General features: G+C 43.1%; 5 protein-coding genes across 12 annotated transcripts; 3 read left to right on the forward strand and 2 right to left on the reverse strand.

Moving 5' to 3' along the window:
* The first annotated feature begins 318 nt into the window (after positions 1–318).
* On the forward strand, positions 319–50,613 carry RLF (RLF zinc finger). Its single transcript, XM_042793802.1, has 8 exons — positions 319–487; positions 5,912–6,066; positions 12,958–13,039; positions 23,279–23,411; positions 30,286–30,488; positions 37,003–37,139; positions 42,841–42,982; positions 45,455–50,613. The coding sequence occupies exons 1-8, from the start codon at positions 335–337 to the stop codon at positions 50,198–50,200; spliced, it is 5,751 nt and encodes a 1,916-aa protein (XP_042649736.1). The 5' UTR covers positions 319–334; the 3' UTR covers positions 50,201–50,613.
* An 8,658-nt stretch (positions 50,614–59,271) lies between these two features.
* Positions 59,272–86,050, forward strand: ZMPSTE24 (zinc metallopeptidase STE24). Of its 2 annotated transcripts, none has more exons than XM_033004083.2 (10): positions 59,272–59,436; positions 61,183–61,329; positions 67,982–68,068; positions 68,731–68,847; positions 73,012–73,164; positions 77,026–77,167; positions 79,566–79,726; positions 81,832–81,936; positions 83,815–83,958; positions 84,270–86,050. In XM_033004083.2, the coding sequence occupies exons 1-10, from the start codon at positions 59,320–59,322 to the stop codon at positions 84,492–84,494; spliced, it is 1,398 nt and encodes a 465-aa protein (XP_032859974.2). In that variant the 5' UTR covers positions 59,272–59,319; the 3' UTR covers positions 84,495–86,050. The 2 variants fall into 2 exon arrangements, with proteins under 2 accessions (XP_032859974.2, XP_042649641.1); XM_042793707.1 differs by lacking the exon at positions 59,272–59,436 and adding an exon at positions 60,714–60,735.
* A 1,564-nt stretch (positions 86,051–87,614) lies between these two features.
* Positions 87,615–128,801, forward strand: KDM1A (lysine demethylase 1A). Of its 2 annotated transcripts, XM_033004082.2 has the most exons (20): positions 87,615–87,911; positions 90,749–90,914; positions 95,614–95,673; positions 99,281–99,414; positions 103,249–103,327; positions 104,301–104,393; positions 105,112–105,218; positions 107,265–107,346; positions 109,614–109,708; positions 111,651–111,793; positions 112,338–112,428; positions 113,160–113,294; positions 114,578–114,651; positions 115,309–115,420; positions 115,810–115,942; positions 116,745–116,932; positions 117,378–117,492; positions 121,892–122,019; positions 125,148–125,294; positions 126,419–128,801. In XM_033004082.2, exons 1-20 carry the CDS (start codon positions 87,627–87,629, stop codon positions 126,602–126,604), a joined length of 2,553 nt encoding a protein of 850 aa, XP_032859973.2. In that variant the 5' UTR covers positions 87,615–87,626; the 3' UTR covers positions 126,605–128,801. The 2 variants fall into 2 exon arrangements, with proteins under 2 accessions (XP_032859973.2, XP_042649874.1); XM_042793940.1 differs by lacking the exon at positions 95,614–95,673.
* A 6,683-nt stretch (positions 128,802–135,484) lies between these two features.
* LUZP1 (leucine zipper protein 1) lies at positions 135,485–180,328 on the reverse strand. Of its 3 annotated transcripts, none has more exons than XM_042793938.1 (4): positions 180,190–180,328; positions 146,975–150,251; positions 142,031–142,195; positions 135,485–140,431 (listed from the first exon to the last, which is right to left on the reverse strand). In XM_042793938.1, exons 2-4 carry the CDS (start codon positions 150,131–150,133, stop codon positions 140,393–140,395), a joined length of 3,363 nt encoding a protein of 1,120 aa, XP_042649872.1. In that variant the 5' UTR covers positions 150,134–150,251; positions 180,190–180,328; the 3' UTR covers positions 135,485–140,392. The 3 variants fall into 3 exon arrangements, with proteins under 3 accessions (XP_042649872.1, XP_042649873.1, XP_032859971.1); XM_042793939.1 differs by having other exon boundaries at positions 135,485–141,779; XM_033004080.2 differs by lacking the exon at positions 180,190–180,328 and adding an exon at positions 173,687–173,844.
* A 12,942-nt stretch (positions 180,329–193,270) lies between these two features.
* On the reverse strand, positions 193,271–209,930 carry HTR1D (5-hydroxytryptamine receptor 1D). 4 transcript variants are annotated; one of them, XM_033004075.2, is made up of 3 exons: positions 199,613–199,689; positions 198,010–198,055; positions 193,271–195,987 (listed from the first exon to the last, which is right to left on the reverse strand). In XM_033004075.2, the coding sequence occupies exon 3, from the start codon at positions 195,129–195,131 to the stop codon at positions 193,995–193,997; it is 1,137 nt and encodes a 378-aa protein (XP_032859966.1). In that variant the 5' UTR covers positions 195,132–195,987; positions 198,010–198,055; positions 199,613–199,689; the 3' UTR covers positions 193,271–193,994. The 4 variants fall into 4 exon arrangements, with proteins under 4 accessions (XP_032859966.1, XP_042649643.1, XP_032859969.1 ...); XM_042793709.1 differs by lacking the exons at positions 198,010–198,055; positions 199,613–199,689 and adding an exon at positions 209,883–209,930; XM_033004078.2 differs by lacking the exon at positions 198,010–198,055 and having other exon boundaries at positions 199,613–199,656.
* Between the last annotated feature and the right edge of the window lie 78,428 nt (positions 209,931–288,358).

Genomic DNA, 288,358 nt, shown 5'->3' on the forward strand with positions numbered 1-288,358 from the left:
GCCCCACGTAACCCCCATCCACCGCCGAAGCGGACAGACACCCACGGGCTCACCCACGGGCTCACCCACGGGCTCGCCCGCGCCGCCGCCTCGCTGCTCCCCTGCGCACCCCGCCGGCGCAGGGCGCCCGGGTCCGGGGGCCGGGTCAGGGCCCAGCCGCAGGGCGCTGGCCGCTCCCAGCACCACGGCGGCCCCGCCCCGCGCGGCGCGGTCGCGTGGGGCGTGACACGCGCGCCGAGTCACGTTGCGCATCACGTGACGCCGTCCCGGGACGATGAGGTCAGTGGCTGCGAGTCACGTGATCCTTGCCTACGCGCAGTGGGGCCGGGTGCAGATGGCGGACGCCGAGGCCGAGGGGGCTTCGCGGCCCGAGATGCAGCGGCTGGTGGCGGCGCTCCGGGCCCGCCTCTGGCAGCTGCAGACGGAGCTGCGCGAGCAGGAGGTGTCGGAGGCTTCGTCCCGGGCCTACTGTCGGGGCTTCTGCCAGGTACGGGCCGGGCCGCGGCGCGGGCTGTAGGCCGGGTGCCGGGCGTCGGGCCGGGGCGGGCCCGGCGGGCCTCGCCCGCCGCCGTGCGCGCCCGGCGCTACCAGCAGCGAGGGGCTCCCGTTCCGGGGGCTCCGCTGGAGCTGCCGCGGCGGGGGGGGGGGGGGGGCTCGCGGCGGGGGGTGCCGTTGCCGGGCGGGGACGCGAGCGCCGTGCCCGAGCGGTGCCGCCGTGGGCGCTGAGCGGGCGGCCCGGGGCCGGGCGGGCGGCCCGGGGGGAGCCGCTCGGCTTCGGGCTCAGGCAGCGCCTCGAGCCTGGAGAGCTGGGAGCCGCCGGGAGGCTCTCTGGGGCAGGCGGGCCACCGCCTTTTCTCAGCGCAGCCTTGGCTCCATTCCTAGATCTCCACTTCTCTGTTCTTTACCTGCCTTGGGATCAAAGCTCTGTGTTCCACCTCGATCCAGATCTGCCGTGAAATAAGCAATGATTGCTGATTTGTGAAGGCCTGCAGTTCACTTAAGTCACTGAATGAGTTCCTCTGGTCCAGCGAGCTTGTTTGAATACTTACTTGATGCAACTTGGGCTAAGTATCAGCAATTTCTGAATCAAGCTGCTGACTTCCAGAAGAAGAGCTGAACTTGCTTAAAGTTGCAGATATCTTTTTTAATAAATTCTTTCGATAGTTAATTAGTTTTTGCTTCCCCCACAGCATCATCTGCTGTGTGCTCTAAGGTTGAATAATTGTTGTTAGGTTGCTTGGTTGGAGAGCTGTCCCTTTTGAATCTGCAGATTGTGATTTCTAAAAGAAGAAATAAAAATTAAAAAAACCTCTTTTACAGTCTAGTTTAACCACACCTCACCTGATGCAGCCACTGTGTTTGAATGGTGAATGACAAAATTGGATGCCAAGTGAGACAAAAAATCCTACTGATGCATTATAGATAAAAGATATTGCCCTTCACAGTCTTCCATTTCACATCCAGAGGTTTTGTGCTTTGCCACACCATTCTGGGAGAATGTCTAACTCATCACTTTCTGTGTTTCTGTGTTAGGTTTCAAAACTCTTGCTTCTTAAACTGCAGGATGCTGCTGCTGGTTCATACTGCTATGTATGTCCCAAGTTAAGCGGACTGTTAAGATCTGTGACCTTGCATTTACACAGAGCCCAGTATAATGTGTATGACTTTTTCCACGTTTCAGGTTATGTTAGAATTGTTTCTAGTGGCATTCATTGCATGAGAACATTGAAACAAATGTTCAGGTAACACTTAGTAGAAGTTGTCAAGATGATCAATATATGTAGATGCCCAATCACCCGGAATAGTTTGGTACAGATAAAGCTTTAGAGGTACTTGATTAGTGAAGTTTGGTGGTCGACTCTTCTGTTGCCCAAAAAACAACCAAATAAAAAACCCTCTAAACCCTGTCCCACAAAAAGCGTAGGCTTCTTGGGTCTTTGTAGTGTTATTGAGTGGTAGTCTCATTTTAGAACACTGTCATAGATAGTACAGATAAAAATGAAAAAGATTTGTCTTGGGTTGCCATCAGTTTGGGACACTTCTGATTGTTATGACTGTACACCAAGAGATACAGTAGAAAACATGAAATTGCTAGCCTGTCATGCAGCAATTTCAGTGGAGTATGAATTTGTGATGTCATTGTGCAGTCAAAACACTGTGGCTAGGATGTAATTTTACATCTTGCTTTCTCCTTCTGAATGGGGATGTTTGTGAATGTTGCACAGAGTTTGAGTGATAAAACTTAAAAACAAGTAAAGGTCTGCCCCTAAATGAAATTTAAGGAACTCATTTTTTTTATTAATGACTTGGAGGATACCACTGTTATCCTGTCATAAGCTTATTAAGCTACAGCAGAATATCCCTAGAAAGAAGGTGAATTTAACTGGCCTTAAATATGATCTTGGGAAGTAGCTGCGATTAGGGTAGCTGAAATGGATTTGCCATCCTGTGCATTTGTGGCACAGTCCTGAAAGGTGCTCTGTTTCGCTGTGGAAGTTACCAAGGCTGTTGGGACACCATAAACTGAACCAAGTCAGTAGCTTTCCTGTGCTTTAAGCTGTCTGGATGCTATGTTTTACTGCATGTAAACTTGTGCTGCCATGTGCAGCTTTCTAGTAGCTCTTCCTGGGACTGATGCTGGATGGCATGATTTCCTTGAAGATCCCTTCTTTTGAGCAGGGGAGTTAAGATTGGTGTCCAGGATAACACAACAAAGAAACTCATGAAGCCTAAAGAGTGGGTGAACTCTGCAACTTTGTCTTGTACAAGCATGAATGCTTTGCATATTCACCTTAGGAAAAACATGTCTGTTGGGGAGCTTAATATGTACCCAAACAGCCAACTAGAATGAACAGTGTTTGTATGTGTGTTTGAGGTTGCACTGTTGTAAATATGAAGAACAGTTACCAGTGAAGCAGAGGTTGTAGGACATCTAGAGCATCCCATCCGCCAATACCCAAAGACTGTTGGCTTTCTGAAATTATTAAAGGTGATACAGCTGAGGTCTGTCAGTCAGGTATGTTTACCAAGAGGTGGAAGGTTTTTTTCTTAAGCAGAGACATAAAGCTGTAATAACAGGTCAGGCAACTTGGACATGTTTACATGGGTCCTGAGCAAAAAAATTGATGCTTCAGGAGAAATGCAGCTATGCAGGTATTCCAGCATTGCTGGACATGAGAATCTATGCAGTGTTGAGGACCTAGGCTGGTCTGATTGCGCAGTAGGTAGAGGTGGCCTCTGTTCTTCTCACCCCACTCACCAGTTAGATGTGTTACTGTAGTCAAAGGAAAGAGGGCACAATAAAGTGTAAATGGATATGTGTTAACCAAACTTGAAATGTTTGAATACTCTCTTCAGGTAATTAGTCTATAAGGTAGTAATTGCTTATAAAATTGTTACTTGACTGTTCATTAAGCATGCAGATTACATATTACTGCCAAGTTAAAAGTTGTAGGAATTTACCTTGTATATAGACTGCCAGGAAAAGCCCGTAGTGGACTACTAAAACTTCTACGTGTATTGCTTGTGAAATAGCAGAAGGGCTTTTAAGAGCCTCTGTAATACAGTTACTATGTTTTGTTTACCTGTCAGTATGATAATACTAACAGTCTAATAATGTTCAAAGCTACTTAAGTTCAAGCTGTTAATAAGTCTCTTGCCTTGAATCTGTCTTCTACACTGAAACTATCATTGCTTATCTATCTGGGGAGAAATTTCTGATAAATGCCTGCTCAATAAATTGCTAATACTAGCTGAAGAGCTTAGATCTCAATACTATGATTGCACTTAAGTATGGGTGCAGTGTTTTCTAGTAAGTTTATTTAATCTTAAGAAATATTCTACCATGTTTTATGATTTACACAGACCTGATGGTTTATTATCTAAGTGTCTGTCAAAATAATTGAGTACTAAATTTGTCTTTTAAAATAGATTGGCTTTAATGGATGTGTTTTTAGAAAAGTGCAGAGATGTGTATGTTTGATCTTCTGTTGTCACTATAACAATAGCGTTACTGCTGGATTTACTAAACAGATGATTTTATGATAGTCATCAATTAAGTATCTCCAGGGATTACAGCTTGATGGCCTTCGAATGTAATTTAATGCTTCTAATGCCATATATAATTTGAGTTATATTATCAAATCCTTCATTAATCTGCTAGGGAAGCACTTTGACTGGTTAGTTACTAGTTAGTTACTGTTCGTTGCTTCTGCTAATGGTCTTTGTGCTGTGTTTAAGGAGGATTTCTGTAAACTTTCAATCTTCCCTTTCCTCACCCTCCTTATGTCTTTGTTAATGTTGTGTGGGTTTTTTGAGAGTTTGTAACTTTCATTCACCTAGGAGTTATATTACTGATAGTGAGTTCTAGGAGAATAATCTATGAAATGGTCTTTATTTTTACCGATTCTTAGATGGTATTTTTAATAGTTTGTGTTTTTTTTTGTTGTTGTTGTTTTTTTTGTTTTTTTGTTTTTTTTTAAATATCACACATGGTTGTGCCAGTCTAATGGATATCTACTTTAAAAAAAAAAAAAAAAAAAACAAAAACAAACAAACAAAAAAACAAACAAAAAAAAAACACATTAGGACTAGCATTTTATAATTGGATCACTGACATAACACTGGACAGTCCACAAAATAGTGTGTAGCTGGCCACTTATTTCTTGTTGTGTTGGAAGTTACGCTTTGTCTTAGATGTTTCTGGCCATTATAATGACTGCACTTGGTTTTAGTAAGCTCATCGTAGAGTCTGCCCAGTGATGTTCTCCTTCCAGTCATAATCTAATATGTGTTCAAAGTGTTAAAATAAATTAATTGTGTCAGAGCCCCAACTTGAAGTGATTTGGAGCCTGATATGACCTGATCATCCTCTTAGAACATTTTGGTTTGTATTTAATTATTGGGTGGGGCACTTTGTAGTTTTTAATCATGTAGTCTTGGCCCTCAGGTTTCCACAAAGCAGTCTTTTTCATTGTTTTTCATTTTCTTCACAGCTGGCCTTAATCAAGATTGGTACCTTGTTTGGTCTAGGGAGGGTGCAGCATGAGAGAGGGATTGTAACTGGTAAGAACACAAGCATAACTGATCTGGAGTTGTAGGAGGTTGTACATACAGAGAAAGGATGTTACTTGTGAAGCAAGCTGTCAGTAGAGCTAAGGACACCTTAGCTCAGTGCCCTGCTTGCTCTCAATATTACTTTATAACCTGTAGGAAAATAACATAGTAGTGTAGTGAAGTTTTAAAAAGGTTGGAAGATACTACTGTTGTCCCTGTGGTGATTTCTAAAACTTTTTTTGATTCCTCTTAAAACTGTCTAGATTTTACATTGTCTCTTCAGTACTGTGCCTGAATAATGTAGGATTCCTACGGTCAGGTAGTAAAATCTAGGGTAATTTTGCATTTGAAAAAATGACTGCATAACAGTCTGATCTGGGTTTTGTATCTCCTGATGGCTTCATGTTTGCTTTGTGGGTAGCTTTAAAATACTATAGCTCGAATAATGTCCTTAATCTTGAACTTCTTGCCTATTTTTCTGCATTTTCACTAGTAATAAAGATTCCAGTGTTGCATATGTGGTTCTGTCTCCCTGGCAGCTGGACAGAAGAAGCTGAGTGCAGAACTTCTCCCTGATTTTTTAACTTAACAGTTCATATTTCTGTTGACTGCATCTAGGTTGTTCTCCATTTTGATAAATTTATCATCAAAATAATAAAATAAATGAAAATACTTTTTAATAAAAGGGAGGACTTCTGTTGAGGAGAAAAGCTACCATTTTTCAATCTCCTTTAGAGTAAAAACTTCTCACTTCCGGAGTTCTTCCACTGTATATGCTTGATACTGCATATTGATATTTGGTTTTTAGACAAAAGCGTGTTATGAGAACTTCTAATGACAACTCATTTTCTTTCAGACGCTACTTCAGTATGCTGGCAGTCGGGGTGCATCGGAACATATTTTACCTTTTTTGGAAGTATATCGAATCTCCATCCAAAGCTTTGCTAATGCACGACCCTTCTTGACTACAGAATGCGAAGATGTTCTTTTGGTACTTGGCAGGCTAGTGCTGTAAGTTTTAAGTTGTACATTAATATTTTTTAAAAACCCCTGTATTTTATAAATGAAAGGGAAAGTTCTTGAAATAGTACAATGCTTAATTTGACAGCTGTATTTACGATTTATTATCTAGTAAGTGTGTTTAGTACATTTTTAAACATACCACAAAAGTGTACTTGAACATTTTGTTAATTAATGTGAATAAGTGTTAAGGCTTTTTCTTCTGTATTTGGATAATTGTGCAGGTATTGGAAAGGTTTTATTCTTTCTTAAACATTCTGAAACTTATTATTATTTTCTGTAGAAAAAACTTTGTGTGGTCAACATTAAACAGAAGCTTTAATATTAGACCTTCATGCTTAGATTAATAAATCTGTATCACTTGCTCTGCAGTTGCTGCTTTTGTGTGTTCTTTCACCTGTAAGTAATGCAACGCAGTTCTGAACATGTCCATTTCTGAAATAATGTTTTGTGTTTATGGCAATCTTTTTTCTTGTGGACTGTTGCTATAGGATAACAAACCAGAGTAATTCAACCTGGGTTCTTTGACAAGTGTCTGGAGACTTGACTTAAAGCACAGCAATTTTCAAACAAGAGAGAATTATTTTACAGTCAGTCAGCTAAGTTGGAATAACTTGTAGTTCCTCAAAGTCCATTTTAACTGCAAAGCAGCTATTTGTAATTGGAGAGTGTAGCCTGAGGGATTCCACATACATTGGAGTATAATCAGTTACTACCTTTAGCCTGAGAAGGATAACTTGATGCGCTGGTTATTCCTTGATGGTAAGGTTTCATTCGGGGGGAAGGGTGAAGATCTAGGTCCTTGAATATGAAGATCATCATATAGTAAAAGTAATTCTGTGACAGTTTTTCAATAGACTATTTTTTTCTTTGTTATCGGTCGCTTACTTGCTTTGTGGTTTGAAGTCAGGTGTTCTTTTTGAGAAAGGTTTTGCAATGAACTTCTTGGTCAAATACTTTGTTTGTAATGTTCTAACTTGAAATGTAAATCAGCAGCTCAGAACCGGATATCTCGATATGATGCCTTGAATATTTTTATTTGTGAGAAATATGTGAACTAAGTGATTTTTTTTTTGTTGTTGTTGTTTTGGGTTTTTTTGTTTTGGTTTTTTAACCTTCTGTCAAGAAGGGAAAACACATGACATCAGGAAAAGTCTGTCTTAACTTCTTAATATAGAAACTGGAGATTTAAACTGCTAAATCATGTACCTGATATATAATACATATACTTTCGGCAAAATAACTTAATTGCTTTTGCAAGCTGTCCCTTTATGTATAGAGCGTTCTCATCTTCATCATATTATCATTAATTAGCTGTATTTTGCTGTTTCCTACTCCTGTCACTTAAATGTTTGTCTTTCACTGCCTTTGTATGCAGGTCATTCATACCTGGAGTGCTTTCTATATTTTTTGCCATTGGTACATGCTTTGGGGTAGGAATCCCAATTCTGTGTCAAAATTGCTTATAAAATTGCTTTTCTCCTGAGAAAAATCAAAATATTCTGCTTCTGCTAATATGATTTCTTCCATCTTTCAGTGTGAGAAGTTTGTTTGCTCTTGCTTGTATGTTTAGAAAATTTTGAGGTGGAGGATGGTAGAGAGGCTGACTTGCTGGAATCTCCTCTGTTGTTCTTATTACATTTGAGAGGAATCTAAAGAATGAAACAACAAGTGAGATTGCAGATAGAGTGAGGTAAATGGCATACCTACTCAGTTCTCCCATGTTTTTCTTTTACATAAGAGTTTCCAAGGGAGGGAGAGAGAAGTTAGAACAGGAAACTAAAGATAAGAATTAAGTTCCATGAGGGAGGAGGACTTTTACCTGGATAGGGACATGGAAGTGTACTGTTCCCATGTAACTCTGATTTTTGGACAGACAGTTGGGTTACCCACAGCTGTTCTACATGCTGTGTAGTTTCAGATTTGAACCCTGATGAGAAATGAAATGAGCAAGCTTCCTGGTTTAAAGCCAAAGTGCTCTACTTACTATTGAAATCCTCCTTCCCTTCCAATATCCCTTCTGGAGAAGGGGAGAAGTTCTTCCTCCTGACATCCTTCTCAGCAGGGTGAGCCAGTGACAGCAAAGTTAAGCATACCGTGGCTTTCACTGCCACCTGAGCAGGTCAATTGTGTGTTCACAGTAAATCTGACATGACGTGGAGACTGTGCCCGCCATAAGAAACATGATGCTGATGCAGTGTGAGACTTTGTTGGTCCACTGTCTAACGTTAGGAAATAAAAGGCGAGCTTGGAGTGATTATTACTCCTGTGGTTTACAGATTTGGCACATGATTGTGGGGGAGCAGGTATGCTCTTTTTGGCCATGGCCATGAGACATACTTGCTTTGGTCAAGTAGAACTCAGACTGCTTGTTTCTACAGGCACAAAGCACAGCACATTCCTCTCACCCCCCAATGTTACTATACCAAAGGTATTGCTTCTGTAGAAGAACTAATAAAGAATTGGCCATATCAAAGATATCTTTCACTGAGATTTGGTTAGCTGTCTGTCCTAGTGAATCTTGGGAAGCCCTCGGAGCTCGAGCTTCTGTGAGTACTTTTTATTTCTCCTGAGAATACTGTGTGAGGGGGAAGATGCCATTCCTTTTACCATCAGTATGAACATTTTTACTTCCATCTGAAAATTGTTTATATAGTCCTAAGATTAATAGATTAGAGTTTAAAAAGTAGCAGGAGTTGTTCCTAGTTCACATTGTGTTTTCCAGTAGCTAATACTTGACTGCTTTCTACTTTCCTCATTGCTGTGATGTCACTGGTCTGAAAGGGAGTTTACTACTTCTACATCTTCAAGGTGTTTGTATGCTTTTTCAAACATAAAAAGAGAAAGATCTAAATGTCATCTTGTCTAAGTAACAAAACTGGATTCAACCGATAAGACCAGTCTACCTCAAACATCTTGAGCTGTATCTCACCTACTAGTTGTACCTACTGAGTCTAACACATCTTACTTCCAGGAAGAGTGTGCTTGCTTTCTGTAACACCTCTGAGGAGACACATGTGATGGTTTGCTGCTTTGTCTATCTAACAAAGCATTTATCAGCCTAATAAACTGTTGTAATTTGATTCACTAACTTAGGTTTACCACTCTGCTGTCTATCATTAAGCACTAACTCAACTCTTAACAAATGCAGGATAACTCCTGGCAACAAGTGAACTATTCCTGCAGTCACCTGATCTATAATTAGTCATCTTTTTAACTCTAAGAAACTTAGGATAAGAAAAGTTTTCTAGTACGATCTAAAGATTAACACAATTCTTAAAGCTTTTTAAATTTACTTTTTAAAATATCTGTCTTAAAATAATGGTGAATGAGATAAAAGTAATTACAGAATAATTGTATGCAAATAATGTGTTGATTCTTGCCTAGAGATATTCCTTCCAAAATAAAAAAATTCAAATCTAGGAGGCCTTCTCCTAAAAGATATTTTGAAGTTGAGTGTTTGAGGTCAATTATTTTTTTTAATAATGGAAACATTCGAGCTTACGTTTTAATTGCAAAAATTGTGATTAAAGTTTGGAATTGAGTTTTGTGTAGGTAGGTGTTGTGATGGTACTGATAGAGTAGGGTAGAAAGGCTTGACTTCATGAAATGATCCTGGTAGTTTAATTTGTGGTCTTAACCATGATGCCTAAATTCCATTTAGTTGCATCACAATAAAGAAGGAAATGGATTTTCAGAGATAGAGATGCATTTTGAAGTACTGTATAGTAATGACCAAAAGGAAGAATTAAGCTAAATGGTCATTCCTCCCCCTTGCCAGTAGGGAAGGCTGGCTAGTCTATATGCAGCTGTGTGTTTGAGTCAATTCTTAAAACAAAAAAAGTAAGCAATTGACTTAGAATTCCAATTTTTTTTCTGCTAAGGAAATTGTAGTTGGAATATCCTGGATATTACTTCTGCATTTGTGCTGTCGGTTGTTTTACGTGGTGGCTTTATACCAAGACCTCTAGATTTCTTATGATTTCCAAACTAGAGTGCTTGGTGTTGGGATATCAAGGAAGACTTAAGGACTCACAACAAAAGAATTTTCAGTTCTTGGTTCAGTTCAGTCCTGTGTCAGTACAACAGATAATAACTCTTGAGGCATAAATTCAGCCATCTTGTCCTCGTAGACTGTCAGCTCACTCTGCATATACAATGTTTTGAAAAATCTAATTTCAGATTTTTTTTCTCTAAGTTAAAGGTTAAGTACAGAAAAATTATTTGTAAAAGCTTGCTTTGCCGTTCTGTTTAAACCTGATATATTCTGTAATCAGTATTATATGTATGAAAAAGTAATAGTCAAGAAAAAGTATTCCGAGGAATTAACAGAGTGGAAGTAGATAGGATTGGTTGACTTTAAATCTGAAAACGAGGTATATATCATAAGACTTTTCAAAAGCATGTTAACCATGAAGTTTGCAAATATTTTATTTGATGAAAAGAGTCTCTGTATGACATGCATGAAAATTGGACACATACCTAGTGATTTCTTTGGTTGGTGTTTTTTTTCTGTTTTTTTTTTTTTTTTTTTTTTTTTGCTGTTGTTTATGTTAAACTAGAGTTCGGCTGCTGTGAGACTTTGTAAAGTTGTTTTTGATAGTCTGGTAATAACCACCTGGGTCCACTTATCTGGACTGGTGAATTAACTTGTATTGCCAAGCTTGAGTATAAGGGAAAAGTAAGGCCTGATTATTTTATCATACTGAGACCTATGACAGTTGGAATATCTGGTGATCCTATTGCCCACTTTTTCATGGGCATATAATGATTGACATTGTGGTGCCTGATGATGTGAGTAACTACCAAATGACAGTGATGAAGGCTATCGTATTTTCTGGCTAATAGAAGAGTTCAGAGCTTTTGCAGGTCTAAACCTCTGTTTGAAGGAACAAATGGGGCAGTGAAGGCAAACTTTCGAAATGTGAGAAGGATGGCCAGATGTTAATTCAGTATTTGTCCATTTGATCTTGTTTATGTATATGAGTACCGAATCTGGCTTAAGAACTGATTAGGCGTAGCATTTTGCAGGTTATTGTTCAATGTATTTATCAAAAGTCAGGAGGAAGAGTGAAAAGAAAACCATTCTATTTGGGTACTAAGCAGTTATGAAACTTGTATTTGCTTTGTGGTCATCTCTTCTTTTTCCCCTTCTTCAAGCTCAGCTCTTCTGTCTATGGTAAGACTGAATGTGTTGTCCTGTCATTCTTCTATTTAATATTCGGGAGTGGAGGTTTTGAAGAAAAAATAGCATGAGTTGGAACTAGGTAACAATGTAGGTGCAGTTTATAGCAATTACTCGGTGCATTTATTATATGTGGAGTCTTAGACTGGTTTTCTTACCTTATATTGTCATGATTTATGAGAACATCTTTGCTGTGTGTAAATCATGTGAATCTAGACAGTGTCATAGTTAACACATCTAGTTTGATTAGGACAAATTGTTCTGTACAGCAGTTGGGGTTAAGGTAATCCATATGTCCTGTACTTATATAGCCCCTGTTTGAGAGCAATATAGGCAGTAGTCCTGCCACTGCTTTGTCTCCTAGAAAACAGTGATTGTCATTCTCCAAGACTTCTCCATGAAATTAGAAGAATGTGCTAAATACATACAGTTGTTTCCTTTTCGTTTCTGAAAAGGGATAGCATTGACCTGATGGTCTAAATGAGCGAATATCGAGTAGGTCTTGCTTTCCCTCCGTTCTGTTTTTGGAATCTGAACTTATGTATGGAATATATAGGTCTCAAATTTGCTGGATATTTCAGAGATGTTAAAACTTTCTGAACCCTTCTCACTTCCCTGAATTTTCATTTCGAAAACCTGATACACAGCAGAAGTTCACGTGCTACTGTGATGGGGCTGACTCATACTAATGTTAATCATTGACACAGTTGAAAATGGTAGTTAGCAAACTTCCATGGGTATAAAATCAAGATTGGGTGACTAGTGTCCTATTTTTAAGCAGGAACATGGCTTAATGAAGAAATAAGGGGATGCTCTCCACCTACGTTGTATAGATAACCTAGCTACACAATTCCAGCAGCTCACTCAATTAATGATCTGGGAATTCTACAGTGTGTTCTGTTTAACTCTGATTTTGATCTGAAACATCTTTGATATGAATATCAATGTGGGTGGGTGTTTGGTTTTGGTGGTGTTTGTTTTTTTTGGGTTTTTTTTTGGTTTGATAAATTCTTGAGCTTGTTGCAGTTCACATTGTAGGTATTTGAATGCTTTTCCTGCACACCCATATGCTACCAAAGACTGATAAGGTGTTTCTAGGAATCTTTTCTGCGGTCCATTTCTGTGCCAATGCACCTCTTGACATAGCTTGTCCAGTCTGTTGCTTTTAAGATACTGTTAGGGATTTGTTCTATAGGTCTATTTCTGTACTGATGCATGTGTTGTCTTCTGTCAAGTTTTTCTTCCTTAGTTTTATTTTTTTATATATGTCAGCAATGAAACTTTAAGTTAGGTAAAGCTGGCTTTCATTCTCTCTAGGTAGAGAGACCATGCTGGGGTCAAATGAGTTTCATTCAGCATGGTTACTAGAATTCCTTTGTGAGAGGAAAGAGCAGAAATTCTGTAATGCAACATTCCTGAGCCATGTTGAACACAGACTATTTTGGATTATATAAGCGTAGCTGCAATCTTATCCTAGCAAGATTGTGCATAGCAGAAAGGAGCACTCTTTGGATATGATGACTCATGCTTGAATCTGGGGCTGTTTCTGGCCTTGAACTGATTTGTTTAGTCAAATATGTTTCAATGTTACTAATCATTTCTTATCTCAATGCTAAGTAATATGTGCCACAAATGTTATTTTATGTAACAACAGAGTGGTTCAGATAGCTTGCTTACTTGCCTCTTAACTTTTCCAGGAGTTGTTTTGAGCTACTGCTTTCAGTTCCTGAAAGTGAATTGCCGCATGAGGTGTGGTTAGGATTCCATCAGTCCATACAGGTAAGTGTTCTGAATTTCTTTTTCCCAACTTCGTGGGATTTTAGTTTGGTTTGGGTGTGGGTTTTTTTGGTTTGTTTTTTGTGATGGGTTTTTTGTTGTTTTGTTGTTTGGTTTGGTTTGGGGTTTTGTTTGGTTTTTTGTTTGGTTTGGGGTTTTTGTTTGTTTGTTTTTGTTTGTCTGGTTTTTTTTGTTTGTTTGTTTGTTTTTTGTTGTTTTTTGGAGGTTTTTTAAAAGGCTGCTGTTGTGTTCTTCTACCCTTCCCCTCAATTCCACCCGTTCTGCCTTGCTGTTATCTAGGCAACAACGGTTTCTGAGCAGCAAAGGACTAACTGCAACAACAGTATTGGCAGCCTTAGGCCCAGTAGCAGATTTATAACTACACAACCACTGACAACTGTAGCAAGAGAACCGTAGCAGATCTTGGTCTGTCTAGTGGTTTGTGTGAGAGAAAAATTGAGTTAGATGGAGTGATGTAATAGTTCTGAAGTATTACTTTGAAGATAACTAAAAAAGCTTTTGTGGCGATCTGAATGGCAAGTTAGTGTCTATACCTGATTTGAGAGGGATGAAAATAGTAGGACAGGTCTTTAGTTCAGATGGTTCCTAGAAGTGTTTCTTCTGGGGTGGTGCTGAGAAAAAGTTTATTACGCTATTATTCCTACATTCGAATGAAGATGGCTACTGTAGACTGAGTAGGAGGAAGAGATATTTTTAGGTTTTTAGTCTGGAGGCAGTACCTAGCTGTCTGCGAGGACTGATATTCCTCATAGAGCTGAAAGACAAGAGTGGTGGTCTTGCTGTGTTTGTGCTAATAGACTGTTCCAGGACCAAGGACTGATCTGTTGCTGCTATTGCCTGTTTTGGCTTTAATTGTGACTGAAGAAGTTGGAAACTAATATCACTTATAAGTTACTGAAGTGAAGACTTTGGCAGGAAGTAGTTGGAAGGGAGTGAACTTAGACCTTGCAGCTGTCCTTGTGCAGACCTTATCACAAGACATTATAACCCCTATGACTGGTGATTTCCCCAGTTCCTGAGTCTCGGCGGCTGCTGCTGCTGCAGTAGCTCTGAAGATGTGGATATAGAGGTTCTGAAGGAGCTTCTACTTTTGTTTCACCTGCAGTCAGGTAAATTGCAGGTGTGGAAACTCTTCAGTAGACTAAAGATGAATAAACCTGGCACTTGAAACAGAGATGAACACACTAATAGAGCTTTGTAGTCTTCCTGTTAGTGCAAGGGACAGAGGTGGTCTGTGACTGGTGACTTCAGGTGTGGACAGGCCACCTTTTCCTGAAACACCATGGAACACTTGCTATTATGCCAATCCTAAGAACAGCTGGGTGTGGCATGTACTTGGTAGTAGAAGGAAGTGCAGTAGGTATAATTTTAATCCTACGGTCTTAGTGATGTCAAAGATTTGTCCTTCATTTAGAGGGCTAGTGTGTAAGTCTGGTGCATCCCTTACTATGGCAGATTATAGTGGGCATTGCAGAACTCCAGAACCAAGTTTGATGGTATATCAGTTTATTTTGACAATACCCAGCTGTGCCATCTATTACACATAGTCTGTAGCTGTTAGCCATGGTGTTGCAGAGGTTAGGTCTGTTTTTTCAACCCATTCGTTTGTGGGGATGGAAAAAGTTGAAACTTACTGTTTCCAAAGTAGCTCTTAAATTTACTAGTTCAGTCATTATTGGATAAAGAAGAGAGAATTGTAGAGTACCATCTTGGAAGGGACCACAAGGATCATCTGGTCCAACCTTTCTTGACAAAAGCATGGTCTAGAAAAGATAGCCCAGCACCCTGTCCAGCTGAACCTTAAAAGTGTCCAATACTGGGGAATCCACCACTTCCCTGGTGGGATAATTCCAATGGCTGATTGTTGTAATTGTAAAAAACTTCCCTCTCTTGTCTAATTGGAATCTCCCCAGCAGTAACTTATACCTGTTACCCTTTGTCTTTTCCGTGTGACTCCTTGTAAAAAGGGAGTCTCCATCTTCTCTGTAGCCACTCTTTAAATACTGGAACATGGTGATAGGGTCTTCCCTAAACCTTATGAGCTTATCATACACTAAAAGGCATACGATCAGTTTGTAACTGAGATGGCCTAGACCTGAAACAAGATGTTCTCTCATATTCAGAGTATGGGAGGGCATACACAGACTTTTTCCCATTATAGTAGAGGTGTAAAGCACACCTAAGAATTAATAGCTTTTCACCGGAGGGATCTGCAAGGAGAATTCTTGCTACCAAGGAGAATAATTTCTGTGATGTAACAAGCATGTGTGTTTCTAGGTTTCTGAAGAAAGTGATTGAGCTATGATACTCTGTCAACAGAGAGCAAGTTTTTAGTCTGATGAGATGACTTTATTCAGCCTGAATATGTTGGAAGGAAACTATTAAATTACACGGTGTAGAAGGGTGACACAAGCCCAGATATCTCATGTCAACTTTTAGAACTAAGGGAAAATTCAAGATGATTACTACACTGCCAGGTGTGGTAATATACTTGGCTTTTGTATTGACTTTCTGAAACTATGGCTTCCAAGTTTAGCACTTGTAATGCTCCATATAGTTCAGACAGTAAAAGACTTGGGCAAAGCTTATTAAACATGGTAGTACTCTGAAAGCTTGAAAAGGTTTGTGGACTTTTACAAACAGGTGCTTCTAATGAGATTTTCAAGTAGCACTCTTGCAGAAATATGAGAATGAGAACATTTGTACCCTGCCTTGGGATATGGTAGGAACCCACTCGTCATCAGAGAAGAAGAGAGTAAAAGAGGAGAAGTATGCAGTCATATAGAGGGCAATACAGACCTTTAGACAGGAATCACTGCCAGGTTCTCATGGGAGAACTTGCAGGTTTAAAGTCTGTGACCATGTTAATGTGCCAGTCTCCAGGGAAATCAGTAGCAAAGCACCACAAAATTTATATATTCGCACATGCCCCAGAATGACAGATACGAATCTGCTTATTTCTTTCCTAACAAAAGGGGCAAGTGTGGCTGATGAAGAATGTAACTTCAGATGTAACTGGTGGCTGCAGCAAATGTGGGACAGAAGTATTTGTTTCAGATCTGCCTGCAGTAATTGTTGCTGTATAACAATTTGCACAGGTAGAGAGAGTCAGTGACACTTCAGATACCTTTTTCCACTCCTGGGATGAAAATTTAAGGGCTTGTATTTCAAAGCAGCAAGGTGTAGGGACTGTTCTGAAGCTGAAAATGGAGTGTCACTGATGTCCAGCTTAAATACAAGATGCTATCAAAAGCTTTATTTGGTGTCTGAACCTATTTGTTCTTTCATCCTAAATAACAATAGTTATGCCCTGCAGTCCCCCATGAGTCCAGTTTTCCTTATCTCTAAGCAAGACGAGAGGCAACCTGTGCAAAATGAAAAGAAGATGTGAGATTATATGGCAGGGGTCTCAGTGCACATTTTATACAGTGGCAGCAGGCAAAAGGATGCAGGCCACAGGTGGGGAAATGCTGTAACATACAAGTGAGAGAATTTGGGCAGAATTACAGCAGGGCCCTCGATACAGGCAAACGCATTTAATGTGAGGGAGAAACTTGGTGGAGAGGTACTGTGGGGATGGATGTAATCTGGCCAGTTGAGGAAGATAAAACTGCGTTCAAAGATGGCTTTAGCAGGAATAGAGATGTATTGTCATGGGAATTGAATATGGATTATGGAACAGGGTTCCCTTCGAGCCTTACAAAGAGCATGAATGCTTCCTTTAGAACAGTGGTATATTGAGGGTGTGCATAAAATGTAGACTTTTGTCACACAGTAGTAGTTGCTGATTCCTTTCAATTGACAGCACTGAAAAATCCTGTTATCTTCAGTAAACTGTTCCAAGGACTGTGTTTTCACTTTGACTTTCTCCATAGACTCTTACTATATTATCCTTTCCTGACTTCATCTGGAATGAAATGCTTTGTGCCTCTCTCATGAGGACCTGTTTATGATGTTGTCCTAACTTAGGGAGATCTATATACTTAAATTTTGCGTTAGATTTCTTCAAAGACTTTTGAAATATTCATAGTAGATTTTCGTAAATATTTCCATTAATGTCAGCCTTATATTCTTCAGTAGGTCTGATAAGAAAGGTTCAGATAAGCATCTAGAATAGAAGTGGAGTGTATGGTCAATAGTTAGTTACTAACGCTACATATGTTAGCAGATTTCATATTTGGTATTTCAGTATTGATACCCTGAATCTCAAACACAATGCTGACTCAGCAAATCAGTTGACTCATATAATAGGCCCCTTCTTACTGAAATACGAATGATCCTTATAAGTGAACTGGGCTCTGCTAGCTCTGTGTGGTATTCTGAAGCCATCAGATTAGGGAACAGTTTCCCTGATATGGAAAACACTGCTTACTTTTGATGTCTGGATTGCAGAATGTCATAATCTGGGGGATAGCAGTCTTTTCAGTAGTGGTACCTCACACTTGTCCAAGTTTTATGATAGTCTATTTTTGTTGTTAGCTACATCGTTCTGTTGGTGGCAGCAGATAAATGGTGTATTCTGTCTTTCTCTGAGGCTTCTAGCTTATCAGAACATGCAGCTCAGTAGGAGAAGGACATAAGTGCCACTAAGAGGCGATGAATCTCAGCTAGTATAACATGTGATTACAAAATCTGTTTGTATGGTCTTCGGCACTTGTTGGTGAGTGCTTGCTGGAGCCAGGATGGGTACAACCCTGTCCTGTCAATAGAGAGGGTGAGTTCATACAACCAGGAGTTGGTGTTTCCCTTTCTTTGCTTTTCAGAACTGTGCAGAGCTGAAAATCCTGTTTGTAGTTCAATCTTCTTCACTGATAAATATGTTGAAGTTGCTGGACTAGATTTTTGGGTGACAACACTATATGTAATATGTGCTGGGAGCTCTCTTTGGCTTCCTATAGCTCTTGCAGTGCTGCAGTACATTTAAGTACAGTAAAGCACTGGTAATTTAAGAGGTGATGCTTTGTCTCATGCTTGTTAAACTATTTCTTAACAGTAAGAGCTGAGAATGTCTGAGTTACATGCCTTTATTCAAATGATGTCAGGAAATTGCATAAATTCTTAAGACTTGCAGTAAAATTGTTACATTTTTACTGATTGTTAATGCTTTGTTGAAGCTCTTTGTGAAGAATCAGAACATATAAACAATACCCTCAAAGGACATATAGTCTGATTACCAAAGGTCTTCTGAAAACAAGAACTCCTGTGATTCGGCTGTTGTTTTTCTTCAAGAAAACATGCTGTTTAAAAGATATAGTGTCCTTTCTCCTCTTATCAGTCATAACTGTGAGGAAACTGGCACTTCTTGCCTTTATTTGCTACAAACTGATTGGAGGCACTTTGCTGGCCAGTTCCACCTCTTTCCAAGGCATAACACGTGCTGAATGCCTTTGCAGAGCTCTGTAGCTCAGTAAAGTTCATTGAGTTCAGCCTTCCAGGTGAAATTCAAGGCATAGGCTGTTAAATGCTGATGGTTTTTTGGACTTAGTCTTTGACCTGTTCTACACTTGAGACTGATACAGATTAAAGCAGTAATGTTAGTGTATGGGAGGAGAATGCACAGTGGATGTTTTGGCAAATTATTGTATTTGAAAGATTTAATGTGTGGTGCCGCACAGTTGAGAGAGGTCAAGAGTAGAGGTTGTCAAAATGGGCTTTTATTTATTTTGTGGGTAAGATACAGTACCCCTTCAACCTGCACAACCATAACTATTTTCTTAATCACCCAAGTCTGAGGATAAAATTGTATATATAAACTTCCGATATGATCATAACTGCCACTTATGACAACTATGGACTGTGGTTGCACACTTCATAGATACAAATTTAAATCAGTTTGTTGTTTTCCACTGACATGTTTAAAGCTGTCATGAGGCTATAACTTGAGCACCTTTTGGCAGCAGTACAGATTTAAGCATTAAGTCTGTCATTCACCTGCCTGATTCAGCTGGTGGCGATTGCCATTTAGGTGCATGTATAGTGGGGAACTGATCATGCTTTAGTTTTTAAATACAAAACAAAAACCCTCCACTCCTCCCCCGAGGCTCTTTCTGCTGAATTTAGTTTCCTGATCCAGCCTGCACAGGAAGGAAAGACTTGAGAGAAGGAACAGCTTAAGTGATGTTTTCAAATGCCTATACAGCCTGAAACCTTTGTGTGTTAGTCTCTCAGTGCTGTTAGTTAAGAGCAGCTTGAGCTCTGGTTAAGAACATACAAAGTCACTTGCATCTTCAGGGTGCAGCAGTGACACTCCAAAATGTTGTTTTCCTTTGACCTTGTGAGTAACATTTCAGGCCCAAGGCCAGAAGTCAGTCATTTTAAGCATCATACTTGGCTATCTTTGCATCTGGAAATTAGCACCAACTCTTCTGCTGATAGGCACAACTGATTTTTGAGGTGGTCTCACTGATAGCTCACTTGCTAGTTTTACTTTATTATAATTTTTAGAAGTAGCTTAGTCTTTAATAATTTATTTTAGTTAGCAAGTATGATAGGAGCTGAGTTGGAACAGTTACAGCAGTCAATTAAGAAAAAATAATAAATAAACATTGGGGCAACATTTACAGAAATCTTGTGTATTGCTGAGGAAGGTGAGATGATTAAAGTTACAAATCTGCTTGATTGTTGCATTCACCTATGAGACTTTTAACTTTGGTGCTCCTTAGGAGGTAGAAGTCTGCACTATAGTTCTATGTTTGGAAGGAACTCCTAATGTGTGTGTGTTTTCACTCACTTCTAATGTTTGGTTTTGTTCTGGCAGCTGAAGAACCTAGTGTAGGGCAGAAGCACTGACTCCCAGAAAGTGTGCTTTCAGTATGTCTAGTAAATGCATTGAATATGCAGTCCTCTGAACGTGTCTGTTGTGGAAGAGTCATGAGGTAGCTGGAGCTGGAAGGTAGCTGAAGTTACCTGATCCACCTCTGCACTCAGAGTACAGGCTGTCTTGAATCAGGTTGCTTGGAGTCCTGCCTCACCAAGTTTTAAGTGTCTCTGAGAATTATGATTGCACAAACTTTGAGTAGTCCTTTCAAAGTGATTGTATTTAAACATTGGTACACTTCCGACACAAACACTTTCCAGAATGTCCCTTTGTGTGACTTATCTGTTGTCTCACTAGTCAGAAAGAAGAGTCCAGCTCCAACTACCTACTGGGGAGTATAGCAAAGATAAAGATAGCTCTAAAATTTACCTCTTTACCCTCTCTTCCTAAGATTGTACAGGCCTTCTGGTGGCCTTTGCTGGACTTGCTGCACTATGGCAAATGAGTAGTACATGACAGCCACAACTGAGTGTTGTATTCCAGTGGAGTCTCAAAAGTACCAGAGGGGAATAAACACTTCGCCAACTTTGTGCTTATGTTCTGTTTGAAGCTGTTCAGCATAGTTTGCCTTGTTTTCTGTAAGGGCTCACAGCTGACCTACACTTAAATTACAGAGCCTAGAGGCCTGTTGTGCCAAGCTGGAACCTAGCCAGCTGGTCACCAACCTCTGTTGGTATTTGGAGTTTTGCCAAGTGCAGCACATGGTATTTGCCTGTTTTGAACTTCAGTGAGTCCCTGTCAGAGATGTTCTGCAGCCTGTTGAATACATTTCTGAATGGCAGTCCTGACCTCCAGTGTCAGCTGCCTGTTACATTCAAGACTGGTTATAGCTGGAAATCCTGTTTACTTAAAAGTTAGTCAGGACATCATGTTACTTTAATGTCATGACTAGTGTAGGAAAACTAGCCTAGCTATGGAGTACAGTAATACCAGTTTCTGGAATCAGGAATACATTTTATGCTATTTTATCAGATTAAATGGAAACATACAAAGTATGCTTTACTTTTCCTTGACTTCCCATGCTTCTTGTGACAGCAAGATCTACAGATACTTAACAGCTTTGTTGCAGAACACTGACTCATGATCTTGCTCATCCTCTAAAATTTCACAATTCATTGTGTGCTAGATGTGAAGCAGGAAGGTGGTTGCTATAATGAGCTTTGTAGGAGTATATGCATCTTTCTGTGGTCCCCTTTTGATTGTTGGAATCTTCACTTGGTGCTTGCTGGGAATTATTTTCTTCTAAATTTGCCTGGGTTCTCAGTTTAAAAGTCACCCAGATGCATAGACTCCTTGAAGAGCCTCATATGCTTTGTTTCATATTCTAGAGACTGACAGACTATCTAGGGGCTGAATGGAGCCATATAAACTTGCCACTGGATGCAGACTTCAGGGATGAAGTAATACTAGAGTTTGTTCCATTTAGCACACAAATATGCTATGGTATACTTGGAGCAGATACACACAATCAGAGAGTATGGAGGGTATAATGCTGTGTTAGCTACACTTTAATTTGGGATTTATGAAATAGCATGTCTGATAGTATGGTTTCATAGTTATTCAAGAGGAGTCCTTTAAGAAATTTCTTGAGACTATTACTTACGACAGCTATGGAATGAGACCTTTGCAGCAAGAATGTTATTTTCCCCTTTTGAATCTTTTGCTGGGAATAAAGCTTCACTCCTTACTGGGTAGATGCTTTGCCCAAATTCTCTACGCAGAGATTTATGGAGTGCAGTTTGATGCAGTATTGGAAAGGACATAGTTATATCAAAAAATCCAAGTTGGTCTGAAATTACCATCTAATACCTGATATTTAACATCAATATCTAATTTATGAAAGGGTAACTAATCATGAAATGCAAAGATGCCTTTTACTGTGAATGGTTAATGGGAAAGTCTTGGTACTCTCATAGCAGATTGAGTTTATTGCTGTCTTTTGACAGCTCATGATACAAGGCTCTTTGGTTGTTCTGGTATTGCCAGTGGTCATAGCATTAGCCTCATTTAATTCTGATAATTCAGAACATGGAATTGATTCTGATTATATAGAGAGGATACAACAGAGGTGATCAAAAGCAAACTTGAGGTTAATAATAGTGTTAAAAGTACTGCCAACTTAAAACACAGCTCCTTAGAACTAGGGGACATTGTCACATATCAAACTGATTCTTAAACTTAAGATGTGTTGTGACTGATGTGAGAAACATTTTTACTGAATGTGTAGCCACAAATTGCCTACAGTTAGTTGGCTTCAGTTTGTCAGCTTTAAGAAATTCTGTGTGGTGATACTTAAATTTTTTTAGTGCAAGTCACCCTAGATCAGTTTTCCTGCTAGGGACATTAAATGCTGGAATCTGTTTCCAGGTGTGTTTCTTCTGTGTTAGACTCTAGACTTCTTTCCATGTTTAACATGTCTTTTTTGTTTCCCTTCTTCAGATTTCCAGAAGTGGTAGGGTCTTGGTCGCTCGGAGTACTGTGCTAGGTATACAGGTTTACAGGTTTGATGGATGAACTTCAGCTGGAGACATGTTCATTGTGGAGGGTCTCTGTGTTGGCTTTCATAGCTTTCAAACAGTCAGGATCAGAATTCCCTGGATCTTAGAGTAAATGCACTGAACATGGATTAGTTTCTAAGAAAATGGTGTACCTGTGTCCTGTAGAAGGATATTTTCATCACAATAAAGGAAGTTGTTCATGATCTAGTTTGGTCTGGATTGCGAGTGTCATACAGCAGTCTCTGCTGGGTATATCATGCTGTGCTTTCTCTTTCTTAAGTTCCCTGAGACTTCCTGCATCTCTAATTACCAGGAAACCTGCATCTTTATATGACCTCACCCTTTTGGTTGATGAGAGTCCTTTCTGAGCATCTCCCATTGCACTGCTTCTTTTGTAGTTTAAGGATGTTTCCCCCCCCCACTTTCCTCAGTCTAGTGAGTTACCACTTTAATAGTTCTCAGAAGTAAATTGATCAACTCATCTCACTAGTGTTAACACTAACTGTAAAATTTTACTCTCTCAGCATTGTGTTACTAATTTTGAAAACTACTTAGTCTTCATTCTGGTTTCTTAGATGGCACTAAATGCCTTGATAGAAAATTATACAATGTACAATAATTTCTGTAATTTTATTTGTATGTACACATGTACATGGAGAAACATAAAAATTGCAGAAGACTTCGTTGGAGATAACTTTCGGTACTTTGAAATTGGGAAGTTTTGCTGTAGGATTAGAGAAGTGAAAGGGCACTGTACTGTTAATCCCAATACAAACGTGTCACAACAGTAATGACTTAGAAGAATGGTGAGAAATTTAGAATACAGTAAAATATTAGGACAGATAATATATAATTACATTGGCTTAATTTGCAGCAAATAATTTTAATGTCTTTTACGTTTTGTAGGATTCACATGATGCTTTACTGGAATTTGGGAATAACAACCTCCAAATATTGGTGGATATCACAAGGGAAGGAGTATGGAAAAATCCAGTTCTTCTTAAAATTCTATCCCAGCAACCAGTAGAAACTGAGGAAGGTAAGAATGTGATTTTATAGATTATGTGTGTTTATTAAGAAATAACTTTGTGCGATTTTGGTGGGGAAACAGTGATTTGAAGTCAGAAGAGAGTTTTAATTTGCACTGTGCACTAGTATTCTTATGTTGCTAAATATTCATGATTAAACTGTCTCACTGGCACTCTTAATGTGTCCTTGCTAATGCATCTCTGCTTGGGCTATACTGTTGATCAGTTTGAATATTTTGAAACTCCTTTTTAAAATTTCCATCATAAAAATATAGAAATTTTGCTTCGTGAGGTAGTTTGCTCTTCATAACTCTGTGTTTTCAACTATTTTCCTGAATGCCTCACAGGGAGGAATTGTGTATGTCCACACTTTTCAGAGGCATAGAAGATGCGTGCAGAGAGGTGACACGAGTGTGGAGGCTTCCTTTTATTAAATTCTAGGCTGGGAAGCTCATTGTGTTTAGGCTATGGAAATAAGATCTTGAATCAGAAAATGTTGAGAGGTGAGGGAAAAGGAGTTTTTAATGTAACTTTACGTAATTTTTTAATGTCTTCTCTTGAACTCACTTCTTTTACTCACTGATATTTTTTCATATCTGTCAGTGGTACCAGTAAGTACTTGCATGTATTTCTTTTAACAGCTCCATTAACAGTACATGAGACTGCAGTTTACCTCAGTGGTAATCTAAAGTTACAAATAATATAGAAGGGAATAAGAGCTTAAAATATTTGTTTAAAAATTAAAATCCTTTTTTGTGCTCCTTTAAGTCAAGCTTTCTTCTGTAGCAGAATCCTTCTTTCTGGCTTTGGGGAAGGGGATATTTAATAGCTACAAATACTGTAAAGTAATATGTCAGTAGTTAAATAATTCTATGTCCTAACATTACAGAGGATGGAAGGGGTTTTATTTGGTTGGTTTTGTTCTTGTTAGCCTCTTGGGAGACTAAGAGCATGTTGAACAGGCACTGAAGATTTGCAGGAGATTGTAGGAGAGAATGTAAGGCTGGGAAAGACAAGATAGAGCATAGGATTTGGTCTCCTGTAATTGTTGCCACCTATTCAGTAACATTTCAAAGAAATCAAAATAATGCATATAGTGAGTCCCTGAGTCATAAAACTATAAAATCTTACAGGAAGAGATAAGTAGATTGAGGGCATATGTAAAGTTTACTTTTTTCTCAGAAGTCAAGATGAACGTGCCAGATTTGTATACCCTACACTCTGGTGCAAGGCAAAATGAAAACTTAAAGAAATCCTGCTCTCTATGCCAACAAATTATGGCATAGAAAATAATTTTGACTCCTACATTTTGCTGCTAATGTAAATGGTTTCTCGTTTTGACATCATCAGATAAGTGTAATTCAGTGACTACAGAAGTTACTGCTGAAATGGCAACTGATCCATGAAGCTGTATCATACCATGTGTTATGATCAGTAATATCTCACTGGTTGTTTTACTTCCTTTTCTTTGTTTACTCCCTTCTTTTCTCTGCACCAGGAAGTCAGATGTTGCTGTAATATTGTTTGGCTTGCAGAAAGTCTGTTTGAGTAGATGGAATTATTCTTTTATCCTTGTGTAGGACATGGTTGGAGCTGAAATTAAGCAACTGTCTCCAGATGTCTGCTGGATTAACTTAATCCATTTTTACCTTCAGAATCTTATCAAGTAAATGCTTGTAGCTGTAATAGGAGATCATAAGTCATTGATTAGTTACCAGGTTTGTCTTCCTCTTTTACTTGTGTCACTTCTTTGATTTGTGTGATGTTCTCTCTGACTCCTGGCCTCCATTTGATAGAAATAGCAGGAGTCAAAATTTACCCTCTACAGGTCACAGCAGGGATAACAGTTCTGCTGTTAGGCATGTCGAGTAAGGGCTGCAGAAAGAGCTCTAGCACAATGTTATTTCAGTTGGTTTAGTCAAACTGCCATTTTATCCTTCAGTACAACAACAGTTTCACAGGTGTATCTTCTGAAGTGTTGTAAATGGATGCTATTTCTGTTGACTAAAACTTAGTTTCTTTGAATAGCTTGTAGTTCATGCTTTTTGGCTTTTTGTGGTGTGTGTCTGAAAAGCATTCCTAGTTTTTGCTGTTGGGGACCACTGGTAAGCCAGATGTGAGTAGCTCGGTGTTCCTAGCTGGAGCTTTGTTTTGAAAACTAGTAGTTCATGTTAATGATCATCAGATTCTTACTTCATTTGAAAATCCTGTAAATGTGATATGTTCTTGTCTCTCTTGACTAGAGTTCTTAATTTATATTTTATAATGCACTGGCCCTGAAAATGAACCGAGATCAGCTGTAAATATGGCTTGACAAATTTGTTCCAGCAAAAGTTTCATAGCAGCTTAGGTTCTGTCTGCTGCTTCTCTGGCTGTTAATGAATTAAACTGCCATGTGTCTAGGGTGGAGGTTGCTGGTTTGTTCTGTCAGCTGGCTCAGGATGGTTGTTTTGGGCATGAATATTTGCTGGGCCACCAAAAAATCATTGCTGCTACATCTTTTAGATGACTAAATTATATGAGCATCCCCAAATGAACATAATAGATGCTGTTCAGCAGTCTGGACCTCCAACGTTCTTCTATGTCTAAGGAAGCCAGTTTTCATACTTGGTTTTGGCCTTAACAAATAGTGTAATTCAGGAAGAACAAAGAGGTTAGGGTGAGCTTGTTGCTGTGTACAGCAGATGAATACCAACATCCTGGTATGTCTCTAGGGACATGATTTGTAGGAAAGCTGGGAGAACCCTCTACCACACTGCTATTGTAAAATACACAGACCTCAATGTTTATGCATGCTTAACATAAATTACTGCACTTTAGCACATTGTTGTTCTCTTCCAGAGGCACTTTTAGTGGAAATGCTCACCTAAGATGCTGTTTCTCTTCAAGATCTCTCATAGTGACCACAGAGTCTTTTCATGCCTTAGTGCCATCCATGCCTCACAAAGGCTGTATTCACAATATTGTGCTGTAATTTAAATTCATTTTACACTACAAGTGTTTTGGGTGAGAGGGAAATGTCTTATCCTTACTTTTGGGATAAAAGAGCCCTTTGGATATGTGTAGAGATCTATATAGCAAGCTGGTTCGGTCCTGAGATGCTTGGTAGAACACTGGGATAGAACAGACAACAGCAGGAGGGCTAGGAAGAGAAGGAACAAGAAAATCTGTTCATGGACATGTTTGGAAACATACCAGATTTAGGACTGAGTACAGAATTAGGTTCTCTGAGGCAAAAACGACTGTTCTGAGGAATAGGCAGCAAAATTAGGTTTTCTCTTTTTCAGGGGAAAGGAGGTTGTTGCAGGCAGGCTGCTGGGAAAAAAAAAATAGACACTTCAGAGGAAAACTAGGTGCTAAGATAGAAATAAATCACTAGTCAGATGTCAGACTTTTGCTCCTACTTTCATCCCTTACATCTGCATGACAGAGAAGCTCAGTTTGTCATTTGCCTCCTTTGCAGAGCTCAATACAGGCTTGTTTAGGTGTGGTGGAATCAGCCCAGCAGTGCAGACCGTCCACCCGTGGGGGAGGAGGGGTGCACATGCTTACTGGCCACTCCCAAAGATTGCTGCAAGTTGAGACCCTCTTGTCCATACCAGCAGTGAGTCTACCTCGTGTGTTTCATTATCAAGTTTCTCCAGTGCTTAAAGATAAAGGTGTGAATGTTAAATTGAAAACATTGAATTTGTCTGGCTGGCTTCAGGTACTCTTAAAACACTTCACATGTCTTGACTAGCTGGCTCTCATGTCAGTAAAAACTTCATTTGAACAATTGCTAAGTGCATATCTAGCTGTGTAATAAGAAACAAGAAGAATCTAAATAATTCTTAGAGCAGATAAATAGAATATCTTATTTTTTCCTAGTATTTATTTTATTCTTCTCATGGACCTGAAATTTTTTTTCTAATTTGTCTGTGGGCCAAGAGCTGTAGAAACAGGGACTACAGAACTGCTCTGAATGCTTGTGGACACTAAAAACCATTACTGACGTGCCTATGAATGTATGCTTCACCTGGACAGATGACTTTGTTCTGATGTTGAGTAAGCAAGCCTTCTTAGAATTCTCCCTTAACAATGATCTCTTGGTCACTTGTTATGGTAGCAGTCTCTCACGTCAAATAGGATGGATATTGAAGCACTGTTAAAATTTATCCTTGTTAAATTTTCAAGCACAGTGTCATATACAGCTGTAATTTTTAAGAAGAGGCTTGTTTCCTAGCAACTGGAGATCATACTGCAGACTCGGTCAGCCAGCTTTTTTTACATTCTCCCATTGAAGTCACTTTAATGTGAAGTGTCAGTGTCACCTATATCAAGAGTTTACTTACTGCTCAGAGGTTTTTCCTGTGAAAAGTGGAAACCAGTACCACAGACTCGAATCTTAAAACAACCTCTTATGGGCTGCTAGGCAAACTCCTGCAGAATACTATTAAGTCTCACTACAAGCATGTAGTATGTACTTGACCCCTGAAATGAGTTTTCTGTTTAGATGCACGTTATAAGCCTTCTGCCAGCTAGTGTAGTGTCTGTTAGAAAATGTTCTTTTTATGTTTGGACAATACTTTAAGTGCAGAAAGCATGAGAATTTTCTTGTTTTGTATTATATACAATCCTCTCAGAAATGTATATACTACTGGTTTCTTGGGTACCTGTCTCACGTAGTAACAATAAGAAAATAATGAAAATGTTTTTATGCAATGGCTCTTCCACGAAGTTGTTATTCTAAAGCAAACTATTTTTTTTTTCACTAATCAGAGTCTTTTGCAGGCTTTTCAGGTAGTTGGTTGACTGCGGCTGCTGCAGAACACTGGTTCTAATATGTGTTTTATCAGAACATCTCAGGCATTGCCATGATTTCTTCTACGTGTTCCTTGGTTGATGTGTATATGTGCATGCAATATAAAAGTGTATTGACTCCCCTTTCTTAATTCTCAAAGGTCTTTTGAAATATGTACAAATCTGGAGACGAGTATCAAGCCTTTCTGTAGATGTTTGTTAAGCTGGAATTAGCACCATAGCTGTCTTGAAGCATATTATTTCATCAGCAAAGTCAAAGTACATGTACTTTACCAAAGCTTTTGATGCTGTCTGTGACAGTATCCGTCTGCATAAAATGTCCAGCATACAGCTAGACAAGTCTATAATACGTTGGGTGAGCAATTAATTAGCTGATTGGTTGGGCTCAAAGAGGTAAATGAGGTTACATCAGGCTGTCAGCCAGTCACCAGAGTGGTTTCCTAGGGCTCAATTTTAGGGGCAGTGTTCTTTAATGTATTTATAAATGATCTGGATGCAGGAGTCAAATGTACATTAAGTAAGTTTGCTGATGATAGTACATTAGGAGGAGCTGTGGACTCCCTCAGGGGTAGAGAGGCCTTAGAGAGAGATCTGGATAGACTAGAGACCTGGGCAATCACCAACTGTATGAAGGGTGAGTGCTGGATTCTTCACCTGGAACAGAGTAATTCTGGTTATATGTGCAAACTGGGGGATGAGAGGCTGGAGAGCAGCCCCATGGAAAGAGATCTGGGGGTTTGGGCTGATGGCAAGTTGAGTAAGAGTCAACAGTGTGCCCTGGCAGCCGAAGGGGCCAGCCATGCCTTGGGGTTCATCAAGCACAGCATAGATAGCTGGTTGAGGGAGGGGATTGTTCCAGTCTGCACTGCACTGGTGCGGCCCTACCTTGAGTACTGGCTGCGGTTTTGGGCACCTCAGTATAAGAAAGACACCAAGATGTTGTCCAGAGGAGAGTGACCAAGGTAGGGAAACGCCTTGAGGGCAAGATTTAGGTCACTTGGCTTGTTCAGCTTGGAGAAGCGAAGGCTGAGGGGTGACCCCATCACAGTCTACAGCTTCCTCAAGGCAGGCAGTGGAGGGGGAGGTGCTGATCTTCTCTCTGGTGACCAGCAACAGGACACAAGGAAATGGAATGAAGCTCTGTCAGGGGAAGTTCAGATTGGACGTTAGGAAAAGGCTCTTCACTAAAATGGCACTCAGTCCCTGGAACAGGTTCCCCCCAGGGAAGTGGTCATGGCACCAAGCCTGTCAGAGTTCAAGGCGTGTCTGGATAATGCTCTTAGTCATATAGTTTAGTTTTAGGTAGTCCTGTGAGGAGCAGGAAGTTGGATTTGATGATCCTTATGGGTCCCTTCCAATTTGAGATATTCTGTGATTAAGTACGGGGGAAGAGAATCAAACTAAATCTGTGAAGTTTTTAGCAGATTAAGTAAATTTTGCTAACTACTTAAAAAATAATCTGAAGTTACATTTTGACTGTTGAATTAGTTCATCAAGTCTCATAATGATTAGTTGTATTTGGTTGATAAGCCCAGCATGTCTTTAAACACAATTCTTCCAAAGTACTACAAAGATAACGTTTTCACCCTCAATTTAATTTTGTATATTTTGGCATTATGTGGGGTTTTAACAACTTGGGTGGAAAAATCTCAGGTTCAAAAGTGCATAATGCTTTGGTTTAGATATTTTTGGTTCTTTGCAATATGAATCTACAATTAAAAGTTGAAGATTTTGAATCTCAATAAAACTACTGGTATCTTGTTCAAAATACTATATGGTCTGATCAGTGTCCTGTAGGCACTGCTGTGGTTTGCTTCCTTAATGCATTAATGGATACTGTCTTTTGGTTGTGGGGATGTCTATTTTCTGTAGCCCAGCATTCTCTCCCTACACAGTTGGTCTGAATTTATTTGGGAGAAAATATTTCATTTATTGCTGTCACTTTTTATCACACCTAGAGTTTCCTAAGAAAGCCGACCATACTTACACAACTTTGTAATGAAATATAAAGTGTGAATGCAGTGAGACAATTTCAGTTGTCAGCTGTAAATTGGTGTATTCTCAAAGGCTTTTTTTTTTTCCTAGCTAATAAATTGATTACACGAGAAGGGCCTTCCTTCCTACAGATGCGAATAAAACATTTGATGAAGTCAAACTGCATCCCACAAGCTACTTTCTTGTCAAAAATGTGTGCAGATTCTCCAGATATTGCAAATGTTTCATCTTTTCGCCAAGCCTACATCACATGTGTGTGTTCTATGCTGCCTAATGAAGACTCCATTAAGGAGGTTAGTAATCCATAGTCCCTTTTTAATGTATATTTATCAAGCATTTTAGAATGTATTTCTGGAATACTAAGAATTTAAGCTGAAGAGTGAAACTGTTGCAGCAAATTTCAAAGGAGAAATGATCTATTGCAGACTGCAGTAGGAAAGAACATTTGTATTAACTGCTGGTGTAGACAAGTATGTAGTATATGCTTCCTTTCAATGTTAGATGTGACTGAAAGCCTAAAATAAAGCTTGTAACTTCAGTTCCCCTTGTAAGCAAAAGATAATTGGGAAGCTCTCTTTTCTGACTCCAATACTAATACTAGAGCAGTTACTTCTCTTCTAGTTGTTCTGACCTAGGAAAGAAAAGTTTAAAAACCCCAAACCCAATCAAAACCAGAAAGCCACAAAATAAACAGAGAAAAACCCCTTTAGAGTCATTGCTCCAGAACTCTAAACTTGTTTTTAGCAGTTAGTCATCTTATAGTAATAGTCCTAGTAACGATTTCTGTTAACACATCACAACCCTAACAGTGGTCATTGTCGTGGTTTGAACCTCGCTGGCAGCCAGACACCACACAACTGCTCACTCACCTTGCCCCCACCTGGGGCTTGGGGGAAGGAATTGGAGGGGTTAAGGGAGACTTGTAGGTTGAGAGAAAACCAGTTTAATAATTGAAATAAAATAAAACAATAATAGAACGTGCAAACAGGCAATGCACAATGCAGTTGATTACCACTCACTGACTGATACCTGGCCCATTCTTAGCCAGTGATTCCAAAATACCAAGATACCGCAATTGCAATTGCAGAAGCAAGAAAGAACCCCCTCCTTCCTGGGCCCCCCCTCCTTTATATACTAAGCGTGACGTTGTGTGATATGGAATATTTCATTGCCCCATTTGTGTCTGGTGCTCTGGCCATGCTCCCTCCCAGCTTCTTGTGCAGCTGCACATGGGCAAGCCATGGGGAGTTAGAAAGTCCTTAATTTCTTAGCAACAACTGAAAACATCAGTGTTTTGTGAATGTTTTTATACCAAATCCCATACGGAATCCGAAACACAGCACTATTTTAGCTACTAAGAAGAAAAAATAACTCTGTCCCAGCCAAAACCAGGACAGTCATACAACTTTTGCCTCTTGATCTCGTACATCTGTATTTTATCAATCTCACTGTTCTTGTTATAGTCGTATGCATTTGGTGTAGTTTTAAATGTGAGACATGAATGTTTTGAGTAAGCCTCTGCGAAACTGGTGGAAGCTTCACACATTAAAAAAAAATGCAACTCTAATGTCCACCCTTCCTGAGTGACAGATTTGGAGTGTTCTTGTTATACATGTAAACTATTTAAAAAGCATTGCTTTACAAATACTACTTTTGAAAAAATAAATATTTGGATAAGTGTACCCTTAGACAATCTCTTCAGTTTTGAGCCAGCTTCCCCTCTCTGCTGTACTGTAAGAGCAATGAATGCATTTAACAGTGTACTGCAGACACAGTCTGCATACTGGAGGCGTTGGTGATATATGGGTAACTTGCAACACATTCTTTGTTTGGATTGGCTGCTAATGATGAATGGCATAGAAATCACATTAAATTGTGTTGGTTTTAGTTTCATTTAAGAGTTGTGAAGTGTAGCTGTATCTGTTTTATCTAGATACTCAGAAAAGTCTTTATTTGCCAGTCAGGTATAAAAGCTAGAACACAGATTACCATAATTTGATTCAATTCATCAATCACTTAATTAAACCTTTCATAGGAAGATGAAACTACTAAGCATCAAAGCAATATCTTAAAACAGTATGGTTTATTGACTTACTTGGACCTGTAGCCAATGTTATGTAAAGTCAGTGATGTTGCAGTGTCATGAAGGTGACACATAGTTGGCAATATGAGGATTTGCATGTAACATTTCTCTACATGCTTGATCACAAGTATTGTGTAGTTGGTACTGTTTACAGAATTGATGAAATCTGAGACTTCTAAAAGTCTTTTGTTTCCACCTTTGTTTTCAGAAGGTGAGAATTATGCTAGATCTTCATGTCTTACCTATCATCTCCCTTGGGTAGAAGGTTATCATGTCTAATGACAGGTTGGGAAAAGAGATGGAAAACAGATAAAACTTGAAGAGCTCAAAGAATGGCAGCTGTTAGAACAAGATGTGGCAATGACCAAAAACCTAGTGGGGGAAGAGGGAATTAACTGTAATAAAAGAAACAAGGGCTAAATGAAATTTGAAGTTTAGAGTAAGATGGGGTAGATGGAGAAGCAGGACTTAGCTGAGAAAGTAAATGTTGCTAAAAAGGTGAATATGAGTGAAGATAGCTTGGGGAGGATTGGAGAGAAATAATTTGTTTGGGAGTATTAAACAATGTATGGTCATCCCTTTCCAGGAAATGGAAGTGATTGGAATGGCTAAGTCAGGCCTGGAAGTTAAATTGCTGAGCTCTTAAAACTTAAGTCTGGTAAACTACTTCTATCTGTATAGGCAATAACATATATATGTGTGTGTGTATATATGTATGTACATACATTACATACGCTTATATATGCTTATAACATATGCTGTTACAAGTCTGTATGTGTGTGTATATACAATATATATAAAGTTGTCCCTTGCATTTCTGGTACCTTGAATTGATCTAAGGCACACATGTAACAAATAGTATGACTAGTTATTTGTTCATGAGGATTTTGTGCTGCTCTGAGAAACATAGAAAGTAACAGAACTAAGAATTGCTGTCTGGCATGCTGATTCCAGTGCTTGGCTTGAATTTGCCAATTCTGTTGAACCAAGTAAAATGCTACTTGAAATGGTTCTCCTACACAGTAGTTAAGAAGTAGTTAATAACACTCTTGCAAAAAGCATGAAGCCCCAGATGTTTCATAATCTAAGGTGGCTTTCCCTGCCAGGCAAGTGCTAGCCACATGTAGCCATAAAACAAGGTTTTCAAATGAAATAACCAGAAAAAATTAAAGCCAAATTGATTATTTTAATTGTAACTGGTCATCTCTGTAGAATGTCAGTGTGATTGTTTGCTAGGTTGCATTTAAGCTCCATATAGGCATCTGTTATCATCGAAGTAGGGGTTTTTTAGTCTGGACTTTCTTTGGGAAAGACCATTCAAAAATCTGAGAGTAAAGAACTTGAAGTCTCAATTTAAGCAAATGCTCATTATCCCATTCATTAAAAAATTCAACTGGGAAGCTGAAGACCAGTCATCTTTTGGAGGCCCTCTCTAGACATTGCCTACAGAGTAAGGAATTGTTCTTGAGTTGTATGCTTAAAAGAGCAAGAGGGAAAGACAATAAAGCTTGTTAAAACGCTGGGAAAGGATAGTTGCTTATAATGAGTTTGCTTGCAAAAATATTCTTAGCTATTGTGTTTTCATTGTCAAGTTAAACCAAGTGTTCTCTTCCCTCTCATTTCCAATTTGTTTGGAAGATTACAAGAACTTAACCTAAGTCTTCCTTGGCCTGCAAACTGTCTATGCTTAACAAAATACTTTTGACATAAAACATGTTCTCTTACTAAATTTTGAGGTAGCAGCTCTCCATTTCTTGCAGCTGTAGCAATACTATTTAACGTAAATAAGGTAATATGCTGCAAAAAAAAGTAGCCTGCGTTTATAGACTCAAGAGTATGTTGTCCCAGCTCTTCTAGAGAGAATTTACAGTCTCTGAGCTGAAACCTAGTTGATTTCAATTGGTTCATGGTATATCTCTAGCTGCTGAAAAGAGTGTAAGTCTCCTCTGTAGATAAGCAGATTGGGTGTCCATTTTTTTAAGAAGTATTAACATGATGTCCTACTAAAAACCTAGTAAAAGGCTTAGATTAGTAGTAGGAAATTTTTATGATGACATAAGAACTGAAATACCTTTGTAATGTTAAAACTTTTTCATCAAATTAAAATGACATGGAAGATAGAGAAGATAAATCTTACATGACTATACATCTCATGGAATAACTTTGAGGAGTAAACTGAAGTCCTTCTTGTTAATGGAACATGGGGAGGATGATAGCATTTTTTAACAATTCTACTTTAAAACAATTCTACTTTAAAATATCTTAGTACTGTTCATTCTGTAGTCTCTGGACTTTCGTCCTGCCATTGATCTGCTTGGGTTTCTAACAGAATAATAGAAGCAGTAGTCAGTATTCCAGGTTTAGTAAAGACACTTCCATTTACTAAGTGTCTGGTTTGTCACTTAAGTTACTGAGTGAAGTTGTTGGATAATTTCAAGTTGTGCATTTAGACTTTTTGTCTTAAATATTAAAAAAAAAAAAAAAATCAAAAAAAAACCCAAGGTCTGAAAATAAATGGATCATTGACAAATTTTGACAGAAACAAGGCTTAAAAAACAAATTGCCTTATTATTTACTCAGTAGTTAATGTCCTGAATATGAGTGAGTCCGGCCAAAAAGAATAAAATCTCTGTGTGAGGAGGAGAGCAAATCCAGTGTGCTATGTGACCGCAGGCTGCTTCAAGCACCACCAACTTGCTGTTGCTGGAGCAGCTGGTCCAGCGCACAGTAGAAGTTGAAGGTCTTGTTACAGTGTGAGTCTGAGTGAGGAGTAACTGATGGCTATTTAAAATGTGGATTTTATCATTTTGTAACCTAAGAAACCCTTGTAAGTAGGTTTTAAGTTTGTAATCTTTAAAAGAGTCATAGTGTTGTTCAGGGACTGTTTCTTTAATGGAACTGGGAAACTGAGCATGGTTCCCTGTCAAGTGATGCCTGACCAGGTAGATCACAGATAGGCTGCCATGTTGTCTTCGGATTTGTGTAGGAAACATTCCATATTTACATGCACTGACAATTTTTATTTTTCTAAAAACCAAAACCTAGAAGATCAGGCTTGTATCAAATCACTGCACACAGCCTCTTGTATTATTTAAGAATGTTTGCTGCAGTATTGAGAATATCAAAGGCAAAAGTTTGGGTCACAACTTTATTTTCCTAATTTGCTTTATAAAACGTGCTGATGGAAATTGTAATCTATAAAGAATAGGAATAATTGAGTGGAGAGAGGTGGCAGAATACTGTAACAAGACTGGAGCTGCTCAGCTATCAGACATATATTCAGCCAGACTTCCCACACAAGCTGAAAGCCTGTGCGCCTGTAAGTACCAAAGGTAGATGAGAACATAAAGGTACTGCTGGCAAAAGATGTTGGAGGGAGATGGTATGCAGCAGTATCCTTCTTTTTTTTTTTTTTTTTTATCTGTAATCTAGAACAGTGGTGTTATCTCCTATGCAGTGATGAACACCTTCAGAATTCTTTCATGTGGCCGTTGGAATGGGCTTGCTTTTCCATATTCCCCAACCTGATGGAGGTGGCACTTGACTGGCAGATACTGTGAGGGCTTATCTCTGAAATGCAAGGAGCGATGATGTCTGTCCCCTTAGTTAGCAAACCATTGTCACTTTAAACAGTTCTTGAGGTTTCTATCCTGCCAGAGATGAGTTGGTGACAACAGCCCACCTTCCCACCCCCTCAATAATCTGCTATGGTTTAGTCCTTTTCAAATGCAAACCTCACACATCTGCAAGCACTCAGAGCTTGTGAACTGCTCTAGAAATGTCTGCTTCAGAAGGTCAGTCATGGGTATCAAGTTGAACACCAAAAGTCAGTGAACCCTAGAAAATGTTGACATTGTTCAATGAACTTCACTGTCGAGCCTGTATGGAAAACTGGGGTAGTATACTTGCTTCTGCTCTTCCTGCTGAATGAGATGTCTGAAAATGAGTTTGGTATATTTTTACTTCCCTTTGTTCTTTCTATATCATTATATTCCATGATTAATGAGAGGCTTGAATTGTTTTTAGTAGCAACAGCTGACTAAAGTAGATGTTGCTTAAATACAACCAATTCTGTGAAGTGGAGTGGATCCAGTGAAAAAAATTTATTAAAAAAAGTGTTGTCTTAATAGTAAAAGCACTTTATAATTACTGTTTGTGACCTAAAATACATGGCTTATAACCACACTAATGACCTGTTTTGATACACGGGTAGTCTTTAAGTAGTCTTTTCAGAACTTCCATGGGATTTCTCTCTCCTCTAAACACTTCTATTTTTAACATTGTGATTTGGAGTCTGGTTGTTCAGAATCAGCACTTATGGACAAAGATGAAAAGAGACTGGCTTTTTTTCACATCTCTTGACTCTTTTGGACCTGGGTTTTAATTTTCAAAAGGAAAACAGGGATGCCTGCAAATGCAGAGAAGGAATGGGAAGCTTTAGATAGACTGTTGCCTGTATGTAAGTGTTTTGCTAAGCTGCCTGAAGTGGAAAATGGTCCCAAAGGAAACTAATACTGAGAAGGGATCAGAACTGACATATGTGAACTTCTCAAGCCATTCTGTAGCTGAAAGATGTGGTATGAACACTGGGTATTAAAAGGAGACATAGAGTTTTTTTCATATGTTTGTGGCACCATTTCCTTTGATACAGTAAACATGCATTTCTTCTGTAAACATGCTGAGAATAAACTGCCTTTTCTTCTAATTTTCTTTTTTTCTTTAAGATTGCAAAGGTGGATTGCAAAGAAGTACTGGACATCATATGTAATCTGGAATCTGAGGGACAAGAAAACACTGCATTTATTCTTTGTACAACATACCTTACTCATCAGCTTCAAACAGCAAATGTGTATTGCTCTTGGTAAGTATTTGCTATTATACTGCTGCTCTGAACTGTCCCTCACTGGCTCCAATGCAAGAGAATTGACCTAACATAGTACAAAAGTATGTAGAGAAAGTGGATATGTCTTTAAATTGAGAAGTGTATCAGACTGAAGTACTTCCTAGATAATTTCTGACAATAAATAAGACTTGTCTTGCTATAGTATTAGAGCAGTTAGACAAAAGTAATGTTTAAATCATTTAAAAATGAAACCATTCTTGTTGGCATTGACAGTAATGCTTCAACAATATATTAACACTGTAAATAGTGCTGGATCAGTTCTGTTTGGATTGATATTAAACCCCTAAGCTTTGTGGTTCCACAAAGTATGTTGTATTTCAGTTCTTCCCTCTTGAACAGTTAGACCCATGAGAGTTTTATGCCTTTTTTCAATTCTTTCACAGAGAGGTAAGTAGTAGGAATATACAGAGGCAGCACCCTTTAACTCCCCCCTGCCCATGAAAGCCTTTTTCTATTTTTGTAATTTCTATAACTCTGAGAACTGTAGTCCTAGATCTTGGCCAAATTGTGACTATAAGACTTCTCTGCCCTCTTAACTAGCTGGAGATATAAAACTTTTTGTTTTCATAGCACTTAAGTGTCAGCAGGATGATTGATAATTTAACCTGGTCAATGTGTACAAAAAGATCAGAAGTGTTTACAGATTGCTTCTGTTTCAGGCCAGAAATGTCTTTTTAAGCAAAAGCATACCTTGTAGAGAGAAATGAACTAGTTGAAGACTCAAGAGGGGGGAGAGTCCACCACACTTGGAAGTTCTAGAGGCTGACTGTTTTTCACTACTGAAATGGGTCATTAGAGCCATATCCAAAGAGATACAAGGCTGAAGTCCATTCCATACTCCTTTTAAACAAAAAACAAAGCATACAAAAAAAAAATCCTCAGCAACAAGTAACATTCTTTTGGGGTGAACTAATTGATATGCTGTTGTCCAAGGGGACTTATTAAGCAGTTCTGTCTAAAAGCTGTATCCCTAGGGTGCAGATGAAGAGAGCTGGACTTAATGTGTAGCTGAGACTTTTAAACTATTGAGACTGGAGAACAGACTTCAGTGATGTGGTGTTCCAGAATCTCTGGGGTTTTTGTGACAGCAATTGTGGGTAGATGTTTTTTGGTTTGTTGTTTTGGTTTGGTTTGGTTTAGGTTTTTTTGCTTGCAGTATGAACTCTGAACTGAAACTAGTTAGAATCTGAATGAAACTTTCAGGTCCTGTAACTCTGTTTAACCAACATTTTGTCCTGACTGATGAGTCAGGAGAGGCTCATTCAGTTAGAGCTGTAGATTTCTCATGTCCATGCCACTCTGGCCTGGGATGGGGCCTGCCTAAGGCTAAGTCTACACAAAACATGTTACAGCTGTAACATAAGTAGGTACTTTCACATCAGCTTTAAAACTGGCTAGCCTAGGTGTCAAGCAGTGAAGGCTTAAAGATACATTTGTTGGCACAGTCTAGCAACACATGTATGTTCCTGCTTACAGAAGGTGTTAGCAGATTTGTGTCACTCATGCTGAAGTCAGGTCATTATGTCTACAAGACTGTTGATAGTGGTTGTTCAAATGGAAGGTGCTGGTTCAAACAGTGGTGCTATGTCCATGTGTGCCACAGTTGTCCCCTCTGCTGCTGTCTGGTCAAACTCCTCAAGTTCCAGCTACCTTCCCCCAGGGATGAGACAGGAGAATGAAGTCTTCTAACACTGAAATTGTATAGGTGCATAAATGCAAATTCTAGTATCATACATAGAACTCCTTGTGCAACAGAATTGGACACAGCCAAAGCAATCGGTACCCACTGAAGAGCAAAGCTTCCAGGATGCTGGAGCCCAGATTGAAGAAGTTCACCTTCTGATAGACTCTTGTCTTGTGAAACTGGTATAATACTTCTTAATCATCAGATTACTTTCTCAATTTGAAGCTGTACCTCTAAGTCTGTTTTAAAAAGTACTGTTGCTTGAAAATAAGGATGTCTTGCTGGTCTAATGGGGAACCGCTGTTTGATAGAGTGGCCTTTTTTTATTGACCTACACCTACTTTCCCTGTGGCAGATGCAGATATAGTGATTATTTAGCCACAAGGTAGATGAAGTGGCTGATAAAACATAAATGTTTTAATTTGGAGGATTACCTTTGTCAGATCAGATAGCTTAATTGATGAGGTATGAGATTACACATTACAGATGTAGTGGATGTTATGGCTCACAGAAATGAAGCTCCATAAAAACTGTGGTGTTCAGTGAAATCATTACAGAGCTGATTTGAATCAGTACCCTGGAAAAGAGATAAGGTAATGTTGCTTTCTCTGCATGAGTAAATTGAGCTCAGTCAAAAGCATGACAAATGTCAGAGCTGGCTGGAAGGACAGGAAATGTTAAGATGGACTCACTGCGATATGCATATTTAGCCTAATCCTACAGCTAAAACTAGTGTGGAGGAATCACATGCTTGCTAGCTATTATATAGGCTTAAGTACAGCATAATGTCACTAACACCTTTTGGATTTTGGTTGTTAATAATAAAATGTAACTTTGTTGTGTATATTTAATCATAAACCTGGATAATGGTTTCAAGTCAATAAATTATATAAGTTTGAATCAATTTTCATAGTTTACTTCTGGTGCATTATGTAATGTGATAGGCCAGAACTGAGTGGTGACTAAAACATTTACTTAAAGATCTTTGAGAGGAGAGCAGGTAGTAAGAGCAGAGACCCTCTGGTACAGTGTTGTTTGCAGGTCAGCTTCCATTTGTGCTGTTACGGATTCAGTTCAATAGACAAGCCTTAGCATCTGTACTTGGAAATGTTCCACTCATCTGTAGGATCCTCAAATTGTTTCCTGCAGAATTTTCTGGATCACGTCCTTGATTTTTGGAGTAGTAGTGCATTGATGAAGCATTTTCTGCTAGCCCCTGGCTGGCCTTTACCAGCCACTGTAAGCAAGCAGTGTTGTCCAGCGCAGTCCTGCTTGCTGCCAACCACCCATTCCCATTATTCTGCTCCATATCTTGCTTTATGCAGTGGCAGAGTTAAGCAGCATGAGTGATCCAGAATGAAAGTATTTTGGTTTAGACAAAGGAAAAGACCTGTTGACAGCTGTGAACAGCAGGTGAAAGTGAGGATGCTTGAGACTCTTAGTGGGGATGAAGATGGAGCTTTGGCATCATACTTGTACTTCAGCCGGTCCTAACAATTTTCTGCAGCCAAAAAGCAGAAGATAAATTCTTGCCATATTGTGGTCCACAAGTCTGCCTTGTCTGTTGCGCTGGCTCTGGGCCCAGCTACCTGTAGAGAGCATATTCATCTAACCCAGTCAACACTGTCTATAGCTTTCTACTGTTTAGTGCTTGATTAGTTTACCACGTGGTCAGACACGTTCCAGCAAAGTGCAACACTGGTGCTTCCGGAAGTTGTAAGCTATTAAATCTGTTCAGCTGTAACATTACGCTCAGTCTAGAAAGGAAAAGTCTATCTCACTTCCTTTCTGTCTTCACTGCTCTAGCATCTGCCTGTTAGCACAGTGCTAACTCACCAACCCAGCACAAACCTCTTATTATTCTTACATATTTGGAGAGGTTAAGCTATTTCATTAGGTTAGCTCAACTTGTCCTGTAGACTCAAGTCTGGACTTCCAAGAGAAGATTAGTAAACCATACATGTATATGCATTAGTGCTGTTGGTGCGAAGCTTCATTTCATAGCTGAGGATGAAAGCAAACTTAGGTTTGGATGTTATTCCTAACCAAAACTGGAAGATTTTGCAATGATTGTTGTTGATAATCATAAGATACTGTGTAGTGAATTATTTGCCATGTTTGGAACTTGATCTAAGACATAGTGCTGCTCTGGGCAGTAGTTCTGCGCTAGCTGATTACCTTAGTCTCCAAGGAGCCGGGCAATTCATCAATTCATAAAATAATGTAATCTTTAGCATTAGCACGGGTGACATTAAGTATGAATCAGAGCTAAGCACAACTTCAAAAAACTTCTCTTCAGTCTGATGTGCTAGTAAATTTTTTTTTTCTTCTAAACATCACTAGATATCTGTCTGGAGTTCTTTTTGTTCTCTGCACTGCCTCACATCAATTTTGAAATGGAAAATTGCCCAAGCACTGGGAGTTGTCCTTTCTTGCCTTTCACCATCCTTGAGGACCACTTCTAACAATGTACTTTAGCTTTGCAGAAAGCTAAATTCTTCCAACTCTTGACTATGTAAATGTACTGAATAGATATACAAAATGACTGATATCTTGATAAACTATTTTTCAAGTTTGTTTTGGTTCTGTGATGCTGAGTTAAATTTTTTTTTAATACTTTATTATATGCCTTCCTTGCATAAGCTTCCCTTCATACAATTCCTCCATGTTAGTCATCCTGATGCTCAATTAAATTTTACATTTTGTCAGCTTCTTGGGGCTAAAGGGCAGTAGAACAAGTTGCTGATATTCTACGTGTATACCTTTTTTTCCCCTCTCTGGTTCTGTTTTATGATCTAAAACACCTTGAACTATACTGCTTGTATATTGATTTGTTGTAGGCCTATCTAGCTTCTCAGCTCTCTCTTCCTATGAAAGGCTGTTAGTAGCATTTCTAGACCTTTAAAGAAAACAAACAAAACCCCCCAAACAACAACACACACACCCCCCAAAAAAATGTTACCAGTAAATATCATAATTTTTGTGCAATAAATATGTCCTAGGTCAGATCCATAACAAGGTCTCATTCCCTTTCACGTTGCTTAGGGTTCAGGAGTAGGATTGCAATAATTCAAATAAAAAACTTATTTATATTCAGTGTAAAGTTTGCTTAGGTGTGTTTTTCTTGACTTTTGGTTTTAGAAGCTATGACTGTCCTTGCATCTAGAAACATATATGCATAATTTGATGCACAGAGTGGTTAAGTTAGCAAAGATGAAGCTTGCTCTACTAAAGAAACAGAAGAACAACTTTTTTCAAGTGATGTAAAAGATACAGATCCTATCATCCTGCTGCTTTTTCGTTTCTGTGGCACTCGTGATGGCAAAGCAATTCAGAGTGACAGATTGTGTCATTCAATGGCTGTGTTACCCTGGTTATAATAAACTGCTTAACAGAACAGCTCTGTGGTCAAATGCTATGAGCAGCAAAGCACATAACTGCACAAAGACAGTAGACAGAGCCCTCAGTTTACATTCCCTTTATGTAACACTTTACAAAGTGTGTGCTGTTAGAGGTATCTTAAAGCCCTGAGTGGCAGTTACATCATTTGAATGCAGGTGTCAACAAGCTACTTGGCTAGTGGGAGAGAAGTGGCTACTTTACATTATGATTCATCTTACCTATTCTGAAATTTTATGAAAAGTTAAGGCTTTCCAAGTGTGGTGGGTTTTTTCTTGTCTGGAAAGGAATTCTATGCAGTTATAGAAGCCTGCATTAAGTGAGAGAAATCCCATTGCCAGTGTCTTTCCCCACGAAATAACAGATGAACTGTGTTTTAATCTGATGCTTACTTAGGAGTAAGGCACAGTAGCATTTCTCTTCAGCAACTCTTGGAGATAGAGACCTGATTGAAGTATGTGCTGTTTTTTAATAACACTTAAATGGTTGTGGTGTCAACTCTGAACTAAAGTGTGTGGACTCCAGACATTATGTATATCTGCAATGTTTTTACATTCTGCTTTCAACTCTTTGTAGGGAACTGACACTTTTCTGGAGCAAACTGCAGAGAAGAATAGATCCTTCGTTAGATTCCTTTTTGGAGAGATGTCGTCAGTTTGGCATCATTGCCAAGACACTACAGCATTTATTTTTCTTGATAAGAGTTATACAATCGGAAGTAAGTAAGCTGCAGTCCAGAGTCTCTGGACACAGCCTGAACTGTTTACATGAATTTATTATTTTCTTAATAATTCTACTGAACTGATATGAAATATAGCTTATTTCATTATTCATACTTTCTGATTAAGTACCTAATAACTTGCTAATAAAAATCTCTGAAAAGTACCTGCCATTTTAGCATTGTGTCAGCTTGACACATTGAAGTGACCTTCAATCAACGTGGAATGGTTGGTTTGTTTGTTACTCTGAAAATACGGTATGACAGTATTCTGCAAACAAAGTGTAGCTCTGTTTTGATCTGATGCCTGTTTAGCAGTGAGGCACAGCAACAATTCTCTGCAGCATCTCTAAGAGATGGAGACTTGGCTGAAATGTCTCATCTTTTTGTATTCTGAGAAAATACCATTTCCGCAAAATGTGTGATACACATCTGGACTTCTACTTTCTATTCTGATGCCTATCTTTAGAAGGTTAAAGAAAGGTTCAAGAAATGCTCAGCAGCAGATTTTACAAACTTGTAATCTCTGTTTGGGGAGGAATGGAAGGACTTTAATTGATCCATCTACCCAGGAGGCAAAAACAGTGTGCTTTTCATAAGCAGAGCAGAAGGAATAGCTATGATTAATCTGGGTAGTTGCTCAGTAGGATGTTTCTGTCTTCCTTTGACAACTACTCTTACACTTGGAATTGGTTATACTGAAATTTCCTATCTGGTCACTATATGAGAGTAGATTTGTAGAGGGCAGTTATGAATGAAAATTAATCAGGCGCACTTTCATGGAGGAAAAATATAAGCTAGCTGATAATAAGAGAATTTTAATCATTCTAGTAACAGTATTACATTGGATCATGAACCTTAAATTAGATATGTTATTTTCTCTTAGGAATGTCACCATTTCCAAAAGATTTCAGGTATTTCTTCCTTCAAAACCAGCATAGTTTTGCACATGTAGAAGAGAATTTGCCACAGGAACTTGTTTTATGAATGTTTCAATTAACAGTACCATCCCAAACTTCCTCTTCTTTTTGCATTCTTATATAGACATGAGTTAATTCAGAGTTAAGGTATCAAATGGATTATGGATAAAACAGACAAGGGTCTTTTTTTCAATTAAATTTCTCTTCAGCTTCAGGTTTGTTTGCCTGGGAGTATCTTTCATTGATTAGAATTAATCCTATGAACCACTGGAGTTATCAAGTGTGATTTGATAAGAGCAAATATCAGCACTGTTTTAGAATCAAAGTAGAGATCAGAAAAGCTACATGATTGCCTTTTTGGCAGATCATAGAGGAGACTTCGGAACTCTAATTTGGCAAAGATGAATTCCGGTAGTGATTGCACAGAGAAATGTTTGGCCCTCATTTCTCTCAAGTTAGCCTATTTCTACTTTTAAAATGTGCCTGAATGTGTACTTTTATATATAAAGCATAATAAATTGTTAACTATATACCAGTTCTTTCTATGTTTCCATATTAAAATTTCTTCTGGGGAAACACCCTTTTTTTATTGCTGTCTAGCAAATTAACATTGTTACTGGATTAAAGTAGTATTGCATGACTTCCAATAGGCAGTGCACAGTGAGTATAGGAGCTTGCTAATTCTTTTAACTTGTTCTGAGTCCTTTTGGATCTTTACCACCTGTGCTGATGTGGATGTAGTTGTGTTAGCCACATTTCATCTCTCTACACTAATAAATATCTCATCTGTACTAATAATGACTAGTTACTTCATGTATTCAGATTCTTTATGCTGAAAAGTATGCTTTTGAAACAAGATGACTCAATTTTGTCAATGTAGAATTTGGAATGTATAATTTTATTTTAAATTGGCAGTTAAATTTGTAGGTATCTTTCTGATACCATTGAGCAGCACCTCAAAGTGCATAGACTCCTCAGAAAACGTTTGGAAGTGAAATACCAGTTATCTTCATTAGGAATCATTTCTGCTATTGTACTGCTTATGCTGCTGAAGATTATTTTGTTTCAGGGTGTGAGTTTACATGAATTTCCTTATTAATGAGTACTGCATGCTCTGAATTTAATATCATGTGTGGATGCTGTGGGAGAAATGTATATGGAAGATATACACCATTCTCTTTTAGACAACTGATGTAGGTATAATTGAGAGTCACTCAATGAAGAGAGTGAGGAGTTAGATGTTTTGTAACATCTAATGCCTCAACTAGTTGATGTGACTCCTCCACAGAGTGCACTAAATGTGAAGTGGCTCCCCTCACTTGAGAAGTAGAAGAGTTTCCTCACATAAAATAAACTGCAACTTTTTAGAGTATGCTCAGTGACTTGGGCACTTAACACTCAGAAGCCTGAATAAATTCTGAATGGCTGTAGTCTACTGGATGCTCTCACTGCATGTTCTTGTCTTAGAACAGTTCTAGAGAGAATACACTTATCAAAGGAAAGTAACATTTGTTTTGTGCCTGTTTGGTTTTTTTGTTCTGTTTTTAAACAGGCAGAAGAAGCAGGACTTGCTGTGTCTGTTTTGTTATGTGTGAGAGCCCTTCAGATCAGATCAAATGGAAGCGATGAAATGAAGACGTCAGTATGTAAAACAATTGCATGCCTTTTACCAGAAGACCTTGAAGTTAGAAGAGCTTGTCAGCTCACAGAATTTTTACTTGAGCCAACTTTGAGTGGATTTAATGTGTTGGAAGAGCTCTATATGCAACCAGATCAAAAATTTGATGAAGAAAATGCACTGGTTCCAAATTCACTCCGTTGTGAGCTGCTTTTAGCTTTAAAAGCATATTGGCCATTTGATCCTGAATTTTGGGACTGGAAGACTTTAAAGCGACATTGCCTTAAACTGTTAGGGAAAGTAGCTTCTGATTCTGAGGATGATGCAAGTTGTAATTTGTCAATCAATGAAACAGACATGTTAGAAACTTTCTTTAGTGACTATGATGATACAAAAGAACATAAATATTATGATGGAAAAGACACAATGAGCCACTCTAAAGAAAAAACAAGAGTTAAAAAACCAATTGGTTCTTCAGAAAGATACCAGAGATGGCTTCAATACAAATTTTTTTGTGTGCTCTGCAAAAGGGAGTGTATAGAGGCTAGAATACTGCATCATTCTAAGATGCATATGGAAGATGGTGTTTATACGTGTCCAGTGTGTACAAAAAAGTTCAAGAGAAAGGAATTTTTTGTACCACATGTAATGGAACATGTTAAAATGCCTCCTAGTAGAACACACAGACCTAAAAAGAAAATAATACTGAAAAAAGAGAGATCACCACAAAAGACAACAGCTTCCAGCAGCCCACCTCCAGTGTTTCAGGAAAAGTCACATCAGCCACAGCTGCCTGAAAACTTTGAAAGCGACGCACATGAATATGTCACTTTTAGCCAACTGGAAAATTGCCAGCTACAGGACAGAGACATCTATCCATGTCCTGGAACGGATTGTTCTAGAGTATTTAAACAGTTTAAATACTTAAGTGTACATCTGAAAGCTGAACATCAAAACAATGATGAGAATGCAAAACACTACTTGGATATGAAAAACAGGAGAGAGAAGTGTGCTTTCTGTCGCCGACACTTCATGACATCGTTTCACTTGCGGGAGCATGAACGTGTGCACTGTGGGCCTCAACCGTATATGTGTGTGTCAATGGATTGTTACGCAAGATTCGGGTCAGTTAATGAGCTTCTCAATCACAAACAAACACATGATGATCTTCGTTATAAATGTGAGCTAAATGGCTGTAATATTGTTTTCAGTGACTTAGGGCAACTTTACCATCATGAGGCACAGCACTTCAGAGATGCATCATACACCTGTAACTTCTTTGGTTGCAAAAAATTTTATTATTCAAAAACTGAATTTCAGAATCACCTTGCAGTGCATAATATTGAAGTATCAAATGGGGAAGTGAAGCAAACGCTAAAACTTGAAGAGTCAGTTTCAAAAGACAAATGCAGTTATCTTCCAGAGTCCCAGCTGCTTGAACAATCTGAAAATTCCAGTCTGAATGATAACTTGGATCCCTCAGGCTCTCAGGAAATTCCACAGATTAAGGAAGAAGCTCTCTCTGACAGTGAAGATCTGGATAGTGAAAGTAATTGCAGTCTTCTTGGTGGGGACCACAGCACAGATGCTGCAGTAAACCAAGGTCAGGTGTCTCCTCTACTGATTGAAACAATGGCTCACAATCAATCACTTCCAGGTTTTCTCATGTCCCAGAAAGGAGTCTTCCATCCAGCAGATGTGAAACAACAGTGTTCCAATGTAGCAGTTTGCTTTGATGAAAAAAACCTTTCCTGTGGTTTTGAAGGCTGCTGTTCCACACACAAAAATTCCAGAAGTATGCAAAAACACCTTCGCAGAGCCCATCCATATAGCTTTAAAGGTAAAAAAAATATAGAGATGAAAACTAAAGAGATTCTCGATCTGTTGAGTGATGCTCAGGACAGTAAATCCCCTACAGACATTAGTACAGAGTTAGGTCATAATTCAGATACAAATGCTGACTCTCCAGAAAGCTTGTATTGTACTATAGATGCTAAAGGAAGCAATGGCCTGAAAGAAGAAACCTGTCCTTCTTCCCCAGAAACATCTTTTCATGACAGTTCTAAAGAATCAAATATTGAAGATAACATGTTGGAACTAATGTTAGGCTTGAAACATCTAAGCTTAAAAAATTCTAACATTCAGAATTCTTCAAGACACAAGCCTTTTTTGGGTTCTTTACAGTCTTATTCATCTAAGGATGCCAAGTGCCCTGAGTCAGTAGATGAAACTACCTCAAAATTTAAGCTTCAAGAGCAACAAGATAATTTACCCAGCCAGTACCTTACACAACTGGCAGCTAAACCATTTTTCTGTGAATGTCAAGGATGTACATGTGAGTTTGTGACCAGAGAAGCTCTCTTAATGCATTATGTTAAAAAGCATAACTATTCAAAGGAAATGGTTCTTCAGTTAAATATGTTCCAGCATCGGTACTCACCATTTAAGTGTCATATTTGCCAAAGATCATTTACAAGAAAAACACACCTTAGAATTCACTATAAAAACAAACATCAAATTGGCTGTGAGAGGGTAGCTCACAAGGTATGTTCTAATGAAAAATTTGATCATGCAGGTTTATGTCCAGATGACATGCATAAAAATAGCACTGTTCCAGCACCTGTCTGTGCAACCAGCGTTCAATTCATTGGACATTCAGACCGCTCTGAACAGCTGTGTCATCCTAAAAAGGAAGATTGTAGTTCTGAGACAGATTTGGAGTCCAGTGAAGAGGCAGACAATAATGTAACAAGAAAAACTTCTAACATAGCTTCTCTGGACAGTCATAGGGAAGAACTGGACGCGAGACAGGGAAGAGGAAGCAAAAGAACAGTTGCTAAAGGAAACTTATGTTATATATTGCATAAGTACCACAAACCATTTCATTGTATACATAAAAGTTGTAACTCGGCATTTACCAACCAGAAAGGTTTGATTCGCCATTACAGAACTGTTCACCAGTATAATAAGGAACAACTCTGCTTAGAAAAAGACAAAGCAAGAACAAAAAGGGAACTTGTCAAATGTAAAAAAATATTTGCATGCAAATACAAAGAATGTGGTAAGCGGTTTTTATGTTCTAAAGCTCTTGCTAAGCATTGTAGTGACTTCCACAATGAACACTTAGAGGATCAAAAACTGCTTTCTGAAGCTGAATCTGCAAGATTTGCTTGTAACCAAGCCCAGTGCCCTGCTGTATTTTATACCTTTAATAAGCTTAAACAGCACCTAATAGAAGAACATGCCAATGAGGAAAAATTAAACAAAGATTTTGAAATCCATTGTGACCTTAATGGCTGTGATCGAATTTTCACAAATTACAGTCACTACTCTCAACACGTATATTTCCGACATAGTGAATATTATGATAGTCTCTTTGGAAATCAGAAAGAGGAGGAAGATAATCAAGACAAAGACAAAAATGAACAAAGCTATTTGAAGGACAGTTTTGACATAAGCAAGCAAAATGGGAAGCAGTTAAAAGAAAAATCTAAAAGAATTAGCAGAGGTAGAGAAAAGCATTTGATGAATTTCAAAACAAAAGAGGAAGCCCTACAAATGTGCAAAGAGAAGTCTAACCAGACCCAGTACCCTTGCATGGTTCAGGGATGTTTGTCTGTTGTCAAATTGGAAAGCAGTATAGTGAGGCACTATAAGCGCACACATCAGATGACCAGTATGTATATAGAGCAACGGATTCAGAAGCTTGTTGTTTGTGTTAAATGTGGCATAATGACTGAAAAGCAGTCCTGTTCTGAAACAGCTTTAGACTTGGATAAAAAAGGTGTAAAAATTAAAGAGGATAAATCAGCTAATCCTGGGTGCGTGCAGGAAAGTGAAAAACCTCTTACTCCAAATACTGACTGTGATCCTCAAGATTTAAAGAATGAAGACCAAAAAAGATGTCCATCAAGTAGTGTGAGTTTTGATGCCAGTGCCTTTATGTATTCAGGCACTTTAAAATATAACCACAGTTCAAAGAACACCTGTTTCGAAGAGCATAACATCAGGGAGACAGTTATGTGTAAAACTGAAGAATTTTCTGAAAATAGTGAGAGAGAGAATAGCTCTTATTTCTCTAGTTTACAATTAGAGTTGCCAAGAGAGAAAGACCCAGAAGGATGTCAACATAGTACAGTTAAGCAAAATGCAAAAACAAATGTACTTTGTGCTACAAAAGACAAATTTCAGAAGCCTCCAGTGTCCAAACCATTTGATTTAAAGACATATAAACCAATGGGATTTGAGTCTTCATTTTTAAAATTTATTCAGGAAAGTGAGGGAAGAGATGATGACGATGATGATGACTTTGATGAGGTAGTAGAATGGGAGTCTCCTGAGCATTTGCCAGTAGATAAAACCTTGCAAAAAGAGGGAGACGGTCAAGGAGATGCACCAGTAAACAACTTTGTAAATGATAAAGATGTAATCATAACCCAAAATAATCATGGGCAGCTAACAGAAATCCAGCCCTTGCTGTCAGAATCATCATCTGCCCCTTCTTTAGAAAATTTGAGGGCGATCTTGGACAAGGCACTAACAGACTGTGGAGACCTTGCCTTAAAACAGCTTCATTACTTAAGACCAGTAGTTGTTCTTGAAAGATCCAAGTTTTCCACACCCCTCATAGATTTATTTCCAACAAAAAAGGCAGATGAGCTTTGTGTAGGAAGTACGTAAGTAGTTTTGCTTAGAGCAGATTGCCTCCACTACTGCTATATGGGGAGAACTTCAAATTAGAACAGTAATTGTTACAGTACACACTGTTTAGGTTAGCTTAGACTGTTTAATTCCATGAATGTATAATATCTGTCAAAAGTATCGGCCAGGTTAATTTAGCTCCCCATTTTTTTCAATGGACTATGCTGATTTTGGTGCTATTTAACACATGAGAATTCTGGGGGCTTCCTCTTGAAGAGTAAATGTGCATGATTGTATATGGAACAAGTACTAGGGTACCAGGGTTTGGGGGGCGATGGAGTTATTACTTGACTTGAATGTGCACCCTAGGGTGCTTTGTGTAACATATTGTACACTACAGCATCTTATATTTTTTGAGTTATGAGTTTCAATAAATTACAGTTTTTCACCCATTTGTTTACTGTACAGTAAGTCTTTAATGTGGTTTACTTGTAATTGAAGTATTACATTTTATTTTATAATATTCTCTGTGCTTTTTTCAGACATGAAAAAATTATAATTAGTACAGGCAGAAAGCGCTTGGCACTTAGAGATGAAAAAGTCCTAGTTACCTTTCCCTTTAAAGGAAGAAGATGCTTCTGAGAGTGTATGGTACAACATAAGTGTTTGAAGAGCGTCACCAGACTTCCAAGAGTTGCGTCTCATGGAAGTATCAGTGCACATTTTGGGTTCCCTGCTTAGCTTTTTTGACAATGAATGAAACCTAGCTGGAAGATTCACTAGAAGAGTAATATTTTAATATCAGTTTCTTGTTCATCTGTGTCTTCTTTCTTGCCATATCTCTGGAGGCCCAGAATCTGTTTCCCCTGAGTGGCATTTTCCAATCTCCATGAGGATGCTGATGAGCAAGCAGCAGTCACAGCTTCTTATTGATTGAGGACTTAGGGTTTGGTGGGGTGGTTTGGGTTTTATACTGTGATCTGAAAAGTAACAGTTGAAAGAAAATGGAAAAAAGTTTGGAAAGTTTAAAACAGACCGTAAATATTGGCTGGGTGCAGGAATAAAGAAGGCTATGTCAAAAAACATCTGGAGAACTGTGTTATGACCAAAACTAGGCAGAAATGGCATCCTCATATTACACTTAGGAAAGTTATTTGGGCATCCTTAAAATAAAAGTTAAATGAAAAGTCATACACCAAGCAGGAGAAGTGTAGTTTATTGCGTATCTTTTCCTGTCATTTCCCCTCTCAAAACTATAAGTTTTTAATGAAAGGAATATGGTGCCTGAGTATTCTCACTGGCTTTTAAAAATGCAAGTTAGGGTCAAAAGAGGAAGTTAACTGCAACAGGGTCAGACACCTGAAATAGCTAAAGTGTGTTCCAAACTGATTTTCGTCTCTTTAAAAAAAGAAATCTACCTTTTCATGTCAAATTTGCATTGTGTTCAAACATACTTGAATCTTCAGGATCTCAAAAAAAACAGGAAAAGAGATTAGCAGCTAATTTAATAAACATGTGATGACTGCTTCAGGTAACGTGCCTAGAGAGATACTGGCACAGTACTGGGTTTTTTGAGTATCCCACAAAGCAATCTGTCCCCTTCAATGCCTAAAGGAAGAAAACTATAGTCAGCATGAATATTAAATTCATTGACCTTTTGAGTCCTCAGTTTTGGGTCAAGCTGCTCTATTTCCAATAAATATCCAGAGCTTCAAATATGACAGTATTAAAGAATTCAAGCATTTAAAATACTTTGAATGAGAGAATGTAGATGAGAATGCAGGAATTAAATAAGACAGAAAATGTGTATATATGCCACAGACCAGAGAGGCGGTGGGACAAAGGCAGTGTACAAGCTTTTGCTTTGTGTAGTTCTAAAAATCTACCATTTCTTTTAAAAAGTAGTTTTGATGTTATTGATTGCTTCCTACAACTTAAAATGCTGTGAGTACAGTCAGGAAAATGGAAATGATTAAATGCAAGACTGATACTTAATGTGATGATAAATTAGCTTAGTCATAAGAGACCAATAAAGAACTTTCTACATGGGGAATAGCAAAGAGAAATAGATTCTACCAAAGCAAGTATCTGCAGGCTTAAAAGGCAGGAGGCAATTTTGTGATGACTCATCAGGCTAGCTGTGTCCTCTTTGAAGGTAACAAAATTGTATGTTGCTGAGATAACTGCATCATGTCTGATGCTGACTGTCACTTCCATCAGTGAGTATATACGGATGGGAATCTACTCTGCGAGGAGCTGAAGTTGTCTTGAGTGACCTGGAGACAACTTGATTTTCATAAGAAATTTGAAAGGTAATATTCCCACATGTTTATATAAGCCAAAAACTAGAAGAAAATTTTAAAATGCAATTTATTTCCAAGGTGCTGCTTTTATGATGTAGATGCAGCTTTTGGTAAATGGGGTATTTAAGGTAGTATGTTGCAAATAATGTAATCTTAGACTTTTTTTTTATAGCAGTTTTGGAATAGTTACAATGTCTTTGCAAACCTGAAAAGGCATTTAAATGCAGACTTTTTGCTTTTCATTGTCATTGGTTTAGTTGACAGTTGCTTAGCGGACAGGTGGAAATTTAACTGGGGTAACCGTTGAGTGTATATACTCAAGAAAACTTTTCAGAGAAGATTGCATTTATTCTTGTAGAATTCATGCATCCATCGTTCACTAGATGTTCCTCCGATGAATACTTGAGGTTCTTGGTGACTAGGGACATGATTGGGTTTTTTTAAAAAATGCTACAGATGGTACAGTTCCAATTGCAGATATGAGCTGCTCCCCTTATTGCCCATGCTATATTTTGCACATATTGTAACCTGAAGCTGGATAAGATTTCACTTTAACTCCCTGACCACAGTTTCCTTCTCTAATATTCAAGTTTGACTGTACTTTAAACTTCCTTAAAGTTGTTTTCTTTCTGTTCTGTTTTTGCTCAATAGGAAGTTACCACAGATTCACAGTGAAAGACCCCACGGAGTTTGTGAATTAATTCTTTTTATAATTAAAAATATTTTGGGACTGCAGCAGTTGTCCAGAAATAAGGAACAAGAGTTTCTGCCTGGCATGGATGAAGCTTTTCTGTGTGAAAGATAAAAACTTTACAAGAGTTTGTCTACCTGCTCTGACATGAACATAGGGATGGGATTACTTATAATTTACTGTCAAAAGCAGCAATTCATAATGCAGGTTTTTTGGAGGTACCATGTGTCCTTGTAGTGTGGCTAACAAACAAAATACACTGGTGCAGCCTTGCTTCTCCCTTTGGAGCATAGCTTCCTACTTCCTTCTGTGAAGCTCCCAAATTATGGATCAATTTAAAACTATGACTTTGAATGAGTTTGCATTTCTTGTATACTGTTCATATAAACTCTGCTGCAAGCTTGCCACCAAAGAACTTTACAAAATCATACAAAATTACCTTTATACAATCCTACTGTGTTTAAGTAGTGTATTAAAGGTCTTCAGCGTTCAGAGAAGAGGGGAGACTTAAATGAAACCACCTTGCCTTTGCGTGGCCCTGTCAGATGCTAAACCTGTTCTAGCCTCTCCCCTAATGCTTATAGCTGGTGACCTTGAGCCCTTCTGCTCTGCTGACTCCCCACAGCAGTATTCCCCCAGTTTTTTTCCCTGTGCCCACATGAGTTTGGAGGGGTTGAGGATTGGATAGGAGAGCAGTTGCTTTTCAATAAAAATGTTTAGGATTTACAGTTACAGGGAAGGAAGTAGGTGAGGGATTAGCCAGGGTGCAGTGCAGTGCCAGGGAGGGATGTGGCTTGGCCAGCTTTGATGGATTGCTAGAGCTTCCTCTAGGAAAGGAGAAAAGTGACAGCTACTAAGAGCTCACTGAGAGGAGCACTGCCTTGTCTTCTGTGGCAGTTGGCAGGTACAGTATTTCTTCTGAGGGGACATAGCAACTTAGAGAAAATATAAGGCTGGGTTTTAATTTATTTGACAGATCATTCTGCTAAATAGTTACAAATGGTAACTGATAAAAAATGAGAAAATTAAGTTGGCATTATTTTATTAAAAGTCAGTGATTAAAAATCCACAGACAATTTCTGTTATACTTTGGTAGAAGTAAGATGAATGACAGATACTAAAATGCTATCTCAAGAATGAGCTAAAAAGGAGCATTCACGAACACCCCTCTTACTGCATCTCTACCAAGTTACGCAGTCCCTGTGCGCTCCATGGTATGTGTGTCCCCAGTACTGCTGTGGCAAGCTCTGGGGGTTTCAGCAGTACCTGTGGAGTCTTAACATTACAGATACCAAATATGAAGAGTGTGTTTTGACAGAGTATAGATATTTGATTCCTTGTAGGACTCTATACTTCTCAAAACATTTTCACTTTATTGTGGTTCAGAAAGATGGGGACCAGCTTACCTTCAGAATGAACTGGGTTAGGCAAAAACCATAAGAAAGGCTTAAAGTATTTTAGCACTCAGGAGTTCTTCTGTCCTTACTACAAAACTGTGTAAATGTGTGAGCACAGGAAGCGATGGGGGAGAAAGAGGGTTGGTGCTCTGCTTTTGACGGCAGTGCTGATACAGTTTGGCTTCAAATGCTCACAGAGGTAAGTGAGGCAGTAAATGTCTCATTGGTACCAAAAGGAGTCTTTGCTTTTCTTCTGTTCCCAGCTGTGATCTCCTGCTGTCTCCTTTGTGCCAGCTGTGGCACTTCTGTTAATTTAACTACTTGAACTGTTAGAAAACAGACCCAGCAACAGTAGCATATAATTAAATACCTTTCTACCATTACAATGCAAGGAAATAGGGCTGCAACTCAAAACCACATGCTTTTAATGCTATTGGGACTACAGTTAATGTGAGAGATTTGTATCCCCCCTTGGACGCCCTTGTGTTCACTTGAAGTATCGTGGCATCTCTCACCTCAATTTCCCAAACTCACAGTCCTCTAAGCAGGCTTTCCCTTTTCTATACTCTGGTCTCTGTACTCCTATTTTCTTCCTGTGCTATAATCCATCTTGTCTTCCTTCACAAGAGTAAACTCAGGCTTCATCTCCTCATCCAGAAGTACAGGTCCTGCCCTTTGCTTACTCAGTGAGAATGGAATTGCCAAAGAATAGTAACTCAGACTATGGAATCACAGCCTTCCTAATGTGAACGTGCCTGGATGTGCTCTGCAACAGCCTCCTCTACCCCCCAGTTTCTTCCACTGTAAGCTATCCTGGTCCTTCACATGAGTTAATTACTGTTGTGTACCAAGTTACTGCTATCAGCTCATCTCCAGGGATGGTCTGCAGCATCTGCTTGTCTGGGTGGCAGATCTCTGGTGGCTCAACCAGGAGGGGCCAATTACCTTGAATTCTTCCCCTTTTTAAAAAAGGAAAGAACCCAGTCTAGGAATTACCCTGCAGCAATATGTCTGTCTGTGATGGGTCCCAGAGCAAGCAGCCAAACAAATGATTTTATGGAACATATGTTGTGCCAGCCTGCTTTATTTTAAAAAGGACATAGCAGAGTTTGGTCTAGTAGAATTAGAGTCAGCAATACTGTACTGCAAGGAGAAAATAAGCTGCTGTTAGGAGACAGTCAAGGGACTGCTTGCAATATATACCAGGGGAGAAAACCAGTCAAATACTAGTCTAGTCACTGTTAATTTTTGCACTTCCCTTCTCTTAGTGTGGCTATGAAAGGATTTGTACAAGTACTAGTGAGGCTTTATATGCATTATTGTGTGAAGTCTGGATAACTTGTACTGAAGAAAAATAATTTAAACATCTTGTGTACAGACTGCAGTACCTGGGGAATGAAAAGTCTAGTGTATGAAGAAAAACTAACAGCTCTTGGATTGGTCTGCAAAGGCATGCTGAGGAGGAGTGCCTCTCCTGTCTTTCCCTCACATCATAGAGAAGGTGTGTGAGTTTACAGAGAGCATTGCACAGACCAAATCAACAGAACACTGTACTGGAAATCAGAAAAAAAAAAAAAAAAAAAAAAAAAGAAAGAAAAAAAAAGTTGCAAATTATTAGAGCAGTTCTGGGAGACCTTTTCTGTAGAAGCAGTGAAGAAAGAGACTGCTGTGAGATTGTGAAAGGACGGAAGAGAGATGACTGGCATCAGTAGCAAAAATTCCCTCCATCCAATAATAAAGGAACACCCTTCAAGCTGTATGCTAAAGCAACAGAGAGGATCTGTGTAACAGTCAGAGTTTACTCTCTTGCATTTCAGCTTACTAAGAAACTCCCTGCCTATCCAAGCAGGCCTTCTGCTGAAGTTCTTTGTTTTACTGGGGAGCAGGGAGGGGAGGAGGGAATATGAAAAGAGAAGAAGCAACATTGTGTTTGGGAGAAGTAATTCAGCTCTAGCATGTAAATTCATGCTGTGCAGTACTGGAAGAATGGCAGATGTAAATGGATGCAGAAAAGGATTGTTGAGTAGCAGCAGCAGGAACTATCAAATAGCAAAGACTGGTAGAAAATTTCCTAATGTTATGAGATGGAGCTAGCTGAAAAGTATTTGGGTGAGGTGGAGTTGGAGATAGGGCAGGATTTCAGATCTGTGCGGGGTAAACAACACAGAGTCAAAAAGATTTTGAATCCATAGGATCTGAAATCAGAGACAACAATGAAATGAATAAAGTTTCATATCAATTTCAGCATGAATTTCATGCTTCAGAATAACCCAGAAAACACTGAGTGGAATAAGGGATTCCAGATTTATAGTTACAGGATGAGCAAAACTATGCAAAGATGAAAATGTACAGCTCTCATCTGTGATGAGCACGAGTTGCTGCATGGCACTGCTGGCACAGTGTCCAGTACTGCCCAGGAGTCCTCAGGAGCACCGCAGGGTAAGTGTTCCTAAACTGTACAGACAGAAGGGTGAGTTTTCTCTGGAGTCTTGCGCATCTCTTCCTTCAGAAGGGAGGGTGTTGTGCCATGTTCCTGCAGGACATAGACCATGCTCCAGTCACTGAACTCAGCTGTCTAAGCGTATAATGACCATGCTTTGCCCCAGCCTATTTCCTTTGGGTTGCCAAGGTCATACCAGGTCACCTGCTGCATCTTTGGAACTGTGAGAAAACCTAATTAAGCTGATTAACACCTGTGCCATGACACGGGCCCAGAAGTGCAATTCCAGCTATGCTTTCCTTGATGATCTGGTTAACATGGTGATGGATTTCAAGCTGATGTAGAATGGAGTTAAGCCACCCTTTCTCTCTGGAGTTCACTTGCCAGACCTGTGAGAATGGGCTCCCCGTGGTCACGGAATCATTTAGGTTGGGCGAGACGTCTTGAGATCATCTCCCTCACCCCCACCTCCTGTACAATCAGGATTAACGAGAGCATGTTGCCAAGGACTGTGTTGACAGCTTCTGAGTATCTCCAAAGACAGAATATTTCCACAACCTCTCTGGACAACTTGTCCCAGTGTTTGACCATTCTCACAGTAAAAAAGTATTTTCTTGTGTTCGGATGAAATTGCATGGGTTTTTTTCATTTGAGCTCATTGTCTCTTGTTGTGACAGTGGGCAATGCTGAGAATTTGGCTCCCTCTTCTTCATTCTCTCACAGTAGGTATTTACACACATTGATAATGTCCCCCTGAGCCTTCTCCAGCCTGAAGAGTCTCAGCTCTCTCAACTTTTCCTCACGTGAAAGATGCTCCACTCTCTTCATCACCTTCATGGCCCTTCGCTGGATTCACTCCAAAGCCCTGCACTCCAGGTGTGGCCCCACCAGTGCCAAGTAGAAGGGAAGGATCCCCTTCCTCGACCTGCTGGCAACAGAGATCCCCATGGATAAACTCCCTCTTGCTATGGCTGAGATCAGGATCCCTACTGTGTATGTGTACTAACAACTTTCTAGATATCGGTGGGCTGACATCAAGTTTTATGGCACTTTCTGGAGCAACCTGGGTCCAAAACTCACCACTTTCTGGGTCAAGTTTGCAGCCAAATAATGTGCTGCTCCTGGAATGCAGGGGTGGAGGTTGTCATAGTCTTCCTGCCCAAGCAGGAGACACCTGCACCCTACAGAACTGGTACCCAATATTGCTCCTGAGCATAGACTACAAGATCACTGTGAAGGCTTAGTGACCTAGCTCTGTGCTAGGCAACATGATCCCTCCTGAGCAGACCTAGGTGGTCCCAGGTTGGAACATCCTGGACAGCTGTTTCACAACTCACTCCACTTAGCACGTAGTGCCCATCTGATCTTTGCCTTGTAGCAGTGACATTTGGTAAGGAAGGACGACAGCTACAGCATGGGAAAACTGCAGGAATTTGGCTTTGACCTCCACTACATGAGGTTCCTATGGGCGTTATATGCTGCTAGAAAGTGCTTGGGTAAGTTCAGAAGTGTATTGACCTAGCTGATCAGATTGTCTTGGGAATTGTATCAAGTTTGCCCTTGCTCAACCAATTCTACTCCATCGCAATCAAGCCATTACTATGCCAGACAATGCTGGAGGGTTTCAGGGGCTGTCCAGGGGTATGCTCTACCTATCCTTCATGAACAGCAATAAGCTTCCAAGAAGCAAAGTCCTTATTTCTGGGGCTGGGCTATCCTTCAGTTTGTTTTGTTTAAGCATGGACAGTCCCAAAGTCTGCAGTAAAATTCCACTGCCTCCTCACATTGCAGTGAACTAGTGTATATAGTAACAAAGTTAATACACTTCCATACTGTATAGACAGATTGATACAACAGATAGGGAAGCAAATTTCCATAACGTCAGCCCCTACGTCTCTGCACCTGAGCATCAGGAGAGGTTTCTGCGCAGTGTAAGGATCCCAGCATGACCACGCTGGCGGGTGTGCTCCCTGCCCGCCGCCGATGCCCCCCAGCACCACCAGCGGCTCCTAACAGCGCTCCTGCGCCTCACCGGAGAGCCTGCAGGAGCAGCGCCCGGCTCCCCCGGGGAGTCTCCTTGTCAGGCCTCCCCATAAGCAGCCCCGGCCCACGAGCTTCTAACCCAGACGCCACCCGGGTGCGCGCCTTGCCCCGGCCCGCTGCTCCCCGCTGAGATGAGCCCGCCCCGCCCGCTCCGCCGCAGGGCCCCGGGCGCCGCTGCCCCCCACCCCCCCCGGCCCCGCCCTCCGTCCCCGAGGCTCCTCCGGCCGCCAGGGGGCGCCGCAGCGCGAGGCGGAGGGAAGGAAGCGCGGGAGCGGCGTGGCGCCATGGCGCTGCCCGGCGAGCTGTGGGCCGAGCTGTCGGCCGAGAAGCGCATCTTCTGCTCCGTGTTGCTCTTCTCCTGGGCCGTCTACCTCTGGGAGGCCTTCCTGGCGCACCGGCAGGTCGGCGGGGGCTCCGGCGGGGGGCAGGCGCCGCTGGGCCTGGCGTCACGTGGCGGGGGAGGCTGTGGGCAACGGTCGAGGCGCGGCGCCGGCTGCGGCCCGTGGGGGTGTTTGGCCCCGTCCCGGCCGAGGCAGCGCGGCTGTGGCGCGGGGTCAGCTCTGCCCGCCCGCGCCCCCGTGGGTAGGAGCGGCTTGCCGCCGGCTGTCCGAGAGCGGTCTGCGGGGGGGACGGGACCTGCCGTGTCCGGCCGCGGTGGGGGGCTCCGAGCCGGTGGCAGCCCTGCCCCAAGCGGGGCCCTGCCCCAAGCGGGGCCCTGCCCCAAGCGGGGTCCTGCCCCAAGCGGGGTTCTGCCCCCCTCGCTGCCGTGTCTGCTCACGCCTGCCCCCGCTCTGGAGCGCGGCTGATCTGCTGCGGGCCGGCTGCACCCCCTCAGGTGAGCCGCGGCGCTGCATCCCGACTGCTGCAGCGGGGCGGTAGGGGCGCTCACCCTCACGTCAGTGAGCTGGGTGAGGTCACGGAAGGATCTGAAAAGGGCGGGTGCGATGGGGTGACCAGCAGCCCAGCGGCCACCCAGCAGCTCGATCCTCCTCTCCCCGGACAGACGAGGGAGCAGGAAATGCAAAAATGAGAAAACTCACAGGCTGAAGTGAAGACAGTTTAATAAGCGAGGGAAAGAGGGGAAGAAACCTCTGCAAGTGCTGCAGAGGCAATTGTTCACCACCTCCCAAAAGCAGGCTGATGCCTTCTGGCCAGTCTGCAAGTAACAGCCACCTTGGAAGTCAAACCCTCTCCTGCCCCCACCCCTTTCTTCTCTGCTTCTGTTTTTATTGCTGAGTATAACATAGTACAGCATGGAATATCCCTTTGGTCAGCTCAGGTCAGCTGTCCTGCGTGTGTCACCTTCCACCCACTCACTGGGTGAGAGAGTGAGAGAGAGAAAGCCTTGACACTTCAGCAGTAGCCAGAATGCTGGTGTGTTATCAACGCTGCTTTGGCCACAGATGCAAACATACCGCTGTGCAGACTGTTATGAAAAAATGAACTCCATCCCAGCCAGACTTAGCACAGCTGGGGAAAACGCTGCTGGGAGGGCAGGGAGCAATGCTGCGTGCTCTCGTGAGCCTTTAGATCAGCGAAGCCGTCTGTGAAACTGCAGCCTGATACTCTGGGCAGAGGAAGCATGTATTTTAAAGTGACAAAGGTTAGGAGCTTTTCCTTGAGAAGGGGTAAATATTCTGAAACAAGATAAGGCAGCAGATGGTATAAGGACTTTATACGTTTTTAAAAATTTTTAAATGGTGAGTTGTCTACTGAAAACAAACTAGCACCTCATTTATGCACTCACATCACAGATATGTTTTCTGGTGGTTTCATAGTTTGAATGGGAGGATTGGTGTTTAGTTTCAAAGTGTGCTTTGTTGTTCTTGTGGTGCAGTAAGTCACATCTTGTGGAAAAATTAGTTTGTGTGATCTTTACGTAGTAACCATATTGGAAATAAATTAATAGGTAGTCAACTCAGTTTCTGGATATAACATAATAATTTTGCTTCAGTTTTATATCTAGAACTTGATAGAAAATGGGGATTTAGGGATATTTGTTACTTTGTGGGTTGGTTTTTGGTTTGTTTTTTTTCTTTTTAACTTTGTGGTGGCCCATGGGATCACGTTATGTGTTACTTTTAAATTGTATTTGTCTCCTTAAAAATACTGGATATAGACTTTAAGTTTCTTCTTCAATTTTTCAGAGGCGGGTGTATAGAACAACAACACATGTACCACGGGAATTAGGACAGATCATGGATTCAGAAACATTTGAAAAATCTCGTCTGTATCAGCTGGACAAAAGTACTTTCAGCTTTTGGTCAGGCCTGTATTCAGAGGTTGAGGGCACTGTAAGTACCTGAGCTACTCTAGCATTCATATAATACTTTTCATGTACTTAAAATGTGAAATATGTTGATTCTTAGTGATCCTGTGCAGCTGCACTGTTGGCATTCTGGTGTCTTACGTCAAACACTGAAATTTGGAGGGCCTAGGATCCTGTGTTTCTTGTTTGTGGCTGTATTTGCCATGTAAAAAGAAGGAATTTTTCAGACAGCACATAATTTCTCTTTGCAGTGCTGAGTCATACTGCAGTACTACAATGTATATTATATTATTATGTTTTAGTGACACAGATGACCTGGTACAGTTTCCACTACCAAATAATTAAGCAACCTTATAATTATTGTAAATCGTTACAAATACAGACCTTTTTCTGTGTTTGGAGGGTTGCAACTACTTTCATTTTTAGATAGAATTTAAGTAGACAGTAGAAAGAAAAGCCTGTGAGAACAGGAGTACCAATGGATACTTCTTAAGTGTAAGAACAATTATACTGGCAAATAATGTTCGCATATATGAAAAAAAAAGCCATTGAGTTAGAATAAAGTATTTATATGTGTAATACACAGTCAGTCTTGAGAAACGTTTTCTGATTTACTGCTGAAATGCACTTCTCATCAGTAGCACAGCTGGGTCAAATAGGAATCCTGAAGTGCCTGGCATTGCAAAATATAATTAGAGTATGATCTTAATAACATTATGAACTTAAGGAAGCAAGGTCAATTACAAAAGATAATGAAAATAGTATTGTAAAATAGTGTAAGTCATGTAACCGTATAGCTATGATGCGAAACCAGTACTTAAGAACTGTGACCCCTCTTAATTTTCACATTTCCTGATCTCTTTTGTGCAGCCTAATCTGTTCTCTGTTTCATTATGTATGAACTTGTAAAAATGTTGTTATATATGTGTCAGTGTAGCTGTTACATTCTTCTTGTTGGGCTTTTTGATATGCTGAGTAGAAAGAACTCAAGACCATTTTTGTGTGAATTCGAAAAGCTTCTGTTTTTGATTGACTTTTGAGTCCTTATTTAATTTGAAAAATTAAGCTGTCCCCCAACAGTGGGTTAGTGGACAGGGTGAGATGATGCCACCTAGCAAGCTCAACAAGTCAAAAGGTTCTGAAGCTTTATCTTGATTTCAAGAACTTTAGCCAAAACACCTTCCCTTGTTGTTTTTAAGGAAAAGATACGTGATTGGAATGAGCCTCTCTTGACACTGAATTTAGTGCCCTGCTTAACAAAGAGCCATATCAGCAGTCTTTGCTTATCTTCACCCACTATTGTTATGGTCCCCCACAACATTCTACCTCTCATTGGCGAGAAATGGGTTTGACAGATGGAATGTTAGATGGAGAAAGAACTGGCTGGATGGCTGAATCCAAAATGTTATAGCCAATGGCTCAACATCCAAGTGGAAACCAGTGATGTCCCTCAAGGGCCCATAGTTGGATTAATACTATTTAATATCTTCATCAGCAACATAGACAGTGGGACTGAGTCCACCCTTGGAAAGTTTACATGTGACACCAGGCTTAGTGGTGCAGTTGATACGCCGAAGGGAAGGGATGCCATCCAGAGTAACCCTGACAGGCTTGAGGAGTGAGCCTGTGCAAACCTCATGAAGCTCAACAAGGCCAAATGCAAGATCCTGCGCCTGGGTCAGGGCAATCCACAGCATCAGTACAGATAGAGGGATAAATTAATTGAAAACAGCCCTGCAGAGAAGGACTTGGGGATGCTGGTGGATGAAAAATGGGACCTGAGCTGACACTGTGTGCTTACAGCCCAGAAAGCCAACGGTATCCTGGGCTGCGTCAAGGGAAGTGTGGCCAGCAGGTCGAGGGAGGGGATTCTCCCCATCTGCTCCGCTCTCATGAGACCCCACCTGCAGTGCTGTGTCCAGCTCCGATGACTCCAGTGCAAGAAGGACATGGACCTGTCAGAGCAGGTCCCCAGGGGGCCACAAAAAGGATCTGACGGTTGGAACACTGCTCCTGTGAAGAAAGACCGAGAGAGTTGGGGTTGTTCAGCCTGGAGAAGAAAAGACTCTGGGGAAACCTTCTCATGGCCTTTCAGTACTTAAAGGAAGCTTATAAGAAAGATGGAGAGAGACTGTTTACCAAGGCTTGTAGCAACAGGACAAGGCACAGTGGTTTCAAACCAAAAGAGGGTAGGTTTAAATTGGACATATGGAAGAAATTTTTTACAATGAGGGTGGTGATACACTGGAACAGTTTGCCCAGAGAAGTTGTGGATGCCCCATATTTGAAAAATGTTCAAAGTCAGGTTGGAAGGAGCTTTGAGCAACCTGATCTAGTGAGAGATATCTCTGCGCGTGGCAGGGAGGCTTGTACCAGATGATCTTTAAAGGTTCCTTCTGACCCAAACCATTCTGCGCATCTGTGATTGTGCCTATGTAGGAAAAGCATGGCCTTTCCTTTCTCTCGTGACCTTTTCTTTCTGTTTTGTCCCTGTTACTGTAATAACAGGTCCACAGTGATTTTGGCAGCTGATGGATCTGTTAAAGAACTTAATGCATCCAGCTGTCTTCCACACCTAAACCACAAAACCCTGGTGCTTCCTAAGCAGCAGTCAAAACCAGTTGCTAAGTCATCTTAGCTTCTACATTGTTCCACTATTTCCACTGTGATGGTGATGAACAGCTGGGGAACAGCTGTGTCTCTAACTGCCACTGCTGTTACCAAATTGATTGTGCTGCTCTGCTTTTTGTGTTGCAGTGACACTGATGAACAAAAGCCAAGGGAAAAAAACAAGGAATATGAGAGTTAAAGCTCCCAGCTAATTAACTGAGCACTGGCCTGATTAAGCAAGTCTCAGTGCAGTCAGCTGAACTACTGTATGCCCATATTCTACTAGTATCATCAATCGTTTTCATCTTCTGAACAAGAAGTTAGTGTCCCTACTTTGGCTTGATGGGTTGTGGTCTTGGGATTCCATATCCCAGAACTTCTTGAATTTGGGATTGGGAGTGAGCTGTCCCAGGACAGTTGATAATGGGCCTGCAAGCTATCAGATGTCTTTGTCTGCATTCGCAGATCTGCTACAGGGGTTGTAGAGCTTTGTTGAAGCAAAGTAAAGCGTGCAAGTCCAGTGGCTCCTACATCCCATTTCTTCATTATGACTCCATTAATAGGTTTTGCTTAGCTAGAGCTAAATAATCTACAACCATATAGTTTCCCTGATACCCAGTCACTCCTGTGGAGGTTTTCTTCATCAAGTTCTGTAGACCGTTTTACATTACTTCTCTTGGTGCTGGGCATTGGCTGGGCACTTCCTTCTTTGCAGCATTGCCGTGGGCTTTTGAAAGGCTGCCAATTTTAGAGTTTTCTTAACGAATTTTATGTTAAAGTTTCAAAATTTGTGTTTGAACACTTCGGTCCCATTTGGAATGATTTAAGGGAAGTATATCATAGCCAGCTGTGAGCTTTGGAAGATCTCCATAGCTAGTCCTCTCTGCTGCTCTTGTGTTTAGAATTCTTGTCATTGAAACACATTTAAAACTGTGTTCCTTGTTGACACACTTCTTATCTTCCCTTCTCCCTAGGAAAGAACACCCTCAGGTTTCTCTGATTATTTTGTTCCTGAAAAGGGAAAATTACACTTGAATGGAAATTTCACTCCCTCATCCCCAGCCCATTGTCATCCCAGGACAAGAGGTTTTCTTGAAAAACTAGGAGTTGGAAAACATCCTTATGGTACCTTTTTTTTTGGTATGTTTTAAAGATCAGGAAAAAATCTAGGTAGTAGCACTTTCCCAGCTGCACTAGCTGGTCTAAAAAAATAGACAATCTTGGCAGCATGTAAAGCTGCTTCTGGTCAGTAATGTCAGCTAACTGTACACTGAAAAGATAATACAAACTTGAATAAAGTTCAGAGCTGAATGTTAGCAGCTGGAGCACTCTGAGTGATAAAGTACTCATTACCTTTGGTAATCCCAATGGTAGGATATCCCAAATCCAAATGGTAGGAATAGAGAACTAGCATGATTGTTTTTGAGATAATAGTTTGTGAAATCATTGAGAACTTCCAGCTGTGTATCATGGATTTAGCAGAGACACTGAGTATCCAGCTCACTCTAATCTTCTGTTTGCTGCTGCTAATACCTATAGACTTGATTTGCATCTTAGATTTTGAGAACTTGTTCTCAGCTGTATTGAAGTCTGCTGGCTTCACTTCAGACTTGAAGATGAGCTCATGTGTCCAAAAAAACTTGTTCCACTTACTGTGATCAACCTAATAAAAAAATGACATAATGTGCAAACCTTTTCCTGCATCCCCTTATGCTGTCGTGGCTTCAGAGTATTTCCCAATAGGAAAAATACCTCTGGTCTGAAGTCTGCAGCAATGGTATGGTTGTAACTAAGGCCATTATTGCTCGTTAGATTTCAGACAGCTTCTTCATACAGTCTTCATTCCTAAAGTGAATTGTATGAGGTTCAACAAGGCTGAGGGCTGGGTCCTGCACTGGGGTCACAACCACCCCACACAACGCTACAGGCTTGGGGAAGAGCGGCTGGAAAGCTGCTGGGCAGAAAAGGGCCTGGGGGTGTTGGTGACGTCCAGCTGAAGGTGAGCCAGCAGCGTGCCCAGGTGGCCAAGGAGGCCAGTGGCATCCTGGCTCGTGTCAGGAATAGTGTGGCCAGCAGGGCAAGGGAAGGGATCGATCCCCTGTACTCGGCACGGGGGAGGCCGCACCTCGAAGAGTGGGTTCAGTTTTGGGCCCCTCACTACAGGAAAGACACTGAGGTGCTGGAGCGTGTCCAGAGAAGGGCAATGAAGCTGGTGAAGGGTCTGGACCACAAGTCCTACAAGGATCAGCTGAGGGAACTGATGGTGTTTAGTCTAGAGTAAAGGAGGCTCAGGGGAGACCTTATTGCTCTCTACCACCACCTGACAGAAGGTTGTGACAAGGTGGGTGTTGGTCTCTTCTCCTAAGTAACAACTGATAGGACATGAGGAAATGGCCTCCAGTTGCACCAGGGGAGGTTTAAATTGGATATTAGGAAAAATATCATCACTGAAAGGATTATCAAGCACTGGAACAGGCTGCCCAGGGAAGGGGTTGAGTCACCATCCCTGGGGGTATTTAAAAAACCTGTAGATGTGATACTTAAGGACATGGTTTAGTGGTGGACTTGGTAGTGCTGGGTTAATGGTTGGACTCTATGATCTTAAGGGTCTTTTCCAACCTAAATAATTCTATTATTCTGTTGTACAATCAAGCTGATATCCCTGATGTGTGGGGTCTGTGCAGCTTCTTCTATACATATATGTGATGATGAGGTATCTCACCTTTCTATGATGTTGAGCTGTGTCTTTCTATTTCTCAGAATCTCTCCTGGGATTATCAGATTTCAGCAGAGCTAAAGTGATGTGGCCTCCACTGTTTAGTTTTGCCACTTCCTAAACTGCACCCTTTATTGGCTTTGGGAATTGTCTGAACTTGAAAGAGGCTGTTATGGCTAAAGTTGATGAAATTGGATGACAGTTTTGCAACATTTTGCTTTTAGTAGGTAGAAGTGTGATTCATTAACCTAGCAAGTTAATTGAAGGGGAGAAGCTGTGTTAAAATTACTAGTATGCTTTGATTTATTTCAGCCATTAATTATGTGGGTTTCATTTTAACTAATAAGTAGTATCAACATTGTGCTAATAGCCCTCTTTGTTCAGGGATTGGTATTTCTGGGATTTCCAGCTCTGAAACTTACAGGTAGCCTGCAAAGGAGCAATATGCTTGCTTTGGTCCTTTCCATTTCCTGTTAACACTCAAAATGCACCCTAATAGTTATGTTAGAAGAGTAAGCCTTTTCAAAATATAGTAGATAAAAACCTGGTACTGTCCATACTGGAAGGCTACCTACTTGAAAACTGATTTTTATATATAGTGATGCATCACTTGCTAAAAAAGTAAATGTGAAACATTTGGAAGTCAAGCTGTTTAACAAACATTACCAGCCCCCTGCCTTGAACTACAGCTAGCAGTTGCTTCAGTAGCTCCGTCTCAAGTGTTTCTTTGATGATGGTGTGTCCTGAGTAGTCCACAAGTTCCTTGACAACCCGTATGGCAGAAGGCGTTGCAAAGCAGGCACAAGGAAGAAAGCATGAAGCTTTCTTGAGATGGTTGAAGCAGCACTAATACTGAAAGTGAAATTACAGCCTTATTCTGAATGCCTTTCTTACAGCAGGGAATGCAGGTAAGACTATCCCAGAGCAGTTGCTGATTCCTGCATATTCCTCCTAGAGATGGTATGTCATACAACCATAGGGCAAATGAGTTTTAAGGTCTTCTGAAAAATATGTCTTATGTCTGAGCCAATATACCAGCAAAGTCTACAGTAAATAGGCCTAGAGATACTCTAGTATTTCCCAGGGGGGAAAAAAAAAATCAACAAACAAAAAACAAACCAAACCAACCAACCAAACAAACAAACTTGACCTGATCTCTACTTCTGTAAAGTAAAAATGACCCATTGCCAAATATTCCAGTCTTTCTTTATGTGTTGTTAAGATCAGAGTGGGACAAAAATCCAAATTATAAAACTTTTCTCATTCACCCTTAAAAGGTCCTTATCATGATGAAATTTTAGTAGAATAAGATGACAGTATTGCCTTTGTAGTATGTGTTTTTGTTTTCAAGGTGATTCTTCTCTCTGGAGGAATTCCTTTTCTCTGGAATCTGTCTGGTCAGATCTCTGGTCGTGCTGGGTTTGGACCAGAATATGAGGTAAGCAGTCTTTAAACTTTAGTGAAAATGTTTGGTCCACTAACTATACTGGTACAGTAATTTTTATTTTTAAGCTTGCATTTACTCAGTGAGATTTAACAAGAGGTACAATATAGTAAAAATAACAGATATTTTCTGCTGGACACAATGATTGGGTGAGTCTGAGAACTGATAACAGTATGTGACTTTTAAATTAGCTTACTTAATGAGAACAGCCTTGTATGTTAAAAACATACAAGTCTCAAAGCTACTTGAGTCAAACAAGGATGTGAGTTGGGGTTTTTGGGTGCTTTTTATTTGGGTGTTGTATTTGTTACTAATCCTAGATGTGCTCTTCCTGCACAATAAAAGGGTAAGAAATTTGAGGCTACTGCTTATGTTGTTTTTGTGCTGTGCATGAGGCATCTATCCAACTCTTGTCCCAAATCCTTAGCTTTTATTTAAATCTGTTTCATCAGTATATTTTTTTCTTTTACATAGTGAGCTAGTCCAGTGATCAGCAGTCTAATCATCACAAGCATGTTATTTATGTGAATTTATCTAGCTTCATCTTCTAAGCAGTTTCAGTTAAACCACTGACATAAAATCCGTTTTTAACAACCAGAATCTTAATGTTAGTACAGGTCAGTAAATATCAGAAAATTTTTTTGTTTTTTTTCCAGATTGTTCAGTCATTGGTGTTTCTGCTGCTTGCAACACTCTTCAGTGCAGTGACTGGTCTCCCATGGAGTTTATATAACACATTTGTCATAGAAGAGAAACATGGCTTCAATCAACAGGTATTATAGATGGCACACTGACCTAATGTCTTCAGTATGTTTGGTTGGTTAGATGGACCATTATGTCCATCTCTGTGCCAAAGATCGTTACTTTTGGGAACATTTCTACTTGCACTGCATAAAAGTAAGAACAATGACAGTTTGTGACTGTTGCAGAAGTACCCATGCTGCACCAGGATGTCTCTGTGTGAGTCCATGCCTCTGAGCAAAGAGAAGTGTGTATTCTATCAGTGGAACAAAGAGCACTTCATACCTCAGCTATTCATTTTTGCATGAACTATTTTTTGCCCTTCATATGCCCTTCATGAGAAGGCTGGGTCGCTGCTTGACAGGGGTCATTCTGATTCATGGACACTGAATAAATGAAACAAAGCCGAGAAATTACTTTCTTTCTCATCTTATTTCACTTACTGATTTCTCTTACTAAATTAGAGAATTCAGCTCTTCATTTGTACTTCTATTAGGAACTTACTTAATATCAGCCCTGGCTTGCTTAATTTCTCCACCAACTTAGTTTAACTTGTTTCAGTATCTGTTTCTCATGAGATCAGATTTTTGTTTTGGGAGAGGAACCTCAATCTGGGACACATCATTAGCCATTTCATGCCAGAGCATAAAACTGTTTTCTGCTTTTGTTGTCTACAGTACTTTCTGTTCCAAGTCTACTAGGAGGTGGGGTTTTTTTTTACAGTATAATGAAATTAGATGTGTGGCAGTTCTGGGATAAAGCTGTTTGGTTCATTTTAATAAGGGTAGAGATGCTCTGGTGTTTGCCAGTTTCATCTTGAAGTTTCTATGGAGACAGCAAGAGTGAGATAGACATAAAGAAGTGGAATCAGTTTATTTCTAAACTCAATATATTCCTGGTAAATTGAAAAATTGATGTTTCTTAATCCTTTTTATAAAACAAGAAAATAAGTGAGAAAAAAAGCTCTAAAAACAATGATCCAGTTTGCACCCTTTCTCAATCATCTTTAAAACAGAAGTGTGTAGATCCTGACATATTCTGTATTATTTTGGTTCATGTCAATTATTTAGTAGCCTACTATTTTCTTTTCAGGGAAGTCCAACTATGAAAATTCTCACTGCAGTTTTGCCTTGACATCTGTGTGTATTCCTGGAAACTGCAGGGCTTGTTTGGTTCCCTTCCCCCAGCCCCAATGTTTGGATACTGTGCCAATGGCAGCTCCTGCCCCCCAGTCTTTGGGAAGCAAATCTGAAGATTGTTCTAGTTAGTCATAAGCCTTGAGCTTGTGAGCAACTCAGAACTTTTTATACTGCATTTAGCTCTGTAATCTTACAAAAAGACCCCATGCTTCTAAAAATGTACGTGTAACTCCTAACAATCACTGTTTTCTCTCACCAGCAAGTAAATACTTACTGGAATGATGGTGCACACGGCCACTTATATCCTAGGTGATCTTGAGGCATAGTTCTGGAGATCCCTTTCTTTTCTGCAGACTTTACAGTGATCATACTGGCAAGCTAACATCCTGCTCTGATTAAGGGAAGAAGTAATCTTCCCGTGTTTCCAGAGCATTAGTCAAGCAATCTTTTCTTTAGGGAATACCTGTTTGATGGATTTTGTTTGTTCTCTGGCTGTCACTTCTGTAGTCCTCAAAATTGTAAGGGCTGGCAAAGTCCTGATTCTTGCAATGTTTTTTTGCCCTGGCCTAGCCTAGACATCCTTCTGACATTCAGAATCCTTAACTCTGTATTAAAAGCCATCTTTCACTGTTGTCTCTCATGACAACCCAGAGTAGTCACATCAGGCCTGCACCTTCATTGTCTTTTCTACCTTAGTGAGGAGTAAGTTCCATCTTGGTGCCAGATCTGCAAGCCCTTTATGTCCAGGACACAGAAGTCCAAAGGCTGTCAGTATTAAGCACTAGAATCAGAGCAAACGGGCAGACTAGCTGATGGATGGGTAGCTTGACTTGTTCAGGTCCTACCTCTGTGCAGAAGCAGCAGAGGGTCAAATACTGAACAGCTCAGCCTTCTTTCAAACTGTCTTGAGAGCTTGAAGAATCCATGTGGTTTCTTTGTATACTCTAGGGAGGGTAAGGAGGATTCTGGGTATATCCTCTGAACATTTCCTCCGGGGAGCTATGCTCTCTGGGTGCTTCACTGTTGTCAATGTAAGCATTGCGCCTAATCAAATGAGAAAAGGAAGACTTGGCACTGACATCTGTGGGGGGTGTAAAGTGCTTTATTGAGCTATCTGAATGATGTCTTCTACAAAGTTTTTTTCACTGCAGTGGTCCTCATGCCAAGAACTGAAGGCTGAGTCCATCTCCAATCCATTTTGGGGTACCAAATGTCTTGCAAACACAATCAAATCTCCATCTTCCATTTCAGACTGGTGGGCTAGGTCCTTTAGTGAATGAGCCAAGTTCACACCTGGTAGCAGCCCAGACTTTGGAATTTCTAACAGTGATTCTCAAATGATCTTCAGATACTCTTTCTTCCATGGGAGTGGCTTGCTGAAAATGAGGATTTCTCTTGAAGTCACATCTGCCTTAGGAAGCAGGAAAGAGGTGGGGCAGAGATGAAAGATGCCATGCAATTTTATAGCTCTACTCCTCCTAGATTGTGGAGCTGGAAGTAAAGAAAGAGTTAAAATGAAAACTTGAGCTAAATAGGTTGTAGTTGACATGTTTAAGAAAGTCCAGTGGAAACACCACTGGCAGCATGTTTCTGCTCTTCTAGGTTATATTAAGTGACTGTTTCCTCAGATGTTAACTAGCTAAAAAATGAAAAAACTATGTAACAGGCCTTTTGCTGTCTGATCTGAGAAAGTAATAAAGGAAGAACACGCTGTTGCTATTTTATTTTCTCTCTCCTGGTTTGTACCAGTTTAAGAGTCTTGATCAAATGGAAACAATTTTTCCTTTGTCCAGGATGACACACAGTTTCTTTCATGCTTCTCCATAGTGTTTTTAGGAAAGGAACACTGCCTCATGTGAATGAGAGCCACAAGTCTTGCTTTTCTAGTTACAGAACTGTTTTGCTGGAAAAGGTAGCCCACAGTACCTGGGGATATTAAAGGCAGGCAAGGAACAGTATCTTCTGGAGGGCTTCATTTGTAAGGGCGTATGTTTATACAGTTCTGTTACTGCTGACACTAATGGTTGCTTAGCAGGAGTATATCACCAGGGTGCTTGTTCACTGCGTGACCAGAGTGAATATGTCTGCATAAAGAATAGTCTAAAAATGTGGATTTATGTCTGATTTGTGTTATCAGTAGTCATGGAAGTCTGAGGTGTCTATCCAAATTCTTGCCCCACATCCTTACTTTTTATTTAAATTTGCTTCACCAATATTTTTTTTTCTTTCCAAACAAGTTTAATATCTTTAACATAGTATGGGCTTTTTAATACAACCTTGTTGGGAAGGATCTTTACATAATAACCCCCTCGTTTCCGTGCCTTGCAGATAGCTGTAAGTACTGAAGTAACAATTCCAGAAAGAACTAGCTGGGTGTCAAATCATGCTGCAGAGTCATTAGATCAGATTCATTCAGGTAGCGTTATTTGAAATTTCTAGTGCTTCTATTAAATTTATTCTAATTTTAAAACCTGACACAGCTACATAAGTAATAACAGCATGTCAGTGGAAGCTTGCATTAAAATGCCTAATAAATATCTAAAACTCTTTAGTAGGACTTCTATATATTTCCAGTTAAGACAATCAGCTTAATGGTAACTAAAAGTTAAGATGAATGGAGGCAACTGTTCAAAGACAAAATATTTTACAGTAGCTATGTTTCTTTGAGTTTCCTATTCTCTAAAAAAATCCTATAATGTCTAGGATATAGATTGGCAAAGGAATTAAGGGACAGATAAGCTTAAATTTTTCTTTTCTCCTTGAATGAAGTATACATGTGTAACACAAAGTAAGGGTTTGGGTCAGATCTTACTAAGGAAGAGTGCATCTGCATGGCTTGGAGTCCATGTGGATGTAAAGAGCCACAGCTACCAGGAGAGGAGATGAAAAGGTTCTTCCACCTTTTCTTAACTGACTGATTTCCTTATCATGTTAGTATTGCTGTTTTGTGATTTGTCTTTTTTTGTTTCTTTGCATCCACTGAAGTAATCAGTTCATTAACCCCTGTGGCACATCAATATTTACATTGAAAATATCATTGATATGCTTTCTTTACAGACGCTGGGATTTTTTTTTAAGGATGCTATCAAGAAGTTTGTCGTGACTCAGTGTATTCTGTTGCCAGTGACATCCCTTCTGCTTTACATTATTAAAATAGGGGGAGACTACTTCTTCATCTATGCCTGGCTCTTCACGCTAGTTGTTTCCTTGGTGAGTATGAGAATGTGTTTGGGCTTCTTCCAAATGCTAGCTTACTTTCATGGTACAGTGTGCTGAGGTTTAAAAACATAAGTAAAAGTAAATGGGAGAAAAATATAAATCTCCTGGGGATTTTAGTGTCTACAAACTTTAACAGTGTATCTTGCTCTCAGTGTACTTGTTCATGAATAATAGCTCATACCAATTGTCCACATTAATGTGATACCTTATATTTTATCTATTTAATACTGGAGGATCTTCATCACTTGAAAAATAAGCATTCAAAAAGCTTCAGAATACATATTGAAAATACAGCATTATGGTGATAGGTTTTCCTTCTTAAATCTAGAAAAGGCACAAGGACAACTACCAGCAGTTTGGCAAGACAGGACAGAATGTGCTTTGGTCAGTAATGTTTCCGTTGGGCTTTTCTTACAGGTTATCAAACACCAATTTTCAGTTGGATTGCTTTGTATTGAGAGGAGTAGCAGTCTTCCATTTCTGTAGCTGTTTTTATACACTGAATTGGTAACTAACATTTTTAGGGCTTATATTAAAAGGAACTTTTTGTATACATCATAAGGATTTGATGTTTTCTATTGTTATGATAAGATCCAAGGTCTGTATTACAGAATCACTGAATTAAAGAAGTACAGAAGTAGTGTTGTATATGTTAATTAATTTTTAGATTAAAAGAGCACCTTAACAAGTAAAAGAATTATTGCATTACAGTAATGTAATAAAGCCTGCCACATTAGCCTAACAGTAAATTTGGATCAATCAATTCCTAATTCATGTGTTAAGTTTAGACTTTCTGGTTGAACTGGAGTGCATCACTAAGAAAATTTTTAGGAATATGTGGGTAGGAAATCATGATTGTTTTCTTTCTTAAGCTTCTTTTTCATGACTTAAGTGTTGCTTTTTATTTTTTCTTTTCCTTCTCGCTATTGCTTCTAGATGCAGATCACTTTTATTCTTGTATTTTCAATTTGTCAGCTTTCTTGATAAAGAAATGGCCACATTTGTACAAAAACCATAACACTTCATGGGAGGCCATTGCAATTAACACAGGAAAATCTTATTTCCCACTTAATATATCCAGCAGCTGCACTGACTTTCTCAGACATAGCAATGTGGAAGGAATTGTGGCTCAGTTTAAATCATGACTGTAAAGTCATGTTTTTATGGGATACAGATCTCATTATCTGAACTGTATTTGTTGCTTACTTGTATTTTTGCTTCATTGAAACCTTACGTGTAACTGAAGTAAAACCTGTGTGGATTAGAGGATTTCTGTATGGCCACTAATTTTGGCATAGTGCAGTTACCAGTGATGTGTTTCTGAGGAATTCAGTGACAATAGTAGGGTAGCAGAAGTCCTCTACTCAGGTGGTAAGCCTAGCTTATAGTTGCTACTTTGAGTTCTTTCAAGCTTTTTTTTGTTCGTTGTCTTAACTGTACAGTGTTTCCTGTTGTCTTGTTGTGCTGGCTACTGCTTTCAGTAGTCAAGGTGTCCTTATGTTCTGATATTTTTTTTGTCTCTGAATGTATTCTGAAAAATCATAGTCTCAGAAGTGTCAGTTCACGTGTATTGAAACAACTGTTACAGAAAGATTTGTGCAGACTCTGATCAGTACTTCTTAAAGAATTCTTCTTTTTCTTCCAAGCTTTGATCAGGAGTATACTCTTAAATCATAATTCAGCATTTAAGCTACTGCTCTGTCAACCTGAGTGAAACAGTCCATACTTACAAATTATTCTAGTGTAGCTTTATTATTTGCAAAATGGGGGAGATATTAGTTCCTCATGTGATATCCAGTTCATATTTTAAACCTTTAGTCTTAAAGGCTTTAAAGACTTGCTTTTTCATAGAAGGATTAAGCAGAAAAAAAACCCAGTCATTTCAGGATTGAAGGAAGATACAGGATTTTCTGAAATGGCCTGCCCTCATTTGTAACCCAAAAGTGAAAATTTTTTTCCTTACCTTCCTTTATATACCAGTCAGTGACTGCTTTTCTTTGAAATGTATGTTGTAAAAGATGCTATAAGTTCTCATATGAGAAACTTTCTGAATGTCCATTTTATAGTCTTTATCGAGCAAATTTAGTAGAAAGAGATGTAGGTGCATAGTACCTAGCACTAAATTTCAAGGTGAGAACCAGAACATACTCAGCTGATACTACATTTCTTTCCCTGTCACTTTCCTATCACGAACTAGTGTTTTATTTTTGCTTTGCCTGCCCCTTCCAATTGAGCTGTCCGTGTGTATTTTTTTTTTTCCTGAGATTTTACAGATACTTTAGAAACTGATAAAACAGGGGTTGGCCTGTCTTTTACACTGTGTCAGAGCTACAGACTCCTGTACTGAAAGATGATGTAACAAGATCGAATGGCTCACTCTTCCCCTCTTCTCCTGCCACCATCTTCCCTCTCCTTAATTTTTTTTTTTTTCCTGAGGATTAAGTGAATGCCTAGACAGATGGTGTTTTCAGGTGTCTTGCTACCTCATAATGTCACTGCAGTTTTACAGGGTGTTGATCAGCGTTTGAGGCTTTATGTGTAGGTTTGAACAGTCTTTGACATGCAAAATAACCTTGAGAGCTGTTAGATTTACCCTTTAGAGTTCAGTTTAGGGAAAAATTCCACTTGTAATCACATTCCATAACTGTAATAATAGTTAGAGTTGCATCCTTCTTCCAGTCTGTTATGTCTGCTGATATCAAAGGATTACACAAAGATCAGAGGTAAAAACTTAAAATTAGTCCACGTATACTGCATAGTCTGAGACATTTTTCTGGACTGAAACAGGCAGCTGATTTCTACACTTGCTGCAAAATATTTGCAGTGGTTTAAACTCTTGTCTTAACAGTTACAGTAAAAAAAATAACTTTTATTTTCTAGTGATGTTTCATATTGGTGCCCTCACTTGCTATGACTTTGGAAAAGTCAGTTTCACTAGTTTCAGATTTCATTGGACCTTTCCAACAGAGCAGATACTTTCCAAAGTCAAGGGACTTGTTTTCAATGGAAGAAAACCTGTCAAGATAACTTCGAAGTTAATGTTGATGTCCATTTGCTTCTCATGTCCCGTTCCTTTTACACTAATGAGTACTTGAACTTTTATTCAGTCCTTTTCTTTAAAATAAATATATAAAAATCACTTTGTAAAGATTCAGAGTTTGAGGGAAGGGAGTTGAGCTTTCCTTCCCATCACAGTGTTATTCCAGTCCTGACTCCCTCATCTGGGCTGCATCTGCTGCCAGTTTGAAGAGATGCAGATGCATTGTAGTGATTTTGGGGACATGGCTGTTAATCGCTGTAGAACAGAGGCATTGGGCACCTCTTTAATTCTGCGTACAACTGGGAGAAGGGGAAGAAAATAGGGGACATGAAATTTCTTGCCTGTTTCAGACCGTGGCTTTGCAAGTTTGCAGAAATTTGAAGAGGCGGGACTATCTCCTGGTTCAGACAGCTCTGCTGCTCGTTATGAAAAAGTTCAGAGCTTTCTGGTAGCGGTGAAGTGGGTAAAAGTGACAGCCCATCACTGATAAAACCACTGCTTCTGCAGGTTGATGAATTGTCAGAGCAAAAGCACTGTTTACACCAATTCTGCTGAGGACTGTAGATTGTAGATTAACCTGCCACCATCCCCATCTTGCTGTTGAATTGCAGTCAACAGACTAGGTAGTTGTCTTCGTAGATGGAATGACCCATAGAGAGCCTTGCTATAGATCACAATTCATTACAGGATTCTGCTTTATCATGTGTTTTTTCTGAAACTGTGCACTCTTTTTGTACTTACTGATTCTCTACCCTGAGTGCACTAAACACACATTTGTATGCCTTATTTTTAATATCTGTATGTGTTTGCAGGTGCTTGTTACAATCTATGCAGACTATATTGCACCTTTGTTTGATAAATTCATTCCACTTCCTGAGGGAGAGCTCAAGCAACAAATTGAAACAATGGCAAAGAGCATTGACTTCCCACTGACTAAGGTGTATGTTGTTGAAGGTGAGAAGTTTTTAACAAAAATACTATAATTTTGAATTTGTGGGTTTTTTGCTTTGACTGTGGATGCTGTAGTAGAGCAGTTGCTTATATTCCTCAACTATTGTAATAATTGTGAATGACTATCATTTTCCCTTTTTTGCCTTGAGGTCAGAAAAGTGAAGCTGAGTGTACAGCCTTAACTCAGCACCTTTTTGGAAGCATTGTCTTGGCTCTGTGGAATGGAAATACATAGCACAGTCAGAAATGGAAACAGCATTCAAGATTCCAATTTTAGAACTTTAAACCAGAGGGAAAAAGGGTTTTTTAATCTGTTCTAGTCTGTTTAGTATTAACTGTCTCAAAGTCCTTGGTGAAACAGTTGAAAAAGATATGAAAGTTAAAAACATCTATTCCTTCTTAAAGTGCTCACATGGATGGTTTCTTATGGTATGGCTGGGTGGACTCACGCCTTCTACTTGAGACTGATTTTTTCACTTTCTAGTAATGAATTTATTGTTTTAGGTCATGAAGTATAACATGGAGCATGCCAGCTGCCATGTCACTTCCCCTCCACTTCTGTGTTCATGGAGCACCTTACTGTTTGACATTTTCACTGTTACTCATTTTGTTTCCTTATGAACCTGATTTCAGGGACCTTCCCAAATTTTGTTTTAGTTTTGTGCCCCACCTGTGAGGGTCAGAGGTGTTTTTGTTGCCTTGGTGAAAGCAGTATGAGATGGCATAAAGATCTGAAATGGTAGTAGTATTTTGTTGTAAGAGAGAGTGATGAAAGTTTTATCTAGCCTGGAAGCTGTGGCTTTCATAACTTTGGGCTGGCCATATGCAGCCAGTGCTCTGCCTCAGTGCAGCCAGGAAGTACTACTATTGATATACTTGGGTCTCAAGAAATTCCTCTCTTTCCTAATGAAGTTGAAGCTTTTCAAGCTTGAGAGTCAGTACAGAGGCTTGCCCAACAGGCAAGTTTTTCCCATATGCATAGCTGGCTGTTACCTGGCTTTTAACCATGGTGAAAGTCCTATGAGTCACTTGTTGGTACTCTCATGCCTGTGTAGTGCACTACTGCATCGGCTTCTTCAGCATGTCTGCATTTAGTGGCAGTGATCTGCAGTGGAGGGAGGCTGCCAAACCCCCGTTTTCTTTCCTGGCATCCTTAAGAGTGTTGAACCAGCACCATTCCCTTCTGACATGGGGGACTGGATGTGTGAACATCTTTTTGCCAGTGTTTTTCTGCACTCTGTCTTGGCTTTTCCCACTCCAGAACTGACTTCTTGTGCAACCAAGTCCTTTCCTTTCAGGGTTCATTCTGCAACAGGCAGATTACAAAGGTTCCTTCTCTACCAACACTTAGCGAAGGTGAAGTTTTCTGATACATATATGGAAGGGAACACTGCTACCCTGTGGCTGTTCAGATTTCTTCACTGAGAAGGGACTAGATGCTGAGGCTTCATTCTCTGACCAGCCTCTTCCTCTGTTGACCTGTCTTGGTTTGGTGCTGAAGGTTACCATGACCGTACCATGGGCTGGCTTGCAATACAATAGTGGATATTCTGTGCCTTAAGGAGTTTATGCAGCTCATACATTTATAGTGAGAGTTGAAGGCAAATGCCTTCAACTTGAAGTATCTTTTGTTGTAAAAACTAGAGCAATCCACCTCTTCTCTCAGAGACCTCTTTCAGTCCTGATGTTGCAACAGCTCATGTCCATAGGCAAAAATAGGCAAAGTTTTAATAGCTGCTTTGATCTAGACATATTTTTAATCAACTGAAATCATCCATGAAAGTAGATGAGTTTCTTGGCCCCAAGTATATTCATAGTAGAAACAGTCCATGATTCACTTGATCTAGATAAAAGATAGCTGTAAAAGTTACCTATTTCAAACACAAATAATTTTGAGGGACTGCCTGATACCTCTGTAGTTCATCTCTTCATGTTTTTCTTACCTGTTTCTAACATCTTCATCCCTATCTGTTTCGAATCATCTTTGCTGGCACATTGAAAGAACTCTTAACCTATTCGTCATGGGTCCTTTGCCAGGAGGACAGCAGAATTCTATGCAGAATGCTCTTTCCACTCTGAACCTGAAATTGCAGTAGAAATTGCTTTTCTTCTGGATATTAGCTGTTCAGATGACTGCTCTTATGTTCTGAGTGATTTTAGTGATTACATGTTACAGATTTAAAAAATGAATTCTCTACTACAGTCAGTAAATGAGATCATCATCACTTAGATCATTTTAAAATATGCTTCAACCTGCAAACTCATTTGCTTGAGTTTGTTTACCATTCATTTGGGGACTTTGAGAATTCCTTTGGAAAAATCTGTTCTGTGTAACATTGCATAGTCTTAAGTGCATGGGATTATTCAAATCATGGTCTTTAATGTAAATTTTCCCCATCAGGTTCTAAGCGTTCTTCTCACAGCAATGCTTATTTCTATGGATTCTTCAAGAATAAGAGGATAGTACTCTTTGACACCCTCCTGGAGGATTATTCTGCATTGAACAAAGAACCAGCAGAAGGAGAAGATGGTGAGAATGAAGATACAAAGTCTAAACCCAAAGTGAGTTCATGTTTGGTTTTCGTCGTGTTATTTACATTAACTTCTTGGTGAGATACTCTCTTGTGTTTTCTGAATGTATTTTAAATGTCCTGAGTGAGATGCTAAAACCCAAAACATAATGACTTCAACACCAAAGTACCAAGTGGCTCGTTGGAATTTCTGAGGTTGTATGAGTGGTGCAGATAGCAACAAAGAGACTGTGGAAATCCACAGGGGTTTTAGCAAAACATTGGTTCCCTGCATGTAATAAATAGGCCTTCCTTGTAAGTGTTTGAATAAGGGATCTGTTCAGGATTTTAGCTCGTGCTCCTTCTCTTGGGACTGTCACACAGAAGCTTCCCTTTGTAGGAAATGCTTTTGACTATCAGTGTGTCATTCATGTGCCTTGTACCAAAAAGCTTGTGTGTAGTAAAAGAAGCACACACACATACAGATTCCACATGTGCATCATCCCCCACCCTGGTCAGAACAGTATGGTGGCCTTTCATTGTCCTGTCCACTGATGTGCAGCTGCACATCAAGAGCCTGCCAACGGCTTTCTGCTTTCAGCTTCAGGAGATTGTAGGGATAGTTAAAACTGATGGAATACTTTCTGAAGAGCCTGAAGGAGTAATTCTGAGAAGGATGTGTCTCATGCAGCCTAGGGTTAGGCCAATGTGTATAGATTGTTCCTCAGTCTAGCTTGTTTCTTGTAAATGCGTTGGTGGAATTCTTTTCATCCATGGTTTGATATGGCATACTGCAGAAGTAGGTGATAAGAGAAGGGGATTTTGAGCTCATCTGCTCTAGTCATAATGAGAATGTGTTCCATTTCAACAGGTTCATCATCCATGTTGTCAATACACAAGCCCACATGCTTGCTTCTGACTTGCTGATGTACCTTTGAAGGTACAGCTCTCCATCTTTGATAAAGATAGCTTTAAGGCTGTCGTGGCTTTTGTTGCAGAGGACAGGGATGTTGTCATTCATTTTTAAAGGAACAGTAGTGCCTTCAGAGGGAGGCTGTATGTTGAGTGTTGAAGGAAGTAGGGAGAGGACTTTGCTCTCAATTCTCCATTGAAAGTCTGTGGCTCTGAATGTCTGCTTCCATTGTCATGCCTTTTCTTGAGTAAAGAAACAGGATGAGATCAAGGGAGGGTAGGAGAGAGTTTGGAAAGCAAATCTTCCAGCATTCTTCTGTTGTCTGAAAAGCAGATTTGTGCCCGGCGTGCAATAAATCAATTCCACACCTCAGTGTTTATTCAGTGTTTATAATGTGTTTATTCAGGCCTGGGTGCTTAGTGGACTTTCCACAGGTCAAGCACACCAATAGCAAGTTTTGGTGCTTCTTTTATGCACAAAAATCAGAGGTTAGTACTTTTTCAAACACGCCTACTAGATACTGATTGGTTAGTAATTTACATACAGTTATATTACTGCTGATACAATATTTCTGCTACTACGCATGCTCAGGGGAAGGGTCTTGACCTGAGCAGGGGACTTTCGATCTGTGGGTGTGGTTTTTAGTGTTATAATGAAAGTAGCCCCTTTCAGGACGCTTTAAAAGTTAGTTTCATTGCCAAGTTAATCAAAGAGTCATTTTGCCAGGTTGTCAAATAACTCATCCTTAACACAGTCAATCCTGGATATTCTCATTATCATCCAGGATGTTCTGCCTATTTTTTGAAGCTTTGGAGGTCAAAGTCTATCCTTTACGAATTCCTTATTGCTAATCAAGGTCATCTCAACCATGCTTCAAAGTCTCACTTGACCAAGCTTCAGAACCTCATAATTGTCTGCATATGTGTGGTAACCATGGCTACCAGCAAATGTGAAGTATACTATATTGCTTCCAGGTTTGTATAGGTGTATCTGCATACTTAGAAAGAAGAGAACACCACCTTATGGTAGAAATCATATTGAACTTAAAAGTTTGGGGTTTTTTTTGTAAGTATCCTCTTGAAAAAGACTCAATAAGAAATTATATCTGTGTATCTGCTGGTAGAAGGGAACAGCCTGATCTAGGGACACTAAAGTGCCTAGGAATTAACAAACTAATAAGTAAGAAATTTATTCATTTGTATTCAGTCATATCTGATAGTACTTCTGCTTTGTTATTCCCTCAGAATAAGAAACAAGGATGTAAAAATGAAGAAGTTCTGGCTGTACTTGGTCATGAATTGGGTCACTGGAAACTAGGTCACACTGTCAAAAATATTATCATCAGCCAGGTAAGTTACGATACTGGTGGCTCTCCTAGAGCATTCTGTAATTATTGCTATTTCTAAATGCCTGCTTCCAGATTTGTAAATGTACAGTCACAAAATATACTTATGCTCTGCAACAGTTGATTTGAGTTTTTTTTTTTTTTTTTTCCCTTTGGTGTACCTACAGCGAACATGCACTAGCCTTTGTATCCCCTCCTTGCTCCATCTGGTTTGGTAGAAGGCATGTGTTCTGCCAGTTTAATTCATCTCAGCAGCCTCCTGAAGTTGAGACACGTTTTTCTTGCTCTAGAACACTTCTTCCTTGTCTGTTTGAATCTCAGCCTTCTCTGAAGGTCCCATCCCTGTGCTAGGGATAGGATTGGATGTATCCTGTTTCCTAGCCTGCATTGGTTTAGGTGTTTGTCATTATCTGAGAAAGCTATGTGTCCGAGAGTTTACATCAGTCTTGGTCCATGGAGAGCTGAGAAGGAATGTGATTGAGGATTATGAAATCTGACACAGGAGGGCATTCTTATTTATACTTTATTCTCATACCTCGTGCATTGATAAAGGTAAATATTGTGCCATTCTTGGTGCATGCCCAAATGGGGGCCCAACCTTGCCTTTGAAGAAAAGGAGCCTGATGGTCTGTTCCCTCCTGCATATGCTTCTGGGTATTGCACAATACAAGGGAATTCCTCCCCCAAACCTTCCACTTCAAATTCTTTTACTTTCAAGGCACAGCTATGTGCCTTCTGTTCAGTTACCATCAGCAGTCTACTGTATGCTTTGGTGTAGATCTATCTTGTTCCCCAGATATCACTCATGCTTCTTTTCTCCAAGTTCCCAGCCCTTTTTCTGTTTGTTTGTCTTAGCTGACCTCCTATGTACCTTCTGTAACTCCATCATGTCTTTCTTGAGATGTGTGCACCGTTTGAGGAATGCTGTTCTGTTCTTTTTCTAAGGCTATTCTCAAGTTTTTCAGGCTATAAACATCACTGTCAAGCTCCTGTTTAAGAAAATCTTTCCTGTTTCCACACTGGCTTTGTCTTACCCATGCAACTGAATGCTTCGGTGAGGTCCTTCTTGCTTTCTGCTTTAAGGCAATTACTTTACAATTTCTGACATCAGTGTTGATCCCTACTAACAAGTATTATGATGCTTTTGCCACTCTGCTAACTCAAGTATCTTTTGTCTTTGGATTCACTTTCTAGATACTATTGTTTTGCAGCAATAGGTAGATTTTCTCTTCCAGAAATTTTCACAAATTCTTCTGAAATGTCTTCTACTTTTTCTGTTGATTGTTTGCTGTCACAGCCATCCCTCTTTTTTCTGTCCCATGTGTTTCAATGGCAAGCAATATTCTGGCACCTTCCACATTACTCTAAAAAGACCAAACAGCCACTTGAATGGATTGAAAAGGTACTAATCACCTTCTCTAGAAAACTTGGTAAGGCAAGATCCTGCCTTTTGCCTCTGAAAAGCCAGGCAAGCACAAAGCTTGGACCCAGTAATGCATGGCTTAGATGGAAGCACGGATTGTTTCCCGAAATAAAAGTATGACACAGCATAGACACATTTTGTTTGGTTAATTCCAAAGAGATGGATTCTACCTTGTACTCCCCCCTCACTTATCTTGTCTTCTTGCCTTTTCATCTTCCTTTACTACTTAGACTTTTTTTTTTCCTCTCACTGACAGAAAATAGTGTTTCTTTACTGCATGCATTTACTGAGAGCAGGTAAAGGCCAGCTGTTTGTTCCTCTTTGTATATTAGTTCTAAAGTAATCTATTTGGGTCTTTGTTCAGTGGCATTTCTATGCAAATCTGTAATATGAATAGGCCATGTTTTTGACTTAGATGAAAAATTCATCTTAATCATGAATGTTGTTTCCTTGCTCTAGATGAATTCCTTCCTCTGCTTCTTCTTGTTTGCTGTGTTAATTGGTCGAAAAGAACTATTTGCTGCGTTTGGTTTCTATGACACCCAGCCTACCCTGATAGGCTTGATGATTATTTTCCAGTTCATTTTTTCACCTTACAATGAGGTAAATTGTTTTCAAAACATAGATGCTGAAGTATCATCCTATTTAAATGATGATTTTATTTTGACTGGGCGGGAAAGTGAAGTTTTATAGGGGCTCTTCCTGGTATCTCATTTCAATAAATAGGCTTAGTGCTCCATGTTGGGCAAGACTCCCAGTTTCAGGTGTGGCCTGGGTAAACCTTAGTGAGATCATTCTAAAGCCACATTGATGTGTGGATGTGGGAAGGTAGATACGGTAGTATTTACTGATACTGTAAGAAACTTGCAGAGAGCTGAATTTTAAATTATTTTTTAACATATTTCTCTTCACAGGTTCTCTCATTTTGTTTGACTGTATTAAGCCGACGATTTGAGTTTCAAGCAGATGCATTTGCCAAGGAACTTGGGAAAGCTAAAGACCTATATTCTGCTTTGATCAAGCTAAACAAAGATAATCTAGGATTCCCTGTTTCTGACTGGATCTTTTCAATGTGGCATTACTCCCATCCGCCCCTTTTAGAAAGACTTCAGGCCTTGAAAGATGCAAAGCAAGAGTGACAGGAATCATTGTTGGTTCGGAGACAGTGCTTCCATCTCAGAAGCAAAGTTCAGAGCTGCTTTTTAATTTCTTTTTAAAAATGGATAATGCCAATTAAGTGCAATGTTAACAGCACCACAGATCCGAGAATCCTGAAACAGGTATTAAATTATGAATTACTTTTTAAAACAAAAATAAAACTGTGGAACTTAAGTTAGAAAAAATACTGGATGAAGACCTTCACCCCAAACACTGGCTTTTATCTCCATATCATAGTATATAGTTGTAAAGGGAGAAAAAATTACAGACTTCAAAGCACCTATTTCTTCAGTTTGTGTATGCCTTGAGCATTGCTTTTGGTCCTTTTCCGATTCTCAGTGTTCTGTGAACTTCCCTTTGAGTGACTTGATTTCTTGTATAATAATACTTGTACTCACCAGTCACTGTTTTGAGTTTTAAAAAGCTGAATGCAAGTACAGGCCTTTCTCCTGGATTCATGTCTGTCATAATTTAAAATGCTACTTAATAAAACCTTTCTCTGAAGTGTGGGAAGAAGAATGAATTACAGCTGAGGAAATGTACTATGGCTTCCTTGAAAACGAGCATTAGTCAGTATTTAGTAGCATTATAGTGGGATTAGGCTCCTCCTCCACTGTGCTGCTGGGGGTGTGGAAGGATATTACAGAGAATCAGAACAGGATGTGTATGTTAGAGAAAGTTGCTGAGTCTCTGTTCTTTTCCCTTTTGCCTGTGAGCATAATGGTTAACAGCTTTTCCACGCCTCAGTTCCTCCATTTCTGTTGTCCTTTGGCTAAATTTTTTGTGTGTATGGAAGTGTCCAGTTGCTCAGACAGTATATCAGAGCCAAACATTAATTCTGAGGGGTTTGTCCTCCACTCCATGGAGGATTTTCCACTAATAGGAATCCAGCTGAAATAGCAGTGCTGGAATACTTTAGAAAATATTCCTTGTCGTTGTTCTGATATAAATAGCCCAAAACACAGTTTGTTCATACAGGTTAGTGATTGACAAAGTGGGTAATTGCAGAAATGGCTTCTGCATTGATTATCTCAGACTTTTCTGATGAAAGGTGGAATTAAATTCATTTTTGTTGAAATAAAGGAAAAAGTTATATATACACTTGTATGTGCCATACAAATGAATTGGACCATACTGAATGTACATACTTCATATAAAAATCAGATTTTTTTTATCTGTGGTAAATTACAGAGCTCTGTCAGCTCTGCACAAAAAGAAAAGAAGTCAAAGTAAATTCTCATTGTTTCAGATGTCAGAGTATTCTCAGAGACTTTACTGTTAGCTTAAATTTGCTTTTCTGATCATAGGGAAAAACGCCTTATGAGATGATGTCTCAAGTGCAACAAGATACAAGATGTTGCTGGAAGCCCTTTGTATGCCTTATTCTAAGTGTGTTTATACCCTAGCAAATATGAAGCTATACTGTAGATATGGACTTAGGAGACAGTTTTACAAATATGGGGAGCCTATATTTGTCATGTTAACTGCATTTAATAAATGACCCTCAAAAATAAAATGATTAACTTAAATCTGTCAATTCAGTAGAGTAAATAAATGTATCGGGTTTTGAGTTGGTTGGTGTAAACCTATGGAAAACATGTTAAATGTGCTCTGAGAAAACCATTTGTCTCACCCCTTAGGTAAAACATATACTCAAAAATTAATTCTGTGGCTATTTCAGAAATTTGGCTAAATGCAAACAAAAGTAGAATAAAGCGGGATAATGAAGGAAATTCCAGTTCCTATGGAAGCATGAAATACTTTAAAATACTTAGGCTTATGGGCAAAGCTGGTGTTGTTATGGCAATTGCCTGTTGCTTCCTTTTCTTCCCTGTCACTGTTTGGAGTTGATCTCTGCAGTTTTCCCAGGTGGATTTAATCATCTAATTCCTCTCCGCTCTAGTTGCTTCTCAGTGCTGGCATTGTCCACATATTGCTATGCAGACATCTGGAATGCATGAGTTACATGTTGCAGCCTCTAGTTGCTTTCTGTGTTCCTGAGAATGGTCGAAATCACACCTAAATCTTTCTGTGCAGCTGCTGCCTTCCCAGGTATCTAAATCCTCCCGCAGTGTCCACACAGCCACGTGACCAGCAAATACAAACCAGTTTGATGACAAGGTATGTCTATCAGGATTGGCCACACATCCTTTGATTAATGTCCAGTTTTGAGGAGGCAAGAAAATTCTCTTGTTGAGTGGGCTTTTGTTTTCTGTTACCTTTAGCTAATAAAGTTCAAATATTCAAGGCAAGGGAACCCAGAGCAGAACATCACTGGTGGTACACTCCGCAAAGGCATCCGTGGGACTGGTGGGCACTGATCAGCAGTGTCCTACCCAAAGGCTGATCCCTCCAGCTTCCCATTCCCTGCTTCACCAGCTTTTTTTGGTGCTCTGAGTAGCGGCTGGAGAGAAGACATAGCATGGAAAAGTCCTGGACCATGGAAGGAGACAGCAGTACTAAAATTGAACTGCTTTATGGAAATACGCACAAACATTTCAGCAGTCTTGGCATGTTTCAAGGGTCTCCACGAGTTGTGCTGTGGACATACTTGCATCCACACAGGACTGCTCTGGCCACAGGGCTTCTCACTTTCCTTGGTTGCCAGTAGGTCCTGCCACTTTGTCTCTGGAATAAATGTGTAGGCAGGGAGACTGGAAGATACGCGTGCACAGGTACACTCGTCTGATAGCATGCAAGTGAGCTGATGTGCAGTTTCAGCTTGCTAAAGCGATCTAATGGAGACAGGTAGGAGACTTGCAGGACGCAGACATGGTAACGAGCTTTGTGAGGCCAGGGGAGTATCGGGAGGCTCCCCTGGGACATGCCTGAGATAAAAGTAATAAATCGTTAACTCAAGGCGTAGGAAGGGCGAGGGGTGGAGGAGGGAGGCCCGAGACCCAGCTCCTGCGGCCTCTCGCCGCTGACATCCCCGCCACCACTCCAGGAGCTGCCGCTCACGGTGGCAGCGCGGGCCGCGGGTCGCCGACGGCGGGTGGCCGACGGCGCGAGCGCCTGGTGCGCGCGCGCGCGCCGCGGCCCGGAAGTGACGGCGAGAGGCGGCGGCGGCGCGCCGGCGGGTCTCCTTTGTGCGGCGCGGCGCGGCCGGGGCGATGCTGTCGGGGGGGAAGAAGGCCGCGGAGGCGGCGGCGGGCGGCGAGGGCGGACCTGAGGCGCCAGTGCCTCCGCCCGCCGCCGCGGGGGCCCTGGGCCCCTCTGCCGAGGGCGGCGGGGCCGCGGAACGCACTCCCCGCAAGAAGGAGCCTCCGCGGGCCTCGCCCCCGGGCGGCCTGTCCGAGCCGCCGGCCGCCGGTGCCGCCCCTGCACCCGGCGCCGAAACCACTGGCATCGCCGAGACCCCCGAGGGTCGCAGGACTAGCCGCCGCAAGCGGGCCAAAGTAGGTGTGGGGGGGCTCGGGCTACGGGCCCGGGCCTGCCAGACCCCGCTGGCTCGGGGGCGCGGCCGGAGCGGGGGTCTGGGGGGCGGCGCGGCCTAGGGCGGGACGTGCCACAGCCCTGCTAGGGGCAGCTCACTGCGCCCGGACCGGTTCTCTGGGAGGGGGTCCGTGGGGCGGGCGACGGGCCGGGGACCCCTCGACCGCTCCGTGTCTGGAGGGCGCAGGGCTGAGCAGCCTCCCGGCCCGGTTGGGCTTTACCGGGCGGCGCTGGGGTGCGGGGTGCGGGTTGTGCCGCGGGGAGGCGAGTCCTCGTCCGGGATAGACATGCGGCCAGCTAATGCGGATTAAGGGCTCGTATTGTCAGAGCTTACCTTCATAAGGTCTGGGGAGAACTCATGGACTTTCACAAAGGAGAACGGTCTGCAGCAGTCCTTGGAACCTTGTAGGGCTTCCTGGTCAGATACTGAGCAGTAAAAAACCCACCAGAAACACCTTAGCATTACCTCTGAGCTCTTACGATCTCGTATTTTCACGAGTACATTCATGTTGTTACTAGGGATATACAGATGCAGCACATTCATGTTGTTACTAGGGTTATATAGATGCAGCTTCTCTTGATGCTTATGTGCATGGAATGATGCTAGTTTTGCAAGGTTATACAGGTGATGGACCCACTCAGTTCACTGTTCTTCAGTTCCCTGTTGGAGAGTTGAGACACTGCTGTGTTACGGGTGAGATAATCTAAAGGCCATAAACAGCTTCCATTAATTTGGGCCTGTGGTATATAATGCTCGTATGTTCTGAACATCTGAGAATGTTACCTTTCTTTTGTGAAACTCTTTCTTGGAAACCCTATTGCAGGAGACTTTGAAGATCTTGGCTGTGCCCAGAGCTGATTGTGCTTGATATGGAAACTAAAATTACTTTTAGGCTCTCTGTCCGTTGTACTGTAGCTGTGGCATTGAATGTCTTGCTCTTCAGACCTCTTACATGACGTGGTAGCTGGACTCATCCTTTGCATATAGGAACTGCTGAGTAGATCGGGCTGGTGCATCTTTTAAACTGAAAGAGGGTAGACTGGATATAAGGAAGAAAGTTTTTACCATGAAAGTGGTGAGGCACTGGCACAGGGTGCCCAGAGAAGCTGTGGCTGCCCCCTTCCTGTAAGGGTTCAAGGCCAGGTTGGACAGGGCTGGGAGCCCCCTGGGCTGGGGGAAGGGGGCCCTGCCCATGGCAGGGGGGTTGGAACTCAATGATATTTAAGGTCCCTTCCAACTCAAACCATCCTGTGCTTCTGTGATCTTCAGAGGCAGCATACCTGGTGTTTACTTGCTTTATAGTGATCTGTTAACAAGAAGGAATTAGGGCACTATCTGTGGGTTGGTTCTTGGTGATGTTTCTCTGCATTGACAATTCCTGTTTGCTAAAGGTGTTAATCTCTTTTAACACAGTGTATCCCCATAATCAGTTCAGGCTAGCACAAAGTTGCCTTACTGTGAACTGTGGTGTGAACTCAAATGGGGAGGCTATCCAAGTTAAAAATAAACCTAGGGAAAAGCTCAGCGTTTTAATGGACTTGATTGTTCTCTGAAAGTTGTGCAAGCTTGAGGAGGATGGGAAACTTCAGAGGGCGTTAGCACAGAACTCCTTTATATTGGTTTCAAATACCTGTGATACTACACTTATGATGCTATAGGATCACTGCAACTTGCTTCAGAGTGGAAGTTCACAGAAGATCCTGGAGGTGCAATATTTGCTCAACAGTGTGAAAAACTGAATGTGCTGGGCAAGATAGAGTGTAAATATTTGGAAGAGAACAGATCATGGAGTGTGTGTTAGTGTTTTACTGAATTTAGACTTTCCTGTACATGAGCTTCACAATGCTACTTTGAATTGTGCCAGTTACTGCCCTTTCTTAATAACTGAACTCTTAACTGTGGAAGATTTGTCATTCTTTTGATGAGAAATGCAGAGTTGCTTTTGTCATCTCATGGTAGGAGCTGGCCTGTAGGGTGTTGGAGGATCAGTAGCTGCTTTCTTTTTATTTTTCTCATGGCTGCATATTATAAGTGCTTTTTTCCCTTCCAGTAGGTAGGGAAATTAAATAACAAAGCTTTCTTACTTTGGAAAAAGGCTTGGTTTATTAAACACTGAGATGCATCCCATCTAGGTTATTTCTTGAGGTTTCCCTGTTTCTTTAAGTTGAATCAAGTCTTTTTGCTGGCAGTATTATTTATTTTTGCTAGAGAACAGAACAAAACATGGCAATATATGGCAATAAAGATTTTTCTGTTGAGTCACTAGTGTGACCACCCTGGAGAAGAGGTAAATGTGATCCTCTGTATCAGGGCAAGATTTCCAGTAAATGGGACGCTATCTGTGCAAGATACATCTTTGTACAGGACACGGGTGGGATTTCCTCAGGAAATCTTTTGTGCAGTTCTGGTCCCCCGTGTTTGATAGATAAATTCAAGTTGGAACATATGGATTGGATACAGAGGCAATTAGTTATCCCTGAGTTTGACAAGAAGGTGAAGAAAGGGAAGAAAACTAGAGAGGTTAAATGATGGTATAACAAATAAACATGAACCGGTCTTTATATGAGTAAAAAGTTCCTATTACTGGACAAGTTGGGTGCTGAAGAAATTTTTCTTTAGTGGAGGTAGAGATATGGAAGTTGTTAAGCTGCTGAACATTTTATAACAGGGTAGCTGTAATAAGACTCAACAAGGTAACTCAGGTCTTTTCTAAGCAATTTTGTTGCTTGCAGTGTTCATTTCAGTAGTGAGACTTACAGGTATCTTCAGTGTGTTTATCCTCTGTTGTGCTTTTTACAGGTGGAGTATAGAGAGATGGATGAGAGTCTTGCAAACCTGTCAGAAGATGAATATTACTCTGAAGAAGAGAGAAATGCTAAAGCTGAGAAAGAGAAAAAACTACCACCACCACCTCCACCAGCTCCTGCAGAAGAAGAGAATGAAAGTGAGCCGGAGGAGCCATCTGGTAAGTAAAGTGAGACCTTCTTCTCTGATACCACTTACCTGTTTTATTGCCAGAAATTAAGCTGGGTCAGGTGCAGCATTATGAATCCTGTATCTGGTTTTGAATGATTGCAGTCTTTGCTGGCCCCATATGTGGAAGGAGGGGAAAAATGCAGAAGAGCAGCCTGATAAAGATGGGAATAAGCATGATCTAATTTCAGATGAAGCCAAACCTCTCGTACTAGATTTTTGTGATCCTTACTGACTTGTCTTTGGAAGCTTATTGACCAGAATAGCTTCTCTGGCACTTAGCTGCTGCACCTGCTTGTGCACCAACATTCACTTATTCATTTGAGAGAAAATAGGTTAGATTTACTGGGGTGGTTGCTATGCAGGAGAACAGATTTAATCAACATTGATTCCTGTGGCTTTAAACTATGACTCTACTCTTAAATTCTGATTGGATACTGTTTGCTTAAACTTCAGTGCTTTTCTCATTACATTTGACAGAGTTGTAAAGCTTCACTTTACATTGGGAAGTTTTTTAGTCAGTCATGTTCAAGAAGCAACTTCTGAAATTCATGAGACTAGCAGTACCCTATTCATTCCTTACCTCTGCTGTGTTTACAGCTACCACCGTTAGTTAGGTCTGGTGTTGGTGTATCACTCTACTAGCTACAAAATGATGCTTTTGCAAAATTTAGCTGTTGGAGAGATTTTACAAGGTGATGTGTGTGCGGGTTGGTTTTAGACAATAGCTGAAATCTAGTAGTTGAACTTTTGCTGATTCATCGCTGATGTGAATAACTGTTAGTCTTCAGTTCTACTACTCTTAATTGGCTTCTTTTTGGCTGGCAGGTTTGAGAATGTGAACTATAGGAGGACTGATGTCAGTTTGGGGATACTTACCTTCAGTTTCAGAAAATATATTAAAAACCAACAGTTGTATTTTATCTCTTAGGATTTGTCCCTGTAATCTCTCCTCAGTTGTAGCTGTTGGCTTCTGGCTTGATACAGGAATACTATAACTCATACACTTGACTGAAATATTGCAATGATAAAAATCCTCTGGGCCCCTAATTGTAGCTCATCTATCAAAAATGGAATTTTAATAGTTGTAATTATGCAAGTATCTTAAGTTTACTATTTAATTTAGTTTAGACTTTGAGTTTAATCCTTGAGACCTAGTATTAATATACTTTTGATATTTCTCAGATGCCATTTTGTACATCTAAGAGTGACTACTGAAATCAGTTTGAGGCATAATCAGTGAAGTACAGTGTTTTATCCCTTGAAGGAAGAAATTTGGAAGATATGCGGTGATGGACTTATGCTATTCTATACACACAGCAGTCTGTTAAGCATTTCATTAAGCTGTTAAAATGTATTGAAACTTCTCATTCAAACAGTTGTTAGGAGGAAGAGGCATGGAGTTATCTGTGTACAGAAGCAATGTTTATAATTGAGGTTTTCTCTGTCACTTCTTTGAAGCAAAATTAAAAAAGTTTAATAAATACTAAATAGGACAGTAATACTAGAGCAGGATTGCATATTGAAAATTTAAAAAAATGTAAAACATTAGCTTGTGTATTACTGTTAATTTATTCTCATTGCAGACCTTAATAATTTCCTTTGTAAGTTTAAAGCCTGCAAAGACATAGGTAATGCAGTAGAGGTGTTAAGCTGTCATGGTACCATATTTTGTGTTGGAAAGTCTGACTGTGCAAACTTAAAAATGTAATAGTGACAATAGCTGGTATTTCATTAGTCTGTCCTCAGGGACAGTTTACAGCAGGAGGGGGTTATTAAGTATCACACTTCAGGAGACAGCGAAATACTGGTCTTATATGGGATGGGTTCCATCAGTGTGTTCAGCTGTGGGGAATTCCACATGTTTTGACTACACAGATTGTTATAGTCTGGATTTGCAAGATGTAGTGCATGTTATTGCAGAGCAGTTTTAAAATGTGTAACAGTATTTCATGAGTAAAACAATTTCCTTAAAGTATCTTTCCTCTTTTTTATTTGAAAAATATTGTCTGATAGCATAATGCTTCCAAACTCACTTTTAGTGCTGAATGACATTTTTGTTCTTTTTTGCCAATATCCCTTTTGAAATTAAGGAGCTTGCTGCTTTTGTTTTTCTCCCCTAAGGATCTTTTTTGTTTACCCTCACAAAATTGGATTTTTGTTTTTATAACTTCCTGAAGATTTTCTTTACCAGCTCCTGTCTTTTTAGTTTTGTCAGTATTCTTACTTTGTGGTAATCTTACGTTTCTAGCTGCTGTTTTCCAAGAAAGTGTGAGACTAAATACAATCCAGATTAACATCAAGTAAATAGTCAATCTTTGTGGTGCTCTGTCTCTGTCTTTCATCCAATTTGTCCATTTTACTAATTAAATTCAGTACTTAGTGGTAATTCTGTGCTGCTATTCTTTATTTTAAAACAGTGGATGATTGTATAAAGAGGATTCCTTTGTAGACATTCTTCCTGATTGCTGTTCAGATCAGGGTCTGTTATTCTGTTGCCTTGATATTTTCAGCAGGGTCTGCTCCTGCACATATGTTATATTCAGCTGCAATAATTTGATGTTAACATGGATCAGCAGATTGCTTGTTGCTTTGTTCCTTTGCAGCTGGAACGTGACTTTCTTATGGGGAAGGAGGGGCAAGCAGCACTAGCAGGCCTTGTTTCATACTTCTGTAGTCAGACTGGATATCATTTAGAATTGTGTCCAAACACACAGTAATAGTAATGCTTTTTTTGGACCTAACAATGAAAATGGTTTAGCTGTTATTAACAAGAGAGGGAAATACTGATTTATTTTTTGTAAGTAAACCAAGAGCAACTTTGTCCCCTGTACTCATTGTCAGTGCTATTTCAGGGATAATGAATGCCACAGGCTGATTTCAGCATCTTTTCAATTTCTTAACTTAGGGAAGGCACAAGTGTAACTTTTCCTCAAATGTAAATATTTATGTTTAAGTTGTGTTAGTCTCTCCCAGAATGGAAGCAGGTCTTGTAATGTTCCCAGCAAAATAAAGTACTTACAGTGTAGGTGAAGTGAGGAATTTTCTCTTGCTATTGCAGACACATATGTTCATAGAATCCTGACTCTGGGACTTCTGAGGCCTGTCAAAATACAGTTATTTGTCACGGTCTCTCTTGTGAGTTTCTGAACCTTCCCTGCTGGTAGACTGATTATATAAAAGTACTGCCTATTGCTCTTCTACTGTAGTTGAGTGAAAATGTCCATCTTGTTTCAGTTCCTATTTTATCTGTAGATGTGTAATGTTACAGCATTCCAGATGTTAATCCAGGTTATTGAAGTATGAAAGCATTCGGTTTACTATCTATGTCTTGCTTTAGGGGTTAAATTTGTAGTTCAGATGAAATTCTTTTAAGTTAGTGTATCCCTCAAGAGCCTCAGATTGCGCTCTGGCAAAATTGTCCACCCGATCCCAAACTCTAGAGAGTAATCTTAACAATTGTGTGCTCAGCTTCAGGTCAGAATTTACTCTTGCCTGTTTGGAGATGACACCTTGAGCAGTTGTGCTCTAGGAAGTGACTGTGCCATTTGCTACCTTGACCTCAGCAGTTTGTTTCAGTGGGGGTTTGTTTGAACTTTAGAAAACATGCAATTTGCTGACTATAGGTGCACTTGGTTTAAAGGAGCTTTGATACAGGAGCATCTGGCCAAACAGCACGCAGCTGTACCTGTAGTGTTCCACAGCTTCCTGCTCTCTGGAGGTGATGACTTCAGGCAAACATCTGACTGTGGAAGAATATCGCTTACAAGCTGAGCTTGGAGCTAGTGTCTCCTGTAGAGATTAGCAGTGTGTGAAATGACCGATACTAGCTTTGTTCCTGCAGACATTGCAGCTGTGCTCATCTCTGTTCTATAAATGCTCTGTTTCTGGTTGTGTTGTGTTCCTGTGAAGGCTGCTATTTGGGATTTACAGGCAGGCTAAGGTAATTTTGAGACTTCTTCAGATCTTTGAGACGGAAGCTTTGCCTTTCCTTTTGTTTCCAGCCCTGGATATGTTGAAAGACTTACGTCTTTCAGTGCTGGGTATTGAGCACATTACTGATCAATGGTATTGATGTGTATTTGGCTTCAAAGGTGGTCTTAGTATGTTAGAACATTGTTGGTGTATCAAGGGCGCTGAAGCCAAAAGAAGTGGTCTGAGCCTTTAAAAAAAGTTGCATCATCAAGCTTCAAGGAAGGGTTTATGGCAAAAAAAAAAAAAAGGCTGTCTTGAAAGTAAAAGGCTTTTCAGAACAGTTCAAACTGTCCCCTTGCATATGGGGAGACTTGCAACTACCAAGGGCAAGATAATCAAATCCTTATGGTTTGAGATCCATAGAATCTGATGGTATCTATTCACCAGATCTTGGCAGTAAGAAATGTAATCTTACTCAAATCCTAGCCATTAATGAAGTTGATCATAAATATTTAGCCACTAGGAATGCTATATATTGTGTACTTCTTTATTTCCCATAACGTCTGATGTAAAGCGTTCCAGTAACTCGGGTAACACTTTAGAAGACCACAGAGTTTGGTGCCCTGAACCTAGGTTCCAGAAGATGGGTTTCTCAGAAAACGGGTTTAGTTAGTTGGTGAAGTTTAATACCTAAAACTCCAACTGCCGGGCCTTTATGTCCAATATGGTTTAACTTATGGAGTAAGGTCCCTGAGTTCTCCTCTTTCCTTCCACAGGGCAAGCAGGAGGACTTCAAGACGACAATTCTGGAGGGTATGGAGACGGCCAAGCATCAGGTGAGGGTGGCGTTTGATGCTTGCCACTTAGTAGCAAGAGCCGCCAAGATAGGGATTGATGCTTGCACGTGCGCATGGGTGTGATGGTCCAGCATTTAGCAAGAGTTACAGGAGTTGTTTACCCACCTGTTAAAAAAGTGAGGGGTATTCTCAAGTTTCAGTTGAGGTCTGTACCAACTGCAGAAAAGGACTCTAACCTCTGTTGCAATGCCTCAGGCCGATCTCTCATCCCTCCACTCCTCTCCATGTTCAGAGGAGTCCAAACATGCAAAAAGATATTTCTTACCTAGACAGTTTCTACCACCTAGAATGCCACAGAAAGACTTGGGCTTCAGCACAGTAGAACTTTTTTCTAATTTGCTGAAGAAACATAACGTGGAGTACCTTTATGCTCCTTCATTTTGTTTTTTCTTCTGAAAGGGTTTGTGTTTGAGCTGTGTGCCAGTGGTTAGCCCAGGAGACTTATCTGTTGGGGGGATACATAGTCTGCTTCTCAGTGGACTGGATTGTGAATTGCATTCACCATTTGACCTCAGTACTGATGATAGCAGTATGCACTTACTGCTTAATTCAAAGAATTGGTGTCTTTACTCTTAAGTACTTCAAGTGCTACTGGAAGTCTTCCTCCAACTCTGCCATGTTTACTCTCATTTGAGGACTGAGAATTAGGGCTTTAAGCAAAGTAGAAGGCTCCAGAACCTATTCTGTACCTCCAAGTTGCTCTTTTTGAAGCAAACATAACTTCAAGATACTAATCTGAGAGTGCATCCTTGTTGTTCCAAGTAAAGGAGCCTTGTTATGTTTTGGATCTTACCACTTTCACAGAATTTCTGCCTATTATAGATTGTGGACTTAAGGATGCATTGCCTATTTCATTTTTAGACAGACATTGGCTGTATGGAAATTCTGCATATTTTGCATTTAATATACATGCTGAGGGTATGTTTTAGCAGTTGTCAAGTTCAGCAGCTGAACACTCCTTTGGAGTGTTTTTCATTTGCAGATGTTTTAGTAGGTCTTTAAATGAGCAGCATCCTACAAGATTTCTTCTGTGTGGAAGAAGATAATAAAAATGTCAGCACATTCATTGCTGATGCTGAAAGTCAGGAAGGGACAAGTGTGTGTATAAATGTGTGTGAAGAGGAGATGAGAATCCAGCCTAGACAGACCCATTCCTGCAGTCATTAAAGAGTTGCCTGCCCCAGGGAAAGTGTGTGTAGTTCTAAACTGCTACTCCCTTTAATGTGTTGCTTTCATGAAACACAAACAGTAAGGGTGTGGGATGAAGGGGATTTAATCAGCCTAAAATTGGTCTAACTTTGAGTTGTGTAGTTGTAGAAATAAATTCAGGGACATTTAGTTCTTACAAGATCTTCCAGTGGTTGGGCCAAATCTTCGCTAATAACAGCTAGGCTTTTTCTAAATTCTGGTGTCAGACCCAGTTCTTTGGGTTTTTTCCCTAAATACCAGTGCTTATCCGAAGCTATTCTGACATTTTAGTTTTAAAGTTTGGGTATTGCCATAAAAGACATGTGGCCTTAAAAAAACAGCAAAAAAACCCCCTCCACCCTGGGGTACTTTCCAAGGCTGTTAGGAGTGCCAGTTTCTGTGGGTTCTCAATTTGAAGTCAGAAAGCTTTCCAAGAAACAGGCGAGTTGCTTTAAATGCACATGTCTGAGAGTTTCCTGGTAGTTGATCACTGCATGACAGTCAATGCTTTTTAGCAATTATCTGGAAGAGGCACACTCATTTTAGCATAAGCCTGTAAGAGGGAGTCAGGTTCAGCATTTCAAATCTTTAACTGGCCATTCTCTGAGAATTGTACTGCTGAGCTTTTTGCTAACACTTGATGATCTAGAACCTTGATTAAGATTTGTTAACATTAATAAAGTATCAGGTAATTGGTAACTTTGGTTTGATTTACATGCACAGTCTTAGAGAGTTCATAGTTGAGCATTTGCATTTGTATGTAGATGTTTGCACAGTTGGTCCAGTGTTAGACTAAAGGACAACAAAAGGGCTGGGGGATGTTTATTACTGGAGAAGCTGAAGTAGAGCTATGGGTTTCTTGTCCATAGCTGAATATTACTGTCAGGAAGCATTGTGGGTGTATCAACTTTTCCTATTGTTAATTAAATTTTACCTTCTTGCAGTGCTTTGTAGCCTCTGTTACTAATTTCCTCCTGTTGTAAAAGTCCTGTAAATGATTATAGACAGTTTTCTTTACCTAGAGTCATCACACAGTTAGAACTTCTAATCTTTGCTCGTGAATGAATTTTGTTTGGCTTCACAACCATTTCCCTGCTTAAATTTTTTTCTTCACCCTTGGGATGTAAAAATGCTTGGAAGTTAAAGGTGTGTGTGGTTGCATCAGAACTGAAAGAAGAGAATTCCTCTCCACAATGATGACATGTGTACCTCTGCACATGAACTTCAAACTTTCAAACAGTTGTCTTGGTTAGTGTAACACACTGCAAGCTTACGTTTTCTTCGATATTTATTACAATCTTTTGAACAATTACAGTTTCAGCAAATAATCTTAATCTTACTGCAATACTTGTGTTTTTTTTCCCTTTGGGATCTATTGGCTTATATCTTTCCAGATTTGAATATCCTCTCCTCTCTCTGTCCTGATCTTGACTCACTTCCTAGGACATGCAAGATTTGTATTGTTCTTGCTGTATTTCACATCTCAGTATTTCATTTTGCTCACTGTGCCTGCAAGATTCTCTTTCTGCACTCTACTCGTGCTGTAGCACTTTATGCAGCTGTGTCTTGATTTGTTACTTTATATACAGTATAACATTCAAATGAGATTGAGGATTGTAGAGTATGTAGCTATTATTTGTTGCCAGTGTTTGAATTGATAGAAGTATAGGTGCCTTTATGAAGTCTTTCCATAGAGAAAATGTCTCCTGTATATGTTTAACATTAGTCTTTTACATGTGGAGCATTTAAAAGGAAAAGTAAGGAACCTGTAGTTGTTGATTGTAGGCAGCACTTGGGGAGGAAACACAGGAAAAGCATAACTAGGATTGTATTTCATTGCACTGCCTGTTGTGAATATATGAAATCTGCAAAAAGAGAGGTTAAGATAGGCTCCTCTAGCTTGAGGAGTTCAGCACAAATGAAACCTTGAAAAGCAGGTGAGAGGAAACTATAGGCATTGTGTTTGTGTCTTACAGATCTTTTGGCTCTGAAGGGGTTCCAAAATGTTTTTCATATTCTGGCAGAAACTGGAAACCACACAAATGAAGGACAGCATCTAAAACAGTTATATTTTATTGCTGTTATGTTATATATACTATATATTATATTATATATTATATTAATATAGGCCCCTGCCCCCCTTATTTTTTAATTCCCCCTGGCCCCATAGTATAGCTTTTTCACTAAACCTAGATGATACATGTAATTCAAAGAACTGTTGATTTGGGAACCTGCATGTCTTGCAGAAGTAAATAAAAGGACTAAATGAAAGCATGACATGAAATTGGCTACCATATCACCTCATGGCTAGATGCACTGGCTAGGAAGGGTAGTGTCAAAATACTTATTTAACAGTTCCTTTTGCAGTGCCTGTAGACAACTTGTCTTTTTATTGTAGGTGTGGAGGGTGCAGCTTTCCAGAGTAGACTTCCACATGACCGTATGACATCTCAAGAAGCTGCCTGCTTCCCTGATATAATCAGTGGGCCACAGCAGACTCAGAAGGTGTTTCTGTACATCAGGAACCGCACCGTAAGTTTATTGTAAAAGTATTGATGAAAAAAGGGTAGGATATTTGTGTACCTTGCAAAGATTTCTGGCAGTTATCATGTCTAACAGTTGGTAGATTTTTTGGTTTTGAGACAGTGGGATTTAATTTCTTGCTCTAAGTTGCTAAGGAAGGTGTTATCCAAGCTCTTGATTGAGGCAATGCTGCAAGGCAGCATAAAGAATCTGTAGTATATTTACAATATCTAAAACACAGTCATAACAACCATCAAAACTACATGATTCAGCTAATACAGCTTTTCATTTAGTTAATGAAACTCTGCTTCTGAATGTATCATTTTTGCCTGATTCAAAACTTCCATGCAACTTAAAATACATAAAGAAGGGGCAATGTTCAAGTAATTAATCTGGGAGCTCATTCACTTGAGGTCAGACAAGCATGCCTGAAGTTTAAACCTTAATAAAACTTAAGCAGTAGTATTGTGTTTTGCAGATGATGCTTTTAAACTATGACAATGCTTTTAGGTTCCTCAACATACGAACAGGGTCCAGGGCTTTCTTGTGTGCTTAGAAAAGAGTGTTTTAGAAAACTTTTAAGTCATGTTAGAAAAATTAACAGTCGGAAGACAAGATATATTTTGAAAATTGCTTTGTTGCCATAGTTAAGAGAGAAGACACCTTATGCACCAATCAGTTTTCTTCGCAGACTTAAGGTGATCAATTGACATCACAACATATTAACCGTAGTAGCACCCAGTGCTTAAGAACTTTAAAAAGTTATTTGAAATTTATTCATGGCGGACATCTTCATGCTAAGAGAGTGACTTCTGCTATTCCTGTGAAATCTCTGTCTAATTAACCTAAGTTTTAACTTTTTGGAAGTCATGAGATGTGTAAAAACAGACCAAGGCAAGCCAAATAGTTTGAAAAACAGTTTGCTTAAAATGTGTAGTGAATAATCCTTCTACAAATTCATTAGAAGCAGAAGAGCCTTCCACTAAAACTAATAAATGACTGGGATTTAAAGGAATGCTTGGAAGGGGTGTTTGCATGATTGCACTAGAAAAGCTGCATTGCTGCTCTTTGGTCCTTATTAACTATGGAGGAAATTAGAGAAGTTCCTAAGCAGGAATCCCTTTCCGTGAAAGACTTGTGAGAGGATCCCCTCCAGTCAGAATATCAGAGGTTCTAGAACAGGAGATGAAGCAAATGGTAATACAAACCCGGTGGTCAGTAGAGCTCTGGAAGAGCTGTGCACTGCAGTGTGCATCCTCTTACTTACAGCTGGCACAGTACCAAGGGATTTGAAAATATAGAAGAGGGCATGAACACCCAGAGTTCCTGGGGGTTAGAGGAGTCAGACTAGTAAATCTGATATTTCCAATTTGCCTGGTAGCAAATGTAATTTGTTGGAATTGAATGAATAACCTGGTAAGTAAAAACATATTTTGGAGGGCTCACAGTAGCTTTTATAAAGGGGATTCGTCATTTACAGTCCAACTGAGTTCTTCTAAGGACTCATGAGAAGGTGAACAAAGGAGATCCACTTCTTGTGGTCTTCTGCATAAAATCGTTCTGCCCTAAAACAAACAAAAAAAAAACAAAACCAACCAATTAAAAGAAAAAACCCAAAACAGTAAAAGTTCGTGCTAAATTACTATTGGTTAAAGCAGATCATGAAAATTTGCAAAGCAGAATGTAGGATAAGTGATCTGTTGTGGCAGTGCTGGGCAGTTGTGGTTTGAAGCCTTTAAAATCTTTTAAGGCATGCACTGTTCTGTGTATTCATAAAGGGTCTAAAAATCAAAATTTGTAAATAAATGGTCATTTGCTGCACATATGAAGTTATTTTAGGTAGTAAAATGAGGACTACAAAAACTACAAAAATTGAAGTCTCTCACGAGTAACTGGGTGTTAACAAAGCAGATTAAATAAAAGTAAACTAATGTGAATAATGAAAGTAATTGTGTATATATATGTAAATACAGAAGTATATATACATACATAGAGATGAACCTTATGCAGTTCAGCAAGGACAAGTGTAAGGTCTTGCACATGGGAAAACATAATCCAGGAGTGCAGCACAGGCTGGGATCTGCCTGGCTGGGGAGCAGCTCTGGGGAAAGGGACCTGGGGGTCCTGGTGGACAACAAGCTCAATATGAGACCAGTGTGCTGCTGCGGCAAAGGTCAGTGGGGTGTTGGGCTGCATCAGCAAGGGCATCACCAGCAGAGATAAAGAAGTCGTTATCCCACACTACTCAGTGCTTGTCAGGCCACACCTGAAATAGTGTGTTCAGTTCTGGTCCCCACTCTACAAAAAAGATGTGGACAGGCCAGAGGGGGTCCAGAGGAGAGCCAGAAAGATGATCAAAGGGCTGGGAAGCCTGCCATGTGAGGAAGGGTTGAGAGAATTGGGTTTGTTCAGCCTTGAGAAGAGGAGGCTTAGGGTAGACCTTATCACCATGATCCAGTATTTAAAGGGTGGCTACAGAGATGGAGACTCCTTTTTTACAAGGAGTCATGTGGAAAACATGAAGGGTAATGGGTACAGTTTACTCCTGGGGAGATTCTGATTGGAAACAAAAGAAAATTTTTCACAATGAGAACAATCAGCCAGTGAAATAATTTCCCCAAGGAAGTGGTAGATTCCCCAACATTGGACACTTCTAAGGTTTGTCTGGATGGGGTGCTGGGCCATCTTGTCCAGACCATGCTTTTGCCGAGAAAGGTTGGACCAGATGATCCTTGATGTCCTGTCCAACCTGGTATTCTATGATAGTGATTTACATATGCAGATTTTGGGCTTTGCACTCTTCCAGTTGAGAATGGAATCTTAGCATTACAGTATGTAGTACTATGAAATGGTTAGTTCCACACTCAGAAAATTAAATGTTAAAAATTACTTGCAGAATCAGTAGAAGAAAGTTCTATGCTAAAGATGAAATTTGCCTCAAATGGCCTCCCAAATTATATGGAGAAGCTTAATCTTTCCTATTCATTATACTTGTATGGTTTCCACTTTAATTTGATATCTGTGAGGAGCTGTGAAGTTCAGTAATGCAATAGTAGAGAAATACCCAAGTAAATTACTAATTCTGAAATGTAAAATGGTGTGGAGATGCTATGCATGACATAGATCTAGACATTGAACATTCAAATGTTATTTATTAACTTGCCGTCCATGCCATGAAGTAGGAGTTCTGTTGGGAAAACAGTTCTGATTCTGTTATTCTGTGTTTTTCTTATAGCATTAAGTGACATACTCCACAGGCAGCTCTTCCTGCTTGGTTTTTGAACTGAAACTGACCTCTAAATGTTCTTGTGCATACATGACCAGTGTAGTCCATGGTAGTGGCTTGTATCAGTGAAGATGGATTAGATGATTAAAGGTCTGAGATAAATAAACTTCATAAGCTGATTAGTACTTCTGTAGCTTTTTCAAAATTAATGCGAAACTTGATGCTGAAACGTCAGTTGCTGGCTGATGCTGCATGCCCAATTAGAATATCGCACATATCACACTTGCTGTGCAGCTGGAATGGAGGCTGTACGTATAAGCATTCTGGTGCTTCCATTTTGTAGATTTTGTTCTTTCAGTGTATGTTTTCTTCTATGTGTGATTAAGAGATTTCTAACTTGATGCATTTCTAGTTATTTGCAATAGTGTAGGAAGTTAAAATTGACTGTACTGCACCTTCAAGAACATTGGAATGTGAAGTTCAGCGTGACTTGGGTAGCACTTCCAAAGTTTAACTCAGAGGGTTTCATCTCCTAACAGTATTTGGTAACAAACACACGGAAAGCACTTGTTTTGTATTGCTGAATGTAATGTGTCTTACTGTTTGTTTAAATACAGCTACAACTCTGGTTGGATAACCCAAAGATTCAGTTAACATTTGAGGCAACTATCCAACAACTAGAAGCACCTTATAATAGTAAGTCAAGTCTTTTGCTGTACATACCATTGCTATTTTTCAGTTGGTTGGGGAAAAGCTGCTCTGAATCCAGAGAGGACTTCAGATGGGTCCTTTTGTTAGTGGAGCTCCCTGAGTGTTCATGTACAGAATGGGATATTGCAGTATGCTTATATTTCGGGTTGTTAGAGTTCATTTTTCTGGTAAAGAAATATATCCCTAGCAGAATTCAAAAAAGCTGGTAAAAAGATGGATTGTTACAGAAGTTTCCTGTGAGTGAATTCACCTGCAGCTTTTAAGGTTTGCTGTAACTTAGTGGTGGTTTGCTGCTGTGAGATTTTTCTTAATCATAAGGTTTCTGGGAGACATTAAGAAGTTGCATAAGACTTGAACAGACTGGCCATGATGAAAGAAAGCAGTAAAAGAGTGAGGAGCTACTACTTGCAAATGTAGGCCATTCCACCCTTCTCAAAAAAGATCCCAGTGAACTGGAAAAGGGTGGAGAGGAGCCATAAAGAAAAAGTAATTAAAGAAAATAATGCTGAAATGAATGCAAATACACTGTCAAGCATTGCAAAACAGTGAATAATTCTGATTATAAAAATGAGAATTCAGTGCTCCAGTAATGGGTTGGCTTAGTACTGGCAAATTGCATTACAGTTCTGTGTAAAGATCTCTGGATTTCTGCAGTCAGTTTCAGGAGAAGTGTTCTTCCACACTCAATAAATAAGAAGCATTTAATGTCCTGTACAGCTTTTCAGACAGTGTTCAAAACTGCAGTGTAGCATGGAAAACAGCTTGTGTTTTCCAGAAAACTTTAACCTCAGCCTTCCTTGAGTAGATGGATTCTTCAGTAGGGCAGCTGGGAGTGCAGAAAGGGATGTGTTCAGTGTCACTTTGCTGGGTGGCTGCTGCGATACATTTGCTTGTGAATGTTTCAGTATATACTTGCTGGGAACATACAGAACAATTTCAAAACATCATGATTTTTTAGGTGATACAGTGCTCGTTCACAGAGTACACAGCTATCTGGAGCGGCATGGTCTAATCAACTTTGGTATCTACAAAAGAGTGAAGCCTCTTCCAAGTAAGAAACTTGACAATTTTTGGAGTTTTGTTTTATTGTTCTGTGATTTCTTGGGGGAAATTTTTGAGTGCTTTTTTAGGATTGTTGTGCTGAGAAAATAAAAAAAGTCTGGGAAGCCATCTGGCTATAGATGTTTGTGTTTTTTATTTTGGCAAGGAGAAGCCTTTGAGAGTAAATCACTTTGAGAGGGAAGATGTTTGCAAACCTTCTGTAGATAATTCGGTGGCTGTCACTGTTCAATGAGTTATCTTTGTTCATCACTTGAGTAACAAAAGACAGAAACACGGTACTGTACATCTGTTATATGCTTACATGACGCTTGAATTTTACAAGCGCTATCCTTTCTAGATTTTATTTTTCTGGGACAGAAAGAAATAAAACTATGATATTTATCCCACAATAATTAATAAGAATCAGTTTCTTCTTCAAACAGTTGTCCTTCAGAAGTAGTTTTCTTCCTTGTCACAGGTGCACTGATGGTGTATTTTTCTTGTACCTGTCTCATTAGGAAAAATTAAGAAAAAATGTTACCTTATTATGTACATAATTACTTCAATTTTCTTAATGTGGCTATTTGTTTTGATTATGAGTTTATTTTGTCATAACTACCAGAGAGAAAAAATCTGCTTTTTGTTCTTAGTATCTCTTAAATGCAACTTTACCATGACTGCTTACAATGAACGTATAGAGCCTATAGCTTATTTTTCTTTTTCTTTAGCCAAGAAGACTGGAAAGGTGATCATTATTGGTTCTGGAGTCTCTGGGTTGGCAGCAGCTCGCCAGTTGCAGAGTTTTGGAATGGATGTCACAGTTCTAGAAGCCAGGGTATAAATTTCTGTGCTATTTTACTTCTATACAGAAACTTAACCGGTAACCACATTCAGTACTAGCGTAAGGCTAAGTATCTCAGCAGCATGCCCAAGACAGGTAAGCTTCTGTGTTGTTAACAGGCAGCCAGGATGCATTGCTGCCTAGTAAACCTGTCTCACTAGGAAACAAATCTCTGTTCTCGCTGGGAGTTAGCTAATGCTTTCTCAGGGGTGGACTGTATAGTCAGGTGCTAGTGTCATATGCTCACACCAGTAACAGGCTAGAATCTTCTTCCTTTCATGATTAGGAACTGACTTTTCACCAGAAAGCAGAATGCAAGTCTGTGTTTCAAGAATTTGCCCATTAAATACAATATTTGTTTGGAATTGCCATAAAATGTCAGGATATTTTTCTTGCACCTTTTTAAGTCTACATTAATTCTTTCTTTGTTTGTTCCTGTGTGCTTAACAGAGGCTTTAAAGTAACACAAAGCTAGATTTTATGCTGTGTGAACTAGCTGATTGTTCTTCCAGGAGTAAGGTATTCTCTTATATCCAGGCCTAATGTGGAAGCTCCATTTTTTAAAGTTGAAGGTTTTTTTCATATAACCCAATTAATTGAGAACAGCTTGCTACTCATTTAAAACAAATTAGTCCATTGACCAATTAAATTGGAATTTATCTTATGTGTTACTTTCTGACTTCATTTTCTTTGTATATTTATTTCTGACATTTTTCTAGCATAGACTAAAATAATCAGCTTAAGTTTTTTATTTGAGCAATGTTTCAGGCTCTTAAGTTTGCTAGCTACTACTGCTGTTGTTGCTAGAGAGCAAGAACTAGTTGCTGTGTACTTCACAGGTTCCATATCAGTAATGCAAAGAAGAGCACAGCAATCTAATTGTTTAGGAGTCTCTTGCTCACCTGAATGTATTGTGGTTTTTTCTTGTTTGATTGGTTGATTTGCCTTAGTTTGTTCTTTAGGGGGAGGTTTTCTGATGCTGGAAGGAAAAGATCCATACTGTATCCAAGTTTTGTTCAATGCATCTTTATTATAACCAGTGTGTAGATCTGGCAAGAGGCTATTTAAAAATAGTGCACAATATTTTTCAGTCGTTTTTCTCTAGACTGCTGCAGCTCTTCTTGAGTAGTCTATATTTTTTATTTTTTAAGGCTGCTGCATTATGATGCATTATGATTTTAGTGATTCAGGTGGTAGTTTATTTGTGCCCACTCATTTTCTGTAACTTTTCAACTATTAGTTTACATGCTTCTGAATTGCTGATTTAATTACAATTACTAAAAATCAATCTTTACATTTTTGCATGAATTTGTAGCTGTTTGGGATCCTTGCCCAGTTGTAATTGATTTTTCTCTCTGATATCATCCTGCTAGCTGAACTTTGATTAGGGAAAAGCGGCTTTTTTTTTTTTTTTAACTTATTAAGTTTAAAGTGATAGGAAAACAAGTGTCATCCTTAAGTCAGTTGTATGTGTCAAGAATCAAAACCTTTTTCTTGCTTCTAAAATGGACTGTTGCTTCATGGTTATCTTCTTGATTGATAGGTGGTTCTGTGGAGAACAGATAGGAATAATTAACTGATGGTTTTTCTAACCCTAAAATTTAGTTTTCTCACGCACAGCTGAATCATTTCCTGTATGGCTATTGGATTTTGTGGTAAGAAGTGGGAGGAGGAGGAGGAAATCTAGTATGTAACTTAATCTACCCATGGACAATGAAGGATTGGGTTTAGAATCACAGTAGATTCTACAGTAGATGTAGTTAAATCTGTCCAAATCAGGTTAGGCCTATTTTTCCTTTTTCTTCTTCCTTTTTTTTTTTTATTTTAAATGCAGCTTAAACATTTTGTTCCTTAACTTAGGCAGATTAATTGAGATCAAGTGTTCATTTGCAGAGGTGCTTGGAGAATTGTACATTCTATTTATGATCCTTTGGATAAGAGAATACTTACACCACTTTCTGTGGAAGTTTCAGTGATTGTGTTTAAGTGAGATGTATTGTTGAATGTTACCAGCGGTTTAATATATTGTGCTTTTAAAAGGACCGAGTTGGAGGAAGAGTTGCTACCTTTCGCAAAGGGAACTATGTTGCTGATCTAGGAGCAATGGTGGTAACAGGACTTGGTGAGTTTTTGAAAATAAAAAGGAGCGGGGAAAAAGATTTGGGGACAAGATGTTACAAATTTGAAACCTTATGCTATTTCCTTTCGTGGCCAAAATCATTGGGTATTTTTGACTATTAAAAAGTAGATGTTCTAGTTCAGCCTCTGGCAGTTCGCATTTTTCATCAGTGAATCTTCAGAACAGATGGCAGCGCACACTAAAAGCCAAGATATTTGTTGGTGCCTGGCTCTCACTGGTCACTGAAGTCATACAGGTGCTTGTCATATCATCAAACTGTTGTAGATCCATTTTTTCACAGTTTGCTTGTGCATAGTGGAATGCTTTGGTCTTCCCTTAGCATGCAGTCTTTTTGTGTGTCTGCTTGTTTGCCTAGTTTCTTTAAGGTTTTCACTTTCTGAGCAAGTATTTCTAAAGCTGCTTTACCCAGCTGCGAGCAGCATCTGAGCTCAGCTCCACAGACTTGAATTTCTTGGTAACTCTCTTGGTTGTTTCCTTGGACCTTCTAAGGTATAAGCTGAAATTGAACATGGAGAAGTAGAAATGTAGTGAGGGGATTAGTTGAGTAGCGAAGAGCAAAGTAAAGAAGAGCAAATAAATAGCAAAATTATAAGATGGGAGAGACCCTAAAAAGATGGAATAGACTGTTTCATTTACATGAGAAAGAAAGGGAGGAAGGAGAATGAAGGCTGAGCCATTCTACAGAGAAGGCTCTTCTTAGAGTCAGGATTTAAACTCCAAAAGTCCTTCCTCTAAGTGATTTCAAAAATAATTATAAAAATAATGGCAAACAAGCCATGTTTCTTCCTATTTAATGTTGGTTTATGGGATGGCATCAGTTACTGATACTGGTTACTTTTCTGAGAAGATAGCCAAGTGTTTAGTGCAGAATACCCTTCAGTAATGCAGTGAAATGATAAAATATTATAAAACCTATAATAAAACCTAACTTAGTTTTGCTGACTGCCAAAACTTGATGTCTGTCTTATGGTTAGTCTTTTATTAAATTGTATACAGAATCTGTTTCCAGACAAAAGAGTATTGAAGTTGCACAGTCCTGGTAAAACAGATTTAAGGTTAACTAGTGAAAGACTAATTTTTTTATATTTAATTTATCATGGGTGTTTCCTTTGCAAAAGAATCTACCCTTTGCCTTGAATGAGGCAGCATATGCTATGGAGAAAAAAAGATTCCTGTAGTGAAGGGGAGATGGTTTGAAGGGCATCCTTCATATTCCTGAATCTGGAAGAAATGTGAGGAGGGAAGACTACTGAAGGGGTTGAGCTTGTGGTTTGGGAAGGTGAAAGACTGAAGTTATGGGATCTTTTCTGGTTTCATTAGTAAACTATGGAAGAACTAACATTTTTAGTAGGTTGTTGAACTTGAAATATGAGCTTATTTAGACCTACTTCAAAACTATTTTCTGCTTGTTCAGTCACCCTTCTAAAGACAGGAAGGTATTAGGGTGACTAAACTTACCCCTCTATTTTGAACTAAGTCTCTGAGTTTGATTGGATCACAGAATCAGAGAACACTGGGAAGGTTAATCTGAGAAAACTTTTCCCAAAGTGGAAAGAAGCCCATGTTGCCTCTCTTCTATACCATTTCCCATTTGTGTCCCTTCGTTTCCTTTCTTCTGCTGTACTTACAGAGAGGCTTTGATGTTTAGTGATTCTGGATGCTAAAAGTTGATGCTTTCTGCCTTTTTCATATTTCTACGTGGAATCTCCTAGATTGTTTTCTAATCTGTTTAGTTACACATCTTCCAGGTACAGTTGTTGCACATGGTTCATCTCCATAGATTGTATTCACTAGTGTCACTTGGAGTTCCATTACGTTTTTAGGGACTAAATTCTTTGGGTTCCATCTCCATGTCACCACATTTTTGAAAGTTCCTGAAGTTACTGTGCACGTGTGGGAGCTTTCCTTGGCTTTTCAAACACTCTGCTTGCAAATGTTCTGAAGGTATGTTTATAGCTATAAACTCAATTGTACTAATGTTGCTGCCACCCTAGGACTGTGCTTTTATAGTCAGCCCTTTTTTGCATACTGTCCTCTAAGTATTGGTGGGCAGGTTTTTTTTCATGACCTTGTTGCAAGAATTACTGTGAACAGAAGACCTTTAGCAGTGTTACACTACTTCACTGGAATGCATTTTGCACTGAAGTTGGTGTGTTTAGTCTCTGAAATAGCTTTAAGTGTGGGATTTTTATTTAATTGCAGATGAACTTTGCAGGAGTACTCTGCTAACTGTACAAAATGTTTTTCAGGAGGAAATCCCATGGCTGTGGTCAGCAAACAAGTGAATATGGAATTAGCTAAGATCAAACAAAAATGCCCGCTTTATGAAGCAAATGGACAAGCTGTAAGTCTGATCCTGTTCTCATGAACCTTTTAAAAAGAAATAGTATCTCAAGTGTTTTTATTACCAGGCTATTGGTCTCACAGGAGATAGCTTGAGGAAGAAGGAGAGGGAATAATCAAACTGTGTGTCCATTTTTAGGAGGTGTAGTAATATTCTGTACCTATTCTTCTAAAACCTGCTCTTTCCACTTGAGTTTTTAACTTCGAGTTTCAAAGGTTTTGTGGAAGCTAAGTTCCTATTTGTTCTTCCCCAAATCATTACTGTTTTTCCTTAGACAGTTGTCTTTCTCACTTCTCTTTGAAACATTTGTCTGCTGTGCTGGCACTCTAGCTGCTGTTGTTGCTGCTACTCCTTTTCCCTGAAATAAGATCATTCTGGCTGTTCTTCTTACCTGTTGCTTTTTAAAGAATTGACTAACCAATGCCAGCTGGTTGAATGCATGCAACAGTTCAGAAATGATATTCTAGAGCTGGAATTAACAAACTTAATTAGCTTTATTTCTTTCTACTGCCATGTCAGGGAGTACTGTTAGAGATAGAAATGACAGTTCCTAGTTTAGTGCTGAATCGCACGCATTTATTGACTGGAAGTGTTCCTACCTCCTGAATCTTAAAACTTGGTACTAAAAGTAACTTCTGAAAGAAGACAGGTGAGGATACTGGGCTTCTCGATAGAGGCCTGCAAAACTGATCCTTGGTACGAACCTGTTGTAACCTGGCACCTACAGCTTTTGTTACTGCACATGAGTGAATAGGGTGTTATAATAAACTCAGGGGAAGCTACAAAGGCACTGTAGACAGTTCTAGCAGTCAGTCTGCTCTCGTGTTGTGAAGCCAGTCCTGCATGTAACATGCTTGCATCTGCACTGCTGTGTTCCCTCTCTCCCAGCTGTTTTCAGCATCAGCCCAGTAATGCTTCAGTGTCTCCAAGTGGAGCACATATATCCTCGTGCAATTTTAAGAGACTCCCTCTGTTTATACCACCCAATAAGACACACAGTTCAGCTACTTTGAACTTTAGACCATGCTTTTATTGTCTCAGTAAGCACTGTGATATCTGCAGCTTGACCATGCATATTTCTTTTCTGTAGTCCACTCCATTCTGTTTGCATTATGCAGCAACTAGATCACTTATGCCTGAGGGGCTTAGCTGGATAGATGTAGCTTCTGTGGTACAGGCATTTCTCTTGCTCATCAGATAGGCATTTACAGAAGAAGCCAATGGGAGTGTTTGTCTGAAAAGGAATATTTCTTCCAATCACCCTATAGTGTTTCCTATATTGCATTCAAATGCTGTTTAACCTAGGAGACCCTGTCAGGATGGAAACTGGCAGTGCAGCTGCATTCTGCCAAGTGCTAGGGTAGGGAGGAATCCCTCATCACAGAAAAGGTTCTTACTAACCTGGTGGGACAGGTAACATCACCTCCTTGTGTTCAAAGGTGGTTGCTGCAGCAAGAAATTGATGCTGTTTAGATGTGTGCATTTATTAGTGTAATGACAGGAAGTTTATAATACCAGTCATATTTTAAAAAGGCATGTCACAAAATTTGTCAGTTTACCTGACAAGCTGCAAACAAAGCTTGATATGTATAACTGGATATATTTTCCAGACCAAGTTTTATCGCTTCCTGTATTCAGTGTTGTTTTGATGACTGCATAATGAATCAGAGCGCTTTTTTTTGATCACGGCTCTAAGAATTTATCTGTATCCTGCCTTTCTCGCTCCATTGGAGAATGGTAGCAGTCTGAGTTTGTTATAAGGTGTAAATTTAGACTGTGCTAGAGAAGGTAATCTGTGTCATTGCTATGGTTTCTTTTAAAATTTTGTCTATACTACTCAAGTGTCTTATCTGAGGCTTTGAAGTTTGGTGACCTGTATTTTTTTTTCTTTTTATTTGTGAAAAGGTTATTAAGAAGAAAGCTTTGTTCTTTTGACTTGTAGGTTCCAAAAGAGAAAGATGAAATGGTGGAGCAAGAATTTAATCGTCTGCTGGAAGCCACATCCTATCTCAGTCATCAGCTGGATTTTAATGTTCTCAATAATAAGCCTGTATCCCTAGGTCAGGCCCTGGAGGTTGTCATACAGTAAGTGACTTCTCCCCCATGGTAGACTTTCTTATTTTGTGGAGGATTTTCCAAAAGATACCCAAAACAATTGTGAAGCTCGTAGGGTAATCATTACCCACTTTAATACAGCTGTTTGGTCTCTGTTGAGTTCTCATGTGTGTGTGTGTTTCTTGTTTATTGAAGCAAAGTACACCAAAGATTGTTAAAGGAGTAAATATCTTTTCTTGAAAGCTTCTTGACAATCACCACTACAGTAACTGATAGTGGATAATTGACTTCGGATGAATTGGTGTACATACAGCCCATTTATGCTACTTGAAAGCTAATGGCATTTGTAATATGCCTTTTAATAATAGTAGGTAACTTCAGATTCATGTTTTAGCTAGTCAGGTATGCCTTATTTACAGAAACCTGTATTAATTTTCTAATTGCCATACGATTATTTACTAAAATATCCCATGATGTGCTTTTATTGTGTTATACTAATTAGGTTGTGATAATGGGTTTTTCTCAATAATGTGAGGATTTTGTGCTGAACTGACTCACTTCTCACATTTTCCAGATTGCAAGAGAAACATGTGAAAGATGAACAGATTGAACATTGGAAAAAAATTGTGAAAACACAGGAGGAATTGAAAGATCTTCTTAACAAGGTCAGATGATGACAATAAGAACAAGAGTATAGTATTGTTTTTCTCAGAAAGTGGCAAAATGTATAAATGCTTCCATGGAAAAATATCAGAAAGTTGTCATTAATGCTGTTCTTAAACATATCTGTTAATTTAAAACCTGCTTAGAAGCACTGTTATGGCAAAGAAATCTCCATTTTTGAGACAGAACACATAAGTGATTAGGCCAGAAGACTAAAACATAAATATGGGAGAAGAAAGGGAGAGGACAGACATGATAAACAGTGTTGTGTCATAACTTCCTTTAGAGATGTTGATAATGACTGAGGCTTTTTGGGTGGGTATTTAAAAATGTTTACTTTCTTTACCACAAATCTGATTTGTAGTGTAAAAACAGAGTTTTGGGCCTACTTATAATGGTTTTGGTTGTGGTAGATGACATCATGTCAATGGAAGTTTCCCAAATTAAAAATGTCTGAGGACAACTCTCATATCCTAAGTTATTTGCAACATATTTTGTAAGAATTCAATCACGTTGGGTTTAAGCCATGTTGGTTTGGGGTTGGTGATATTTATTGTGGTTTCTTGGAGGTAGAATTGCATATAAGTAACATCTGCCAAAACCAGGAATCTCTTTGATATAATTTCATAGTTCAAGATGAATATCCATTTTACACAGTAACTTGCATGAAATCTCCCTTCTCTCATCTTTTTATTTCCTTCTTTTCTCCCTTTTCCTATTCCACCTGAAAAAGATGGTGAATTTAAAAGAAAAGATTAAAGAACTTCATCAACAGTATAAGGAAGCATCAGAAGTGAAGCCACCTCGGGATATTACAGCAGAGTTCCTTGTGAAAAGCAAACACAGAGATCTGACTGCACTTTGCAAGGTAAAGAATGACATACATACAGCACTTAAGTCAGTGGTGTCTGAGAACTTCAGCAGCCAGGTAAAATTAGCCAGTATGAATGCTTCCACATCTCTCGCTGTGGTCCAACAGTCTTAAGAGAATGTGACTGATGATAACTGGATTGTAATATTGATAACAGGGCTGGATTAAGTACCTTTAGGTACCCATCTTTTATGGCTCACAATGAAGAGTAACATGTTGAAGGCTCAGTTTTTGATAACAGTCCGTGCTGGCTCATGTCAGACAACATTTATGGTTTTGAATGCTAAATTTTAAGTGAGACTTGATCTTTAGTACTGCTGAGTCTCACAATAGTCTGGAAATAAAATTCGTATTTGAAGAGAGTTGTTCTTTCTCTGAGATAAAAAAGGTGGCTTCCTAAATAAAAGACTACTTTCTATCCAAAGATTATAATTTTCAGAGCTCTGTCTTGACAAGTAGAGTTAATCCACCCCTCTGTGTATATCTTGATGTTAGAAATATGAGTTAAAAAGGAAATCTTAAAAACTGTTCTTTCTGTGACAGTGAAAGACACCTTGCTAACCCAGGTCAGATAGAGCCAAGGATCATTTTTCAGCTGCCACTTCAACAGAAGATATATGCCTTTATTTGGAAGCTCAATGTGTTTGTGTATACATAAGTATTAGTTCTTTTATTTTTGTCACCAATAAATAGATTTGTGCTCTTGTTGCTATTATTGGATACACCAAATTATTCTGCTGTGGAGGAAAAAGATTGTTGCCTTTATACTTAGTTCTACTAATGGCTTTTAAAAGAAGAAGAAAAAAAAAAAAAAAAACACAAAAAACCAAAACCCTCTGAAGGAAGCTTGAATTAGATCATGTCTTTGCCTTTTACATGACTGCTTTTGCTTTGGAAATCTGTGTTCAATATTAACTATAATATTTTAAAAGAGAAAGAAGAATAGAAGTAATATCTTATGCAATACATAGAAGCTGTCAGTACCATAGGAATGTCTAAAATACTGTAATGGACCTTCATATTCTTCAGATCTGAGTGTGGAAATTCATGAAATATTAGCATACTAACTTTTTCTGCAGTGTGGCATTGACTTCTGTATATTGAAGCAGCAGAAGAGCTGGATTGAATGATGAAAAACTAAAGAACTTGATTTACATTCCACTAAAACCATGAATCTTCCACTGATTTCTCTTGAGGTTAGGTCTTGTCTGGTGCTACATGATGTCTTTAAGCCCTTCTACATGTAAACTGATTTTAATTTTAGCTTTTAATTTTATTAGGAATATGATGAATTGGCAGAGACACAAGGAAAGCTGGAAGAGAAGTTACAAGAACTTGAAGCCAATCCACCAAGGTAAAGATACAAAATAGAAATATAAATACCCAGGAGAGCAGGGGTTTTTTACTACTACTTTTCACTGACTTTCAAATATGCTATGGTATGCTTTCTTTTAATTATAGTAACTCAAGGGGTTAGGAAGGTACAGACACGAAGTTTGAGGTCCCTCAGATTTAGACCTCATCTTCCTTGATTTTAGATGTGGCTCAGACAAAAAAGGTGGTTCTTAACTAGAGTGCTTTTTGGTAGAAATCCTTCCTGTAACTGGTGCCTGATCTCAGGAAGCCTTTGAGGTTTGAAATCCCCATGAATAATGATAGCATACCAATCCTGCTTATTCTGGCAGAATATTACTATTTTGTACGATGTGTGATGATACTACATTCTTAGTTGTCATCTGCATACATGTTACTTAAGCCATTATTTATGTAACCTTTTTCTGTTTCTAAAGTTTCTAGTTTCACTTAGAATATTTGACATGAACTCTACTTTGAAAATATGAATTTACTGTTTTTTTGATATTCAGGTTTCATGAAGGAAGTACAAATGTTTGGAACAGTCTGCTTGTGTTCTTTTTAAAAAAATTTTACTTCTCCACTAAAGAACAATGCATTTGCAACATCCTGCTCTAGCAAACTAAATGTCTTTGTGTTATATTTGGTTTTTTTGTAGTGATGTTTATCTGTCATCAAGAGACAGGCAAATACTTGACTGGCATTTTGCAAACCTAGAATTTGCTAATGCTACACCCCTGTCTACGCTTTCACTGAAGCACTGGGACCAGGTAGCTAATTTATTAATTCAGCAATACACTAAAACTGAAGCTATATTTATTTCATTCTTATGTAATCCTCTTTATGTTAACAGTTTCTAAACACTTAAGTGCTGTCTGTATTTATGCACATACTGCGCTCTTACATGATTATTATTTGCTGATGAAATTCCAGACAGCTTTTTGCTAGTGCCAAAACAATCTCTAATGATACTGTCTACTGAAAGTTCCTATACTTATTACTTGGCTAATAAACAGAAAGGATTTAAATTCTATTAGACTCACTATTTAAATAAAAGTTTTTGAACATTTTTTTTGCCATTGTGTAGAGTCACTGATTATTTTCTATTGAATTATGTGATTTTGTTACAATTCGTGCTTTTTATGCATCTTCATTTTAGGATGATGACTTTGAATTCACAGGCAGTCACTTGACTGTGAGGAATGGGTATTCCTGTGTGCCTGTAGCCTTGGCAGAAGGGTTGGATATTAAATTAAACACAGCAGTTCGACAGGTTCGCTATACAGCATCAGGTAAGTAAAGCCACCTCCTCTGGAAAACTGCTCTGAGGGAGTATGATCATAGAAATTAGATTTCAGTGCTTCTGGAAGCAGTGCAAAGAAGATTGATCTTGTAAAAACCCTCCCATTATATGTTTTGGGTTAGATAAACAGCTACATTTCTTATTGTGATTAATTGTGTAGGAAGCTCTTAGAGATTTATTGATCTTTAATGTTTTTTGCTTATTGCTGTGGCTGGTTTGATACCATCATTTTCAGTTGCATTTACTGATTCACAAGTTCACATTCATTCTCCCATTTCCTTACTTCATTGATTGAAGCATTTGGAATAAGAGGTCTTGGACTGCTTAAGACTTGGTGCTACAGGATCTGGTATTACAAGTATAAATGAATGTAGTATGGACTCAAAACAAATGGAAGGAGTATCTTTTTGTTGATTTTCAAAACACTGGGCTTGGGAAACTGTCAACTGGGAGAGCAGCTCAATGAGAACCTCACCCTCTTCTTGGGATTTATTTATGCGTATATTTAAATATCATTTACTGGTCTAGATGAACCTTTAGGCTTATCCCAGTATGGTTGTTTTCAGATGCTGTGTAAATTACACTTTCTGGAATTGAGCTGTGTGGCCCATAGCATTCACTTGCACATAAGTTAAGTAATTGTTAGGTAAAGCTGTCTTCATAAACAAAATGTTTTCTAATGTGGATATGTTTTTATGATAGTTTCTTTCGGTTTTAATTTAATGCTCTTGCCTCCTGACAATGTTTGATGTTTGAATGCTAAATGTTTGATTTTTCTCTTCCCTTTCTAGGCTGTGAAGTGATAGCTGTAAATACCCGATCTACTAGCCAGACTTTCATTTACAAATGTGATGCTGTGCTGTGTACTCTTCCCTTGGGAGTATTGAAACAGCAGCCTCCAGCAGTACAGTTTGTGCCACCTCTTCCCGAGTGGAAAACTTCTGCAGTGCAGCGTATGGGATTTGGCAACCTTAACAAGGTGACTTGGTCATTGAGGGAACTGCAGCAGACCAGGGGTTGCAATAGGTAGAATCTGAAATGTATGTGGAATATGTATGGTGGATGAGAGGAAGAACTTATTTTCCACTGTTGTTTTGCTAGATTTTGATGCTGAAAATTATCTGAAGAACTGTAAGGACCTCTCCTCTACTTCCCACACAATTTTTAAATAGTTAAATTTCAGAAGTAGGTTGACTCAGTGTGCCTGCTGTAGCTTGTTAACCAGCAAATTTGTAAACTATGAAAGCATACTAACCTATGGAAGGCAATATAGGTATGCACCTTTATGTATTATGTATATGCAGTATATATTCACCAGATTTTCCTTTCTTGACTTTTCCAGTGGTAAACATTAATGAGTATAGTTATTTTTATTTTTATTTTTTCTGTGTGCTCTTCTGAACCCTTGATTCTTTTTGGTTTAGGTTGTGTTGTGTTTTGATCGTGTCTTCTGGGATCCGAGTGTCAATTTGTTTGGTCATGTTGGTAGCACTACTGCAAGCAGAGGAGAACTTTTCCTGTTTTGGAACCTGTACAAAGGTACCTGTGGTGCATGTCAACTTCTGCCAGTGCCTTATTTGTGTAGCATCAGATCTAAAAAGGAGCACATTTTAAGACACTGTTGGTGTTCACATCTGGATATTATAAGATAGTATTTGTAGGAAGACAAATGGAAGCAGAGAGCACCACTGACTTGCAAACAATTCTGTAATAAATTAGGGAAGAACATGGACAAGAATGGATTTACTAATGCTGAATTCCAGGCTATGTCTGTTAGATTGCATTGCTACTTATCTGCTGTAACACTTGCATTTTTATGGGCTACTTCATTGTCTTGCACTCTGGTGAAGTTGGCCTGTGACTTAGTGTTATTGTGATTGCTTCTATTAAGCATCTATTTAGTTGTCACTGATATTGTGAAAAACGTAACTTTTAAAATTTTGATTGTGCTGTATTAAGAAAAAAAACCCAAAAACCTGATCTAGCATGTTTATAGTATTTCAGAAATACAGCAAATAACATGTGTTCTGTTTGCTGAAGAGCAGCGCTGTCTTAATCTACTTTGTCAGGATGTACTGAGTTCTCTGAGAAAAGGATGATTTGTAACTGCAGCATTTCTGAATTAAAAGCCATTTCTTATTTCATAAGACTCTGAAATCACGCAAATGGGACTGGCATCAGATGGAATCTTAGTTCTGAAAACCTCAGTTTCCTGGATGCTTCTCAAGTTGAACTGACAGTTTGAAGCCAGACCTCTTTCATAGGGCTGTTTAATGTGGGTTGATTTGATAAATGTAGATGAGCCCCTTTCATCTGCTACCTCAAGTCTTTTCTGGTACAGGTGACTGCTGCCTGGGATTTCAAACTTAAGTGTCTAGGAACTAACCAAGACAAATTACATTTTTTTCAGATGTAAGGGGTGCTGTTGACTTGTGTATTCTCTTATGTGGCTGAGCTGCAGAACTCAATTCTTGTAGATTATCCTGCTTTGATTTCTCAGGGGAGTGCAGTGCAGCCTTTACAGAGTATTGAACACTCAGATTTCAGTGGAGCAGACTAGAGGCTTTGTGTTAGCTCCATTCCTCTCGCTGAGCATTACTGTTCCAGCTTGATGAACTGCAGGCCCATCCACACAGTTAAGGTGCAGTGTGCCCTGGAGGAAGGGTGAGCTGTGGTGTCTCCAGTTTGTTGAATGAATAATTTTGTTTCCTGTTTTGATCATCAGAGCAGCTATGACTGTAGACTGTGGGTCTCAGACTGACAGATAACTTCAGAACTCCTCTTTAGAAAATGCTGAAGTAGGCAAGAGGTATTGCTCTGCCTGTTTCTACAGCTGGACTTTGCCTTTGGTGGTTTTGTTTTATCTGCAGCTGGTGTTTGCCACAAGAGGTTGTCAGAAGGTATTTTCAGTAAGCATACTGGTTTTATTCATTGCCATTTATCATACTAAAAGCAAAGGTGTATATACAGTGAGCACTATTAAATGGCCTTTTTTTCTTGCAGGTGACTATTTAAAGTACCAGTGGGTTTTCTTCCACTCTGTTGTGGGCGAGCCAGGTTTTTCTTTTAACTGGAGAAAATTGCTGTGCAAGGAAGGTGCCATTAGGATATTTAATTGTGAAAATGTTTGATAAGGCTTGACTGAAAAATACAAGTAGTGAGCCTTGGATAACAAGGCTGTTTGTGGATCTACTTTTGTGGCTTTAAGATGGCTCTGTTACATACTTAATAAGTTGTGTTGGGGTTTTGATATAGATGACCACCTGACATACAAAGGTTTTGCTGCCAGATGCAAAACTTTCCTTCTCATGAAAAAAGGCAGAGCACAGAAACAAAATATAAATGCAATAAAATGCTATGCTAAAGCACAAGTCAGATGGCTGAAATTGAAAAAAATCAGTTACCATGTCTCATGGATAGTTAGGTGGCAGTTAACTGTGAAATATTAAAGTAGACCTGACTGAATTTGTGAAGCTGTTATTCTGTCATATTCTGTATTTCTGTAGCCATAGCATTTTGGTCAGAGACTATTTAAACTGAACAGATTGGAGAGCAATTATTAATCCAGAAACAAAAAAACTAGAAGTAGCACAGCACATGCTGTATTATCTCTGTGGAAGTTCTTTAAAGGTTTTGTGTTGGCAGAGACCAACTAGTCTCTGACAAGTGTTTAAAGATAAGTGGGTGAATGGAGTGGAACTCAGGTGAAAAGACTGTATGTTTGTGCTGCTGTTGGGTGACCTGTTGTAGCTCAGACAGGAGTCTTCCCAGTGGTGTAAGTCTAGTTCAGGTAATTGCTAAGAACACCTGTAGCCTCAGGAACACCATGTGTGTCCCAGAGCAGCTGGCCTGTGCTGTTGGTGCCTCTTGCTCTGCCATGCTGTTGGATTATTGTCACAGCCGTGTTAGACACACTTTAAGATGGAGAGATTCCATCAGCACAGGACACAAGAATTTCTGGCAGAAATGCTCAGTGTTTTCTGGAAGTCAAGTGACATCTCAGTCTCTGCTTTCTTGCCTCTCCTGTTTTTTCTAGAGACGTGTGATGAAAAAGATGAGTCCTTTTCTCTGTCATAGTTCTGTGGTTACTCACTGATCTTTGGCTAAACCATGTTCTGTGCTTGCTGTTTGGTATTAAGGCTCAGTAAACATCACTGCCTCAAGGAGAGAATTTTCTGTGGAGCAGTGACACGTGCTCATCATGCAGGAAGCTTTTCTGAGCAGCACTTTGATATTTGCATAGCAAGATAGTTACTGTTCTGTTACAGTCTTCTGGCTTACTGTTATGGTTCTGAATTAATCCAGATGACTGAATAGTAACATTTTCAGGTCTGGATAAATGCTTACAAAACAGGGCCTCTTGCCTGGAAAGGCGGGATTTCCATAAAAATATTTTGGGATTGTCTGAATACAAGTTTTCATGACCAAATTCATGGAACATACATTTTGAACATGTAGTTTTTCCACTGAGAAAAAATACATTGTCTAAATACATGCTGAAAAGTTCATTGATCTCATTGTGTCAAGGATGGCAAACTATGAAAAACTTTGCTGCTAAAATGACAAAAAATATTTCCCAGTGCCTGTGGATGATAAGAAACCAGTTTTTGGTTCTTTCTTACAATTGTTTGAAAGACTAGGCTAATCTTTCAGAAAATGGAGTTTAACTAGAGCAGTCCTGTATCTTTTTTCTCTAATAAACTGCTTCTGGTCCCAGGAGTCCAGCACATTGAAGTATCTTAATTGTATCTTTGGAATTATCTTTGTAGTAATATCAGCCCTACTAGTCTAACTTCTTGAGAATTTCAAAGACTTTTGTTTTTAACCAGAGTATATTACTGGGTCTTCCAGCCTGTATATTGCAACTGAACTTCAGCCAGTTTTCTTTTCAAGAGCAGTAACTTGATGAGAATGTATACCAGGAGATCTCCAGATATATCAGAATATAAGGAGTTCACTAATTATTTTGGAAACCTATACAAAAGTTAAAGCCAAATTTTTATCAAGGACTTTATTTCTCATTTCAATGTGCTTGACATCTGTTTCTAGCCGTACTATTGCCTTTGCTAAATTTAGGAGTTCATAAGTATCTCCAGGAGAAGAAAGATCAACTGAGAGAGTTTTCACTAAGTAATTGTGCTTGGGTCTGAGTTACTTCTTGTAAATGCATGTTTCTTGCCATTGGGTGATTTTGGTAGCTCTTCAATAATTTTTTCCTTGATTTTCCTTGAATTTGTGACTACCAAAAATGTATGTCTTACTAGCAGGTCAGAGGTAAAATTACCTCATCTATTTGTTTGTAAATCCTACAAACACATTAACAGTGTTCACCACGGCATCAGGTAGGCAGCTGAGTTTCTTAGTATCTGTCCATCTGACTTCTGAATTCTTCTCAGAATTGCTGCTTTTCTGGATATTGTTCCACTGTTCATAGTTTCCACTCCATTGAGATTATTTAATGTGAATGTTCGTTCATAATGAAGAAGTCTAGATTATTTCTATGAGTGAAGTACTTATACAGGTAACTTAACCTGCTATGCTGATGTTAATCATACCTAAATTAGATTGAAAGGTACCGAGTTCCCTTACGTGTAGCACAAGTGATTGTTAAATCCCAGTGGAACCTCCTATGTCAAACAAGTGATGTCTTCCATAAAGAAAACCTTTCGTCTTCTGCATGCTGTACTTCCTAATGTATGTTTTTAATTTTTAATACCTCAGTTCTCTTGATAATTCTAAATAGTACCATAGCATATATTAATTCATTTTTCTTTTGGTAATTTGACATGATGGTGGAAGATTCTGGACTACTTTTATTGGGTTTGTTTGGTTTTTTATCTCATGACTTAACTGTCTACTGAAGTCCAACTTGTCTGATTAAAAAGTTTGATTTCAATAATACAATTGTTTTTTTCTTCTCTCCTTCCCCACCTCTTAGCACCAATTTTGTTGGCTTTGGTAGCAGGAGAAGCAGCAGGGATCATGGAAAATATCAGTGATGATGTCATTGTTGGAAGGTGCCTTGCTATCCTCAAAGGCATATTTGGTAGCAGCGCTGTGCCCCAGGTTTGTACAGACAGCATCTTTGAGTAACTTCTCTGGTTTTCAGAACATACTGCAGTACTCAGTAGCCTGGCTGCTGTATTGACCTGTTTGGTATATGTACCACCTTTTGTTTGTTGTTTTTTGGGGGAGGAGGGATTTGTGGGTTTGTTTTTTTGGGGGTGGGCTGGAATTTTTTGAGGGGGTTGGATTTGTTTGGGGTTTGTTGTTCTTTGTTTTTTTGTTTGCTTGTTTATTTTTTGAGAGAAGATTGTTTTAAACCGACTAAAATGCTAGCTTTTCTAGAATGTCAAATACTTCAGTTAATTTTCTACCTTTTTCATATCGGGAGTAAATAAATAGCTCTCCTACACTGGGATTTCTTTGTAGTAAACTAATAGAAAAAATACACGGTAACTTTAATCAGTCTTCTCTGAGCATTTGGCCAGGTGTAAATTGAACTGTTTACATGCTCAGTATTTCACATGAGGAATAGATTTACTTCGTTGTCTTTATTGTAGAATAGTTGTAGAGCTCTTTTTGAACGTGGCTTTATCATCTCCAGTATTCTACTGCTTTCTATATGATGAACAAATCCTTACAGCTGACTGTAAGCATGGATTTTTGGTTAATGAGTGGATCTCATATATTGGAAATGCTCAATCAGTTGTATTTTACATCTCAGACTGGAGAATGCAAGAGAAGGAAACCCCAGGCTTGCCTTTCTGATGAATGCATAGCTCTTTCTCTGAACTCTTGGAAGATGATTTCACTTCCTAATGAGATACCTCTCTGAGAGGAGCTTTGAGACTTTTCTGTCTGCAGGTGCTGTACAAATCATGTAGTGTGTAGAAGTTGGTATAGAGTGAACCAAGAGCAAAACGTTTTACTGCAGCTGCTCTCTAGTAGGATTTTCAAGTGCAAAAACTACACACTGGCAAATTGCAGAATATTGAGAAATATGGATTCTACTGTAGATAAACATCAAATTTAGAGAACTTATTTGAACTTTTAAAATAGTTCAGTGCATTAACTAATAATCCCCTGTTATGGAATGACTCCATACTTGGTCAGTCTTTCAAAGGAGAAGACAGTTCTCAGTTGTGAAAGCAAGATTTCTGAGTGAGCTATTTTAACCTATTCACAGTTCATGTGCTTATGTACTACAAGCACTTGATAGTGGAGAGATTTGCTGGAGGCTGTCTTCCAGACAGCCATTCACGAGTGGATAAACTGCACTCACATCTGTTGTATTGGACAAACAACTATAAACAAAGTGGAGCTTGCTGTGCAAGTACAGTTCTTTCTATCTGACCAAAACACGGAAGTAGAAAAGTTAAACAAAAGCAACACTTATCCGAGCCATCCTCCTAGTTCCTGTGCTGCTGCTTGTTACTGTCTTATTTTCTCTTCCTGGTTTGGTTTTTGTTTCCTGAAGATAGATACAACCACTTTTCGCCCCTGCTGTTCTCCAACACATGGAAGCCTGTTCAACCTTTCTGTGTAGATAACCTCTGCAAGCTTCATGTCCTCTGTAGAGTAGGATTCCCGTTTTGTACCACTTCCATTGTAGTACCTGCTTTACCCTCTAACCATCATTCTCCCTGTTCAAAGGGAATCCTTACTATGGCGTTTCCTTCTCAGGATGAAAATAGAAGTTGACTCGTACCCGTGTGTGGGTATGTGGGCACATGAACACCACAGTTGCTGTTTGGACTGGTGCAGTCTCTGTACTGGGGAACCGGCGCTTTCATAGTATGTTCTACAATTGTGTCTGGGTTAGCCATACCTCCAAAGCTACCTCAGTGAAGCAAAATTTCTATCTGGCTTTATTCCCTGGTAGACTACAATGTTTCATGTGATTACTAGAGAGAATTAAGAAATCTATGAGATGCTTCAAAGTTTTCTTTGTCAGGCATAGATGTGAAAACATTACAAGTGCCATCACAGTGGTCTCCATCCAACAAGGATGGAAATGTGAGGTTACTTTTTTTCTCAAGAAGCAGTCAACAGGTGAGGGCTGGCTTATCACTCAGTTTCTTACCTTTTGGATAAAAAAGTGCTGAAGATTGTGGTGAGGAATTTTCTCAATTAAGTCATCAGACCATATTGGGAAATGTGGTCTCCAACCCCCAAGGTGTCTTACACCTTGGAACATAGCCCCAGTCCTCTGGCCTTTCCACAGACTCCGCAGAAGACATCAAATATAGTCCATCTGAAGCCAGCCTCAGAGTTCTCAGTTCTGTGGGTGTTGGGGCCCAGGAGATTTCCCTTGCCAGGATGTGGTGCAGTGCCTGCTGGACTGGTTTCTAGATAATGCCCTAACTGGATAGAGGCTCTTTCTCTTCCTTTGTGGGAAGGTCTGTTCAAGTAGAAACAATTCTATGAAATATCTTTATGCCCAAGAAGAGGAGATGATGTTCCTGTCTTGATGTTTGCATTTTTGTAGGGTATGATTCCTGTTAAAACTGAGTTACACATTCAGACAGAGTCCAGATGATTTTAAGATTCACACCCATCACTTTTCAATGTTATGCCTGCAAGGTTATGAAGGTGTCTCATTTTCTCTTGACTGCTGTTATGCCTTAAAATGATAGTAGTTTGAGTCACAGTGATACTCTCACTGTTGGCATCTTTCAGTGGAATATCTTTCATCATAACCAGTACCTTGGCAAGCCAGATGGATTGGAGAAATACAGGTGCTTGTGCAGGTGCCCTTCATGCAGTCATTTTCCTGGATGAGTTACAGACCTCATACAGGCCTGCATCGTAGTCAAATCAAAAGAGATATTCAGAAGAGCTGTGGCTGAAAGAAAGTAAAGGAGTAGGAAGTATGCATTGTCATTATGTTGATAACTGGAGAAGAAACATAGCAAACAGTACACAGTGTGCATGTACAACGACTACAAAGTCTGAGTTCAGTGCAGAAGCTATGTGCAATAGGTGCTGGTAATGTATTGGAAAGAATTAAGGTATTGCCACCAAAGAGAAGTTACTTACCTTAGTATGTGTTATCATGGAATATAAACTTGGAGTTCCATCATTAACATTAGCCTAAAAACCTTGTGTCTTTCATTCTTGCAATTTGCATCTTTTGTACTGACTGTAGAACTTGCACTGAGTCAATAACTGAAGTTTCTGTCTTGTCTCAGCCTAAAGAGACGGTGGTGTCCCGCTGGCGTGCTGATCCATGGGCCCGAGGATCGTACTCCTATGTAGCAGCTGGATCTTCTGGAAATGACTATGATTTGATGGCTCAGCCAATTACTCCAGGGCCAGCCATTCCAGGTGCTCCTCAGGTGAGAGATGTCTTGATTCTTTTTAGGAAAAATGCAAAACAGGATGATTTTTCTAAGTAATTCCATACGTATCTAAACACAAGTTCAGATAACTAGCATCTTCTGATGAGTGATTAGAACCTGTAAAATAATACATTTTTCCATCCATGAATTCTTCATTCCCATGTTTGGTGTCATCTGTTTTCTAGAAAAAGAGCTTTTTTTTTATTCAGAAAGTCAATTTGGTGGTGTCTGAAGAGTATGTAATACACATTTATTGTGTTTCATAGTCCATATTCATATTGTCCATCATCATATTTAAGTGAGTTGTTGTGATTTGAAAGAGGGTGAAGGCTAGAGTTAGAGGAACAGGAATCAAAAGGTCTTTCCCAAATTGGGAGCAAACACAATGAAGGCATAAGTCATCTTATGAATGTCAGTCAGTCATCTGGGATTTATGGCTTTTGCTTTATTTAGGTTCTTTTTCTAGTGACACAAGTCCTTACTAAACATAACTATGGATAAAACGACTCTACAGAGTATAATATATGAGAGTCTGTTTTTCTTCTATTTTTTATGACGCTGTCAGTAGTTGGTTTAGGTCTCAGTTTAAAGAGAAACTGCTAAATTAAGTGAATTGCTGATGTTTTCGTTTGGTTACTGTGCTAGAGTTCATGTCCCAGAATCAGAAACCATCATTATTCTTAAACATGTTTAACAGTTTGGCTGTAGAGTTGTAGATAACAACATTCAAATGATTTTTCAGTACACAGCTGAGGATGTTAACCTCACATGCTTATCTGGTTTTGAAAGTATTCTTTTTCAAGTAGAGCTTTATTGTCTTTATCAAAGCAAAGATATTGGCAAATAATTGGAAAATATTTCATTATAATAAAGTCATTACAAGCACGAAACTCCTGTGAAATTAAATGTATATATAAAGATTTTCTTTGTAATTTATAGGACAGATTAACATGTTTTTAATACAGACTATTTTATATGCACCACCTTCCTGTTAATGGAGACTGGTGCGTATTTTTATGCACCTCACAAAATGGACTCTTAATATCATTCTTAAAGCATCTGTTCGCTGCAGAATCTGAAAGAATGTGAACAACCCTTAACAGCATTCTCTGTTCCCCCAGCCTATTCCTCGCCTGTTTTTTGCGGGAGAACATACAATTCGCAACTACCCTGCAACTGTTCATGGTGCTTTACTGAGCGGACTGAGAGAAGCCGGTCGCATCGCAGACCAGTTTCTTGGGGCCATGTATACTTTGCCTCGTCAGCCTACGGCTGGGGTCCCCCCACAACAAGCTACCAGCATGTAAGAAAAGTAGAAGGTATCAGAAGAGGAGTGACAAGACCACAGTGCTGCTGTTGTGGACTCTTTGGGATGAAGATATTCACGTAGGCTGGAACAGTATCTGCTGAGAGGACTCAGCCATGAGTTACTGCGTAATACTTCCACTAGAATGGCCTTACAAAAACTTACCTAACCTTTGGCTTGGCGCATCCTTTTACAGAATCTCTTACAGCTATTTGAAGTGTCAGTGTACACAGAATCCTTTACTGCCAAGCTAGTCAGGGACTTTTTTGACTCTGCAGTTACATTTTGAAAGTCAGACTTAAAGCTGGAAGGGGTTTTTTGAGATTTTGGGTTGGGATTTTTCCCTACCTATATGTCTATTTACAACTCGGTAATTGCACAAGGCCCTCTAGAAGCTGGTTGCTACGAATAGTAGCTTAGTGTAGAATTTATATAAACTTCTTTGGGGTTTTAAATTTTTATTGTTTTATTTTGAAGAATAATATTTTTTGACCAATTCTATCTGGCATTTGAGAATTTGGTACAACTGTTTCCCCACCAGTAACAGCAAATCACACCCCTCCAAAATGGTCCTTTGGCTGCTACACCGTATGCATCCTGTTTTAGAAAGAAAGCTGATATTGCTAAGAGTGTGCTAAGAATACTGTTTTATTAAATACTTTCAACAGAAGAAATCATCAGAATTGTATATTTATAAGTTAAAAGCTAGAAATATTGTTCGTATTTGTTCTTCTGTAGAAACAGAGTTGTCTAGACAGTAAGTTAGGCAGGAGGCCTGATCTCTTGACTTCTGCATGCTGCAGTTAGACATTCTGTGTACCTGTTGATTTCATTTCTGCTAGGTTGATGAGATGATGGTGCAGCTGCCACTGTTATGCTTCTGAAAATCACTTTGGTTTGGCTGCTTTTCCAAATATTTTCCTTATTAATTCAGCACATAGAGCCTGCCTTTCATTGCATAGAGCAGTCTTATTTAAACATTTAGGTCCTTTTTCCTCCTTCTCCTTTCCTCATTTAGCATTACACTTTTCTTATTTCTTCCAACTTTTCTCATCTTCCTATTTCTACTTTTCAGTTTTTCTGTTCTCACTCTTTCTGACCCCATATCTGTAAATGTGCTGTCTGTCCCAACTTTCTTCTGTCCTTTCACCATCTGTTCTGCTGGAGGATCAGTACCTCCTCTTGTTTCATGCTCATCCCTCTACAATTACATTGCCCACACTTCTTCCTGAAGAAAATACATACACAAACATAACAGCAGCCCTTAGTTGTTTATAGCTGTATTGTGTTTGGCCATGGACTCTCAATCTTCTAGCATCATTGCTTCTACTGTTTATTTGTGTCTCCTTAGTAGCTGGAGATCACTGTTCCATCTGACCATGTCTATTGCCTTCTGGTTCCTCTCTCATTAGATGTTGGAGTCAGCGAGGGCCTTCTCTCCATTGGTAGTCCTGACAAGCTGTGAGAAAGGGGAGGACTCTGATGTGGCAGGGGTAATACTCTGTGATAGGGCACAGACTTTTAAGTGTCAAGGATTAAGCCCGTTTGAAGTGGCTGGAGTTGGTGCCATGGGGGACCCTCTATCCTGAACTTCTGTCTAAATTAGTGCTACCTGCCCTATATCTCTAACTTTGCAAATGTTGTTGTCACTTGAGCCCTTTATTGAAAGGGGTACTCCTCAGCAACACTGCTCATCCTTGCTGTTCCTTCTGGGGAACAAGACAGACTTTGTGATGGTTGGTCAGAAAACTGTCAGTGAAGTGGGGCAGGAATTAGAATTCCAGCAGGGCATGGAGGAGGGGTGTCTAGGGAGTGACGGCAAGTAAATTGAAAGTAACCTGAGACTCAAGACTCCATGCCCTTATGTTCAGGTAAAAGCCTCTCAGCACTACTACCCAGTGAAATCTTATTCCAGGATGAGGGATGTGACAGGCCTTTAAAATTCAGCAACAACTGATCTAGTCTGTTGACTAGTCTGGCTGAAGATGGGAAAAGGATCTGAGAGTTAGGGTGCTATGTTCTATAACCAGGCTTCCAGCCTCTATGGGTCTCCATATTTGTGGGGTGGTTTACTACTGGGCTTAGTGATGGTGCTGTCTTTTGCCATAAGGACTGTCATCCCATTTGCTTTAGCAAAGTGTCAAAAACTCAGAAGAGCACTTCTGGCCCATTGGAAAATAAAATAATCCTCAACCTAACATAGCCAAATGGTATCTTTTCCAGACAAATACCAAGTCAATTTGCATCAGCTTGTTAATGTTTTCAGCTGCTTTGTTGTGCTTTACGTTCTAACTGAGATTTATCAGATTATTCAGCAGCCTGATGCTGTCAAACAACACACAGTAATTTGTCAGACATTCAAATGTGAACAAACTTCCTTCGTGCAAGGCCATTGCTTTGTCTGAGTGGGGCTACTCTTTCACCTGACAACCAGACTGTCCTGTTTTCCCTTTTCAAAAAGACATCCAAAAACTGTGGTGACCACTGAAATAAGAAGGTGGAGATGAAGCCCTGACAGTTCCCACTCTTTTTGAAGGTATGCAGGGAGTTGGTGGGTGTTAGCACATGGTGGTGGTGGGCATGAACAAAGGAATGGGAATGCCAGGAGATGGGGAGGAGGCCCTGTGACTTGCTTTCGGAGTCTTCACTGGATGATCTGTGGCCTGCTGCACCCTGTCCTCTCCATTATCTCTGGGGGCCGTGGACCTATTCCTCAGCCAGTCCCTGCTAAAAACAGGTATTAGTAGGTATTAGAGTGAACAGCTTAGAGTAGTTTCAGCTCTCAGGGGTGTTTGAAGCTCAGTGAAGACACGGATATGACTGTGCAGGTAGTTGCTGAACACCTCAGAGCTGCTGTGTTGCAGCTCCTGCCCTGCATGGCCCATTTTGTCATGATCAGTGGAATTGGTTGCAGCTTAGGCAGGGGGTAGCAGTGGTTGCGTGAAGGTCAAAAGACTGTTCCTTTTGTTCTGGTTGGATCCTGTGGAATTGCTGGGATGGAGCGGGGAGCTTGCAGGGAAGCACTGTTAACCCAAGACCACCTGGAGCTTGCAGACCTGGAAGAGATGGCCTGAGCATGTAGTGATGAGACAACTTAGTATTGGGGTTCAGCTCTGCTAGGCCACATGGTGAAACTCCAGTTGTTTGTCCAGGAGCAGGATGGTCTCGCAGTCTTTGCAGCACCACCAGTGTGTGATATTCCTTGAGTAGGTACTCTCCCAACAGTTAGCAGCTCTTGCCCTGCTGCTTGTGTCATCTCAGGAGTGCCTTCTGCTGGGCCTCAGGTGGTGGCTCTGCGTCCAGACTATCAATCAGTGCACGTGTTTAGGAGCATAGTGCTCTCTGCTCCCTGTGCCGGGGTCTTTAGATGGACCCTGCATCTGACCCGTAATGGCTCGTCCTATTTAAGACTGTGGTGATGTGGTACCGAGAGTCTTTCAGTCATACAAAGTGTGACTGTGCTTAAAATAAACACGAAGCAGACGTACTTTCACTGTAGCTGTAGATTGAACCTTTCTGTGTCTTACCCCGACAAATCGGTAAGGAAGGCTGACTTCTAGACTGGCCTTGCTCCAATGATGTTATTAATGAGCCTGTTCTTGTACTGATAGAACAATTTTTGTAGTTTCTCATGCAAATATTGTCTAGTCTAATACGTGCTTCATGAAATAACAAGCAAAACAGTAGCAGTAGGGTGACTTGTTCACAAGCATCCAGAAGTGCTATTGAGCTGAAGAAATCACTTGTCATATTCATACTGTATCAACTCAGCTGCACAAGTAAGTGCAAACTTCACAACACTTCCAAATAAAAGATGTGCAGAGACATTTCATGGAAGAATTATGCCAATGTTTGAAGTACCTACTTAGGGTGGGGTTTATCTCACCTAACCTTATACATTTTCTCTGCATTAGTTGTCTCCAGCCACACTTCTCTAAAGAAACTCATTTTGTCCCTGTGTCCAAATAGTTTCAGGACCTCTGAGTCTGTTAATCAGGGCTTTGAGTCCTGGTAATGCATGACCTACACCCAAATCTTTCTTACCAGTATGTGGCCAAATGTGCCACTCTTGCAGACCACAGGTATTAGTGCAGTTACATCCTGTCAACTCGGGGACCTCCTGGAGATGGTTTCCATTTACCGCTTCTGTGTTCCAGGCTCAGCTTGCAGCTTCCCACTCTCACAGAAACTGCTTTGGATACATCGTATGCTTGGGAGTCTGCTGTTTCATGGAGCCAAAAGTTTGGATCTTTGATTAATTAATGTTCGTTGGTCCCCATCAATGTGTAGCATTAATTACCCATCTCCATGAAGGAACTTACACTCACTTTTACTCTGTTGTTCTCTTTTTCTAGACACTGTATCACCTCACCCCAGTAACTTTAAGGCTATTTCACCTGAACAAGAGTAGATTACCTGTTTTTTAAACTTCACACTTAAAAGACAGACAGAGATATCCCAGCCTGCCAACCCAGCCTGGATGATAAAGTATCTTTTACATCTATGTGTTTATGCCTTCAGAAGCTCCTGAATGAATTTACATTGTTTATGGAGAGGTCCTAGGTATGTGTTTGTGCAGAGACCATCTGTTTAGTTAACCACTTGGTTTAGATTGCGGTTACCTCAGTGTAGTCCCTGGCTGTAAGCACCTCGTGGCAAGGCACTGGAATTCCTGATAGTGGTGCTCAGTGTGTCCGTCCTTCCAGCAGTGTCCATCCTGCAGCCTTCTCTCTTCATATCTGCACCAAATGCTGCTTCTCTGAGCATCTGTTAATTAGTGCTAGATTTTGCAAATGGTGACATTACTGTTTGCTTTGCTTCCAAGCCATCCCTGGGTAGCCGCACCTCTGTGGAATTGTGTTTGAACTTACTCAAGGTTAGAATAGACATGTGGACCACCTGAAAATGGAAATTACTTACCTAGGTGCTATATGACATATGTACTTTACATACTCAATACTTAGGCTTCTTCCTTATAGTCTCACATACTCTTTTCTTTTTTTCAGATTTTTTTGTTAAGCCTTGTGTGCTCATGGCTTAACACAGGGGGAGGTTCAAGTCTCAGCCATGATCCACTGTTATAGGACAAAAATGTCTCCAACCTCAAGTTCTAGGGCAGCATTAGAACTGATGTTTGGACAACATACTCCTATTATTAGTAACTTTTCCTTGCTCACAGAATCATATCCCCACTTCTGAATAACATGTAAAGCTTGTCAAACTGCTGAATTTGAATGCTTTTTCCTGATTCACTGAGGATACTTCAGCTTGGTGGTCTCAGGCAAGCATGAAAAAATATTACTGCAACTAGCAGTGTATGTATCAGACTACTGAATTGCTGTTCAGAAACAGAAGCCAACTTTTTCTGTAACTGTCAATGATGGAGGATGTAATTTAGAATTAAGTACCCTTTATATTCCATTTGCCTTCATTAAACGTTACACCCTACCTGATGTTTCATGTGTGCCCCTAGGTCAGAGCAGCTGGAAATCTCACCATCTCCTCAGTTCTCTATGCAGTATACTCCTGCTATGCTCCAGTGTGCAATTTGGTTTGGGTCAGCACAGGAGGGAATGTGATTTTTGTGTGGACAAGAATTTAGGACATTATTTTACTTACCCTTCAGGGTGTTCTGGTGGGTATGATCCACTCAGCATTTCCTCATAGTTGAAGTGTGAAGAGTTTGGGCACTGTGCCTGTTTTCAGAAGCAGCTGAGATGCTGCAGCTTTGGAAGAAAACAAGATTCCCATTTATTGGTAACTCATCATAGTTCTGGAGGTATCTGGTCCATTTGAGGAGACAGGATAGCCAAGCTACTCCTGAAGGGAGGTCCTGGAATCTGGCCTGGGATGGGAAGGGCTGCAGCTGGTAAGATCTTGGGCCTGGATGCACCTGGAAAAACTCCAGCTGAGAACACTGAGCTAGTGCAGTTTCATGAAGGAAACTGTAAGTGATGATCTTGTCCTAGCCTTCACCTTCTTCAGGTTGTCATGTTCAGCCTACTTGTTTTTATTTTGCGGTTTACCCTGTACAATCCCAGCTTCGTTGGATGCACCACAGGAGCGTTCTGGGTGGGAGCTTGAAGTTAATGGCTTCAACTCTATGACTAATCCAGGCCTTATTCTGTCATTGCTAGGGGGATGTTGGTTTATTCTCCACAGTACCATAACTGGCGTGATTAGCCCCAAGGATCCATGGTGCACCAGAGAAGTGAGGGCAGTGTTGGGCCCCAGTCTGGGTCAGTAAGAGTTAATGTCAAATACGTTCACTGACAGCCAGTGTTGGGGCTTCATGTGCAGAAGGAAAGAGCTTGTGCTCCCAATAATATGGTGGTTTTTAAAGAAGAGGAATCCTGGGTGCCTGCGTAAGGGAGTATTGCTAACAATGAAGGAAGGTATTTGGCTGTGGCTGGAGGGAAATGTTTGCCTTCCTGTTGGTGGTGTAGGGAGGCAATGGGGTCACAGTGTGTGAATAGGAGCCACGTGATGCATCTTGGCCTTAAAGTCCTAAGAGGGGTTTGGAATTAGGATAGTGCAGGTAAGTCCAGGGGGGCCTTGGATCAAGTTAGGTGATTCTCCTCCCAGCGGAGCTCTGCAGTGGCGCAGCCTCAGCCTCCTACTTGTTCATTTATTTCCTCCTGATTTGGCTGCATTCTTGTTTGCACCATGACTGCTTCAGCAGGAGGTGCCCTCCACCCTTGTACCCCCTCAGTTTACCCTGGTCTTCTGAGGCCTGACAAATGTTGGCTTGAATCCTCAGCAAGCCGAGGAGAATGAACAGAGACCTTCCCTTTCCTGTGGTGTCTAGGCCACCAAGAGGTACAAAATACCACTGCTTTATCTGGGGACGTTTCTGAAGGGAGATAGCTGTGGCTGCTGTGCCTGACTTTGTGCTGTCTGTGTGCTTGGACAGTGTGTAACAAGGTACCTTGGGGACTCAAGGATCCTTAAACCTTGTTTCCATAACCTGATGACAGCTACACTGAATTCCAGTTCAAGTTGAATGCAGAAAACTTGGGAACAGTTTTATGTGTCCATCTGTGCAAATGCCGAAAGCAAGGAACTAAGTTGGGGTATCAGATGCCTTGGATTAAAAACAGTGTTAATAAAGATATTAACAAGGATAACCACACCAGGAAGCTGATGGAAGGCAGGCTGTTGGTGGAAACACGAGTAGCTGGGAACCAACCAGGCAGGCAGCATGCCCTGTGCCAGTGAAAAATGATGCTGCACACTAAAGGTATCCAGAGATCAGTGGGACTGGCTCCAGAGTTGGGTGGGCATTCCCTACCTGTCTACAAGGGTAATGAGCACTAGGACTGTTTTTCTGTTTGGAGTGGTGGTAATGGTGGTAGGCAGATCAGTTTGCAAGGTCAGGAAACACAGTTCAGGGAGCTGCCAGCTACCTCTGTAGCTTAGGTAAATACTGCTTTGGGTGTGATGCCAGAGTTAAAATACAAGACACTACTTAGACCTCTGTGAGTGGCTGATCAGGAACCCACGGGAGGAACAGCAATGCTTGATCTGGGCACGGGCTGTATACATGATCTGGCTCAAAATCTCACCAATAAAGATGATTTACAGCAGCAATCTTCTCACAGGTACAACTAAAGCAGAAAGGATTGCAGCTGGAATAATAAGAATACACTTGTTTGTAGGCAACATGAGGACTACTTACTTAAGCCCACCAATGCAAATCAATGTGACTCATCAAAAAGAGCAGAGCTAAAAAAGGCTTCAGAAAAAGAGTGAAGTTTCATGGCTAAGGAGCAATGCTATGGTAGGTGGGCCATTAGTCCAGTACACATACTATAATGTCCTCACATAGGACTGGTGAGCCTGGCCTTGAATCACAAACAAGAAGAAGAAATACCCTGTGATACATGCTTGAGGTGCTGACAGGGGAGTGACTTAGAGCAGATGGAGAAGCTATAGTAAGTAACTCTTTGCTTACGCTTCTACAGATCTCTGCTGTCCTTACCAAGCCAGACACAGCAGCATTTGTGTTGTAGCTACAGTTACGGTTAAGAGATGAAGAACCACCTCTAATGATGTTCAGTAGCTGCCTGTGTGAACTGGGATAGAAAGGCGTCTCAGCCAAGCCAAAAGTCAGTTTTCTTAGACAAATATTTAAGAGGGAATCTTTGTAGGACTTTACCTCCAGTTAATGAGCTCGACCCAGGCAGTAGCAGCTGAAGTGACAGCTATGGATGGCTCCCAAAATGTCAGTGAATACTAACAACCCATTTAACTGAGCCTCTGGAATAGCATCCAGTTTTGCAATCAAATAGAATAAAGGAAAATACCTTTGTCTAATATAAAATGTGGTGCCTGGGGCCCTTTACAAATCAATGTACTTCCCTTGAAATGACATGGTTATAGTCACAGAGGGTCATTCTGCATATGATGGGTGCTAATTGTACCTGCATATTGTAAAAAGTTAAAGTGTGAAGGAGATTTTGCCAGTTGTACTGACCTCTACATCCTCCAGCTTCGTCCAGGAGATAGCCAGCAGATCCTTGTTCCATTACAACCTATACTGGCTGAGTGATGGAAATCTAATGAAGTGGCAGTTCCTTTCCCTCTGCAAGAATGCCCTTCCCCCCACCCGCTCTCAGCAATGTCATGCCATTCAGTCTAAGTGGAGAGTGGCTGTGTTCAACTTGATTTGCCGTGTTTGCGTGCACTGTCCATGCCTTAAATGCAGCCTCGGAATGGATGTACGAGATCTGTCTGGATGCAGGCAAAAACTAAGAACAAGGTAGTGAGACTCAGCACTGACACACAGTGCTGCAGACTGGAGCTGTTTCAGCAGTACCTCTGAGTAATGGACACTGTGCAGGAATTCAGCCGGAGCTAGAAATACCACATCACGAACATGTAAAAAGAGAAGAGTTTTTATTGATTATATACTGTAGAGCTGACAGTGTTCGAGTCAGGAGAGACATGCAAATAAAGTGTGTGTTTACATTTGGCATGCAGACTAAGAGCACTGTGTAACTGGAAGGAGGTGAGCACCATCTGTATCCACTGCATGGGCAGCCTGGAGAGGAAAGAGCTGGCTTCCCTCTACTGAGCATGCTGAGACAGGGAGAGTTTTGAGAGAGGGTGAAACAGTGCCGATAGCTCTATTGGACACAAAGGTTGTTTTAGGGAAATAGGCAGTACTGTAACCCTGGAAAATTTGTTTAACTTGGATGAGTCTGTGATTATGAAAAGATTGCTTGTATTATTTGTATTGGAACTAAGCTACCCCAGCCCAAATATATGTCTGCAAATACAAAAAAATAGATTTATTCTCTTAAAAATACATTCCATGCAGCCTGGAGTGCTGCTTCCCCAAGGCAGGAGACTGCACTGCATGCTGGGCAGCCTAGCAAGATGATCCTTTGGGTCCTTAGGTTATTGACCATCAGAGACATCTGCAAACAATGCTTCATGTTTCATCACATACAGAGCAGTCCACTGGAGGCTGGCCTTGGAGCAGTACTTTGACCACTCCAATGATGTGCAAGGGTGGCAGAAATGAGGTCTACTATACTAGTGATGACACTAATGTGACTATTGCTTCCATCAGTAGCTAGGAAATTCCTCCTGTCAAGTGTCTCTTGATGCACCACAGTGCACCACCCTGCCCTGTGCTTCCTGCCCTTTTCCCTTCCTGGAGGTACTGTCCGCAAGAGGACTGCGGGTATCCCCTCAGCCGTGTCGGCTCAGCTGCAGTTTGGCGATGCATGGCACTGGTGCTTGCACTGCAAAGCTGTCGCCCCTCCATGCTACCTGGGCAGCTGGAGAGGCGTTGCTCTCTGTGCTGCACGGGTGTTCTGGACACAAAGGAAGCTGCTCTGTGAAGCAGCAAGCTGCTGGCCCACAGGCTGGTGCCAGCCATTCTGGGGAAAGCCACTGACTCTCCAGAAGGGACCAGTGTCTCTGTTTCCTTGGGAGAAGCGAGCACTGACACACTTCCTCTGTACAGCAAATACATTTACAACTTTGGAATTACCCGAGTGCTTGATGCATAGCCTCATGGCATCATCAAGCCCACTGAAAAGCCTGCTATATTTATATGCTAAAATTACAAATACTTCTTCAGTGATGGCAATATTTACACATAGACTCTATTTTACAACTGTTCAAAAAAAGTGTGCAATTTGAGTAAAACACATTGTGTTTCCTGAAGTCATTGCTATAAGTTTAATAATACAATCAGCTCCTATTGCACTCATGATTAGAGGGCATGGCCCCTTTCAATTTTAAGGAGGGTTTTCTTTCTCAGATTTAATCTCAGTTGTGGTAAAAACAACCCAGTGTACAGTTACTGACTGACATACGTGTTCATTATTTACAAGCAGTGAGATCAAGTCTAACGCAATATTTCAAGGTATGTGCTGTAAAATACTGAACAAAGGACTGAGGCAGCTGAAGAAAGGAGACATTGCCTGTGAGAAGCACCTGAGGAGAGCGGAGAGTGCCAGAAGAGCTGCACTGCTGGGTCAGTAGCTGGGGCTCCTGCTGTGTGCAGCTGAGCAGCAGGGTGAAGCCCTCTTCTTGCTAAGGAAAAGTCTGGTTCCTGGCTGACAGAAGGGTAAAACCAACAGCTACTGCTGCTGATGGTTTTTCCCTTGCACTTCAGACATGGGGTTGTGTTATTGGGGTGGGCTGTGGGGTTGAAAGCTGAGGGGTAAGCCAGAGTTTTGTGGGTTGGTACAGGAAGCCTGTGTTAACCCAGCAAGTTGTATCATAGGGATGCAGGGCTTTCCTGGACAGGCCTGAAATCAGTTCTGCTGGAAGGAGCTTTGGAAGCACCATGGTAAGCTGGATCCATGCCAAGAATATGAGGAGGAGAGGGCTGGTGGATGTGTGTGGACACCCAAGTGTCCTGTGGAATGTGGACCACTGTCCTGCAGCAGAATGGGGCTCATCACTGGGAGGAATGCCGTACAGTCCCTGCTCAAAGAGATCCTCGTCCTCTTCAGTGCATGTGCACCATCCGGCTGTTTGTAAAACTAAGCTGCAAGTCCTGGGCAGCAGCGACATGGGGTGTGGGGGTCCCCCTAAATATGCTGCTTCTCTGTGAGACTGAACTGCAGTGCCAAGCAGGTTGTCAGCAGCGGTTCTTCTACAGGGACTGTAACCAGGTATATATTACGTGGCTGGAGAGCTGCTTGACAGCACATTTGGGAATGTAAATAGAAACAAGTAATTTCTGTGATGTCTGAAGAGGCAGGTACATGCCTCCAAGATGCAAACTCGCAGGTGAAGCAAGCATGTACTGCAGGAGGCATTTGGGCGACTCGCAGCAGAGCAGCTGCACTGGCTCAAAGGGGGTTTTGTATGCAACGGATGGAGGAGGACCTAAGGCAGCATATTTAGTTTTGAAGGCAAGTATTTTCTTAACATGAAAACAAGGGGTAAAGAGTCAGACCGTAGTGTCCTGAGGCTAGGAGAGGCTAGCAAGCAAGCCAGCCCCATAAGAGCACTGCTCAGATGTGGCACTTCTGGTCAGGTTGCAATTCTCTATCAGCCGTGGAAAGCCTGCAAGAGTGCACAATGAGGCAAGGGAAGCTGATGCCATTCAAGAAATCAATCTCAGTAATGTCTTGTTTTGTGTGGTGGTGGCGCTGATCCTGCCACGCAGTTAAACTCTGAGCAAAGCAGGGAGCTCAGGGTGGATATTGCAATTTCACAGGCTTGTTTAAAAAAAAAACCCGCCCAAACACCATTGGAGTTTCAGATCGCAAAATCTGCACTAATTTTCAGTACTTCCTGATAAGCATGGGGCATTTCAGAAATCTGAATTTAACTTCAGAATTTCAGTTTCATTCACTTTTAGTTTGGATTCTGAGTTTAAAAATTTTTTCCCATTATACTTGGTATTTATCCCATTCTCTACTAGCACTACCATGTAATGAAATGGTAAGAGATAGCAGTTGATATAATTTATTTTAATATAATTTAAAGATTATTAGAGCTGCCACTTAGTGCTAATTTAAAAGCATTATCTTTTTGTCTTGTTATGCAACTTGACACTTACACGTCATGAAATACAAAAGAATAAAATGAAGGGTTAAAAATATAAATCTGAGAAACCATCTAAAAATTGCAAAAGGAAACACTTTTTTCAAAAACAATTTTTCCCTTCCTCCAAACAATCTTTATTAAAAAAAAAATCAATCATGTCAATGAAACACCTTCCTTTTTATATAAATGTTTTCATAGATATTTTCCAACCAGCTCTGGTTTTTTTTTTGATTGGTTTGCCTCTCAGAATTGAGGCATATAATTCCAAGGGACAGGGAGGAGATACGGCATATAACCGTGCATGTATGGATAGTCACGCACGCTGTCGTGGTAGCTGCTCGTCTGGGAGGTGAGAGGTGGGGATGAGTGTGGGGTGCAACTCAGACATGGGAGCTGCTGGGTCGCAGCTGTTCCCACCACACCTCCAAAACATAAGGAACCTTTTCCCTTCCGCAGCATTGTCCTTGTCCCTCCATAGAGGGGTGTCTGTTTCCAACAGGCAGAAGAAAGCACTGGGGGGGCGGGAGGGGGGGGTGTCAGTGGTGTTTGTGTACAGGACAGGAAAACTGTGGGCCAGCCCTGCAGCTGGGTGGTGAGCTGTAAAGGAAGGACTGGCAGAGCTCAGACTGTGAGCCAGATGCAATCACTCTGCTCAGGGCAGATGCTGCTCCAGCACCTGAGCACCCCTTGGAGCTGTGGGGGCGGTGTCTCCCCCCAGCAGTGATGCCAGCTGCACTCGGTGGCCTGTGGGTACTGACAGGGTCCCGTACCACTGTATTTGAAGCAGTCTCTGACCAGACCTGGATCCTAGACATGGCAGATGGGGTGGTCCTGAAGAGGTAGCTACACCGGAGCTCCACCCTGTTTTAGGAAGGAACAAAGACGTTCTGCTTGTCTGCGAGGAAAAGCACTTGTTTGTTTTTCCCTTAGAGCATAACTGCTGAGATCAAGCAGCAGGGTTGTTGCCTGCAGAGCATGATGGTCATAAAGCTGGTAAAAAAGCAGCCCAGTCCAAGTCAGGAGGAATTTTCACTGCTGCATAAACTGCTGTTGCTTTGGTTCAGTGGATGACTTCTTGGTGCAAGATCTCAGTTGGCAATGAGTAGATCATGCAAAGCTTGTTGCAGAGACTGACAGCAATAGGGAAAAAAGCTGCTTCTAAACCACATCTGCTCTCCTTCCCTCTTAATGTGTAAAGCAACCAGTGGGGAATGGTTTCCTCCTGCCTAGCGACAGAGGGTGATGGGAACACAGGTATGGGGTGACCACAACCCAAGCCAACAAGGGTGTATTGGGAGACTGCAAACTCTGCCTAGGGACTGAAAGCTTTCAGTTGTGGAGCTGTGTAGGAGAGCTGTCGGGCTGGTGGACTGTAGTCACAGGGTTACTTCTGGGATCTTGTCTAAATGCAAGTGATTAACCAGACGTTCTCGCTTGTCCAGGGAGTACCATCATGCAGAGTGTCTGTGCAGTCAAGGTTTCCGTATGGAGACAGACCTAGCATGCTATGGAGAAGACTGAGATTGCAGGTACAGAGATGAGAAGTGGGAGTCCCCTGAGCAAAGTCTCTGCATCTGCCTCTTCATCAATGAAGAAAAATAATTCACTGGTAAAGCTCCTGTACCTTGCAAACTGCATTAGAAAACTGGTTTCAGGCTAGCTGAAGCCTTTGGTGAGGTTACAATCAGGTGTGACGCCCGTGAGCTTGGTACTATCCTGCCTCTTGCTTCACTGTGCAGCGTGTTCACTGAGTGGAAGGCAATACAATTCATCTCCAAGATGTTGTCCAGCAGGCACGGGAAGTACCCTGTAAGAGACAACCCTGCAGCATCACAGACTGTCCAGGACCCACAGCTGCCTCTGGCAGCATTTTTGCTCTGGGGAAGAGTATCATGATTGCCCTGAGGCAGCCATCCTAAAGCCCAAGAGGATCCTAGCCCAATGGTGGGGCATAGGGCAGTGGCAGAATCAGTTTGGAAGATACAGGCTCTGTCGGTGTTTACAGTGGAGTAAGACTAAAGCAGAATGACCTGGCCCTGCCCCACACAGGCAGGGCCTATTACCTTTTCTTATGCTGCAGCATACCCTGCACCCACTTCCACACCCAGCATGTGGATCTTGCAAGTGAGATGCACAGTACCTGACAACACAGAGGAGATGGAGCTGATCTAATGTCAAAGCACATCTCCACATGCAAGGTGTTCAGGCTCCTGTTACAGTTGGTGGAGGTCTGGGCAAGACAGGCGATCCAAATGATGGTGAGTATGTTACAGGGACCTGACTATACCCAAGTTTTCATTTGGTGTTGACCCAGTCTGTGCAGACAAAAGCAGCATAGCACAGCGTCAGGTACAGGAGCCTGCATGTGGCCAGATGAATGTCACTGGGTAACACCTCTTGGTGACCACACCGAACATCGCTGTGGTGTCCCTTTCCTCAGCTACCGACGAGGACAGCGTCAGTTCACTACTCTCTACTCCAAACATTACCTATCTCTAAATGCCAGTCTGCAAAGGTCAGCTGGGACTACATCCCTCTGGGCTCTCAACTTTGTGCAACTTCACCAAGAGGTATGACTATGTAGGGCTCTCAGTTGCCTCACTGCTGCTCTTGTATCAAGACTGAGCAACTCCTGTGCACGTCCAGTAAGAGACACTGATGACAGGTTCAGGTCTTACGATATTTCCTGCTGTGGGTGATCCATAAATGGAAAGATGCACTGTGCTCTGGGCATGTATACAGGCAAAGAGGGAGTCCCAGGAGAAAGTCTTGTACCAACATAAGCACGGCTGCACACCTAGGAATTAAAGTCTGCCTGGACCTCTATCTCCTCTGAAGGGAGCTCTCTCTGAGGAGGCTGGAATGCACATTTTTATCCATATTTCAGGCAATAGGTCATATTCACTATAATGTGGGCCATTTTCCACTTCTTAGTGTGTCCAGAAAGATGTGTTTTAGGAAGCAGAGCAGCAGGTATGTATCAGCAGACAATCACCCTAGTACTACAGCAGTCAGCTGAAGCAGGTAAGTCAAGGGCTCTGATTTTATCTCTCCAAATGTTTTTTCTTCCATCCCTGATTGTCCAATGTGTGCCAGAGGATGACTAGGTGTAGTGCTTCTTATTCCCTGGAGAATGTTTTTAGCCATTAAGCTAGCTGAAACAAGTTTAGAACAGAAAAATAAGGTAGTACTTTTTTACCAGTGTAGGAAATGAGTAGAATAATTTACCAAGGCAATACAGCAGACACCCCACCTCTGGGCAGTACTAATTTAAGCCTGGATTTCTCCTAAAAGGTTTACATTCATTTTGCCCAAGTTCTCTAAGTTCTATTACTGGGAGGTCAGTTCAGATATTGGCTTCTTGCCTTGTAAATTTCTTTTCTGGATGGTCCTTAAACACACATACCTGCTCCTCCACTTGGAGACCTGGTGGTGCATGAGGGCTGGATTCAGGTTCCTGCAGTTCCATCTTGGTGGCTGGCCTTTTCCCTGGTGTGTCAACCTGTGAGAGGTACTCAGAAGAGCCGTACTGTTTTCTTCTGGAACTGGACACGAAATCTTTGCTTTCATCCTGTGTTAAGGAAAGTAAAGAGGGTTGGGTCTCAGGGACTACGAAGGGGTCTAGAATAGCACTAGGTACCTGGTCCTGGGTTGGTAGTGTGAGGTGCTCACTTGAGTCCCTTTGACAAGGAGGGACTTGGGCCACCAGACCAGCTCTGGCATGTCCTCGCTTATATGCTATTTCATAAAGATTTTTTTTTTTTTAACCATCTAGTAATTTTAACCCAAGTTATGGGTGCAGAGTCTTCTGTTCAGCTGTGTGACCTGTGCACAAATCTGTGCTCAGCCTGCGTGGCTCACTGGGCCCAGAGTGCTTGTACCCATGAGGGACTATCAACAGAAAATCCCATGGTTTAATGACTGAAGCAGTTTCTAAAAAGTATTAACTCTGAGTTTTAACTACCATGGGTAGGCTGTGGCCAGCAACCTAAATCCCCCGTTTTCTTGGCAATGAGGATGTGTTGTGGGAGTGTCCTACACCGTGTTCCTGTTATAGACATCTACAGGGCACTTTTAAACTCACTAAAGTTTTCTTGAATGTCTGCAGAGACATTTATGGGATCATACCCTGGGATTCAGATGTCTACTGTCTGCCTTAGGCTAGGGCACTCATGTATTTTACTGAGGCTGCACCCTGCTGTGAGTCATGGGGGTAATGAGTCCCTGTCACCCTGCAGCTCTCTGAGAAGATGGCAGTGCTTTTGATGTTTCTGTCACTGTCTGGAAAACCTCCTTATCCACAAGTTCCAGCACACTATAGGACACCATCACGTCAACATCAGAAACAAAACAAATCATTACAACGGTGAACTTACACTTGTAATAATGTAATCAGCTAGTGGGCAAAGTGTAATAGCTGCACTGCACTACTGAAAGCTTCATCAGCTCTGCTTACATTGGGGATGGCATGTTGCTTGCTGAAACACACAGTGCATGGCCCTGTGTTAGGGCTATGGGTGCTGGTGGAAGAGATTCGGTCCCTGCCCTGTGGCAAAAGGGATAGCAGGGAAGGATGAGGCAGCAGCCCCCGCGCCTGGCAGAAAAGCATCTCTGAGATGGTCGCCAGGCTCTGATAGGCTCTCAGAAAGAAGCTGTGACATCTGGTGGGGCTGGATGGGCAAACATCTGCCCTGAGCTGGCCCTGCTGTAGATGACATCCAGCAAACACTAGACTTGTCCTCCTTGTGATCCAAGCCTTACAACTGAAGTGAGATGTCAGCAGCAGCAGTAGCACCTCGGTGAATAGGCACAACACAGGAAGAGGTCCCACAGCAACCTCCAACCAACCATGGGCCAGAGAGAACCATTGTGGGCCAGGCTGCTCATAAAAGCGAGAGGATAATTTTTATTTAATGAACGGCAGTCATCTTGATGGACCTGGATAGCTTAGCAAGGGCTAGGCACATCTGTATTTCTGATACAGTAGTTGTCTTTCTTTAGAGACAAGGCCACTGGGTGAACATATAGGGCCTCCATCCCCTTGGGCATCTGACAGTGTCAGACTATCTCTGCTGCCAGGCAGCATGACTTTATGACTATCAACCCAGATACACTGGTCTCAAAGAGTTTTGTAGGTAAAGAACTGAGCCAAGGCCATGAGGCTGGCCACCCCCCATGTGTCAGCGATGCAGACCACTACCTCCTGATACTTGCACCAGATCCAGGTCAGTGCAGAGGCTCAACATGCTCCATGGCACCCCAAAAGACAATCAGCTGGTCACTGATGAGCTCCTGGGAAGCTTCTGTGAACAGACTGTGACCCCCAGGATTTGCACAAAACAGGATGGAACCCTTGGATAAAGTTATTGAGGTCCAAGGAAAGATGAAAACACTGATATGGTGTGGCTGGCTGCTTAAATAGGAGCTTATGTGGAGTCATCAAGGGTGAAATGGTGATGGATGCACTTTATATTAGTCCCTAAAGCAGAGAAGAGGCAAGAGGTGGTACATATCTGGATACTGTCAGGGAGACTTCCATGAGACCCACCCACCATGAGAAGGTACATGTAACGTCACTCCAAGAAAAGCCTACCTTTAGGTTTTTACCTAATTTATGCGGCACACAACCCAGCTGCAGTCATATTAATGTCACAGCCACAAGAAAAACTAATCAAGTGCATTCATCTTGCATTGCTGCCTGGTCGCCTGCTCACTGCCTGCCAGTGCCTTTGGACTGATTTGGGCATTGCAAATTTTCAGCAAACATCACACCAAAGTAATGCCGACTTCATTACCTGAAACACTAAGGCCAAGAGAATGACTGCTTGAGGTCTTGCATCTGCTCACGTCTTTTATGGGATCCCGAGAAAGGCTGGCTGCAAGCACGAGAGGGAGCTGGTCCCCAGGCTGCAGCATCCATCCATCAGCACCTAGTGCTTTCTGGGTCTCCCAAAGCAGCGCTCCAGACAGCTGCTGCTTCTGTACCACAAGTATTGCTAAAAGCTGCTGCTACCTCCTGTAGCTTCATCAGGGACATTTGCCTACATCAGCGGTACAAAAACAGAAGGCTGAAATTACACCTTGTGCCTTGGCATCTCCTTGCAAGAATTATTTCCAGGTGCTCAGTTTGGGTCTGTCCTGAAGGACAGGCTGAGGCAGGGGAAGATCCTCCAGCTTGCTTTAACCTCCTGCTGCACTGCAGAAAATGGTCAGACATCTTGAGTTTCACAGCAGAGAAGAAGTTGTATTTTGGCAAAATCAGCACAGACCCTGTGTTTCTCAAATAGGATTCTTAAGGCAACTTCAGACTTTGGACAGTGGAGCTGTAAGAAGTAACAGTGATTCCTTCACAACAAAGCTGAATGTGCAAAGTTAGCACGGATCAGTGCCAAGCCTTCTGCCACAGAAATAGCTACTTCTTTAACTGAAAGACAAATCCCAGCAGAAACAGACTGCTTGTAATATGAGGCGTATTATAAACCTGAATATACCCTTCAATAGCAGAGATTTTGTTTTTTTTCCAAGGGCATATGCAATAATTTGAGCTGCCCAAATACATAAAATCTGGTATATCTGTGTATCTGCAGTCTTTCAGGGTAACTTCATGCTACTCACTTACAAGCTAAAAATATACTTAGAATTCAGATTTGTGACTATGTGGTGCCAGGGAGATTTTATTCCAAAGTATGATGCAGCGAGATACCTAACTCAATACTCAACAGCTCTGGGTGAACTAACCACACAGTTGCTTTCCTGACTGCTTGTCACTGCAGACACAGGCAAGGCTGGAAGCCAACTAATTCATCAGGGATACCCTGGATGACCACATAAAGGTCAGGCTGCTCTGTCAGGTACACTTCAGATGCTGCAGTAGGCACACTGCATAGCTAGCAAATTTGATGTGACAGTGACCTTGAGAACTGCAGAATGTACTGCAGAACTATATTCAGCCCTAGGTGGGCTACTAAGGGGAATATGGGAAAGAAATATGTGAGTATCCACTCTTTAGGGGTCCATGACTGAGCACACATGTGCCCAGTTGTAAGTGGAGACCTCTTCAGCTGTGAGAGTCAAGGTTGTAGGTGCTGTAAATTCAAACTCCTGGGATAAAGGGAGACCCAGTGATGGATCTCCCATTTCCCAAGCATGTAAGCTGCCATTATGTAGAAGGACAAGCTCAGTCATGTCAGTTCTGCCTGGATTCATGAAAGACAAGTACAGACTGCCTGTGACCCATGAGTGGCCCTGGCCAGGGAGGTAATGTATTCTCAGTGTCCAAATGTAGCTGGAAGGCCAACCTGCTCTTTGTAACACCAGGCAATAGATGCTCTGCAAAGCAAAGCAACGGTACAAATTCTTCTGTGTCTCATTGCCAGAGAGGTGGAAGAGAAGTTTTGCAAATGCAGAATTCCTTTCACATCTTCACCATCTCATCTTTGTCAATGTCAGTCATTTGGCTATGAATTTGTCCCCTCTGTTACCAGCCCTGTCAGCTTACTTAGCTGGGCTCCTCCTGGAGACTGGCAATGGCAGCAGCTGCTTAGAGCAGCTCTAAGTAAAGAGCAGAGACAGGAGCTGCAGCAGGAACCAGCATGTGGTTTAATGAACTGGAGGGGCACTTGATGCCAGTGAGCGCACTTGAAATAATATGGTGGAGCCTGCAGCTCTGGTGGCAAGCACAGCTCACCAGACCAACTTGTGTGTGTCAGCCCTGCTTTGAGGGACTCCCCTTACTTGTATCAGTCAAAAGAACAGGAAAAGAGCACAGCCATCCCCGTAGCTCTTGATTCTTTTCAGGTGGCATATTGACACAGACCAAGGAAGGAGCAGCCACGTGTAACCAGCCATCACTCATCTGTTTAGAAGATGCCCAGGAAGCATTTCCAGACCAGTCTGGTTTCACATGGGGAAACCATGGAGCTCTTAGCAAAAGGAGCTTTATCTCTACAGTTACCATTAGTTATAGCTCTGCCTGAGGCACAACCCTATTAAAATCTGCTCATTTCCATCAGTTTTTCATTACTACTCCCAAGTTGACAGTGCCATGCAAAGCCACTCTGAAAAATACACCATGACCTACATAAGCTGTGACTATGTCTTCTCTGATCTTGGCAAGACCAAATGCTACTATATAGTTATTCATATGGCATTACAAGACCCAAGCAGATGAATCTAATTTCAAGAAGTCTAAATCGGGTACTTCACATATGAGATGCTCCACTGAAGATAACAGGAGCAGCACTTCAGGAAATAAGCTGTAAGAATTTCCTGTCAGGCACCCTAAAACTAACAAGCAGCTTGGAAAACCTCATCAACTGAAAGACAAGAGTGTTTAACACAGGATACTTACAGGTAGCGTGGTCTGTTGCCAAGCAGAACCTGCTGTAGGTTCACTTGCATAGCTCCTGCGTGTTTGCAGTTCAGATGCACTTAAGTTACTTTTGGTCCTCCGGGACCCCAGTTCAGGGGCACTCCAGGAATTAGCTGTGGCACTGGTCCTTGCTGAGTTCTGCTCCAGGGAGTTTGTTCTTGCACTGTTCCCTTCCATTTCTGAGAGGTCCACTGAGGACCTGCACATGTTGGTAGTACTGGGAGCTGCACTTTTTTCCACTTTGGTTTGAGAGTCCTCCAGGGAATGTAAGCCTTGTCTTGTTCTCCAGGAACTTCTCACAGTGACATGCTTTGTTTCAGATGAAGCTGCATCTGAAGAGCCATGGCTCTTCCAGCTGATTGTCTCTGAAGGCAGCTCAGTGTTCCTCTCCGTAAGTTCACAAGTCTTTATCATAATGCTGCTTCTGGAAACTACTGTTTCTGCTTTACTTCTCAGCGCTGCCTCTCCACTTCTGTCCATCTCAGATAATTTCAGAGCACTTTTATTTATTGATATCTCAAAGGGTGTGGGGAGATTGTTTGCTATTGGTGAAGGCTCATTTGAAGCAACTCTGATGTTGCTGGTGGTAACGTGCCTTTCCTTTGCTGCTGTATCTGCACTGGTCCTTGGAGCTGTTGGCTCAGAAGGGAAAATTGTGATGCTGCTTGTCATTTTATTTGTTACCATTTTAAAAACAGACTTCTGTTTTTCTGACTCTGACTCTGAAACAGTCCCTCCCATGACTGCCTTCATATCCTTTTCAACAATTGCAGGTTTAATGACAGCTTTTGATCTCAGAGCTTCTCTCGGGCTGAATGACCTTCTGGATTTAAATCCTCCAGTGCTGGCATCTGATGGTTTCATACACTTGGTGGAGTCTTCATCATTTACAATGGTTTTGTCATTTTCAGTAAGTGGTGCTCTAAAAACTCCCCTGGAATTGGAGAACTGCCTGCAACTGACTGTCTGTCTTGTCTCAAAATCTGACTGAGTGGTTGGTTTTTTGCTTCTTCCCAATTCCTCATTTGAATTAAGTTTCTCCTGGTTACTCTGGGTGGTTTTGGAGTCCGTTTTTAAGCCAGCATTTACATGATCCGTTGCTAAAGCTGAAGACTGTTCCATGACTTCTTTATCAAGACCTGTGAGAATCTGTAGAATGTCCTCCTGACTTCTGGAGCGATGTGAACGCTTTGTTAGTGTTGAAAGCTTTGCATTTTCAAGTGATGTGTCTGCAAATTCTTTTTCCTGGGAGATTATTGCTCTTTTAGCCCTCCCCTCCAATGGATGTCTGTGTGATGCAGCAAAAGTGTTCCCTGCTTCTGCTTTAGAGCCAGTGGAGTCCGACGCTGACACGTGGGAGGAGAGGTGGTACTTGTACACCGAAGCTGTGCCGTTGGAAGAGGCATGATTATCCCTGGTGAGCAGCATGTCCCCTGAGCAGTCACTGACTTCTGCCTGACTTGTTTTCAGCTTTTCAGCCAAAGAAGCCACTGATTCTCCTTTGCTTGACTTTTCATCCCGTGTGCCAGCACCAGTTTGGCAGTTGCCACGGAGCACCCGAGATGGCTTTTCAGCCTTGGATCTCAGGCTTGTGTCACCAACAGGTTTGGAAGACACCTTCCAAGATTTCTGCTCCTGTGCAGCAGGAGGATATCGGCTAAGGACAGATGGCTGCTCTTTCGATCTCTTCCCCTCATTCTGCATGACGCAACCTTCCTTCTGACCAGAAGGAAAAGTGAAAACTGAAGATGTCTCTTCCAGTCTTTTTGTATCTGTCACAGTAGTATCTGAAAGGGCAGATACACCAGATGCTTTTCCTGCTTTTCTGTTCATTAAGCTTGGACTGGGCACCTGCTTACCACCATGGCTGTAGCTGTCATTACTGACAGAGAAATCTCTGTTCCTTACTCTTTCCCGGCGCTGCTGTGGTGAGAGCTCCCTTGGCTTGTGCTTGGCAGCTGTCAAATCAGCTGTGACACCTTTGTATTTAGGTCTGTCATGTTTTCCCCTGCTAGAAAAGCTTGTATCTTCATTTTCAACCTCTCCATTCTCCAGATCTTTCTGTTTCTTTATTTGCATTTTTATTTCTTCTAGCTGACCTGTTAAGAGTTTGTTTTTATTCTGTTCACTCAAGTAACTGTCTTGCAGGTCATTGTTTTTGGCTCTCATTTTTTTAAGTTCTTCCTCTAAAGATTCAAAACGTTTGATCTGAGTTTTAAGTTTCTCAATTTCTTGGGTGAGATCTTTCACTTTGTTGTCTTCTTGATTTTTATTCTTTTGGTTTTCTGATTTATTCCTGGTTTCATTCTCTACATGTTTCAGGAAATCCACACTTCCCTTCCTCCTGGTCTCCTTGGAAGGCAATGCAGAAGTCAAGTCATCTTCAATTCTCAAATCATTTCTGTCCAGGAGATTATTTGATGACCTTTCTAGCAAGTTGGATGCATTTCTAGTTTGATCTGCCCTATTTAGTTTATTGTTTTGTTCTAGTTTCTGTGTTAGCTCCTGGATTATTTTCTCATTCTGCTTTTCTCTTTCATTAAAATGTTTTCTTTCAGTGATAAAGCTCAGTGCTAAGGATTTCAGTTTTTCTACCTCGCTTGTTAAGCTCTGCTCGGTTTTATCCAGCCTATCCTCAGATGCTTCCAGTTCTTTCACTTTCACTCTAAGTATTTCTAATTCTGTAGATATCTTTTTGGTCAAGTTCTTTTCTTCATTGAGGCTAAGACACAGCTGCGTACAGTCATTCTTGCTCCTGCCAAAGGCCTCCTCCAGCTTCTCCAGCTCTGCCATTCTCCTCTGAAGGTGTTCAATTTCTGACTTCAGCTCTCGGGTGAGGCTCTCTTCCTCTTCGAGTTTTTCTTTCATTAACCGGCAAAGCTCTTCAGCCTTCCTAATTTCTTCATCCTTGCCTTCGATCTTCAGCACTCTTTTCCGCAGGGCTTCAACATCAGCCAGCATGCTGGAGTTGCTGCCTTCTGCCTGGATAACTTTGTCCTGGAGGTCAAGCAGCTCATCCTCTGCTTTCTGCAGATTTTTGGTTGCTTCCTCCAGTTCATCAAGGCGGCGACTAAGACTTTGCAATTTGAATCGTAGGTGCCGATTTGAGGTTTCCTTGTAACCTGTAAATTCTGCCATGTTTATTTTTTATTCCTTTTAGCTGAAAGCTTTGCTTAGTCGGGGTGAATGGTGTGATCTTCAACACCTTGTGTATTCCTGGTATGTTACAGTTTCTTCAAACAGAGGCAATCTCACCCTGAAAGAAAAATGCTTAAAATCAATATAAGAGCTCAGAATATAAATATTCTCACTGTATAAATTAGACTTTATATAAATAAATATTTAATTAAACAGTGCTAAATTAGGAGAAATGAAACTGCAAAGAGTCACAGTCCATTTACTTTGGTTATACAGGATTTCCAAAAATAGCCTGTTCCCAATAGCTGAGGGAAGAAAGTGCCCTCCTCTGATGGTGGACCCTTACCCCAGTGCTCAAAAGTCAGTACATGCTGCCCATGTGCAAGCTCTTGGGCTTCAGAGGTTCATGCCCATACCGGACTCAGGCCCCTATACACAGACAAGCCCATGCAGCAGACACCTCTCTTTTCAGCACTACACCAGTCTCCTGAAGATGCTTTAGAGATGTAGATTCAGGAACCATACCAAGACCTGGAAACTAGAAAATACAACCTCTAGGCATTTGGTGGCCCCTGAGGAGGGTGCAAGCCCCCACACACCTGGCTCGACGGTGTGAGAGCTGCTGCCAGTCGGTACTACCCATCATTGTCAGTATCTCTCCTGCAGACCAGGCTGCTCAGCAGAAATTTTCAGCTGGGTTGTAGTCACATCCTGAGGACACTGTGCCAGTGGAGTTTTAAGTTTCTCCCTCCTGTTTCAAAAGCTGTCGTTGCCCTCGGCTGCCACCCACTTGCCCACCCAGGAGATGAGCAGTTGCAAATGCTTACGCCTCTCCTCCCTGCTGCCACTGACAATGAGCTGTGATTGTAACACATGGGCATGTTCTCACACACTAAATGTAGATCTCTTCCCAGCTTGGCTCAGATGTGGCAGGGCTTTTTTTAAACAGCCCCACTGTGCTCGGCAGAGAATAGCAGGGAGGGGGACCCAAGTGGCCCAGTATGGCTGCTGGGAGGATATAAAGTCTTTCTGGTGCGCAGCATCAGCATCATCCTGTCCTGGGCCTGAGGCACATCCCCAACATGTGCAAGAGCTACTGTAAAATTGAGTGGAGGGGGATGACTACAGCTTTTTGACCTGCGCCCTTGCTCAGACTGTCTGCCTCGAAGCAGGACTTGGCCTCCAGCATTTTTGTGGAGCTCTCTGCAAAGGAAACACTCAGGAGTTTCCTGTTTCACAGTGCCAAGAAGCGAAGAGCAGGATGTGGGGAGGAGACAGTGCCAGTAAGGAAGACTGCAGCACCCCAACATGGAGCCTTTGAAGGCGATTAATTTCCTGCTGGGCCCAGCCTGCCAACAGGCACCCCCCTCGCAAGGGACCTCACTCACCCTGGAGGGGGGTCACCAACCTATTTGCTTGGTCTTACGCACCCCAGGCAGCTGAAAGGAGCACCAACAAAAGCACCCAGCGAGGAACCCCAGCACCCCGTGCGCAGTGGTGCGTGCCTGGCCTTGGCCACATGCCTGTCCTCTCCCTCACCACCACGATCACATCCCACTCCTGTGCCACACTCCCTCATGCTGCCCACAGAATGTAAAGGCCACGTGGGCCATGGCCCGGCTGTGCGGCTGTCTGCAGGCAGGAAAGACTGTTCAGACTCCAGCAGGATCCCACTGAGAAACGTCACCAGAATGTTGCAGGAAAGGCCAAAGCAAGCATTGACCTAAAAACAAATTCCTGTCCCCAGCAGGCCTCAGTGTGGAGTTAATGGTTAACCCAGCATTGGACATTGGTTGGGAAGGGAGAGCAGCCTCTTCCCCAGGTCACAGCTGGAGGAAGGTGATGCACTGCAGCACAGCTGGTGTGCAGTACTGGTTTTCAGGCCACAGCTCCTCCAGGCTGTTTCTGCAGAGCTCAGGGGAGAAGGCTGAGTGTGGCCTGCGAGCAGCACACCAGCCTGGAGAGGGGCAGCTCTGCCAGTGGGACCAGTCTCACAGCCCCCTTCGTGGGAATGGGTGAAAAATGGAGAGCTACCCTCACAGGCTGGTGTGCAGAGGGGTGAGGCTGAGGGGCCACTCTTCCCTTTCCTCCTTCTTCTACATCCCAAATATTCCTGCAGCATCAGCTACCACCTGGATTGAATAGGACCCCTGCCTCTCATACGCTCAGTGCCCTGGGGAAGCCCCACCCTGGAGGCCAGTAAAGGCTCACACTCAGTGAGCTTGAGGGTACAGAGAGGTGACCTTGCTCTGAAGACAACTGGCTTCTGCAGACAGAAGAAACAATCACCCCAGGAAATGACCTAGGGTGGTCCAATGCAGTATCCACCAGGAAGGAAGAGGGTTATGGGCACAGATCCCTGGGAAGGGACCCGGTATTGCTGGTGAGCCACCCATCTTGTTGCTCTACCAAATCATGCTCCTAAAGTTGGTTTCTAAAGAGTCTGGAACATGGCTAGTAACAGGCCTTTGTGTCTGCACAGGATAATGCTGGGTGGAGAGCTCAGTGTGAGCCATGAGTCAGGATTTGGACCCTCTGGCTACATTGTCACAGCTCATAAAGAACAGGAGAGGGATGTTGAGACTGAGTTACTGATCTCCTCTGTGGATGTCAGAAGCCCAGATGAGAACCTGATTTAGGAGGAAACACACAAATCTCCAAATGAAGCAGAAAATTGAGCTCAGTAATTAATTGCATGAATGAATTAGCAGTGGTGTCCCTTGGGGTCTGATGATGTTTAATGTCTTTATTAACAACAAAGATGATGGGATGGAACACGATCTCAGCAGGTTCATGGATAATACTAGACTGAGAGGTGAGGGGAGAAGCATGGCTGATACACTGGAAGGCAGGGCTGCTATTCAGAGGGACTTTGACAGGCTGGAGAAAGGGGTGGACAACAGCCTCAGCAAAAAGAAGTCCGAGTCTTGCTCCTGTGGCACTAGGACAGACTAGGGATGATGGCCAGAAAGCAGCTTCACAGAAAAGGATCTGGAGAGTCCTGGAGAATGAAAAGTTGAACAGAGGTCAGCAGCGCTTCCTTCTGTCCAAGAAGGCCAATCATACACTGGCCTGTTTCAGTAAATGTGCAGCCAGCAGCTCAAAGGAGGCAATCCTTTCTCTCTAGATTGTCTCTTGTGAGGTCACATCTAGAGTGCAGTGTCCAGTTTGGGACTGCCTGGTACAAGAAAGACACAGATGTACTGGGCTGAGTCCAGCACAGGCCACCAAAATGGCCATGGGCTGGAGCAGTGGACATACAAGGGGACACTGAACTGAAATTACTCAGCCTGAAGAAGAGAAGGCAAAGACCTTTTGCTGCCTGCAGCTACTGAACGGGAAGGTGTAGAGAAGACAGTCAGGCTAGTCTCTGAGGCACACAGTAAAAGAAGCAAAAGATACAAGCTGCAAGAAGAAAAATTACAAGTAGATATTATGACTTTTTTCTTTCCTCCCGCTACCATGAGAGTGGTCAAACACTGGCACATGGTCCCAGAGGAGCTGTGGGACCTCCATCCATTCAAGTACTCAGAGCAATAACAGGGGCAGCTGGAACTTCCCAGTACCTCCCCAGCTGACATGATTTGCCTCAGGAGATGAAAGAAGCTCAATGTAATTAGCTTAGTAAGGAGAAGAAAGAGATGTAAAGCAACATCTTCTACAAACAAGTATGATGAGAGAAAATACCCACGAAAAGTCTTCTAGCAGAAAGCCCTTTAAATTCCTGGCATATCCAGAACTAACCCCAGTGCTTAGAAACAGAAGCTAAACAAATTAGTATTACAAATAAAGTGCACGTTTATAAGAATAAGGGGAATCAGCCAATATAAAATACCATCTTAGATGTAGTTGCTGCTTTTAGCTGGTCATGCTTTGAGTGAGGACTGGAACCAGAGACCTCCAGGGGTGTTTCCAACCTAAATTCCTCTGGATGTTCATGACTGTTCTTCTCCAGTCTGTCACTGATACCAAAATATCAGAATGAATGGTGAAGGATTCAAACACTGGCACTATTATTAATGCTAATTAATATTGTTGGGGGATATTTAAACAGGACTTGTTAAATAAATCTGATAAGGCAATAATTTGCTTAGCTTGTAAAGGTACTGAACAATCTGACATGGATGTATAGACTTTAGATTTCTCTCTCTCTCTCTCTTTTTGGAAAGCAAGCAGTTCTTATCCTAGGTCTATTTCACATTTTTAGCAAAAAACAGGAAGAAAAGAAGATGATAATTTTTCACAAATAGCAAAAAAACTGTGGCAATGGCAAATATAATAAGGACGGCTCAGTTAAACAGAGATATCTGAGTCAATGATAAAGTGATCAAAGATTCTGAAGGGCTGTATCCTGGAAACACTAAAAAGGCTTAGATGGTCACACCAGAAATCTAATCTACAGAAGCAAATAAGATGTACTGATGTACTGCTGCAGCTCAGAGGCAGACCCTCTTGACTATATCAGAAGGAAATACCGAATAGAAGTATGACAGTAGAAATGACATTATTTTGTATGCAGTACTGGACTGCGTATTTACACATCCCAGTCTGACACATCTCACCTTGCTTAAGCAGTGACACAGAGCAAGAGACACCTACAAATCACTCTTGAGTCTTCTAGATTCAAAAAGATGCTCAAGTGTCTTCATCTGGCCTTCCCAAGGAGACAGGACTTTCCACGTGAGGAGATGAATCACCCTTTGAGGTATTGTACTCTGCTCACTGATGATGAAGGGAACCCAGAACCTAGACATGGGCTCAGGCACAGATAACGAGACAGCAGTCGTCTCCCCTGGGAATGATGCCCCTCTCTCTCCAGGGGCCATGCATCAAAAACACAACCTTAAACTTTGGGAAAAGCTCAGGAAAGTTTTAGGAAAGCTCAGAAGAGTAGTCATGAGTGCTTTTTAACCCTTTAAAACTCTAAGAAATCACTGATTTCAACTGAACAACAAGGGCAATCCTGCATTAAGCGAAGAGCCACAATAACAGCTGTTTGGATTTGAGTTTTTGAAAAAATGCCCTTCTGATGAGACATGTAGGAAGCCTGGGGAATCTCAAACTTTCTGTTATTCAAAGCAAATATCAAGGCAAAATGTGTGGCTAGTAAATACCTACAGAGAAAAAAGATTTTCTCTGATCTCAAAGGTTCATTATTATAGCACATTAAGCCAAAACCCAATTTTCACAAGAGAAACATGGCACACAATTTAACAGATTCAAGGTAGTAACTTGCTAATGAACACTGCAGTGAATTAACCAGGATTCATTATTTAAACAACTCATTCTGATTCTACTTTTCCCCATGGATTTGTCATTGGGCGTTCTGATCTTCCTCAGTAAGTGCATGTATCTCCTAACTTTATTTACATTTAGCATTATCAATTGCATCCTCCCTCTGTTTAGTACAGATTGTCTTTCAAGGCTCTTCTGACTGCATGGTTTTGGCCATGGCATCCTGTTAAACAGCTGTGAGAATTCAGTATTCAGGACATTTATTAGAATACTTTCATAACTGTCAATTATCCTTCACATTCTTAAATTTATTTTTTTCTGCACACTCAGTTTTGCTCACTATTATACACAGTTTTATGAAAACATTTCTTTAGCAGCATCACTGGGTATAACCTTCCACTGGGACTACATTATCTTGTCAGTTCACAGCTGTGCATGGAGGCAAATAACCTCCAGCCAGAAACATTTGTGCTAGCTGAAACACTATGAATTGGGAGATAACCATCTTTTATTCCAGGAACAGCAATTAAATGACTACTACTTGAGACCTACATAGATAATCTGCCAGCAGTCCTTGAGACCGTGATACTGTTCCTCTCCAGATGCACAGGAGCATCCTACCCTACATATCGTGTTCATTGCTCTGATTTGGTTGTTGGTAAGAATCCCACAAGCACCCACTGTTCTGGGTCTCAGGATGTCCCCAACACACCCGTGTGGGAATAACTGTTGGCACCCGTTCCTACTGTGCTCTCTGCTATGCCAAGATGAAAATGTTGCCAGCTGCCACGCATGTCTGTCAAGTGCTAGAAGACTCTGCTATCTCTCATGAGCACATTTTACACTTAATCTTTGGGGTTTTTATCCTTTTGCTGGTGCTTTTAAACTGATAATGCAACATCTCTCACTGTGGTTTGGGGAGCCCAGGCATCCAGTGACGGCACTGCTGGTCTTCCACAGTACCCATAATCAAAAGGGTAATGTCACATAATATATTAAGTTTCAGCCTTACCCATTCCTAAAGATAAATGAGAATTATTAATGCCTTGGCCTACATGCACTTTTTATTAATTTCTTCATTTGCTCTTGAAGCCATAGGGGTTTCCAGTAGACCCTGAAGAGCAGGACTCATCACAGGCAACAGAAAATCAAACACAGCTATAATCATAGAATGGTTTGGGTTGGAAGGGACCTTAAAGATCATCTAGTTCCAACCCCCCTGCCATGGGCAGGGACACCTTCCACTAGACCAGGTTGCCCAAAGTGCCGTCCAACCTGGCCTTGAACCCTTCCAGGGAGGGGGCAGCCACATCTTCTCTGGGCACCCTGGGCCAGCGCCTCACCACCTGCACAGTGAATAATTTCTTCCTTATATCTAATCTAAATCCATCCTCTTTTACTTTAAAACCATTACCCCTCATCCTGTCCCCACACCCCCTGATAAAGAGACCCTCCCCACCTTTCCTGCCCCCCTTTAGGCACTGGGAGGCCGCTCGAAGGGCTCCCCGGAGCCTTCTCTTCTCCAGGCTGAACCCCCCCAACTCTCTCAGCCCGGCCTCCCAGGGGAGCTGCTCCAGCCCCCCCAGCATCTTCGTGGCCTCCTCTGGCCCCGCTCGAGCAGCTCCGTGTCCTTCTGCTGTTGGGGGCCCCCCCAAGCTGGACCCAGCACTGCAGGGGGGTCTCCCCAGAGTGGAGCAGGGGGGGAAAATCCCCTCCCTCACCTTGCTGCCCCCCCTGCTCTGGCTGCAGCCCAGGACATGGTTGGCTTTCTAGGCTGTGAGCACATACTGCTGGCTCATAGTCAGTTTTCTATCCACTAATACCCCCAAGTGCTCCTCCACAGGGCTGCTCTCTGTCCACTCATCATCCAGCCTGGATTTATGCTTGGGATTGCCCTGACCCATGAGCAGGACCTTGCGCTTGGCCTTGTTGAATTTCATGAGGTTCACAGAGGCCCACCTCTCCAGGTCCCTCAAGATGGAACCCCTTTCCTCCAGCCTGTCACTGCACCACACAGCTCAGTGTCATCAGTGAACTTGCTGAGGTAAACTTGATCCCACTGTCCATGTTGCCAAAGATGTTAAACAGGGCCCATCCCAACACCAAACCCTGAGAAACACCACTCATCACTGCTCTCCACTTGGACATCGAGCTGTTGACTGCAACTCTTTGAGTATGACCATTCAGCCAATTCTTTATCCACTGAGCGGACCATCCATCAAACCTATGTCTCTCCAATTTAGAAGCAAGGATGTTGTGCGGGATGGTGTCAAACGCTTTGCACAAGTCCAGGTAGATAACATCAGTTGCTCTTCCATCGTCTACCAACACTGTAACCCTGTTGTAGAAAGCCACCAAATTTGTCAGGCGTGATGTTGGCTGTCACCAATCACCTCCTTATTTTCCATGTGCTCTAGCATAGTTTCCAGGAGGATCTGCTCCATGATCTTTCACAAAAATCAAATATAAGAATAGCAATTTGCCCCATTGTAGTTGGAGTCCTTGGGGTCCTCCACACTGTCAAATCCACACAGGCTAAGAGTTTCCCATTCCTCAGCTGACAGGTGGTCTACTTTCAGGGGAGGAGCAGAGTGGGGCTATTGTCCATGCTCTTGTGGATGCAGTGCACATCTGGTACTACTCCCTCCACCTCCCCAAATGCTGGGGTGAGCTTAGATCCTCCCTGTTCTGTTTTCTGCTAAATTACTACTCAGAATACCCGTGGGAACTGTATTTTTGCACTGAGCACAATGCTAGGAGTGTTTTCACACACCTGGGGAAAGGGAGCCTTAGGCTACACTGGTCCCCAGACTATGTATTCAAATTGCATTAGGAGGCTGACAGTCACTTCAAGCATAAGAACAGCTCTGGAGACATACAACAGCAAAACCTGGGGTAGTAAGGGCGTTCCTCTTAGCAGTCCCAGATGGCCAAGCAGGTCAGGAGGGAGTTGATTAGACTATGCTCTGGTTCTAGTGCATACTTTTCCACCTGAAGCATAGGTTAGGTGTGTTTGTTGGATTCTGTCCTGTGTGCACATACATCTGCAGTTTTAATTAAAGGGTTTCTGGTGTTGCATACATATGCAAGGGAGTGTGATCATGTCGTGTTCAAACGTGGTAATGCTGCTGACAATTCATGCTTGTATCACAGCTCAACATGGCAAGAGCATCAGCAGGATTTTTCTTCCCTGCCCCAGGGTGGAATAGGCTGGGAGGAGTCCAACATGTCTTTCTTCATTTGTAAAGCAAAATTTCTCTGCCATTTCTACAGAAAAACGATATGGGTGTCACAAATTGCAGCAGATGAGGATACTATGCCAGAGCCTTCAGTCAGTTAAAGAGAGAAGGAAGGAAAATTTTTCTTAATTTGATTTCGCCTGTTATGAGCTCCTTCCAGCACCTGGTTCTTGATCTCACACGATAGCATATAGTTGTGGGAAAAGGAGAAAAATACACTACAAAAAAAAATTATATAAAACAAGACATTCAGAGTAAATAAGAGCCAGGATCTCTCATCAACCCTGCATGCCACCTGCAGGCACCTAACAACCTCCTGGAGCAGCTGAAGAGAGGCAGATGACATGTTTGCTTACACAGGGTGTGGAAAGGGGCACCCTGGCCCCACTGAACACAAAGGCAAAATGCCAAGTGACTTTTAGGGATATCTGTATTTTGAGGGATGAACTGTCTCAGAAACATCTGCATCTAGTGGGAGAGGAAATTCTCAAAGTCAGAACAAGCTAAACAATCTGGAAGTGGTTTGAATATTGACTAATACAATGCTAGACTAGAGACATGAAATAATGAGACAGCAGCCAAAAATAACCACAGCAACCACAACGTTCAAGGAGACTAGAACAAAGACACCAAATAGCATCTACATCAAGTGTGGGAGACTGCAGCAGGCTCTGCAGATGCATGAAAGGATCTGGCACATCACCAAGACACACTGACCCTACGCCAGCACTCCAATCATCCACCAAACTCCTCAATACTGCTCTGCTCCCAGCGTTATAAAAGGAATTTCTCTACATGGAGCTGGCAGGGCCAATGTGAAAGGAGCAGAGCATGAAGCCACCTCCAGTTGCTCACAGCAGATGCTCGGAGCAACACTGGCATTTGAGCAGACACAGTCACTGTTGTTTTACTGTGCACAGCAGAGATTTTGGTTTTCTCTACAAAGTTGCTACCACTCTCCTCTGGCTCCCCTTCAAAATCACTGCTTGCCTCGCAGTGGAAATATTTCCAAGTAAAGACTCACTGAGACCAGGTCCCAGCATTCAGTGACTTAGGTGCAGCATCCTCCTTCCAGCAATACACAGTGGTGTTAACCTGCACAAGCGCTAAACAGAGCCCTGCAGGTGGTGTAATCCTTGCCCTAGGAATCCCATGGCAAGGAGATGTTACCCATACTCTGAAGCTCTTGATCAGAAATGGATTGATACGTTCAAAGCCCCTCAGCATACTGCTCCTATCTGCCAGGTTATCAAAAAATGCCTTGTACATGCAGCAGACAAGTTACCTATTTTGACAAGTTCTACATTTGCTTTGTATCTGAATTCAGCAACATATTTTTCTGTATTGTAGGCAAGCAGAAGAGTTGGTGGGGCAGCTGGGGACCTCATCACATATACCTCAAGAATTAACTTCCTGCCTTCTTCATGCTGCTTCAAGAAAAATACCCCATCCTGCACTGGGATCAAAGCTGAGGGAGATGTTTTCCTTCTCTGACTCATGTCCCATGCTGCTAGTTGCACTGCCCTCAGAAAGAGATTTTACCGTCACATTTGATTTCACATACATTATGCAGGCATATCTCCAGCAAGTCACAAATTTGGCAGCATCCTGCAGGTAGCATGGGAAAAGCAGCCGCAGCTCAGTGGTGCCTTTGTAATATTTATTGGACTTGGAGGTCTTCCACCTCCTTCACCCCTCCGTCCCTCCCTTCCGCCTCTGTCAGGCTCAGCATGGCAAGGGCTTCAGGGAACATAGCTGCCACCATCACTTCACCGTCATAACACATACTAGCATCAAGGTGCCACCTGGAGCTGAACAACCCATGGGCTGGCTGAAAGCCACAGGATCCAAAGTTTAGGAGAGCCTCAGACCAACTGAAGTTTCCCAACTGTCCTGCCACAAGCCCAGCATTTTGTCTGTTGCTGTTGTCTACTCCGTACCCAGTTGTCATTGGTTTTTATCTGTAATTCTTCAGCATTGCCCCTTTCGAGGAAAGGGGCCTTAGACTCAGGGATACTGTAGTATTTATGAAGACACTGGTTCAACGTTAATATCAGTACAAAAAACAGAGTATTAATGGAGGAATGTAAACCAGGAGGGAAACTATTGCTCAGTCTCAAGTGCTCTGGGTTTCTGGCTTGTCTATTTCAGAAAGGCTGGGTGTAAGAAGACTGCCCAGGATCCCAAACAGAGACAGCTGATGGGGTGAGGAGGTACTAATACTAATAAAAATCAGGAGAGGAGTAAAGGAAGCTTGTGTTTGCTTCCATCCATAAAATACAAACTGATGTGTATCACCTGGAACAACTGCAGGGAGGTTCAGAGCAAGCAGCGAAACAATGGAAATCACTACTTGCTGGGTATTATGGATGCCAAAAGTTTATACAGATCCAGAAAATTACTAGAAAAATTTGTGGAAGAAAATGTCAAAGACTATTGAATGCAAATAACACAAAGTCCTATGACTCAGGAAGTCCCTGGAAGTGGACAGGGGTAGAAAAACCATGCTGTATATTAGCTATTCTCATGCTCCTCCCCAACATGTGCTTTTGGCCACTGGTGCAGCTAGGATGCCAAGGATGGGCACCTTGGTCTGACCTACAGCGCCCTCTCCTCTGTTCCCTTTCTTCTCTCCTGCATCACTTCAGTCTACCTCTCTCCACTTCTCATACTTCCATTTTCCCCAGATTTTTAGCATAAGGTAAAAGCTCTCCTCAGACCTGTCTTCCACATTGTTACTTTAACAAGCTTGCCTCTTGCACTTGCTCTTCTGACCTCTTCATCTGATCACCACAAATCTTACCCTCCAAGCATAGCTCTATTCCTTCCACCTTCTGTCATGCTTGTGCTGAAGGCTGGGACGAGGTGTATCAACTCCAGTTCCTGGTGATGTTTTCACTCCCTCTTCCCATTCTGTTGCTTTCTGCTTGTCCCTGCCTGGGCTCACTCTGTTCAGCTTGCTGCTTCTGCTTGTATGTGGTGTTACACTGGGGAACCTCTTGCTGCAGGATGTTGTGCAGGATGTTCATAAAGCAGCAACTAGACAAATTCATGGAAGAAAAATCCCTCAACGTCATACATGGGCACCTAGCTCAGCAAGTCTCTGAGCCAAAACTTGGAGGCTGGGAGAATCCTCTGGCCTGTACTGTTGCATGCTTCCCCTGTCCCTATTCTTCTTCCTGGGAGTCCATTTCTAGCCATTGCTGGAGATGAGATACAGGGTAGGTAAATCTCTGCTCTCATCCAGTAGACCTCTTATCACCTTGGGCTCTTGTATTGCCCTGTCCCAAACACCTAGCCAAGTCAGACAGGACTAACTGCACATCTGACAAGTGCCACACTACAAATGGGCTAAGCAGCCAAAATCATCAACCCACACAATTTATAGTCCAGCAACATCCAGAGAGGTGGCAAAGGCATCCCTGGTACAATACACCTAATAAAATCAGCTTCAAGCACTCATAACCACCTCTGAATCATTTTGCTCATTAGGCATAGGCAGCTTTAACATTCACATTCACCCAAGTGTTATACCTGAGAGCCACCTGGGCATTGATATATCCCTGTTGGCATGAAAATTAGAGGGTATTGTATGTTTCTTTGCACCCTGTCTCACGTAGGGTATACCACCACTCTGTTAGGAGTGTGGTGGAGGACATCAGAGTGAGGTCCGCTGCAGGAACAGTCCTTTGAGTGCAGTGAGCTTTCCTGGCCAAAGAGCCTGGCTCAGCCATTCAGATACTTCCACACAGAAGATACAAACCCTGCAGAAAATGGGGATTGTTCCAAAAGTCCTCCCGAAAAAATGAGCTCATGGATCCAGTAGTACAGAAAACTGGTTATTCTTGCGACTTTCCTTCTGAAAGAAATCAATCAATGAAATTTGTAACTGCTAAAATGAAGGCTTTTTAGCTCCCTTACGCCCTGTCACAAGAACAGTTTGGGTAGTTGCTATAGCTACTAACTGCCCTGAACTACTGCAGTTACTGAACCATCTGTTTTCTGCCTTGGACAGGAATGAAGGGACATGCAGGCAACCAGCCTGTGTGTGGGTGCCTGCCCAGCCTTGGCATAGAAATGCAATTCAGCAAACCCCCAGCAGAGCTCAAAAGCTAGGACAGAGCAGAGCTTTAGAAAAAGGAAGTGTACAGGCCCAGAAGAAGCTACACTTCACACCTGAACCAGAGTCTGGAGGTCAAGACAGCAATGTGGCTGCAGGTTAAAGCCATGTGGGGAGACTAAGCACAAAACAACCACCTAACATCTCCCACTGTGCTGTTCAACTGTGCAATTAGAGAACAACAGGATACACCTCTCGACCCTACCCATGCAGTGCCAGCTATCCCGTGTTCAACATGACATCCTAGCTTTCTAATGCATGCCCCGATTGTTTTTCTCTAGAACCACCCTGTCTGCTGTCCTCACAGTTTGCAGTGTATTTCAGAAGGAAGAAGCAGCTCTGCTAATCCTCCTGAAGTGCAGGGTGACAGGCTGCCTGCTGCTTCCAGAGAGCAACTCCAAAAGCCACAGTGGCATGTTTCATTCACCCAAAAAAGGCTCTAGGGCATCACACTGAACCCTAACCCATGGCTATTTGGCTTCCCCAGCAGCTCTGATTGGTCTTTTGATGCACTGCTGCACAGCTAGTCCCATGGTCTATTTTCAACATTGTTTTGGACATCTCATCGAAATTAAGCAACATTTGAAAAATCAGTTGCCACAACAATGGTTCTCTGGCCCTCCAGAAGGAAGCTGACACTTTCCAGCTTGTTTGAGCTCGTCTACCCAACGAGGTATCCTTGATAGTATTTGTTGAAGGATTACACCAGGTCCTCTTTTTTCTGCTGCCCATTTCTCACAAGGTTTACAAGTTGTCTTTCCTGAGGTCCCTGGTCTGATGAACACACAAGTTTCTTTGCTTGTGTTGCAACTTGGATTCCTACACTTTGCTCTACTTCAACCATTTAAACAAGTACCAGGTCTGTTGCTGCCTGCTCAGGGATGTCCCAAACTGTCCTAACACTGCAGCTGCTGGAGCAGTGAGTACTGGCTGAGTTGGATCTGATGCCTGCTCACTCCCAGCTGCATATTCCCCCCTACTATGTGCACACACACACTCCTATCCCAAGCATTCATGCAGGACTTCTCTGGGCTAAAACTAACCTCACTAAGGTAAGAAATAGTGGACAGAAAAATGTTTGTTCCAGTACAAAGGAGTAAAAAGTATAACAAGGGTGAAAGTGAACAACACAGGAGCAAAGAAGGAAGAGGCAGAAAGAGGCATCATTTCTCCACCAGTGAGACTTCTGACTGTGCACAGCTGAATTTCTTAAGCAAAACAGTGACAGAGCTCTTACTAGCTTCCACCTACATAAGCACTCCAGCAGAAATGAGTTCATCTCAGGCTTCCTGGATCTGTGCTTCCACTTTGCACTCATACCTTCCTGGACAAGCTAGTGCCCCCATGTGACACTGGCAATGCAGGACCTGCCCTCACTGCCACCCTACATCAACGCATTCTTCTATCGGGATAGTAAAAACAGCTGAAGACACTTTGAGCTCAGGGGCACAGAGGCAAAAGCTAACTCTGAAGATCTACAGGAGGACCTTCCAAGTCTCATCAGGGAAATGACAGATGACATTCAGTGTAGATTAAGTTACAGACATTAAAAAAAACATCCTAACTTTACATGTGAAATAACAAGCTTTCGGGTTATTGCAACCATTCAGGAAAATACCAGCTCATTGTTCCATGATGGTCAAAAATCAAGTCTAGTATTATGAGTTCCTAGGAAATAAGTACAGCACACACAAAAAAGAAAATATTGATTTGCCACTGCATCAACCCGCAGTGTGCCAGCATCTCCAAAGCTGTATGAAGTTCTCGTCCAATCTCAGCCTCTGCTGCCAGCTAGAAAAGATACGCAACAAAGATGGTTGTAAGTATGATTTCTGCAGAGGAAATCACTGACAAGTGAGAACTATTTAACCTGGAAAATGAAATTACTCAGGAGGAATATGACAGATCTATAACATTATTAATAGTTTGGAGAAGAGGGATATGATCAAATGTTTATTGTCTCTGTAGTCACAACAAACAGGGAGAGATGCTGCTCCTCATGACATGTAGATACCCTGCTGGACTCTGCCAGAAGACACTGTGGATGCTAAAAGTGTCCTTGGGTTTGGGGCAAACAGATAAAGTAACACCAGAGATGTCTGTTGAGGGTTAGTAAACCCACAGAAGCTGCATACAGCTCTGTAAATGCCTGTGCCACAAGGGACCAGAGGCTGGAAGAGCACACAGGAACTATTAACCATGATTTCCCTGTTTCTACTCTCTTCCCTAAGGCCCTGTTCTTGGCCACTGTAAAAATACTGGGTTAGATACACTTGTGGTCTGATCCAGGACAAACATAATGTCCATGGGTAGGAAAGCCAAGCCCAATTGACCATCAAAAAAGAAGGAAAAGACCTAATCTGCTACATTTGCATCATGAGCTAGGTGAAACAAGGATTATGGCAGAGTTGGAAACCATGGATATTGGTTCTTCATTGACAGGTCTCTGCCCTCTCTGGCAGGCCAGGCAAAGCAGCAGCTATGCTTTCCTTTATGACTTTGACCAGATGTAAAAACCTTGGATCTCACATTACACAACATCACAGCTGAACATTAAGGGTAAAGAATGGGTTCATCCCATATGTCCACCTTCAGCAAACTCCTGGAGGCAGGCAGAGCTATAAGGTGGAGCCAAAGCAAACCCAGCATCCAGGTCAGCTGCTAAATCCTCTGATTTTGAAGCTGACACACAAGGTGTCACAGGTGACCTGCTCCTGTCCTTGGTGTTTTAAATCCCAAAAGGACTATGCACAGCTAAACAACTTGAATACACAGTCTGGGGTTGGACATGGGTAGCTCCGTGCTCACTTCTGTGTTATTCAACATCTGCTGTTTCAGAAAGGTTTTGACTCCACGCTTTCCTGGAGGTGGAGGCCCTGCAAGGAGGCAGCATCACATAATTTCACAGAGGGAATGTTCTGGTTTTGTGTCACAACCCAAGACAGAGCTGTCAACAGATTATTTAACAACCTAATTTGCATATATTTTTTTAAAGCAGGTAGTTTTGTGCAAGCCTCAATGAACAAGACTCTGCTCATCATCAAGAGCAACATACAATCCTGCTAAGTAGCCTAAACTCTGATAAAGGAGACTGATCCCAGGTTAGCGAGGCTCTTATCTCTAAAACCAAGCTGAAGGTAGAGTCTGAAGTATGAAGAACATAAGTTTATGAAAATGGAGAAAGAATTGGGACATTCAAATTCATAGCTGTGCTGGAAACTACTTTAACCCTTGTTAAACTGGGTAAGAGTTACACTGAATAGATAAAAAAGCAGTAGATGTAAGGTATCTTGACTTTATTAAGGCTTCTGAATCTGTCTCCCATAAGCAGAGTAGGGAAACACATGTCTAGATTAAACAACAGCGAGTCAGAAAGCCCAGGACTCTCTGAAACTGTCCCCTGATTCACTGTGAAAATGAGAAGGCTTTTCAATAATAAAAGAAAAAGATAATAAGGCCTCCTATAGGCAGTCAGACAAAGGTCTGTGTAGCCCAAAATCTGTCTCTGAACAGCACCAGCAATGGTTGTTAGGGGAAGAATATAGTAAATATGACAAATAGCAATCTTTCATGTTTTCCTAGCCCAACCTCTCCATTGGGTCTGTTAAGCAGTCTCATTAGCAGCACAGGTAATGGAGTGGAAAGGAGACTGAGATAACAGAGATGCTACCAAACTGAGAGCAGTGGTAAAACCAGAAGAGAGAATAATCCTAACACACAAGAAAAATACTTCAGAACTCAAACCAAAACTCACTCCAGGCCAAGTCCTGCACCACAGGCAAGTGAATCACCTAAACAGAGAATGGGTGGACTCACAGCAGAAAGCAAATTACAGACATAAGAGTGACCTTCCACCCACCTACAAGGCCATCTTCAGTGAAAAAGGCAAGTCATACTCTGGATGCATTAAGAGAAGAGCTGTACGCACAGCAGGTGAAGTAATTTTCTGTTTTTCTTAGGACTTTGGGGCCTGAGACACGACTCTGTCATCAGGGCTCAGCTACAGGGTCACACTCTGGAATACGTGGCCACACAAAGGGATCACCAAGGCATCACTGTGTTATCCAGGAATTGCTCAGAGACAGCAGGCAGCTCCGTGCTGCACTGAAGATGTAACCACAGTGCTGCATGGGGCTCAGAGACACAGATCTGCCCACAAGCCCGTGTCACTCCTTGCTGGCTCACTCCCAAGTCCCGCTCATGGCCCACCTGTATGCAGGGCTCAGCCACCCGCAGCAGGGAGCACAACCTCAGCCCCGAGTGCCCAGATCAGCTGCAGTGCCACACCATTGCAGGTAGCCAAGCAAGCACTGAAAACCAAAAGTGAGCTGGGCAGCCCTTTGGCGTCCCTTCTAGCTCTCCTGCACTGGGAAATCCAACTGCCTGACCTCAAGGTCCTACCCAGCCCTACCTTTATACAGTCTGAGGAAAGAACCTGGTTTAGCTCTCTGCGTGAACAGTGCATCTCCTTGGACCATACCTGTGTCCCTAAAATTTTTCCTTCTAAATCTGTGCATTTGATATAAGAGTCCAGGCACTCTCCACAAATAAAAAAAAAAAAAATAAAAAATTAAGTGGGCAGCACCGTCAGATCACTGTTTACCTGTTTGCTGCCTAAGGCTGGGTGGATAAATGGCCCCTTGGAGACTGCACTGTCATCCTGCTGACCAAAGAGAACACATAAGGGTACACCTATATCAGTATGTAAGCCTTGCTTAGGTTCGTTCTCTGCCACAAGGCCAACTAGTATGGAGCGACACATCCTGCCCCACTAAACCTGCTTTGTCTCCTAACGGGACAGTCCTTGCTAAATCCTGAGTCATCCCCAGGAGATGTCAGGGAACATCCAGGCCAAGCCATGCCAAGAACTCTGCAAACACAAAGCAGCACTGATAACGGTGATCCACGACTCAGGATTGTCCTCTAGCACTCCTTAGTACCAGTAGGGAAAATCTTCTGGAAACATCACAGACCAATGGCCAACTTTTAACTACATTTCAGGAAAGGTGCCCTGTGCTCTCTGTACACCTTGACCTGCACTTCCTTCTACTCTGTGCACACATGAACTCATTCTGAGCAGGCCCAGTCAGCACCACAGACCCTCAGAGAGCCAGCCCAGCAGCACAAGGAAATAAAACATGACCTGAATTAGAAATTATCATTCAGATTTAAATAAATGCATACATTGTAATTTTTCATTAATCTTTACTAATAGCTTTTTAACTCAGTAACCCTCAGTAGACATCTAGGACTAATTATTCTGATAAAATTCAATATTCAAGCATAACCCCAGTGCTAAGAGCTCTCCTGTAGGTCCATTTTATAAACCACTAGTATTGCTATCCACCCACTGAACAGAACAGCCCTGCCACAAGAAAGAAACATCATAATCAAAATCCTCAAATTCAGTAAAAGTTTTACTCCAAATCTCTGGAAAATTGTTCTTGATGAGGGGATCCCTCTTAATGCTGATGTTTCCCTTGGCTCATCTGCAAGAAGCTTGCCCAGGCCTAGCCGACATCTGACACAGCTTCCCTAATGCAAATTCAATACTTGCCCTGCTTAGTGCAGATGCAAAAGATGAAATTGCTGGCATCATTTTAGGACACTACACTGGAATGTATGGACAGCAGTGCTTCTGCAGGAGTGTTCAGCAGCCTAGCCTGCCCTGCCCTGCGCTTGCAGCCAAAACAAAGGGGGCTGAATGAAGGTTGCAATTAGTAGCAATTCAGACTTGTGGACGACCCCGAGGAGGCCAGGGAAGATGAATCAGGTTACAGGTGCCACTGCTGTTGCTCCCGGAGTAAACCAGGGTTTAGACTTGGAACTGCAGACTTCTAGTGGCAGGGCTGTGTCTTTACAGAAGCCTGCAGTGCACTGTGTGCATGCACGCTGGCAGTGGCAGGATTCAGCTGACAGGCATGCGGGAGCCCAGTGGAACCAGAAATGCTGTGGGACTCTGCAGCTTTTGGACAACAAAAATGGGAGAGACTAGCAGCACCCCCCTGCTCAGCTAGCTGAGGAACATCAGGGGTTAACGCCACTGGCACGAAATGCCTCAGCCCGCCTGCACTCCCCTGCCCCAGCAAGCATGGCTGGGAGCTCAAAGCAAGCTTTTGGGATAGGGAGGAGACTGGGTCCTATCTGCTCCTTTTGCAATCCCTGAAATCCACACTCTGCTCTAAAGCAAGGCCTTGGGTGCTGTTACTAAACCGGGGCTCCCTCTCCAGCTCGGGGCCTCTCCAGAGGTGCTGTGCGGGGAGCGGCCCGCCGAGCAGCGGGAGCCGGCAGGACAGGGCACGGAGCGGGGCCGTTAGTGCCCGACACCCCGCTCGCACTCGGGCATAGGCTGGCAGCAGCGCTGACACAGCCTGGGCACAGGCTGGCAGCAGCGCTGACACAGCCCGGGCACAGGCTGGCAGACAGCACTGACACAGCCTGGGCACAGGCTGGCAGCCAGCACTGACACAGCCTGGGCACAGGCTGGCAGCGGCGCTGACACAGCCTGGGCACAGGCTGGCAGCGGCGCTGACACAGCCTGGGCACAGGCTGGCAGACAGCACTGACACAGCCTGGGCACAGGCTGGCAGCGGCGCTGACACAGCCTGGGCACAGGCTGGCCCACAGCGCTGACACAGCCTGGGCACAGGCTGGCAGCCAGCACTGACACAGCCTGGGCACAGGCTGGCAGCCAGCACTGACACAGCCTGGGCACAGGCTGGCAGCGGCGCTGACACAGCCTGGGCACAGGCTGGCAGACAGCGCTGACACAGCCTGGGCACAGGCTGGCAGCGGCGTTGACACAGCCTGGGCACAGGCTGGCAGCCAGCACTGACACAGCCTGGGCACAGGCTGGCAGCGGCGCTGACACAGCCTGGGCACAGGCTGGCAGCGGCGCTGACACAGCCTGGGCACAGGCTGGCAGACAGCACTGACACAGCCTGGGTGATTTCTCCCCGAAATCATTTGAACTAGATGGACCTCGGGTACAGCGTTTCACAACGACTTGCGCTGGTAGGTGAGGGCTGGACGGCTAAGGCGCTGCGAATAATCTCCAAATGCCTCACAGCCTCAGCACAAACTCTTGGGAACCCTCTCCCCTGGCTGTACCACAAATATGAATTGTGATCTTCGACTCCCTTATAATGACAGACATTTTTTACCCTCCAAGCTTCCACCTTGCAACTTCAGAATGTATCTTTTTTTTTGTTCACTAGCAAGTGCAAAGTCAAATGAAAGGAGATATTCAGGAAATATGTGACTCTCTTAAATGTGATTTATTCTATGAAGACATCTGGGTGGACTGGAAGACTCTGACAGGAGTTTTTGTGTTCAATTTATTGCTGAAAATACCCCGAGGCAACAAAAAAGTAAATAAAATAACATCTGCAAACAGATCACAGCCTGGATCTTTTAAGGAACACGCTGTCTTTCTGAGAGCATAGTTGTAGCTGTGGGGACTTAAACACATTAACCTCAAAATTAATACTCCACAAACAATGGGGAGGCTCCAAGACAAGCTGCCAGGATGGTGTTATGACACTCTGAAGTTATGCCACTGAAAACAGCCCACTCAAAACACTTGATGAATTTATGGACAGAATATTTTCACCGGCAGGCTGGGTGTCTCAAAAGGAGAACGGGCATTTCACACACAAGGCGTACAGCATTGCACCAGAAGCTGGGCACACAGGCTAAGAAGTGAGCACATCGCACTGCGCTGGCAAGCAGAGACCAGACACATGCACTGCACTACAGACTCTGCTCTGGACCAAGAACTCTGAGGGAAGGCTTGATGCTCTCCATGACTTAGTGGTCCAAGGTCTGGGAACTGGCCAGGGGATTCAGCAGCCACTGTTGAGATTCTCCTTAATGCAGAGACAGCAGAGGGATACCTGGCCTCTGCTCCCTCTTCCCAGAAACAGGCCAGAGTTGCATAAAGTGACTCCTTTGACCAGGACAGGTGCTGGCACAGCAGTATAGCCATAACTTCCCAGGGAGATCATCCTGAGCATCCAGCTGCCTCCTTCAGTACACAGCTAAGTTGTTTGGGATCAGAAGTGTGGGACAGGATTTCCAGCAGGAAGGTGCTGAGCAGTACTTCTCCCACAGATAGGGCTGGATACATCACCAACTTCAAAGTTCATCCAGCTCCTACCAGCCTCTTGTCCATAGGGCATGAAAGTGTTAAAGGTACCAACCAATTCATGACTATCATGGGGAAAACTTTGCTCCAAATACTCAGTTTCATGCTGCTAGAAAAACAACAATCTTGAAATAGCCTATATTAACAAGAAAGAAGCAGTTCTATTGTGCACTCCATATTTGCTTTTAAGTCCACTGGAATCTCTAATGGACAACAGACAGCAAGTACTCTGGACAGAAGGCAGACAAATTCTATTGCTCCTGAAGAACACGTATTCGTGCAAGTATTACACAAGATGATAATGAGGAAATCTGCAGGCTTAATGCCAAGCATTAATTTATCTGAATTCCATCCTAAATGAGGATCAGAGACAAGAGTGCATGTGCTTTTCTTATAGCACACTGAAGAAGTAGAGAGTGAAAAATTGAACACAAGCCACAGATTGCAGCAAAGAGTCTCCCTCCAGCACTTTTCCAGGGCATGGCTGGCTAACCTCACTCCTTCACATTGTTATTTATGTGCCCTTTTTCCCCTTCTACTCCCTGGATGGAAGGAAGGACATTTCACAGGAAGGACTGGCTTGTACCAAGATGGGACCACACTGCTTCTCCCACCAAGCTGTTCCTTTCTACACAGGAGGGAAGAAGTGGGATATCCACATTTTCTGTCTCATCTTGGTTGCCAGTAAGGGGATGAAGTTAACCCCAAGTATCACAGAACCTAGTGCAGCTCCTGCTTCAAGCACAGTTAGTGTCAAAAGCTGGAGTAGGTTGCTCAAAAATGCAACAGGTTGTAAAAATCTCCAAGGTTCAGAGATGCCACAACCCCTGGGGCCCTGTTCCCGTGTCAGACCAATCTCACAGTGAAAATTATTTTCTTTTATGTCCAGTCAGAATTTACCATGCTGCAACTTCCTGCACCTGGGTCAGGGCAATCCCCAGCATCAATAGAGACTGAGGGATCAATGGATTAAAAGCAGCCTTGCAGAGGAGGACATGAGGGTACTGGTGGATGAAAAATTGGACATGAGCTGGCAATGTGTGCTTGCAGCACAAAAAGCCAACCACATTCTGGGCTGCATCAAAAGAAGTGTGGCCAGCAGGTTGAGGGAAGAGATTCTCCCCCTCTACTCCACTCAGGTGAGACCCACCCTGCAGTGCTGTGTCCAGCTCTGGGGCCCTCAGAAGGACTAGAGTGCATCCAAAGAAAGCCACTGATATGATCCATGGGATGGAACACCTCTCCTGTGAAGAAAGGCTGAGAGAGTTGGGGATGTTCAGCCTGGAGAAGAGAAGGCTCTGGGGAGACCTTGTTGTGACCTTTCAATAAATAAAGGGGGTTTATATTAAAGACCAAGAAAGACTTTTTATGATGACCTGTAGCAACAGGACAAGGGGCAATGGCTTCAAACCAATGGTTTGAAGTGATGAGACACTGGAACAGGTGGCCCAGAGAAGTTGTGGATGTCCCATCATTGGAAGTGTTCAAGGTCAGGTTGGACAGGGCTTTGAGCAACCTGGTCTAGTGAAAGATCCACCCAACTTTCATGACACTTCAGATACCACCTCACTAGTACTAAGCAGAAGAGAACAACCTTCTCCCTTGACCTGCCCTCTGTGCTGTTACTCACACAGCCCCACATGCTACCACTGCCATGCTGCTGATGCTTTGCTGACCCTGTCCAGCTTCTTGCCACCAGACCTGCTTTTGCAGAGATGTGCACTGTGTGCCTCACCAGCTCACTCACAGTACAGCTGGGCTCCGAGGCAAGGACTGAAGGACTGTGCTGAGCGCTCTCAGCCACATGCTCCATCAGCCACAGCAGTCACTGGAGTCACACAGGGCAGAGATCTCGAAAAAAAAGAAGGGAGGGGGAGGAAAAAAAAAATGGAGCCCTGATGTGCAAAGCATCTTAAAAGGTAGACAGCAGAGAAAAAAGTGAAGGGAGGTGACCTGTGGGTAAGAGCTTGGGAGCATGTCTCTGTTGTAAGACAGGGAAAGAAAGCTAGAGAATGGGGCTTGTCACTACTGCTGCTTGGAGGAGATGCAGAGAAGGTAACCCAGGCTTAAGGAGTGCCACACAGCAATCAGTGTCACGGGGCAATCAAGGCAGTCAACAGGGCACAATCATTTTTCTGCACTCAGCAGTTGCTGTTTTACTCTGCCTGTGCCTAAAGCATCCATAGCTATTTAACCCTCAGCTATCAGGAGCTTGTTTGCTGTCTATGCTCTGCAAAGACTAAGCACGGCAAGAACCCCCACATCTTCCAATCACCAAATGAAAATGGTCTCCCTGCCTCCACAGCAAGGTAGAGCATTGCTCCTGCATTCACCTTCAAACGCATGGTTTCATAGCTTTCCCAAAACACTGATAATACTCACTCTCCCCTTCACAGTATTTCTGTGACAGTTCATTTTAGATAAAAAGAAATGCCCTATTCCAAACTGTGCTTCTGGTTGCTACACTCTGCCCAATGCAAAACCCTACCTGAAGGCAACATCCAGAGAATAGAGAGCATATGCTGGCACCTTATAATACACTACAGGCAAATCTCACATAGGAACATCAACACCCACACGTTACACAGGATACCTTTATGCTAAAACATTAATCACACTCAACAACACTAAAACCAATCCCAAACATAGCTACACAGAATAGTATAAAAACAATGGAGTGAGAAGCTTCATTAGGATTTCTTGACTGCTCCAAGTTCAAATTCTCATCACAACGCAGTACTAAGAGTTACTACCACACAGGAATTACTGTTCTACAGTAAAAAACAGACATATTTCCAAATGATTCACATTACCTGAGAAATTAATGTTTTTGTAGCTCTGTTCCAGATCCTAGGTCAGGAATCTCCTTTCTATTCTGGTAAATTCCACTAAGATATCACATGTAACAACAAGTTCTTGAAGCAGTTTCATCAGATTTTCCCTTTAAGGTAACCTACTGCACTCCCACGTGAGGCACAGGCACCTCAAAGGCAGGAGCAGCTGACGTGCTGCAGTGGAATCAGATGATCAGTGAAAGCTTGAAGCTTCTGCAACCTCCTTTCAGCTTTGGAAACATACCCTGTGATTTTCAAACCAACTCAACAGGGAAGGCACAAGCCAGTGCTGTAGCTTAAAGCCTGGATAATGCATATAAAAGAAATTTATATAAAAGCAATTTTGAGAATGAAGATGAAAAGAAGTCTGACAGATTCTGCTGCAACACATAACAAGGGTGCAGCACTGCAGCAAAATCTGTCATTCCCAGCTGTGCGATGCCGTGCTGCATGCAGCACAGTGTGGCAGAGCTGATGACACCAGGAAGCAGAGCTACACTGCCAGGAGCCCACACTGCACAGCCTTGAGCTGTTTTACCTTTCTGCGAGCATCTGGATTGCATGCAAGAAAACAGAGGAAAACGTGGAAAGTAAACATTCAAGGTAAAGAGAAACATGCTTGAGTTAATTAAAGAGTTGCTTGATCTGCTGTTCATCATAATCAGTCACACAGAAAGGCATATTTTCAGTTTAGGATGAAGCTACCACTGTACACATCAATTAGAACACTGCAACAAATACACAAGCAGTACAGACACAGGTCTGACCATGTCACATAACAAGGTGCTCACTTTTGCTCCTCCTACACCTTCTCCTACCATGGCACTTGCACTTCCAATGCAGTGTGCTTGCTGTCACCCACTCCTGCACCCCTGGAGTAGATGTGAGCAGTTGATGGGATGACCTGCTCTGCGTTGCCCGTTGGCTCCCAGAGTGGGAGAGGTGCTGTCCTGCAGCAAAGGCAGTGTGCCACCAAAAAGCACATTTCTCAGCTGCCTGGCAGGACTGCTGTGCTGTGACGCAGGTCAAGCAGCCCTCTCACATCACCTGCCTACAGAAGCAGGATGCTTTTCTCTCCTACCGTGCAGACTGACACATGAGCCCCAACCTTCAGGAGTTTTGTAATATTAACCACCAGAGCAAATTCCTACCAGGGCTAAGAAAGCCTCAGTTCTCATCTCCTCCTGCTGCTCTGCTTTTTCAGAGGCATACAGTCTGTGCTCAAGGATGCATGTCTGGTCTTGGTCCCAACGTTGTTTGCAGGGTGTCCAAATTAAATCTTCTAAGCCAAACAATCACAAATCCAACCAAGGAACATGGGTTTTCATGGCAAAAAATTTTATTTATATTCACCAACACCCCCTCAACCATCAAGCTTGCAATTTGAAATTGCAAACCTCAAAAATGGCTAAATTAGGATCAAATTAACTCATTAAGTGAGGTTTGAAACTATGGCCTGGGCTCTACAGCAAGTCAAACTATGACTTAACATATGACTTAAAAAAACAATTAGCTAAGTAAATTCAGAACTGTAAATGTTTACATGCAGTACTGATTAAAATCATTAAAGCCTAAACTTTCCCTTTCATGACTGGAAGGGGCAAAACCACCACACATTTGTCCCAGACCAGGGCAGATAGCAAGGAAGCACCCACACTTGGCCATGCAAGTCCCTCCCCTGCTTTATCCTGGAGCACCCAGGAGACCACCTGTGAACAGTGGGATCTGCCCACAGAGCTGAGCCAGCCCACCCACACCTGCTGCCAAAGGGAGGATGAGGACTGGCACCCAGCATGGCTGGACAACTCGTTCCCCGAGAGCCTGGGCAGTGCAGGGGATGAGGTGGCTCAGGATGGCTGGTGTTACACTGCAAGGGGCCAAGGAGCGGAAATACAGAAGTTTCCAGCTCATACAGCGTATTTACACACATGAGACCATTGCATTTTGCTGGCTCAAGTTCAATACAGCTGATCAGAGCCCAGATGATACAGCTCAGAAGTTACTTTGAGAAGATGATATTTAAGGTTTGCCCAATGCAGTGAAGCTCTGACAAACAGGATCAAAATTGCTGGGACTTAATAAATACAGGAACTTTTCCACTTAAGTCCTCTAAATGTGGCATCTGTACTGCTGCCCAAACCTGGGCAGTGTTTTGTGTTAGCAGGAACTTTGCAAAGGCAACACATCCAAAGTCACCACAAAAGCAAGGTGGTGGCAGAGATACAAACACCCCCAGTGATGCTTAATATGCTCAGTGGATGCTATCACTGCGCAAATGACCTCACAGACTTTGGATAAAATCCTCAGAGTGAAGTTTTACAGTTATTTTTAGGTTGCCCTGCACCGTGCCTGACTCCTTCTAGCCCTGCACTCCCTTCTCCTGGCCAGACAAAAGCAACCCTGCAGTCAGGCTGGAAATTAGGCAGGGTTAAAGGGTGTAGGAGGGAGGCTGATGGTTATTTTTCATCCAGACCACCTCTCTTCACGTGGCTGCATGGAGTTTGTGTCAACTGGGGTAGGGCTGGAAAGGGCTCCTGGAGGAGAAAGAGGCTGGGACAAGGGGAAAGGCAAACTCACCTCCTTCAGCCACAGTGCCCACCTGCACTGATGTAGTGCTTCCCAACAGCACTAGGTTAATGTGACTGGAGAGGATGTGAAAATCCCCGACTGTCCTCCAAGCTGACAGTTGCAGCAGCAAGCAGCAGCTCTCATCTGCCCACTGTCACACAGAAACAAATTTATCAGCTGATGTTTCCTTACACTTTATAGCTGTGTATTTTGGCAACTTTGTTCCTAAGTGAATAAATGATCCATTTCACTCCTGGGGCTATTCCTGTGAATCCTAATGGGTCCCACCATAGGCAGAGCTTATCCAGATCTCATGGCAGAAGGCTGCATATAGCAGGCTGATTGCTAGGTATAACACTGAAACTCATATTTTCTAAACACGCTCTCTCCTTTTAGCCCTTTACTGTAATAGTGCATTCACCTTTCCGGATTGTTTTTCTATGAGAATCATAAAGCGTTCAGGAATGCAAACATTAAATTTGCTGCACAACCACTGGAAGAAAGCGCCAAAATAGTCTCAGGTGTTTTACAGAGAAGGAAACAGAACTGCATGGTGTTCATGCTCCTGTGCATACTGCTGGTGCTCTTAGGTAAGGCTGCTTGTTGCACCTGCATATCTTACTCCACCCTGGAGAGGGTTAAAAGAACATGGGGCTGAACTGTGCCTTACAACCCCTTATCTGCTGAGATTAGGGCCTCAGCAGGGGAACATCTCTGACAAAACCTAAGAAGACAAAGCCAGAGACATGGAAAGATTAAGGCCTGAACAGCCACATTTTGGTGGGTCACATCCAATGCCACACTTCCTATTTGATCGTCTAAAAAAGCACTCTGATTTTCAGGCTGCTGGATTAACTCAAACCACACCAACTCTGCAGGAATAGCATGCTCACAGTGCCTTCTCAGAGTAAGGGTGGTTATGAAGGCTCCTAAATATGGACAATTAAAGGCAAATGGTTTGTGGGTTTTCCACCAAACTGGTTCTGTCACAAGCTCTAAACCCTCAAATCCAGAGAGATATGACTGTCCACAGTGTCTGCAGTAGCTGGCCACAGTCACCACCAAGGGAAAGCTGCCTTCCCCTGGTGCCCTGTCAAACAGCCAAGCTTGGACAGGGAGATGAATCCCACCTTGTTGACTATGGAGAGAAAAGAAAATAAAATTAAAGGACTGAAAGCCTCCCAAGATGCAGCCTGTAACAGTATGGAAGGATGAAGCAGACCACCAGCACCAGGGATGCAGGAAGTACTGGCAAGCAACACTTGCCCATCAGTTGTCACCAAGTATTTGAAAATACTCGTGCTTTCTACTTCACATGTGCAGATCCAAACATTACCCAAGCCAAAAAGACTGTACAACAGGCCTTAGACTTGTGAAGATGTAACTAACAAAGCCATAACCTCCACTAGTGCTTTCTTTTGCAATATATTTTAAGGGTTCCTATGACCTACATTGCACTAGTTAGTGCAAAACATATTACTGCTATTAATCATCACCATCATGTGAGTCTTCCAATCCAAGCAGCCTCCTAAAAAGATTATTTGCTTCATTTTAGTGTAACAATTGTATCAAAATCATACTATTTTATCATTTGGCTCAGTCACGCCAGCCACACTTTCTGAAAAGTTTCCCTGAGGAAGGAGGCACATACCATCTGCTTCCTCAACAACCACAGCCCTTGGTGGGAAGGAAAGGTTTTGTGGAGGATGAGCACAACCTCAGAGCATCTGTGTACAATACTATGGTAAGGTCATGCTTAAAGATGTAATCACAAACCCATTTTAACAAACAAAATAACATGATCTAGATTGTAAGGCATACTGGTCTTTTAAACATTACCATTTCTGGTAATATCCACATTTGAGAGTACTCTTTTTTAGCAACAGCTATTTTTGTCTACACTTCCTAACTCACATTAAATAAATAAATTCAGTAACTTATTCTCAGTTGGGCCAAATTTTCAGAGCACTGAGAAAGCCAGAGGGTTAGTGAAGAGCCCACATTGCTGTAACTCATTTTAACTTCCTCGAAAGTAGAAATGGGTCGGATTGCCCTGTACTGGAGTAAAGAAATGTCACCATTTATAGGATTATGAGGAAGCTGAGGCTGAAGGGCTGCTCAGACCAAAACAGAGGCACAGAGGTTAGTTACGGGGGACCTGCCTACTCTTGAATTGCTCCGTTCTCCCACACCCCCTTACTCCGATTCACTGTTCCTGCAGGAACTTTCAGCCACATGTCGAAAAGAAACACAGCAACCAGCTCTCCATGTCCTGCTCCTCCCGGTAGTGCCCGGCCTGCCACAGAGGGCTGGCTGCCCCAACCAGCCCCCGCTGCCAGGACGCAAGCCCAGCAAGGGGGCCCCATGCCCAAGAGGGGTCCTGCACCCCAAGCCCCCTGCATGCCCATCACTCCCTCAGGCCTCTTGGAGCCCTGGGATGGGCAGGGGGTCAGCCTGGCAGGCAACGCAGATCATTTTCTGCCAACCTTACTGCTGCGGAGCTGACACAATGGAGGAATTATGCTTCTGCAAGTGCTGCAGACGCAAAATGGGCACAGAGCACGCTGCCCCTGCTGAAACACACTGCCTGGCCATAGGCTGCATTAACTGGCCAGAGCACATAGCTGTTGGTTTTGTACTCACACAGAGAACAGAAACACTAACACTGACCCTCCTCACTGTCCAGCAAGCTAGAAGATGCGTATCTCTGCCATTAAACTGTAAGCATGTGGTAAGTAACTGCATTTTTTCCCTAAACTATGAATGCCTAAGACTACTCCAGGGTTGTAAAAACACTTCCCCCTTTCACTGTCATCGCTGTGTGGTACTGCTTGGAGAGGCACTCGCCCACCCAGGTGGCTCTCAGCTAGAGACTTGATAAGAAACAACCCCAACACACTCCGCAATGACTAGCACTCTTTCCTGTGATTTTTGTGGAATATTTTAACAGAATTAATGCACCAATTAAAAATCTAATCCCACTGTGCCTAACTTGAATGTGCTGATTAGTTGGGATGGTCACTTTAACTTGTGTTTAATTGGTTTAAAGGCTTCAGATGTAGCATAAGAAGAAAAAATGCAGATTTGCAGTGAAAGCGTGGTCACCAAGGACAACCACCAAAGATCTGCTACTCCACTTGCTTCGCATACCAGCATATGGGACACATGGCAAAGCCAAACATGGTACTTTTAAGAAATTTTATTAAGAGGAAAATAAAGGTTTCATGATGTTCTATCAACGAGTTCCCTCATGACAGAGGAGCAAAGAAGGCTAAAGTGATTAACAAAGGTAGAGCATCAGAAAAGCTCACATATAAAAGGGAGAATATTATTAATTATACAATAAATGCGGGTGGGCTGGGGAAATAAGGGGGAATTCTGAAAAAAATAAACAACAGGAAAGGGAGTATGAGGCTGCAGCGAAAAAAAAAAAAAAAAAGTTACTAATAGAAATCCCATGCTTTGAGTGCCTGGAAACCTTCAAAATCTCAACTACCCCAAAACCCAAGGATGCACACCGACGGGTTTAAAACCTTCCCCGAAGGCGGCTCGCAGCAGCTCCTGAGGAACTGTGCCCTTCCCGGGCAGGGACCAGGCGCTGGCGGGGCCGCTCTCCGGTCAGGAAAGCGGCTGTTCCGGTCGCGTCGGAAGGAGCCCGACGGCAGCTCCATTTCCGAGCGGCAGCCGAGGCCCCGGCGGGCGCCGCAGGGCCGCGGCGCCCGCGGTGTGGGGCGGGGAACCCCGCCGCTGCCGCACCGCGGGCCGCCCGGCCCTACGGCGCCCGCCCGGGCAGGGAAGGCGGTAAGCCGACCGCGGAGACAAAGCGGATGCCTCAAATTCCTCCCCCGCCCCGCCGGTGCGGCGGGGTTGCGGTACCCCCCCCGCCCGCACCCTCGTCTCCCGCCTCTGCCTACCTGGGCAGCGGGAGCGGCCGGGCCTGCCTCCCGCCCGCGGCGCGCTCCAGCCGGCGGGACGGCCCGGGCTTGGGCAGCCGCAGCCCGCGGGGAGCTCCGGGCTCGGGCGGCGGGTGCGGGCGCTGACAATGAGGGGAGGGACGCGGTACCAGGCGGTGCTTGACGTCAACGGGAGCGGGGCGGGCGCTGCCGAGCGCGGGGCGGCACCGCGGCGCCCTCCCCCGGCTCTGGGGAAGGGCGGTGTGGGAGCGTCGGCCATTTTGGGGGGGAGTGGGCCGAGGGGCGGTCGTGTGTTCGCGGCGGCGGGCTGCTGCCGTCTGAAGGGTGCCAGGAGGGAAACGGGGCGGCCGGGGAGGGTGCCGTGGGATGGCTGTGGGATGGAGCGCAGGGCGCAAGTGAGGCCCTCTGAGGAGGGGTTTCACCGTGCTCGAGAGCCCTCCAGGCAGAGTCCCTCGGTGGTTCTTCCCGGGACCGCAGCCAGTTTGGGCTCTGCTGCTGCCTCAGGGCTTTGGAGGGGCCGGCGACGGGGTGGGCACTGCCGGTTCGTTCCCAGGCACGCCCTCCCTGCCCTTTAACTCGGGGCATTTATAAGAAACCCATCTTCCTAAAAACAGGGCAGAGCGCACTGAGAGGTTTGTCCTCCGGGGCCTTAGTTGCAACTCCCCTTCTGTCTTCCTCTCTTGGAAAGTTTGGGACTTGGTTTTGAATCACGTAGGGACCCAGATGTGCTTGTTTCCACCTCTGGTAAGTGCAGCCCAGAGATGTTAAATGGAGACGAGACCTTTCAGCACTGACTGGGAAAAGCTGCTCAAGGTGTTATTCGGCTGTAGGCAAAGCCCCAGGACCTTGTGCCGCTGATCTGGAGGGTGATACAGTGACAGACACTGAGGGGTGATGACTCAATGCTTTTGTACAGCACTGGGCTTCATTTGCCCAGCTGAGTCAACAGAGGATCCAGTCAGCAGCTGGTGAGTGGTTTCAGCCTCCTGGCAGCGCAGCTGGATGTGGTAGTCTTAGAATACATCATCCCGTTTTGCCAGTGGGTACGTTTGCTAAAATTGTATTTCCAACACTCTTTTATTTCAGGCAATGCCAAAGGAGGATGCTTTGAGCACCAGGTGATTTGGCTTGTAACACAGATGGAATATTGTCCACGCTATCATACTGAGTTAAAAAAATACTATTTGGTCCTGTTTCCATAGGGCAGTCTGAAATATACTTGTTCTGAATGAAGTATCAACGCTTTGAAGTTAATTTTACATGTTTACAGCTAAAATCCAAGCTCACACAAAGATAGAGAATGAACAAGACCTTACCTGTAGGCAAACCGAGAAGGGCTTTCATACGGTCATTCTAACTGGGGAAAGTATTTGCTTTTCTGGAATTCCATCTGCACACCAGCATTCAGCAGTGGAGGCACATGTTACATGCGCTCTGCGGTGCAACCACATTCAGCAGGTTTTTTGTTCTCTGCTTTAGAGATGCCACTTCTAATTTCCAAAGTGGTATGAGGGATGTTTGCTAATACAATGCCAGCTCTTGAAATCCATCTAGCAATGGCATAGCTGGTTATAACTGGGAGTTGAAATGGAAAAAAATTGTAGTTTTTTATTTCAGCATGTGTTCCAAGCTTGCCAGGAGTTGCATGTACTAGAGCCTAGGGTGCCTTACGTGTGCTTCTCTGATTTGCTGTGCTGGGAGAGGAGTGGGGCTGTGCTTGGGTACTTTTTCATAGCAAGTTTATAGTATTGGCACCAAAGGTTCATTATTAAACAAATGAGGGGAAGAAAATTCTGTCAGGGGCTACCAGGGGATCACAGCAATGCCTCCTCTGACTAAAGAAGAGCCTAAAAAAATGTTAGGAAGGTATTGTAATATGTTTGGCCTATTTTTATACCCTTCCTCAGGCATAATCTAATTGCTGTTGTCCTCATTGGTTTTCACAGTGAAAACAGCTGAAAATGTATCAAAACCCTAAATGCCCTCCTGGAGATGGATGCTTGCAGCCAAATAGAGAAGATCCAACTCCGTATCAAGTTCTCGATATGGAGAACATGAAGGAGTTTAGAGCATCGAAGTGTTTGGAGGCCAAAACCTCTGGTTATGAGGCCAGAGGTGATGGTGGTTCGGGTGGCATTGCTCCTACAGAACCCGCTCACAGTAGGAGCAAAATAGGGGATGTGGGACACACTCATCTTCTGGATCAATTAGTTGAGAGATACTGTGGGTGGACCACCCCATGTGCAAAGATAGCATAGTGGGATCTACTCGATCTTACTGACTGTAGTTCAGGAAGTATCCAGTGGTGATGACACTGGCCAGGTCCAGTGTCAGTCTTCCAGGGACGACCACCAACTTATGTATGAAGATAGGATTTTATAATGGGGATTCTTCAAGAAAATCTCTCCATCCCATTTTGTGGCTGTAGTAAAACTGGATCTGAAGAGTACTTCAGCATTCTGAAGAGGTCTGAAAGGATGTATGCTTGGGACAGTTCTTTCAGGTGGGTGCAAAATGCCAGCCAGGCTCTGGCATGTGGTTAAAGGCAGGCATATACCATCGTTCTCCATACAGGCTGTCTGCAACAGATGTTTATGGCAGTGTCTCAAAGTGTAGACCTGATAGTGACTGCAAACACACCCTTTGTTAACCCTGGTCAGAAAAAATCCAGCATTTTCTTTCTGGGTGAAGAGCACTGTGCAAAGACCATGATTTGCAATGGTTTTAAGTGCCAAGAGATGGCCCCTCTGCCTGGCCTGAAGTTGCAGCAGCCTTCGTGGGCACCAGGTGGGGCCTATGGGACAAGCCACCCTTGCATAGAGCAGTTTAAACATCTTGCAAGTTGTTTAAACTTAAACTCCAGTTGGTAGAAAATTGATGTGTTTCTCTCCATCCAAACATGAGTGTTCAAGTCTGGTTAGGCCTATATGCCCCAGCGAGCAGTCAGCCATGAGAGATCCTGAGCGTGCAGTGGCTGACCATTTCACCCCCAGTGCAGTTCTGTCAACTCACCATGATAAAGTCCCTGTGCAGGTTCCATGTAGATCCAGACATCTGTAGAAGGTGGATACTTGCTGCAGTGCACATACTCTGGGCCTAGCATTGAGGTGTAGGTGTGTAAATAACAACACACCTTTGTCCCTAGGTATGAGGAAAACACGTTCTCTACTTCCTTACAGAGATTTTGGTGGAAGTGGCTTCTCTCACCCTCTAGTCTGTCCCTCAGAGGCTCAAGAGCAGCACTGACATTAGTGTCCTGCACGAATGCAATGCTGAGAACACGGTAGTGATGGAATGTATCTTGTTAGTACAAAGAACTGCCTGAAACTCTGAGGTGTTTAGTGCTGCTGGTTTTTGACATTTCATGTGACCAGGAAAACCATTCAGCCATCTGAACTGCTCCCCAAGGGCAAGGAGGAAGGCATTATGAAAGATGTGTGCCTGCTGCTACCTGACAGCATGCCATGTGTTGGCTCCTGGACCAGCAGCAGGGCTTGGTTGTCACCCTGAACCATTGGCAGGCTCAGCTGATATGTGCTGGATGCTCACTAAAATGCTTCACCATTCAGGGACATCCTAAGGGATCCAGAGCTCTGCTCTTGGGCCCTGGTTGCACTATCAGAATTTCTCCTGGTTGGCAGAGGTCAGACTTTGGAAATGGCAGCTAAGTCACAACTCTTGAAAAGGAGTCCTTGCTGGAGCCCGGGGTGAACCCTGTTCCAGCACTGACCAAGGATTTTTAGACCTCCTGCACCATGGTCTCCAGGAAGGTGAGGACAGTGACCTCCCCACAGCTTCACTCCTCTGATACGCTGTGGAGGAAGCCTCATCCCAGAGCAGAAGGGAGTCACAGGTCTCGTGGTGTGCATTCATCATCCTTTCTCATAGTTCAGCCCCCATCATTATGAACATGGGAGTTTGGGTGCTGAGATAGACTCAGGGGCTCCAGGGGACAATATTCAGGAGAGGATGAGATGAGAAGGGACAGAAAAGGGAATGCGTCTCCCCAAGGCAGGCCCTTTACTTGCTCTATGCTCCATACCACCTGTGTGGATCCCACCTGGTCGTTGTCTTTAACAGTGTCTGCTTGCTGCAGCAGTCTGTGCAGGACATTTCCTGGCACCCAGGCAGGCTATCTAGCAGCCATTGACGGGCCCTCTGGGGAAGACAAGTTTATTATACAAGTCATGCTGGCACCCTGCTTTGGGTTTTGGAAACCCAGCACCCATCCTTCCAAGCCAAGAGACAGCCATTGCAACCATGCCCCAGGCCTTGGTGAGTCCTCATCATGCAGTAATGCAGTCAAGAGTGGAATGCTCACCATGGACTGTGAAAGATGCTCCTCAGCCTCCTGTGCCACAAGATGCCAGCAGCATTTAGACAACGAACTGCTGCTGGAAGGAAAGCACAAGGCAGAGGGTAAAGTCCTTGCCACCCAGCACGAGTGATGGGGGGCAGATGAGGGAGGTGTGGGGGAACAAACTATGCTGAAAGGAAATAAAGGGGGAGAAAGAAGCCCTTCGCCAAAGCGGCATCCGATCCAACTTCTGGGTGGGGACTCCAGTGGGAGGAAGACAGAGTGAGTGGAAAACCAGGGAATGACAAGTGTCAGACCTCTGGATCCATGTGGGACACACCCTACCTGCTCTGGGTGGTGCCGAAGTGGGATGGCTGCTGCTGATGGCAAGGGGACTGCAGCTGCCTAGGCAGATAACTCAAAGAAAAAAGCTCAGTGTTGTCAGGTTAGAGAATTAGAAAGTTCTGTCCCAGGAAAAGAGGAGAAACGAAGCTCTGGCTGCTCTGAGGGAAAGGAACAAATTTTTTGTTTTTTATTCAGGGGGACTTAGTGCAGTCAATGGAAGCACCAGACAAAAGAACAGAAAGTGACAAGTGGAATGGAGGATATAACAAGGTGAGGAGGCAGAGCCAGCTCTTGGCTGGACTGGGGAGGTGCTGAACAAAAGGTACACAATTGTCAGGGAAGATGGGAGCAAAGTAAGGGAGCCCAACTCACCCTGAAGAGTAAAGGGGACCAGGAGGGGGGAAAACTATACAGGGACTGGAATGGAAAGAGGGAGCAGAGGAGGAGGTATGCCAGATGTTACACTGCTGGTGTTGTGCACTTGCTTAGGGTGGGCTGGAGAAGACTGCTCTGCTTGTTGGCAGATATGAATAGCAGAGTGGGTTAAAGCTGGGAGGGAAGCACCAACCTCTTTCTTACCTGGAAGACTATCACTGCAGAATGGCAGCCTCCTCTTCTTACAGTACTTGATAGAAAAGGTTGTTTAGTTCCAAGGGTGTGGGGTGCAAGTCATATGGGCAGATGTGACCAGAGATGATGGGGGAAGGGAGATGACAAACACCCATAAAACCATGAATAATATGGGGAAGCAACAGAAGCTGTCAGCACATCTGACAGTAGAGGACCCATATGGGTGTAGTAGGTTTAAACAAACAAAAGTAGCTCATGCAATTTATGCACAGCTTGATAACATGAGAAGTGGATGACTGCAGGATGCCACAAACACCAAAGGCATGAGGTTGTAAAGGGATTAGGCAAGCTGACAGAGAATAGATTTCTCAGTGGCTATTAAAAATGTCTATCTGAGTCATCTTCCAGTTCATGAAGTCCCTGAACTGACTATTCAGATATTCTTGCTATTCTGTACTTGCTCTTTTTCTATGGTGAATTTAAATGAGGTGTCTAAGTTGGTCTAACAGTTTGCTACTGATGATACATGCTGTTCTGCCTTCCTTCTGAAACTACTTGTGAGTCTGTGCTGCTTCTGTTGCACCAGTTCTGGCATTTGTTCAGTTCATTAAACTGGCATAAAATTAATGTAGAGTGAATAATCTTCTGCCGGCTTAGTGAGTTGAATCAGCCCACTGTTTTCTGAGCCAGTGGTATCCTGTCAAATCAACATTTCTTGCTTCTCTCTGCAGAGTAAGACTATAATCTTTTTTTAAATGGAAGTGGAGATTCTCCTGTTATTACCTGATTCCAGGTACTTCGGCTTTAAGTATTTATAACATCAGAGTCATGATAAGACCCTGATGTTTATTGAATTAGTTTCTAAAAGCTCCTGACAGAACTGAAGCCTTGGCTGTGCTAGGTGCCACACAGAGTTTCGCAATATTATTAAAGGCAGTAAGCAGGAAAAAAGAAACAAATGCATGCTTGTGTGGGCAGCAGTGCTGCATAGCTTGCTAGTCTTACATCATCAGCAGCACTTTATACGGCAACCAACATAAGTTTTGTTGGGTTTGGGGTCTTGTGTGTGTGTATGTGTAACTGTTTCTTGTTCCTAGGATCAGCAAGATACCACCATTACTTCCCCTAGGAGCCTGCGGCCATATGAAGGTACAGTAATGAAGGCACTGAGAAGCAAGCAGCAACATCAGAAGAAGGTTGATGTCTTGTTCAGTTCATACTGCCGCCATCCTCCTCTTTGTCAAAAAGCATATGCTGTGGCATTATAGTGAGAACATCATGTCCTCCTCAAACTGAGGATCTTCATATCTGTCTTCACCAGCTTCATAAGGAGCCAGTACCTGACATACCTGGAGAACGCCAGGATGGGGAGTGGCAGCTGCTGGGAATAATAAACAGGATTTGCACACACTGAGAGCAGGGTTTGTCTGAATACATTAGACATCTCCACTACAGATTTTTCCATACAAGTTTCATCTCAGTCTTCCTCCCTCGATAGTGGAAATATTGTCATTAAAGTCAGTTGAGTTTAGGGAGTGTTTCACCCCTTCCTGGAGCAGACATCTTAAAAATGTTAGCTGAATTAGGCCTACACATGGGACCAGAAGGGATGTATTTGAGGATGCCAAGGATGCTTGCCAGTGTAATTTCAAGATTGCTTTCTATCACCTTTGAAAGGTCCTGGTGATTGGGAAAAGTTCCTGATGATTTAAAAAAGACAAATTTCATACCCATCGTCAAGAACGGCAAGAAGGAGGATTCAGGCAACTATAGACTGGTCAGTCTCAACTCAGTCCCTGGGAAGACTGGACAGCACGTTCTCCTGGAAGCTATTTCCAAGCACATGAAGAACAAGAAAGTGGCTGGGAGCAGCCAGCAGGGATTTACGGTGGGCCAGTTGCACCTGACCAACCTGTCTGCTTTCTATAATGAGCCTGTGTGGGCAACAGGAGGGCACTGGGTGTTGTATTGATTGATTGCGGCATTGACTTTATCAAGGTCTTTGACATGATCTCCCACAGTCTACCTATAGGCAAGCTGGTAAGGTTTGGACTGGATAAGTAGAGTATGAAGTGAATGAAAACTTGGCTGGACATTTGGGATGAAGAGGTCCTATCAGCAATATGAAGTCCAACTGACAACAAATTACCAGGGGCATCCTAGAGGATGCACACTGATAGGTTGATAGTGTTTGATGTCTTTATTAATGGCCTGAAGAATGAGCTGTCTTGCACTCTGAGCAAGCTTGCAGACAATACCAAACTGGGGAGAGCTATTGCTATGTTGTAGGGCAAGGCTGCTACTCAGAGGAACCTTGGCATGCTAGGGAAAAGGGCCTCCCTCTCAGTGGCAGATGCTGGCAACACAACTGTGAAAATGTGACTGTTGCCACCAGAAGCTGGAGGTGGCATGTACAAGGCAGCTTAGAGAAAATCTGGGTGAGAGGGCTCTTAACTTCGCTACCTACTAACCTACATTTCTTCCTTCTGTTTCACTGGTGATGAAATCTAAATACAAAATCTATTATTGACAACAAGTGAACAGAATATGTGTTAGTCATTGGCATTTTCAACAGAAGAGACAGAATTCAGAAGTTAAATGAATTTTGCTGCAGCTGTTGGGAATTCCTCACCTATGAGTAACAAGAGCTACTGAGCACCTGTAGCTAGATTGTCATAACGGAAATTGCATGGGAACCATAACTACAGCCATCCTTCCTGACATTCCTGCAAGGCCTCTCACGGTTTACTGCAGAGGAATTATTCTTACACATACAACATTTGGTCCTGTCTACCCTCATTCACAAAGAGCCATCTCTGGATTGGTAAGCATGGCAGCATTGCTTCAACTCACTTTCAATGACCAACTTCCCTTCACATTGCAAGATTCAGGCTTGTCCTGGGAGGACTGATCCACTGTTGTCTTGCCAGCCTTCAGTCATGGTGAGTCCTCATTGCTGACACTTGTCTTCTTCCTCAGCCGTAGGAGTAACTTGCACTGAAATTTAATTGCAGGCTGCTGCAGTGAACAAACATGCTTTGACTTTTATTTAGCTATTTCTTCTGTTTTCAATAAATTCCACAATATCATTGAAATAACTGTGTGCTGGAACAACAATCTGTGCTTCTGTACAAATAAAAAAATGTGTTTTAACTTACCCGTGTGCTCAGTATTGCAAGAGCTTCACAGGAGAGGCACTGAGAAATCATGGAGCCCTCATGTACCTTCTGTGAAATGCATTTGTGTACTCTTGACTGTGATTCATAGAGCATTAATGACATGGCAAATACGGACATTGATCTCTGACATGGTAGCCCTTTAACTCAGAGGCTATGGGGTGTTAATTTGTCTTTCATTTATGATCCTTAGCTAGTGTTTTCCTATGCCAGTTCCATATCACTGTTTTTTCCAAGATGAGTTCCTGAAGCACTGTTATCAAATACTTACCAGCATTAAGAATAGTGTAATACTAGACCATGTGCACATAATATTATCAAAGAAAGGGCCTAGATTGTTTGCTCTTGTCTTAAACAGTGTCTTATAAAAGCCCAAAGAATAGTAGTGGATCATCTTCCTATGCTGTATTTAGCCATTCTGTTCACCATTGGAAATCTTCAAAAGTAGGCAAAACAGGAAAAGAACAAAAGCATAGTTGATCCAGATGGAGCAATGGGAATGGACTAGAAGGCCTCTCAAAGGCCCTTCCAGGACTGTGGTTTTATGATTTACATTGGACAGGTGAACAACCAGGAGAATTTTTGTGGAGACATTTGTGTTCTAGATCCCTGTGCACAGATACTTACTGTCCCAGGATTCTCAGCTGGGAACTTCTGTTGGGTTTGGGTACTGATGTCAACCCAGCTCTTTCCTGGAAATGCCAACTCCCTAAGTCAATGACCAAAATACTCTGCTGAGAAGCCTGTTTTTAAATAATGTGACTCCCCAGTACAAAGTACAAAGTTCACAGTTTCACCTGCCGAAGTAATTCTATTGTGCATAAGCCATCTACTACTTACTAGAAAACAGACTTGACACCATAACTTCTACTTTCTAGATGTATTCTAACTACTGGACTGTATTGTCAAGGCCTTGCTCTCCTTTCCTCTTCCCAGCTTCATTAGTATATGTACAAAGAAGGCAACATTTTCTAGCTAGGAACTATCACTGGGCTGGGGAAGGTCAAGCAGCTCATGGTCCAGGAGTCATGGGAGAGATGGTGGGTAGAAAAGTTCCAGATGCCCATATGAATAGTGGGAAGAGAGGACATCAGGTCCTTCACAAAGAGCAGGCTCAGAACACTGGCATGAAAGCGGAGATAATATCCCTCAATCCAAAGGGATGAAGTGGAGGCCTTTTTCTTTAAGGACTTCCTAAGACATGGGTTTCCACATATCCTACTTCCATTTGCCCATTGTTCTTCAATCCATTTGAGCCGTCTTCTCCAGAACTGTTTGTAACAGTGAAGGAATCTCAATCAACTGGCCATTTAGAACCAGCTATAAAGGTACAGCAAGGAAACATTATTTATTAGAACTCCTTACATCATAGCAGACATAAACCATGTGCTCCCCTCCTTCTCTTCTTCTCTGAGATACTTTTCCCTGTGGTCTGCAGTCTAAACTACAAGCTGCAGCAGAGATCACTCTGATCTCTTTCAGGCTCCTACTTCTGTGCATCCTGCCCAGAGGTTTTCTCTAACCAATCCTGCAACACATATCTGAAAAAGAATGACAAAGTTACGGCCTTCGGTTGTACTGCCTTGGGAGCCTAGATCTGAGCAAGAGCGCAGTGGAGAAGGTGAACAGTCAGCATGGATTTGCAAAGGGTAAATCCTGCCTGGCCAGTCTGATTGCTTTGTACGATACATTTACTGGATTTGTGCATGAGCAGAGAGGAGTGTAACTCACCTTGACTTTGGCAAGGCTTTCAACACTAATTCCCACAATATCCTTGTATCCAATTTGGGATATTGTGGTCTGGATGGGTGGACAGCCTGATAACAAGCAGAGTACTGGAGGGGGCTATCCTAGGACCTGTTCTGTTTAACATCTTTATCAATGGCCTGGAGGAGATGATAGAGTGCACTCAAGTCTGCAGATGACACTAAGTTAGGGGGTTCAGTGTCTATGCTCAGGGACAGAGCCACTATTCAGAGTGACCTACACAGGCTGGAGGAAGGAAATAACAGGAACCTTATGAAATTCAACAACGACAAATGGAAAATCCTGCACCAGGGAAGGAAAAACCCTTTGTAATGATACAGGTTGAGGACTGACTGGCTGTGCAGCAGCTTTGCTGAAAAGGACCTCGGGGTCTTGGTAGACAGCAAGCTGAACAGGAGCCAGCAGTGTGTCTGGACAGAAGAGAAGACTATATTAGCAGAGGCATAGCTAATAAATCAAGGGAAGTGATTATCCTGCTCTACTCAGCCGTTGTTAGACCACATCTAGAATACTGTGTCCAGTTTTGGGCCTCTTAGTAAAAGAAAGACATACCTAAACTAGAGTGAGGTCAATGGATGGACATCAGAATTGTCAGGAGTTTGGTGAACCTGTCCCAGGAATACAGAGGGAGAAGGTGAACAAACCAGGCTTGCTTAGCCTGGAGAAGAGAATGCTGTGACAGAACCTGACAGCAGTTCCCCCAGGATCTGTGAGGAAGTGTTTGGTGGGAAACTGAGAGACAATAGACATAAGTTAAAAAAATTGAGGTTCAGACTGGATATAAGGAAAATCTTTTTCACCAGGAGGACAGTCAAACACTGGAACAGGTTATTCAGAGAGGTTATGCATCCTTATTCTTGGAAGGCTGAAGAAAACTTTGAGTAACCTGGTCTGATGTCACAGTTGGCTCTGCCTTGAGCAGCATTTTGGACTAGTGACCTCCAGAGGTCCCTTCCAATCTGAATTAGTCTGATTCTAGGTATTGCGTGTCCCCAGATCTGAGCAAGGACTGACACACTCACTATCATTGCCTCTATCAGTATTTCTAATGAGATGTTGGCATCATCTGCTTTGAGGCTCCCGATTTCAAGGTCAGAACTAGGCATCAGGCCACCTGAAGGACACTGTGGAGAAGCTCCCAAAGTGAAATGCAGGCCAAAATTCAGCATCATTTGAACAACCAAATGGCAGCCTTGCCACCAAGTTTTTGCAGGAACACAGTGACCCAAGGGCTCACTGCTAGCATGATGTCCTGAAACATGAGGTAGGAAGAGAATCAGTAGTTCATAAGGGACCTGGCTGAAGGCAAGCCCTCCCTTGGGCAATATGAAGCCATATGGTGGGAAGACCAGCCTGTAGCTCTCAGCAGAGGCCTGGTACAAAGCAGGAGGCACCAGCACTATGCTGGCCAGGCTGCTAGAGGACAGGCAGAGAAACCCCCTTCTATTCTCTTATTCAAGTCCCAGGGGAAACTGGACTTTTAATCTGGGTTCTGACTCTGACCTTGACTGTCAGTTACTTGGTTTATCCTTCATCCACTTGCCCTAGTTGGTTGGGTCTTTTTTGTTTTCAAGATGTAAAACAGGTATGTCTGTGCAGTTGAAGCTGTGTGACACTTTCCCTGTACCCTGGGCCCCTCAGTCACAGGGCTGTGCCAGATGAGCACAGTAGATAAATGGGTCCAGAAAGCAGGGTGCAGGCAGGATGAACAGCATCAAAAGGGCATCTGGGGAAAAGGAGGGGAAACTTCAGATACCCAAACCTTTGCCTGTAGTGCAAAAAAAAAAAAAAGCCTGCAGAGATCCCATGACTTCTGGAAGTAGTCTTCAGGCTTTCACTATCAGCCAGGTTAAATTGTTGGGGGACAGGGCAGGATTCCTGAGAGAATGAGATGTCATATCACAGGCACTCTCATACTAGAGCTTATGCTATATGGCTCCAGGAAACTTTCCAGGCTCCTCTTTGTTCTGGGGGTTAGACATTACTGGCAGTGCTGCTGGGTCATTTTAAAAGCAATCTTGTCTTGCTGTGTCAATGTCAAACAGAATAGGTCCTCCAAATCCTTGTACAGCTCCAGTGATTTGGACCCATGAGCACAAAGTCCATCTTTAAACATCAGCTCTTTAAACACATGAGCTTAACAGCTGACTGAAACCCTGATGTGGGACACTACTGTGCAGGAAGATCTGTATCACCCAGCCCCATGATGAAAAAGTTTATTCTAAAATAACACAGACTATGTCCTCTGAGGAGAAATTGGCTGTTTGTCTGTGTCCTTTAGGAGATGCCAATGTTCTGGAATATGCAGTATCCTATGTTAAGCTAGGAGACCTTCCTGCAGTCTCTACAAATGGTTCTCTGAGTGACAAGACCCTGCAGGATCCTGGAGTTGTATCTCTTCAAATTCATGTAGTTACGTAAGTCCCCTGCTCCAGGCCCAATATGAGACTGTATATCCCATTATTCTAGCAGAGGTGGTTGTGGCAACCTCAGTTAGTGCCAGACCAACACTGGACTGGCGGTGCCATACCATCTGTTCCACAATGGTAGATGCTGTGAGTGGCCTGGCCACAGGGATGGCAGCCCAGAAAGCAGTTTGGAGCTCCAAGTTATACACTACCTCTTCACACAGGTTATGTCTATAACAGCAAATTAAATAGTGCCCTGGCCTGGCCTGAGGTGTGAGAACTCAGTTGTCTACACTAGTTAGCCTTCCCCAGTATGGGTGTGCCCATGTCAGCTTGCATGTCCCCAGGCAATGCACAAGCACAATTTAGGAGTGAACCCAGGGGAGACAACCACCACTACCAGTGGGCACTCTGGACACTTTTTTGAGGTCCCAGTCATTGCACACTGGCACTAAACAGATCTTCCTGTTTCAGTTTGTGCATGCAAAAAATTAAATAACAAAAATATAAGATTGAGGTATTCTTCAATAATTTTCATGCTATTTATTTTGCGGTATTTCTGCACTGGCTATCCTATCAATGATAAAATGTGCAAAAATTATTTCAGATAAATTGTTTTCTTTCTACAGTTCACCAAAAGCATAGTTTCAAATGCAGCATTCGTGAAATACCCACAGAACTCACATACGCACTATGCCTTCTATGCCCTGCTGCTAATGGTCAGGCTGTGTCACACAACTTCTGAAAAAGTTAGAGGTTTTATCAGTTTCAAGAAGATAGAATACATGCCAAACAGAATGCAGACATCAAATTCTGTTCTCCAGAAACTTCCTCAGCCTACATAAATTGTTAATAATATACAGCAGAATACTGATGTCCTGTAAATATGCACACAGTTTCCTCCCATCAGATTACAAAGACATGGTAGAGCTGCATAATATGTGTTGTGTCATCATACAAACTCCTCTCTGGTTCCTACTCCTTCACTTGTTACAAAGCTTACTTCATGTGTTGATCTTACATACACAAGCAATCACTGCAGAGACCACAGACAAGTTCTGTTATGGGATACAGAATTCCAGACAGAAAATACCAAATTGGCAAGAAGTTCCCAGTTACATGCACAGCACAGGGTAGGAGCAGAGCTGGCAATTACCACTCTGTACCTCAGGAATAAAAACACAGAAAGTTTCCAGGTAGGCTGCAAGATTGCACAAGGGTCAGTAACACAACAGGAGAGGCTCAAGACAAACACTTTTTGAAATATATCAGATTTTGGAAAGCCTGTTTAAATTCTTCATTAAAAGCTGTATAAATGACTGGATTGATCAATGAGTTTAAGTAACCTAACCATGTAAAAAAGTCCAGTAGGATGGGATGAAACCAACAAGCATCTTGGCAGATTGGTAGGACTAGGGACATGACAAAAAAAGGCAGCCAGCAGAAAATGAAAGCTCCCAGAATAATGCCTAAAGTTTTGGTGGCTTTCCTTTCTCTTGCAGCAGAAATTCTTTTCCTTTCCAGGACACTATCTGCAAGTTTTATTTTAACATGATTGATAAATACTGGGGATCCACCTGAATGGGAATGCCCTTCATGAAGGCTAGCATTAATGGAGCAGAGGGAAGACCCAGCAGAGCCAGTAATCAGATGTGCAGTAGTAAAACGTTTCCCATATAATGAGGATGGCTTCAGAATCCTCGATCGAGCTGCTACATAAATTCTACCATACAATATCAGGAGGAGCACAGTTGGGATGTAGAAAGCTCCACAAGTGGAATAAATAGTGTAGGAAATTTGATCTGTGTTCACAGTACACTTTGCAATTTCTTCATGAGCTTTCACTTGCCTCCAGAAAAATGGTGGCACAGAAATACTAACAGATATCATCCAGACCACAGCAATCATGAGTACTGCTCGGCCAGCAGTCCGGCGTTTGGCATATTCCAAAGCATCTGTGATAGCCCAGTATCTGTCCAGTGCAATAACACAGAGGTGTAGGATTGATGCTGTGCAGCACGTGATGTCTGATGATAACCAGATATCACACAGCACTTGGCCAAAGGCCCATGTGTGGGTGACAGTGTAAGCAATACTGATGGGCATTACTAGGACAGACACTAAAAGATCAGTCACTGCCAAGGAGCCAATGAGATAATTTGCAGGTGTGTGGAGCTTTCTAGTCAGAAAAATTGTAATAACAACAAAAACATTTGCAAGGATCGTTGCCAAAGTTATAACAGACAGAAGGACTGACAGTGAAATCTTCAGCCCTAATAGTGTCCTTTCATCCAAAGTCAGTGGTGTTTCAGTGAAATTTAATGACTTATTTGCTGAGCTCTGGAGAGAGAGCTCTGCTGAACGGTTATACTGAGTCATCCTCTGCTCTGATTTCACTTTTCACTTTCCAGCGTAATCTTTCTGGGATGATGAAGAAAGATACTTTTCTGCTGAAATAGAACTTTTCATACTAGAGTCCAACACTGAAGAAATATTAACTTGTTGAAAACTTCAGCTTACGCAGTAAATGAGGTATTCTTCTAAACTAGATTTTCCATCACATCACATCAATGACTTCACTGTTAAAGCAAAATGTTAACATAATCATCTAGACATGACTCTGGTGTATGGCAATACAAGTGGTACTGTAAGTGGTGGGAATTTAGGTGTTTTACATTTTCATTTTGCAGACGACTAAATCATTCATTATTCTCTTTTTTTCACACCTCTTTTCTGAACTAATCTTCTGCAAAGCTGCATGAATCAATACTGAAGAGTGAGAGGCCTAAAAAGAAACATCTGGGCATGTAATTGATGCCCCTGACAAAGGTCTCCTCAAGAGTATTTTCCTTTCCTCTCTAATAGCTGAATGTCATGTTTTTCATATTTATAAGGGACACTTTATTAGTATGGTACCCAAGATATAAAACAATACTGTCTGGATTCCTTCTGTAAACATAATTTCTGCCAGATTTGTAAATCAAGACCTCTTTTTGAAAAGTGCAGAGATCTGTTTTCATTTATTCCTCCAGACCATTCAGGTTTTCTCTTCGACATTCAGTCTTCAAATGCTGGAAGTCAGGTGTTGGGTACCAGAATTCAATGCATTGGTGCTGAAGCTCACAGCATGTTCCAAGTACTGAGATGCTCCTGATCACACACATGGTGAATGATTGTCATGGCTTGCAGAGTGGTGATTTTCTCAAAAGAGGGAATATAGACTAGTCAAGGTGATCTGGGAAAAAACAAACAAACAAAACAAACAAAAAAACAAAACAAAACAAAACAAACAAACAAACAAACAAACAAAACACAAATGTTTTAGTCCAGAATGGTGATACAAGAGTTGTGGAGATTGAGGTATCAGAGTATACAATCTACAGGCTTTCTATACTTCTCTCTAGATTCACTTAGTGTAACCTGAAATCTTTATAAACCTGAATAAAACATCCTAAGAGAGATTTCCTTGAGACTTTTCACTCAGATCTACCCACGAGTACCAGAATGTCACTTACATCATTTCAGCCCAAGCTTTCTTGAAAGAAATCCTGAATATGGGTCATGAACGGCTTTGAAGCATTCTGAGGGCTACAAAGAGAGACGCCAACCTTCTCCAAGAACATAATCACCAGGCCAGCCTCCTCCCAACCATCAAGGAGAAATGCCTCTGTCAGACATAACTGGTACAGTTTCATGCCAGAACTGAGAGTCATTTGGTTAGGAATCTGTGGAGCAAGACCATCATATATTCTAGATGAAACACTAACACTTTCATGTCAAACAGCCTCTCTTGATCTCCTGAATCCTAACATAAGAAAGAACACTTTTTGGTTTTGTGTGTTTGATTTTTTTATAAACATCCACCTTATGTGAGTCAAACTCATTTTTAGAGATGCTTTTTCTTTTGCAGTGTATTTTTCCAGTAAGGGGACCTAGGAGAGTCTCATATTTCATACCAGACTATTACTTTCTTGATTTTATTTTTCCAGAAAGGCTAACCTCTCTTCCTAATGACTATTCTTGTGACACTGAGCAAAGGTTCAACTTACAAGAATTTTTGAACATAAGAACGGCCATGGCGACCAAAGGCCATCAAATCCCATCACCCATTTCTGATAATGACTCGTGTTCATCTCAACCCTGTTGCCTTTTTCTGATGCTTTCCCAACTCTGATACATTCTTTCTGAGACAGAGGGACCAGAACCACAAACAGTATTGAAGATATGGATACACCATTGATTTATACTGCAGCATAATGGTATTTCCTGTTCTCTTCTGAATTTCTTTCTTAATAATTCCTGAAATTTACTTTGCTTTTTAAATCATTACATAGCCCTGATCTGACATTGCCACAGCACAGTCCCAATTAATATAATTCTAAAGCCATAAGTGGTAACATCAGCATGTTTTCCCTTTTTACTCACTTTTTGCATCTATCCATACTGTATTCCTTCTCTCACTTTTAAACTAAGGTTCTTTGCAACTCTGCACAGTCAGTCTTTGTCTTTATTACCCTGAAGAGCTTTGTTTCATTAGCAGATGTCATCACTCCACTATTCATGTACCTTTCATATCACTTAATATGTTGGGTAGTATGAGCCTTCTTTATTTAACTTCAGGAGTCTCTGACAAAGGGCCATGTCAAAAGTCTGTTGAGAGTTCTAGTAATTTTATCAATTGGACTTCACCCAATCCATATACTAATCAGATTTTCTTAATTAATTCAACAGATTTGTGAGACATATCTTTACAAAAGATATCTTTACAAAACATTTTGACTGTTCCCCAAAATACCATATTTACTACATGTACAGTGATAATATTTATTATAATTTCTGCAAACTGGCTAGGTACAGACATCAGGCTTATGGATAAGCAGTTGCCCAGATCTCTTTGGAAAATGGTATCACAGCAGCCATTGGCAAGTGCAACAGGACTTTTAAGTAGAGGCTGAACACCCCTGCTGCCTCCACTGCACTTTGGATCTTGAGTTGCATCAAACTCTTTAGCTGAACACTGTCTGATACTGAATATTTGTTGTCAACTTTGGCCGGAAACAAAGGTTCCACTTCTAAACATACTCCAAATTCTAGTTAGTGAACAGGGATGCTAAAGTTAATCTAGTTTCTCTGTGAGAAATTTCCTTTATCTTCTCTGGGTGTTTTTTTTTCCCATATCTTTACCATCCCTTTAACTCCGACTCAGTAATAGCTCACATCAGAGCTGTCATTTTTAGAGTCTAAGAAATCTCTTTACCTGAACACTGGGCTGATCACACATCCCACACAGGAGAAAATCTAAACTGAAAACACCAGGCAGACTGATTAGCAATATTAAAGACCATGACTGTGTTACTTACAAACTAAAGCCAAGACCAGTCTTGATTTCAGTTACTGATAAAAAACATATAGAGCTTTTCCCATATATTGCAAGTATGTTCAGTGTTAGAACAATTCCACCGATATGAAATAAAATGAAGTGTAGATCACCCACCCACCTGTATATGAACAAGCCTATTAGTAGTCTATTGCTTCCAACAGGTGTCAAACACTGGGAAAAAAAAGTCGGATGTGAAACATGGTATTTGCAGTCAAATGAACTAGTCTAGAGTTCAAATGAATTATTAATCTTGAACATACCAGTAAACAGGACAGCCTGACACTGGGAGAAAGTCTTACTGAAACCAAACAGTGCCTCAACAGATACTGAGTTACTGAATTAATTCTTATGAATAAATTATGTTTGCCTCTGATGTGATCACCAAAGGAAATGAACCAATTTTTTACAGAAATGCTCCAAGTCAGGTATTTATCATGTGCTCAGAAAGAATGTATTGGCTGTTTCCTGCCCCACAAATAAGGTTATCATGACTGAAAGTCATTTTCAGAAGTAACTCCAGGTCAGGTTTCTAAACCCCATGACAGATACATCTTGTAAGATTTCTACCAGACTCCTCAAAACCTTAAGTAGCATATATTCTTAAATTTAATAAAATCCTGCACTTGTACATACAGACAAAGTTTTCTGATTTTGAGTCTTTCACCAAGAAATACATATAGCACATTAAGCAGCTGTTATCCATTCTGATTGGCAGGGCAGCATCTATCAGGGATGTATCAATAATCATGTAAGGCAGCTAGTCAATATTATTCACTGGTTTCAGATTAAAACAAATTATGAGAGTGTGTGGTCCTGACAGAATTTTTGTTCCCTACTTAGAGCTTTATCCTGGGTGTTCACTGTGCTGACATTAAAGTATATTCCCCATGCGCTAAATTATCACCAGGGGCTATATACTTATGCAGAATAAATAGTCAAAATAATCTTTCCTTTACAATCAATCAGGTATCACTACGCAGTATAAAATATGGAACTGTAAAATATGCATGCAAAATTTAAAAAATCCAGACACAATGTAGTAGCTAAACAGAACTGTGATCCACTTCAGCTGGTTAGAAGCTCTTCGGCTCCATGAGCAAAACTGGCAGGCAGTGCTCTCCTTCAGGATGTGCAAAAGGTCAGATAAAACGGTCATAAAAGTTTCTGAAAATCTATAGCTCCTCTACTGCAATGATTTATGCATCTGCTTAATGATATAACTTAGTATACTATAAATAACCATTAAATTCAATGGGCTACTGAAAACACAAAGTTACATGCTTACATATGTATTTAGGAATCAGGGACTCTGAATCTACTATTAAGTTTATTTGAATGTACTTCCCTGTGATGCCTGTTTGAGACACTCTGTTACTTAATTTGTGTGAGGTTTATATCACTACCATTGATTAAAAAAAAAAAAATAGTAATGGGACTCCTGTTAAAATTAGTATATAAGAATGTAATGAATTTTACTTACCATGTAGCTAAAATGAATGCATTCCCAATAATTTTTCAATTAAGTTACCTTTTACTTAAGAAAAAATCCTGAGTAGAGGTAAACTATTTTCCTGTTGGAAAAAAAAAAAAAAGGAAGGAAACAGAAAAAAAATTGTTTGCTTAAACTACACACACTGAAGAAAAATAATGTTAAATCTCAAGCAGTCACTAAATTAAGTCAAGTACAAGCTCATATGTATAGTTACGTATTAAGGAAAACAGAACACAAATGCATAGGCATACACATCCTGAAACACTGGGAGCCCAGCATGTTCAGCTGAGAGCGATCTTCCAGTGGGACGCTGCCTTGGCAGGGTTTACATGATCTCCGGAACATGACGAGTACTGAGTAGAACCTGCTGATGTTATCATCTCTAGGTAGTATTATTGTCTTCAGTCTGTGCAATTTGCAGTCTGGGTAATTGCAGGCCATTAGCTGTGGTGCCTGAAGTTATGTTTACAGTGCTGAAGGCATCAGCCCCGTGATTCCTCCGAAGCCCCACCAGGCAGGACATGGCAGGTTCTTCACCCACACTTCTCAAAATGGAAATCCTCTCAGGTGAGCTGACTGCATCAGCACTGTCCTTGGCCTGTCTCTTCTTGGGCTTCACCTGGTGTCCTTGGCCATGGGCTGTGGGTATTTTTTCAGTTCAAGGTGCCTGAAATAAATTGAAGGTGATGTCACGGCCTACCAGAGTGAGGTTTTCACAGCACAGCACGTGTGATGTACAGCTCATAGCCTGGGGCAAATGGCAGGGTTGTGTTGGATGCTTGCAGGCAAGGCTTCCTACAGGAGCAGCTGGGAACAGCGCAGAGCAAAGGAGGCCAAACCTGTCCTTGGTTTATCCACACGACTGTCCCGAGTGGTGTGCAGGTTTGGCAGCTGAGGGAGGATGGGGCATGTGAGGATGCAGTGAGGATGGTGAGAAAGCGAGGCACAGAGTGACCCTGGAGTGAAGATATTTTACAGTGACAATCCAACCACAGCAAGCCGCAGTCACCAGAGCCTCTTCTGTAGCCACTGGGGAGAGAACAGCACCTCCCATCTCCAGGGACCACCAGAGACCAGGACTGCCCTCTGCAACTGCCTCTCCCCTTCTCCCGAGGTGTGATCTGGGCTGACCACGCCAGTTCCCCTGTCCACATCTTCAGTGGTTCCTGGGAAAGTCCAGGAGGTGAGGAGATGCATAATAATGTCTTGGTATCCTGGAGAGATTGGAGAAATTCTTTTTCATTCATCAAAAAGAAGGAAAAATAACTTAATCACAGGAAAGAGTATTTCAACGGAGAGACAATTTTAGACAGCACAGTGCTATTTAACTTAGCAGAAAGCTCAGTTGAGGGTCTGGAAGATGAAGCGAGTCACATATTCAATGTGAAAAACGCTTTTGCTGTTGGTAATAACCACTGGGACTGCTTCACAGTTCTGGGTCCTTACTTAAAACCAGGTACTTCTTTTGACAAGCTGCTTTGCGTTCCAGCTCTGCAAACAAGCTAAGACAGCAAGGGCAAGGCGGCAGGTGGTGGCAGCCTGGTTAAGTTGGAGGAGAAACCACGCACCAAACTGTGAGAGTCAGATAAACCAGCAGGCAGGAGGCTGCATGGCACTGCCAGCTCGGTGCGAGGGATGGCTATCCTGCAACCGCTGCAGCCCTGCATGGAGAGAGACCGCCCAGGATCGCCAAAGACACTCAGTCCACAGTGTAAACAAAGTCACGAAACATTTCTGTCCCTTCTGGAGCACAGCTACCATTTCTGGAGAACAGGGCGATTCTTGCAGACAGCAATTTTATGCTGCAGCTGACAACACTTTCTGACAATGCTCAGCTGCAAAGAGAATGCTTTGGTGCACCCTGCAGATCTATGTTGGAGTGAGGTAAATAGTGTATGCAAAAATAAGTGTGTTGAAATGAAAATACAGAATTTACTCTTTCACTGAATAGAACAGGAAAAAAGAAGAACAAGATGAAATGTCTTTTAATAAGCTGAATGTTTCCTTTAAATTCACACTGAAGTTAAGGGAATTAGGGAAATCATTCGCTCCCCTTGTAGCTGTGTCACAATCAGGTGAATTGCAAAGGGATGGCTGAGAACAGAGCTAAATTTCAGCAAACTACTGAAAATCCATTTGCTCTCCCAGCTTTTTGTAACTAATTCAAATTTTTAATTTAAATGTAGAATCTGCTATCTTGCCTAAATAAAACAGGTATCATTCTGAAACAGTGACCAGCAATAAAGCTACTCCGTATGAGCTGACAAACAGCAGATGGCACTCCTAACAGGAATCACACCTTTGAAAGATACATTGCATAGAACTCAGAGAGGGAGATTTCTTAGTAAGTTCTTGCATATTTGGGACAATTGACGCAAGCATGCAGCATAAGAGTAACTGTAGAGTCCAACTTGGAGACAAGAACCCTGTTCAAACATCATGAAATAGATTTAGAATAAACTAGGAGAATTTGCCAGTCTGTAGATCATAATTAAATTAGGATGCAGCTTCTGGGAGGAAAACAAAGCAATGCGGTAGTGGCTTGCACTGAAAAAAATGAGATCCACAGAGAAGGTAGAGTCTGTGGAAAAGTAAAAAAATGGTAACATCTGTAAAATGTAATGTAAGCAGGTTTGTATACATCAGTATAAAGGACTGGATATGCTGCAAAAGTAACCATAGTCCTAACCAGTTTCCTAGCTTTGGATTAAGCTGCCTGAAATACATATTGTTTTGCAAAAGCTATAAATAAAATAGAATAAACCTGGCAGGAAATAAAATATATATGTACCTTGCACAATAAAGTAGGATTAGGCTGCACTATGTACTGAAAAGACTGCCATATTGCCATCACAAATAAAGAAGAAAAGTTATTGGAGGGATTAGTTTAAGAACTGTGAATGGGAGCTTGGTCACTTGCTGTCCGTTACGCACAAGCTAATTTGTCATTTGAATTTACAATTAGCAGCTTGAAAAGAGAGTAATCTAAAATAGAAGTGTCCTCATATGATGAGGAGATGATTTCAAAGTTGGCTGCATAAAATAAACTCAGAGCAAAACAAGGGGAATCTACAAAAATGTCCCTGTTGCCCTAAGACAAGCTGGCAGGTCCCTGGGAGAGAGGGATGAGCACAACTGCAATTGCTCATTTGTTTTCTGTGCAAGCAAGAATTCTCAGCTATAAGGACGTCACATTTTTAGGGAGAAGCCGTGAGCACCTAAAGGAAGCAGCAACCCTCGAGGCCCCAGGAAAGCCACGCAGCACTTAAGGCAAGGTCTTTCTTTGCTCCTCTATTCTCACCCACTGGTGTGCATGGCAGTGACGCTTCCCACATCTCTGTCTCAGCTCCGCCACTGTCTAATGCTCCAGCCAAGGAGGACTGAACAAGTCTCAGCTTTGCAGAGCACAAGACCAATTTGCTGGCAGGAAGCACAGGCACTGCTCAGTCTCAGCCTCCACTCCCTCTCCCACAGCCTCTAACCAGGGCTGTGTGCTCAGGGCTGACAGCACAGGGTCCTGCCCCAGCGCAGGCTCATTTGGCTGCTGCTCAGGGAGTGCCTCTCGCAGCACAGCGTGAAGGGTAAATTCCTCCTACCTGGGGCCAGGCAGGTAGTGCACACACCTGTAGGCACCAGCCAATGTAGACACACACATACCCAGCCTCACTCACACCTCCGTGCATCCGTAGTAGTTTTCACTTACTGACTCCACCCTGACATTTTACACAGGATCCTGATTCCACCTGTGTCAGGAGAATAAATGAAGAAAAATTCTTCAGGCTCTGAGCTGAAGCAATAAGAGCATGAGTTTGCACCTGAATTTCTCATGTGTTTAGAGTAGCAAGGCCACTGTGTTACTAGCTAGACTGGTTATTCTGATTATTCAAGATGCTTATGAGATCTCAGGTGTACTTCACATCAACACCAAACAACTTTTTAATACTGGAACATATTTCAAGGAACAGAGCTCTAATACTCCAGTCATAGCTAGTTTGCCCCCTCCTGACCTTTCTTGCCTCTGAGATGTCTTCACTGGTATTTCTGAATTCAGTGTGCTGTTACACTTAATGAGTTGTCCAATCAATATGGGGAAATTACAAACCTCAAATAACATAAGTATAGATTAACTGCTGATCAATAACACTGTATTGTGTTAGTCATAATACAACAAGCTGTACATTTTCTAAGCTTTTTATTAGAAAAAATTATTTTATTTGCTTTATTATATTAGGTCTATGCTGAGGTATGAGCTGTGTTTGTTATGGATATAACATTTTCCACTGGTTATAAAATCAGTAATACGAGCACTGTTTTCAACATTCCTCTCCTTTCCCCTACTTCAGTGATATATCACAAAATAAAAAAGTTAAGGTAGGATTCATCACAGTCCACTCAGATACCTTAACCTCAGTCAGAGCTGGTCAGCCCAGACAGGCAGCTGAGCCCCTCAGGGCTGAGCATCTTTCTTCATTGACAGTAAGGGGAGCTGGTAGAAAAGAGTTCATGTTTCTAGAGAAGCATGTGTGACATTGCATATATTCGCTCCATCATGGTTCACACAGCACAACTAAATCGCTAATCCTAGGATTATTGTGACTATTTCAAAATAGGTATGCCTATTTTGTTTCTTTGATATAAAGAACAGTACTCTATATGATAAATTGTATACAAAACATTTCCCATTTTAAATAAGCAACTATGATAACTGACAAGCAAATATTGGCAATGTTTAACACCTTCTCTCCACCTGCTGGTTTTGCTCAGCTTTCAAAGAAGGATTGGTATTTTTTCTCTCTTGCCTTTATACACAGCCAACATGTATTAGCTATCCAACTCATTGCTAACTACAAAGTTACAACTTCTGTGACACCTTAAAACAAAATATTACTTATCAAAGGTTGGGATTTAGTGGGCAGTGATACCACACTGCAGAAATATACTCTACAGTGTGCTAGCAATAATTTCTCTGGAGGAAGCAGGGGCTAGTGCACTTAGCTCTGGCACTGACTAGACTGCCTCAGCCATAAAGTCTCTGATGACAAACATGCACAATGCAAAATCTCCAATAAACTTCTTATTTTTCACATTTCCTCTCCCATTATTATTCAATGTCATACAATAAGTGGAATTGTAAGGGCCAATGATATACAATGAGGTGTGAGACTGTAATGCAGACTGTGTCCAAGTGCCTGCAAAGTGGGATCTGGGACAACCAGAGCGACAGTGACTCTGATCTGATGGTCTAACGGATGCAGAAGGCCTGACCTGGCACTTCTGACATTTGAGGAGTGGCTGATCATCTCAGGCTCCCTCTATGGAGATTACTTTTCCCTCCCGTCCTTGGAGCCTGTTTTAGGTGGTGCCCATTTCTTTCTAGTACCTGCAAAGGAAGCCTGGAGTGACTCTGGCACTTAAAAGCCCAAGTTGACCTATCGATGCCGCCTGGAGCCTGGAAGCAGTGAGGGAGAGCAGGAGAGCTGGAGCAAGGACAGATCAGCCAGGGGTGTCCTGAGCACCTGCCCAGAGTACTGGAGCCTGTTTAGAAAAGGATGGGGAATCACTGTTACAGCTTCCTAGAGGGTGCCTCTAGACTGTTTTCAGACTCAGGGACTTTTCCAAGGGTTTAATGATGTTCTAACTCCTTTATTTTTAAGTCAACAAAATGTTAGCATTCATTCAATGGAGCAATGGGAATTAGGCTCATACTGAGTGCTCTGGAAAAGCCCAGTACATTCGAAGAAGTCGTCAGTGATCAAATCTTGACACTTTTAAAATCAGCTGGAATCTGTAACAATAAATGCTAGAAAGAGATTCAAAGGAAGAAAAGTTCTTTCTGGTCTCATCCAAACTATTCTTGCTCAGTTCAGCATGGCACTGTGCTCTGTGGATCACCTGTTAATGCTTTATTAAACTTGTTTTCAGTGTGCTCAGCCATTTCCCTAAGACTCCATCTCTGAGCACAGTGGTCCACTAGGATTTTTCAGGGCCGTCCTCAGGGCACCAAGTTTCACTTTTATGCTTTAGCCACTTTTACTCAGCTGACCTTTTCTCCAGTCCAGAAGTAAAGAAGAATTCTTTTTTTTTTTTTCTGGAAAGTATCCTACAGCTTTGCCTGGAGAGGAAGTTGGAAAGCATTGTTTAATGTGCCAATACATGCACTTAAACAGTCGAGCCTTAAATATACAAGCTATGATGGCAGAATTGATCTGCCTAATTACAAACATTTAATCTGGGCATACACCCTTATTGTCAACATAGAGAATGAAGTAGCTTCACAAGGTAGCACGTTGTCCTGTCATGCAGCACTTCCTCACCCAGTAGATAAATTCAAAACGCACATTTGCAGAAACATGATCCTAGACTTCTTGGAAGAAGCACTTATCCGCCATGCATCTGCTTACCCTCTGTCCAGGAGACAATTCAGGAAGAAACTGGGAACAACTTTTGCTTGAATGACCCCGAGCTGTCAGCTAGATGTGTCGGGGAGCACACAAGGATTTAACCTACACAGCAATCCTACCATAATGGGAACAAGGAGGCCCAGTAGTTTCAGGAATGGTTTGGGTGATGAAGTGGGTGGCATGCTTCATCCAGTAAAATGACACTGGAGGGGTTCCTGCATACTAGGGAACAGGATTAAGGTTAAGCTCGAGTTTAAGAACAAGTGCAAGGTATTTAGTTCAGGCATAAATGAGCAGCAGCTCTACTGTGTGATGGACAGTAACCAGCTACATAAAAGCTTTGCATAGTGTATGACCAACGTGCGCTGTCAGCAGCACCAGTGATATTGCACCTTGGCAGTGTATAGCTAGGAATAAGACCTCAAATAGATCTTGCTCTGTTCACCTGGACAAGGCCAAATGGGAGCCCTGTGTTCAGTCTTGGGCACTGTTCCCAAGAAGATATGGGCCACATAGAAAGAGATCAGAGGAAAGCAGTGAGAGGCATCAGAAAAGCAAATGTATGGGAATAAACTGACTGAACAGAGATGTCTGGGCTAGAAAGGACACAGCTGAAGGAGATGTTCAACAGTCTTTATATGCATGAAAGCTTGCTATAGAACAGGAAGGAACAGTCTGTTCCCTGTGGCTGTGACTAATATCACTGAAAGGAGGGGGATTTAACTGCATCAAGGATGAATGAACCATTAGGAAAACCTTGCAGATAGTTAGGTTAGTGAACCTCTTAAAGTGTTGCTTGGGGACACTGTGACATCTCCGTCACAGAAAGTCTTTAAGGACAGGTCAAACAATATTTCTGGAATGCGATTTCCAATAACCAATTCAGCACTGGGGAAGCAAAATGGATTAGACAAGTCTACCCCATGTAAAATGGTGCAAAACATAAGAATATTTTTCAACTGCAATACAGTGTAAACTCAGTCAATTCAAAATGAACAAAAACCTAAGACAGTACAAGGTTTGTAGAACATCACACACAGTTCAGATCTAGAACTCACTCAGGACTCAGTAATGTGGCACTGTAGTGCTCTACATGGGCAGAGGAATGAAGATAATTTTTATTGCCTTGAAGCACAGACCGCTGAGGAATGACACAGTTCCTTTTAACAACTGTCACTGGATGTCAGTGAGGCACCAGAGCCTGCAGCCTCCACCATTTCAGAGCATGAGCAGGAAAGAGCTCCCCGTGATTGTGCCAGGTAGGAACACTATACCAAAATGTTCTCTTCATAGACTACTGCATCAACCCCAGCAGCGTCTTCCACAAGTCCCTGGCTTTCTGAGTGTTGCTTCCTACTAATTCTCTACCCTCCTCTCACTGCAATCTGAACTTCATTATACTACTCTGCCTTCTTATTCACTTTCTAGGATACAGACACAAGATCCTCTGACATACTATGCTTGTTCCTTTTATTCCTGAACATTTGTAAGGCACTATGATGTAGCATCCCCATATATGACCTGTTAAGAGCTCTCCAGCTATAGAAACCTCGGCAAATAAGAAGCTGAACAGTTACTGCTCCTACTACAATGTGTATGACAATGCTGATGCTTATTTTTTCCCTGGTTTAGAATAAACTCCCCGAGCCACCCCAGCTTCAGTGAGCTCAGAGATGGTAAAATTTCTAAATTCTTCTCTGCACAACATCTCTGTGCTTATGGTTGATAATGGGCAGATTGGAAACTGGCACGACAGACAGAAGGAACATCTCAAATGAGTCCTGCACTGCAACTCTGGGGATCATAGAGGGCTGATCACAGTTTGTGCGCACTCTGAAGGGTGTCTCTCTTTACATGCATCTCTGAGTGCATCGCCAAGGGGGCAGAAAGGAATCTTTACTCAAAAGGCAGAAGAAAAACCGGTAATTTTTTTATGCTAACTTTTAAGATCAGGACGGTTCCCCTCAGAGCGGTATGTAGGACAACTCTAGCTAGGCAAACGGCTCCACGACAACTGCATTGCCTCGCTGTGTACATGCCAGAACAGAGTGATCTTTGCCATTGGCTTTTGTTCTGCATTTAGGTGAGGACAATGCTCTGTCATCATGCTTAGTGTGAAAGACACTGAAAGTAGCCAGGCCCCTCACATCTTTCTGCATCTTAATATGTCTCAATTTAAGAAATAAAAGAAATTTAAGAAAAATTTCTAAGGAAGCTGCAAACCAGCATTGTTCACACCACAGAGAAGGTTTGATTTTTTTTTTTCCATTTCCTTATTCTCTGCCACTTACTCACACATGCCTGCATTAAACATGCTCAGTTTTTATCTCCTCCCAGCTCATCGGAAGTATGATATAGGGAGTGACCATCAGCTGCAAATGAAGCAGAACAATCTGTGATTTCAGGAAAAATGGATGCACAATGACTGGTGAGGATGCTACTCTGAGACCACCAGGATCTGGGGGTAAATGGGGAGACCTGAAAATGTAACAAGCATTATGAAAAATAACAGATCGACAGTTTGTTTGACGTTTGTTAATTTTAATAGTTCATAAAGCTTGCACAATGTACAGCGTAAATCGTTTGTTATGATGCCACCTTAACTTTAGGGAGAACATGAAAAACAAAAGGAAATTTGTCTTGAGAAACCTCACAGATCCCAGCCATTGCTTCCTGGAATAATCTGCTTAATGTGCCATTGACGAAAGTTCCTGCAATGAGTAAGTTTGAAGTCAGTTGTCCACTTAGTTTTGTGAATTAAGTTTCTTCCTTAGGGATTTACATCAGGCTCACAAGTAGGAAAGGGACTTTCTGGGGAAATGTTATTCTCCTTTAAGTCCTTGTTCAAGTCTCGCGCATTGCTGCCCACAGTTTCCTGGAAAAAATCAGGACCATCTCATGATCTCAGGACAATGCTGGCAGTCCTCTTGTCCTTGTCCTGCTCTTTGCTGTAGCACCAAACCTCATCCCAGAAGTTGTTCACGTTCATCATTTGCTGCAACATGTGACACGGTGGCAGTCCATTGGCTACAAGTGAGAAAGCGGTGTGCTTTGCCCTGGAAATCCTGGCTTGCATCCAACCAGGTATATAAACATGGAAGGGTGAGGACTCCAGGACTACATTACAGTGGAGACTCCTGGCTTTGTGCTAACATCTAAATGGAGGCGACATTAGGTCACCATCATACTTGCAGCAGGAGTGAGGAAGAAGCCGGGAAGCTGAGTCACTTGTGGTATACATCCAGGATGTTTTGGGATAATGCTGGGAAAACCCTAACGATGAATCTCAGAGCCGTGCTCACCCAAAGCTTTCCCCAGAGCAATCCACATACATTTACACTTTTTAAGTGGTCTCTTCATTCACCCAGTAGCACCCTAGACCTGCAGTATCCATTTAAAACTCCACACTGCTCGTGAGAGCGCAGCCCACCTTCCAGATCCCCTCGCGCGGTAACGCTCGAATCCCCGCTCTCGGCGCTCAGCCGGGGCTCGAGAGGGCGATGCCGACGAGGGAGCTTCGCTCGCCCCATCCCACCAGCGCCCGCCGAGCCGGGGCGATGCCACCGCAGGCCCCGGCCTCCACCTCCTGCCCCCCCCGCCGGCACCGGCCTCCGGCGGCGGCCACCGGCTCGGCCCCGGGGCCCCGGGGCAGGGGCCTCGGCGGCGGAAGGGCGCCCCGCGGGGGGGAGCCCCGGGCGCGGCCGGGGCAGGGCGGGCGGCCCGGCAGGCTCCCGCCCTGGGAACAAACTTCAACCGGGACCCCGCGGGCGCCCCGGCCCCGCCCGCCCGGGCCGAACGGCGGCGGGAGCCCGCCCCGTCGGCGCGGAGGCAGCGCCCGCCGCCCCCTCGGCACTCACCTGCCATCGCCGCCGGCCCGCGACCGCCCGGCTCCCCCGGCGGCGCCGCCGCCGCGCGTCCCGCTCCGCTCGGCTCCGCGGCGGGGCCCGGCCGCTCCCCGGGCGCGGCGGCGGCTCGCTCAGCCCCGGGGGCCGGGCCGGGACTCTGCCCGTCGCGCTGGGCCGGGGCAGCGAGGGGTCCCCCGCGCCGGCAGCGACAGCGGCTCCGGCTCCGCGGAACGCGCCCACGCCGCCCGCGCCAGGAGGCCCGGCTCCGCGGGTGGGCGCCGGGATTGCGCTGTCCCGCGGGGGGGCGGGGGGCGGCGGTTTGCACCCCTCCTCCTGGGTGGGCCCTGCTCCGGACCCCGCCGCGCCAGCGCGGGCCCTGGCCCCGGCGCCCTGGAACATCGCTCTGGCAGGCTGCGGTGCCGCGGAGCTTCGCGTGCTTTGAGGTGATTTGAAGATGATGATGGTGATGGTGGTGCCCCGAAAGGCAGCAGAGACACCACCTGTGGCCAGGAGCAGGTACGGGGCGAGCGCTTTTGTGGGTGGGCGCGGCCGAGCAGCTGCAGGGGGCACGCAGGACTTTGCCTCCGAGGTGGGGCCGGCAGCAGCAGCACCTCCTGCACCCGAAACTACCACACCCCGAGTGGCAATTCCAGCTCTTCCGAGAGGTGCAGTTAGTGTTTTAAAACCGCTTTTAGTCACTGATGAGAAATAAAAGCTGTTTTTTTCAGAGAAACACTAACTTTGTTCATGCTAGACAAAACATTTATGTAAAAGCAGTTTAAGTAGAGCCAAGGTCTTGAAAGAGCAGTGCTAAAGTCGCAGCCCTTGTGCTGTATCATTTGGCCTTAAATAGGCTTTAAATTAGACATTGCCAAACAGCTGTCTCCATTTCCCTCTGGCAGCTAATTTACACATTGGGTTATTTTCAAAAAAGAGCTAATCTCATGATTTTTGAACACTTACTACTACTGATAGCCAGGCTCTGCCATCTACACCGTGTTGTCTCTATGTGATGGGCTGGAACTCATTAACACTCAAAAGATTTGTGACTCAGCCCGAGTCCCCTGTAGCTGCCCTGAGGTCCATCTCAGAAGTAATGTCATGATCTCTCCAAATATTTTAGGAAGTTTTGTCCCAACTTCAGTATCTCAAATAGCTGGCTACTCACAGGTACAGAAGCATTTCATCTCTTCTCCATTGCAATTTAGGGCTTAGAAGATGTTTTTAAAACCGAGGAGGCTGGGTATTGTGTAAATCATAAAGCTACAGCCTCACTTAAGAGTGAGGGTGAAGTGGGGGCTTTTTAAACTGCACCGCTATGGTGTGAATCTTATAAAACAAACCAAAAATTCCCTGCAGCATCACTTAACTTCCAGACTGGGAGAGGACATGTGGTGAATCTTCTGAGCCTCCAGAATTTCCTAGAGACAGAATGAGACAAGTATAGCTACAATAGATTTTCTTCGAAAGTCTGGAGAAGATGACTCTCAGTTTACTTTCCTTCCAAACAATGTGGGTGTTCTTTCATGGGTGGAAATGTGTTTAGTGTGATACAACATGCAAGGAAGGAGGTTGGATCTTTTATATCTCCAGCTGAAGAATAAATTCCACCCTTAGGGCAAGAGACACTTCAGGGAATCTTGCAGAGCTTTGCAGCAGAGAGTGCAAGCTGGTCTGAGGTCTGTGGCTGCCGGGAGACAGCTACTGCTGTCCTCCCAGTCACTCGGCAGGAACTGGGAACTCACATGCAGAGGCCAGATTCTTCACAGCACAGGAGAAACATTTGCTGTAAAGTCTTTTTTCTCACATGCCAGGGCTTCACAGATGTTAGATATTTTTCAGAAACATTAATTCCATGAAGAAAAAGGAAGTGTCTGGTGGCTTTCCTTAGGCTGACTGGGAAAACCAGAGAATTTTGAGGTGCAAACTGTTATTCATATATTTAAAAAAAAAAAAAAAAAAGAGAAAATATATTTTTCTTCTCCCTCCAGTATAGCTCATTTACTCATGCTTTATAAGGTGAAAATCAGTGTTATATTTAATATCCTGTGTTGAATACCCTGCTTAGAAAAATAAAGCAACTATTCTTTTTTTGAGATGTGTTATCTTTTTTTTTTTTTTTTGCAAGGCGGGTGCACAGAGAGAATTTGTGCACATGCCCATGGACAGTATGAATGTGCACCAGCAATACAGGCAGATCTACAGATAAAGGAGCCTTTGAAACAAGTCTACTCTTCAATTTAACACTAGGAAAAAAAATATATCTGTGTTGGCAAGGTTGACAGAGTCACAAGAAGTGTGGTGGTGATGCTTAGTCTGTAGACTCCTGTGTTGGAGCAGTTGTAGCTGTACATCGATGTAGCTCAGGTACATTTGCAACCACTTGGTGCTATCTGAGGCAGGTCTTTTGGAGAAGATCTGGGCTTCACACACAGCTCTTAGTGGATTTCTTTCTTGCATCCATTTATTTGACTTTCACAAGGCTGATTCCATTTTACCTTTTCAAATTGAGCCCATCTCAGCAGTCCTACCTTTCTAATTTTGTTTCCTATCATGCATGACTCTCACCACTGAATTTGTCACCACTTTTTCTCACAGCTTAATAATTTCCTTAGCAGTCTGAGCCAAGGTTATGGTGCAGCTGATCCTTGGGTCCCTGGGACACTGGGAAGAGTTAAATGTTCCAGACATGTACAAGGAGAATTAAGCCTCATTCTTCAGAATCTCAAGTGAATGCCTTACCAGTATTGGCTAGGCTGTTGATTGCCCTGAGAGGTTACGTGCATCTGCTGGATGTTTGATTTCAGAGGGCTCAGGTTTTTATTCCCTTGCTGCAGAAGAAAGGCTGAAAACTTGAGATTTTCACAGCATGGGAAACAGTTTTTCTTCCTTGGTGTAGCTGGAAGGCAATCAAGCAGAGATACTTTCCTTCCCAAGGGTGGAAGACTATTTGCTGTCCAGTTTTAGGAGTGAGCTCAGGATCTTTGGTTCTGAGCCCTGCTCTGGTCTGATCTAGCTCAGGATCAAACAAATATATTAGAGTGATGTTGCTTCCCTTACTGTGCCTATTGTGACTCCCCAGAGAAATGAGATGATGATTAATTATTTAACTTTTCCAGACATGCTAGGGGCGTGGTTTTACTTGTTTGAGCTGACAGGAGGGGTAGCAATTAGTAATAAAGGGTTCTGCCCTACTGTGCATCTACAGAAACTAATCTGTTTCTGGTTTACTTAAAGACTGCTGTGTTACACTGAACACCAGCACCGTTCACACAAGTCAAGACAAAATCTCTGAGACTGGAATTACTTTGCTGCCCTAGTCAAAGCCCTGCAAGAGCTGGAAACTGCCAAAGTTGCATCACCCAGCAGATGGGATGGTCAGTGGACAGAGCGATTTAAGTGAATTCTGAACAACATGAAAACCACCAGTGGAATTCATCCTCCTTGGGAGAAGGAAAATTACATTAAAATGGCTACAACATGGATGATGTCCAGGTAAAAATACCTCCTTCCTCATCAATGGCACGGCTCCCTGTGAATGCATCACAGTCAGATCCATTGCTTATATGAACATGGTGTTTTTTCCCTCTGTAAACCTTGCCAAGACTAGAGGAGAACGGGGGCGGGGGGTGGAGTGGTGGTTGGTGTCATCCTGGGAGCTACAGTAAGTACCTCAAAACTGCTTTTGCTCATGGTTAAACTATAGTCAGAACACTCATACATAGGACCCTCCTAATTTTCAGCCTAATTTTACCCATTGCTAATTTATATCTATTTCTTCTGTGTCTAGCGGTGTCCTTCCTTGAGGTTTACCCTCGTGATTAACCAGCCAACTCTTTTGAGTCAATGAAATGTCCTGACTTCTTGTCAAAGATATTTATTTTGGCTAAGGAAGGCAGATGGATCAAGTTATGTCTCTCCTTTTGGTTCAGGAATTATGTCTACTCTTTGGTATTTGATGTCACCTCGCATTTAACATTGAAAACTGAATTAAAGACCCAGATGTTCAAAAAAAAGGAGGAAACTCACAGAACTTACTTTTCCTACATGAGTCATTTTCCTCTGAATTCCACGTTTTTGTCACATTCCAAACCTCACAGACGGTGGCATATGGAGAGTTCTTCAGGCACTGCTTCTCTACAAGAGGTGTATTTTGGCTTTACAAAGCTGTATTCTCAATCTTGCAAAAGACTAGAGCCCAATTCTCATGAGGCTCCTTGCTGTCCTCTCTCTTTATCAAGCAGAGAAATGCTGAGAAATTGGTACAATATCAAAATACAAAACATGTCTTATAATTCCTAAGGTAACTCGTCCTAGAGCCTGGAACTGCTTTGCAGCTGCCTTCCCCAAAGAGTTACTTGAACTTTCAGATTTTCAGAAGATGGCTGAGGAAGGCAGCCAGCTTCCAAGAAGTTGTGTTTACTCATTGAAGTTCCACGAGGTCACAGGCCTTATTTACACATAAAAAATTAATTCTGTTACAGGTAAACAGTGATTTCATTCCTCAGGGGAAAAGAAGTCTAAATCAGCATCATTCTCCCACTGATGTAGTGAAGCATTTTTCTGAATGGAGTATACAGTACTGTCATCAGGGATGGAGACAACCCACTGGAGGACACTGAGGCAATCAGGGCACTGGAACACATTGCTTGAGGAGAGTCTGAAGGACCTGGGCTTGTTAACCTTGGAAAAGATAAGGGAAAGTGGGATCTAACTGCAGTCTTCAGCTAACTAATAGGGTTATAGAGAAGATGAAGCCAGACCCTTCTCAGCTGTGCACAGTGAAAGGGCAACAGGCACAAGCTGCAACAAGGGAAATGCCAACTAGACACTAAGGAGAATGGTGGCTTCTGCTCATCACACTGTCTCACTGGAAAATTTCCATTTGTCATAAAGGAATAAAACAATCAAAGATGTGAATTCATTACAGATCTGAGAAGTGTCAGTTAGGAGTGTCATGAGGACAGAATCATGCAGATCACCATTCGCTGAGTGATAGAAGCAGATATCTGGACTTGCAGGCATGCTGCAAGTATCCTTATCTGTGACCAGACCTGTGATAAATGGCAGCACTGCAGTCAGAGGAAGAGCAATAGCACTGCTTGGCATAGCAACAACTTTGAATGATTCATAACATGACAGCAGATTCATTAGCAAGCTCCCAGACAGGATCCCTCTCTTGTGGTTTCCAATAACTGCCTCTTCCAGTTGATTCTTCTGAGGCAAAGACAGCCCACCTCGAAGCTCTCAGTACTGGCTAAAATGAAATCACATATGCCACACTGTAAATGAAGAACTGTTCATTTTGATCCTGGCCATCAACGATTAACATGAGCTTTTCCATTTGTCCTGTGGCTGATGTCCCAGGAAGAAAAGGATACATGCCAAGCTCTGTAAAACACATCTGGCTGAGGCTCCATGCTCTCATGTTCACACTTGGATATTAAAAAATTGGAAAAGATTCCAAATGGTTTGAACTTGAACCGGGAGCTCTGATGCTCACCTTGTCACAGACCTCGTAAAGAGATTCAGTCCATCCGATGTCAGAAAAAAAACAGCTTAATGGAAAATTAGGTTTTGGGAAGTAAACTTTATTTTATTCTTTAGAGAGATGCCATGGATAACAGCACATCAGTAGTATCCAGCATTTAGATTTCTCATTATAGTTACCTATGGCAGGGCTTTTCTGCAATCATGTATTGTGGGAACCTTCCCCAGGTTTCCTGTCCCTCACACTGCTGTGGGGAAGAAGGACTGTCAGGTCTTGGTGTCCATACTGAACTCCCAAGATATGCAGGTTCCTATTTCCAGGTTAAGATGACTCAGGTGCTGGCCTGGCTGCCAAAGGTCAAGGCAGCAGTCCACCAGGAATCAAGGACAAAGCACTCATGATTCACTGAACTAATACATTTTAAAATTAAAACTGTCATCAGCTGTAATTGCGACTACTGTTCCCCCTCAGGTAGAACCCGTCCAGGAACAGAGCAGCACATCCTCTGCACCCCACTTTTAGTGGGCCAGAAATTGTGTGTGGCATCCAGTGAGTTTCACTCTGAAAGAGATGTTGGGAACTGACACAGAGGAGCACCCAGAGCCCATGCAATATGTCCACACACAGTCTGGTCATTGCCATATTCATTACTGGCTGGGTCTGGGCTCAAGACACATAAAGCAATCATCAGTCACAGCATGGAAAAGAAAGGGCTATAAGCAAGCTGATTCAACATTTATTTCTTTTGACAGTGATCGGTGCCTACAACAGCCAAGGATCTTGGATTTTGGGCTGGCATTCAGCTCCGATGTTGTGGCAAATTCTCTGTGGAGGAAATGTCCATCTGCTCCAGGTGAATGCTATTGACTGAATGTATTTGTGATTAAAAGTTATAGATCTGTGTCTGTTATTTGCCATCCTTCTCTTTCCTTACAGGCTACTATGAAATTAAGCTTGTGAAGAGAAGAGCAAGAGAAAATATTGAGTACTGGAAGACAATGCACTTTGATTTTATTTACAAAATCACTTGTCCCTGTCAACTCCCATTATGGCTCTAACAATGTGTTTTGCTAAGAGAAATTCAGATATTCAAAGCAAGGTGAAAAAAAGCAGTCCATCAGAAGTACATGTCCCATTAGTCTCCAAAAAAGAGCTGCAGCACACAGTACTGTGCCAGGCAATGTGACAAGGCACGTGGGCCAACAGTGGGGATGTCCTCTGTGGTGGTGGCATCTCAGCTCTGCTGTTATTTTCATAAATATCAGAGACTCTGAAATAGCCCCTGAGTAAGGAAACAAGTTGAATCGCAGAATAACGGGAAGGGATCCTCGGAGGTCTCTAGTCCAACCTCCCGCACAAATCTGAGCCAGTCTGAAAGCTATAGATCAGGTTACTAAAAGCCTCACCCAGCTAAGATCTGAAAATCTCTGAGGTTGGAGGTTCATATAGAGGTAGATTCACAGGCTGCCATCTGCCATAATAGCAGAGAATGAAAAAGAGGGAGGAAGCATTGCCTCCCTGTGGAAGCAGTTCCCTTGATAACAAATTACCAGTGATCCCAATGGTCCCACTGGCACATCCCAGGGGAGGGCATTCCTCCAACAGCACAGTGGGCAAGCAGCCAGCAAGATGGTTATAGATGGCTTTATGTATATAGACAGAGGAACGAGACAAAACAGACACTGCGGAATAATGCAGATGAACGAATCAAATGATGATGTCTTTAACGCGTGTTTCGAAATTACACATGTAATTGTTTCAGTAGTAAGAAAGTAGAGTAGAAAAAAAGGAGAAGGATCAACCTGGGAATGGAAGATATGTGATCTTCTGGCTCATGATTCATCTAGAAGAATCTGGCCTTGGTGTTTTTAGTCAGGAGAAAGACAGAATATACAGACAATAAGTAATTCCTCATAATTTGCAAATTTATAGTTAATTATAAATTAGAAACCATATCTGGAAAATAACATTGGAAAAAAAAATCTCAATATCATTTCCATATTGTACATTCCTTATGAAATTTTTGAACATTTGGGTTTCTTAATTTTTTATTTGCTATTATTTTGCATTTTCTGGGATTTTTTACCAAAATTTTGAATGGATTTTTTGTTACTCTTTGCTTCATCTTCTTCTCTTCCTTGTATTTGGCATTGTCTTACTGTGTTTTTTTTGCGGGGGAACTGAACAGTGAAAAAAAGAAACAGTGCTGATCTAAAATCTGTCCAAAATTATACTGGAAAAAGAAAATTAAAAAAGGGAGAAGATAAAACCCATCTGATCAGATGTAATCTAGACTCATAAAGAAGAAGAGACAGGAAGTCCACCAGACCCACCTCCCACCTGAGCAGATCAGTTGGCTCAGGGCCTGCTCCAGCTTAGCTTCAAATGAAGGATCAGGAGTCCACAATGCCTCTAGGCTCCTGTTCCACTCGTTGACTATCTCCACAATGAAATGATTTCCTAATAACTCATTGAAATTCCCAGTGTTGCAACTTGTATCTGTTGCCTTTTGTCCTTTCACTGTGCACCTCCAAGTAGAGTCTGGCTATGCCTTCTCCCTTCCATAAGGTACCTGCAGACAACAATGAGATCTTGTTTTTATCTTCTCTTCTCCAGGCTGATCAAACTCAGGTCTGTGAACCCCTCATTGTACATAATATGTTTCAGCCCCCTGATCATCCCAGTGGCCTCTGATGCATTTGCATCACTTTATCAGTGTCTTTCCTGTACCAAGGGCAAGACTGGACACAGGGCTTCAAAGGCAGTCTCAAAAGTGGGGAAGATTCTCTTTCCTCAACTTGCTGGCTCCACAATCACAAAATCATTCATGTTGGATTATCTTGTCCAACACTCCTGCTCAAGCAGTGTCAGCTAGAACAGGTTGCCCAGAACCTTGTCAATTCAGGTTTGAATATCTCCAAGGGTAGACCACCCGCATAATAGAGAACTCCTGAGCAACAGCCATGCTCTACAAGGTGTCAACCAACCCTCCTACCCATCAGTGCGCTTGCTTAGAGTGTACTCTGTCCCATTGTCTAGGTTGTTAATAAAGACACTAAACAGTTTTGGTCCCTGTATCCTTCCCTGAGGGACACCAGTAGCAGCTGGTTGCCAGCTGGACTTAGTACAGCTGATCACAACCCTTGGGGTCTGGCAATCCAGCCAGTATTCCATCTGCTTTACCACCCACTAGCTCACCAATCTGACTGTTGTCTGACTGACAACGGGAGACGATAGAAACACAGAATGATTTGGTTTGGAAGGGACCTTCGAAGATCATCTAGTCCAACCCTCCTGCCATGGGCAGGGACAGGGACAGGGACACCTTCCAGTAGATTAGGTTGCTCAAAGTCCCATGCGACCTGACCTTCCAGGGATGGGGCAACTTCTCTGGGCAACCTGTTATGGTGTCTCACTGCTCTAATAGTAAAAAATGTCTTTCTTATACCTAATGTAAATCTACTCTCTTTTTTTTACCCCTTGTCCTGTCACTACAGGCCCTGGTAGAAAGACTCTCTCCATCTTTCATATAAGCCCTCTTTAAGTATTGAAAGGTCCCCCTGGAACTTTCTCTTTTCCAGGCTGAGCAGTTCCAACTGTCTCAACCTTTCTCCATAGGAAAGATATTCCAGTCCTCTGATCATTTTCATGACTCTCCTCTGGACCTGCTCTAACAGGTCCATGTCAAAGGCCTTGCTAGTGCTAAGGTGTAAACCATCCACTGCTTCCTCCCATGACAACATAGATAGTCTTGTCACAGAAGGCAATCAATCAGGTTAAGTTTGGCACAATTTTCCTTTGGTAAATACCTGCTTGTCTTTCACATGCCTGGACAGGAGGATTGCTCTATCACCTTCACAGGGACTGACATATAGTTATCTGATTTCCTCTTTTTGAAGACAGGAGTAACACTTGCCTTCAGGAGTCTCCTCTAAATGACTTTTCAAGGATAATAGCGGCCTCACAATGATGTCAGCCAACTGTCTCAGAATTCTTGGAGACATTCATCACATCAGACCCCGTGGAATTGCATAAGCCCAATTGGCTTGGATGCTCCCTAGCTGAGTCTTCCTCTGCTGTGTGACACACTTCACTTCCACAGACTGTGAGAAAAGTTAGGGACATGGGAGGCCTGAGGGCAAACCTTTGTAGTGAAAAATGAAGCAAAGAAGGTATGGATTACCTCAACCATTTCTGTGTCCTTTGTCACCAGGTCTTCTGCCCGATCAAGCAAGGGGATGCAGTTTCTTTAGCCTCTCTTGCTGCCAGTGTACTTAGAGAAGTCCATCCTGTTGTTCCGCACGTACCGTGCTAGTTCCAGCTTCAGCAGTGAGGGCTCTGATGCAGTGTGCCAGAGTGGTGGTTTTACAAGTTGTGGTTAAAACTGTGCCGGCAGCCAAACACCACAGAGCTGCTCGGTCACCCTCCCTCACCCCCAGGGAATAGGGGAGAGCGTTGGAGGGGTAAGTGATGGTGATTGAGAGATGGGATTCCGGATGGGTATAAGTAAGAGGTCGAGAGTTCCGAGTTGAAATCAAAGCCAAAGTCAAAGTCGTGGCTGAAGTCATTGCCGAAGTCGAAGTCATGGCCGAAGTCATTTATTGTCAACAATCCTTCTACAATTATACATTCTCTAGCAACACTTGTCAACATTTGATTGGTCATAACCCTCTGTCCATAATACGCCAGACAACTCATTGGCTACAAGTTAGCTATTGCTATCATAAGCCTATTGGTTAATTAAATCTTACAGGCACAAACACGATGTCCTATACACTTTCAGCTCATGGTAGAAAACTTTCCACTGTTTAAGAAATGACCAGATATTTTCCTTTAAATGTCGCCTTGCATGTTTTCTTCAGACAAAGCTCATCATCCTTGTCTTGTTTTTCTACATTCCTGTTTGCTGCTCCCAAGGCTTCTGGCCGATCAAGGTCAAGATGTCCTCATCATTCACTAGCTGTACAGCACTCTCAGTTCTTCTTCCAAGCCGTCCTGCTACAGGTAAGAGTAAGGAGATTTGTAGGTTGAGATAAAAACAGTGAAACAATTGAAATAAAATAAAATTGTTGTTATTATTATTATTATTAATAAGAAGAAGAAGAAGAAGAAGAAGAAGAAGAGGAGGAGTAGTAGTAGTAGTAATAGAAAATACAAATGGGTAATGTACAATGTGATTGCTCACCACCTGCTGACCAATGCCCAGGCCATTCCCAGCTAGCGATCCCAGAGAACAGACAATCCTGAAACCACCAACCTGAAAACCCGAGTGGAGCTTCCTGGCCAACCCTGATCTATACACTGAGCATGATGTTACATGATATGGAATATTCCATTGGCCAGTTTTGGTCTGGTGCTGTGGCCGTGCTCCATCCCAGCTTCTTGTGCACCTGTACACAGGCAGAACACAGGGAGTTGAAAAGTCCTGGCTTTATTAGCAACAACTGAAAACATCAGTGTATTATCAACATTCTTTTCATATCAAATCCCATACTGAACTAAAACACATCACTATTCTAGCTACTAAGAAAGAAGAAAAAAACCCCAATAATTGGCTCTATGCCAACCAAAACCAGGACACGAGTCAATGTTAAAGATATGCCTTTGGCCATTGTTGTGAGGAAGCATCAGGGTGGCGGGTGGTGTAAAAGGAAAAAGCGCTGGTGAACAATGTGATGTGTGGAGAGCCAAAATTATCTGGCTTTTCTTTTGGTACCTACATCCCAGTTTCCAGGCAGAGCTAAACCAGACCTTAAGAAGCTGCCAGACTGGAAAACGTGACTGCCTGAGTGACATAGCTCCTGAAAAAATTGGCATACTCTTGAGGGACTGAATGTTAAAGACACTTTACTGAAACTAATTAGTTAGCAATGGCTATGCAAAACGTGTAATGGAAAAGCAATAGCTCTCCTGATTCTCTGGATCTAGGGATTTACTGACTGTTAATTCCTTTCAAAATCTAACCAAAGCCAACGAAGACGCAGACGGCAAAAAGACAGCCTGGAAAGCCCCTCCAGAGGACCTCACCGCAAAAACTCTCTGCTGCAGTAGAAGATTAAAAATCATGAGAGAATATTTGTTTCTGGCCCAATGGTCCATTTCAAATAGACCCAGTCAGTCAGAGCAATATTCCTCTACACAAATTTTAGACACCAATATCTTGCCATCCTGACCTCCTTTTCCAGACACAAATGGCTTTGGCAGTGGGGTGTAGGGTGGTTGTTAGGGTCTGTGGCATCATTCATCAGCCTTGGGGGCATCTCCTTGAAGAGGAAATGAGCTCTGTGTTCTGTATCCTCCTCATTGTAGGGAGTAGATGTTGCTAATTGACTGTATTACTGACAGGAGAGTTTAATGTGGCTGCACAGCTAACACCATTTGTATCAATCGGAGTACCCAGATTGTTCCATAATGCCCAGTGCTGACCAGTGCTGTTGGTCCCAGTCCCACCATCAGAGCACGAGCTCCTTCTCCTGGGGGTCCCTGCAGTTCCTCAGCACAAAGCCATCTGTCTGCTCATGGCTATGTGCATGGGCAATATGCTCACTTGTGACTATGTGGCTACAGGCAGACGATTTGTAGCTTTGGCTTTGTCCCAGTACTACAGATCTGGCCAGATTTTCCTGGCATCTGAGGAGGAAAAGGTTCTTCCACATCACTAGAAGTCCCACAGAACATGCAACAAAAATAAGAGGCATCAGCCCTCTCTCCTCTTCCAGATCATGCTTCAAGACCCAGCTGTGGGCTATCTGTTCACATGCTTAGAAATGTGTCCATAGTTAGATTATTTTTAAAAAAGTCCCCTCCATCAAAAGCAAATAAAGGAAAAGCACAGGGCCGTATGCCCAGCCAGAGTGGGACCAACAACTGACAGCAGCAACTGGCCCTCCAGAGCCATAGCAGTAGCCTCCAGTCATGACGTTACCACGCAGCAGTTGGTCTCTTACTCCACTGGGAAACTGCACTGGGGCCGTCTGGCAGCCAGAGCCCTTGCACCCAGAGGTAGGCAGAACTTTGTTTAGTTCACTGAACAAACAGGCAGTCAAAGCAATCAGGTGGTTTTTATTGTGAGGTGAATTTGATGTAGGGACAACAGGCTACTTATCGAGATTTTGTGTTATATTTGCATCATACCTTAGGTAACACCTGAGTCTGGGCTGCTTTCTATTGTTCATGGATGTTAGTGAGTTTTTTTTCTAAAACTATCTCCCTTTTTATAACCATGGAGCTACTTTCACTTTAATATCATATTTAAAGCCTGTGCTTTTAAAATAATTGCTTCAGTATCTGGCATTGTCATTAAAGTATTTTGTATGTTTCCCCTGGGTCTGATCCAATTTTTTCCTGAGAAGTTTAACAAGCAGCACCCCCAACTATACTGAGGCAGTTCACAATGGAGCTTTAGTGCCTAAGGAATTTAGCAATTTACTTCTAAAATTCTAGCAGACAGCTAGAGTATATGAATGCTTTGATCATGAAGTTCAACAGATAAAGACATTGTTCATTTTCATAACACTGGATTAATATACCTCAGAAACCTTTAAGCATGAAAATAAAAAAAAAAAAAAAAAAGAGCTAAGCATTAAAATAACATTTAAATGTCAAATAAAAAAAAAGTAGACACTATTTATTTTGCCTTAGGAATAAAACTTCTTGGCCCACAGCTCCTCAGGCAGAGTTGTGATGCCCTGTGATGGCAGCAGCTGGTTCTGCACAGTCTTTGAAGAGCAGCACCCAGACAGAGCAAAGGGCTGCGCCTTTTGGAGAATCCAAGGACACTGGAGACAAAGTTGGCCCAAAGAAGCAGATCAAAAATCAGACCAATTCCAAACCCAGAGTGCTCAGTCTGTGCTGCCTAGTTCCCACTCAGGAGATAAACTACAATTGGGTAGGTAAAATTGCCCTGGGGCTGGGATTTGCTAGAAAAAGTGGGATCAGCACAGAGATGGGGCAAGCACTAGCACTGACCCATGGAACATGCATTTTTCCTCTCTGCTCAAGTCGCATGAATGTAAGGACTGCCTAACATTATGTGGTTTAAGGATTAAGCACAAAGGGACTGTAATCCTGAATAAGGTCTCCAGATAGTCTTCTCAGAGAATTGCAATTGCTGAGCTGAACTTGGCCCAATGATTCCCCTGATCACTTACATACGAATATTGCCCAGGAGCCAGGTGAAATCCACAAAGCAAATCAGAGCAGGTGGCATATAGACCATTGCCAGGTAAATGTCCAAATTATCTTTTCTAAGTATTACTTACTTCTTGTATTTGTTGTACCTGCCCTAACACTTGCATGCACAGCAAGCACCTTACCAGTGGCAAAACCTGCTGGAAAAGTGGTTGAGTTGAAATGGTACTGCAGCTGCCTGGGGGACTCAGCTACTCACCCATCACTCCCTCTTCATGGGAATAGTGAGGCTGCAGTCATGCATATTCAGTGTCAGCAGGCTCTATGCTATAGTCCTAGAAAATGTTCACTTTGAAAATGCTTCAGGTCTTCTGTGATGCAGGAAAGCTCCTTAGCAGTTACCCAGCAATCTGTAGACACTTCTGTTCTCACAGTGGAAGGATCCTGGCTCTTGGCAGGGCTTTCTCACACAAGATGTACAAAGTAAAGAAAATCGGAGTGGTGCTCCATTTCCCTCTTTTGACTCCTGTTTCTAGCTAGGAACAAGGCCTACAGTTAGTCTTCCTTTTAAAACAAGCACTGTCATGTTGCTAGTTACTGCCCTGTGTAGAGCACCACTCTCACCGCTGAGATTTTAATTTATTGTCCTTGCTGTGGGTGGAGTGACACTCTCTTTACTTGTATATCTTCATTTGCTCTGCTCTCCCTTTTTTAACTTTTCTCATGAAGCAGCATTCACATCACTTGCTTTAAGCCTCTACGTTGCAGCCATCTGAATGAATCACCTGAACACCCTGGGAAGTCAGTGAGAAGTAGACTCCCAGGGAGTGACTGATATGATCTAGGTCCTCCTTGGATTCAGGTAACTGCACCTTCTAGTGAGTTCACTGCTAAGAGGAGCTCTGGACTGGACAAAACCACCAGTTTCATCCGCCATTTCCACACTGCAACTGGGGTATCCTCCAGTATGTCTCTGTCCCCAGTATATCCCCTGCAGAAGAGCAGAAAAACCAACAGCCACCTTCCTTTGGAGCTCTGCATTTGCACCACTGCTTTAGTGTGCCAGCTGGGAACCACATACCAGGGAGGGGAATGCCACCAGGGCCCTGGTCCACTAACCATCCTTTGCATCACAGTAAGGGAGGGTCAAGCAAGGATCGATACCTCAAATGGGCTTCTCCCAATCTTTCCAATCCAGATCTACCAGCAAACAGTGGCCACAGGAAAACACTGCAAGGCAGCAAGCAAACCTCCAGTGAAGAGGTTCAAGAACAGTGCCAATATGATGCTCATCCTGGAGTGTGGGTGGGCATTTGTCTAACAAGCTGGATCTTCTGTCCCTGTCCCTCTACTTCCTTTGCTAGACTCTTATTACATGGTGTAGGAAGACCAGTCCGTTATTCTCTCCTGCTCATGGTGAGAGGAGCCACAGTCACATTCTTCTCAGACATAGCCCCTCTGCTGATCCTTCCATGGAAGTTTCCCTTAGAAGGGGTGAAGCTGCGGCCGGCAAAGTGAAAGGGATTCTGGCATGGAAACAGGCTCCTGGACAGGAAAGGAATGGTGTGTATGAAGAACAGAGCTGGACCCCACTTCTCCTTGATTTAGAAATTCTGTGATGTCTGTGGACATGAGCTTTTTCTTGATGCTGTGGTAACACTGTGATTCCAAATATATGTGACACAAACAGCACAGTTTGATTGGTGTTGATGCTTTCACTGAATCTGCCATACTGGTCATCTTCTCTGCTTTGTGCTTCCCCGCAGAGCCACCAGTAAACATGTGTCTCTGCTGTGATGCTGGCTTCACCCGTGCCCTCTTCCAGGACAGGGACAGCGAGTACTGTCACACTGTATCTCAGCTGGCATTGGGTCTAGAAGCAGACTGGGTTTTCCCTCACCTCCTCTGCTGTCCCAAACTAAACATGCTTTTTCCAGTTTCCAGAAATTTCATGGGCAAGGCACAGTGCAGCAGGTTTTTTTTGGACAGAGGTTCCAGTGCCTCCTGAGTGCAGGAGACTCAGAGCCACCTTGGCTCCATCGTGGAGCTTAGGGACAGGTTCTGGTCCCATAGCAAGGACAATTAATCCAAGAAGAAAATGATCAGAGGAAAGGAAGAGCCCACTGTCATGGTTTAAACCCAGCTGGCAGCTAAACACCATACAGCTGCTCACTCACCCGCCCCTGCCTGGGAGATGGAGGAGAGAATTGGAGGGGTAAAGGAAGACTTGTAGGTTGAGATGAAAACAGCTTAATAATTGAAATAAAATGAAACAGTAATAACAGTGATAGAAAGTACAAGCAGGTAATGCATAATGTGATTGCTGAACACCCACCAACCCATACCCAGCCCATTCCTGGCCACCAATCCCAAAGAAAACCAAGATCCCAAACCAGTAATCCTGGAAGTGAGAGAGAACACTCCCCCTTCCCAGCCAGCCCACCTCTATATACTGAGCATGACGTTACATGATATGGAATATTCCCATGGCCAAACTGAGTCAGTGCTCCCTCCCAGCTTCTTGTGCACCCTTGTGCACGGGCAGGACATGGGGAGTTGGAGAGTCCTTGATCTCTTAGCAACAACTGAAATCATCAGTATGTTATCAACATTCTTCTCATACCAAATCTCATATTGAATCTAAAGCACAGCACTATTCTTGCTACTAAGAAGGAAAATTAACTCTATCCCAGCTGAAACCAGGACACCCACACACCAGAGGCACTGGGACATGCCATCTCATTAGTCTGTGCTTGCTTGTTCTTACTGCAGATGTAGTTGCTTGGGTGAAAATGTCCTGTCTACTCCCGGTATCTGTCCTGTGTATGAGAAGCTGTGGTAAATGTGCAGGAACAATTTGCCAGTTTGGGTTTTCTTCCTACAGTTGAACCCTCTCATTAACTTCTGTTTCACTGGAACTAGCTGGTTCACTGACTTCTGTACATAATTACTGTATTTCATACTCTGAAACCAGAATGGAAAGAAAATCATGCTAGTATTATTCAGGCAATTAAAGATATACTGGCTTATGCTTTTCAGACTTCCCATTGCTCCCTCAAAATTTCTAGCACAGAGATTTCTTGCTTTAGGTTTAAGAACACACTGCAAGTCCAGTTTTGTTGCTCTCTGCTGTACTGTTATTCGGTAAAATGCTTTTCTGGGTGTTCACACAGAAAACAGTTATTTGGTAAAATGCTTTTTCTGGGAGTTAAGGACCCGTAGGAATTGCTTTGTCAGCATCCTTTTCTCCTGAAATATGGTTTCCCACAGCCTCCTGCTAGAGAAACTGATGTGTTACAGTCTAGACAAGTGGTCTGTGTAGTGGGTGGGGAACTGGCTCATAGGCTGCACCCGGAGGGTGGTGGGAAACAGCTCTTTTTCAGATTGGCAACCTGTCATAAGTGGGGTCCCCCAGGGATTGATACGGGGCCTAATGCTGTGTAATATCTTCATAAGTGATCTGGATGATGGGATCAAGTGTACCCTGATGAAATTTGATGATGATACCAAACTGAATGGGGAAGTAGACACTTCGGAAGGGAGAGCCACCCTGCAGAAAGACCTGGATAGGCTGGAGGAGTGGGCTAACAAGAACCTTATGCAGTTCAGCAAGGACAAGTGTAAGGTCTTGCACGTGGGAAAACATAATCCAGGAGTGCAGCACAGGCTGGGATCTGCCTGGCTGGGGAGCAGCTCTGTGGAAAGGGACCTGGGGGTCCTGGTGGACAACAAGCTCAATATGAGAGACCAGTGTGCTGCTGCGGCAAAGGTCAGTGGGGTGTTGGGCTGCATCAGCAAGGGCATCACCAGCAGAGATAAAGAAGTCGTTATCCCACACTACTCAGTGCTTGTCAGGCCACACCTGAAATAGTGTGTTCAGTTCTGGTCCCCACTCTACAAAAAAGATGTGGACAGGCCAGAGGGGGTCCAGAGGAGAGCCAGAAAGATGATCAAAGGACTGGGAAGCCTGCCATGTGAGGAAAGGTTGAGAGAATTGGGTTTGTTCAGCCTTGAGAAGAGGAGGCTTAGGGTAGACCTTATCACCATGATCCAGTATTTAAAGGGTGGCTACAGAGATGGAGACTCCTTTTTTACAAGGAGTCATGTGGAAAACATGAAGGGTAATGGGTACAGTTTACTCCTGGGGAGATTCTGATTGGAAACAAGAAGAAAATTTTTCACAGTGAGACCAATCAGCCCGGGAAAGTGGTGGATCACCCAACATTGGACACTTCTAAGATTTGGCTGGACAGGGTGCTGGGCCATCTTGTCCAGACCATGCTTTTGCCGAGAAAGGTTGGACCAGATGATCCTTGATGTCCTGTCCAACCTGGTATTCTATGATTCAGTGAAATACATTTTTTATAACTATAGCAGAGATTTTGGCATAGTCATGCAGAAACCCCAGCCTGCAACTAGTCGTGCCCATGCCTGAATCCTGCTCTGTTTCAAGGAATCACAGTTCCAGAACAGGTATTTTCCAGGACAAGAAACTGCACAGAATGCTAGCCAAGAGGGATGGAGATATATCATTAGGGTGGGGAACTCCAGATATATTCTCAGCTTCAGCTTCTCTGAAGTCCATGGATATGTGACCAAGAGAAGAGCCAAGACAATCTTGCTGTTTGATAAAGGCTGTGCTTCTGTGCTAAGTGTGTCAAGTTCACTTTCCTGAGCAGGCAGGGTGCTGTCACTTCAGATATGTTAAAGAAAATGGAAGCTATTGGGGATGGACAGATTATGCCATCAGCTGTAGAAAGCATCTGTGCTTGCCTAAGAAGACTTCCCTCTGAGGAGCAATTAGCAAAAAAATGCAAACCAATCTGTTTTGTGTTACATGCTCATTAGAACTAGAACAAGACTTAACAAAGCATGTAAATGACACTGTAAGTAGTTGACGGGTCTCTGCTGCATCAAATGCTTCTGCAGTGAAGGCAGTATTCCTACAATGATAAAACACATTGCAAGACTTGTGAGACAGGTGATTTTACTCTGTATTTCACTGAATTTCTAATAAGCTAGTTACATTTTTGCATTTGCGGTTCTTGATGTTTATCCTAAATATTTGGTCCTTGAGGTGCACTTGTCAACATCTAGAGGAAGATATCTTCAATGAGCAAATATTCTTCTGGAAGAAGAAAGGGGCTACTGTTCCAGGTTGGATCCCTGGGTCATCAAATGGATCTCAAGCAGCACAAACCTTAGCAAAAAGCTGTAGCTTGAGCATCAGAAACTTCTCATGATTGTGAGTGTCTCTGTAGTCCCTGGAAGAGGAGAAGATACCAGAGAAGTGAGGGGCAACATGGAATGGGTCTGCTGTTCCTTGTCCAGCCAACACAGTGTTAGACATAGCTAAGGGGTGAAGTAACTGATAACCACTGGAAATAGGGTATTTAGCTGAAAAAAATTCCTCCATGAGAGGAAAGATCTCAATTTTTTTATTGACCATCAGTAGCAGAGCTGGAAAAAAAAATGTTGCACAATTACTACTTCCTTTTCCTGTCCATAAATCACCCTTTGAAAATATTGAGAGGAATGGGGGAAGAAATTATGTACTGATGTGATGGTGCCTCTATATTAATAAATAGTTTATTCTGGGATATAAACATCTTTCTCTTTTAAAAAAATCCAGAAAAATGACCTGTGACAAACTCAGATGTACTCCAAAACTGGACAATACAATTTTAAAAGAATGGTAAGAGTGATAAATGTTTAATTCATGGTAGAGAGTTAAGGAAAAAAAAGGGCAAAAAGGGCAAAATTTAATATCTCTCACCCATTAAAAACTTTCTCTCTAACGCACATTCCAGTGATCTCACCATCATGCCATGCTTTACTGGGAGAAGGAGGTAAGCAAAAAATACGTGATGACTCTTCTGACAGAGAAGTTATAGACTGTACTTTCTGTCTGGGAGCTGCTAGGCCATGGCAGAGTCCCTGTCCCCCTTCACTCAATCTTTGTCAACAAGTCCAGAAGAAGCCACTTCCAGTCTGAAGAGAATCCTGCAAGGATCGCTTTCCCAGGGTGATTTTTTCTTTTTCTTGCTGGCAGGAAAGCTTAAAGCTGCTTCCCAAAGAACAAAACCCACTTGCCTCATAAGTAGTTGAGCAATCTCAGTCCTTGCTGAGCTGCCACTAACACAGCATGTAAATTACTGTGAGGAACATCCATGGCAGCACATCTGTCTCCCTAGGAGGGCAGATGAGAGATCTGAATCATCGGCTGGAAGCACTCAGTCTCTCTCCACTGTCCTAGCTAACTTAAGCACTGCAATCAAGAGCCAGAACAAATCCAGCATAGAGGTTCTTGCTTTTGGTGCAGATACTACTTAACCTGTCCCTGATGGTAACCCTGAGGAGCAGTGCAAGAGAAAGTCTCACCACAGCTAGCCTCGAACATCCAAGAGCTAGTTGTCTCAGTCTGAGCTAGTCTTCTGGGATTGCTTTATTGTCAGCAGAAGGAAATATATCTGAGGGTGTTACTTGGACATTCCAAAGAAGTCAGCTGAGCAACCCTCAGGAGGATGAGGTTGATCTGTCCCTCTAGCAATCAAGAGGTTTATATAGATTTACATGAGATCCCACCCACTTTAGAGGATGTGAGAAACAGATTCCATAAAGAATGATGTAACTCAATGATAAGCCTCTATCAAAATGATGCTTTATATCAATACATTTTCTCTGCCTGACTCTGGAGTGACAAACCACAAAAGCTTAATATGTTTCATAAGGTTTCCTCCATGAGCAGATAGGAAAGAGAATTTTTACATATCTCAATTGTTTTGAGGTAGTAGCATTCAAAATATCATTCTTCTGTACACACTCAATCCTTAGGCTGAGTCAGAGCCTCACTCCCACAGAACTCTTTCTGATTCATGCTACTGACAGTGGGGTGTGAATATTTCCTATGCAGTGCAAACATGTTCCTGCAACAAGCCCATCGTTTGCTCTGACAGAGGGTAAAAAAGGTATGATCAGCTCAAGTTAAATGTCAAACTCTAGAGCATCTCTGAAACCATCAGGCTGTGAACTTGGTAGAGAAGTAAATGAAAAGAAGTCATGGTTGTGATTGCTTCCCATAGCTCTAACTCAATTAAAAATTTAATTCCAATTATCTGGCAGTTCTAGGTATCACATCATCCTGCATGATGCAGGCAAGTCAGAGTTAGATGTAACAGAAGGACCATCCAAACCAGGGGTCTGGAGGTGCTCCCTGCTCTCTGTGGCTCCTCCACAGGTACTTTCCCAGGAGAGTGTTATCATCTGTAAAGCCACTTGCACACCTTTTGTTTTGGATTCTCTTCAATAACTATTTTAAAAATCATTTTAATCAGTAACAAAAAAGGTTTTTAATTAGAAAAATTTTGGTTTTGCCTGAAGCAAAACTCCTGAGCCATTGTGGGGCCTCATTATAAAAGTTCTTGTCCCTCATATTGATCAATAATGACTCTTTATTTATAAATGAAATACTGTAGTCCATCAATAGCTGTGGGATGTCTAAAGGCCACATCTTGATCTAGTTAGTGCTATTGTGTAATGACAAATGAGAGGTGCAGTTCTTGGCACAGAAGGGGAGGACTCACTGCAGCAACAGGAGGTGAATGTGTAAAGGTTTGAGGCAAGAGCTTGTGGTGGAAGAAGCTCTGCCATTCAGTCTGCTCCCCCTGGAGACAGACGCGGTTCACGCCAGGCAAGCACTATGCACCAGCCCTTTTCCAGAGGAAAACGTGTAAAGTACCAGTAACAGGACAGACACTGATGTTTTCCAAATGCTGTGTCACCACAGCTTTTTTGGATATTCCCCATATCTCCCTCTGTGATAGCACACTATCCTGGATCTTCCTTTCCATAGTCCCACTTCTCAGCAAAATATGCACCTGTGGGGGCCCTGGCTGTGTCCCACCAGTACTGTCCATGTTGCACACCTAGCAGCCCCTTCTGCAATCAAATGGAGCCCACCTTGTTGGTACCACATGCCCTGCCATGCTAATATCCCACCCACCTTTCATCAGGGATTTCCTCCTACAGGAGACGCGTCATTTAATCCTGCTTAAATATCTACAAGGGGGATCTTTGCTTTATCTAGACCCATGCTACTCTTCCTTTGCCACCAGTGATAATCTAGTCTCTGTACTTGGAGAGTGAGTCCTGCAGAAGCAGATAGCTGAGCTACGAATGGTGAATCACATCCTGACTGTGAACGTTTCTCTCCCTGGCTATGAAGGTTGCCCAGGGTGGCTGCCTGCACTGCAAGTGTTTCTGTCATGATTATCTGAAGTTAGATGATGTACCTGCCACCAGCCAAGGACAGGGAGACAGTAGTGAGACTAGCTGACATAACTGCATGAAAATACCTTCCCCTGGCTCTGCAGCAGCAGCAGGTCCTGCCTGGCCCAGGGGAGACAGGGCAGCACAGAAAGAAACTGGTCATACTGCATCAAAGCTGACCCATGTCCTGCAGGGTCTGTGGTGGTAAGTCTGCCCTGGCTATCAGCACGGTGTAGTCTGGGCTTCAAGTACCAAGGGTGGGCTCCTTTCACTTTAGGCCTTTACAGGGGAATTGTCAGAGTAAGTAATCTGAGGTCCTTGTATAGTCACTGGTTAGAAACAGACTACACAGAATTAGTCAGTGTTGTCAGGATGTCCTGGAAATTCCCATTTTAAGCCACTCTGGCTGAGGTACCAGTGCATCCAAACTCAAAGGATACAAAGAAAATTTCCTGCCTTAAATAAGGAAAAACTGAAACATAGGAGGATGTAGTAGACTCAAAAATCTCAGTGTGAGAGACTTTGGTTGCAAAAGATGTCAGGGTGTAGGATTATTATGAACCAAAAGAAGACATGCCTGGCATTTATATGGCCAGAGACCACTTGGTGACATGCAGGATCCATTACTTTAAACTCTGCTCCACTTGATTTAAAATTGCTCTTAGAGTTCATCAGAAGATGTCTGAGAAGAAAAGTGGGATTTTCATCTCTCTGTGAAACACAGCTGCAAGCAGAAATGTGCAGCTGGTAGACAGGGAACAGCCCTTGTCTTATCCCAAGAACTGTTGGTGACTTGGTGGGGCATTTGTACTGCTTTAATGCAGGGGAGTTTTTGAACCATCCAATTCACTGAATATTCCTGGGAACCAATTTAATTCTTCCCTGTAGTTGTGCAGTCTTCTTCCTACTGTTAAATGGAAAAATGGAGATGACTGCATCTGTTATAATAAAAATACATTGACCTTACACTTCTAATTATACAATGACCAATTTACAGAAATGTCATATTTTAATCACTCTTCACTATGCCAGAAACAATAATTTTTAAAAGGCAGTTCTAACTGCATTTTTTTGTCTGTGGGAGAAATGCAAGCCAATGTTTTGTCAAATGTGCTAAGCTTCATGAGGAGGCAGCTGCATATAGATTTAACTGAGGAAAGTGTTTGAGGAAGGGAGTGTGTGGAGAGGGCTCTGGCATAAGAGCAATGAGTGATGGAAATGCTTTTGGCCAAAACTACCAGGGAAAAAAAAAAAACAACATACAAAGCAACGTTCATCACAGCCTTGTATGCCTTCCAGTGCAACACCTTGGGACTGCAGTTCAAACCTGAATGACCGATTTGTTATAGTTTTCTTTGTAATTTGTTTACGAATTGCAGAATTACAGGATGATATAGGTTGTAAGAGATTTCTGGGGGCCACCTGGTCCAACCAACCTCCCTAAAGCAGGCCCAGCTTTGAAGTTGGGTTAATTTTGAAAATAAATTAGGTTGCTGAGGTCCTTGCACATTGAATATCTTAAAGAATGGAACCTCCACAACTCCACTGAGCTACTCTTCCAGTGCCTGACACCCCGCCTCAGTGTGGAAATAATTAGTATTTAGAAACTTGGAGATGATCATTCATATCCCTCTAACAGACTGAGAACAAAAGTTGCAGTCTATTGGCTGTTTTACAGGACTGAAAGATTTGCAAAACACTTGAAATAGTTAATGAGATCAAAGCCTTCTGCTCCTTTAAAACCTGTGGAAATCTCAATCAAACAAACAGTCCATTTTCCTCATGTTTTGGAGTGTTTTTCAACACAAAATAGGTGGCATGCATCCAAATTACCAGAGCTAGTTTTCTTGGGCACAACATGTTAGCCTGCACGTCTTGCTGTGCTCTCTGGAGATGCCTGATACAGTCTTGAGTCCATGTGCTCTGACTCACTCACTGGAAGAGGCTGGGAGAGCTCTCATAGCTAGCTGATTTTCAGTATGCTTCTCTTCTTTAGTTTATCCTATCTGCCTGTGAGCAGGTTAGTATGCAATATAAGACATCTTTGATATGAAATCCAGCTTTATCACAGCTCTGCTGTGGCAAAGAACATTCCAGATGACCAGATAAAGTCAAATTTTGGTGTGTTACCCCTAGTAACTGGCTAGCAGTATAGGAGCAGACAGACATTTTGTAGCTTATGCAGATCCAGTCACCTTGAAGTCATGTTTGCAGACTCTGGGGTGTGTAGGTCTATTCATCTGCAAGCAATGAAAGCCCACAGTGGCTCCCACAGTATCTGGGTGACTGAGCTTTGACGGGAGAAGAGCAGTGAGCTAGGAGTTGAAGCAGGCTTTACACCATGTTTTCCTGGAGCCAGTGGTGCCAACCCATCTCCTGGGATAGTATCTTCTTTTGGGGGAGCCACGAGACCATGCCACATCCATGTTGGCCCAGCTTCAGTATTTGTCTACACAAGGTCCAGAGCAATTCCTAGTCTACCAGCCAGCAGGGAGAGGTGAGCAGCAGCTGCCAAGATTGTCTGAGAGGATGAGGAGGCTGGGGTCAGGGTGTCACAGGGTCTCCCCTGCCATGTGTTATCTCCTCAGGTCTCTCTGTCCATTCCTGCCAGCTGCCCTTTGGCTCTGTTCCCTGCTCAGCACTAGGGTCACTTGTGCAATGGTTCATTTCACACTTGGAAAGCCCAACCTCTCTTTCTACTGAACTCTTCACCCAGCATAGTCTTTGGGAGCTGCATCCCTTTACTTTCCTGTTTTCCTTCATCATCATGGCTTCTGCAGGCTCTACCATCATGGATCAGAGATATTCATCACAAATAGGGGCAATTGTGGGTGTCTTCTTCAGGTGCAGGCAGAAGATGAGAGAGTAAGGTCAATTGCAGAAGAACCTTTTAAAACCACCATGGTCTGTGAAAGTGAGGCCCCTTTTGGTTGTTTGAAGAAGGCCTTATCTACTCCATCATGATCAGGAGGTCTATAGCAGATAGACGCTACAACAGCACCCAAGTTGGTCTGCCCACTAAACTTGACCCATAAGGTCTCAAATGGCTCCTGACTCATCCTCAAGCAGAGCTCCCTATAGTCTTGCTGCTCTCTCACATAAAGGGCAACCCCCCTCCTCACCTTTCTGGCCTATCCTTCTTATAGAGCTTCTATCCATCCACTGCAGCACTCCAGTTGTGTGAGCCATTGCACCATGTCTCCGTGATCCCAAGAGGTCATAGCCCCGTACCTGCATACACACTTCTGATTCCTCCTCTTTGACTGCTGTGCTGCGTGTGTTAGCATAGAGGCATTTCAGAGAGGCCCCCAACTGTGCTGATTCCCCAGTACAGGCTTGAGAGCTTTATTTATAGACCTTGATGGGGTTTTTTTCCAAATATTCTTCTTTTATAAAACTCAGATGTTTTGTTGACATTAATTCTTTCTGGGTCTGACTGAACTGATAATCCTTTTCCCTCAGAAAGCTCCAGCTCAGTTTTGTGTATGCTGTGTTTCTTTGGTTACAAACTGATATTTTCAAATCTAAGCCTTGTCCCAAGACCACACCCAGAAAATCAACTCAGCTGTTTGGGAACTCTGTGAACTGCATGTGCTTGGGAATGATGATGCAAGTGTTTTAACAAAGAAATGTGTTAGAGTCAAGGAGAACAGGAAGATAAACAAGGTACTCTTGATGAGCAGCCGCTCATCTTCCAAAACATAGCTGTAGCACTTAAAACCTTTTTTATTTTGGTTGATACTTTGATTATGAAACTGATTGGAGAAATAGCTGCTCCCCACATCCTGCAGAGTCACCCTATTCATCACTGGTTACAAGCTATGTGACTGCCTGTACCAGATAGCAAGACATTCTCACTGCTCTGACCCTGTAGTCCTTCTGGATGCTCCAAAGACCCAGTCTTTAATTTTAATTTCCCAATGCAGGAGACCACACTCAGTTGTTCCTAGATCAGGAATGATTCTCAGATAAAACCTGCTCTTCTTCAGTGCGAGATTTGCATCCCAACACGAATTAAGTTAGGGTCATCTCTTGGCTCAGCAATTTCAAAAGCCTGATTTGTCCTTCTATATTATTAGAGCTTTAAAACTTTGTCTCCTTTATTTTAAGAGATGTGACTCCAAATATCACAAAACAAAATACAAATAATTGGTTTTAAGCTCTTTTGAATAGTCTAATGCTACACTGATCATGGATGGTGAAGACCTCTGGAAAGATCTCACAAAATCATCCTTGGGCAAATAGGTGGCAGATGAGCTTAAGCATCGATAAATATAAGGGAAATCATCTAGAGAAAAATAATCTAGACCATATTTACACAACACAGAGACAGGAACAGATAGTTATAACTCACAAAAGTGATGTTGGGAACATCACTGACATCAATTCAGTGTACGGTGACAGTGAAAGAAAAAAGAAATCTTGAGTGTCATCAGGAAGGGCACTGAGAACAGGACAGAGGACATCACCCTGCCCTGTACAAAGCCTTGGTGCACCCTCATTTCAATGCCTATACCTTTCAGTTTAGGTCTCTGTATGCCAAGCAGGAACAGGGAAAGGCAAAAATGGTCTAGAGAAGGGAGAAGTTGCCTTCCAAAGAAAGTCTAAAAAGCCTGGGACTCCAGTTTGAGGAGTGAAATGCTGAAGAAGGTAGCATGGTTGAGGTTCACAAAATCCTGAAGGCATGGGGTGTGATGAAAGTAGAGCTACTTGCCCAATCCTGCCATACTAGGACTGAAAGCACTTGGAAACTCATTGGAGACGGGTGTACGACAACCAAGAAGTTCTTTATGTGGCAGGTGGTGAGCTGCCCTGGGCGGCTGTGGGAGCTGCTGACAGTGGCCGGTTCAGAGCGTGATGGGGAAATTCATGGGAAACAGGGCTGTGCGTCGATGCTGGAGGATGAGGCAGGGCTGTCCCCTCTGCGGTCCCACGCTTGCGGGTGCTGGAGGGGTGTGCAGGGGGTGGTGGCGAGTGGCCAGGCTCACCCACTCACTGCCGTGCTGTCTGCTGTTGCTGCTGCTGGAGACGGCGCTGGCCTGGCCTACATGGACCAGCAGAGTGCTTTCAATGTTCTTATATTTTGGGCCTTCCCACTGGTCCCTTTCATTCATTTTCCACGTCTCCACAAAGAGAATATACCTGATACTCCTTTCATGGATGCCCTTGGGAGCTCCTTTCATGGACTGCTCTCCTCTTTCAGGCCTCAGTCACAGGCCTACATCTGCCAGACCCCGCAGGTCTGAAGCACCTACACAGTACATCTGAGGTGTCATTCCAGGAGCATTATATTTGGCAGCAATGCCAGTTCAGGCAGCGCCACCCTCTCCCTTGGTTGCACCACAAAGCCAGATTAAAAATAACCTATAAAAATATCCCTCAGTCCAGCTTATTGCATGACTGAGTTATACCAGCATTTCAGAAAAGGTAGTGTGGTCATCTGTGTGAATGGCTGAAAGGGAAAAGCTGCTTGAAACTTGATGACCACCGGCGTGATTATGGAATTAGTCTTTAAAATACTATTAATTAAATATGTTTATTATTAAAAAGTATAATTAGGGTAATTAAATTTAATATTTTATGTAATACTTCATCAATCTGCAGCCAAAATCCTAACGCTATAAGAAGACAAACTGGGAAGCTTTTTTGGTGTAGAAATTTTATAAAGGAAAATACTCAACATTTGCTTAGGAAAAACAGCTTTGTGTAAAAATTGACCCAATGTCCAATGCAAGTAATTAAAGTGAAAGGGCTAAACGACCCCATAATTCAAAGCTGAACATTTATTATGAGTTGATAAAAATACACTAGGTTTACTCAGAATTTTAAAATCTCCTTAAAACTTCTGCTTGGTTTCTATCTGAGTTGAATTTTCTATCAAATGCTTGGATTGACCACACAGTCAGAAGTGTACTTTTGCATGATGAGCTCTAGGTGGTGGTGATCAGAGGGTTATGCAGGGTTGGATGTAGACATGCTTTGAGGAGTGATTGTGTTGGGCCTTCTCTCTTGTGGGATGCAGCCGCTGCAGGAACTAGACATTAGCATGAGTCTAGGATGTCTAGGAGAAGGGATGACTGTAACACAGCCTATATTTGTCACAGTGAGTATGCAAGCACTTACAGAAAAAGCAGTTGACACACACGACATATTTAGGTTTTCTATACATAGAGTGGATGAACTTTCCTATCTGTGCACAAATATAGATCCAAATGCTGCATCGCAAGGCTCTCTTCTGCTAGAAATCTGCTCTGCAGGACTCAACTGACACTCAGGAGTTAAGCAGCAAGATTTTCACGGACAAATGTCTCTCTTGGAGACCTGTGGATACCTTTGGCCTTATCCCGACAATGTGAATGGAGCTGTATCCCTCTGAGTGCTTTGGCTTCTCTCACCCAGCCTAAACCTGCTCCAGAGGGGCTCAGTGACCGTGCCCTGGGAGGGTGCAGTGTGGTGACAGGCACGCAGGTCAGCTCAAGAGGAACTGAGCCAAGCTTTGCTGGCAGGTGGGACTGAGATCCCTACCTTCTCAACCAGCAATTCACCCAGACTGAAATGCTGGGAAAGAGTGACAAGATGAGGGAGTCATCAGCCATTTTTACCAGTTACATTGTGCTGCCTTCAGCCAGCCCCAAGTATCAAACTGTCCCTGGTACCAAGATCAAGCTAGAAATGAGAAATTTTGCAACAGGCAAATACAAACAGTTGTATGTGGTGCATGCTCCTTTTGTAGATGAAAGAACAATATACCTCAATGTACAGGGCTGTACAGAGAGGAGCAGTTTAGAGAAACAGAGAAGCTCTTGAGCACTGAAACCCTTCCAGGATGTCTAGATACAGCTCTATGCAGCCCATGGGGGTAAGTTGCATGTTCCTCTTTAGAGATCCTCTCACTTTCAAGGTTCAGCCCAAAGACACATGATCTGGTATGGCTGGGACAACACTGCTGTAAATAGATTCCTGTACCTTTCTCTGAAACATCTGCTCCTGCACAGGGGAGAATGCAGATATTCTGGTTTCAGCAGCATGGAAAACTAGAAATATTTCTTTTTGGACCAACCAAAAATATTCTGTTTTGATCTAAAATACAATATTTGCCTTCTGCAGGAGTGGTGGAGTGGAAAGGATGCACAGGGGGAGGGGGTTTATTTGCCCATTTTTGTTGACACAGTTTGCTTTCCACTTAGATTTATTGTTAATTAAAGTATCATTTGAACACAAAAAATGGGGGAAAAAAATTCCATCATTCTGAAAATGTCAAAAAGGAATGCTTCTGTTTCAAAATGTCAGAAAAAAAATCATTTGTCATGCTAAGGCTCTGTTCCAAGGGAAACATTTATCTCTGTTTCAGAAGCTGTAAGAATTTGCTGCTTAATTTTCCATTTCAAGTGTCCAGTCCAAGACCTGATGCAAGAGAAACAGCACAAATTTGGAACTACCATTCTGGGAAAGGAAAGACCCTGTTATGCATCTCATACCACTGCTCAGAACAGGGTGCCTTGGAGCACCTCTACATACAGAACAGAGAAGCATAAGATTTGCTCTGTGCCATCCACGAAGGCCAAGAAAATCTGGTGTCAGAAGTACAAGAAGCCTGTATCTGTAGAGAGTACTCGGAGTAGTCTCTCACAGGAGACCAGCATAAGAGATATTTCATGAATGAGCTCTTGGTGTGCAGGGAAAATGTTCAGGAAACCAGGACAAGTATCATCTGTAGGGCCACCAGTGTGGGGCAGGGTATCTCCTCTGCCCAGCTGGGGAGGCAGCCCCCAGACTCCAGATCATCTCCAGCTCTCTCAGATTACAATCTTTCTCCTATTGCCAAGGAATAGGTGCTATTTCCCAGCCCTGCCATGCAATCCCACCAACACAGTGCTTCCACACAGGGCACTGGCTGTACTGGCTCTGATTTTCCTGTTGCTGAGTGATATGGTTTTCTCATATTGGAAACTAAGCTTGAGAGATTTTTGGGGAGGGGGATTTTTATTTTGCTTAGTTTTTCTGAGTTGACTTTGCATAGTCTCACTCTCACACCAAGATATGTTTCTCAAGGTGGTCTGGACAGGATCACTTGTCCTGATCTGGAGGACAAGTGACACTATTACATCCTGTCTGTGTCTCACCTTTCTCCTTGGTGGGTGACAATAAACTGTTTTGAGCAGTTCTTTCACACCCTTTAAGAGTAAACAGTTATGTGCTGATTCCACTCTCCATATATCTCAGTCAAACTTGCTGCCACTTCCTCACTTTGGGTAGCACCCATCTGTCTTCCAGTCAGTACAACAAGAAGAGAAAAGGTCTATGTGATGTGTGGTACCTTGTTCCATCCTTCTGTTGTTGGAGTGCATGTGATCTGCTGACCTTACCTGCATCTTGGTTTGATACAAATGACACTTTTCCCAGTGCTAACTAGACTCCTTGGTTATCAGCATGCTTGGCCCCTGCCCTCTTTTTCTCCTGCTTTCACACACAGACATTCCCATTAATTCAGATTGAGCTCAATATTTCTATTACAAATCTCTAAACCAGGATGTATTGCACAGCTGTCAGACACAACTTTTTTAATTGTGTTGCTAGTCCATTTATACTTCATTCATCACCAAAGGGCAAAAACCTCTTAGCAACATTGAAAAGGGCCATGATCCACTACTGGTATTGCCAGTAGGTCTTCAGAGTAGTTTTGCTATTTGATTCAAAGCAGCCTTTACACTTTGTGTCAGCGTTTATCATGTGTCTCTAATAGATGATGACAGGTGACTTTCAGCAATTGGTCCTGGAGCAACTATTTCTACATTCCAGCAAGTTTTTCCTTCCTGTAAGTGAAAAAAGCAAGACTATTGTCCATCTGATATGTTCCCTTGTCACTTCTGTTTACAGCTGCCTCTTTTAAAGCTTCAGCATGTAGCCTGTGTTTTATAGCTCAAAAAATAAAAAATGAGTGGAGGTATTCCCACTCTGATTCTCATTCCCTTCATTGACCATGTAGGAAACACACAGAGAGCACTTTCAGACCTGAGTTGAAACCACTGCCAAGGTACAAGCACTACTCTGCTGTGTCTGGCTCTGCAGTTCCCCTCAGCAGGAACCTGAGGACTTTTCTTGATACTAAGAGTTGCTCTGGGGACAATGGAGTTGGTGTCAGTGATTTCCTCAGCAAATAAAATAACAAACCATTATTGGTGCTGGAAAAGCATTAAGTAAAGGCTTTTCAAGGCATGTTCCTATAGTTTTTTATGTTAAATGGTTGTAGTACATATTGCCTTGGCTGTATGAGTCTTCACTCAGCCTATGGCAGGTGTTTAGGGTACTTGAACACTGAGCAGAGATGGTGGCACTGGTAGGGCATACATCATCTCCTCTTGGAGTACTGTCTGTAGCTGACGCTGAGCTGTTGGCATTTACGTTACAGATGCTTAGGGCATCTACAGATTGAAGCCTGCTTGCATGAATTGATGTCTGGAGACACAGCATGATTAATATGCTGCACTGTCTGCCTTCAGGGGATCTGAAAGGGTTGCAGACTAACAAGCAAAGCCCATCTGGCTTCAGCAGTTCTGCAGAGCTGCCAGTCAGTAAAACTGCCAGGGCAACTCTGTAAGCCTGTGTTTTCTTGGCATAGTAAGGTAAAACAGCTGAAGAAGGCAGAGGCAGAAGACGTTCATATGAAATAAAGAACTGGATGGAGGGAACCTTGAGTGCTTCTACCCAGAATCTGGCTGAAACTCTGTTGTGGTTATTGTGGGGAAGACATCCAAGCTGCTGCCAAAGGTGAGGAATGGTGCTACCTCCCTTTGCAAAGCACTGTTCATCTGATATGCAGGGCTCTGTGAAAAACAAGATTATTTGTAAAACTGGTATCCTGTTTAGCCACTCATTGCCTCCATCAGGAAATAGTCGTATTCTTTCCTAGTAGAACAGACACCCTCCTACTCCTCTTTACATGCAAATCTTCCTATTTTCATCCTCATTAAGTCAATATATTGCACTTGACTCTCAGAAAATAGGATCCCTGGAAGCTTGATGGTGTCCTTGGTGGACCTGTTGTTTTCTTTCTTGGAACTTTACAACCATATTCAGAAGAGTTCTCAAATGGCTTCAATAGGTGACATTATGGATTTTCTAGGGAAAGATTTTTCATGTGAAGCATTTTGATAATAGTAGTTACAGTTAAATATATACTTTTAATTTTAGGCTGAAGATTGTAGAGTCAAAAATACTGATTTTGTCTTGGATATGTGAAAGGCTTCCGCTGTCATTTGAATGACTGGTCACATAGATGAACTGGCCTCTCAGGAGGTCCCAAATGGAAAAAGTCCCAGGCAAACTGTTGCAAGTGGTCCCTTCCAGCTCCTTCCATCCTATTTTATCCCGTGATTCCATGACATATTAAACAATCCTTTGCAGTTTGTGGAATAAACTGACAGACGTTTTTGCTAGCATTTCAAATGCAATCCCAAATTTTCAGCAGCCAAGTACTCATTAAAGTCAGCTCAAAGAGTGCTTTTGGTAGGTATTTATAGCCACAAAACAGCAACATTGAAACCTTGCAAGGAGAAAATGGAAAAGGACACAGCATGCAAAACACAAGTGTTCAACTGAGAATGTACTGCGAAAGCAGAAAATAAAGTAGCACTCAGAATTTTCCACCCAAATGACCCAGTGGCACCCAGTCAGATCTCATTGCTCACTCTTGAAGCAGTCTTAAAGGCAGGGCTGTCTGTTGGACTAGGGTTGTGATGTGATATTTCAGATAGGCCAGCTGAACCTCATGTTACCACCAAAGATGCTTCCTCTCTGTTTGCATCGACACAGGTATTGGTCTGCTATGAGACAAGGCAGAAGCCCAACCTGCAGAAAATGGTTCAGTCTTTTGGATAGGCTTAAATCTCTGCGAGTTCAGCTGGCTGCCCTGCCTCCCTGGCAATAAAAAGATCAGCAGCGATGAGGGAGGAAGCAGCAGGAGGGAGAGGAAATAGCAGCAGCACTCTCTCTAGCCTTCAGGAGTGCCTGGAGTGTTGCAGCTGCTGGAATAGCTAGAACATTTTCTAACATTATAAGTTTAAGAGTGTGTCCAAAGACCCATGTCAAGGTAGACTGCACGGAGAGGAGGTCCCTACTTCTCACTGGGAATTTGAGAGGTGAATAACATCCTGAACCCCAAACCCCAGTGCTTCTGAGCTTCAGCCTGTCCTTCAGTCAAATGTTCCCACAAAGAATGCATTGTTAATTATTTCCTCCTGAAATGCTACACTAGTAATAATAGATATTGTCAGGAAAAGGAGAAACCAAATTTCAGCAGAAAGAAATTGAATAAAATATTGGCAGATGATGGGGAGACAGTGAGCTCTGCTGCCCTGGATGTACTGCTGGTATAAGAGAAGAGAGCATGCCACTGTGGGGACCACTGTCTGACCAGTACCTGAGTCACATTAGAAGACTGTCTTGATTAGCACTGAAACTGTTGTGACTTGTCAGAAGAAGAGGACAAAGTGTGGAAATGCTGTTCTTACCATTAATTAATATTACTCCCAGTGTCATTGTCCCCAGTGAATTGTCAATAATTAGTGGATGTGCTAATGCCATCATCCCTAATGACATGAGGGGTTCGTATGCATTTTTAGCTGCAGCTTTCCTTGTTTCATCAAGCAGCTAAATTTGACCTGAAGGCATGAAGGTGTGATGGTCTTCCACAGCTTGCTGCTCAGTCCTGCTGCATTTCAGCTGGAAGAGCATGCTGAGCTCAAGTGCATGTCAGCATTACAACACAGAGGAGTGCATACATGCAGCATGGAACAGCCAGTGCAGTATGGTTCTGGATGACAAAATAAGCATCCTTCAAACTTTGACCTGACTTCCTCAACACTGGGGTGAGAATTTGGTGGTCAGCACACGTGCCACTGTGGTTGCATGGTGGCTGACCATTCTATGTTCAACACAGGGAGCCTGCCGAAGTAAAGACACTTGGTACAAGCTGCACTGCTTAATTTACATGCATAGGCTGTGGTTTGAGCTCAGAAGGCAACTGAGCACCACAGAGCTGCTCACTCTTCCCTTCCCCCCCAACACTGAGAAGGGGAAAATAAGCCAGGCTTGGGATTCAAGATAGGACTGGGAGGGGCAAATCACCCATTATGGTCACAGGTAAAAAGCAGACTCATTAGAGGAAGGAAAAAAATAACAGATTTATTATAGACACTAACAACAACACGTAACAGAGTAGGACAGTGAGAAGCATTGCCACATCTTGAGAACACCTTCCCCCCACCCCTCCCTTCTTCCCGGGCTCAGCTCTGCTCCCGATATCTCTACCTCCTCCCCCAGCGGTGCAGGGGCAGGGAATGGGGGGTGCAGGCAGTGCTGCCGCTTTTTCCATCTTCGGTTGGGGGAGAGGGAGAACTTCTCTAACTGCTTCTGAGACAACAGGAAAATTGCTGACTTTGCTGTCAAGTGAAAAGAAATTATCATCATTTTTTTCTAGTCTTGAAGTCTGGGAATCACAGAGACCTTGACTAGAGTTAGCTCTTAGGGCTGAGTCTCTCAGGGTAGGTTTTTTGAGAAACGCATGACTAATTTTCCATGTCCTGCTGTTCTGTGTAAGGGGAAGAGCGAGGTATTGGCTGGAGGCTGGGAAATGCTAGAAAGGTGATTATAACAGGGCAGTCTTGGAAAGTCATTTCAAGCAGTTCTAAAGACAAACAATATAACTATCAGCTAGTCATAACGCATTATCTTCTTACAGTCTGGCAGCAGAACAAGTACTTATATTGTATAAAATGAACAGACAGCATCACAAACAGTGCATTAGGAACAGATACTGGAGGTTTTTAATTCATCTGACAGTACCGCCAACACAGACTCTTACCTTTTTTTTATGGAGCCAAGGATTTTGGCTGAAACACTGGGTACTTCTCTCTCCTTAAAATCCATCTTGCTGGCAATATGTATGCAAACAGGATTCAATAAACTTATATCTGATTCTTCCACATACAGGGATGACCTAGTGTCTTCCTCCCACAGGAAATGAAAGAGAATGTTTTGAGACAGGAAGATGAAGGCCAGACCATGAATGAAATCAAAGATGAGATGAAACCATTAATGTCCTGTGCAGCAGTGCCAGTGGGAAGAACAACGTCATGCAGCAATTAGGAAACAACAGACACTGCTTAGTTCTTCTTGTGCTTCAAAAAAACATCACAGCCCTGGGAATAATGGTGCCCCGAGAAGGGAGAGCAGCATCTGGAACATGATTCTTCTTTTGGGCATGTCAGATGGGTAAGCAGAGAAAGACTGAACTACCTTACCTAAAGGACAAAGATGACTCAAAACTCATGGGTTTGATCTCATGGGTTTCAGCTCAAAACTTATGTGTTTATAGCTCATAGATAGATTTACACCAGAAGTCAAATGTGCCCTTCCATGAGATCAGTGAACACCCAGAACTGCCTCACCGCAAGGTATTCAGGAATAAACAGATCAGATGGATCAAAGGTTTGAGGAAGAGGAGGATGTGACACTGTCACCTGTGAGCTCTGGGATTGAATGGTTCATCCTGGAGTTCCCTTTCAACACCACGTCTTTCGATGAGAAGAGTGACACACCAGAATTGAAAACTGCCCTCAAAAGATCCATCCCCAAACCACCACCAGTCACTGCTTTGGAAACTTCTTTTAGGTCCTATTTCCTCTGTACCACCCTAGATTCCATGCCCAGTCCAGTGAATAACACTTGACAAAAGTGTCTGAATGGATGGGCAGAATCTGTATGTTTCAATGAGTAGAAGTAGGCAACAGTTTCATATGTTCAAATTGTGTTAAAAATAATTGAGAAAACTGACAGGCAATTTTTCCAGTAGCCCTACTAAAGCCTTGATTTCTTTTACTATAGTTCTAGTATTTTTAAGCATTACCCTTTTCCCTACACCTGTAGGATGATACAAATCATTTTAATTGTAGGAAAAAACTGATTTTCCCTACCTGAGCACCCAGCACCCAGTGTTAACACATTCCCAGTGATGGGAAGTTTTAGCTACCCGTAGGACCTGCAGATCAAAAAATGACCCAGAATTTCTCTGCAGCTACTTGGCTGCTTGGGGAGCCAGAATCAAATTAGGTGTTATTGCAAGGAACCATTGTTCCAAACAAAGCATGTGGAATAAACTTCTTTGGCTTACAAAGGCTTTTTTTGTTGTGGTACAAGGGAAGCAAGAACCCAGAGATAATCTCCAGACTTCTGATGACTATGGAAGGCATCAGGAACTGTTTAGAGGGAAGCAAGTTAATTTGTTCACATTCAAAATACTAGAAATTGCTACTATTTCTTCAGAAAACTGTCTTAGGTGTCTAAATCCAGATATCCTTTCAATGTAGTTTATTTAGAATATGATTTCCTACATTTTTGAAAAAAGCAACCTGAAGAAAAGAAGAAATGGTGATTTGCAAAGGTTTATCTTCTTGACACAGACACCTGACATTTGGGCTAACATTCTGGTAGTAGCAGGAGCTTTCTTTCTGTTTCCAACATCCAAGATAGGCATTTCACCAGATTTCATAGTTCATGGCTGCCTGCTTGCCTGCAGGTTTTGGGGAAGATGCTGCTTTCTGAAGCCCAGTGTGCAGGAGCTCACGGGGTCTCACAAGGTCTGAACACAGTGGGCAGAGCTGGCTACTGGTAACAGGGCCCATTGTGACAGACATGGCAAGTGGTGAACAATGTCTGAGGTTCATCCCTGGAGACCAGTCAGGAACAAAAGGAGACAGAGGCAGAGGCAGGGCTGGAAACAAAACTACAGCATGGGTCCACTGTCTACCCAGGAGTTCAATGCTTCAAGCAGGGCTAGCTTTGAAGAAAGAGCAGGTCACGAAGGACCCAGCCAAGTTTTGAATGTTTCCAGAGATGGTGCCCCTGAAACCCCTGTGTAGGCTTCTGCACTTGTGTTTGGCCACTCTGAGTAAAGTCTATTTTCAGTTCTGTCCATTCAGCCTTTCCCTTTCTGCAGCTTGTGCCCATTGCCTCTTGGCTGCTATTCATCCCAAGCAGCCAGTGTGTGAAAACACTACCTGGCGAAGCAAGTCTCTGGGGGAGGCTCAGGTAGCTCAAAGAGGATGAAATCTCCTCCCAGAGTCACCACTTAGCATGATACAAAACTTTTCCTGACTCATATTCCTGGCTTTTCAGCAAGGAAATTATACTAAATCTGCCAAGCAGATGAGCACATACTGATAGGCTCACCATTGTGCAACCAAAGCAGCCGTGCTGAGAGACCTTCGTATTTGAAATGATGTCATCAAACTCTGTTAAGATGGGCCAGGAAGGAAAGGCCGGTGTGCTTACTAACTGGCTGAGGCTTTGTGTGCCTAATACATAGTATTTTGTATTTTACAGACTGTCTAACAACCTGTATCTGCTGCAACATACTGATGTAACCAATAGGCACAGAACTTCAGTGTTCCCAGACAAACATTTGATTTATGAAGAGGTCTTACAGCAAAGATCAGCCTGAAAATGCCAGTATCAGAAACATAGTCTACTACTCTTCTGTGAAAAAGCAACAGGTCTTATCTGCTTCCCCAAAAGGTACTTACTGAAATACACTCACAGAAGGATGCCCTGCAAGAACACCCTGATTGTAAAAGTAGCTGACCAACAAGCTCTGGGGGCTTAGGTCTGTTAGCAGAAGATAAATGGAAAACTACAGTTTCAAAGAGAAATAATAAACACCATGGAAATCACTTCTGCTAGGAGATGAAGAGTGCTCCTGTCTTTTCTGAGATGGAAAAAGTTGACATCCTCTTATTAAGAAATGGAGACTGCAGCCTCTCCTGAAGACCTGGGCTATTAAACATTTGTAGAAACTCAACCCATTGCAGTTTTTTAGTTACAAGCATTTCAAAAGCAACACACTTTATTTTGAGTCAACTGGTATATTTTTTGGACTGCCCAAAGAGTCTGTTTCACTATTCCACATTTTTAGCATCATTTTAGATTAACTTCTTTGGTGGCTTTCTGCAGCCTCAAAGCATCCAGCTTTGCCAAAGGAAATATAAACAGACTAAAGCATAAATCTCTTAAGCTCTAATTTCAATACAGTGATCTGAATTTGTATTTTTAAATAATTTGAAACACCAAGCGGTCTTCCTACCATAGAGTGCATTCCTTCATTGTTTGTCCTGTCAGTGGAGACATCTCAAGGAGCATTGTCTTCCTTTAGACTTTTAGAACCATTTTTTTGCATGCTTTGAGAGTTCCAGTAAACTCAGTTAGCTTTTAGAGCTGCACTGATAAAAAACATTTCAAGAAAGACAGGGAAAGAAAACTGGAGTCCTCAAATGGAACCAAACAGTCATACTGACTGTAAGGCTCATTCATTAAATACTAAAAACAGTGCTGTGAGTACAAGGAGTCCAAAATGCTTCACACAGGTGGGCGAGTCTCATGATGAGCTGTGAAGAGGGTTAATCTCTTGTTCTCCCTGCTGAGAAAACAGAGAGGCATTTGGAGCCAAATCCAGAGCGTACTGACACTGGTGCCAGGAGACATCTTGGATGAGTCAAAGCTCCCTTCTAGCTCTCTCAGCACTACTGTGGAGTTTTCAGGAATATGGTCTGGGTGGCACTGGAGATGCCACATGTGGTAGCCTGTTCTTTCTGCCCTATGTCTTTTGTTAACCAGGAAAGCACCCTCCCTTGGAGAACTCCTTAACCTATGAAAGTCCTCTAAATATGTCAGAAGACTGAACATGTCACACACATCTTGGTGCAAGAACCCTTTTTCCCATATTAAGGTGCTGTTTCTCCTAAATAACCTTGTGGCCTTTCTGTTGGGCTTTGTCATCCCATTAACAATAGGAGTAAACCCCTGGCACAGCATTACCCCAGACATGCTCCAACTTAACACTCAGCCCAAGGGGACACAAGGACACTTCCAGAGGATCACTAATGATGGAGGAGAATGATGAGCTTGAAGGCACTGGTGGAGGTCAGGGGTCTGGGTTGAGGTGGGGTTCTGGATGTCTGCTGAGTGGTGGTATAGAGTACCTGGGGGGGCTAGGGATGGGAAGGGGCTAAGGAGCCCATACCAGGTGGAGGAGGTTTTAGGCCTCAGTGCATACAGCCACGATGCTGCTGGAATCTGCCCACTGCTCCAAGGCAACAGCCTGAGGGGTGGCATGGGGGCACACCCCATGGCAGGTGGGAGACCAAACTCCTTCCTGTGGATGCAGGAGGAAGATAAGTGGTGGTAGGAAAGAGGGGAGGGAGCTCAGGGACATCTGACCACCAAGGTTTTCCAGGTGTATGAAAAGGATGAAGACAACTCCCCGGGAACCCCTTCTCCACTACCTTTTGTCCAGGAACCTCTGCCCAAGTCAGACTAGCAAGAAGAAAGGGCAGTGGCCTATGGTTGCAATGCAGGTACAGCCACTGTGGTGAGCTGTGATTTTCATTTGTGTTCCCTAACCTTCTTTCCCTATATCCTCCTGCCACCTGAGGAGACAATGATGTATCCTGAGGACCAGGCAGTGAAGTCCCTTCCTGGGTCTACCTGTATCAAATGGGCTTGGTATTCAGCGGTCTCTGGAGATTGATTTGAACAAGAGGGACTGCTAAGGGAGACTGATTCTGAAAGGGATTCCCCTCCTCTCCTTTTCTCCCTGCCCACAGCAGGGCAGCCTCATGTGTATTCAAGGCAGGATTGGCACTTTGCAAGGAAAGAACAACTTGTGGAGGGCAAAAGGGGTGAAATATCAGAGGGATTGACAGATACGTGGTTGTCCCAGCTGTCCTGGCAGTCAGGTGGGTTGCTCTGCCCCGCAGTATTGACAGGGAAACTGTGAGTCCTTGGGTCCCACCACGTCCTGTACAGTACAGGTCCTGGAAGACCCATGAGGCTGTCATCAGAGGAGACAGTAACCAAGATAACAAGGGTAGTTCCTGCAGCAACAGTCATGAAAATTATGTTGATGCAATGTGGTAGGATCCATCTCCCTCTGGGCATCAGTGGTGGATGCTCCTGTTGTAGCCAGCAGCCCCAGACTCAAGGTAGCACACAGTGCTATCCCATCTTTGGTGCTCCCCATTCATGCAGAAATCCCCAGAACCTCCATTTAATCTCCCAGAAACTTCAGGATAAAGCCCAGAATGAAGGTATCTAGCTTTGCTCCTTCTCATCCCAGGTCCCATCTGCTGTCCATTTGCTGACATCTGCATTTGGAAGAGAGAACATCTCAGGGAAGTTAACCTTTGGCTGAACCTGACACATCCACTATTTTACTTTATGGTAAATATCTTCTGTGTGGGCTCCACTAAAATTCTTGTTAAGGTAGAAAATTATTAATGAAGTTGGGAAAGATGGGGATTTGTAGAGAAAATGCAGAGTGGGCAAGGAGCTCATCCACAAGGACTCCATGAAGGTAGAAGTGGAGGTGACAGGCTGGAGGTACATGCCTAACATAACTGTTCAATGGTCAATGTGGGGAACACTCTCCTTTGATACATTTCTCTGAAGCATTTCTTTTTTGTGCCTGCCAGTGGACAGACTGTGGAGAGGCTCTTCTGGGTGGGACCTGGCCAAGGTGGGAATAGGAAGAGTTGGAAAAGGAGGAATCCAAGATCACTACAGAGGGAGCCAGCTAGGGGCACTGCCTGAGAGCCAAGGGGGGTTCTCAGGAAATTGTGGACTTCAGTGGCCTTTGCCTTAGCTAGCTACATTTAGCCATTGGCTTTTCAGCTGACTAGATGCATTTGAGAAATCCCTTCCTCCTAAATAGAATCAGAAATACAAGCAAAACTCTACCTTAAAAACTCATCAAACTAGATCTTGAGTTACACAGGTCTGTATAGGGCACATAATGGAAAATGATGCATGTTGTACTGCAGGAAAAGAATGGAGTTAAGGTATGCAGCACAATCAGATGAGCTGGATTGCTCACTCTTCTGTTCCTGTTAGCACAGACATTCTGCCCATCTGTTATCACCTTATTGTGTTGTATTCCATTGCATTCTTTTCCAGTCCATGCTTCTTCTTCAGTGTAGAGGACGTGTTGCCTTCAGAGAATATGAAATGCCTCTCTTAACCCTAATTTCTTTTAAAGTGAATGGGACTGCACTATTCAAACCAGCAATGAAGAAGAGTCCTCCTTTCATCAGAGCCTTTGCAAACTGTCTCACCCACCCCAGTTTGGGCACCACATGCCACATGGGTAGGTGCCCTGACAAGTCTTCTTTTAGTCTTGCACTGAGTACATTGTAGTCAGGCCCCTTTGTACGCAGAAATATCAAAGACGTTCACAGGGTTAGGTGAATGGTCATTGCAGCCTCATTTTTGAGTGGTGCAGTTATGCATCTCACAGAGCTTCAACTCTGCCCCACAGAGGGTTAAAAACAAAGTGTGCATGAAAAATCTTGTTACTCCAATTCAGGACATCTGATTCCTGCCAAACTGAATTGTGCTATGTTTCTTCCTATGCCTTGTTTTCACTCTTGCAGTTATCACCTGCCATCGTGGCAGAATGGAATGACTGATGCCCTATACATCCAAATGATTTTGGATTTAATAAGGAACCGGTCATACACCTCGATTTACCACAATTAAGGCATTTGGATCTCATAATAGAATCACAGAAAGACATATTGGCAGGGATCTCTGGAAGCCACCTTGTACAACCTTCTGCTCCAAGAAGAGTTTTGGCTGGGGTAGAGTTAATTTTCTTCATAGTAACTATGGGGCTGTGTTTTCGATTTGTGCTGGAAACAATGCTGATAATACCAGGATGTTTTGGTTACTGCTGAGCAGCGCTTACACAGAGTCAAGACATTTTCTGCTTCTCACACCACCCTGCCAGCGAGTGGCTGGGGGTGCACTAGAAGTGGGGAGGGGGGACAGCTGGGACAGCTGACCCCAACCAGTGCCAGGAATGTCCCAGACCATATGGCCTCATGTTCAGCATATAGAGCTGGAGGAAGAAGAAGGAAAGGGGGTGTCATGGTTTGAGCCTGGTCAGCAGGCAGGGATGTTCAGGGTGATGGTGTTTGTCTTCCCAAGTCACCATTATGTGTGATGGAGCCCGGCTGTCCTGGAGGTGGAAAGTGGTGAATGAATTCCTCATTTTGCTTTGCCTGCACACACAGCTTTTATTTTACTTATTAAATTGTCTTAATCACAACCCATGAGTCTTCCCACTTTTACTCTTCCAATTATCTCCCCCATCCCACCAGGGGGGAACAAGCAAGCAGCTGTGTGGTGCTTGGTTGCTGGCTGGGGTTAAACCACAACACAGAGCTAACTTCAAAGCTAGAGTAGATCTAGCACGGTTTTTCTCCAGTCAAGATCTGGAAAACTCCTAGGATGGAGACTACCGGCTCTGGGCACCTATTCCAGTGGCTGATGTCCTCTTGGTTAACATTTTTTTTTTTCTGATGCACACAGTTCCCCTCATTGCAATCTGTGTGAACTACCTCTTGTCCTTTTGCTGCAAACCTGTGAGATGACTCTGGTTCCATCTGCATTACGACCCTCCTTCCAGGTAGTTGAAGACAGAAGTTTGATCATCCCTAACACCTTCTCTCCTCTGGACTGGAGAAGCCCATTTTCTTCAGCTTCATATGCATCATGTGCCCCCATTCCTGATCATCTTACTGGCCCTTTGTTAGATTCTCTAGTTTGTCAGACCTCCCTTGCCCTGGGGAGCCCCAAGGTGGGGGGGCACAATGCTAAGATGTGTCTCAGAGGTTCTGAGTCAAGGGGATGAATTACTTCCCTAGACTTCTGGCTCTTTTCTTGCTTATACAACTCAGTATGTGGCTGGCCATCTTCACCACATGGATGCACTTCTGACTCCTGTTGAAATTGTTGTCCACCAGGTCTTTTAAGAAAGCTGCTCCTCAAATAGGTGTCCCCCACCTGTCCTGGTTGCATGGGGTTATTCCATCCAGCAGACATTTGCCTGTTTTGAATTTCGTAAGATTCCTGTTGACCCATTCATACAGCTTATTGAGAGCTTATCTCTAAATGGCAGCTGTCTTTCCCAGGACTGACTGCACCACTTTTGAAACATTTCTGAACTACTGGCATGGCTTCTTAAATCTAAGTCCATGTTAACACAGGAGTGGATACTAGAAAGCATCAAGGGTTGTTTAACAAATCCAGCTCATGCCCAAGTGAGGATAGAGCTGGTCATCATCTCTAAAAACAGTGAAGTCAGTTATCTGCCGTGATGAATAAGGTCACGTCCCTGGGGTGGCTACAAGAATCAATGCAACTGCATGAACTCATCAGGGCTCACTGCAGCAAAGATTTCTTTCTTGGCTTCGTTTTAACAGCACATGACAGTAAAACATGGGATATTGGCAATATCTTTCTGACCAGGCTCTTCCAGAATGACAGCAGATGGAGTAGAGACAGTCTTCCCTTGAGGCATGTCTGGGATCATCCCTTATTTGTTACTGGAAAAGTACTGAACAGGGTCCAAAGAGGACATGGGCTTCACCAAGAACTCAGAACAGACAAGAGACCCACTGAGGCAGGACTGCACTTGTGGTAGGTAAGAAGGCACTTGCTGGATCAGAGCAAAGGCCCATTTCCCCAGGGTACCTGCCAGTAGCAGGAAGGTGGGTCTCCCAAATTGAGGTCTGCCTTTTATGTTTCAGATGTGCTGGTCCTTAGACATCAGAGCAAGGCACTGTATCAATTTTGGCAGTGGAGTTCAGGTTCTGCAGAAGGTACTGGAGTACAGATGTGTCACTGGAGGGTACTGGGCTGTACTGGGGTACTAGGTCTGCACAGGTGATCCCCAGGGCCAGGTAGAAGCTGTGAATCAGGATGACACTGCAGATGGAGATGCCACCTCTATATGCTGCAAGAAGCACCCACACTACATCAGAGAGTGCTGTGTGGAGCTGGCCACAGCCACAGCAGATACCAGCACTACATCTTCTCCCTGGTCAAGGCTGGCCGGGGAGAATTTAGGATGTGAAGAGGTGTAGAGAGGGTGTGCTCTGGCAAGAAATTCTGGGGGGATGGGGTGGTGTTGTGCCTGCTATGGGAACAGGAGGGTTCCCAACCCAATGTGGAGTACCAAGACTGTGCAGGGGGGAACCTGCTAAACAAAAGATCAAAAAATATACTTGTGTTGGATTTGTGTGTGGCAGGGGTTTTGGTAGTGGGGAAGGGGCTACAGCAGTGGCCTCGGTGAGAAGCTTCTCAAAGCTCCCCCAGATCCCAGTCAGACCTGCCTCTGGCCAAGGCTGAGCCAATTAGTGATGGTGGTTGTGCCCCTGTGATAATGTATTTAAGAAGGGGAACCTGGGAAAATGAGTTGGAGTTGTGAGGGAAATACCTCTGCAGACACCCAGGTCAGTGAAGGAGGACTGAGGGAGGTATGCTGGAGCAGAGACCCCCCTGCAGCCCATGGTGAGAGGGCAGGATGTGCCTGCACCCAGGGAGGTCACCGGTGGAGCAGAGACCACCTGCAGCCCATGGAGGACCCCACAGGGGAGCAGGGAGTTGTGCCCAGAGAAGGTTGGGATGCTGAGGGCAGCCCATGCTGGAGCAGTCTGGTGCTGGGAGGGATGCACCCTGTGGGAGGCACCCACGCTGGAGCAGCTGGGGAAGAGCTGCAGCCTGTGGGAAGGACTCACGTGGGAGAAGTTCATGGAGGACTGTCTCCTGTGGGAGGGAGCCCACGCTGGAGCAGGGGAAGAGTGTGAGGAGTCCTGCCCATGAGGAGGAAGGAGCGGCAGAAACAACGGGTGATGGACTGCCCACAGCCCCCATCCCCTTCCTCCTGTGCCACTGTGAGGGAGGAGAGAGAGAAATTGGGAACAAAGCTGAGCCCAGGAAGGATGGAGGGGTGGGGCAAAGGTGTTTTTAAGTTGTGGTTGTATTTTCTCACTGTCCTACTGGGTTTGATTGGTGAATTAGTGGTGGTAGTGGTGGTGTTCAATTAAACTAATGTTCTTTTTCTTCCCCAAATGAGTCTGTCTTTTGCCCATGGCCATAATTGGTGAATCATCCCTCCCTGTCCTTGTCTTGCTCCCCCAGGTTTTTGTTTTGTTTTCTCTTCCCCATCCCTGAGAGTGAAGGAGTGAGTGAGTGGATGCATGGTGCCCAGTACATCTCTGAGCTTAAACCACAACACCAACGCCCTGATCTTCAAAGGAGATCTGCCTTCTCCCAGCACTCATCTCTGCTATCCCTATTCCCCCATGTACAAATATTGTCCCTCCCACTCCAAGAAAGACAAGTGTCCTAGGGCATGGTCCCAGCAGTAGGCACCCACCTTCCTCCATGAGCATCCAGTCCTTGGCCAGAAGGGAAGAGGCACTAGGGAGGCCAACGACCCCACCCCCCGTGTCCTGGTTCAGACAAGCCCTTCAGCTTACACCTTGGTTTTGCTGGTTTTCAGAGACTTGGCAGTTGTGTGGTAAGGTAAAACAAGACTAACCTGGAGATTAACCCGGGGAAGCTGGATGCAGAGGTGCTGTTGAACCCTCTGTTCTTTCCTGCTGGGAAGTCACTTCTTATCCATTTCAGAGAGGATTTATACGCCAAAATTAAAACCACCAGCAACTCACTGTGGGAAACCTGCAACCTGATTGTGTAGTGCCATGTCATCATTAAGAAGTGTGAAGTTTTAGTGGCATCTGGCTGGTGTGGGGGAAACTAAGTTTACTGTGACTGTGTTACAAATAGTGATAAAACTGTATCTTGCCATATAAATCTCTCTTCTAATATCTTTAAATACTTCACAATCATTAATGAAATGCAGAGGGGAAGAATTAAATTTGTGCTCTAATCTGTTTCTAAAGAAGGTCTGAAGGATTAGAAAAATCAATACTTTTTCTACTTGTTCTTTCATTACAAATTCTGGCCCTGTGTATGCAGCTTTTCTTGGAAAACACTAAAATCAGTTGGAGAGATGTTTAGATTGCAATAACAGAGATTTCATGCAAATAAATCACAAAAACACTTTCTCCTGATATTTTTTGTCTGTAAGTTTTAAATATCATGAATTGTGTCTTGTTTTCAAATAAGGAAAATTTTCTCAAGTATTGTTCTATTACTGCTTCTGCATTGCTTCTTCTGTCCACTGGTGTTGAAAAATCTATATCTAATTTTGTACATCCTGTGATTTCCCTGAGCAATCAGAGAGACCAAGGGAAACAACAGATACTTTGCAATGATGGCCAAAACAGCACAATTTAAGCCCTCTTTTCTTAAGGCACTCTGGTTACTGCACAGAGACCTCGCTTAGTCAATTCAAGCGTGACTTAAGGGGAACTGCAGCACCTAAATCTAGGAAAACCACCAAGAAATTTTTCCTACACAGTTACATGTGAGAGTGGGCACTTACCATCGTGTAAGCCCCCTGTTCAAGCCTAAAGATTCCTATAGATGTAAAAATACATTTTGTCAGACTAGCTGTATTCTGTCCTGGGTTTTATTGTTCGGCTGAGTGATGTAAAGTGTCTGTGCTTGAACATGTCAAACTCAATACTTTGATAAGTCTTGAGTTGCTCTGTGGTGGCTGAGATGAAGCAACAGCCTTGTGAGAGCATCCCTTGACATTTGCCTCTGTGCAGGCACCTACCATAACCTCCCTGCAGGTAGCTCAGCTCTTTTCCCTTCCTCTGTTGCTTTCTCTGCAGTCCTGTGCAGCTGAATAGCGTTAGTGCAGCCATAACATCTGGCACGACCATAACTGCAACAACAGGGATGTGCACTGTGTCTGTCTTCTGCTAATGGTGGGGGCAGGCCCACGTCCAGAGCTCCTCCAGGAACCTGGCCATAGCAGGTACCACCACCTCCTGCAGGACTGGATTCCAGGCCTTAACCATGCAGAGAAAGGGGGCTAGTGCAGCAGTAACATGAGATTCCTGCCACCTCCTGGGTTCTAGGGGCATGAATAATGTGCCAAAGTATTTTCTGTAACATGTGGCAGGAGCCAAGCAAACCCCTGCTTGCAGGACCCTCAGCTAGACTTAGCAAATGAACCAGGTTCTTCCTTCTGCTCCAGTAAAGATGATACCAACCTCACTACCAGACAATAACATACATTCACATCTCAGCAGATGGTGCTAGTCTCTGGCTAAAAGCAGTCCCACCCCATATACAATGCTGATGGTTTAGCTATTTTTCCCAGTTTGCAATGCAGCGGGGTTTTTTGACATAAGTTTCTTGTGGGATTTTTTGTTTGTTTGTTTGTTTGTTTGTTTGTTTGTTTGTTTTGTTGTTGTTGTTTCTTTTAGGGTTTTTTGTTTGTTTTTTTGTTTTTTCTCCAGGGTCATAACCACTGCTATAGAGGATGTCTGGAAGGGTAGAAGGCCAGGCAGCGGAGGTGCATCACCCAATGGTCTTTAAGACCATTGTATCTGAAAGCTGCATGAAAACCTCCAGCCAAAGACAGCTGAAGGCTTCTCAGCAGTCAGGACAAAATCCACTTTTGCGGCTGTGGGAGAGTTGTATGGAAAGACAACGGTGAGCATGGGGTCACACCTGGGCTGCTGATTCAAGCAAACCATGGCAGGGGAAGGAAGGCAGTGAGAGAGCAGGGGGAGATCTGCATGGGATCAAGGAGGGTCTTCCTCTTCCCTTCAGCAAGCACACACCCCCACCCCAGTTCTGCTTCCTGCTCACCCCCTCAGTGCCATCCCAGCTTCTGGGGACGATGGACGACAAGACCGCAAGGATCAAAGAACTTGTTCCACAACCATGATCTCAGAATATTAGTAACCAAATCAATCTAACCTGAGACAAATTATACCATTCTACTACTTATAATTAAAGATTAAAGGACTGTGCAATGAATTACTGCTTGGCAGAGTAGAGCAATTATCATCTATCACACTTTTTTGCACTGTACTTGCCATGTTCTGAAGGCCTAATGCTGTACTTTAAATAAATAAATTGCTCGCCCTGGAACACGGTTTCGAGTGTAACTGTTTTGCTATTTAACTTTTCTATGCCTCTGTATTAAATCGTTCTGCACTTAAACAGACAGTGTGAAAGTGCAGAGGAGCAATGCCTCCTCCCCACCAGCTGAAGTACTCTGTTAGGTTGGCACAAGTTAAGTGTATGTCAGGACTAGGACAGTATGGGGATGATAAAGGTCTAATAAAGATGGTTGAAGTCCTGATGTCATCAGGGAGCTGTGTCATTTGCTGCAGTGGTGTGTGTGCCATGGCCGGCAATTTTCCTGAGCTGGTGCACAATGATGCCACCACTGAGGCTGGAGATGGCATGGACTGGCAGAGAAGAGCAACAGGCCTCAAGGACAATTCAGTTTGACAGCCAGGAGCTCTACAGGCAACACAGGGTGGTGTCAAACTCTGACTCACCATGGTCCTGAGTCTTCCCTATCTATAGAGCAATTTCACTTGGATCACAGACCACTTCCCACTACTGCAAAATAGCCCCCACCCAGTCATAATGTTAGACAGAAAGTTGATTGTCCCTTTAACTAGTGAGCTACCTTCCAAATCGCCAAGCACCAAGATACATCTCTAATATCAAATTCCCTGTTATCCCTCTCCACCCTAGTATTTTCCTCCACATCTAGTTCACAGGCACTAGTTCTTTCATACTCCCATGATAAAAGACTAATTCTGCTATACTAAAACCCAAGGATAAACTGGAGGACATTCCCAGAGTTGTGCTCAGCTTCCAGGAGAAATCCCAGAAGCAGAGACCTGTACATGAAGAGCAGGAGCAACCAACACTGGACTTCATGTGTGCCACACTGGCAGCTACAAGAATAACAGAAGAGAAGCAAGAAAATCTGAGTGAAACCTCACTTAGGAACTGTTGCAGTGAGATTAACACCATTAATTACTATAGTTAGTGTTCTCAGGAGTACAAGGATAAATACATAGTGTCATGAAGACCACAGCCTTGCAGGGGTACCATGCTTATTGGCTGCAGCTGGCCAGCACAGCTGTATGGAGAGGAGGACAGGGCTGATATGGTGCCTGGAGGGTGGTAGGTGCCACTGCTGGGTGCTGGGCACTGCCTCCCAGCAATGCTGGTCAGGGGATCAGTGTGGACCAGCCATCTGAGTTTCCTTTTTAGCTGCTTTTGAGGTAAAAATATATGTGTGTTTAAATATTCCTTCATCTGCCTGTGAGTTGAACCCAAACCTGCCAGCACTGCATCTGAGCTGAGCTGGGTTACTAAAGCAGGGAGAGCATCACCCACACGGTGCACTTCTCCCAGGCACGTGCACCAGCTTCATCAAGTTCTCTGCCCTCTCTGCTTGCAAGATCTCCCTCCAGGTGTGCCTCAGGCACAAGCTATCTAAATATTTATGTTGTGCTGCTCTTTTCTCTGTTGCCTCGCTTTGCCTGTATTAGCCAGTCAACGAAAGTAGGGCACTGTAGTTTGCTCCACTGAATTATCAAGTGATCCTGGCTGCAGCCTGTTTTAGGAGCTGCGACCCACCATCCTCATCTCTGCTGCCAGCACTTGGATCTCCCTGATCCTTATAGCCAGCCCATGCCCCCTTCATGGACTAGACTGTGAGAGGTAGTCACCTTTTCTCTCTTTTTACCAGGGTTTTTCATTTATATATCTGCTATCTTTACTACTCAGACTGTGTTCTTGGTTGCCCACCATACAGCCCTCCACAGTCCAGCACTTAGCCCCAGCCCCCATGGACCCCACCCAGCAGAAGCAGGCATTCCCAGGCAGAGATGGCTCCGGCATCTTTGGGATGCTGAGTCAGGAGGAGGTGGGCAAGGTCCTAGAAGCTCCTCTTTCTCTCCCATGAATGCATCTATGTATCTCACCCCACAGATTTTTTCACCTCACCATCTCCCAGAAACATTCTTTTGTATTCTGCCCTCATGGTGGCTACAGCTGCCTTGGCCACAGTTCTCTGGGGATAAGGGGGAGTGAAGGACAATAATTTCTATCCTAAACAAGAGATAGGTCATTGGACCCCAATGCTCACATATCACCTAAGTAGGAGTGGTTCAATACTTGGTGTCTGGTCTTCTCCCCACCAGTGTCCTCTGCCTCATCCACAAACACTTGGGTCATGCAAGCTCCACTAACCTTTTCCCCTACCAATCCACAGAATATAATCTCGAGCACGTAGGGACTAAGAAATTGGTCCATGCCTTCCAGGCTTAGGTTAACTTGGGGTCACCAAGACCAGTGTTGTTTGTGAGGCAGACCCTGGGGCAAGCCCACCAACAGATCTGCAGTCTGTGGGCACAGCCTGAGGAGTGCAGGGGATGAGGATGTAAGCGCTGGAAGTGGAGTGTTTTCCCTTACACTTCAGTCGGAATTACTTTGGACAAACTAAGACAGAGATAACCCTTTCAGGGCTTTACTGAGCTCTCTTTATCACCCCTCCACCACCTCTCCTTCATCACCTCTCCAAGATCACCATTTTCCATTGTAAATGCTACAATCAGGCCCCAAAGTGGATGCGTCTGTTCCTATTTCAGAAATGGTCAGACATTAGACAGCACCTGAGGCAAGTGAACTTCACGACTTGAAATTTCTGAAGTGGAAAACCAGTGACCTTCTTTAGCCGACAAACTTCTGAATGTTTTATTTGTTTCTGAGGCCTGAGGTTCCCTGTAGGGCTGTGGTGAGTACTGGGAGCACCATTGTGTGTGAGCCAGTGCCTGCCTGGAATGGGCGACCTTCTTATTCTCAGTTACACTTGAGCACCATCAGAAGCAAGGCTTTCCCAGATAAACAGACCCAAGAAATTAGGGACAGGGTGAATAAAACAAGGGACCTCATCTCTAGGAACAAATCCTTCCTTAATTACTCATATAGGTCCAAAGACCTTAGTGCAACAAAATACTCTTCACAAGGCTCATGTCCACAGTTGCAATTCAGTATTTGCCTTTCTCCCTTCTCTCAGGATATTAAACTCCACCACCTTATGGTTGCTGTTGCTGTTGTAAAGGCTGATCTCAACCTTCACAGCTCCAACCAGCTCTTTCTTGTTTCTGAGTAACAGACCCAGCAGTGCATCTCCTGTTTTACTGATTATCAGCACAAAGAGGTTGTCTCCAATACACTCCAGAAGTCTCCTGGATTGCTTGCACCCAGCTCTGTTGCCTTTCTGCCCCTTCGGGATGGTTGAGGTTCCTGATAAACACCAGGACCTGCAATTGTGAGGCTTTTTCCAACCAAAAGGTTTCATTTTCTTCCTCCGCTCCATCAGGCAAGAGGTTATCTGCATTGGTCCATTCTCTGAACCTTACCAACAGACCCTTGGCTGGCACAATGCCTGTCCCCAGGCATGGCCTGTGCTCTCCAGCCACCTCTTCATGTCTCTCCTGAAGTGCCTGCAGCCAGCCATGCAAGCTATCCCACCCACAGCACCTTTGCTTCTCCTCAGAAGTCCTTATTCCTCAGATTCAGAAAATGGATGTTAAAATAAACCAGATTAATACTTGAATGAAACAAATTGTTGTCTGGTTTGCAAACCTCACAGAATTTATGTCAATGCACTTGAAATGGTTCTTTACCCACAGTAAATCCAAGCCTGGTTTTAAGAGGTATTGAGATGTGCATTGAAGAGGACTTGTAAAGGAAAGAGTACCTGAGTCCTTAGTTCAGGAGCTGTGATCAGGATTAGTTAACTCGGTGAGGACTTGCTGGTTCCAACCAACCATCCCTGCCTTTTCCCCTCACCAACACAATCAAGGAAACACTCCCAGGCCTGTGCCCATGGCCCTCACCCCAGAGCTGTGTGATCTCCAGGCATGCGGAGGGTCTCCCCAGGCCATGTCCTTGTGCACACCAGAGTTGCCTACTGGGTGCTTCTGGATTCTCCTCCTGGTTGCAAGGGAGGATGATTTTGTCCCTGCCATTTCCATGTCAGCATGACCCATCTGTTTTACCTTCACCTCAAGGTCCACAATAAATCTATGCTTTCCATCAAACTGCTCCCCAGACTGGTGTTTCCTTTTTTGTCTTTGTGCATTGATTATTCCAGTGCCAAGAAGACAACAGGAAGCATCTCTTCTAGAGAGCATCCTATCACTTTCAGAGAGATCTTCAGTTTGTCCAGGTAAGCTTGAATTTTAATCTTGTCTCCACAGTTTCCCCTAATTTAATGTCTTTTACACATTTCTGCCTGCTTCATATTCCATCTTCCACAATGGCATTGGTTATTGATGGAAGTGGATGAAGGATGAATCCATCCAGGCCTCCGGCTTTCCATGCACCCTTCTGCTTTGACAGTGAGAGGCCACCCTCAGAGTAGAGCTTTCTCACCAAGAGCCCAGCCAAGTGCTGGAATCAGGTGCAGCAACTGACGCTGCTGGTGCAGGAACATGGGATGACTGAGCTGATCAAACCACGTGCTGCTAGTTAGCTCCCCTCCTCTTGGTTGCTCATTCCCAAGGTGCAGCTCATGGACCATCCTCCCTTTCATCCCAACACCTCCTTTGAGAGCCTGCAAGACCCTGGGGTGGTAATGCAAACTTTCAAGGGTGGACATGTAATGGGGAGCAAAGCTGTTGGTCCACTGAGCTGGCTGGCATTGTCCCATTTTGCACAAGCCCTCCACAAACTGATGCTCTGCACTGCATTACCCTGTGTGTGACAGTTCCTGGGGTCCAGGACAACAGTGAAAATTGCGGGTGCATGATGAAAGCCCATACAAACCCTAAGCAACACAGACATATTTACTAGATATGTCATGGTGCCTTCCAATAGAAGTAATGTTACCTTCATCAGTAATTTAACTCAATGATTGTTCCCTCATGAGAAACAAAGACACTATTTGGGATTGGTTGAAAAATTATGGAATAATCTTATTTGAAATGCAGAAATAAATCTACAGTGATTATTTACAAGGAAAAAGGGCATGATACCAGTATCTCTAAGAAGTCCCCATAAAACAATAGCATCTGAGTAACACAGAGAGGAAGGGGGTTGGAGGGTATGTCAGATGAGAAAACAATCAGGAACTAGTGCATAACATAAACCTTTTAAAAATTAACTTCCGTGCTGTCCATATGTTGCATTATTTAACACACTGTGGTTACAATACACTTCAAGTTATCCAAGTCGTCAGCTCTGAACCAGCTTCTACAGATGGCTCTACAGATGTCTGGGACAGAGGAACATTTAGGAAAACATTCACTTAAAGCTGCTGTTTGAGAGGCTGAGACATGAGAGTTGGGGTGTCCTCCAGCCAAGAAGTAGATTCACACACAAGTCATCATCTCTGCAGTCTGGCAATAACAAGCCTTGGGTACCACTTGCAGAAGTGAGTCTGGACACATCTGCAGGATGTGTTCAGGAATGGTCCTACTTGGGTTGGTGCACAACTAGCAAGAAACAGCCTGAAAACACCTCTCATACACTTGCACCGAGTGATCTCTCAGCTGCCACAGGATCTTCACTAGCCTGGGTTTGTGGAGCCCTCCATTCTCCATCTCACCCAGCCCTCTGAGGCCGTGTCTTACCCAAAGGGGCAGGTCACAGACACAGCAGTGTTGCAGTGGGAACCCCTAGAGGTGTGCAGTCCAACCTCCCACGTGGAGCAGGACTATTCCCAACACCAGATCAGGTTGGCTATGGCTTTGTCTAGCCAGCTCTTGATGGAGGATGGAGACACCCCACCTCTCTGGTGACCTGGCCCAGAGCTGTACTCTCCTGGGGAAGAAGCTTTCTTCTTCCAGTCCTTATTGCATGTCCAGGCATCAAGCCCCACCACATGCTGGGCAGTGGCCCACTGATCACAGAGAAGAGCATGATCCACTTGCCCTCCAAGGCAATCTTCCCCCAACGCACAGGCTATCTTGGGATATCTCTCTCTAAAATGCTGCCTTGAACTCCTCCATCAGCTGGAAGATGTGGCTGAGACTGGCCTCACAGTTCACAGTCCAGTTCCCTCACTTGGCCCATGGCTGTGCTGGCTCCTTCTTCCACCACCACTGGCTATGGTGAGCTTTCAAGGAACAGTGTTCTTGCAGAATGACATGTGGGTCAGAGCATCCTCTGCCTTTGTAAAGCAGCTCAGACAGCCAGTATGAGGCGTGCAGCATTTAGTGGTGCTTCCCTGACAAACCCTCTCTACAATTCATCTGTGGTTCAGGGCCACCTGAGCTGGAGCTGTTGCCTTTGTAACAGTACTGCTGGGGAGGGTTTTCTTCTCAGACCAGCTTCTGAGAACATGTAAGCCCTTAGCCTCCATACTACCCTACAAAACCATGTCTATGGGCTTCACTGTGTGCCAAGGTGAGAAGGACTAGTTCTGGTTTGGTTTGCATCCACCAGTGTCTTCTGATGTCCCCAGCTCTTATTCTGAAGAGATAATAGGAGATCTGAGCCTTCCAATCTGCCTAGTACAATCCTTAACACACTTTTCCAGCATCTTCCTTGCAGTTTGAGCTGTCCTTACCTATTCAGTCACTTTTCTTACACAAGTTATTCCATAACTTCTGTTATCTTTGCTGCTCTTTTCCGAACTCCTCCCTGGGCTAGTTTACTTTCTTGAAACAGATGGGCAAGCTGCAGACAGCATCACTGTACAGACAGGCTAGGGATTTACACAGCATTGCAAACGTGTTTTGTAGTCTTTTTAATTGCTTTTCTAATAGTTTCTAACGTTTGACACTCAAAGTCCACTGTTACCTGGGTAAAATGAGAAACATTTTTTTTTAATACTGATGGCTTCTCACTTGCAGTAGCTTTCCTAGCCTTACTAAGTAGCCATCACGGCCTTCATAAAAAAAGATATAAGCCTCCACTATGTTATCTTCAGACAGGATTCACACCTTCTGCAAGTATTTTACCCTTTGGTTTGTTCTTTTATTACATTTTTAACAAGATTTTTCATTTTGATTTTTTATCAAACACTACTGCAGATGGCTGTTATTTTACTGCCCCTGCACCAATATCATATTAAATACAAGTGAACCAAAACCTGTGCACTAACCGGGCTACGTCAAAAGTCACTTCTTTTGTGGGTTCCCTATTCTCTGTTACACAAAGCAGTTGTGCATTTTATCCCTAGCAGTTGTGCATTTTATCCCTAAATTTAGCTTCAACATCACACCCATGCTCTGCTGGGGTAATCAAAGTGTCCCTTGCTAGCCCTTTTCCTGCTTTCAGCCTTTCCAATGTCCCTCTGTGTTCTGAGCCAATTGTAACACTGTTCCTTTAGCTCTTAGGCCTGTAACTTCATTTCAAAAGAGCCTTGTGTTATTTGTTGAGCCAATTATTTAACTAATGTGACTTCAGTGTTTCCTTAACACATTGCACAATTCCTACACTGACACTGCAGATCTCTGTCATATACTGTGTATCCCAGCATCAGAGTGACTTTCTCACAACAGGTGTCTGATGTAATGTACTTTTTAGTGTCCTCATTTAAAACTAGGCTTTCAGCTCTTTCCTTCTGGCATCTGCAAGGAAGAATGAGCCACCTGCAGGGGTACTGGGCATTAAATATGAAGCATCACAGCTCCTATAACTCATGTTTCTACCTAAAAGCCTCATCCCACTGTCTATCACAGAGGCACCTGCTCCTAAATCAATTATATTTTATAAAATCCCTGCAGCTGCCTTTGAACTACAACTACATAAGCTCTGTCCTCAGCCTTCTGATCCCTCACACTTATCTCTACCCAAAGCAGATCTAACAATTTCTGCAGCATAAGCAACAGGAGATTTCCTCTCTGCAACCATCCTTTCATTCCTCCAGTGCAGGAAATCACAGCTAATGCTACACCATCAGGGCCTTTATCTCCCAACACCTGCCAGCTTTCTATTGCAACAATTAGCAAGAGTCAGCACAGCAACATCAAATACACCAGAGTGAGTTACAAACACCTGCCTGGGATAAGAATTAGCAGTTTAAATGCTTTGGTAATAGATGATAAAAGCTCTCCTGATGCCCACTAACACTGGCAGAAAAAAGTGAATAATGAAACATGTATGCCATGCAGGGGGCATGGGCCACCAAGTCAGCCCCACCTCCCTGTTTGTGCTAATGGCCCTGCAACAGCACATTTGTTAGAGGTGCGCTGAAGGGCTGCATGTGCATTATTCACTCCAGTCCTGCACACACCATCCTGGCCCTTCCTTCTGTCCTTATTCTGCTTGCAATTCAGTCTTGCTCCCATAAGAAAGCCTCTTTCTTTGGATACAAAGGAAACCTGTGCTATGTTGATGACTGACTTTGGGGCATCTCCCAGCCCAGCCCAGCCGGGAGGTGTCCACAGTGGAAGCTCAGTCACTCTCCTCCCATCACAGCCCTGCATGCACCAAAGCTGAGACCTCCCAGGTCCTTGTTTGAATCACCAGGTAGCAGAGCACAGGTAGCAGACGCAACCATAACTAACCAGCTGGGACACAGCCCATGGGGACAGTTCTCTGCAGAGAGCTGTGAGCCCCACATCCCTATCCTGGCAAGAACTAGACTCTTGCTTAAAGCAGAAAGCCAGCCTGGCGTCCTCTGAACAATGGCCAGAGCAATGACTGAGGATAAGCAACAAGCTGTGCCTGGTTACAGGGCTAGCAGAGGTGACAGGAACACCCAAGTTGTTCAGGATCATAGCAAAGGTCTCCTTTGCCCAGCAGTGCCTAGCAGTCGCTCCCCAATGCACACTGCAGCTACAGGCAGGGAATAATTTCTTCATGTTTTATCTGCAGCTGATTCTGTTGATTCTTGCTTTCCACATCAATTCCCAGCCATTTTCTTTGGTTTGCCAGCTTTCATCTCAAGACTAGCATGTGGCAGTACATGGCTGCATGGGAAAGGCTGCCTTTATGTGCAACTCAGGTACTCCATGCACCAAGGTCCCCATTTGCTCCTGTTGCAGATACTGCTCAGGCAGAGCCTTCCCTATGCTGCTGCTGATTTAGCAACATCCAGCACACAAACTTTCCTGTGAGCTACTCAGGAGACTTCTGAGGGTCCCTGTAAACATAAGAAACAGGCAGACATGCATGTAAAAGATGGCTCTATCAGGAACTTCATGAGAAATTGTATTTTATAATTTTCAGAAGTGACTCTTCAGGAGGCGTTGCATCCCAGACCGAGTATGGTGCAAAATCTCCCCACAAAGGGACCTTCCTTTACTCCTACTCAAGCACATTTGTATTTGTCCTACTTCTATTCCTGTAGACCTCAAAATCATCAAATTCCTCCTCTCTGATCTGAAGACTCCTGTGCACTTCTCCCCAGGATGATACACCACAGCATTTTATCAGAATATGTTAGGAATACACAGAAAATATTTCAAAAGACTACCATGAGTCAGGATCTTCTCCCATAAGTCACTTCCGTTCTGATTTCACTTCACCCCAAACCACCTGGACGGAGCCAAAAGAAGAGACAAAATATGAACATTAACAATGCCTGTATTTTATTTTACAGCTTCCCTGTACAATTAAAAAAAAAAAAATACTAAAAAGCAAAAATTCAGGCTGTTGTGCCTGCAGTGAATACCAACAGGCTGGTGCTGCCTGCAGTCCAGCCACCTGCAACTAGGCTGTGGTCTGTCTCACCACAGGTCTTTATTTACCATGAAATTTCAGAAACTAGTAACTGAGAGCAAAAGGCTGCAGCCAGTTGGTCTTTGTTATGCTGAAGACAACCGCCTTCCCACAGAGGAACAGGTAGGTGTAATAACTGCTACAGGCCAGAAGGACCCTGCTCTTGTAGGAAGCATCACATATCCTGACGGCCACCAGGAGCTTTGAGGGCTGGTGGTGTCTTGTCCCCTGCCTCCAGGGCTGTGGCAGGACAGGGCTCGTGCCTTCCCCAGGACAGGGTCTCTGACCACCAGTGCTGGCTTATGCAAGGGCAATACTGGGTCGCTTTGTGCAGGCAGCTCACAGCAGCCACCATCCGTGGCAGCAGGATGCCCAGCCCTGCAGACAGCAGCGTTTTTTCCGTACGCATCTCCTAGGGAGTTTCCAAAGCCATTCCCCTTCCTAGAAGCAATCACTGAAGATTTTTAATAAGCCAAGAATGGTGGATTTCTTTAGCCCCATGGTCTTAGGTGAATGATGTTTGTCACAGCTGGGCAACATCTACAAAATGTGCTGGCTGCAACAGTCCTGAACAGATTTACAGGGATAACAAACTGTGAGTCTAACCTGCTTTATTCATCCCCTCCTCACAGGAGTGTTTGGTGGCCTGGGGAAGCAGCACCAACCCCAGCTGCTGCCAGCTGAGCCATACCTGAGCCAGTCCCCAAGGAACGGCATCACCAGGACATATCACCATTTCACACAAACCTTCCAAAGCAGGAGTGTGTCTTCTTCCAAGCCTGTAACCAAAAGGCCAAGGACAGCACAGGGGATGAGCTCCTTTGCCCCAGAGAGCCAGGAGAGTGGAAGCAGAAGTCCTCCACTCCCATGCTGGGGAGATGATGAAGTCATGCTTCAGTAAAACAGCATCTCTGAAGGGACACACAGCTCCTGCATCAACCTCTTTTCCTGTTCAGAGGTTTCTGTATGTGCCAAGGCAGTTAGACCCCATTTGAAAAATCTCCCCACTTGGTCCTCTTCAGCAGCTCTCATCCCTGCTGGAGGACACACAATTGTGGAGTTGTGTGAGTACAGGTCACAGCATCTTCAATGCTTGCACCTCCCCCGGAAACAGCATCTTCATGTGTTATCCTACAGGCAATTCTCTCCTGCCAGGAGCCTGCTGCTCAGGAGACACCAGCCATCCGAGAGCAATTTCTGCAGCCCAATCCCAGCCCCAAGCCCTCCTGGAGCCACATTTGTGCAACTTGATGCACATCTGCAACAAAAAGGGGAGGCGAGCACCCCAAAAGCCTGCATCTGGAAACAGCTGTCCCCTGCCTGGCCTTTGGGGAAGGCTAGTCCTTGGGAAAGAGGCCTGGCAAGGTCTTCACAGGCTGCATTTGACCAGCATCCATAGGGAGACCACCCCTGTCTTAGGTGATGACAGATGGGTCTTGTGTTCACCTGGAGGGCATGCAGTATGTCCAGTGCTTCTACAAATATAAGGACATCCAGACTATCCATCCAGCCCACCAAGTAATGAAAAACCACATCATGGTTCAAACGGGAGCATATTTGGAGAGGAGGTCCTCACCTGCAGGGCCTGACTTGGCCAGTTCTCCAGGCACAGCCACTGGGCTGGGCTTTTCCTGGAACAGGAGACTTTCTGGGTTTAGTATGTGCATATCATATCTAAATATGGATATAATATACTTATTTCTATATAGGCGGATCACACAGCAACCACAGTGACTTTTTGACTCTTCACTCTGCTTGCTTGACCAGGGTCCACAGCTCTCAACCCCCAGGAAAACATATTTTTTTGCTAATAAGCAATAAAGAAAGAGGAATACCAGAGCACTAGCCCCAGCATGGGTTTATTCCTGGACTGTTGTGGATCTCTCCAGCACTGCTCTTGAGGGAGCCCAGATGTGAGCCCTGCACAAGAGGCTGGGGAGCAGCCCCCCAGCACCATAAGCCCACGTGGCACTGGACACAGGCACACAGGATGCATGAAAATAATTCTCAAGTCACACAAGGAAGATGAGGGAAATTACATATTTAAATCATGAACCCCCCCGGTATTTTAATACACTTGAAGTGCTTCAGGATTTCTAATCTGATTTGATTAGATTTCTGCCTTGCAGGAGGCAGCTCCTATTTGCACAGGGGTGCAAGGAGCCAGGGAACCCCCTGACTGGAGAGGGGAAGCAAAAGGCAGGCAGAGCCACAGAGTCCCAGCTGAGGCAGCCAGGGCACAGGAATTACAAGTTTCCACAGAATTTCAGTGTGAAGACCCTCTCCCTTGAAGGCACAGTGAGTTTTGGTGTAGGAGGAAGCTGGGTGGAAGTAGTTAAATGTGGGAGGCAATTACAGCAGCTGTGCCAGACAGATAATAAGACAGATCATCACAGGAGACAATACTCAGGTAGAGGAGCTGTCATGAAGATGCAGATGGTTTCATGAAGGGGATAATAGGAGTTCACTGAAATTCAAGACCAGGAAGTGTGCTTCGGTTTCTAACTGGAACTGGCAGACCATCACACACACGCACACACACAAGCACACCGCCACCTCTCCTCTGCACATGCATTTATTCTGCTGCCAGCATTTAGATGTTACCAATGATCAGCTTTCAGTTAATCACAGTTACTCCAACAATAAACTTTGTACACTGGGTGCAATAAAGGACAATTAACCTGTCTGGTGTGTAGCTAACTTTAAGTTATTTAGGAATTACAGGAAGGATGGTACAGCACTGGACACAGGCAGGTCCACAGAAGGAAAGGTACTTCATACCATGATTGGACTATGTGCACCTCCACAATGCTATGGGCTATTCAACTCAATGCAGAGGGAAAAGGAATGGCTCATGTCCAGTTTAGCTTCTTTCTGATGGATAAAGAAAGATTAAAAGGTTATTTTTCAATAATCCTAACATCTTTCCTGCCCTTCAGGCTCACTGCCCAGCACCACCTATACTTAAGATGCCAAGGAAACCACCACAAACCAGGTCCAATACTGATCCCTCACACCACTGTTCCCTTTGTCTCTCAGAAGACATCATGTAAGGCCAATTACACATGGCTGCAACCTCTAAAAGCACAAAGCTTAAGAAAACCTAGAGACATGAGATGGTGATTCTGTCTGTGAACTACCTAGATGTTTAAAGCAGGCACCCGCTGAGGATGGGCAGGCACCTGGAGGAGCTCCTGCCCCTGCTCTTGGCTTTTCACAGCAGCTGTGCAGGAGGGAAGAAACACCATCTTGGAGAAGCAAAATGGAGAACACTTGCAGTCCCCATGCGGGTGTGTGAGGCACTCTGCAGAGCAAACTCGACATATCGCTTGCAGCCCCCATCCCTCCACATCAGCTCAAAGGCAGGACGGAGCCAGCCTGCGGCTCGCAGCTGCACAGCTCGATCCGACAGCGTGGCAATGCTCATCTGCCACCCCAGAGACAGACCACAGCACTCCTTGGATGGCATGCCATTCCAGTTGGAACCCTTCTAACTGATTAGACTCCCAGTTTAATTAATTAACACACATAACAAGACTTTTTCAATCTCTTCTCCACAGTTTGAAGCTCCCTCCCCACAATCCTTCCTCATTGCCACACTTCTCCCTAATTCAGTTACAGCTAGCATTTTCTTACCCACAACTGAGATGCCCACCTAGGAAAAAACACAACAACAAAAAAAAACAGAAATCATTTGAGAAAGAAAAAGCAAAAACTTATGTGAAAAACATGATTTATTCTCTTGCTACATTTTCCATGTACAATCCCTGACTGCTAGTCTTGAAAATGAAGAAGGATCACAGACTGTAAGTGACAGCAAATCACAGCAGCATATTCTCCTTGCATGGAAAGAGCAAGTGAGGACTGTTTCTTACAGACTGAAAATATTAACGAACCCCTCTTTTCTCTTCCTTTGCACACTGCTGGCCCTGCTGCCCTTCTCCAGACACAGATGTTAGTGGAGAGAGGAAAGGAAGTGTTTCAAGTTATGTGTTTGAAATGCTAAAGAGGGGCAAAGCACCAAGAACAAGTGATGGATGGAAATGGGCAGAAAGAGGCAGCACTATGCAGGGTGCTGTTCAGTCCGGCAATTAGCTTCATTTGAGCTCTCCATTCCTTTACACTAGTTCATAACACCCAACTTGTCTACCCTAGCACTGAGCTGCTGTTTGCACTGCATCCCCTGTCCTAGCTCTACAGTCTCACTGCTGATCAACAAGGGCCAACACCAACATGTCAGTCTTGCGCTCTTAGAGCTGGGTTTCCCACGACTGACACGGTGTCATCCCTGGTTTTGTTACACAGACCCTCAAGCTCTTCAGCCTGGTTCTCATCCTCACACCACAGTATACTCAGAAAACTTGGTTGCACATCACCCATCTTTCTGCCAAGACTGTTTCCCTCCCCAGTCTTGTCCTTTGAAGTGGGTATAGAACTTCCCTAACATTTTTTCTCCATTCTTCAATTTAAAAATCTCACTAATGACCTTAAGCACAAGCAGAACTCCATTCCTCCTATAGAGTCTGCCTTTATTACCACAGTATTGCCCCTTCCTGTGGTCCAGCTCTCCTGTAAAAACCCCTGCTACAGACACTGGATGCACCTGAGGATGCTGCAGGACAGATCTTCCATTGCCTTTGACTGTAATGTTTTTTTAATATTACATAAGCATTATTGCTCTGTCTCCCCACTTGCAAAACCAGGATAGGACAGCATCTTCTGCTCCCAAATTTCCATTTTCTGTCATTTGAGGTCAAAGAATCAGTTTCAAATTTATATGTAGACTCCAAATCACAAGCTTTGAAATTCCATATGAGGGCATTCTGAGAGGTTATCTCCCCAGTTTCTCTTTTCTTGTCCATCTGCAGAGTTCCTGTCCTGTACCAGGACAAGCTGAAAAGGTGGGGCCTCCAATCCACTACTGCTGCAGCACCAAGCCCAGCATGTCCTTTTGCATCCCTATGTTTAGTGTGGAGGACTGGACACCATCAACCAGCAGCTCATGTTCATAGCCTTTTCCACCCTTCACACATGTTAATAGACTTCTGTTATCTGAAGTGTCAACTCTTAGAGACACAATACTGGACACACCAAACTTAACTGGCTTGTTTTATTGCATTATTTGCATTTTAAAGAACAGCTTCAAAGTAGTTTATCAGTGATCAAACCCCTTCTGGACCTTCCCAGAAGAGATGCAGGGAATGGGGTTACAGGAGCTGACCAGGGGACCGTGTTGGTCCCACTGACCTGGGCCAAGAAGGGCTACAGAGGCCAAAGGGAAGAGAAGATTGCTACTTCTCTTTCCCCAAGCAGAAGGGATGGCTAATGCTAGAGCTGGAAGACAGTGCTAGCTAGTATTTCTCAATCTTCTTTTTACCCCTTATTGGTGCAGAGAAAACAAAACCACTGTGGGCAGGGACATTACTACAATATCCTTTACTAAACCAAAGAGATTAAGTTTTGGATTATAGGGTTTGGATATTTTTTTTTAAAGCTGTCCTCTATTCCATTTGCTGCTTATTTGCCACATTGCGAAAGAGGTATCACACCTGTATAATTTCTCACATTTACTTTCTGATGACCTAAAAGACCACAATTTTCATATAGAGGAAGGCTGGCTGAAGAGCATCACTCACATAGCCCAAAGTAAAGTTTGCTACTAAAAAAAAAAAAAAAAAAGAGGTTTAATAAATATTTTTTCTTCAGGTGGCAGCACTTTTTCATTCCACTCTGCAGCAGAGCCCTTTCCTGGTGGTTGGATAGTAACTTTGCTGATCTCTCACCCAACTCAAATAAGGCAATCCCCCACCCAAGCTCAGGACTGCAGGGATGGAGGGCTCCTCAGTCTGTCCCACAATTGCACTGGTCTCTTCCTCCTCACAGACGTTGCTTATATCCAGTCTGAAACTCCAAACACACTATTTGCAGGCACTGAATCTCACTAACTCCCCTGCTCAGCACAGCTGTAATTCAGCATCTTCAGACACACACAGTCCCTCTGAAACAGGCTGAGGGAATTGTGGCAGTTGCAGCTAAAATCTGAAGTGTTTTGTAGCTCAGGGGAGGTCATGATCAAAGAGATTTTATGACTTTTTTTTTTTTTTTTGGCAAGACTCTGTAGGTAATCCAATTATTTGGCTCAGGAAAGAATTTCATCACAAGACAAAAAGAAGCTGCACAGGGAAAAAATACAGGAAAAACCTCCAGAAATCAAGAAGTGGAAACAGTGAAGTCTAAAGCAGAAGCCAAGCATGAATTTTTGGAGCACTCGAGTGATCATAAGGCACACATTTAAACTAGATCTTCAAGTCACAACTGATAGTTCATGACACTATTAACAGGAAAACAACCATTCTCATCTAATTTCCTTCAGTTTAACTTTTTTACATCAGTTCTAGATAGTTCAGGTCCCCCAGGACTCCATGGCATTTAACATTGCACCAGCTCCCCTGTAATGCCAGCAGGTCACTGTGGTAGCAACAAGCTCTTTAGTGATCCTGATAAGAGACTGCTCCCCAAGCCCAGCTTCCACAAACATCCAAAAAATCAACAGCAGCCTTAATAACTCCCAGCGATCCAGGCTGGCAGCACCAGTTCATGCCGAGTCTGCTCAGTGGAGTTAAAAGCAGCACAGACCAGGAGAAAGCATTAGTAACAAATTTATACTGAAGAATTGTCTAATTCCATTGCAAAGCCTCTGCTAGATGAAGGCCAGACTCAGGAACACAAAATCATGATCAAGACTACTGCTAGTTTGATTGGGAACTGCTGTTTCTGGAGTTACACTGGCCTAAGAGGCAGGTCACAGCTCCCCACTGCTGCCTCATCTCTCTGTGCAGTCCCTGTTACAAACCCCAGCAGAACAGATTGTGTGTGCCTCATCAGCTCACAACAGTGAGATTTCCATGTGTCCTGGGTTGAGTGAATGGTGGAGTTTTTTTGGTGGCAGAGGAGGGGGCTATCGGGGTGGCCCCCTGTGAGAAGCTTCTCAAAGCTCCCCCAGCTCCACGTCAGCTCCACTTCTGTTTGGGAAATTGAGCCAATCGGCTGCACCTCTGCGATAACGTATTTAAGAAGGGACGTGGTGACGTGCAGAGGGACTGTGAGGAGGAGTCGCTGCAGCTGCATGAACACCAAGGTCAGTGGAGGAATGGAGGAAGAAAGGAGGGGGGAGGTGTGCCGGAGCAGAGACCCCCCTGTATCCTGTGGGGAGACGGCAGGGCAGCCCCCCCCCCGCCACCCATGAAGATCTACGGTGGAGCAGACATTGATTTATGGCCTGTGGCTCCTGCTCAGATGATCAAGGTGTTGTGCCCAAAGAAGGCTGGGGTCTCATGGGAAAAGGCAGCCCCGCTGCTGTAATTCAGTGCTGGGAGGATTGCAGCGTGCGGGGGTGTCCCACGCCAGAGCAGCTCGGGAAGGGCTGCAGCCGTGGGAGAGAGTCCAGTCGGAGGAAGTTAGTGACCCATGACGGAGCAGTGTGGGGAACGCTGCGGCCCATGGGGGGAATTCAAGTCGGAGAAAGTTTGTGGAGGACTGTCTGCTGTGAGAGGGGGAACCACAATGGAGCAGGAGGAACAAGTTCCGGACACTCCCCTCACCGAAGATGAAGAAAGTGGCAGCGCTGCCTGCACCCCCCATTCCCTGCCCCTGCGCCACTGGGGGAGGAGGTGGAGATATCGGGACCAGAACTGAGCCTGGGAAGAAGGGAGGGGTGGGGGGAAGGTGTTCTCAAGGTGTGATAGTGCTTCTCACTGTCCTACTCTGTTATGTGTTGTTAGTGTCTGTAATAAAAGTATGTTCTTTTTTTCTTCCCCTAGCGAGTCTGCCTCTTGCTCGTGATCATAAAGGGGAATTTTTCCCCATCCCAGTCCTATCTTGAACCCCAAGCCTGGCTCTCTGTCCCTTCTCATTGCCGGGGGGGAAGGGAGAGAGAGCTGCTGCATTGTGGTTGGCTGCCAACCAGGCCTAAACCATGACACCATGCTATTTTTCAGTTTAGTGTATTGACAATTTTTTCAACTTTCCTTCTGAATAGAAAATTCAAATATTGGCCTTTGTGTGTGTCCTGGGTTGAGTGAATGGTAGGGTTTTATTGTTTGGTGGCAGGGGAGGGGGCTATCGGGGCAGCCCCCTGTGAGAAGCTTCTCGAAGCTCCCCCAGCTCCAAGTCTGCCCCACCTCTGTTGGAAATTGAGCCAATCAGCTGAGCCTCTGCAATAACGTATTTAAGAAGGGACGTGGTGACGTGCAGAGGGACTGTGAGGAGGAGTCGCTGCAGCTGCATGAACACCAAGGTCAGTGGAGGAACGGAGGAAGAAAGGAGGGGGGAGGTGGGCCAGAGCTGAGACCCCCCTGTATCCTGTGGGGAGACGGCAGGGTGGCCCCCCCTGCCACCCATGGAGAGTTACAGTGGAGCAGACACTGATTTGTGGCCGGTGTTTGTTTTCACCTGGCTGAGCAAAGTGCTGTGCCCGAAGAAGGCTGGGGTCTTATGGGAAAAAGTAGCCCCCGCTGCTGTAATTCAGTGCTGGGAGGATTGCAGCATGTGGGGGTGTCCCATGCTGGAGCAGCTCGGGAAGGGCTGCAGCCCGTAGGAGAGAGACTCCTGTGGAGGACTGTCTTCTGGGAGAGGGGGACCACGATGGAGCAGGGGGGACAAGTTCGAGAAGCTCCCCCCATCGAAGATGGCAGAAGCGGCAGCACTGACTGCACCCCCCATTCCCTGCCCCTGCGCCACTGGGGGAGGAGGTAGAGATATCGGGAGCAGAGCTGAGCCTGGGAAGAAGGGAGGGGTGGGGGGAAGGTGTTCTCAAGATGTGGCAATGCTTCTCACTGTCACTCTGTTATGTGTTGTTAGTGTCTGTAATAAATGTATGGCTTTTGTTCTTCCCCTAACGAGTCTGCCTTTTGCTCATGACCATCTGTGGTGGCTGGCTGTTAACCCGGCTCAAACCACTACAGTGTGTTTCCTCAGTCAATGTTTATAAAGGGAATGGTTTGACCTTTGCAATGTTGATGACTGCTTCTAGAAAGGGATCAATAGCACATCTCTAATGCAACTGCCCTCACCTATATGCATTTCAGGTAGGCAAATATGCAAGTCAAAATATGAAAAAAATCTGAATTTTAATTTGAAATCCAGCAGATGGAAATAAAAGGACCTACAAAGAATTGCAAGGAATATGAGACCCAACTGTGTCAATTTTAAAAACGTGAGACCTGCACAGCATGAATAATTTTGGCTACAACCAATAAAGTTGAATAAAACACTGAGACTACACACCTTAAAGCCTGTCCAGTACCAAATAAAGGTGGGGGGGAGTTACAACGTATGTACCTTCCCTATATGAAGATGGTAACAAATTCTTACTCCAATATGACTGGTCATTTTCACTTTCAAAGCAATTTGCATACTAGGAGCAAGAAGTTCCCAAAAAAGATTAATTCCTACCATAAGGGCCTTTAAATATATATTTAAATATATTTTGAATATATACATTTTTCTGATAAGAAAGTATTCAGTGTTTGGCTTATACCACTTCAGAGGGACACAGATTAAGCAGTGCATCCCGACAAAGCAGCAGCCAGTTGAGAACCCCAGGAGGCTGCATGGATGGACAAGGAGCTCCTGAACAAGCTCAAACACAAGAAGGAAGCCTACGGAGGGTGGAAGCAAGGACAGGGAACCTTGGGAGAGAAATTGTTCGAGCAGCCAGGGATCTGGTTGGGAAAGTCAAAGCCCTGAGAGAATTAAATCTGGCCAGGGATGTCAAAGGTAACAAAAAAAATTTCTATACATATGTCAGTGATAAAGGGAAGACAAGGGAAAATGCGGGCCCTCTCTGGAAGGAAACAGGATACCTCGTTACCTGGGACACGGAGAATACTGAGGTATCCATTGACGTTTTTGCCTCAGTCTTCACTGGCAAGGGCTCCAACCACACCGCCCAAGTCTCAGAAGGCAAAAAGGGAGACTGGGAGAATGAAGAACTGCCCACCGTAGGAGAAGATCAGGTTCAAAACTATCTAGGGAACCTGAAGGTGCACAAGTCCATGGGACCTGATGAGATGCATCTGTGGGTCCTGAGGAAACTGGCAGATGAAGTGGCTGAGCCACTATCCATCATATTTGAGAAGTCATGGCAAACGGGTGAAGTCCCCACTGACTGGAAAAGGAGAAACATACCTCCCATTTTCAAAAAAGGAAAAAAAAGACCTGGGGAACTACAGCCTAGTCAGTCTCACCTCTGTACCTGGCAAGATCATGGAGCAGAACCACCTGGAAACTATGCTAGGGCACATGAAAAATAAGGTGATTGGTGACAGCCAACATGGCTTCACTAAGGGCAAATCATGTCTGACAAATTTGGTGGCCTTCTACAATGGGGTTACAGTGTTGGTGGACAAGGGAAGAGCAACTGGCGTCATCTACCTGGACTACCTGATATCCTTGTCTCTAAATTGGAGACATGGATTTGACAGATGGACCACACAGTGGATAAAGAACTGATTCCACAGTTGCACTCAAAGAGTTGCAGTCAACAGCTTGATGTCCAGGTGAAGAGCGGTGATGAGTGGTGTTCCTCAGGGATTGGTGTTGGGACTGGCCCTGTTTAGCATCTTTGTTGGCAACATGGACAGTGGGATTAAGTTCACCTCAGTAAGTTCACCGATGACACCGAGCTGCGTGGTGCAGTGACAGGCTGGAGGGAACATATGCCGTCCAGGGGGACCTGGACAGGCTGGAGAAGTGGGCCCATGCAAACCTCCTGGGGTTCAACAAGGCCAAGGGCAAGGTCCTGCCCGTGGGTCGGGGCAATCCCCAGCACAAACCCCGGCTGGGCGAGGGGTGGCTGGAGAGCAGCCCCAAGGAGAGGGACTGGGGGGGTTGGTGGGGGGAAAACTGCCTGTGAGGCAGCCCCGTGCGCTCGCAGCCCAGAACCCACCCGTGCCCTGGGCTGCAGCCAGAGCAGGGGGGGCAGCAGGGCCGGGGGGGGATTCTCCCCCTCTGCTCTGCTCTGGGGAGACCCCCCTGCAGTGCCGGGGCCAGCTCGGGGGCCCCCAACAGCAGAAGGACACGATGCTGCTCAAGCGGGGCCAGAGGAGGCCACGGAGATGCTGGGGGGGCTGGAGCAGCTCCCCTGGGGGGCCGGGCTGAGAGAGTTGGGGGGGTTCAGCCTGGAGAAGAGAAGGCTCCGGGGAGCCCTTCGAGCGGCCTCCCAGGGCTTAAAGGGGGGGCAGGAGAGGTGGGGAGGGACTCTGGGTCAGGGGGGTTGAGGGGTAGGATGAGGGGTGACGGGTTTAAGCTGACAGAGGGCAGATTTAGATGAGCTCTAAGGCAGAAATCCTTCCCTGTGCGGGGGGTGAGGCGCTGGCCCAGGGTGCCCAGAGCAGCTGTGGGTGCCCCCTCCCTGGAAGGGTTCAAGGCCAGGTTGGACGGGGCTGGGAGCCCCCTGGGCTGGGGGAAGGGGGCCCTGCCCGGGGCAGGGGCGTTGGAACTAGATGATCTTTGGAGCCCCTTTCAGCCCAAACCAGCCTATGACCCAGAACACATAAGGAGGATCACAGCCCAGATGCTCTTACATAGGCTGAGCTAGATTTACCCAGCTGCATACACACTAAGCTGAAGAAAACAAGGCAAAACTGCCCAACATGTTTCAGTATGCATCTTCAGTTTTAATGGTAGTGTTAATTAACTGGTAAATTCCACATTTACAGAATGTTAAGAACAACATCTCTGGAGAGCGCCATGTTCTCCCTGCAGTATCTCAGAAATCCTTATTCTTACAGTGTAAAATATCCCCCTGACTACTCACTTTACCATTTCATTCCTCAAAGTGTAGCAGAAATTGAAGTAACACCATCAGCCCAAGGTCTGCAATGACAAGAACCACTCCCAGCTGGAGTTTACTGCATCAGAGCAACATCATTGTTGTTCTTCAGCCAAGAGAACCACCAAAGGATGTGCACACTGAAAGTATCCTCTCAGTCCTCTTCTTTCCCCAGAATACAACTTACACATGAAATTTATTTCCAATTCACAGGTCCCTTTAGAAAAAGCAGGAATTCACACAAACATAAAATATGTTTATTCATGTTCTGGTGAATTCAAAGGGCAAGTGGATAGCTCCTCATCTGCAAGTAGCTAATGATTCCTCCCAGCCAGTCCTGGTTTGTCCTGGTTGGGGCTGGACTAGAGTTCCTGTTTGTTTTAGTAGCTGGAGGAGTGCTGCAGCACCCTGAGACCCCAGGGGCTCCCCAGGGCCCAGTGCCCTCACCTGTGTGCGGGGGCGGGGGGAGCACAGCTGGAGGGCTGGGCCCCGATTGGCCGATAGTCCATGTCATGTGACACTGTGCTCACTATATAAAGGCAGGAGTGGGCTGAGAGGGGCTCTCATTTCTGGGAGTGTGGCTGTGGGGCCTTGGTGTTGGGGATCACTGGTGGGTGGGGAGCAGCTGTATTGTACATTACCTGCTGATACTGCTGTCAGTATATTATTCTGTTACTGTTATTAAACTGTTTTTATCTCAACCCACGAGTCTCCCTTTGCCCCTCCGATTCCCTCCCCATTCCCAAGTGGGGGGAGGGTGGGTGAGCGGCTGTGTGGCTTTTAGCTGCTGACCTGGCTCAAACCACTACAGTCCTTTTCGGTGCCCAACGTGGGGCACGAAGGGTTGAGATAACAAAAGATTTGATCTGCAGGTACTATCAAGTTTGTTATAATGCTGACTGCCCATCCTGTTATAATGTCATTTGCTTGGCTCCTAAAATCGTGGGTTTTGTTGCCACAGTTGTGTTATACATCACATTACCTACCATATGTAGTCCCCATGCTGCTGCTTATTACCCGTGGGAACTGGATTAAGATTTTTGCCTTGCTGTATTATGTAACTCTAATTTATGGCATGATAAAATCGTTGGTCCTGGGAGTAGTGGGGCATTTGTAGTCAGCGTGGTCATCGTCTGTGTACACCAGGAGGCACCTACTGGAGTGGGTTAATAACTACACCCTCCACCTTTTCTCCTCGGAAAGCCCACCCAAGGGGGAGATACCTTTTTCCATCTTCCCCTTTTCCAAGCTACTTGCAAGTATACTTGAGAGTGCTGAGAACTCTGAATATCCATGGAATGCTCATATTAACGTTGTTGTCTTGTTTCTGGAAGCTGTAGTGTTCCTGAATGTGGTTTGGGTTCTGTTTCGGGTTAAGCAACTGTTTCTGAATACCACCCAGAGGTCTACCCCAGGGTTGGAGAATTATGAGTGGCTGGGAGTGTGGGGTAGCATGGGCAAGTACCTAGGACAGTGGGGACCTCCAATGTTTTGGAATTTCACCCCTGAACAAGTGCGGGATCCTGAGAAATTAGTAAAATATTTAGAAAAGGTGTGCTGTCATCCTGACACCTCAAGAGAGATGCAGATCATTGCAACATGCTGGGGCCTGGCCCATGCCTACCGAACCCTGCTTGCCACCATGCAGTACCCTCAAAAGGAAGGCGTCTCGGCATCTGCGAGCAAAACAACCGGCACTGCAACCACTCTGACACCCCCACCAGGCACTGCAGCCACTCCAACTCAGGCGACAGACACTGCAGCCAATCCGACCCCTACGATAAGTACTGCGGGTGAACTGGAGCATCAATCCACAACAGTATCAGTTGTTCCCATACAGAAGAAGAAATATACTAAAAAATCCCCTCGCATTGTAAAAGATGATGATGAACCAGGGCCCTCACGAGAACAGGAGGAGGAGGCAGAGCCAGTGGTAATCACCCGATCCCTATCCCTGAGTGAACTATGAGACATGCGAAAGGATTTCAGCCGCCATCCAGGCGAACACCTCCTTACCCGGCTGCTCCAATGCTGGGATAGCGGGGCCAACAGTGTGGAATTAGAAGGTAGAGAAGCCAGGCAACTGGGATCCCTGTCCAGGGACGCAGGCATTGACAAGATTATTGGAAGAAAGACACAAACGCTCAGCCTTTGGAGACAACTACTGTCAGGCGTGAGGGACAGATATCCCTTCAAGGAAGATCTTACATGTCATCTAAGTAAGTGGACTGCCATGGAGAGAGGTATCCAATACCTGAGGGAACTGGCTGTGCGGGAGATGGTTTATTATGATCCAGACAATGTGCGGCTACCCCCAGACCCAGATGAAGTCCAATGCAGCCGGACCATGTGGCGGAAGTTTATACGGAGTGCTCCATCATCACATTTGAATGCACTAGCAGTATTTGACTGGAGAGACGAAGAGGGACCAACTATGGATGACTTGGCTCCCCGACTCCGGCACTACGAAGAAAGTCTCTCTTCTTCCATCATTGTGGCTGTGGAGAAACTGTCACAAGAAGTCCGACAACTCAAAGAGGACATGTCCTACTCTCCACCTCCAGAGGAGCAAACGACTCCCTACTCAAGCGAGATGGTATACACCACAGGGGGACCTATGGTATTACCTGCATGACCATGGAGAAGATATGAGGAAATGGGACGGGAAACCCACCTACGTTCTAAGAGAGCGGGTTCGAGAGTTGGAAGGAAGAATGGCTACAAATCAAGGTTCTTCCAGGATAAGTGCTGCTCCAGTCTCAGCTAATCAGTTACCCAAACAGCGTAGAAGAACTGACTTTGCTCCTGATCCTATGAGGAGAACTTCTGAGTCGTACTTACAAGAAGTGAGTAACCAGGATGAGACCAAGGTTTGCACAGACCGCACTAACCCCTTCATCAACAATGGATACTATGAGCAGCATTAGAGAGGCCCTGCCTCCAGCCAGGTGGAGGAGAGGGACAATTGTGTTTACTGGACTGTGTGGATTCGATGGTCTGGCACATCGGACCCCCAGGAGCATAAGGCTTTGGTGGACACTGGTGCCCAGGGCACCCTGATGCCATCAAATTTCCAAGGAACAGAGTCTATCTGTATCTCAGGAGTGACAGGAGGTTCTCAACAGCTGACTGTGTTGGAGGCTGAGGTAAGCCTAACTGGAAATGAGTGGCAAAAGCACCCTGTTGTAACTGGCCCGGAAGCTCCCTGTATTCTTGGAATAGATTATCTCCGGAGAGGGTATTTTAAGGACCCAAAAGGGTACCGGTGGGATTTTGGTATAGCTGCCTTAGAGACAGAAGCAATCAAACAGCTGTCCACTCTGCCAGGGCTCTCAGAGGATCCTTCTGCTGTGGGACTGCTGAAGGTTGAAGAGCAACAGGTGCCGATCGCTACCACGACTGTGCACCGACGGCAATATCGCACCAACAGAGACTCTGTAGTTCCCATCCACCAACTTGAGAGCCAAGGGGTGATCAGCAAGACTCGCTCACCCTTCAACAGCCCCATATGGCCAGTGCGGAAGTGTAATGGAGAGTGGAGACTGACAGTGGACTATCGGGGCCTGAATGAAGTCACACCACCGCTAAGTGCTGCTGTGCCAGACATGCTCCAGCTTCAGTGTGAATTGGAGTCAAAGGCAGCCAAGTGGTACGCCACAACTGATATCGCCAATGCCTTTTTCTCCATCCCTCTGGCAGCAGAATGCAGGCCAGAGTTTGCTTTCACCTGGAGGGGTGTCCAATACACCTGGAACAGACTGCCCCAGGGGTGGAAACACAGTCCCACTATTTGCCATGGACTGATCCAGACTGCGCTGGAACAGGGTGAAGCTCCAGAACATTTACAATACATTGATGACATCATTATATGGGGGAATACAGCAGGAGTAGTTTTTGGGAAGGGAGAGAAAATAGTTAAAACTCTTTTGAGAGCTGGCATCGCCATAAAATGGGGTAAAGTCAAGGGCCCTGCCCAGGAGATTCAATTTTTAGGAATTAAATGGCAAGATGGACGTCAACAGATTCCAATGGATGTGATTAATAAAATAACAGCGATGTCTCCACCAACCAGCAGAAAGGAAGTTCAAGCTTTCTTAGGTGTGATAGGCTTCTGGAGAATGCATATTCCAAATTACAGTCAGATCGTAAGCCCTCTTTATCAAGTGACCCGGAAGAAAAATTACTTTTTATTGGGCCCTGAACAAAAGCAAGCTTTTGAACAAATTAAACACAAAATTGTTCATGCTGTAGCCCTTGGGCCAGTTCAGGCAGGACATGATGTTAAAAACGTGCTCTACACTGCAGCTGGGGAGAATGGCCCTACCTGGAGTGTTTGGCAGAGGGCACCAGGGGAGACCCGGGGTCGACCCCTGGGATTCTGGAGTCGAGGATATAGAGGATCTGAAGCCCGTTATACTCCAACTGAAAAAGAGTCACTGGCAGCATACGAAGGGGTTCGAGCTGCTTCAGAAGTGATTGGTACGGAAGCACAGCTCCTCTTGGCACCCCGACTGCCAGTACTGGGCTGGATGTTCAAAGGGAGGGTCCCCTCGACACATCATGCAACTGATGCTATGTGGAGTAAGTGGGTCGCGCTCATCACACAGCGGGCTCGAATAGGAAACGCCAACCGCCCAGGAATACTAGAAGTAATTACAAATTGGCCAGAGAACAAAGACTTTGGAATGTCACCAGAGGAAGAGGTGACCTGAGCTGAAGAGGCACCGCCATATAATGAGCTACCGGATAATGAGAAGCACTATGCCTTATTTACCGATGGGTCCTGTCGCATTGTAGGGAAACATCGGAAGTGGAAGGCTGCTGTGTGGAGCCCCACACGTCGAGTCACAGAAGCTGCTGAAGGAGAAGGCGAATCCAGTCAATTTGCAGAAGTAAAAGCCATCCAGCTGGCCTTAAGTATCACCGAGCAAGAAAAATGGTCAGTCCTTTATCTCTACACTGACTCATGGATGGTGGCAAATGCCCTGTGGGGGTGGTTGTGGCAGTGGAAACAGGGTGGCTGGCAGGGTAGAGGCAAACCCATCTGGGCTGCTGATCTGTGGCAAGATATTTCTGCTCGACTAGAGAACTCGGTTGTGAAAGTACGCCACGTAGATGCTCATATACCCAAAAATCGAGCAACGGAAGAACATCAAAACAACCACCAGGGGGACCAGGCTGCAAAGATTAAGGTGGCCCAAGTGGATCTGGACTGGCAACATAAGGGTGAAAAATTTATGGCTCGCTGGGCCCATGACTCCTCAGGCCATCAAGGAAGAGATGCAACATATAGATGGGCTCGTGACCGAGGGGTGGACTTAACTATGGACGTTATATCACAGGTTATCCATGAATGTGAGACGTGCTGCAATCAGGCAGGCCAAGCAGTTAAAACCTCTTTGGTATGGAGGGAGAGGGTTAAAGTATAGATATGGGGAGGCCTGGCAGATCGAATACATCACGCTCCCACAAGCTCGGCGTGGGAAGCGTTATGGGCTCACAATGGTAGAAGCAACTACCGGATGGCTGGAAACATATGCTGTGCCCCATGCCACTGCCTGGAACACTATTCTGGGACTTGAAAAACAAGTCCTGTGGCGGCATGGCACCCCAGATAGAATTGAGTCAGATAATGGTACTCATTTTCGAAATAATCTTATAAACACCTGGGCAAAAGAACATGGCATTGAGTGGATATATCATATCCCCTATCATGCCCCGGCCTCCGGGAAAATTGAGCGATACAATGGGCTACTAAAGACCATGCTGAGAGCAATGGGAGGCAGAACTTTTAAGCATTGGGACACACATTTAGCAAAGGCCACCTGGTTAGTCAATACTAGAGGATCTGCCAACCAGGCTGGCCCTGCGCAGTCAAACATTCTGCATATTGTAGATGGAGACAGAGTCCCGGTAGTGCACCCTAAAAACATGCTGGGGAAGACCCTCTGGGTTATTCCTACTTCAGGTAAAGGTAAGCCCATACGTGGGATTACCTTTGCCCAAGGATCCGGGTGCACTTGGTGGGTAATGTAAAAGGATGGGGATGTGCAAGGTGTGCTTCCAGGGGACTTAATGTTAGGTGAAAATAGCCAATAAGCTGTATTAGATTAGTCACCACACCACCCTACCAATGCTTTGTTATGGAAAAAATGAACTTGGATGAAAATAGGACTGGTTCCAGCAACTGATGCCCAGCGACTGCCGCAGACTGTGAATACAGACACCATCAGATGCATCAGCCACCAGCTCCTGCTGCAACAGAGACTGCATGCCATCCTCCTGCCAGGTCCAAGGACACCTCTGCCCTACTGACTGAGCATCGCTCCTCCTGCCTGAAGGGGCTGTTATGACAGATGGAACCTGAAGCTATGGACCAAGTCAACTCATGATACATCCTGCAAGGATGGACCATGGACTGAGGGAATGACATCTGTGTGTATACGTCCTTGACCAAGAAAGAGGATTGTAAATAACAAGAATGTATTAAAAATAGGGAATGTGAGCATAATGTAAATGATATGGAATAAGGGGTGGATACTGTCCTGGTTGGGGCTGGACTAGAGTTCCCGTTGGTCTGGCAGCGGGAGGAGCTGCAGCCCCCTGAGACCCCAGGGGCTCCCCAGGGCCCAGTGCCCTCACCTGTGTGCGGGGGTGGGGGGAGCACAGCTGGAGGGCTGGGCCCCGATTGGCTGATAGTCCGTGTCATGTGACATTGTGCTCACTATATAAAGGCAGGAGTGTGGCTGTGGGGCCTTTGTGTTTGGGATCACCAGCTGGGAGCAGGCGGGTGTTGGTTGGCGGGTGGTGAGCAGCTGTATTGTACATTACCCGCTGATACTGCTGTCAGTGTATTATTCTGTTACTGTTATTAAACTGTTTTTATCTCAACCACAAGTCTCCCTTTGCCCCTCCGATTCCCTCCCCATTCCCACGTGGGGGGAGGGTGGGTGAGCGGCTGTGTGGCATTTAGCTGCTGAGTAGGCTCAAACGACGACATGGTTGAAAAGTGTCTCCCCTCTCGCCCATGAAAGCAGTATGTTCAGTTATTGACAGGATGGTAAACCTACAAGATTTAACCTAAACATTTTCCGTAATAGGAGACATTCACTGAATTCTGACTGAACACAACATGGCACCATCCTCTTCCTAGGCAGCAGTCTGCGTGCCAGCATGCCACACCAGTTACAAACCCGGAGCTGCATTCTGAGGACTGCACACACAGCACGAACGCCACAATGTGCCAAATGGAGGGATTCAAGAAGGTTTTGTGTGCTTAAAGAAGGTTAGAGCCAAGTCAAACTTCAAAACTTTCAGATATATATTTTTTTTTAATTTGCCAAACACGTTTTTTATAGGATTAACTCTAATACTGCTTTCTTGGCCAAGTCTCCAAAATAATCTCATGCCAGCTCCTGAATTTACACTTCTGTAGTAGTTGCTTCTAGCAATGATTCATTCCTGCTGTTCAGCAAGACTAGTACAACATTGCATGTAAAAAGGATTAAGCATGGGAAAAGAGTGTCTTTCTGAGTGATTCGGGTAATGTCTCCATGGCTGAAATGAAAAAGCCAAAGTGAACTAGATGACATACCAGAACACTTCTATAGAAGGGATTTTTAAGTAAATACAAACATGCACACACACACAAGTTCTCACCTCTTGAAAACACATCTATGCAGGCACACAGGCTACCTTCCCCATACTCCCTGGAAACAATCAAATGGAGGAATATTGCAAACACAGTGAGGTACTGCACATTAAAGACCAATGGGTACATTCTGCTCTCTTCTCAGTCCTCCTTTGAAACAAAAACTTACAAGCCAGAATGAAGCCAAACCCTTGGTATTCACTTAAGTGCAAGGTAACTCTTAACTGCACATGGCTGAAGTTTCCCACAGGATTTGGCAATTCCCAGGAATAAAATCACAAGAGCACAACTTCCAATTTCTTTCCATCATTGTTTTCCAAACAAATATTCAGAACTAATTTTGTTTCCTGAGAAATTTCTTCCAGTTTAGTTAAAATGGTTTTCTGTCTGATCTGAAGCACCAGGACACTCCAAGAAAATATTCAAAACAGAGGAACTATTAGAAAAGGTCTTGCATTTTGACCTGGCATCTTAAGATAAAGTTCCCACCCAAAAGAAGCAATTTTGAGTTTCTCTTCTCCCCTGCATGATCCAAAGAGAATACATCACTGAAGACAAGCAACACATGAGAACACTCAGACCCCTGGAAAACAGCCACAAAGCAATGACTTCAAAATATGTTTATTAGAAAAACTGGACATTACAAGAGGACCGAGTAGGAAACAAATCATACAAGGCACATGCAGTTTCTAGTACACTGCAAAGAACGTGAGAAGACTGCAAATACACTTAACACACCCACCTGAAACTGCTAATGCAGGTAAGTCACTGCTTGGATCACTTGCCATGACAGGCTAAGGTTCTTCTAGAAAAGACTGCTAATTTATGGTAAGTTTTACATTTACTGCAAAAATTGTTTGTGTATTTTTAATGACAGTTAAAACAAGACTCATTCATTAATTTCTACATTATTCTTCCAAGTTGTGGCATTAAGATACTGTAACTCCTAACATTTTCTTATTTATTTTAATTCAAGGTAATCTAGGTTTCAAGTTCTGTTACTACATTTTTCCCCATGAATAATAAAACCTTGTTGTCTACACATGGCTCTACTCAGAAAAGCACATCTGAGATTATTTGCTTGGTTACCTAAGGAAGAAATGCAGAGACTGTCAAAACAAGATTCACAGGCAAGTCCTTTATAACCCAAATCAGAGAACCAAGATATGTATTAGGTAATTCTCTCATTAGGCTTCAGAACAAGTGTGACCTAAACTTGACTGAAAACAGGAATTCTTGTCTTTAAAGCAACCAGCCACATCACAGAGCAGAGAGCAATACTTGGCTGAACTCATATCAGAGGAACAAATGAGCATAAGCAACTCCATAGTTTCTAGCAACAAGCACTACCAAGACAGTAATTTCCAATCAGGAACACAAACAAAAAAATACCTCACTGAACAGATTGGTGACTTTGCATCTAGGTCAGTATCTCAAAGGACAAAAAAATACTTCAGGAGGGGTTAAAAATCTAATTCTCAAGTGTGTCTCTTTTCCTCCCCAATGTTAAAAACATGCTCTGTTTCTTGAAATTTTGTTATGGTTTCAGCAGCCATCTGGTCCACTCAACACCTATCCATAAAACTTTAAGGATTATATCAGAAAAAAAACAGAACAGATTAACTATTGAGGGCTTGGTTATC

The sequence above is a fragment of the Tyto alba genome, unplaced genomic scaffold (assembly GCF_018691265.1).
Source record: "Tyto alba isolate M040663 unplaced genomic scaffold, T.alba_DEE_v4.0 Super-Scaffold_20, whole genome shotgun sequence".
NCBI classification, from domain to species: domain Eukaryota; kingdom Metazoa; phylum Chordata; class Aves; order Strigiformes; family Tytonidae; genus Tyto; species Tyto alba.

What these genes read in the sequence shown, in the direction of transcription:
- HTR1D (XM_042793709.1), bottom strand. Translation starts at nt 195,131, where the DNA reads ATGACTCAGTATAACCGTTCAGCAGAGCTCTCTCTCCAGAGCTCAGCA.
- RLF (XM_042793802.1), top strand. Translation starts at nt 335, where the DNA reads ATGGCGGACGCCGAGGCCGAGGGGGCTTCGCGGCCCGAGATGCAGCGG. An exon ending in GTACTTGGCAGGCTAGTGCT is followed by an intron (nt 6,067 to 12,957) that starts GTAAGTTTTAAG and finishes TAACTTTTCCAG; the next exon opens with GAGTTGTTTTGAGCTACTGC. An exon ending in GATTCCATCAGTCCATACAG is followed by an intron (nt 13,040 to 23,278) that starts GTAAGTGTTCTG and finishes TACGTTTTGTAG; the next exon opens with GATTCACATGATGCTTTACT.
- LUZP1 (XM_042793938.1), bottom strand. Translation starts at nt 150,133, where the DNA reads ATGGCAGAATTTACAGGTTACAAGGAAACCTCAAATCGGCACCTACGA. An exon ending in GGCAACAGACCACGCTACCT is followed by an intron (nt 142,196 to 146,974) that starts GTAAGTATCCTG and finishes TCCTTAACACAG; the next exon opens with GATGAAAGCAAAGATTTCGT. An exon ending in GTCTCCAAGTGGAGGAGCAG is followed by an intron (nt 140,432 to 142,030) that starts GTATGTGTGTTT and finishes TGTCTCTTACAG; the next exon opens with GGTACTTCCCGTGCCTGCTG.
- ZMPSTE24 (XM_033004083.2), top strand. Translation starts at nt 59,320, where the DNA reads ATGGCGCTGCCCGGCGAGCTGTGGGCCGAGCTGTCGGCCGAGAAGCGC. An exon ending in CCTTCCTGGCGCACCGGCAG is followed by an intron (nt 59,437 to 61,182) that starts GTCGGCGGGGGC and finishes TCAATTTTTCAG; the next exon opens with AGGCGGGTGTATAGAACAAC. An exon ending in GGTTTGGACCAGAATATGAG is followed by an intron (nt 68,069 to 68,730) that starts GTAAGCAGTCTT and finishes TTTTTTTTCCAG; the next exon opens with ATTGTTCAGTCATTGGTGTT.
- KDM1A (XM_033004082.2), top strand. Translation starts at nt 87,627, where the DNA reads ATGCTGTCGGGGGGGAAGAAGGCCGCGGAGGCGGCGGCGGGCGGCGAG. An exon ending in CACTGAAGCACTGGGACCAG is followed by an intron (nt 115,421 to 115,809) that starts GTAGCTAATTTA and finishes TCTTCATTTTAG; the next exon opens with GATGATGACTTTGAATTCAC. An exon ending in GATTTGGCAACCTTAACAAG is followed by an intron (nt 116,933 to 117,377) that starts GTGACTTGGTCA and finishes TTTTTGGTTTAG; the next exon opens with GTTGTGTTGTGTTTTGATCG.